The sequence below is a fragment of the Mesoplodon bidens genome (assembly GCF_964165515.1).
Source record: "Mesoplodon bidens genome assembly, chromosome: 11".
NCBI lineage: Eukaryota > Metazoa > Chordata > Mammalia > Artiodactyla > Ziphiidae > Mesoplodon > Mesoplodon bidens.
Window position 1 is genome coordinate 5508602 of NC_138167.1, and position 276551 is coordinate 5785152.

The 276551-nt window shown below is 50.6% G+C and overlaps 16 protein-coding genes and 1 long non-coding RNA gene across 64 annotated transcripts in view; 7 read left to right on the forward strand and 10 right to left on the reverse strand.

The window, feature by feature from the left end:
• The first annotated feature begins 7408 nt into the window (after positions 1-7408).
• On the forward strand, positions 7409-13944 carry LTBR (lymphotoxin beta receptor). Its single transcript, XM_081249539.1, is given in 12 exon segments — positions 7409-7648; positions 7787-7883; positions 8136-8261; positions 8345-8497; positions 8847-8943; positions 9078-9169; positions 11476-11583; positions 11896-11921; positions 12515-12743; positions 13041-13258; positions 13260-13282; positions 13284-13944. Coding segments are annotated over 12 exon segments (1299 nt in total). The 5' UTR covers positions 7409-7552; the 3' UTR covers positions 13318-13944.
• Positions 9152-75020, reverse strand: VAMP1 (vesicle associated membrane protein 1). 4 transcript variants are annotated; one of them, XM_081249545.1, is made up of 5 exons: positions 74551-75020; positions 71766-71892; positions 71423-71581; positions 70694-70745; positions 9152-9221 (listed from the first exon to the last, which is right to left on the reverse strand). In XM_081249545.1, coding segments are annotated over exons 1-5 (348 nt in total). In that variant the 5' UTR covers positions 74553-75020; the 3' UTR covers positions 9152-9213. The 4 variants fall into 4 exon arrangements, with proteins under 4 accessions (XP_081105671.1, XP_081105670.1, XP_081105668.1 ...); XM_081249544.1 differs by lacking the exon at positions 9152-9221 and adding an exon at positions 58801-58879; XM_081249542.1 differs by lacking the exon at positions 9152-9221 and adding an exon at positions 69199-69270.
• Positions 54245-59596, forward strand: CD27 (CD27 molecule). Its single transcript, XM_081249540.1, has 6 exons — positions 54245-54571; positions 54760-54891; positions 58075-58227; positions 58435-58524; positions 58794-58913; positions 59133-59596. The coding sequence occupies exons 1-6, from the start codon at positions 54436-54438 to the stop codon at positions 59255-59257; spliced, it is 756 nt and encodes a 251-aa protein (XP_081105666.1). The 5' UTR covers positions 54245-54435; the 3' UTR covers positions 59258-59596.
• On the forward strand, positions 59767-67228 carry TAPBPL (TAP binding protein like). Of its 4 annotated transcripts, none has more exons than XM_081249534.1 (8): positions 59767-60263; positions 61316-61534; positions 61684-61956; positions 64393-64731; positions 65336-65638; positions 66315-66436; positions 66814-66897; positions 67090-67228. In XM_081249534.1, the coding sequence occupies exons 1-8, from the start codon at positions 60203-60205 to the stop codon at positions 67180-67182; spliced, it is 1494 nt and encodes a 497-aa protein (XP_081105660.1). In that variant the 5' UTR covers positions 59767-60202; the 3' UTR covers positions 67183-67228. The 4 variants fall into 4 exon arrangements, with proteins under 4 accessions (XP_081105660.1, XP_081105661.1, XP_081105662.1 ...); XM_081249535.1 differs by having other exon boundaries at positions 61319-61534; XM_081249536.1 differs by lacking the exon at positions 66315-66436 and having other exon boundaries at positions 59770-60263.
• A 14482-nt stretch (positions 75021-89502) lies between the features above and the next one.
• MRPL51 (mitochondrial ribosomal protein L51) lies at positions 89503-90688 on the reverse strand. Its single transcript, XM_081249541.1, has 3 exons — positions 90443-90688; positions 90248-90358; positions 89503-89819 (listed from the first exon to the last, which is right to left on the reverse strand). Exons 1-3 carry the CDS (start codon positions 90549-90551, stop codon positions 89623-89625), a joined length of 417 nt encoding a protein of 138 aa, XP_081105667.1. The 5' UTR covers positions 90552-90688; the 3' UTR covers positions 89503-89622.
• A 120-nt stretch (positions 90689-90808) lies between these two features.
• Positions 90809-118960, forward strand: NCAPD2 (non-SMC condensin I complex subunit D2). Of its 2 annotated transcripts, none has more exons than XM_081249532.1 (32): positions 90809-91620; positions 92390-92539; positions 100854-100929; positions 101218-101276; positions 101746-101927; positions 102234-102376; positions 104669-104796; positions 104869-104992; positions 105174-105321; positions 106535-106732; positions 107083-107217; positions 107317-107404; positions 107501-107681; positions 109028-109152; positions 109668-109907; positions 110203-110377; positions 110892-110976; positions 112621-112754; positions 113100-113232; positions 113326-113410; positions 113486-113653; positions 113950-114119; positions 114828-114939; positions 115014-115137; positions 115220-115375; positions 115719-115896; positions 115984-116078; positions 116549-116629; positions 116779-116962; positions 118023-118149; positions 118257-118412; positions 118632-118960. In XM_081249532.1, the coding sequence occupies exons 2-32, from the start codon at positions 92413-92415 to the stop codon at positions 118715-118717; spliced, it is 4203 nt and encodes a 1400-aa protein (XP_081105658.1). In that variant the 5' UTR covers positions 90809-91620; positions 92390-92412; the 3' UTR covers positions 118718-118960. The 2 variants fall into 2 exon arrangements, with proteins under 2 accessions (XP_081105658.1, XP_081105659.1); XM_081249533.1 differs by having other exon boundaries at positions 90809-91615.
• Positions 118961-121900: 2940 nt separating this feature from the next.
• Positions 121901-125925, forward strand: GAPDH (glyceraldehyde-3-phosphate dehydrogenase). Its single transcript, XM_081248823.1, has 11 exons — positions 121901-121938; positions 123763-123862; positions 123943-124049; positions 124168-124258; positions 124379-124494; positions 124584-124665; positions 124878-125029; positions 125111-125189; positions 125273-125356; positions 125440-125537; positions 125641-125925. Exons 1-11 carry the CDS (start codon positions 121916-121918, stop codon positions 125708-125710), a joined length of 1002 nt encoding a protein of 333 aa, XP_081104949.1. The 5' UTR covers positions 121901-121915; the 3' UTR covers positions 125711-125925.
• A 762-nt stretch (positions 125926-126687) lies between these two features.
• On the reverse strand, positions 126688-140245 carry IFFO1 (intermediate filament family orphan 1). Of its 6 annotated transcripts, none has more exons than XM_081249353.1 (11): positions 139443-140237; positions 136075-136179; positions 135710-135770; positions 135524-135619; positions 134757-134897; positions 131896-132053; positions 131674-131794; positions 131316-131411; positions 130076-130117; positions 128444-128574; positions 126688-127800 (listed from the first exon to the last, which is right to left on the reverse strand). In XM_081249353.1, exons 1-11 carry the CDS (start codon positions 140213-140215, stop codon positions 127689-127691), a joined length of 1836 nt encoding a protein of 611 aa, XP_081105479.1. In that variant the 5' UTR covers positions 140216-140237; the 3' UTR covers positions 126688-127688. The 6 variants fall into 6 exon arrangements, 5 of the variants coding, with proteins under 5 accessions (XP_081105479.1, XP_081105481.1, XP_081105480.1 ...); XR_014017081.1 differs by lacking the exon at positions 126688-127800 and adding an exon at positions 129047-129923 and having other exon boundaries at positions 128488-128574; XM_081249355.1 differs by lacking the exon at positions 130076-130117 and having other exon boundaries at positions 131316-131408.
• Positions 140246-140753: 508 nt separating this feature from the next.
• NOP2 (NOP2 nucleolar protein) lies at positions 140754-149672 on the reverse strand. The gene is made up of 16 exons (XM_081248435.1): positions 149553-149672; positions 149157-149266; positions 148040-148085; positions 147773-147861; positions 147341-147609; positions 146213-146268; positions 145931-146093; positions 145637-145834; positions 145394-145483; positions 144455-144542; positions 144238-144378; positions 143559-143698; positions 143327-143416; positions 143060-143182; positions 142728-142956; positions 140754-141543 (listed from the first exon to the last, which is right to left on the reverse strand). Exons 2-16 carry the CDS (start codon positions 149260-149262, stop codon positions 140864-140866), a joined length of 2508 nt encoding a protein of 835 aa, XP_081104561.1. The 5' UTR covers positions 149263-149266; positions 149553-149672; the 3' UTR covers positions 140754-140863.
• An 845-nt stretch (positions 149673-150517) lies between these two features.
• On the reverse strand, positions 150518-179996 carry CHD4 (chromodomain helicase DNA binding protein 4). 9 transcript variants are annotated; one of them, XM_081248411.1, is made up of 40 exons: positions 179854-179996; positions 178844-179021; positions 174990-175111; positions 174587-174781; positions 174262-174380; positions 173900-174141; positions 172235-172362; positions 171867-172002; positions 171541-171680; positions 171091-171330; positions 170246-170449; positions 169925-170130; positions 169472-169603; positions 169296-169392; positions 168421-168612; positions 167757-167957; positions 167435-167572; positions 166884-167005; positions 166585-166758; positions 166046-166187; positions 165820-165951; positions 165599-165716; positions 163968-164092; positions 163372-163609; positions 163053-163228; positions 159077-159257; positions 158906-158992; positions 158726-158814; positions 158488-158621; positions 158001-158145; positions 157722-157887; positions 157361-157458; positions 157122-157251; positions 156801-156872; positions 156338-156478; positions 155976-156084; positions 155729-155861; positions 152218-152413; positions 151315-151478; positions 150518-151132 (listed from the first exon to the last, which is right to left on the reverse strand). In XM_081248411.1, exons 2-40 carry the CDS (start codon positions 178941-178943, stop codon positions 151115-151117), a joined length of 5682 nt encoding a protein of 1893 aa, XP_081104537.1. In that variant the 5' UTR covers positions 178944-179021; positions 179854-179996; the 3' UTR covers positions 150518-151114. The 9 variants fall into 9 exon arrangements, with proteins under 9 accessions (XP_081104537.1, XP_081104534.1, XP_081104533.1 ...); XM_081248408.1 differs by having other exon boundaries at positions 159077-159254; positions 171541-171719; XM_081248407.1 differs by having other exon boundaries at positions 171541-171719.
• An 11123-nt stretch (positions 179997-191119) lies between these two features.
• LPAR5 (lysophosphatidic acid receptor 5) lies at positions 191120-192223 on the reverse strand (the record flags this gene model as incomplete). The annotated part of the gene is made up of 1 exon (XM_081248485.1): positions 191120-192223. The coding sequence occupies one exon, from the start codon at positions 192221-192223 to the stop codon at positions 191120-191122; it is 1104 nt and encodes a 367-aa protein (XP_081104611.1).
• A 9287-nt stretch (positions 192224-201510) lies between these two features.
• On the reverse strand, positions 201511-209053 carry ACRBP (acrosin binding protein). Of its 4 annotated transcripts, XM_081248472.1 has the most exons (10): positions 208890-209053; positions 208431-208649; positions 208134-208228; positions 207546-207663; positions 206485-206863; positions 205881-206013; positions 203723-203902; positions 203449-203616; positions 202360-202443; positions 201511-201813 (listed from the first exon to the last, which is right to left on the reverse strand). In XM_081248472.1, exons 1-10 carry the CDS (start codon positions 208930-208932, stop codon positions 201691-201693), a joined length of 1542 nt encoding a protein of 513 aa, XP_081104598.1. In that variant the 5' UTR covers positions 208933-209053; the 3' UTR covers positions 201511-201690. The 4 variants fall into 4 exon arrangements, with proteins under 4 accessions (XP_081104598.1, XP_081104599.1, XP_081104597.1 ...); XM_081248473.1 differs by lacking the exon at positions 202360-202443; XM_081248471.1 differs by having other exon boundaries at positions 201801-202443; positions 203723-203836.
• Positions 209054-209081: 28 nt separating this feature from the next.
• Positions 209082-213799, forward strand: LOC308624810. Of its 2 annotated transcripts, none has more exons than XR_014017003.1 (3): positions 209082-209365; positions 212244-212501; positions 212645-213799. It is a non-coding gene; the product is annotated as an uncharacterized lncRNA (long non-coding RNA). The 2 variants fall into 2 exon arrangements; XR_014017004.1 differs by having other exon boundaries at positions 212361-212501.
• On the reverse strand, positions 209817-217765 carry ING4 (inhibitor of growth family member 4). 3 transcript variants are annotated; one of them, XM_081248499.1, is made up of 8 exons: positions 217678-217765; positions 213998-214069; positions 211890-212056; positions 211596-211710; positions 211321-211429; positions 210921-211068; positions 210579-210640; positions 209817-210470 (listed from the first exon to the last, which is right to left on the reverse strand). In XM_081248499.1, the coding sequence occupies exons 1-8, from the start codon at positions 217712-217714 to the stop codon at positions 210431-210433; spliced, it is 750 nt and encodes a 249-aa protein (XP_081104625.1). In that variant the 5' UTR covers positions 217715-217765; the 3' UTR covers positions 209817-210430. The 3 variants fall into 3 exon arrangements, with proteins under 3 accessions (XP_081104625.1, XP_081104627.1, XP_081104626.1); XM_081248501.1 differs by having other exon boundaries at positions 209818-210470; positions 211321-211426; positions 211605-211710; XM_081248500.1 differs by having other exon boundaries at positions 209818-210470; positions 211321-211426.
• A 1647-nt stretch (positions 217766-219412) lies between these two features.
• Positions 219413-239894, reverse strand: ZNF384 (zinc finger protein 384). Of its 19 annotated transcripts, none has more exons than XM_081248447.1 (16): positions 239465-239714; positions 238500-238559; positions 233786-233893; positions 233197-233284; positions 232643-232694; positions 231938-231987; positions 231626-231696; positions 231099-231336; positions 230815-230862; positions 230279-230612; positions 229341-229433; positions 225578-225802; positions 224696-224878; positions 223136-223214; positions 222200-222358; positions 219414-221633 (listed from the first exon to the last, which is right to left on the reverse strand). In XM_081248447.1, exons 7-16 carry the CDS (start codon positions 231689-231691, stop codon positions 221256-221258), a joined length of 1803 nt encoding a protein of 600 aa, XP_081104573.1. In that variant the 5' UTR covers positions 231692-231696; positions 231938-231987; positions 232643-232694; positions 233197-233284; positions 233786-233893; positions 238500-238559; positions 239465-239714; the 3' UTR covers positions 219414-221255. The 19 variants fall into 19 exon arrangements, with proteins under 19 accessions (XP_081104571.1, XP_081104579.1, XP_081104573.1 ...); XM_081248463.1 differs by having other exon boundaries at positions 231934-231987; XM_081248462.1 differs by lacking the exon at positions 231938-231987.
• A 5065-nt stretch (positions 239895-244959) lies between these two features.
• PIANP (PILR alpha associated neural protein) lies at positions 244960-247926 on the reverse strand (the record flags this gene model as incomplete). Its single annotated transcript, XM_081248497.1, has 5 exons — positions 244960-245015; positions 245328-245549; positions 246334-246415; positions 247153-247664; positions 247910-247926. 5 exons carry the CDS (start codon positions 247924-247926, stop codon positions 244994-244996), a joined length of 855 nt encoding a protein of 284 aa, XP_081104623.1. The 3' UTR covers positions 244960-244993.
• A 22938-nt stretch (positions 247927-270864) lies between these two features.
• Positions 270865-276551, forward strand: part of COPS7A (COP9 signalosome subunit 7A) — a 6651-nt gene continuing 964 nt past the window's right edge. Inside the window, exons 1-7 of one of the 4 annotated variants that reach the window (XM_081248492.1) lie at positions 270865-271096; positions 271469-271673; positions 273794-273869; positions 274112-274200; positions 275286-275488; positions 276134-276239; positions 276349-276500. In XM_081248492.1, the coding sequence (XP_081104618.1) occupies positions 271512-271673; positions 273794-273869; positions 274112-274200; positions 275286-275488; positions 276134-276239; positions 276349-276500 (788 nt within the window). In that variant the 5' untranslated portion in view covers positions 270865-271096; positions 271469-271511. Of the gene's footprint in view, positions 271097-271468; positions 271674-273539; positions 273666-273793; positions 273870-274111; positions 274201-275285; positions 275489-276133; positions 276240-276348; positions 276501-276551 lie in introns of those variants that run through there. The other 3 variants (XM_081248493.1, XM_081248495.1, XM_081248494.1) reach the window with 3 other exon arrangements.

The following is a 276551-nucleotide window of genomic DNA, read 5'->3' on the forward strand; positions in this document are numbered from 1 at the left end:
ATCTAGCTCCTTGCTTAATGCATCAGGGAACTAAGGTCCCAGAAACAAAGTGACTTGCCCACATCACCCTGGGAGTTGGGGGTGGGGCCAGATTGAGAGCTGAGCTTCCCCTTTCCAAGCTCAGTGATGCTCCCTGACTTCCAGAGAAGTGGATGCCTGTTCTGGGGGGCATCGGGGCCTTGTGGGTCTTGTCTTGAAGCTCCCCCAGCCTCTCCCAGAGCCTCAGCCCTTCCTTCCCCCTCCCAGGACTGGCCATCCTCTAACCCTGTGGTTTGACCATAAACTGTGCAAAGGCTACAGGGAGAGAGGGGAGACTAGACGGTCTGCAGTGGAATGAGGGTTGTGAGTTCGGAGGGTCTTCCTGCCTCTTGCTCCCCGGGGACAGGAGGTGGTGGAAGTGATCGCTTTCTCCCCCACGCTCCGACACGCACCGCTGTACAGTCTTATCTCGGTGTGTGCATGTGTGCATGCGTGTATGTGCGTGTTTCCATATGCACGGATCATATTATGAGTTCTCTGAAGACAGGCACTAGGTTTATTACCAGTGGCCCCAGGGTCTAGTGGCCACTCTTTGTTGACTCCCCCACTCTGCAGAAGACAGCAGATTTGGCATCTTGGGTAAGACTCAAGGTATATCTTTGACAGAGAGTGATGTGCTATGAGAAAGTATCCTCAAATCTAAAATTTGACACAAACGAACTTATCTACAAAACAGACTCACAGACATAGAGAACAGACTTGTGGTTGCCAAGGGGTGGTGGGGGGGGAGGGATGGATTGGAAGTTTAGGCTTAGCAGATGCAAACTAGTATACATAGGATGGATAAGCAACAAAGTCCTACTGTAGAGCACAGGGAACTATATTCAATATCCTGTGATAAACCATAATGGAAAAGAATGTATATATGTGTAAAACTGAATCACTTTGCTGTACAGCAGAAACTAACACAACATTGTAAATCAACTAGAGTACATTTTTTTTCCATTAACAATTTTAATCAGTTTATTGTCTGAAGCACTATACTAGGAATAACATAGAAACAAATTAAATTCTCAATATTGCTCTTACCCCTTTTGAAGTTTACCCTCAAATGCATAGGATAAAGCAATTAAGCTAGTAAAAAAGGGAGTAAATTTGGAGTCACTTGGGCAGGACAAAAAGATTTGTTTCATTATCGAGAAATAGGAGTCGTAAGTCACCATTGTAAGTAGAGAAGTACAGAACTGATTTTTGGCTGCATTGGGTCTTCGTTGCTGTGCGCAGGCTTTCTCTAGTTGTGGCGAGCGGGGGCTACTCTTCCTTGCGGTGTGCGGACTTCTCATTGCGGTGGCTTCTCTTGCCGCGGAGCACGGGCTCTAGGCCGTGGGCTTCAGTAGTTGTGGCTCGCGGGCTCCAGGGTGCAGGCTCAGTAGTTGCAGCGCACGGGCTTAGTTGCTGCGCGGCGTGTGGGATCTTCCCAGACCAGGGATCGAATCCATATCCCCTGCATTGGCAGGCGGATTCTGAACCACTGCGCCACCAGGGAAGTCCCATGACTTTTTTAAAAATTAAAAAAATAAATGAAGATATCCTCAAAACATCCAACATCCTAATTTCCTCTGAGTACCCATTAATTTGTGGTTTGTTAATTTATCTAAATTTCCTTCACCTTTTCATTTGAGTCTCTATCCTTTCCAGGGTAAAAAGGAGTCACTCAAGTAATTTTAACTTTTTATTCTTACTGCTTAGAGCTAATTAGCTTCTCCACACTGGGCTGCCCACTGTGGAAAACAATGTCCTTTTACCTACGCTTATGTAGTATGAATTTCTCTTTAATCTGAAATGATGTTCCAGAAAATCCCTCCCTGCCACTCTTAGTCCAGTCACCTGGCACGATGCCTAGAAGTTCACCATTTGAAGTTTATTCCTTTGGATTAAGGCTGAATTTCTCAACCTTGGCACTATTGACACTTGGATAATTCTTCGTTGTGGCCACGTCCTGTGCACTGTACGATGTTTAACAGCACCCCTGGCCTCTACCAACTAGATGCCAGTAGTACCCCCTGAATTGTGACAATCAAAAACCCCTCCAAATATTCCCAAATGTCTTCTAGGGGGTAAAATCGCCCCAGTTGAGAACGACTGGGCTGAGGGATTGTCCCCAGTGAAAATATTCTGGGGAAGGATGACCCTCATCAATTACACATTTCTTAGTGTTTACCAGACCCTATTCAAGGACAGCAGTTGGCTGAGAGCAGTATGGGGAAGAGGGGAGAAAGAAGAATATTTAGAGGAATCCACAGGGGAAAAGGAGGGGGAGAGATAAATTGGGAGATTGGGACTGACGTACACGCACTACTGTATATAAAATAGCTAACTAATAAGGATCTACTGGCTAGCACAGGGAACTCTACTCAATACTCTGTAATGACCGATATGGGAAAACAGTCTCAAAAAGAGTGGATATATGTATATGTATAACTGATTCACTTTGCTGTATAGCAGAAACTAACACAACATTGTATATCAACTATACTCTAATAAAAACCAAAAAAAAAAAAAAAAAAAGAATCCTCTGGAGAGGGCCTGGAGAAGAGCCTCACTCCCACACACTCTGGGGGTCTATGGGGCACTCATTCGGGGTCTGGTGTTGCCCCATGGAAATCAGCAAAACCTCAAGGAAGCCGACGAAGAACACGAAAGGGAAGAAGCAGAGACAATGTCTGCCCATGAAGAGTTCAAGGTGAGGCTCCCCTCACCCTCCCGGAGAAGGCAGGGCAGGCATAATAACCATTTATAGATGAGATTTGTCCATCAGGGTCCAGAAAGAGGAAACGCTCTAAGTCTTTCAAATGGAAGAAATTTAATACAGAGAATTGGTACATGGTTGATGGAAATGCTGAGAAGCCAGTGGGGGACAGCAAGGCAACCCAGAAAATAGCAAAGCAGGAAGCAGCTACATCTCTAGGGCTGGAAAGACAAACTTATAATGAAGCCTTACAGACCCAGAAGCCTCCAGAGCTATTTGGCAGAAACTAAATAGTGGGGGCTGCCTGGCAGGGGATGGGACAGTGGGAGGATGGAAGGAAGCAACACAACCAGCTGCACGCTGTGTCAGAAAGCAGAGAAGCAGAGAAATCGCCTGGCTTCTTCCATCTTCCCACCAAACTGTCCTCCACCCACTTGTCTTCCTACTGGCTGAGCCTACAGGGAAGCCAGAGGGAAAAGCACTCTGGGAAATGTAGTTCCCAATAGTAAACAGCAGAGCAGGGGAAGGGTGGAGAACAGATCAGAGCTGCAAGCAAAGCAGCAGTTGATTTGGCACAAAAAAAGAGACCCAGAGAGGTGAAGTGACGGGGCCAAGATTAAAGTCCAGATCTTAGGGCTCTTTCCATAGGACCCAGAGGGTCCTTGAAAGCGGACATGAGAGCTCATCCTGGCAGCAGGAAGAATATAGCTCAGACTGCTGGGGCTAAAAGGGTCTGAGATGGTGCTTACCTGTGAAGCAGGGAGCTTGGCCTGGAAAGGGCATGCAGGAACATCTTGGGGTGCTGGAAGTATTCTGGGAGATACTCAGGAATACGCAAAAGTGAAAGTTCACTGGTGTGTACACATAAGATGAGTGTACTTTATGCATGTCATTGTTTATAGGTTATACTTCAATTAAAGGAAAAAGAGTCCCTGTCTTTGAGTACAGTCTTAAAATATTTTCAAATGAAATGATATGTGTCAGGGATTTGCTTCAAAATAATGAAGAGAAGATTAGAAGAGTAGGAGAGGGCTCTGTGGGAGAAATAAGACCCGCCTGAGGTGAGGCTGGGAGTCCACAGTACCACTGTCTCCTCTTTTCCAAATGTATAAATTATGCGTGATTTCCATGAAAATAAAAAAAAAATAGAGGGGCTTCCCTGGTGGCGCAGTGGTTGAGAGTCTGCCTGCTGATGCAGGGGATGCGGGTTCGTGCCCCGGTCCGGGAAGATCCCACATGCCGCGGAGCGGCTGGGCCCGTGAGCCATGGCCACTGAGCCTGCGCATCCGGAGCCTGTGCTCCGAAATGGGAGAGGCCACAACAGTGAGAGGCCCGTGTACATCCAAAAAAAAAAAAAAATAGAGACCTAAACAGACTTTCTTCCAAAGAAGACACATGGGGCAACAGGCCCATGAAAACACGCTCAACATTGCTAATCATTAGAGAAAGGCAAATCAAAACCACTATAAGGTATCACCTCACACCAGTCAGAACGTCCATCATCAAAAAGTCTACAAATAATGGGACTTCCCTGGTGGCGCAGTGGTTAAGAATCCGCCTGCCAATGCAGGGGACACGGGCTCGAGCCCTGGTTTGGGAAGATCCCACATGCCATGGAGCAACTAAGCCCGTGCACCACAACTACTGAGCCTGTGCTCTAGAGCCCACGAGCCACAACTACTGAGCCCGCGTACAACAACTACTGAGGCCCGAGCGCCTAGAGCCCATGCTCCGCAACAAAGAGAAGCCACTGCAATGAGAAGCCCGTGCACCTCAACGAAGAGCAGCCCCCGCTCGCCGCAACTAGAGAAAGCCTGCGCGCAACAACAAAGACCCAACACAGCCCCCAAATTAATTAATTAATTAATTAGTTGTTTTTTTAAAAGTCTACCAATAATAAATGCTGAAGAGGATGTGGCGAAAAGGGAACCCTCTTACACTGTTGGTGGGAATGTAAATTGGTGCAGCCACTATGGAAAACAGTGTGGAGTTTCCTTAAAAAAACTAAACCTAGGGACTTCCCTGGTGGCGCAGTGGTTGAGAGTCTGCCTGCCGATGCAGGGGACGCGGGTTCCTGCCCCGGTCCGGGAAGATCCCACATGCCGCGGAGCGGCTGGGCCCGTGAGCCGTGGCCGCTGAGCCTGCGCGTCCGGAGCCTGTGCTCCTCAACGGGACAGGCCACAGCAGTGAGAGGCCCACGTACCGGAAAAAAAAAACAAACTAACTAAACCTAGAGCTACCATATGATCTGGCAATCTCTCTCCTGAATATAGATCCAGAAAAGACGAAAACTCTAAATCGAAAAAATACGTGCAACTCTAATGCTCATAGCAGCACCATTTACAGCAGCCAAGACATAGAAACAACCCAACTGTCAGCAACAGACAATTGGTTTAAGAAGAATGTGATATATATATATACATAATGGAATATTACTCATAAAAAAGAATGAAATATTGCCACTTGCAGCAACATGGATGGACCAAAAGAATGTCATACTGAGTGAAGTAAGTCAGACAGAGGAAGACAAATATTATATGATATCACTTGTATGTGGAATCTAAAAAATAATACAGATGAATCTATATACGAAACAGAAACAGCCTCACAGACGTAGAAAACAAACTTATGGCCACTGAAGGGGAAAGAGATGGGGAAAGGATAAATTAGGAGTGAGATTAACAGATACACACTACTATATATAAAATAGATAGGCAACACGGATTTACTGTCTAACACAGGGAATTGTATTCAGTATCTTATAATAAACTAGAATGGAATAAAATCTGAAAATATGTATGCTTCAAGTTTCATATAACTGAATGTATGTTCAGTTATATATATAACTGAATAACCTTGCTGTACACCTGAAACCTATACAACGTTGTAAATCAACTAAATTTCAATTTTAAAAATTTCGTTAATAAATAGAAGAAGGGATCTAAGGTGCGCACACAGACCTTTCTGCATTTAAGAGCTCAGTGGTGTGTCCAGTCCCAGACCCCATTTCCTTGACCTGAGCAGCGCATGCCTTTCTGACACTTCCTCCCTTCCCAGGCAGCCTCGGATGTTCTCCGGCACAGTGTGGGTCCTAGGCCTGCACCAGGAGAGGAGAGAGATGTCTACAGCTCAGGCAGGCTGATTCACCCTTTTGTGATCCGCCCCCCACCAGGGGCACACCCCTGACCTGGACTTCCCACTCTTCCACCAGGAGCCTGCCCAGCCAGTCAGACCAACCAGGGTTAGGGTGTGTGAACAGAGCCCTCCAAGGAGGGGGCAGGGATGATGCCCAGGTGACCTCTCTCCAGACAGCCAGTCATGCTTAGGGAGGCACCCCTGAGTCACGAGGAGGGAGCCTGGTTGCTGGAATGAGCTGGGACCCAGACATCTGGAACCCCGGCCTCGAGGCTGGCTCTGCCACGGACTGGCTGTGTGATGTGGGCGAGGCATCATCGGTTTAGTCCATAAATATGTACCAGACACGCGGTTCGTGCCAGACCCTGCGTGAAGCTCCGGGAGCCCAGAGTTACAGATCCGGGTCAGGCCGTTGCCGAGCTCAAGGCCCAGCGGCCAGCGGATGATAAGCCTCGGGTCACAGGCAGTGGTCTGCGGGGGGGCTGGGCAGCCCGGGGTGGAGGTGTTTCCCAGAGCCCAGGTGACCCTCAAGGACAAGTGGGAGTGAGCCAGGAGCACAGAAACTTGGAGACCAGACACCCTGGCATGGTTGGGGGAGGGCGGGGATGCTGTTAATGGGTTGCAGGGACATGGTGGGAAGAAAAGGGACAAGAACCAGACCGAGTCCCCCTGGCATCCTGGTCTCCCCTACGTGGCACCCTGGCCTCCACGCCCTCGTCCTGCAGGTGAGGGGCCCGGTCTGGTTGGTTGTCAGCTCCCTCCAGCTCAAAGAGACTCAAAGGTTCCTGGGTGAGAGGCTGGGACTGAGGGTGGTGGCCACCCAGCCCCAGCCCAGCTGCCCTGCTCATGGGAACTTGGGCTATGCACCACCGCCTTCTCTGAGGACAGGGGAGCAGGGGCCGCTGCACCCTCTGGAGAATCTCGTAGGTGACCTGTGTCCACTGAGGTGGGTGTGGGCTGGGCTGACTCAGGGAATGGGGTGCTGGCTGGCTTGTGACTCCTTTGTAGTTTATCTTCAAAAGTCACACAACAGGGTGGGAAGCCGGGAGTCCAGACAGTCTGCCAACTCGGACTTTCTGGCTCCCAGATGCTGGTCTGGCTGGCCGAGGCTCTCCGGGGCTCTCTGTACCCTCCAAGTCTGACGGTCCAGGCTCATCCATTTTTCGGATCTGGTGTCCTGCTGGCTGGACCCAGCTGTGTCTGGAACTCCATCTGTTCCCAGCTGGGCTTCCGGGGGCCCAGCCGAGGAGTGTCCCCTGGCTCCGCTACCCCTTTCCCACCGGCGGGGCCTGTCCTGTCCCTGCATCCTCCTCTCCAGTCAGGCCTCCAGAGAAGGGAGGAGGCCCGGTTCCGGCCCGCTGCCCTCACATGCCTTCCCCGCCACCCCCTCCCGCCCTGCCTCGGGCAGCCCAGCCTGTTCCTCTTCCCGATTGCGACAGACAGCTGCCTTAGCTCCCAGCTCTCCCTGTCTCCGCCCCGCCGGCTGCTCCACTCCCACTTCCTGAGCCCGGCGCTGGAGCCCTGGAGGCCAGGCCAGGCCCGGCCGCTCTGGCCCCCGGGGGCAAGTCGGCCGAGTCCTGTCCCCGCCTCTGGGCTCGGGAGGCTGCTGCCGCCACTGCCCGGGACGTCCAGGCCTCCCACCTTCCTCCCAGGCCTCCACCCATCTGCTCGGCTGGCTGACTGGCCGCCATGCGCCTGCCGTGGGCCACCTCCCCCTGCGGCCTGGCCTGGGGGCCGCTCATATTGGGCCTCTGGGGTCTCCTGGCAGCATCCCAGCCCCAGCTGGTGAGGGAGGGGCCCGGGCCGGCGGGTGGGGGTGGGCTTCGCTAGGGAAGAGGGGTCTGGGCCGCCCTCCCTGGAGTCCCTGTGCCCCTCCCAGCTGACTGCTGAATAATTCCGCCTTCACTCCATCTCCCCTCGAAGGTGCCCCCATACCGCACGGAGAACCAAACCTGCCGGGACCGGGAAAGGGAGTACTACGAACCCAAGCATCACGTCTGCTGCTCCCGCTGCCCCCCAGGTGAGAGGCGGGGGCCAGGGGAAGTCTGGGACGGGGAGGTGGGTGACAGGGGGCTCCAGCCCACATCGCTGCCTCAGGCGGAAGGCGGACACCAGCTCCCAGGAGTACCCGCTGGCAGAAACAGACAGTGAGAAACACCGGCCGTCCCTCCCGTGTAGGCACCGGGACAGGCCCAGGGTCACACAGCAGGCAGCAGAGGGGATGGTGGAACCCTAGTCCCCTGACACTCCTACTGCCCCGCTCACATCCTAGGCACACACGTCTCGGCTGAATGTGGCCCCGACCAGGACACCACTTGTGCCACGTGCCCCGAAAATTCCTACAACGAGCACTGGAACCATCTCTCCATCTGCCAGCTGTGCCGCCCCTGTGACCAGAGTGAGTGGGGTGTTCTGGCGGGGCTGGGGGCTGGGATCTCCTGGAGCGCAGCCCCTCTGCTGAGCCCTCCGTCTCCCCACCAGTGCTGGGCTTCGTGGAGATCACGCCTTGCACTAGCAAACACAAAACCCAGTGCCGCTGCCAGCCAGGACTGTTCTGCGTCTTTTGGGGCTCTGAGTGTGTACACTGCGAGTCACTCTCCCACTGCCCACCTGGCACTGAAGCCGAGCTCAAAGGTCAGAGGTCACTGGGGGCAAAGGGGCGGGGGGAGGAGGCGGGTGATCTTGAAGGGGGCAGGGTGCATGGGGTGGTGTCCATGGTGAGGCCCCAGGCCTCTTCTCCCTCCCTGAGCAAGGCTCACGGAAGGGACCTGCAGAGAAATGAAACTGGGATGATGCAGGGTTCGGGGGTCCTCCCAGCACTGGGAGGAAGCTCAGGCAATTCGGAGATCAGGAAAGATGCTGCAAACTACAGATTGCAGTGGGTGGTCAGGGAAGGGGCCATCCAGTGGGCGTAAAGGAGGCTGCTCACAGCGGGGCTCCCTTTGCCCACTCACCCGGGCTGGCCGTGCTTTTCTCTTGCCAGATGAAGACAGGAAGGCTGACAGCAACTGTGTTCCCTGTAAGGCAGGGCACTTCCAGAACACCTCCTCCCCCAGCGCCCGCTGCCAGCCCCACACCAGGTGAGGGTGCCAGGTCCGTGTTCCTCCCACCCTCCCAGCCCCAGCTGCTGACAGCCCCGTCCACTGCTCAGCTCCACAGACCGCCTCCCACTTACCGCCAGGAGCCCACCTGAGCTGGGCTCTTTCCTCCACAGGTGTGAGGACCAGGGCCTCGTAGAGGCAGCGCCAGGCACCTCCCGGTCTGACACCAGCTGCAGAAATCCGCCAGAGCCCTCCGAGACGCCAGGTGAGGGGCCAGGGGCAGGGGGCATCTGAGAAGATGCCTTAATTCTAGCCATCTAAAAGGACAGGGAAATGATGAATCCTTTCCAGTCAGAATTGAGGCAAGAAGAAAAGCTCCTCAAAGGGAAATTGGAGTATCCCTGGGCCAGGTTAATTACACACAAACATACACACACACTTTTTAAGCTATATGTCCTACACATAACTGATAAGTTATATGTAATAGTACACCCACACGGAGATGTAATTGTAACGGACATCACCGTCATCGTTTTGGACATGCCACCGTCACATAATCCATTTACTAGACTGGATGTCTCTGTAGTAGGTTACACCTTCCGTTATTCAAGAGAAGATTCTACACTTGATGCTTTCTTGGTCTTTTCTGTGGAGTCATTGGTTTCCTCTCCTAACAGAGGATTACAGGATGTTTCTAATGACTGTAGTTGTTATTAATCAGGGGAAAGTTTATTTCCTTAACTTTAAAAAATTACCAAGTATTTATAATCATAACTTCCACTTATTGAGAGCCAGTGCGTCAGGCGCTCTGTGAACACTTGACTTTCAATAACGCATCTAACCCTCATAATGATCCTTTGAAATAGTCTTATTATTATCTCACTGACTAGATGAGGAAACCGAGTCCCAGAGAGGCTAGGTGACTTGCCCAAGATCATCCATGTGGTAACTGGTGTTATGAAGACCTATTCTAAGTCTCTCTTACTCCAAAGCCCATGCCATACATGCAGACTGCAGAAAATTAGACAATTCAGATAAACAAAACTAAACATCACCCACAGAACCATCACCTAGCATATCCACTCAACACTTTCTTTTTTTTTTAAATTAATTTATTTATTAATTTTTAAATTTTTGGCTGCGTTGGGTCTTCGTTGCTGTGCACGGGCTTCCTCTGGTTGCGGTGAGCGGGAGCTACTCTTCTTTGCGGTGCACAGGCTTCTCATTGCAGTGGCTTCTCTTGTTGGGGAGCACGGGCTCTAGGCGTGCAGGCTTCAGTAGTTGTGGCACGTGGGCTCAGCAGTTGTGGCTCACGGGCTCTAGAGCACAGGCTCAGTAGTTGTGGCGCACAGGCTTAGTTGCTCCGCGGCATGTGGGATCTTCCCGGGCCAGGGCTCGAACCCGTGTCCCTTGCATTGGCAGGCAGATTCTTAACGACTGCCCCACCAGGGAAGCCCCACACTCAACACTTTTGAATATATCTTCCCATACATTTTTCTGTGCAATAGACAAAAATAATTTTTTTCCTACAAGTGCAGTCATTTGAATGTCTGTAACTTAATTTTTCATTCAACTCTATCATAAATATTTTCCACATCCTCGTATTAATTTTTAACTGTGTATCAAAAACGATTGGCATTTTAGACCTGGAATTTTAGAGAGTATGTAAGCTAATCTCATTTTGTATATGAAAAATACACAACTGGGCAGGAGCCCAGGTGTCCAAGACTCTGGGTCTAATTTTCCCCCACACCTCCCATTCTGGGCTCCCTTAGGCCACGGAATTAGATGGACCACAAAGGGCACAAACTCCCAGTGTGCAAATGTCCAACTGCTCCCCATCCTCCTCAGGCACAGGTGACACAGGCGACGGGCATGGTAGACTCCATGCTGTTGACGGCAGCATGAGGCCCATAGGAAGGCAGCGGTTACCATGGCTACATGTGGGCACCTGAGAAACCCAGCCTCCGCTTCCCTCTCTCCCGGGACCTGCCCTGAGCTGCGAGTGGAGACCGGGCAGCCCTCCGCTGCCAGGCAGCCACAGGCAGAGTTCAGAAGCCAGGATCCCGACTCTGTCACCCCTGTAAACACCTCCACAGCTGCAGAAGCACAACCTCAGCTCCCGCAGCTGTGGGTCTCTGTAAGATGGTCAAGTCCGCAGAAACGTGACTTTACCCTGTGGCCTGAGTCTGCTTACAGACTCCCCACCCTCCCTTATTGCTTCCCACTCCCACTTTCAGCCCTTGCAGACCGACTGCCCAAGTGCCTGTCCTCACCCACAAGGCTGCCCCCGTGCCGGTGGCCACCCGCATCCACCCCGAACACCTCCATCCATGGCAGAGTTTCTGCTGGCTGTCAGGAGGTGCCCCCCTAGTCAGGCTTAGTGCCCCCTTCTCTGTAACCCGAGGGAAGTTTCTCCAACTGCTCCTTTAGGAACTGTAGTGGGACTGGAAGGGGAAAGCCGCTCTCCCTTTTCTGTCCCGGTGACCTGAGAACTGGAGAGCTCTTCCTTAACTGCCCACCCCCAGCCTCCTCGGGCCCTCATGCCCCGCCCTGTCTGCTGTCCTGCAGGAACGATGCTGATGCTGGCCATCTTGCTACCGCTGGTCTCCTTTCTGCTCCTCACCACCGTCCTCGCCTGCACCTGGAAGAGCCACCCCTCTCTCTGCAGAAAGCTGGGTAGGAAGGAGCAGCGTGCAGGCGGGGATGCAGGGCCTGGGGCTGTGCCTACCTAGATGGGGGAGGGGGGCTGGAGGGAATATTCAGCTCCCCCAGGGATGCCCCTCCTGCGCCTGCACACCCTCAAGACGCCCAACACCTGTCCCCCACATAGACATCACCTCCATCCAGCCCCCTATTCTGAGGCTGGAGATAAGGGTAATGATAACCTGATCCTTCTGGGGAGCCCGGGGTGGGCGGTGCCCTATCATGGCTTGTGTGGAGGAGGAAAGCCTGGGGGTCTGAGGCCTGCCGTTTCATTTTCTATTGCAGGATCCCTGCTCAAGAGGCATCCAGAGGTAATGGGGAAGGCTGAGGAGGCAGCAAGGAGGGGCAGGGGGACAGGTGAACCAGGTGGGGGGCAGGCAGGAAAAGAGTCTGCAGCTTCAACAGCCCTTCATTCATTCAACTAATAATTTATCAAGCACACGGTGTGCCAGGCACTGTTCAAGGCACAGTGGAAACAGCAGTGAGCAAAGCAAGGTGTCTGTCCTCCCAGAGTTACAAACCAGTGGAGCCAGAATAAAGTTAGACAGCTGTACCTCACGTAGTGATAACTGCTAAATAAAGCACGGTAGGGGGACAGTGACAGTGGCAACAGATGAGGGTATATTATCTTAGAGTGGACAGAGAGGGCCTCTGTGATCAGCTGATATTTGAGCAGAGAGCTGAAGAAAACAGGAAGCCAGCTGTCGGGATGTATCAGGGAAAGTGCTCCAGGAGCTCCAGGACGAGGAGGCATCAAGTGCAAAGGCCCTGAGGCAGGGAGCCTGATGAGGAGCGGAAGAGGGCACTGAGCTGCCTAAGCGTGGGGTGGGGAGGGGGGAGGAATTAAAGAAAGATGGGGTCTGAGGCCCATGTCATTGCTTGGTTCTCGGCCTCTGTCCTGCAGGGAGAGGAATCAAATACTGCTGAAGGAAGCTGGGAGCCCCCGAGGGTCAACCCACAGTACCCTGACCTGGTAGAGCCACTTCTGCCCACCTCTGGAGACTTGACCCCAGCTTCGGCCGGGGTCCCGGCGACCCCAGGTTTGGAGGAAGAGGCGCTACAACAGCAGAGTCCTCTGAGCCAGGCCAGGGAGCTGGAGGCTGAGCTCCCAGAGCAAGGCCAGGTGGCCCACGGTGAGCCTGGGGCAGGCACAGGAAGCAGGGTGGGTGGGGAGGGAGGGTGGGCAGGGAGAGAGAGTGTGAGAGGACGCTCCAGCAGCCAGAGCATCCCGACTACAGAGAAGGGAAGAGACGGAAAACCGAGAAACAGAGGAACGAACACAGAGCTCAAGAACGCCGATGGAGGGGGACAGGGCGGAAAGGGGAGATGGCGGACAGGGGCCCTGGGGAAGCTGGGGTCCGATGCTGGGGCCACACAGGCCTTCCCCTCAAACCTGCCCCTCACTCCTTACTCCGCCTTCCTTCCCACAGGCACCAATGGCATTCACGTCACCGGCGGGTCTGTGACTGTCACCGGCAACATCTACATCTACAACGGGCCAGTACTGGGGGCAGCACGGAGCCCCGGAGAAGCCCCCGCTCCCCCAGAGCCTCCGTACCCCATCCCTGAAGAGGGTACCCCTAGCCCTCCCGGGCTCTCCACACCCTACCAGGAGGATGGCAAAGCTTGGCACCTGGCTGAGACAGAGACACTGGGGTGCCACACCCTCTAACGGGGCCAAGGACCCAATTTGTCACCCACGCCTGATGTTGTCTGGAGAAGCCAGGAGAAGAGAGGCCTGAGAGCGCCTCCTCCTCGAGGCTGCCCTCCCCGCACAGGACTGACCAAGGGCCTGGGTAGGGCCCCGAGAGCTGGACCCCGAGGGGCCGGGCCTCAGACGCGTCTCTGAGAGCAGGCCCAGCACTGGCTGGGAATGGTGCCCCCGCAGGACTCTCACCACCACCTGAGCAGGCCCGGGACTCCACTGCAGACCCCCTGCCCACTGGGGCAGCACCAGCTCGGCCTCAGGCACGGACAGGACAGCTAACTGCTGCCCCCCTGGCATCTGTACCCCAAACATGGCACAGAAGGGAACCAGCCACGTGGTCACTCAAGGACATGGCCGGGACCTCTGGCGGATTCGTGGTGCTCATCATCCCCAAGCTTCAGAGGCCCTTCGAGGCCCCACACTTCACATGGACTGAGGGAGACCCTACATGAAGATGGAGTGACAAGGAGAACCACCCTCCCCTTCTAGACAGGAAAGGGAATCCTTATAACCAAGGGCTTGGGTGGGGTTTTAGGTATAAGGGAGAGTTTTGGAGGGGGAGGAAAACGGTGAGTGTATTTATGAATTGTAACCACATGCAAATAAAGAGGAGACTGAGACCTAGATCATTGATTTCTGTGGGATTTTTTTTTTTTTTTTGGCCGTGCCACACAGCATGTGGGATTCTAGTTCCCTGACCAGGGATCGAACCTGCGCATTTGCAAGTGCGGAGTCTTGGGCTTCCCTGGTAGCGCAGTGGTGAAGAATCCGCCTGCCAATGCAGGGGACACGGGTTCGAGCCCTGGCCCGGGAAGATCCCACATGTCGCAAAGCAACAAACCCCGTGCACCACAACTACTGAGCCTGTGCTCTAGAGCCCATGCGCCACAACTAGTGAGCCCACGTGCCACAACTACTGAAGCCTGCGCACCTACAGCCCGTGCTCCGTAACAAGAGAAGCCATGACAGTGAGAAGCCCGCGCACCGCAATGAAGAGTAGCCCCCGCTTGCCGCAACTAAAAGAAAGGCCGTGCGCAGCAACGAAGACCCAACACAGCCCTAAATAAATAAATAAATAAATAAATAAATAAATTTATAAAATAAAATTTAAAAAAGGAAAGTGCGGAGTCTTAACCCCTGGACTGCTAGGGAAGTCCCTTGGGATTTACAGAGGAACACTATTCCACCGGGGCCGTGTCAAAGGCACAGGTCAAAACTGTCAAATATAATCCCACAAGGTATTTGTGTAAGAGGCCGGGATATGGAATTCAGGTGATGACAGTATTGGCCAGCAGTCGCTGGCATCGTGGCAGGCAGTGTTCTCAATGCTGTGCATCATGACCTTATGCAACCTGCATACCCCCCTCCCAGGAGGTAGGCACGGTGACTCTTCCCATTTAACAAATGAGGAAACTGAGGCCCAGAGAGGGTAAGTCACTTGCCCAGTTCAGCTGCACATGGCTGTGTTGCGCCCTCCCCCCACCACACCCCAATTAGGCTGGTTCTAGAGGCCTGTTGGGTAAAAAGAGAATTTCTCTGAACGGGTAAAATGGGCTGGTTTTCTGAAGTCATCAGACCTCCTGCATGTCCCACTGGCATCAAGTCTCAGCCAACTCTCAAACCCCCAGGCTCAAGGCAAAGTGCAAAAGTATTCGGCAAGGTTGGATGAAAGGAAAGATACACACTTTAGACATAAATTGACATAAATTTAGAGGCCAAGTTCACATTCTGTTGGTGAAGAGATAGAGGCTGGCCTCCTTCAACCCAGAAGGAGTACTCGTGACTTTTACTTTATTTCTTCTTGTCTTGCAGGCGTACCTCGCTGTATTGTGTGGGGTTTTTTGTTTGTTTGTTTGTTTACGAATTGTGGCAACCCTGCATTAGTGATGATGGTTAGCAGTTTTCAGCAATAAAGTATTTTTAAATGAAGCCATGTACATTGGTTTTTAGACATAATGCTATTATTGCACACTTAATAGACTACATATATGTATAATTTTTAGATGCAGTGGGAAACTCAAAAATTCGTGTGATTCGCTTTATTGTAGTGGTCTGGGACGGAACTTGCAACATCTCCGAATATGCCTGTATTTTCTTTATTCCCCAAAAAGAACTTTAAATCTTTCAAGCTCTCTTATTGTTTGTAAATGTTTGGGCCCCCAGAATTTATCTACCATGCTGCTCGGTCTTAGGTTGAAGGATTGTGAGGGGAGCTGCTGCCAGCCGACTGCTCCTTCCATAAGAGGCCACCACCTGGGTCTAATGTTATGACTCTGTTGCTGGGACCCTTCAAGGTGGGGAGGGTTATTTAAGGTTGGATATGGATGGGGGGGGTATTTAAGGCTGACCTTGAAAGTGCTAAATCCAACTTCCTTTTCTGAGAAGTAAATAATGTGAGCTGTATTTTTAGAGAGTTAAATCCTCCTGCTCTTGCCATATCCTAGCACTAGACAACGTGATTCTTTAATCATTGTTCCAAGGTGTTTAGATTTAAAAAAAAATTATATTTTTTTGTTTCAACAAAATAAAAGGAGGGAAATTTTTTTAAGGAAATGATGCTAATGAAACTACCGGATAAAATGGTAGTTAATAATGGGGTAATTAGGTCTGAATCCAGCTAGTCTTTTCTTTTTTTTTGGATGGTTTATGAACTTTATTGTCTACCCTGTTTGGAATTGTATGGAATGTTCTAGAAGTTTCACAGAGTCTGGACCCCATCCCCCACTCCAAACCTTCTGGAATTTTCTATCTACCTCCATGTCCCGGGGCCCAAGGAATGTTCTTGGCTGTGATCTTCACTGAGAGAAAACAAACTTGAGAGGTCTGTGTCAAAGAGCCCATGAGAAAGGTCCAGATATCACAGACCACTAGTGTTTTTTGTTTTTTGTTTTTTTACCACTAGTGTTTTTACAAACAAACCCCCAAAGAACCCCAACCCCATTTGATGGAAACTTTGATAGAATCTTGCCCCAGAGACACTCTGTTATGCCACAACTCCCTGGTTGAGAATCACTAGCCTCTGTACATTTTACTAAGCTTCACTTCCTGTAGTTTGTGTTTTGAAAAGAGCAGGCTTTCCCTCTTGTTTTCCAAATATGAAACACAATAACATTAAATGTTCTTTTTTAAAGTACGTATGCCCTTCCCCGCAGACTAAGGCTCGCTGAGCCCAGCATGTCTGAACCAGAGTGGGCTTAAATCTTGACTACTGAATCATATGGTCACTGTAAAGCCATGACTAAGAGCTTGCCCCCAACCTCCAAGGCTAGAGAATACAGAATGGTTCCCAAGAGACCAAGTTGAACTAGCTATGGGTTTATCCCCAATTATACAAGGATTTCACACAAAAGACTGAGTGCAGAAATTGGTATTAATAGTAGCAAAGCACCTCTGGCTTTGTTTAGAACCTAGGCTTAGGCCCTCACCCTTACAGTAGATGTCCTGCAAAGGTTTTCTATCCCCCCACCCCGCCCCGGCTTTACACTCAACAGTGCATACACACTAGAGTACCTACCATCTCACAGCTAATTCACGCCCCACATGCAGTGAGAGATTCAGGGTTAAGAGAGCTGATTATCACACCTCTAGCCAAGTGATGACCCACTGCTTAGCACCAATTAGGCATAGAGGTTAAAAAAAAAAAAATCCTCAACCAGCTCTGAACAAGGAAGTGAGTTTCCACCATGTGTCCTTCAGCAGTCCTGTCTACTCAAACTCCCCCAGTTCCCACAGTCTCAAGTCACCATGTTTCAAGGATTTGGCTTGTAGGGTCTGCCCACATTCAGGCAACTCAAACTCCCGGTTTGTTGTTCTATTTCTGGGAAGGGATGAGCTGCACAGTTAGTGATGGGTCCGGCTGGTCAAGGGATGACCAGGTGCCAGGCACACTGTCCTGAGGATAAACCTGACTGTACTGGCATCATATTTTAATCACTGAGCCCATTAGAACATGGATAATAAGTGTGACAGACCTCAAGAGAGCAAACGACTTGTTCCTCTGCCATCATGCCCACAGAGGAACTTCTCCAAGGTCATACACTAGATAAGCATGGGCACAGGAAGCCTTATTCCTTATGCTCATGACCCTGTTTTCTTTCCCGCTCCCACACGCCACCAACAGAAGGGGGAGTGGGGTCTGGGGCTGACCACCGAAGAATGGCCAGCTTCCCACAGATCACATCCTTACCCTACAATAGTTCTCATCCACGGCTTGCGGCACTCACAGAAAGACGAGTTTCATACAACTCCAGAATTTTTCTTTTGGCAGCCACAACTGGTCACATTGCACGTTTCAGGGTTACAGAGGACCCCACGCTACACACGTAGGGCAGCTCAGGGCTTTACAAGAAAGCCAGAGCAAGTGTTCCAGAAATTGACAACATCTGGAAGCAGGCACCCCAGAGCCTCCAGGAAACCCCTCACTCTCGGGCTTTGGGGATGCTTCATTGGGGACCTCTTTCTTAGGCATGGAAAAGCCTCCTTTCCTGGACCAGAGGGGTAAGGATGTGCAGGTCAATGGCTAAGCTGGCCGGCTGGGGAACAGGAAGGGGAGAGCAGTTCCTTCGGACCCCAGCAGAGGTAGCCAATGGAAGACAACGGGTTCAAGATGACAGGCAAGGCCATTTTCTTGCGGGTAGGGGATGCTGGCTGGGGGCTGCTCGCGTTCCCTCTGCTCTGCGATTAAGAAAAAAAGTCCACGATGATGAAGACTGTGATCAGAGCAAAGACGAAAGCGTGTCTCGGGTCTCATCCCAGCAGAAGTCCTTCTTGGCCCCACCTGCTCGCTGTCGCTGTCACAACTGGTAGAAGGCATTGAAGTCAGACACGGTTTGGTTGGTTCCCGGCTAGGCCTGACCACAGCCTCAGCCCAAGAGGTGGGCGGTAGGGCTGGGGGCGAGTCGGGTGGGCGCCTCAGAGGGCCGGACACTGGGCCGCGCACGTCCTGGTCACTGAGCAGGCCACGGTCATGCTTGCGACGCAGGGTGGCCAGAAAGCCAACACTGAGTCCAGCCAATGTCAACATGGGTGCAGGAGGCCAGTGTGAGGCTAAGGCTGCAGTCCACAAGGGAGATGGACGAAATCGAGTGCAAGGCCGTGCAACGGGAGATGTGGTGGTATGTGGTCTTGGGGTAATTAAGAATTTCTCTTTTCAAAAGATGGAGTGGTTCACGTTGACAGCTGAGTGGACTCTGTCTACTACCCACCCAATAGACTTCTGCACCTTTCCTAGGAACAGAACACTATTTCTGTACTAGGACAAAGGTTCCTTGGTATCAGGAGGGGAGGCCCTTCCCCCAATTTCAAGGGCCAGTAAACCCATTACCCTTTGCTAGGAATTAGTTTGGGATAAGCATGGTATCCATTCTGGCCAATGACATGGACAGGGAAGTCTTCCTTCTCAGGACAAAAAGCATCATCAGGAGAAAGTTTTTGGCTTTCCTTGTCCCTTCTTTCCTGTCTGGGGGGCGGGGGAGGATGCTTGTGTCCCTTGGGACATTAGAGGAATTAGGCACCTGTAAGTCTAGGCTAAAATCTGGTGGGTGGAGGGGAAAGTCGTTCCAGATAGAGTCAGAAAGTCAGGCCAGGGCTTCCCTGGTGGCGCAGTGGGTAAGAATATTCCTGCCAAGGCAGGGGACACGGGTTCAAGCCCTGGTCCAGGAAGATCCCACATGCCATGGAGCAACTAAGCCCGTGCGCCACAACTACTGAGCCTGCACTCTAGAGCCCGCGAGCCACAACGACTGAGCCCACGCGCCTAGAGCCTGTGCTCCGCAACAAGAGAAGCCACCGCAAAGAGAAGCCTGCGCACCGCAACGAAGAGTAGCCCCTGCTCGCCACAACTAGAGAAAGCCTGCGCACAGCAACGAAGATCCAAAGCAGCCCAAAATTAATTAATTAATTAATTAACTAATTAAAAAAGAAGTAAAGTTGTTTTGATGTAAGAATGAAGTACGTTGTGTCAGGATGTCAATCTCTCATCTATTGTCTTTTTTTTTTTTTTTTTGCGGTACGCGGGCCTCTCACCGCTGTGGCCTCTCCCGTTGCGGAGCACAGGCTCCAGACGCGCAGGCTCAGCGGCCATGGCTCACGGGCCCAGCCGCTCCGCGGCATGTGGGATCTTCCCGGACCGGGGCACAAACCTGTGTCCCCTGCATTGGTAGGCGGACTCTCAACCACTGCGCCACCAGGGAAGCCCTCATCTATTGTCGTTGATAACCACTCAGCTCAGTTGCTGAGGGGCCCCACTGGGGGCTTATGAGTAAGAACACGTGGAGAAACAACTATGGCAAGAGGACATCTAGACTGTAAATACTGAGAGATTGTGAGGAATATTCAGAGTTCGGTCTGGGAGAAAGCTACCCTTTGCTAATCCAGCTCTGTGACAATTTTGAGACTCTTGCACATGCCGTGGCCAGGCTGCTCTTGGTGGGCTGTGGGATTAAACCACAGCAGTCTCAGGAAGAGAGGAGACATCTCTTCCTGCATTGATGAGGCACTCCTCGTAGGCGGTGTCGCAAGCAGAGCCACGGTCCCTGGAGTGAGTGATAACCCTCGGCCCCTGGAGTGATAACCCTCCTAGCAGCCCAACCTGCCCCCCACACACCGGTGCCTTTGTTCCCTAGCAACATGCTTTAGCAATAGGGACTTTTGTTTTTTGCGCTGGCAGCTGCAAGTCAGCTCTTGGTTGGTCAAGTGTCTCCCCGGAGTACCAACCTATATAAAAATAAACCTTGAAACAAAATTTGGACTTTATTCCTTTCATCTCCCCCTGCCCTGGAAAAAACAGTGTAAGCCATCTATCATCTGTTTGGAGTATGTACGTTTATTGGCTTATTAAGAGACCTTATACTGTACGCTATTGCCTTGTGAAATTGTTATGATTCCTGCAGTGAACCTGTGTTAAACTGTTGGCAAAGACAATCTCTGTCTTCGAGCATATTTTGCCATCCCCCAGACAAAACAAATCACTCCCATTATTCGTAAAGGGGAGGGTGACACAGGTACAGAACTAGTGGGCTGTTCCCACCGCTAGGCAACATAGCAGCATTCACTGTTACCTATCAGGCCCTTAGGAATTCTGGCATAAAACTTTAAAGGTATAGTTACAGTTTCTTGCTTAGGGGTAATCCCCATTTCCAGCACCCACCTTTGCATCCCTGGCCCTGGGACCACTGGAGCAGACAGGATAAAAGCAAATAGTGGTGATATGGAGAAGAGCTGTATAGTGTCACCAGCATTCTCCCCCACCCCCTTTCCCAGATCCCCCAGGAAATTGGAGGAAGCTATCCCCCTTAGCCCCCCCTCATGTTGAGTGTGAACGCACACTCAGGGAGGCATGTAAGCCAGCCCCTCATGCCGTTATCTCCCGCGTTCTAGATAGCAAATGTTTCATCTACCTGTTCCAATTTGCTATTAGACCGTTACTCTGAGGATGAAACGCAACATGGTTTGTCCATTTGATGTGATATCTCTTTACCCACCGTTGGACCTGATGCGCTATAAAGTACATCCCTTGGTCTGAAGAAGTGGAGCTCAGCAGCCCAGATGAGTAATTTATCTTCTGTACCAATTCTTTCATAGTATTTTGGACGTTTATGTCTACCACTGAGTGTGCAAAGCCTAGTCCAGAGTGTCTATTCTTTTTAAGGCCTGTTTATAGCCCCCCAGGTCTACCTGCATTAGTCCAATGCAATCCACTTGCCAGCTCTGCGTGGGGCCTTCCCTGGGGAATCCTCCCCAGAGCCGTCTCTGGGTTCTGCAGTCCGTCTCTCTTGTTGACAGAGAGGACAGTTCCTGTTGGCATTCTGTGCCTCAGAATGTGAGGAGGACTCTGTCTAGATTCAGCCCATCCTGCACTGCTGCACCACCCACAGGTCTGCTCATTTCATAGACCCAGGCGGCCCCCTCAAGGGAGTGCATCAGAAGGTCTGCTTGCCCCTTCCAATCACCTTCTGAATCTGGAAGGGGGCTCTTCTGATGGGCATTCCCAGAGTGATTTCCACCTGGCCGTGCCCCATACAGGCACCCCCGTATTGGTCCAGTCTTCCGTTGCCCATTTACCTTGACCATATGGCCAAGCCATTGGCTGCTGCCCATGAGTCTGTAAAAAGCCAGACATAAGGGCTTTTCACCATTGTTCAATTCTTTCATCACTGCTAGAAAACAGCATGAAATTCAGCCCAATGAGAGATGACCCTCTACTATCAGTCTTTCTATCCAATAGTCTTAATGCGGCTTTCCAAACAGGATACTCCCTTTGTTTTGGAACTACCATCAACATCAATTTTCATCCAGACTTTCACCTTAATTCCATCAGTCATGGCATCTGCATATCCTCCTAATCTAATCTTAGCCCTGTTATGACTTCACCAACAGGTTTTGAAATCACAGTGCATAGGGCTCTCCTGTCAAGCTCAGAAAAGCCTCCTCCCCCATCCCAGCCATTTTATCCACTCACATGCATATGGCCTTGAGTCTCCCGTTGGGGGGTGGAACCAAGAAGACCCTGGCCTCTCCACCAATCTTTACCTTGATTAAGCTAGGCACTACCCCACACATTTCTCATCATAATCTTTGCCTTCCGATTTTTGAAACTCCTACAAAATGGGGTAAATGGAACAAACTAATTTAGGGCTTTTAATGTTGGGGGACCAGCAGGGGAGCCCATTGGTCCACCCAACCTTCAGTAGAATTTATCAACAGCTTTGTTTCAACACCATTAAAAGTCCACCATCATTCACCTCACTTCTCAATAACCATCTCAAGACTTCCACCCCGATGGGACTGCCCTGGATGCTCCCCTCTGTCTCACCCCATTTTCTTGTTAATTACTTTAATGGTCTTGATATCAGTAAGAATCACACAAGGAAGTTGAGACAGCGAGTCTGATAGGGCTTCTGGGATTGTCATCCAATTTTGCAGCAGGAAGGTTATATGAGGTGTGCCTACTAAAGGGGTCCCTTTTAATCACAGCATTTCCTATAACCTGGGTAACAAGTATGATCAGCAGGTGAATATCCTGGGCATCACAAAGCCAGTCCTGCAGGGCTTGTACATGAAGCATATAAGCTGCTTCATCTGGGGTGTTCTACTTGGCATTTATAGGGGGAGCTGTGTAGTCCCTCCTCTCAGGATAAACACACCTTACAGTGGCTTTCATCCAGACATCTGTGACTGTTCAACAGTGGTCCGGTGTCAACCCAACACACTCTTCCACTCTGCAGCATCAAAACCAAAGACACAGCCCCCAAATTAAATACTCTCACAATCCGTCTCAGTAAAGGTTCTTTAGGAAGTTGATGATACCAGTCTACAAAATGAGACAATTCCTTCTCACTATACTCCCTGGTTTCAGTAGCTTGTTCGTTTTGTCCTCCCCCCATGTTGACTACCTTCTCCATAAGCAGAGGACTTATGGTGCTTTCTGTTGTCCTGGCGTAACTTTTCCCTTGGGAGCAGCTTTGAGGCTGGTGGCCAAAGCTCAGACTGACCTCAATCTGAGTTTGGTCCAACATCAAGTCTGTAGCACTCTCTTTTACTTTCACTTTCACTATGTCAGCTAACAATAACTAAGGGACTGTGTAGTTAGCATGCTTCTGATTGTTTTTCATTTCTTATGTATCCAATAAGCCAACTCCCTGGGAATTGAGTCTACCACCATTTCTAAATCCCACTGGTAACTGATCACAGCAGAGACAGTTTCAGACTAAGCGTGACTAGGTAGCCATCCGGGATCAAAGCTTCCTCATCCTGCACCCTTTCATACTTCTCTTTCCCAAACCACAAGTTTCCATGAGCCAAGGCTGTTTTAGCAAATCCCACTTCTCTGACAGAGATTAATAGGATCTGCTTCTATTCACAACACTTCCGACACCAAATGTGTGGGTTTTCCACAGCAAGATACCCTTCAGTTCTCACACCTACTGGGTGTGCTACAATTTAATTCAGTTTTGACACTAAGCACTCAGAGTTAGCAGGTTACCCACACTTCTGTCCAACGTGGCAACAAATTAGGGGTCCCCAAGACCCCCTCGTCAGGTTCCATAATTTGCTGTAACAACTTACAGAACTCAGGGAAACACTTTGTTTACTATTATAGGTTTATTATAAAGGATATTATAAAAGATAAAAACGAGCAGCCAGGGCTTCTCTGGTGGTGCAGTGGTTGAGAGTACACCTGCCGCTGCAGGGGACACGGGTTTGTACCCCGGTCCGGGAAGATCCCACGTGCTGCGGAGCGGCTGGGCCCGTGAGCCATGGCCGCTGAGCCTGCGCGTCCGGAGCCTGTGCTCCGCAGCGGGAGGGGCCACAGCAGTGAGAGGCCCGTGTACCGCAAAAAAAAAAAAAAAAAAAAATCTTCCACTCAATATTGTTAAGATTTCAGTTCTTCCCAACTTGATCTGTAGATTCAACACAATCGCAAGCAAAATCCCAGCAAATTATTTTGTGTATATTGACAAACTGTGCGATCTTCCCGGACCGGGGCACGAACCCGTGTCCCCTGCATCGGCAGGTGGACTCTCACTGCGCCACCAGGGAAGCCCAGATTTTTTTTTTTTTTAAAGATGAGGAGAAGTTTGAGCATATTTTAAAGTTTGGGGGAAGGAGCCAGTAGAGAAGAAATGGTTGGAGCCTCAGAAGGGAAGGAATAATCAATAGCAGAAGGTTTCTAAGCAGACTGCAAGAAATGGGGTTCAGAGTGCATGTGGGGGAACTGGCCTTAGACCGGAGGAGGGACCTTTGTCTGTTGTAAGGGGAGAGGAGGGTGAGGATGTGTGCAAATGCAGGTATATTTGTTAAGTTGGTAGTGTTTGGATTTTTGGCAAAGATGGATGCCAAGTTATCTGTTGAGAGTGAAAAAATGAGATAGTGCTAGGAAGTTTGAATAGAGGAAGTGTGAATGGTCATTGCAGGGAGGGAAAGAGCAGGTTGACCAGAAGGACAGAGCAGGGTCACCAGGCAGAGTTGGGGACTCAGCTGGTGATAAACTGAAGTACTGATTTATGCTGACTTGTGGACTGCCCCGTGGTGCTCAGAAACCCAGTTGCACACATGGAGATGGAAATAGTTCCATTCATCCAGGATTGGGGTGTTTCTACAAAGATTTGATTAAAGGTCAGAGAGACAAGGGGGAGACTTCCCTGGCAGTCCAGTGGTTAAGACTCCACGATTCCAATGCAGGGGGCACGAGTTCAGTCCCTGGTCGGGGAACTAATATCTCACATGCCATGTGGCCAAAAAAAAAAAAAAAGAGGCCTTCCCTGGTGGCGCAGTGGTTGAGAGTCCGCCTGCCGATGCAGGGGACACAGGTTCGTGCCACAGTCCAGGAAGATCCCACATGCCACAGAGTGGCTGGGCCCGTGAGCCATGGCCGCTGAGCTTGCGTGTCCGGAACCTGTGCTCCGCAACGGGAGAGGCCACAACAGTGAGAGGCCCGTGTAGCACATAAAAAAAAAGAAGAGGTAAGGGTTTTATAGTGTTGACAAGAGAGAGACAGAAATAGTGTAGGATCTAAGATGGACAGAAAGGGAAGTGAAAATGGAGGGAGTTGATGGCTGGAAACCAAGCAGAGGAGGCCACAGACGGGCAGCCCTGAGTGAAGAACAGGCACAGAGGGGGCAGTTGAGCAAGAAGTCGGGGGTTGTGGTCAGAGTTTCCACATCTGTAAAGTGGGGGAAACAACAGAAGTGAACAATGAAGATTAAATGCGACAGAGCATGTGCTTCGTAAACTGCTAGACGCCATACCAGTGCTGGTTTGTTGGCTGGCTTTTCACTAGACTGTCAGGTTCTTGAAGGTGGGAATTGTGCCTCAGACATTCCTGCTTCCAGCAAAATTGCCTGATGCCAATAAGTGCTTAGTGAATCTAAGTGTGTTAGAAGGATGGATGCACGAGCTGGTTTCCCTTTAAGATTTAGACTCTGCCAGGATTTTCTGAATTTTCTAGTCCAGAAAACAGCCAACTGGTTCTTCAATATTTTTGTATACAGATTAGCTGAAGTTTGACAACATTGTTAAAAGATCAAACCATGTTCTGATAATGGCAGAATAGCTTATTTTGGATAGATAGATAGATAGATAATAGATAGATGATAGATATTTATATTTATCTATAGGTAGATAGATAATAGATAGATGATAGATAGATATTTATATTTATCTATAGGTAGATAGATAGATAATAGATAGATATTTTTAAATATTAAAAATAGTTGCTTGAATACATTGGAGAGTGCCCCAAAGAGCAAAAAGTGGAAGAGATTTAGTGCTTAAAAGAAGGGAAAACACGGGTGAGATCCACATTTAACTGGCTTTTTTTTTTTTTTTTTTTTTTTTTTTTGCGGTACGCGGGCCTCTCACTGTTGTGGCCTCTCCCGTTGCGGAGCACAGGCTCCGGACGCGCAGGCTCAGCGGCCCTGGCTCACGGGCCCAGCTGCTCTGTGGCATGTGGGATCTTCCCGAACCGGGGCACGAACCCATGTCCCCTGCATCAGCAGGAAGACTCTCAACCACTGCACCACCAGGGAAGCCCCTTAACTGGTTTTTAAAAACAGATTTTCATGAGGTGCGTGGCCGATGTGTGGTGGTGGATAGAGCCTGAGAAGAAACGGGCAAAACTAATCTATGGTGATTAAAACTAGAATGATGGTTGTGTCATCTAATTTTAGATGAGAGGGTTGAGGGAGGTAGATGAGAACCCGGCACCAGGGAACATCATTGCATCGTGGAACTATTCCATGACGTGATTGAAAGAGTGGCCTCACTCACCTGCACAGACCCCTGTCCAGACTTACCTGGCTAGACTCATCACCTCTCCGTCTTCTTTTATACTAGCAATTGTGATATGGTTCTGAGAACTAATAGGTCTCAGAGCATACCTTGCTCTTGTACATTTCTATGCTTCTGCCCACATCTCAGGACCCGTAGTCTATACTGTGCCTTTGTGAAAATTAGGAAAAGGGACCTCCTCTTCCCAGCGGAGTGCAGGCTGGGTTTCAGGCCCCTCTCATCCCTTGGTCTGGCACCATATTGCACGGACCAACCTGCGCACCATTTCCAAAGCCTGGAACAAACACAGTTAGCCCACCTGGCAACCCCCTACTCATCCACCAAGTCTCAGCTCAACCTCTACCTCCGCTGTGAAGTGATCTTCCTCTAGCAGAGGTAGTAGGGGTTTTGGCTAAGCTTCCTCTGCTTTTGGAATAGCCTCCATTAAAGCAATTATCTTTATTGAATTATGGTTGTTTGTCTACATACCTCCCTACCCCCATTAGATTATTCTCAATGCTTTTTCCTCTCTTTTTCTTCTTACAAATTCCAGTTCCTAACACATAGGAAGTGATCTGTAAACTTGAACGAATGAATAAATGAGTGATATTTTACCTCTCTGGTCCTCATGATGCTTTATTGAGAATAAAGAAATCGGAAGAAGAGATGTCTGAAGTTCTTACCAACTCCAGAATTCTCTTTTCCAATATGCATTAAGTAAATGGCTGGTGAGCAGATGAATAGAATCCAACCAAAAGAAAATCCCTTTAAAGGTGCAGCTTAAAGGAACATGGATCAATTTGTTTAAGTTCTATTCTAGAAGCAGGCTACTGTGAGTTTTTTGAATCTCTTATATATTTTGTCTTGCCTCTGAGACCTTTCAGAGACATTTCAGACCACCTGAAATAGAGTTTAAGAGGAACTGCTTTAGGAAACCCTTCCAGAGAGTAGATTGCCTTCCATCTCATTATGTACATTAACTATTTCTGTTATGTATCTTTCTCAGATATTTTCACAAAAGGAACAACTGTTTCTCTACACTAGGCAGCTCTTTAGCCTGTTTTTTTTTTTTTTTTTTTTTTTTTTTTTGCGGTACGGGGGGCCTCTCACTGTTGTGACCTCTCCCGTTGCGGAGCACAGGCTCCGGACACGCAGGCACAGCGGCCATGGCTCATGGGCCCAGCTGCTCCGCGGCATGTGGGATCTTCCCAGACTGGGGCACGAACCCGTGTCCCCTGCATCGGCAGGCGGACTCTCAACCACTGCGCCACCAGGGAAGCCCTCTTTAGCCTCTTTGAAGCTAATGTTACTTCTCTCATCAGAGGAAATTTTACCCTGAGTTCTTTCCTCCTCCCTGATCAGAGATATTTTCCTTAAGCGGACATTGTCAGTTTCCCCAGAAAGGCAGCAAATCTATTCGAGGGCATCAAGCTTCTGAGAAGCTACCAGAAGTAGAGGTCTAGAGTAGGGACTTTTACAGACTATCTCCTGGATCCCTAAAGAGTCCACTGATTCCCTGAAACTCTATTCACAATATTGTGTGCGTGTGCATTTTCCAAAGAGAGATCAATATCTTTCTTCAGACTCTCAAAGGAGCCCCTTGACCCAGAAAAGCTGAATAAGAACCACTGGTCTAGAGTCTGGGATAAAATAGGCTGGGGAGTACAAGGGCTTTTAAGATCAGATAATACTCTTGGGTCATACCAAAGACAGATTCCTCAACAGCCATAGACTGGAGCCCTTGGAACTGAGTCCATCTGGCCATTCCAGGGGCCTCCCTCAGGGGCTTCCCCACGTCCCTGGGACTTGCTGAAACCCACCTGCTCTGCAGACACAGGGAAGTTTTGGGGGTATGGCAGATGTCTGGCCTCCCTGCCCTTATATTTTAACAGCGATGGCCTTGGAGCCAGAGGTTCCTGAAAATCATGGAACCCTCTGAAGACAGAATCATTATCCCGCCACAAGGGGGCACCCAATGCCCAGACAGATGGGACAACGAGCCTCTTGCCTCAGCTCAGAGAAGCTTCTCCTGCTCTGAGCCAAAGCTTGAAGCTCCTGGTTATACAATCGGCCTCCAAAGCCCTTCTACCCACCACACCCAGTGTCCCCCAGGAAGCCTCATTGCTCCTTTTGGTGCAAACTTTGCGCATGTTCTTGCTAGCCTCAGCCCTTTCCCTAGAGGTGACCCTGGACCCCACACACCTCCCTGGGGTCGGCCTGGAACATGTAATTTGAATTGTGAAGATCCTGATCCGAGGTGATCATAGCACACACTTCTGCTTTCCACTCCCCAGGTTACTCCTGGGCCTGCAGGGTCCTCACCCAAGGCTCAGTCTTTAGCGTGATTTCAGGGTTGTGAACAGAGCCCTGCAGAGGTGTGCAGATGCCCATGGACATCATTAAAACACCTCTAGATAACTGTGACCTGTTCAGACAGGATAAGGAAAACATCCAGTACTCACTGAGCCCTAAGGGAAGAGTTACCAAAAATTAGCTGCAGCTTGTGTCAGGATCCCAGGCTGCCGTATACTCTAGTGAGGGTGCAATTTTAGCTCCAGAAGGCAGGATGAAAATCTAAACCCATCAGAAGGGTATGGACTTAGACAAAATCAAAAGTATTTTTTGAACTTCTTTTATTAAAAATAATTTAAGTAGGGCTTCCCTGGTGGCGCAGTGGTTGAGGGTCCGCCTGCCGATGCAGGGGACACGGGTTCGTGCCCCGGTCCGGGAAGATCCCACGTGCCGTGGAGCGGCTGGGCCCGTGAGCCATGGCCACTGAGCCTGCGTGTCCAGAGCCTGTGTTCCGCAACGGGAGAGTGCACAACAGTGAGAGGCCCGTGTACCGAAAAAAAAAAAAAAAATTTAAGTAGAGCACAATAACACTAAAGAAATATTCAGAAATTTGCTAATTATAGAATGACAAATAATTCTTTGAAGAATATACTTATTTTATTTTCATATCCTATAATAGATTATATCAACTTTTTATAGTATGTTAATAGGTATTCAGAGATTGGATTATATTTATGCAATCTATAAGCGTATCTGGAGGTTAAATCATAACTAAGGCTTTGAAGGAAAATCAGAATGAGATTGAAGAGATGAAGGAATAATTCTAGATTTTCCATCAGTCTCTATGCCTCTATGTGATTTTATTTTATTTATTTTATTTTATTTTATTATTATTTTTTTTATTAATTTGTTTTTATTTTTGGCTGTATTGGGTCTTTGTTGCTGCTCATGGGCTTTCTCTAGTTGAGGCAAGCAGGGGCTACTCTTCGTTGCGGTACGCGGGCTTCTCATTGTCTTGGCTTCTCTTGTTGCAGAGCACAGGCTCTAGAGTGCAGGCTCAGTTGCTCCATGGCATGTGGGATCTTCCCAGGCCAGGGCTCGAACCCGTGTCCCCTGCATTGGCAGGCGGATTCTTAACCACTGCGCTACCGGGGAAGCCCTTATTTTATTTTTTTAATGCAATATCTATATCTTTAAAAATCAAAAATATTAAATTTATAAATGGAGGTTAAAACATTTCCGGGAACTTAGTGTACCCAATCGAGAAGACTCACCTAGATGTACGTTGGCCCCAGGAATAGCATCCCAGCCTCAAATCTCTGGCAAATAGAGAACTTAAGCCTTCTTGAGATGGCAATCACACATCATGGTCATACACTGTCCACTTGAGATGGTAAAACTACTCCCTTAGTGGACAGGTGTCCTTTTAACTCCAGGAAGGTTTGGAATTGACGTGGTGGCATTGCACTGTGTCAGCTTAGCTAAGACGAAACCACATTTCTTGGAATTCCCTCCCTGTGTGGTTCCAGGTTAAGGCTGGCCAGGAGAGAAATGTGTGTGAGGTTTGAAAGGTAGAAAGGCAGAAGTGAAGCAGCAGCCACTGCTCTGAAGGTCAGCGTGGGTGCTAGACTGCCCCAGCCCCTACCCATCACAGCTGCTCTTCTGGTTCGCTTTTTTCAGCCCAGGTAGCAGCCAATCCTGCAGGGCCTCCAGCTCCTGTCAGGTCTCCTCCTTCAGCTTCACCGACTCCTGGGCCAGGCATGTGTACCTCTCCATGGCAGAGGGTACCAGGTCCTTCTGCAGACAACCCAAATCATCCAGGCTGGAGGTGGTGAGGGACAGATGCATGCTCCACTTGGTCCCTCCAAGCTCTCCCCCACTTCACAGCCAGCACGTCTTCCCAGCTGACCTGTGGTGATCTCAGGCCTGCCACAGACAGAAACAGAGGAAACAGACATCCACAGACCCCTTCACCAGTTCCTTATTCCATGTCACTCACAGTGGTTTTGCTTCTCCGGTCAAACCTTAACTGATATCAACCAAAAGTGATGAAGCAAATCAAACTCATGCTAAGCTTCATATACATTTTAATCATTAGGACAATCTGTGTATAGTTACTGCTTAAAGTTTTTGTAATGCTTAAAAGAGTTTTTAGCATGGGAGAGCTATAAAATTAGACTCATTATTCTATTAAAATGTATAATTGATTTTCTTTTTTTTAATTAAAAATATTTTTTTTAATTTTTATTTATTTATTATTTATTTTTGGTTGCATTGGGTCTTCATTGCTGCGCGCGGGCTTTCTTTAGTTGTGGTGAGCAGGGGTTACTCTTCGTTGTGGTGTGCAGGCTTCTCATTGCGGTGGCTTCTCTTGTGGAACACGGGCTCTAGGTGCGTGGGCTTCAACATCTATGGCACGCGGGCTCAGTAGTTGTGGCGCACGGGCTTATTTGCTCCGTGGCATGTGGGATCTTCCCGGACCAGGGCTCCAACCCATGTCCCCTGCATTGGCAGGCAGGTTCTTAACCACTGTGCCACCAGGGAAGCCCTGTATAATTTATTCTCAATGAATGATTCTAAGTTGAAGGGGGTAAAAAGTGTTGACACAATTATAAAGTTTGAGGGAACTTATCATTCTCTATAGCTAAACATTCATTAGACTTACAAAAAAGTATTTAGGAAACATTTTCTTGTTAGGGTCATAAGCCCACCCAGTCATACATCTAAATACTTAAAAAGAAATCATATATGTGAAATTTAGATACTCAGTTTAAACTATTTAAAGGAATTTGGTGGACTACAGTTGTAAATGGAGTAGATAATGGAATTTAGATTTTTCAACTTCAGTTAATCAAATGTTAATTTTAAAAAGCAGGGGGTGGGGGCGCTTCCCTGGTGGCGCAGTGGTTAAGAATCCACCTGCCAATGCAGGGGACACGGGTTCAAGCCGTGGTACAGGAAGATCCCACATGCCGTGGAGCAACTAAGCCTGTGCACCACAACTACTGAGCCTGTGCTCTAGAGCCCACGAACCACAACTACTGAGCCCTAGTGGCCACAACTACTGAAGCCCGCGCGCCTAAAGCCCATGCTCCACAACAAGAGAAGCCACGGCAATGAGAATCCCACACACCACAACGAAGAGTAACCCCCGATCGCTGCAACTAGAGAAAGCCCGCATGCAGCAATGAAGACCCAATGCAGCCAAAAATAAATTAATTAAAATAAATTAATTAAAAAAAAAAAGCGAGGGCACTTCCGTGGCAGTCCAGAGGTTAAGGCTTCACCTTCCAATGCAGGGGATGCGGGTTCAATCCCTGGTCGGGGAGCTAAGATCCCACATGCTTCCCAGCCAAAAAACCAAAACATAAAACAGAAGCAATATTGTAACAAAATCAATAAAGACTTTAAAAAATGGTCCACATCAAAGAGATCTTTAAAAAAAATTTTTTTAAGTGAAAATTAGAGAATTCCCTGGCTGTCCAGTGGTTAGGACTTGGCACTTTCCCTGCCGAGGGCGTGGGTTCAATCGCTGGTTGGGAGACTAAAAACCCGCAGGCCATGCAGCGTGGCCAAAAAATTTTTTTTGAAAAGTGAGAATTATTGGGAAGATTCTGGGAAGATGGAGAAGTAGGAAGTGCCAGGAATCTGGCTTCCTTCTGACACAACCACTGCACTGGCAGAATCCGTCTGATGTAATTGCTTTGGAATTCTGGAGTCTGCTGAAGGCTTGCAATGTCCAGGGGAAGACTTGGATAGTAAATTATGGTTAATTTTGCTCAATATCAGCTCTTAGCACAATAGCAGCTACCCGTTCCCTATCCCCAGCCAGGTGGCAGGCAGCTGTGCATGTGTTCCTGGAGCAGTTTACACACAGCTTGTGGAAGCCAGGGTGGGCAAAAAGGACCCTGTCTTCTAAATATTGGGAATCTGTGCCCTGATTGCTGATTGCTGCTTCTGATCACAGAGCTGCAAAGAGGCCAGCAGCCATTGTTGTTGCACCTCCCCTACCTGTCAGAAGCCCCTCCCCCTCCAGCTGAAGTGACTGCCAGGGGACTTAAAGGGCCAGTGCTTTTCCCCCTCCTCATTTTTTACTTTTTCCTTTTTCAGGCTGCCAAGGGTGTGCGTCCAATCCCTGGTCAGGGAACTAAGATCCAGCAAGCTGTGGGGTGTGGCCAAAAGAGAAAAGAAAAAGAAAGAAAGAAAGCAGCAGGAGAAAAGCAGATCATCACATACAGGGGATGCTCAATAAGATCTTCAGCATATTTTTCATCAGAAGCTTCAGAGGCCAGAAGATAGTGGGCCAGTACATTCAAAGTGCTAAGAGAAAAAATATTAACAAAGAATACTACATCTAGCAAAACGGTCCTTCAAAAGTGAGGGTGAAATTAAGACATTCTGATATAAACAAAAGCTGTGGGAGATCATGACCATTAGAGCTGCCCTGCAAGAAATGCTCAAGGAGGTCCTGCAAGGTGAAATAAAAGGACACTAGACAGTAACTTAAAGCCATATGAAGAAATAAAGATCTCAATAACAGTAAATATATAGGCAATTATAAAAGCTGGTATTATTGTAAGAGTGGTTTGTAACTGCACTTTTTGTTTCCTATAAGATTTAAGAGACTAATACATTTAAAGAAAAAAATTATTAGTGTAAAAGTTAGTATTACTGAAACTTTGATATGTGACTCCCAGTCTTGTTTTCTACATAATTTAAGAGACTAATGCATTTAAAAGAATTATTAGTTTATGTTTTGGGGTACACAATATAAAATGTAATTCTGTGACATCAACAACTAAAAGGATGTGGAAATGGAGCTGTAAAGGAGCACAGTTTTTGTGTGTTATTTAAATTAAGCTGGTATAAATTCAAACTGTAGTGTTATGACTTTAGAATGTTAAATGTAATCCCCATGATAACCACAAAGAAAATAGCTATAGAATATACACAAAACAAAATGAGAAAGGAATATAAATATTTCACTACCAAAAAATCAACTAAACACAAAAAAAGACAGGAATGCAGGAAATGGGGAGGGGGAAAGCTATAAGGCATATAGAAGACAAATAGCACAATGGCAGAAGTCTCTCCTTACCAGTAATTACTTTAAATGTAAATAGATTAAGCTCTCCAGTCAAAAGACAAAGGTTGGCAGAATGGATAAAAGCACATGACCAAAAAAAACCCCCCAAAACAAAAAAACACATGACCCAACTTTTGCTATCTGCAAGAGACTTGCTTGAGATCCAAAGACATAAACAGGCTGAAAGTGAAAGGATGGAAAAAGATATTCCATGCAAATAGTAACCAAAAGGAAGCAGGAGTGGCTGCACTAATATCAGAAAGAAATAGACTTTAAATCAGAAAATGTTACAAGAGACAAAGGACATTATATATTAATAAAAGGTTCAGGGCTTCCCTGGTGGCTCAGAGGTTAAGGATCCTCCTGCCAATGCAAGGTACATGGGTTTGAGCCCTGGTCCAGGAAGATCCCACATGCCACACAGCAACTAAGCCCTTGCACCATAACTACTGAGCCTGCACTCTAGAGCCCGTGAGCCACAACTAGTGAGTCCATGTGTCACAACTACTGAAGCTCACGTGCCTAGAGCCCATGCTCTGCAACAAGAGAAGCCACCACAATGAGAAGCCCGTGCACTGCAAGGAAGAGTAGCCCTCGCTTGCCACAATTAGAGAAAGCCCATGCACACCAGTGAAGACCCAATGTAGCCAAAAATAAATAAATAAATAAATAAATAAAATTTTAAAAATAAATAAACAATTCATTCATTTAAAAAATAAAATAAAAGGTTCAATATAGCAAAAAGATATAATAGTTATAAACATATACTCACTCAATGACAGACCTTTAAAATTTATAAAACAAAACCAGACAGAATTGAAGGGAGAAATAAACAGTTCTACAATAATAGCTGGAGATGTCAATACCCCACTCACGATAATGATAGAACAAGGAGAAAAAAGATGAGTAAGGAAATAGTGGGGGTTTTTTAATTGAAGTATAGTTGATTTACAATGTTGTGTTAATATCTGCTGTACAGCAAAGTAATTCAGTTATACATATCTATACCTTCTTTTTCATATTCTTTGCCATTACGGTTTGTCATAGGATATTGAATATATTTCCCTGTGCTATACAGTACATCCTTGTTGCTTATCCATTCTCTATATAATGGTTTGCATTTGCTAACCCCAAACTCCCAATTCTTTTTTTTTTAACATCTTTATAGGAGTATAATTGCTTTACAATGGTGTGTTAGTTTCTGCTTTATAACAAAGTGAATCTGCTATACATATACATATATCCCCATATCTCCTCCCTCTTGCGTCTCCCACCCACCTTCCCTATCCCACCCCTCTAGGTGGTCACAAAGCACCGAGCTGATCTCCCTGTGCTATGCAGCTGCTTCCCACTAGATATCTATTTTACGTTTGGTAGTGTATATATGTCCATGCCACTCTCTCACTTCGTCCCAACTTACCCTTCCCCCTCCCCGTGTCCTCAAGTCCATTCTCTACATCTGAGTTTTTATTCCTGTCCTGCCACTAGGTTCTTCATAACCATTTTTTTTTTTAGATTCCATATATATGTGTTAACATATGGTATCTGTTTCTCTCTTTCTGACTTACTTCACTCTGTATGACAGACTCTAGGTCCATCTACCTCACTACAAATAACTCAATTTCGCTTCTTTTTATGGCTGAGTAATAGTACATTGTATATACGCGCCACATCTTCTTTATCCATTCATCTGTCGATGGACACTTAGGTTGCTTCCATGACCTGGCTATTGTAAATAGAGCTGCAATGAACATTGTGGTACATGACTCTCTTTGAATTATGGTTTTCTCAGGGTATATGCCCAGTAGTAGGATTGCTGGGTTGTATGGCAGTTCTATTTTTACTTTTTTAAGGAACCTCCATACTGTTCTCCATAGTGGCTGTATCTATTTACATTCCCACCAACAGTGCAGAAGGGTTCCCTTTTCTCCACACCCTCTCCAGCATTTATTGTTTGTAGATTTTTTGTTGATGGCCATTCTGACTGGTGTGAGGTGATACCTCATTGTAGTTTTGATTCGTATTTCTCTAATGATTAGTGATGTTGAGCATTCTTTCATGCATTTGTTGGCAATCTGTATATCTTCTTTGGAGAAATGTGTATTTAGGTCTTCTGCCCATTTTTGGATTGGGTTGTTTGTTTTTTTGATATTGAGCTGCATGAGCTGCTTGTAAATTTTGGAGATTAATCCTTTGTCAGTTGCTTCATCTGCAAATATTTTCTCCTATTCTGAGGGCTGTCTTTTCATCTTGTTTATGGTTTCCTTTGCTGTGCAAAAGCTTTTAAGTTTCATTAGGTCCCATTTGTTTATTTTTGTTTTTATTTCCATTTTTCTAGGAGGTAGGTCAAAAAGGATCTTGCTGTGATTTATGTCATAGAGTATTCTGCCTACGTTTTCCTCTAAGAGTTTTATAGTGTCTGGCCTTACGTTTAGGTCTTAATCCATTTTTAATTTATTTTTGTGTATGGTGTTAGGGAGTGTTCTAATTTCATTCTTTTACATGTAGCTGTCCAGTTTTCCCAGCACTACTTATTGAAGAGGCTGTCTTTTCTCCATTGTATATTCTTGCCTCCTTTATCAAAAATAAGGTGACCGTATGTGCGTGGGTTTATCTCTGGGCTTTCGATCCTGTTCCACTGAAGGAAATAGTGGTCTTAAACAACAAAATAAACCAGCTAGGTCTAACAGACATATATGGAACACTACCCAACAACAACAGCATACACATTCTTCTCAATGGCACATATATCATTTTCCAGGATAGACTATATGTTAGGCAAAAATTAAATCTCAATAGATAAATTTTTTTTGGCTGTGCCACGCGGCATGCGGGATCTTAGTTTCCTGACCAGGGATTGAACCCACACCTCTGCAGTGGAAGCACGGAGTCTTAACCACTGGATCACCAGGGAAGTCCCTCAATAGATTTTAAAAGATATATTTCATATAAAGTATCTTCTCTGATCAGTGGAATGAAGTTAGAAATTAATAATAAAAGGAAAACTGTAAAATACACATATTGTGGAAATTAAACAACACATTTTTAAACAACCAATGGATCAAAGAAGAAATCACAAGGGAAATTATAAAATACTTAGAGGCAAATGCGAATGAAAACCCAACATACCAAAACTTTGGGGATGCAGTGAATGTAGTACTAAGGGGTAAATTTATAGTGAATTGTTTATACATTAAAAAAACAAGATTTCAAATCAACAACCTAACTTTACAACTTAAGGAACTAGAAAAAGAAGAAGCAACTAAACCCAAAGCTAGCAAAAGGAAGTAAAAAAGTTAGGGCAAAGAAAAACAAAACAGAGAACAGGAAAACTATAGAGAAAATCATTGAAACCAAAAGTTGGTTCTTTGAAAAGATCAACAAAATTGGCAAACCTTTAGTTAGATGAACTAAGAAAAAAAGAGAGAAGACTCAAATTACTAAAATCAAAAATGAGGGAATTCCCTGGTGGTCCAATGGTCCAAGACTAAATCACAAAGAAATAGAAAATTTGAATAGACCTGTAACTAGCAAGGAGATTAAATCAGTAATCAAAAATCTCTCAGCAAGTAGCACTGTTTACAATAGCCAAGACATGGAAACAACCTAAGTGCCCATCAACAGACAATTGGCTTAAGAAGATGTGGTGTATATATACGATAGAATATTACTCAGCCATAAAAAGAATGAAATATTGCCATTTGCAGCAAAATGGATTGACCTAGAGAATATTATACTTAGTGATGTAAGTCAGACAAAGACAAATATTATATGATATCACTTATATGTGGAAATCTAAAAAATAATACAAAAGAATCTACATACAAAACAGAAACAGACTAATAGACATAGAAAACAAACTTATAGTTACCAAAGGAGAAATGGAGGGGAGGGGTAAATTAGGAGTGTGGGATTAACAGACACAAACTACTATACATAAAATAGATAAACAACAAAGACCTACTGTATAGCACAGGGAACTATATTCAGTACCTTGTAATAACCTATAATGGAAAATAATCTGAATATATATATCTATATATATATAGATATATATATAGGACTTCATGGAAATTTTCAAAATTTGTGTATCAAAGGACACTATCAACAGAGTAAAAGGGCAACCCACAGAATAGGAGAATATATTTTCAAACCCTATATTTGATAAGGGATCAATATCCAGATTATAGAGAGAACTCTGATAACTCAATGACAAAATAAAACAACAACAACAACAAAACCCTCAAAAATGTGCAAAGAACTTGAATAGACATTTCTCCAAAGAAGACAGACAAATGGCCAATAAGCACATGAAAAGATGCTCAACATCACTAATCATTAGAGAAATGCAAATCAAAACTACAATAAGGTATCACCTCACACCAGTCAGAACGGCCATCACCAAAAAGTCTACAAACAATAAATGCTGGAGAGGGTGTGGAGAAAAGGGAACCCTCTTGCACTGTTGGTGGGAATGTAAATTTATACAGCCACTATGGAGAACAGTATGGAGTTTCCTTAAAAAACTAAAAATAGAACTACCATACGACCCAGCAATCCCACTACTGGGCATATACCCTGAGAAAACCATAATTCAAAAAGACACATGCACCCCAATGTTCATTGCAGCTCTATTTACAATAGCCAGGTCATGGAAGCAACCTAAGTGTCCATCGACAGATGATAAAGATGTGGTGCATATATACAATGGACTATTACTCAGCCATAAAAAGAAACGAAATTGAGTTATTTGTAGTGAGGTGGATGGACATAGAGTCTGTTATACAGAGTGAAGAAAGTTGGAAAGAGAAAAACAAATACCGTATGCTAACACATATATATGGAATCTAAAAAAAAAAAAAAGTGGTTATGAAGAACCTAGCGGCAGGACAGGAATAAAGACTCAGACGTAGAGAATGGACTTGAGGACACGGGGAGGGGGAAGGGTAAGCTGGGACGAAGTGAGAGAGTGGCATGGACATATATACACTACCAAATGTAAAATAGATATCTAGTGGAAAGCAGCTGCATAGCACAGGGAGATCAGCTCAGTGCTTTGTGACCACCTAGAGGGGTGGGATAGGGAAGGTGGGAGGGAGGAGACATGGGGTTATATGTATATGTATAACTAATTCACTTTGTTATAAAGCAGAAACTAACACACCACTGTAAAGCAATTATACTCCAATAAAGATGTTTAAAAAAAAAATACGCCAGAAAAGTGTTCTGAAACACACACACACACACAAAGTGAATATCATTGTCTTACTCTATTATAAATAGTCAAACAAAATCTATAGGTCGAAATTAAAGAAAAGTAAGAATTTAAAATTTTTATTATATTCATAATAGAATAACAAAATTTATAAGTTGAACTTAAAGAGCATAAGGGAAACTAGATTTTGAATTTGGTTACTTTAATAAACTATTTTTTTAATTCCAATAACTATGCATAGACTTTTATTCTGTGCCCTCAAATACCAAAAGACACAAATTTGCAATATCATGCTTCTTGCAGCTGTACCAAGCCAGCCTATCCCATTCCATTAGTGTGAAAATGTGATGGGGTTTCCTCAGCCGCAGAAGCCTCCCCATTGGCCATCCTAAAGCTCCCATTGCTAATTTCGAGCTCTAGTAAAGGTGAGATTTGTCCCATATACCTCCTCCTGCTGGATTTCTCCCTTCCACTATGAGCTCTGTACCACTTCAGAAATCCCAAGCTCTCACACTGCCCCAACCCCAAGAAGGAAAAGAGCTTGATAATCAACTCATACTCCAAGGAACATTTACTGGGACCTTCTGCATCAAGCACTGTGTAGGGTGTGCCCCCATGTTATCACACTGAACAGCTCACATCCACCCTGTGAGGTAAGCATCAGCATCCCATGTTACAGTGGAAACAGACTCACAGCTTGAGCAACTGACCCGCTAGCAAGTGTCCAAGCAGAGAGATGGCCTTGGACATGGTCCAAGCAACAGATTTACCTTGAATGGCCCTCCACATCTCAGATTTTCACCATCTGTTTGATCGCTATACTCCCTCCCCAGACTCCTCTGACCCCACCAGCCTCCAGGACCTTGCCTGTCACCCTCAACATTCCTCTATGGGCAAGATGCCCATCAACAGAGGAAGGATTGTGGACTAACTCACACGTAAGGGGGAAGGCTGCCACAGCCCTTGACCTTCAGGAACTCCATCAGAGGCACCCAAGGTCAGGGGAGGCAGCTGTGAGAGATGGGGAGGCCCCTGTCACCAAACCACTCTCTTCCCCTCCCAGTAGAGGGAGACAGAAGAAAAGGAAATGTGGGGAAGATGAGTCAAATAAGTTTCTCTTTGCATCACAGAATCAAATTCTCCATCTGTGACTTCAGATAAGTCCCAGGTAACCCCAAGCAATGGCCCACAGGATGTAACTGTAACACACCTACCCCACAAAGCATCATGTTCCAACTCTGTGGAGAAAACAGTTGCCTCCTTCGAAAGTCAAAGTGTTACACGAACAATGGAAACTAAGAAAACAATTCCATTTACAATAGTATCAAAAAGAATAAAATACTTAGGGATAAATTTAATGAAGAAAGTGCAAGACTTGTACACTGAAAACTACAAAACAATGATGAAAGACATCAAGGAAGATCTAAATAAATGGAAAAATATCTTATGTTCTTATAGATTGGAGGACTTCGTTTTTTTGGGGGGGTTGTTTGTTTGTTTGTTTGTTTGTTTTTGCCACACCACACGGTGTGCAGGATCTTAGTTCTCCGACCAGGGATAGAACCTGTGCCCTCTGCAGTGGAGGTGTGGAGTCTTAACCACTGGACTGCCAGGGAGTCCCAAGACTTCTTTTTTTTTTTTTTTTTGCGGTATGTGGGCCTCTCACTGTTGTGGCTTCTCCCGTTGCGGAGCACAGGCTCCGGACGCGCAGGCTCAGCGGCCATGGCTCACGGGCCCAGCCGCTCCGCAGCATGTGGAATCCTCCCAGACCGGGGCACGACCTCGTGTCCCCCGCATCGGCAGGCGGACTCTCAATCACTGCGCCACCAGGGAAGCCCAGGACTTCATATTTTTAAGATGACAATACTCCCCAACTTCACCTACAAATCCAATGCAACCCCTGTCATTCTAACTGCCTTGTTTTGCAGAAATAGATGAACTAATCCAAAAATTCATATGGAAATGAAAGAGATACAGAATAGCCAAAGTTATCCTGAAAAAGAAGAACAAAGTTGGAGGATTCACACTTCCCAATTTCAAAACTTACTACAAAGCTTCAGTAATCGAAACAGTGTGGTACTGGCATAAAGACAGACATACAGATCAATGGAATAAACTCAAGAATCCAGAAATCAACCCATACATCTATGGCCAGTTGATTTTGACAAGGGTGCCAAGACCACTCAATGTGAAAAGAATAGTATTTTTAACAACTGGTGCTGGGACAATGCATATCCACAGGCAAAAGAATGAAGTTGAACCCTTACCTCAAATTATATACAAAGCTTAACTCAAAATAGATCAAAGAAATAAAACTATAAAACTGTCAGAAACAGGTGTAAATCTGTGTGACCTTGGATTAGGCAATTACTTCTTAAATATGATACCAAAATCACAAGCAACAAAAGAAAAATAGATAAACTGGACTTTATCAAAATTAAACATGTTAGTGTAACAAAGGACACCACCAACAAAGTGAAAAACAACCCACAGAATGGAGAAAATATTTGCAAGTCACATATTTGATGAGTCTAGCATCCAGAATATATAAAGAACTCTTATAACTCAACAAAAAAGACAAATAATCCAATTTAAACATGGGCAAAAGGTTTGAATAGACTTTCTCAAAGAAGATATACAAATGTCCAATAAGCACATGAAAAGAGGCATCATTAGTCTTAAGGAAATGCGAATCAAAACCACAGTGAGGTACCACTTCATACCAACTAGGGCAGCTATAATTTTTTTAATGGAATTTGACATGTGTTGGTAAACAAGTAGAGAAACTACATGACCACTGGTGGGATTGTCAAATGGTTCAGTTACTGTGGAAAAGTTTGTCAGTCCCTTAAGAAGCTAAACACAGAACTAACATATGACCCAGCCATTCCAATCATAGGAATATGAGAATTCAAAACATATGTTCAAACAAAACTTGTACGTGAATGTTGATAGCAGCATCCTTCATAACAGCCAAAAAGTGGAAACAACCCAAACGTTCATCAACTGATAAATGGATAAACAAAATGTGGGATATCCGTACAATAGAATATTATTCAGCCATACAAAGCATGAAGTAGATGAATCATGCCACAACATGGATAAACCTTGAAGATATTATGCTAAAGTGAAAGAAGCCAGACAGATGACCATGTATGACTCCATTTATATGAAATGTTGAGAATAGGCAAATCCATAGAGATGAAAAATAGATTAATAGGGACTTCCCTGGTGGTGCAGTGGTTAAGAATCTGCCTGCCAATGCAGGGGACACGGGTTCAAGCCCTGGTCTGGGAAGATCTCACATGCCATGGAGCAACTAAGCCCGTGAGCCACAACTACTGAGCCCGCATGCCACAACTACTGAAGCCCGCATGCCTAGAGCCTGTGCTCCGCAACAAGAGAAGCCACCACAATGAGAAGCCCGCACACCGCGATGAAGAGTAGCCCCCGCTCGCCACAACTAGAGAAAGCCCGTGCATAGCAACGAAGACCCAACGCTGCCAAATAAATAATAAAATAAATATATTTAAAAAATAGATTAATGATTGCCCGGAGATGGGGGAGGGGGAAAGTGGGACTGACTGCTAGTGGGTCTGAGATTTCTTTTAGGGGAGATGGGAATGTTCTGGAATTAGATAGTGGGGCTATTTGCACGACGTTGGAGAAAATCCTAAAATCCACTGAATTGAATTGTACATTATCAAATGGTTAAAATGTTGAATTTTATCTCAATTTTTAAAGAGTCAACATGCACCAAGTTGCCCTTCAGTCTGGGCCAGAAGAAAGTGTAGTCTTAGGAAGGTGTCTAGTGCTGAAGCAGAAGGGTCTGGGGGTTCCCTGAGTCCCACTGGCATCTTGCAAATGAGGTAAGGGATACCACCTCCGCGCAGATCTGAAGTCTCTGGAGGTTTGTAGTGGGGACAGGAGTGATCTCGCCCACCACAGGGAGGCTTGTCTCAGCCCCTAGAGCGGATGGCAAACATCCAAAGGGATCCACAGAACTGGCAGAGGCCCTGCAGGTTGGGTCCCTAAACAAAGGATTTTTGTAGGCAAGGGCCGAGAGTGGACTTGAGGACACGGGTGGTGACCCAGGAAGAAAAGACATCAGTCACAAAGGGGAAATACAAACTGCCAATGATCATGGAAAGATGCTGGGGCTCGCTGGTAATCAGAAGGATGTACACTGAACAACAGTGAGTCGGCATTTCCCCCCAAGTCGATTGTCTAAAATGGTTTGCTAATATGAAAGGCTGGCAGGATGTGAGCAGACGAGCTCTCATCTCACGGCTGTTGGATGTGTGAATTGGTAGAACCACTTTGGAGGGCAACTCGCCAGTACCTATTAAAGTGAAAAATGTGCATACCCTATGACTCAGCGATTCCAGTGCCCAGAATTTATTCTAAAGAGACACTCTCATAAGCACAGAGAAGTAGCAGGTGCTATGCGACAACACTTGTAATAGTGAAATGTTGGGGAAAAAAGCTAAATATTCATAAACAGGAGAAGGGCTAAAAAGCCTACGTACATCCATTCTCTATCAAAATTAGTAGTTCTACATGTATAACATGAAATGATCTCCAAGACATATTACTGGATTTAAAAAGCAAATTTTAGAAGGATGTGTACTCTGTATCATTTATGAAAAAACAAAGCACAACCCAAAACGCAAGTGTGCTGGGCCCTTGGAGAACTCTGCCTGGCAGGCTGGGGTACCAGGCCAATTAACAATCCTTTCTTTATCTGGAAAAAAGATGGACTTTTAAAAGCAACACAGGAAGAACATGGAACTGCCAGGCTTGGGCTGTTTCATTTCCAAGAGATCATTTTTAACGAGTAGAGAGAAGCAGTGCATGACTCGTTCCATAGGCTTTCTTTCTGGCTCTGTGTTAGGAGAATTACTGCAGGCTTGTATAGTATTTCCTTTAGAGAACAGAGGTACCTTCCCATTCCCAAATAAGAAAGAGAAAGTGAAAATTAGGTGTCCTTGCCAGCAACCATCTCAGGTATAAAAGGCGGGGGGTAAGCTTCTCACCAGGGAGAAGTAGTGACCACAGGCTGTACAAGAGGCTCTTCGTCCACCTGCCCGGAGACCAGAGGTCTTCCCTGCTTTGAGAAATTCAAACAGAGGGTCCTCAGTAGGAGAGGGTGTGAGAACAGAGTGAGAAATATTTCATTTTTGCTTAATAATATTTTAAGTAGGAAATAAAATGGACTTTACTGGAAAAATCCATCTGGGTTTTTTTGCTGATAGATGTCTGTCTCTGGGGGTTCTGAACTTTCATTCCCTGCTATAAAAAAAGAACCTGTTTATTAACAACAGCCTAACAAGCGAAAGGGGTCTTCCCTCATTTGGGGCCATGAACGTTCCTAAAATAATAGAACACACACATATAATTTGTTTGTTTAGAAAAAGTTCTGCAAGAATCCCCACTAACCTGAAACAGTGATTACCCCTGAAGGAGCAGGGAGAGGACCAGGCCCAGGGCTGAAGGGAGGAGATTGATCAAAGGGAATTTGAGTCTCATCAATAATTGTTCAATATTTTTTTCCATTTTCACTTCTAATTTTTTACATAAAAAAGGATGACATAAAGTTGGGGAAGACAAGTTCCCTGGTGCCTAGTGGTTAGGATTCCAGGCTTTCACTGCTGTGGCCCAGGTTCAGTCCCTGGTCAGGGCTACTGTGATCCCGTGAGCCACATGGCACTGCCAAAAAAAAAAAATAATTGGCAAATTTTAAGGGACTTCCCTGGTGGTCTAGTGGGTAAGACTCCATGCTCCCAATGCAGGGGGCACAGGTTCCATCCCTGGTCAGGGAACTAGATCCCTCATGCCGTATGGCCAAAAAAAATGAAAATAAAAATTAAAAACTAAAGTTGGGGAGAATATTTAGAGATAATATTATTTTTACTTATTTACAACATAAAATATCTTTTTTGCTTTCAGTCAAACATTAATATATGACAAAATCTTATATAATATAACAACATTTAGTAATAATATATTTAGTAAGAGCACTGTGATTTAATGTGTTTCATTATTTTTTTAAAATCTTGCTCCAATACTTTATATATAGTGACTAGGAGCTCTGGGTCTAAGTTCAAATATTTGGTTTTAATGCCTGACCTGGATGAAAAATGGTGCTCTAGGTCAGACGGTTTCAGGTGCATTTTCTGATTTCAAATTGCAAGTCCAGGTCAAGGGCATGTCCCTTCAAAGTGGTTTTGCAGTTGACTCTATCAGGTGTTTTATTTGTATATGTGTATGAATATATAAATATATTTATATGTTTTTAAAATTTGTATTGTGAACTATACCAAACATACAAAATAGTAGAAAATGGACTTGAGGACATGGGGAGGGGGAAGGGTAACCTGGGACGAGGTGAGAGAGTGGCATGGACATATATACAAATGTGAAATAGATAGCAAGTGGGAAGCAGCCCATAGCACAGGGAGATCAGCTCGGTGCTTTGTGACCACCTAGAGGGGTGGGATAGGGAGGGTGGGAGGGAAACGCAAGAGGGAGGGGATATGGGGATATAGGTATACATATAGCTGATTCACTTCGTTATACAGCAGAAACTAACACACCATTGTAAAGCAATTATACTCCAATAAAGATGTTTAAAAAAAAAAGAAAAAATCGTATATAGAAATAATAATATGAAAACCAATGCTAAGACCAGTACATTAGCAGAAATTTAGAAGCTTCCTGATCATACCTTTCTTCCACCAGCAGGGGAGGCAGCTCCGGGTTGTGTCTCTCACGCCCTTACTTTTCTTTCTAAGTTCTACCGATTGTGTGTGTCCCTGAACAACAAAACTGTTTAGTTTTGCCTGGTTTTATACTTCATATATATAGAATCTTACTCATATCCTTTTCTGTGGCTTGCTTCCCTCACACAATATCACTCAACATTATGGTTTTATTTATTTGTTTACTTGGTTTTTTGCAGTGAAATATGCATAACATAAAATTGACCATTTTAACCATTTTTAAGCATACGATTCACTGGCATTAAGGAATACGTTCACATTGTTGTACAATATTATGTTTTTAAGATTCATCCATACTTATCGTATGTGGCTTCACGGAGGTCACTCATTTTCATTCCTCGAAAGTATTCCATTGGGTGAATATTCTGTTAGGGGAATCTACTATCATTTATTATTCAATCTACCATTTATGGACCTATGGGTTCTTTTGTTTCTTTTTCTTTTGTTATCACACATATTAGTGCTTGAACATTCTTGCATGCATCTCCCGGGGCACATGTGCAAGAATCCCTAGTGCATATAATTTCTGGTGGAATTGATGGATTTTACTGGTTTAATTTTCTGTAAAGAGAGGCTATGAACCTATCAATATTACTTGTATAATTGAATTTCAATTTAGAAAAAGACAAGTAAAGAAAGAAATTGGGATGTTTTCAGAGAGTGAATGGTGAGATGGGAAACAGAAAGGTACCGGAAGAGCGGCTGAGGCATGTCTGCAGGCTGAGGGTATCGGCAGGCATGAATTCAGTGCAGCAACGTGTACAGAGAGCACCAGTACATGCCCGCTCTGTACGTGCTACGGTCGGCAGTGGGCCGGGGTTCAGGAGGCCTGTGCGTTCTCCTGCCTTCGCCACAAAGAACCAGTCATCCTGCCGCCTTGGCCTATGGTTCTGACATCTGCAAAATGAGAGGATGGACCCACAGGATCAGAAACCTCCCTTCCAGCTCTGCTAGTTTGGGATCCTAAGCAGATCCGAGTAGTGAGACAGGGGCTCACCACCAGCAGTTCTATCTAGAAGCCAGAAGGAGAGGGCCTGGGGCCCGGGTAGGAAAGAATTCTGCTTCCCCAGGATCCAAAAGAGGACTTAAGACAAGGATGGGGCCCAGCCCTAGCGAGCCAGTGGAAGCCATGTGGTGGTAACTAGTTAATAGCTGCTCTCTTGATTTGTAGCATTTTCTGACTTACCTGACTGTAAATACTCCCACCACAGCCAATTTCAGGCTACCAGTGCATAAGGAGCTCAGAAGATTCTTGACAATGTAACAGTCAGGCTTTGGCTGGACGGTGCTGGTTGACTCAGCACGCCACTGGGAGATGAACTAGCCATGAGAGGTAAGGGCTCAGATGACACCCCACAGACCAGCAGGGGAAATGAAGGCAAGTGACTCACAGGACTCACGGTGCTTTAGACTTGGTGCAAGTCCGGGGAAATCACAGTGTTGCCTCCGAGCAGGGAAGATCACTAAGCTGGTGTGTGTACAGTCGTCACTCATCTGGGTGGGCGAGAGGAGCCAGGAAATGCCAGGGTGCAGGAGCCCACACGGCGGGGTAGCAGCCCCACCCCCTTGCAACATCACTTTTCTTTTCTTTTAACCAGGGTCCCCTGAGTGTAACTTGTGTAGCAGACATACTGCACGGCCAGCTTGCCCATCCTGGTGGGTCTTTGTCTCTTTCATGCTCCTTTGGTTCGTTCCCAGATTAATTGGCTGTTCCCTCAACCCCGTGTCTTGGGACTTGCAGCCTCAAACACCAAGAAAGGGAGGGGAAGAATGAACATTTCTTGAGTACCCAAAGGGGGCAAGGCACTTCATTCGTATCGTTACAGTTAATTCTCCCAACATGACACAATCCCCAAGCCGACGCAGACTTGATTCAGAGAGGTCCTGGGACTCGCTTGACTTGATTCAGGTAGGAACTGGCAGAGGTGCTTTTGGACCACCAATCTGTGTTATTCTGAAAGCCATACTTGCTCCACCTACCCCAGGATCCTCCTGTCTAGGTGGGTATGAGTCCTGGGACCCTCATCTGTCTCCTTGCCCTGATGTCTTTGAGAATTTCCCCTTACTGGTTTTGCCCTTTGGTGGCTTTATAACTCGTAGTCAGAAAACCTCAACAGTCAGCACTCAAACCTTACATGTCAATGTACACAATATCTGAGTCCAGAAATCAGTTTTATCTTAAACCTAAATTAAGTCTTTAAACCATACATCACATACAATCACAAGCCCTAGAGCAGAAACAGTGCTCAGGGAGGAGAGGGCCACAGAACACCCGTGAAGAGGGGACTTCTGGCTCCGGCACAAAATAAAAAAGCCCTGAAAAGCTACGTAACAATCTTTTACACCAAGAGTTAAGCCCTCAACAAAGGAAGGGAAATACCAGCTGCCAAAGAGGGGCTCTGGTCCCCTGGGGGCTGAGTCTTTTAACACCTACGTGGGTCCAGAGGAGAAGACCTTGGGCCCCGCCAGACCAGAAGCTGGAAAACATACCTTCCCACATAAAGCTTGACACCTTTAGGGGAACTCTAGAAAAACCCACTCACCAACACGGAGCCTCAGCAAGGAAGCTTGTCTGTTTCCATCTGCTTTTTGGGTGAAGGAAAAATTGTCTTGAAAATGTATAACTATAAGCCTGTGCTCACTCAGATTTAGGGTTCAAAATCATTTTTTTTAATTTTTTTATTTTTGGCTGCGTTGGGTCTTCGTTGCTGCGCACGCGCTTTCTCTAGTTGCAGCGAGTGGGGGCTACTCTTTGTTGAGGTGCGCGGGCTTCTCATTGCGGTGGCTTCTCTTGCTGCAGAGCACGGGCTCTAGGCGCGCGAGCTTCAGTAGTTGGGGCACGCTGGCTCAGTAGTTGTGGCTCGCAGGCTCTAGAGCGCAGGCTCAGTAGTTGTGGCGCATGGGCTTAGTTGCTCCGCGGCATGCGGGATCTTCCCAGACCAGGGCTCGAACCCATGTCCCCTGCATTGGCAGGCAGATTCTTAACCACTGCGCCACCAGGGAAGCCCTCAAATTTATATTAGACACATGGTTGGAAACCTCCTCTGCCTCCAAGAAAATAACATAGGAATTAGTTTCAGGCCAGTAACATCTCTTGAGTGTCTGGTAAAATCAACCGCAAAACTGCTTTGAAGGAACATGCCCTTGACCTGGGTCCCCGAGTATTCCAACAGAAAAAGCCTTGATGGACTCAAGATTCAAGATCAGAAAACTCACCTGAAACAGTCTGACCTAGAGCCCCTTTTCATCCAGGTCAGGCATTAAAACCAAATATTTGAACTTAGACCCCGAGCTCCTAGTCACTATATGTAAAGTATTGTAGCGAGATTTTTGAAAAATAATGAAACACATTAAATCACATTGCTCTTACTAAATATATTATTACTAAATATTGTTATATTGTATAAGAGTTTGTTATATATTAATATTCCAGTGAGAACAAAAAGATCTTTTATGTTGTAAATCAGTAAAAATATTATCTTTAAATATTGTTTTCTCCAACTTTATCTCGTCCTTTTTATATTTTTGTATATGACAATGTAATTTTATCTTACCCTAATGTCTATACTCATATAAAATTTATATTTGAGTATTATTATATTATATTTATATTTTATATTAATATATATTCATATATTATATTATATTTGAGTATTATATGTTATTATATATATTTGAGTATATAATCTATGACATTATTTATTTATTTATTTATTTTGGCTGTGACGCACAGCTTGTGGGATCTTATTTCCCCTACGAGGGATTGAACTCAGGCCCTCAGCAGTGAGAGCACAGAGTTCTAACCACTGGCCCACCAGGGAAGTCCCTATAATTTATATTTAAATATTGCATATATTTGAGGATACATGCCCCAAATCATTTTATTGATGAAATACAAAATCAAAAATGTTTGGACACCATGAATTAGAATTATACTTCTCTTTTTAAGCACATATGGAACATTTACAGCCACATACTAGGCCACATAGTAAATCACAAACAAATGCCAGATGATCTATATGTTTTCATTTTCTGTAGCTGCCACAAAGTTAGTAGTTGAAAAGAACCCAAATTTACTATCAGAGTTCCATAGGTCAGAAGCCCAAAATGGCTCTCACTAGGCTAAAATCAAAGTGTCAGCAGGCTGTGTTTCTTCCTGGAGGCTCCAGGGGAGACTCAGTTTCCTTGCTCTTTCTAGTTTCTAGACGTGTCCATGACTCATAGCCCTCTTCTTCCATCTTCAAGGTCAGTAGTATCAGGCTGAATCCTCCTCATGCTGACACCTCTCTGGTTCTCTCTCCTTCCCTCTTTTACTTGCTATTACATTGGGTCCACCTAGGTAACACAGGATAATCTTCCCAACTCCAGGTCAACTGATCAGCAAACTTGATCCTGTCTGCAGCTTGAATTCCCCATTGCCATATAACAAAATATATTCGGTTCCAGAGTTAGAGACATCACTGGGGGACCAGCATTCTGCCTACCATATTACACATATAGATGACATTCTCTGACCACGTTAAAACAAAATTTAAGTTAATATAAAAGAGAACATTTTAAACCTTAAATCTAGAAATTTTAAAATATACTTATAAATAATACATAGGTCAAAAATAAATAATAATGGGGAAAAATAAACCGACAATAATAAAGACACAATGTGGCAAAACTTATGAGACATAGCTAAAGCCATTCTTAAATGTATACATTAGAAAAGAAGAAAATTTTAAATTAATGAACCAAGCATTCAATTCAAGAAATTAGAAAAAGAAAGGCAGAATAAACCCAAGGAAAGTAAAAGGAAGGAATAAAAATTAGACCAGAGTGTAAAATGAAACAAAGCAAAAAAATAATAGGGAAACAGTGAATTCAAGAGGTGGTTCTTTGAAGGAATAAATAAATTAGACTTATTTCTGGCAAAGTGTATCAAGAAAAAATGAGAAATTATAAACAAATATTGGGAGAGAAAATAACTACAGATCTAGTGGTGATTTTAAACATTTATGGCCATAAATCTAAAACAGATTAAATAGACCATCTCCCAGAAAAATATAGCCTACCAAAACTGACTCCAGAAGAAACTGAAAATCTGAATTAAAGCAGTAGTGAAAAACCTATGCTCAAAATACACACACACGCACACACACACACACACACACACACACAATTTTACCAAGCCTTCAAGGGACAGATCATCCCTATTTTATATAATCTGTATTTAAGAAAAGAAAAACTACCACTGATCAAAAGAAGAGAAGTGGTCAAAGGAAGAATAGGGTGGTGTGTGGAAACCCAAACCAAAGGAAGAAACAATTCTCAGGTAGGTGGGAGCTCAGAGGCCACATACCTCAGCTAAACTTTGCTTGCTGGCTGAAACACCCGCCAGCCCTCCCATCCCTGCACCCTGACTCTCCCCTTCATGGTGCGGCAGTAATGGCCATTGCTAAGAACTTCACATGTGTCTTAGAGATTATCTGATCAATGTCTGCCTCTTACTGTTGTGTCAGCTCCACAAGGGCAGAAACCAGCTGTTTATTTTTTTTCATCATTTTGTCCCATTACTTAGACGGTATCTGACACAGAATGGACGTGCAACAAATACCTGTCAAATGGATGAGGAGTGGAATTTACAAGGTCAGTGTGGCCTTGGGCCCTCCAAAACTTCGATTTTATAATTGTGGATAGAACTGCCAGGGAACAAAGCTGAGGCTGGACCATCTCATACGTAGTAGGTGCCTTACATGCTAGGAGACACTAGGAGCTGGGATTGAGATACTGAAAAGTGGTCAGAGGTTGGAAGAACTGCCCAGAGTTGGTCAGTCCCCCATGTCACCCAGACTGAGGAGTCCCAGGGGTGCAAGCTACAGAACTGGGATGTGAGCACCCAGACCCTTAAGCAGCCCACCCCTCTGTCCTGCCTAGTTGGTCTCTCAAAGCCTTGCTGGGAAGGAGTATCTAAAGTGTTGGGGGCCTGGGGGGTCGGGAGAAGAAGGAATGGAGTGGAAGACAAAGAAGACTAGAAAAACTAAGGGTTTGGTTGATGAGGCTGGGGAATATGATTTCTGATGTCTGTGTAGTAGAACAGAACTTCCTTCTAAGGGAGAGTTTAGTTCCGCTGAGGACTTGATTACAGATTTATAAAGGGCCAAGACTGATATGAGGATTAGGAACTGAAGAGAGTGGAGGGATGCTGCCTGACAGGTTTCTGAAAGGTGGTCTGTGACAAAAGGAGGGGAGAGGACAGCCAGGATGCTCGGTGCCTCTACTGCTTTGGGGAAGGACCATTAAGAACCAGAATATCCAAAATGCAATTTAACTTGTATCCTTATGAGATCTAAAGCTTCAGCAAAATTCTGCCACACCTAACAGATTTCTGCTTATAGTTGGTTCAGAGGAAAATTCAAGAAAGCCCTGTGTCCCCAATCTGGGGCCTGTGGCGGGGCAGAGGTACGGGAATACCCAGGAGCAGAGAGGCAGGCACAAGGCTTCAGCTGAAAGAGGAAGCAGAAGCAGAGGTGACCATCACACCGGACCCACTGGAATCCGTGCAAGTCCACAGCACTGCCTCTTCCCACTCTGCCCGGGACCTGCCCTGACCAGAAGACGTGGGGTGTCTTGTCTAGGGATAAGTAGCAAGGGGACCCCAGCTGACATCCAGGCTGCCTCCCCTGCTCCAGATTACCTTCTCAAAACTAATGAAAGTTGTCAGAGGAGAAGGGCTTCTGCGGGCCTGTCTCTGTAGATGCAAGAAAGGGAGGGAGCTGCTGGGAAGGGACTATGTATCTCGGCCCAGCCGGGAGTGGGGAGAAGCTGAACCCCAAAAGAGAAAGTGAGGGTGGAGGACTTGGTGGGGAGAGGTCAGCAGGATGCACCTGCAGGGTCTGTAGAGAAGAGAAAAGGCTGTCCAGTCTAGGGGGCCAGCCCAGGACAGGCCAAGGCCCACCAGAAGTTGGTGCAAAAAGCACAGAAGGCAGATGAAGTCATTCCATTCATCCAGAAAAGAGGGCCAGAAAACTGGCTTTCCTCCTCCTGGCCAGAGGTACTCCAGGAAAGCCAGGCAGACCCTGCTCTTACCTTCCCCCCAGCCGCCCAGAGAAGTGATGGGTAGAGGAGGGAATGGGCCTTGACCCAGAGAACGGAGACCCCCCGTGGGGGAGCCCAGGGTCTAGTGGAGGCTGTTAGTTACCAGCATCCTCAATTCCCCCTTTGGCAAGTTTCTCCCTAAAGGTCCCCAACACCTTACCATTCTTCCAGGGTCTCCTGCATCCCCACATGTCTCTCCATGCCCACCTTGAAGTTTAAGACTAACAGTGAAGGGAATTCCCTGGCGGTCCAGTGGTTGGGACTCTGAGCTCTAACTGCCGAGGGCCTGGGTTCAATCCCTCGTCGGGGAACTAAGATCTCACAAGCCGTGTGGCTGAAAAAAAAAAGACTAACAGTGAAGATATAGACCATAATCTGGGAATGCAGGCAGGACTGTTGGTGACAGCAAAATCCTCAGGTCCCAAGGGTAACGCTCTCTGAGAAGGGAATTCAGGCACCCGGCCAGATATAACCAGAAGGATGGTTTTACACAGGTAACCCTTCAAATCACACCCCTGTGTGGCTTCCCACTTGAGAGGACTGTCCTGAAGAGTAGAGGAAATTGGGGAAAGACAGGAGGATGGAAAAAATGAAGAGAAAGGAAACCGAAGAATGAGACAGAGGACAGATCTAACAGAGGAGCCCCAGGGGTGTGAGATTTTATGAGCAGTGTGGAAACAACGTCAAAGCCCCTGAATGAAAAAATGGCCCTGGAGAAACAAGCCAGTCTGTGGGGAAAGAGGAGGGGGTGGGGGGGCTGTATGACCCATGTGTTCCTGGGACTCAAAGAGGGGAAAGTCCTGCTATTTCCAATATCCCCAAATCAGTCTTCCCAGGAGAACCACAGAAATAGGGAAACAATGACCCATAGGATCAACATGGAATCCCAAGTGCCCAAGGCTGGGAGAGCCGACGCCCGGGTGCTCCAGGACCAATGGCGAACACAGCCAGAGGTGGGAAGGGGAGGATAAAGATGATAGTAGGGTGAGGGAGGCCAGCTGGGAATGGGTGGCACCCGTACCACAGGCTGGCACGAAGGTTACATGATCATGTGTGAGCTCCTGGCACACAGCCTGACAGAGAAGAGACACAGGTTTAAGTCCCTTGTTTGCAATTGTGAACAATTAATCCCGTAGTAAACTCTTTGCGCCGTGAAACCAGACGTCAGTGGACGTGAGGCTGGCTACAGTTGCTATCCACCCCACTGAAAGGGTCCACAGTTCTGCTGCAGAAATGCTGTGCTTGGTGGTGAGCGCTGCTCCAGCCCCGTGAGGGTGTCATGTGGTGCTGGTTTCTTCCCCAAATATGAAAAATTGTGAATGTATCCGATCCCCAAGAGTTTCAGATAAGAGTGTGCGGACCCGTACTCAGTTCTGGTTTCCCTTCCTTCCCTAAACTGCCGATCTGTGTGTAAGAAGTGGTGTGGGAAGAGGCGTGGGGACACACAGCTGTGAACAGGGGGCAACACGGGCATCTTTGTGTGCAGGTGCTTGAACAGGAGCGTGCGTGTCCATGTGCATCCAACATTTTATAAAAGCTGCAGGCAGAGTTAAATTCTTCACGAGCGGAAGACAGACAGAGGTCACGGAGAGGCTGGCATGTTGGGGGCGTTTTGAAGAGAGCAGGTCTTCTGACAGAGTTTGCCTTTTAATGCACTCCCAGCACCCAGCGCATGAGAAAGGGGGAGGGGTGGCGGTAGCTGCCTGAGCGAGAAACAGCTACAGTAGAACTTCAACTGCATCAAAGGTCAGCCTGCCACCCGACTCGGGGACAACTCCAAGAAAACAGGAAGGTGCAAAGAAGAGGCACCAGCGCCGGGCTGGGGAGGTGCCAGCTCCCCCAAGGCCCGAAGTCAGCAGCCAGGGCAGGAAGAGCTCCCCGGGCAGTAACCATGGCCCGGCCACCTCCCTGCTGGCTGTGGGTTCTGGGGACCCTGGCAGGGCTCTCAGTGACCCCAGCCTCCAAGACGTGTCCGGAAAAGCATTACCTGGCTCAGGGAGAAAGGTGCTGCCAGATGTGTGAGCCAGGTAAGAGGAGGCCTTGCCAGGGTCTAGCTGAGTATGGAGAGAGAGGACCAGGCTTGAGGTGGAGGGATGCAGAGAGGGAGGCTGAGCTCAAGCAAGGAGCAGAATCCTGCAGAGGCCAAGAGGCAGCACCTTGAAGAGGGTGAGGGAGTGGCCTTCCTTGGGCCTTGACCCTGGACCTCTGCTCACAGGAACGTTCCTGGTGAAGGAGTGTGACCAGCATGAAAAGGCTTCTCAGTGCGATCCGTGTACACCGGGGGTCTCCTTCTCGCCAGACCACCATACCCGGCCCCACTGTGAGAACTGCCGGTACTGTAACTCTGGTGAGACGGGCAAGCATTTGGGGGAGCAAAGTGGGTATGGAGAAGCAAAGGGGGGGAAGTAGGAGCTTCAGTTGCTTCAAGGCTACGGCAAGTGGAGCCCGTGGTGGGAAACAGGGTGCCCTGGGAGGTGTGTGTTGATGTGGTAGGGAAAGCTGTGAAGTGATTCAGGGAAGGGGCAAGCAGAATCTGAGGGTCTGCTGAGAAGGGGTCTACGGCTAGGATGAAGACAATACAAAGTAGGAAGTTGCTGTAGGACCCGAGGTCTTAGACAAGTCTCCTCCCCACTGATGCACGGGCCGTATTCTCAGAGTGCACATTTGTCTGGAACTTGGAATACACCTTTCTAAGGACATAATAATACCAGTCCATAACAATACCAAAAAAAGTGGGTAACACCCTTTTTTTGTCCAAAAGCCGATTCAGGAAAATGAATGTGTATGTGGCTTGTGTCTTTATGTATTTTGTAATTTCATCTTTTTTAAAACTAAGAAATGAAATATCAGCAGCTGTGTTATGAATACTTTCATCATTTCTCCGTTTTAGCTAGAATTTTAGAAACTGTGTATGTACCAGTGTACATAGATCAGCAGATCTAAAGTGGCCCCTTTGAACAAATATTCTCCAGCAGGACACTTTTTTTTTTTTTTTTTTTTTTTTTTTGCGGTACGCGGGCCTCTCACTGTTCCTCTCACTGTTGTGGCCTCTCCCGTCGTGGAGCACAGGCTCCGGACACGCAGGCTCAGCGGCCATGGCTCACGGGCCCAGCCGCTCCGCGGCATGTGGGATCCTCCCGGACTGGGGCACGAACCCGTGTCCCCTGCCTCGGCAGGCGGACTCTCAAGCACTGCGCCACCAGGGAAGCCCTTCAGCAGGACACTTTTGAGGACTATTTAGCTGAACCACATTACTCGCCTGTAAATGCATTGAGTCTGACTAGGCCTTTTAATACTGTATTCTTGAAAATAAATACAAGGGTTTGCTGCTGCAAATCAGTCAAACGGCAGCATACGAAATACACAAGAGGTATTCCTCAGTCTACTTAACTTACAGATATGATTGTTCATGGATGCTTCTCTCTTCTTGGCAACAACCTGGGCAAGACTAGGACGCTTTTTTTAGTCAAAGCCTCCCCAACTCACTCTGCAGGCCCCAGTGGAAGGCCTTTTCCCAATATTGAGCCAGTCCGAGCTCCCTCCACTCTGTTCCAGACCAGCCCAACCCACGATCCTCCTCTGTGGGATTCAGCCCACAGATCCCTGAAGCACTCAGGCAGCACCTGGCTGCAGGACTCCAGGGCACTGGAAAGAGGCTGAATGGGTTTGGTCCTCTTGGACCTCAGTATTCCCATCTGTAAGATGGACACGTGCCTGAAATCAGCATGGAATTCTGTGCACGGGTTATACACGGTGAAGAGAACTCCCAGGTTTCTGGAGACTCCATTGAAAACAATGGCACTTCACTCATTTTTTAACCAATCCCAGCCCCTTCTTTAACCCTTCCCATCCCTTTGGGCAGATACCCTCCCTGATCTTCTTCATCTTCCCTACCTATTCCCGTCTCCACCACCACCGTTCCCTCCTCCATCACTGCTCTTCCTGTGCAGATCCTCGTCCAGGCTGGCTCACAATTCCTGGTGAGCCACAAGGAAACCAAGTTCTAGTAGCAACCATGAGTCAGAATTCAGAAAGGAGATGCCACAGGGGCATAAAGATGAGAAGGAATTGACACCTTTTCCTGACAAAAGGCGCACACTAAAGCAATTGGGAGGGTTGATGGTAGGCTTTGGTATCCTCAGACGTCCCTTTCTGCACCCCTCTCCCACCTGTCAGGGCTCCTCTCCCTGGGTTCTCATGAGTGCACCCTGCCCCCCCAGGCTCCCGCTCAGGCCTGGCCCACATCCGGGTGCCATCACCTTCCCCAGAGTCACACTTCTCTTCTCACCCCCAAAACACCCATGAGCCCAACCCATGCGGCACCCTTCCTACCTACATCCCCCAGTATCACCGATTGGCAGCCACCCAGCCCCTGACCTCTACACTTGAATACAAATTATATTTTAGAGGCAAAGGATATCAGTAAAGTTAAAAACCTATTGGGGACCACAGCAGCACCATTTCCAATTGCTAAAAACTGGAAACTACCCAAATGCACACCAACAGTAGAACGGATGAATAAATGGTGGTGTATTCACACAGGGGAACACCAGATGGCAGTGAGAATGAACGATTTGCAATCACACTCAACACTGGATTAATCTCACAAAGAGCTGAGTAAAAGCAGCCAGGCACAAATGAGCACACGCGCATGATTCATGCATATAGTTCAAAAACTGGCAAAACCAACGTGTGGTGTTAGGAAGTCAGTAGCTATTCTTGGTGGGGACGGTGTTAGTGACTAGAAAGGAACACGACTGGTCATCTTGTTTCTTTTCTTTTCTTTTTTTTTTTTAAATTCTGTCTCAATTATCCTTTATTTGTAGTTTACCTTGAATTACTCTGGTAACCTATTGAGGTTTTTTTTTTTTTTTTCTCCAATTCGCGCTGTCTCGGCGCACGTACGTGTCACCAGCTCTTTTTTTTTTTTTAATTTATGGCTGTGTTGGGTCTTCGTTTCTGTGAGAGGGCTTTCTCTAGTTGTGGCAAGTGGGGGCCACTCCTCATCGCGGTGCGCGGGCCTCTCACTATCGCGGCCTCTCTTGTTGCGGAGCACAGGCTCCAGACGCGCAGGCTCAGTAATTGTGGCTCACGGGGCCAGCTGCTCCGTGGCATGTGGGATCTTCCCAGACCAGGGCTCGAACCCATGTGTCCGGCATTGGCAGGCGGACGCTCAACCACTGCGCCACCAGGGAAGCCCCCGTCATCTTGTTTCTTACTCTGGTGCTGGTTACACCTGTGAGTCCAATTTGTCCCAGTTCTCAAGCTTTACACTTGTGACATGTATACCTCTCTACAAGTATACTTCAATAAGAAGTTCTAAAAACATCAGTGAGTGAGAGGAAAAATCATGTAAGCTGTTTCTACTTCTGAACCATGAATTTTCTAAAGGGTCCGAGTTTTTCTTGAATAACAATAACACAAATGGCAAAGGCACTGGGTGACAGTGGGGGAGGGGCAGGCCTGGGAGGCGGGGGAGGGGATTAAGCCAGTGGACCCTGTGTGTTCCCTCCCTCTCCTCTGTCACCAGGTCTTCTCATTCGAAACTGCTCCCTCACCGCCAACTCGGAGTGTGCCTGCCCCGAGGGCTGGCAGTGCAGGGACAAGGAGTGTACAGAGTGTGTTGGTCCAGCCCAGGCCCCAGGCCCACACCCACAACCCTCCCACTCACCTTATGCTGAAGGTAAGTTCTAGGCAACCCTTCGTCTGGTCATTGGGGGTAAGGGTCACACCCCAACCAGCACCGCCTCTCCCATGCCCAGCCCCACATACGTTGCCTCGTCCGCCTGTCCCGGCCTTCGCATCTCGCCCAGGCTCGCTTAGGCCTTCAGCCTAGCCTTGTGCCCTCTGGGGCCCCCTGCGGCTGCCCATCTTGTCTCTGTTTTTCCAGAGGTACCAGAAGCCAGTACAGGCCAGCATATTCGGACTCTGGCTGATTCCAGGTGGCTGCCTGCCCCAACTCTCTCTACCCACTGGTCACGTGAGTTTTCTCCCCACTCCCCACCCTGAGAGAGAGAATGCACACAGGAGGGTCCAGGAGGGAAGCCAGCCAGAAAGTTCCTAGGAACAGGGGTCAGAAGAGGGAGAAGCAGAGTCCAGGGATTAGAAAAGGACGTGGTCCAATGGTGGGGGCCGGGGAGGAAGGTGGGGAAAGCGGAGAGGCAGGGGTGACAGAGGGCTGGGCTGAGGGGAGTCAAGGGCTAGGCCCTCCCCCAAACCCCCTTGTGACCCCTGCCCATCCCATCACAGCCCAAAGGTCCCTGTGCAGCGTGGATTGCATCCGCATCTTTGTGCTCCTCTCTGGAATGTTTTTTGCTTTCTTCATAGTCGGAGCCCTGTTTCTCCGTCAACAAAGAAAATGTAGATTAAGTAAGAGACAAAATTCAGGTTTCCGCACCCCACCCCACCATCTCGGCTTTGCCTCCCAATCTGGAACCTCACTGAATCTCTCCAGCTCCATCTTTAGCACCCTGTGGCCTCTCTTCCCCTCCTCTAAGCTGGGGCCCTCCTGACAGCCCGCCTTTGCTCACCTCTTCTCCCTTCACCCATCCTCCACCGATCAACACTCATCTGATTCTCCCTCTTCAGACACGAGAGAAAGTCCAGAGGCGCCTGCAGAGCCTTGTCCTTACAGCTGCCCCAGGGAGGAAGAGGGCAGTGCCATCCCCATTCAGGAGGATTACCGAAAACCAGAGCCCGCTTCCTACCCCTGAGCCAGCGCTCGGCGGAGGGGGGCCGTCACTGCAGTCAAGTCCTAGCCTCCATCTCAACCCACCCGCCATCCAGGGGGATCGAGAGCCGGCACCTCCAATTTCAGCACTACCCTCTCATCAGGACCCTTTCGTGTGTGCCGACTTGGGAAACGGTCCTGTGTGCCTTTTCGAGACTGGCAGTGGCGAGGACCCAGGGGAACGAGGTGGAGGGCGGGAAGCGGGACCCCGAGCGTGTCAGCTGCACCCCTGTGCTGCAAGAGGGCTAGGGCTCCAGGTGGGAGACATACTTCCGCCTACGGTAGGCCCACATGGTGTACCGCTGACCTAGAAACTCGGCGAAATAAAGAGACAGAACTCAGCGCCTGCAGCTTTCCAGCCCTGAGATTTCAGTATCCCCACGCAGGCCACGCCCACCCTCCTCGCAGACCCGCGATCTGAGGGCGGAGCTTTCTCCCGCGCAGGCGCGCTGGGGCCCACGCGGGTTGGGGCGGGGGCGGGGGCGGGCAGGTAAGGCGCCCACAGCAAGTGGGGAAAGGTTCCGGCTACTGGGGAGCTGAGTCTGTTGTCAGTCCCTCCCTTACTCCACCCCGCCTCCCTTCCCATATCTCGACTTTCTTGGGGCTGGTCGGGAGCAAAAGGGCAAAAGGGCGCACGCGGTGAAGTCAGGTCCTGAAATAACCGGGGGATTTTTTTTGCGGGGGAGAAGGTGGAAAGAAAGAACAGTGAGCAGGCTCTGGCTCCAGCACCAATGGCTTCAGCCAGAGGCCAAGGCAGCCTCGGTGACACTTCCTCAAAGTGAAAGCGAAAGCCAAGTAGGCGGAGAGGAATGACGGGGCCAGGCGGTCGGCCAGGCAGGCGCGTTTGGAGCCCCTTCTCCAGCCCGGACCTGGCCGGCGCGGGGCACGAGGAGGGGCGGCGGGGGAGGAGGGCCTGAGAGCAGCCCCCATGGGCTCCGAGGGGTGGTGCTTGCTGGTCTGCTTGGCTCTCTCCGGGGCAGCAGACGCCGGTGAGTCGGGGGCTGGCGGGTGGGGCGTGTCGGGCTAAAGAAGCATCAGGTAGCCACCCTCCCCGAGGTCGCAGAAGGGGAAAGGGGCCGGGAATGGCTTCCAATCGCCTTCTAAGCCCAACAGGCGGAAGATTCGGCGGCTGGTAACGGAAGGAACCAGTTGTGCCGGGGAGAGAGACTGAGAACTCTGGGGAAAGGGCCAAACGAAGGAATGAGGGGCCGCCTCGGTGGATGTGGTGGGCCCGTGTCCTACAGGAGAGGGAGCTGGCCTGGGAGCGGACACCTTCAGGAGAGGAAGGGGGGCCCCTAGCTAGGAGATCACGGAGGCGGGTAGGTGCTCCCCAGAGGTGGGGGAGGGGAAGGCCACCTGTAAAAGCACGGAGCGAGCAGACCCTGGGGGCTGACTGGGAAGTTGAGACGGCTGCCAACGCCCTAGCAACCAGGCCCGTCTCCTCTCCCAATGCAGTTTTGTTCATTTATATACGTTTGCTGAGAATTCCTTTGAAGAGATAGCTTTCCATTGATAGGTGGAAATAAGCTTCTTAAATACCTCTGAGCAAGGGAAATCAGGACTTTAAATAATTCACACCGGGCTTCCCTGGTGGTGCAGTGGTTGGGAGTCCGCCTGCCAAGGCAGGGGACAAGGGTTCGAGCCCTGGTCCGGGAGGATCCCACATGCCGTGGAGCAACTAAGCCCATGCACCACAGCTACTGAGCCTGCGCTCTAGAGCCCGCGAGCCGCAACTACTGAAGCCTTGCGCCTAGAGCCCGTGCTGCACAACAAGAGAAGCCCCTGCTCACCGCAACTAGAGAAAGCCTGTGCACAGCAACGAAGACCCAACACAGCCAAAAATAAATAAATAAATAATTCACACCAAGAAGTATGTACCCGGAGAAGCAGGTGCTTCGCAGAAAGCTGGTTCTGGGTAAAACAGGATCAGAGCTGGACGCAGAGGCAGCTAGGAACGGGGAAGATTACCCCTTGATGACTCGACAAGTATAGAAGTAACTTTCTGGGCAAGAGGGTGCTCAACCCAGCCTGTTCCCTGCAGTAGAAAGGCAGTGGCGGGCAGTGGACGTGATCTTGGACTGCTTCCTGATGGGGGAAGGTGGGCACCGTGGAGGTTTCGCCAGCAGTGAGAACATGGTGAAGGCCTTGTTGGTGCTGAAGCAGGTGCCAGTGCCAGACGACGGCTCCCTGGAAGGCCTCACGGATTTCCAAGGGGGCACACTGGCCGAGGACAACCCACTCATTACCTTCGAGGCCTCAGGTAAGAGCCCTCCACCCTGTGTCCCAGTCCTTCTGGGCTCCCTCCAGTTCCTGAGCCCAGTTCCCAAGGACACCCACCCACAACTGCTTCCCATCAGCCCAGGTGTTCTCTCTCCAGCTCCATCTCTGTGCTGCCCTCTTCTCCCCCAGTGAACCTGATACAGATTCCCCAGGCCGAGGCCTTGCTCCATGCTGACTGCAGCGGGAAAGAGGTGACCTGTGAGATCTCCCGCTGTTTTCTCCAGGCCAGGCCAAAGGCCACGGTGGAGACGGCAACCTGGTTCATCACCAATGTGCTAGTGTCTGGAGAGGGACCTAGTATCTCCATGGTGATGAAGACTCTTGGGGATGCTGAGAATGGGGCTGTCTTGCATCCTACGCTGAAACTGCCCCTGAGCCCCCAGGGGACTGTGCGGACTGAAGGTGAGAAAATGAAAAGTAGCAGAAAGAAAGTTTTGATTTTTGTAAACGGGTCAGAAATGGGGGAATAGTAGGAGAAGGGAGGGGACAAGTCCACCTCCGTGCACATTGGTCATCTCAGGGTGTCCCCTAGGCCTCAGTCCTTTCTTCCTAAAGACCCCAAATGGGGATAATTTTCACCTGGCCAGGTGACTTGAGGACATAAGACATGTGATGCTCTATTTGCATATGCTGTCCACAGCTGTCTCAGTGAGCAGAGCGCCAGCTTCTCCCAGGGAACAGCTAGCCTGGTCAAGATGAGAGAGGAGAGCACAGGCCCGCAGAATTTGTTCATTATCTCCTATCAGTAGACCCTGGTCCTTGCCCTCTCCAACCCTGCACATCTCAGAGAGCACAGAAAATTGAGAACATGATGATAGGTTTCTCCAAAGTTCATGGAATCCAATATTTTGCCTCCAAGAAAAGACAACCACATCCAGAGAAGATTAGGGGCCTACCCTTCTATCCTTAGAAGGCTCCAGAACACTCAAATTATTCTGTGGTCCAACCTAAATTTATCCTGCTACATCAGAAAAGGGGTCCTCATGTCTGTCCAGTGTCAACCATAGTCCTAGCCTAGCTAGGCATTGCCCCCATTTATTTTGGGATATTTCAAACCTACAAAAAAAAAAGGTGAAAGAATAATAAACACCTGTATACCGTGCACCTGGATTCACCAGTTGTCAACACGTTGCACATCCTCTCCCCCTCCCTCATCTTCTCTCCATTTCCCCTCCGCTTAACTAATTGAAAGTAAACTGCAGACATCTCTACACTTCATCCCAAGTGCTTCCATGGATAGCTTGTGTTAGTTTATAACCAAAGACACGAATGTTCTCCATAATCATAAAACCATCGCCTCGGCAGCAGCCCAAGGTGGGGAGTGGTCTACCCGGGGTGTGGGCAGTAAGGGGGGTGCAGTGTGCAGACAACGGACGAACGTATCCTCACCATCAGCCTACATTGGCAGTTCTGAACCACGTCAGTGGTCAAACACTCCTGCCTGCCTGCCAGGGCGGACCATCCTCACCTCCCCCACCATGGCTGGGTCTGCCCCTGATTGTCGTACTTAAGGCATTTTAAAATGGATACAATACTACTATCAAATATGAAGTCCAAATTCAGACTTCTCCAATTGCCCTTGTCATGTTCTTTATAGCCTTGGGGGGTTTGGTTCGGTTTGGTTTCTGAAGTCCAGGATTCAGACAAGGATTGCGCCTTGTATTTAGTTGTCCTGTCCCTTCAGCCTCCTTTACTCCAGAACAGTCTTCAGAGCCTGAACTAGTTGGAGGCCGGGCCACTGTCTTGTAGGTGTCCCAGCATTTGGATCTGCCCGATTGTTTTCCTCATTAGACTGGGGTTCAGCACGTTTGGCTCAGACACCACCACCAGACACCTCAGCAGCCTTGCTCTAAGCAGATGAGCTCGGCAACACTGAGGGGCTTGCCCAAGGCCACAGAGGGAGTTAAGTGGAAGAGCCGGGCTTCTGAAAGCTGACTGCAACTCCAGTAGCTCTTTTTTTAAATTTATTTTTGGCTGCGTTGGGTCTTCGTTGCTACACGCGCGCGGGCTTTTAGTTGCGGCGAGCGGGGGCTTCTCATTGCGGTGGCTTCTTTTGTTGCGGAGCACAGGCTCTAGGCGTGCAGGCTCAGTAGTTGTGGCTCGCGGGCTCTAGAGTGCAGGCTCAATAGTTGTGGCACACGGGCTTAGTTGCTCCGCGGCATGAGGATCTTCCCAGACCAGGGCTTGAACCCATGTCCCCTGCATTGGCAGGCGGATTCTTAACCACTGAGCCACCAGGGAAGCCCCTCCAGTAGTTCTTAACCTGAGGGTCAACAGTAACCCATAATTTTTTTTAATATAAATTTTTTCTTTTATTTTTTTGGCTGCGTTGGGTCTTAGTTGCAGGATGCGGGGTCTTCGTTGAGGCATGCGGGATCTTCGTTGTGGTGCTTGGGCTTCTCTCAAGTTGTGGCGTGCAGGTTTTCTGTCTTTAGTTGTGGTGCATGGGCTCCAGGGCACGTGGGCTCTGTAGTTCGCAGCACTCAGGCTCTCTCACTGAGGCACGCGAGCTCTGTAGTTGTGGCGCACGGGCTTAGTTGCCCTACAGTATGTGGGATCTTAGTTCCCCGACCAGGGATCGAACCTGCGTCCCCTGCGTTGGAAGGTGGATTCTTTATCACTGGACCACCAGGGAAGTCCCAGTAAGCCATAATTTTGCATATGTATTTGCCTGGTCCATAACTTTCATCAGATTGTGCAAGGGGTAAGTGACTCCAAAATGGTTAAGAGTACCACGCATGCATGCTGCCTCTCAACACACCCCGAGTCTGCCACAGCTCAGAGATCAGGTGGCCTCAAGGAGGGAGCGGCCCACAATCACCCCTCTTTCTCCCACAGTGGAGTTCCAGGTGACAACACAGACCCCATCCTTGAATCTCCTGCTGGGGTCCTCAGCCTCCCTGCACTGTGGCTTCTCCATGGCACCAGGCTTGGGCATCACCAGCGTGGAGTGGCGGCTGCAGTATAAGGGCAGTGGCCAGCTGGTGTACGGCTGGACCACGGGGCAGGGGCAGGCCAAGCGGGAGGGCGCCACCCTGGAGCCTCAGCAGCTGCTCATGGCTGGGGACGCCTCCCTCACCCTACCCAGCCTCACTCTGAAGGATGAGGGGGCCTACGTCTGCCAGATCACAACCTCCCTGTACCAAGCTCAACAGATCATCCAGCTCAACATCCAAGGTGAGGCCAGGACTCAGTTATGCCGGGAAGAGGGAAAGGGATATGCCTATTGAGAGTGTCTTCCAGAATGGGATCAAACACAAGGGCACTTTCCTGAGAGGCAGACTGCATTCCCACAGCCCGAATGCCATCTGCATCCTAGAAGCGCAGATGGCATCAGATGGAGTTTCCCGTCAGGCTCCAGATAATTCCATTGAGAAGTTTCCCAGCCCAGGATCCTGCTGCCCCGCACTGGCCGGCTGTCTCCAGTCACCCCAGTCCTTCTGGACCACATCCAAGGAGGGGCGTGGGAGCGGTCCTGACTGGGAGGCCCGTTTCAACAAGGACAGCCTTTAACATCACTGGCTTGTAGTGATGCTAAGAAGCAAGCCAACCTTTAGTTGGTTTTGCTGTTGATTTTCAGTTACCTGTGGGAATCGTTCCCCCTTATGTCGTGCATCCAGGTGGACCCCTCACCGCCACTATCCCCCCGCCGCCTGGCACCTCACTGAGGAGGAAACTTCCGCCTCCACAACCTGCTCTTATGTTCAGCAGGAGAAGGCTCTGGGCTCCTCTGCTGCCCCGGTGATGCCTGTGGGATTTTATTTCTCCTCCTTTCTTCCAGCTGCCCCCAAAGTTCTACTGAGCTTGGCGAGCGAAGCTCTGCCACCCACCCTCCTCTGCAGTGTCACTGGCTATTACCCTCTGGATGTGACGGTGACGTGGACCCGGGAGGAGCTGGGGGGAGCCCCGGCCCCAGTCTCTGGCGCCTCCTTCTCCAGCCTCCGGCAGAGCACAGCAGGCACCTACAGCATCTCCTCCTCCCTGACGGCAGAGCCTGGCACTGTGGGTGCCACTTACACCTGCCAAGTCACCCACGTCTCCCTGGAGGAGCCCATGGTGGCCAACACCTGGGTTGCCCCACCAGGTATGGGAGTGCCCTGCTTTCCCCACCGCCACACCTGGGCTCACGGCTCCTGCCCTCTGGCCTTGTCCTGCTTCCCACAGTCTCGGCTGCTTCTTTCCCAAGGTGACAGCCTCCAGAGGTCCCACCCCGTCCTCCGAGACTTTATTACCCCCCGAGTTCTGGGGTACCAGGCACTGCTGAGAGCTGGAGACCAAGGCTGAACAATTCCTCATCCTGCCCTCGAGGAGCTTAGCCCAGTGGGAGGGACAGACTAGGCAGTCAGGGAAGATGACCCGGGGGAGGCCTGCAAGCCGGCCGAGCTGGGTCGGGGGCAGGGAACACCAGGACAGAAGGGACGGCATGTGTGAAGGCCTCATTATAAAACAGGCTAGAAAGAACGGGGGGCCTGCACGGCTAGAGGCAAGGGTGCGTGGGGAAAGGGGGCTGTGGCCGTGAAGCTTGAGAGGTGCTGGTATTCACTGAGCATCTGCATCAAGCCAGCACTGCACCGAGCACTCAGATGTGGGCCTGCACAGGTTCTCACTCCTCCCATTTTAGAGATGAGTAACTGATACTTGCAGATGTTCAGTAATTTGCCCAAGGTCACCTGCCTAGGAGATGGTAAAACAGAAAATGTGGAAAATAGGCAGGCTGATTCCCCTACAGCCTCAACCCCCCTCCTGCTATTGATGGGCAGATAACAACAGGCCTTCAAGCTGGCATTTCATCCCGAGGCCACAGAATGTCTTCGAAAGGTCTTACACTGTAAAGAGTCGGCACCGGCACCTCGAAATGCCTTCCGTGGTGGCTCATGAGACTGTAAGCTTCCCCGCAACTGGGGTTTTGCTTCCGCTTACAGCATTCCCGTTGTTTACACAATAACAGTTTAACTATCACCAGCTAATCTAAACTAAATCTCCCGTGCAAAGCCGTTTGTAAAAAGGTTGTCCTGAGGTGGGGAGCGGTAGAGGATTCTGGGTGGAGTGACACCCGGACGTCCTCCCTGAGCAGGTCCCAGCGCCACTGTGTTGGTCCCTGGGCGAGAGCAGGAGAACCCCTGATAGGAGCTCCCCGACCAGGGACGCTTGAACGCAGGCGCGCGCGCGCCCTGGCCTTCCTGCCGGGGCAGACGCTGCACGTGAGGGCTCAGTATGGTTCCCGCTACTGATCCCCGTCCACGCCTCTGTCACCTACAGAGCAGAGGACGGCCTTTGGAGTCCTTTTTGCCAGCAGCCTCTTCCTCCTGGCACTGCTGTTCCTGGGACTGCAGAGACGCCAAGGTAAGAAAGAACCTGGGCACCCTCGGCCCTGGCCCTGACCGAACTCACTTGGAGATCAGCTGCTCTAAGTGCCGCCACACCCAGACCAGGGATGAAACCCAAGCATCCGGAGCTCCAGCCGGCCCCCCCAGCCCCCAGCTGCTGGGCTTACCCCAACTGACACCAAATTCCTTCCCTCCCGTTTTCTCCTAGCTACCTCACCAAGGCCTGCCAGGACCCCGAGGCACTCCGGGTAGCCACTCTCCTGCCTTAGATATGAGTCACATTCTCCCAGAAGGACTCTAAGCTGAGCCCCAGGGCTCAAAGAGGCCCCAAAAAAGATACGAAGAAGGCACAGGTCACTGACTGTGGCTCTGGATTTCTGCAGGCCTCTGCCTGCCTTCACTGCATGCCCTGGGCTGATACACCAAGGGAGAAAGCGTGAAGAGGTGAGAGGGTGGCAGGAAGGCAGGAGGTCTGGGTGGAGGTTAAAGCACGAGCCAGGTTTGAGGCACGGTGGTAGGAAAATATAACAGAAAAAAATTAAGAAAGGCGCGGATGAGGGACAGTGGAACAGGATGGGGGTTGGATGGCCACGCACAATCGTTGAACTCTCCCAGAAAAAGCCCTCATGTCCTCGGAAGCAAAGCTTTTCCACTTTCCTGTCTTTTCCCACACTGGGGCCCGCCCCGCCCCTCCGCTCGGCTGGCAAAGTGTTTGAGGTGTGAAACGAAGACCCTCAAGAGGCGGCCCTGGGGCCCCCCCTCAGTCGCTGAGTGTAACCTTGAGCTGCCATTAAGCTCCTGCACCTTTGCACAGCTGCTGGGCATCTCAGGACACCTACACACCCGTCACTGCCTCGGCTGCAGGGGACAGAGTTCTCCTTTCAGTCATTTTAAAACGGGCCTGGTCGGCACAGTGGAACTCGGCAGAAGATGGCTGTGCATGGGGACGGCGGGGAGCACAGCGTGTCCCCTGGGGGGCCTCCTCAGGGCCTGGCCCAGGACCTGGAGGGAGCAGGCGGCAGATGTCTGAGAAGATGTGCGGGTGTCTGTCCGTGAGATGCCCGCTCGGCTTCCTGCCATGGCTTCCTGTCACCCACACCTGAAGAGCTGGGCTGCTTCGGGCACAGAGGCTGAGAGCGGAGACCACTTCCTCTGCCAGCACCCGTAAGCCACCCTTCCGGCGCACAGCACCATCAGAAAGGAACTAGAGAGAAACAAGACGCCTCCGCCCCGCTGCAGTCACCCCAACCCAAACAATAGCCAAGTCGGTTTAGTGGTAGGAAGTTGTATTTTTGTTTTGCCTTTGTTCAGAATACAGGAAATTGGTAAATACGCCACATGCCTTTGGTGGAAGTACAACTGTTATTTCTGTACAAGTAGGAGAGTGGGGTTAGAAAAAAAGACAGGTGATGACAGACACACAGTGGGGACGCCACATCGTCCACGGCAAACCCAAGAGGGGCCGAGGAGACTTGGCCTCACGTGGCTGCCGAGCCCCAGGCTTAGTTGCATATTTGCTCATGCACATGGGTGGTGGGAGGGAAGTGGGGCGGCAAAGACACAGAAGAGGGGGGTACAGGGCAGGGTGAGAAAGAGAGTAGAAGGGCTAACGTCCCCAGAAGAACAGAGCCAACTACACCTGGGACAGGTGGGACAGAAACCCAGAAGTGACTCCTGTGATGGGGCGGGCCAAGCGGGCGGATTTGCTCCAGGCTTGGGACACATCGAGGACAGTGGTGGTTCTTCTCCAGCGGTGACCCCCTGCGTTAGGCAAGCGGAGCCCAGAGGAGAGCGGAGGCCTTCGAGGGGGGCCGTTAGGAGGGTACACAGACTGCCTTCGTCCAGCACTTCCGTCCCGCCCTGGGGCAGGACGAAGGGAATGTGGGAACAGGGCGAAGGGAGAGGAAGGATGGTTTTGCGGAACGAAATGCTGCTGCGTGGAAAGCGAGCCTGGCCCAGCCGCCTCCTGCTGGTGAACTGGTGGACAGAAGGAACGAAGGGACGGGGGGCGATCCCCGTTCTGTTCCCAGCCGGCCCTCCTCCCCTCTCACCCGGGTCTGTCCCACTGAGTGCCCTTTCCTGAAGCCCAGCTCTGGCCCCCGAGACAGGCTGAGCAGCTCCATCCTCAGGTCCCGCTGTCTGTGCCACAAACCATGCAAAGAGGAGGAAGGAAGGAATTCAGACAGGCAGGGGTGCTTTGGAAGGGGAACATACTGCGGGAAGAACACAGGGGCCGCTCCAGATGAGAAGGCGCCGTGGTGGCACAGCAGTCAACAAGCAGGCCCGTCTGCTGACGGCTCCACCTCCGCCCCAAGGCTGGCGGGGGCACTGGACTCCCAACGCTCAGGAGCGGCCGGGCCTCAGGAAGGGCTGCTCTCCTCAGCCCTGTCTTTGGCAAGTACACGGGGGTGGTGTCGGGGGAAGGGCTCCCGGAGGGTCCAGGGCTCCTCCCCTCCGACATCTCATCCTCCATCAGCAGCAAGGGAGGCACAGGACACTTGTAACAAGAGGGTGAGAAGTGGCTTCCTCCAAGCTTGGTATTTTCAGATCAGGCCCTTGACTCGCTGTTTCTCTATAACTAACGGGCATTCTCTCATTATCTATGCCAGTAACTAAAATTGAGAGGCTCAAACTTTGGCTAAATGAAATTATTTGATGCCTTCACGAGCAATACAGAATGCTGTAGAAAACGTGGACAAGAGCCCCTTCCAGGTATGAGCTTGTGGGACTGTTTCTAGGATGGGAACGAGAGTCCTGATATTTTCGCTATGAATACGTGTCCTCCAGATCTCTGGAGGACAAAGTAAAAAGCTGTAAGATCCCTGAAGACACAGAAGATCTTGGACTAACAGATGGGAAATAACTGTGAAAAACAGGTTTGACTTTCTCAAAGAGTCCTGCACCAGGACCAAGCTGGACTTTGGGCCCGGCCCAGGCTCCTCTGCAGGCCTGGCACAGGAGAGGTGAGGGGGCATCCTCCCAGCTGCTCCCCAGCCTCCGCCGGCCAGCAGCCTGGACTTTTCTGGCAACACCATGGGCACAACACTCTTCTCCTCGTCCCAGTCTTGGCCCCTTCTTGAGCACGTCACCTCAGCTACGCCCCCTCCCCATCCCTTGGCCTCCAACTCTTTTTGGCTTTGGGGGAACTTGAGAGAACATGAGAGGGTAGCGAGGAGATGCCAGCTGTTGTCCTTCAGGTAGTTAACTCAAGACTGCACCACAAGCAGCATTTCCAGTGTCGTAGGACAGAGTGCAAATGAAAGCAACAGAAGGGGAGGAGTGGGCGATGGAGAAGCAGGGCTGGGAGGGAGGAAGGCAGATGGGGAAGTTCTGGGGAGAAACAGCAGGACAGGGACATGAGTTTGGATGGCAATGGAGAACAGGGAGGGGGTGGCACATTCTCAAGCAAAAAAGTAGACTGGACACAGGAATCAGGAAGTCCCAGATGGAAAAGAGAAAGAGACAGGAGAAAACAAGAGGGCAAATTACATCAGGTTACTGGACATTCAGGTGTAGTTGTAGGTGTCCCAGCCCCACAGTCTCCCTCTGACCCAAGCCAGTGAGAAGGCGCACAGCCCACTTCCTCAGAACAGGAGCCACCACCTTCCCCCACAGTCCTGCAGAGTGAAGGCTTATCCATCAAGGAAGTCCCTCACCTCTGCCCTTCCGCCCTCCCGAACCAGATGATGCTTCCCTGGCCATGATCTCCATACCTCAGTCAGAGCAGCCCCACTCCCCAGGCAGGCAGGCAGGCAGGCGACGCCGGGACCTTCCCACCTCTTCACCCCACCAGCAACCTCAGCGATACTTACCTACAATAACTACCACGATGATGGCACAGATGGCTCCCAGCATGATCATCATCTGAGGAAACATTGACAAAACACAAGCCCTTGGGTTTGGGGAAGGAGGCAGCAACCAGGACCAGGGACTCGGACGGCGGACGAAGCCCCACGCCCCCCAAAACGGCTGAAGGCCTCCCAACCCCTCGTGCTCCCCATCAGACAGTAACCCCTGCACCACAGCTGGAGCTTCTCAGAAACATCAGCGGGTCTGCAGCTTGCTCCTTTTCTCCTAGTTCCTGTTGCCTGGAGGCTTTTAAAGGAACACCAGAGCAGGTGCAGACTCTGGATCTTTAGTCAACTGGTTCGTTTTTCATCGAAAAGTGTTCAAGCTCATTCCCCAAAGCTGCAGGTATTTAAATATATAGCTACCCCAGCCATTGTGTCGATGTTGGTGTATCTCAGGAAGGGTCAGGTAAGAATTTTTCCAGGGGTCCTTTGGGAAAAGGCAGCTTGACTAACCCCTCCAAACTCCTCAGGGTCTCCCCTGGCCCTCAGTTCGTGGTTCTGAGCACTTTAGCGTACCCTGGTGGCCAATTCGGGTAATGCAGCTCAAGAAGGAGGCTTCCCAGATTGCCTCCCAAGAGTCCTGCAGGGCACACGGATCGTGAGAGGGAAGGATTGTGGAACCTGAGGGTTTTCCCGCCTCCTATGTGTTGAGACCCAGGAAAATAAGGGGGAGAGGACAAGAACATTCACCTTGCAGTTTTTCCACCAATACTTCCTCTTGAGCTTGGCAGCGCTGCTCTCAAACTGTGACGCGCCCGCCTGCAACGCGTCCGCTCTGTCATCCAGCTCTGACAGCTTCTGGTCCCTCTCCAGGACCTTGTCCACATTTACACGCATGATGTCCACCACCTGAGCAGGGCGCAGGAGCAAAGCGGCTAAGCTCCCCCAGAGCCCGGGAGAGAACAGCAAGTCTGCCCTGCCTAACTCTGAGGGGCGCCCAGTCTCCCCGAGCCTTTAGCTGCCCCTCTAGATAAAGAGAAGTTTCCCAACTTCCCTGACTTGGAAACTCTTAGAGAAAAAGCTATCCACGTACCTCCTCCACTTGTGCCTGGGTCTGCTGTAGTCGTCTGTTACTGGTCGTATTAGGAGGGGGGCCGGGGGGACCCCCACCTGGGGCCGCCCCTTCTGCCCCGTCGGTGGGTGGCTGAGCTGCCGCAGACCTGCGGAGAGGAGTGCAGAGTGACCGAGACAAGAAAGGACTCACGTACATTCTCACCCCTATCACCAAAGCAAGGGTGATACGGCTACATGCAAGTAGAAGCGATTCCAGCCCCTTGGCAATACCAAGTGGGGAGATGCAGCACAGAGGCCCAAAGCAAAAGATGAAAGATCCTGTAACAGACGGGGCTCAGCGACATCCAGGGTGGCATCAAGAGCTCTCGTTTGGGCTATCCTCTGACCCAAACTCAAACACCTCCTCTGGCACAATGGCCACAGGGACAAAGGGGCCGGTCTTGGCTTAAATGGCATTTCTCTGCCTCCCATGAAGTCAAACTGGAAAACTCCAATCCAGGAGAATTACCTACAAAAAAACGCAACCCTCAGGACAAGCTTACAGACTGAACAACTCTTTTTTTGCAAAGCCGGGATATAAAAAGAAAGGCCAAGCCGACAGACTCTCCTGAAGGGGAGCCAGTTATTGGTTGTTTCGTGCACTGATTAGTATATCGTGGCCACTGTAAGGACGACTTGGAGAATCACCAAAGGCCTCTGTAGTTGCAGTGAGTCAGGACTGTTTGCTTGCTTTGTTTTTTTGGCAGAGAAGACTGGGGTTTCACTTAGATAGAACTGGGGCCCAAAGCAATTGGGTCAATTGTGAAGGTGTTCCAGGAGCACAGACAGAGAGCAAAAATACTGGAAATGGTCCTCAGTGTACACACACCAGAGACAGCCTATCCCTTCCTTCTTTAGATTTGGCATCCAGTCTCAGGAGACTCTCCTAGTTCTTGATGTCCCAACTGGAAATCTTGGTTTACACTGCTAGGCACAGAGACCATACCCCCTTTCCCTTAACCTTAGGGGAGAATAATCCAGTGTGGCATCCTCAAAATAAACGCCTCTCCACGTCCCAACACATGGAAGCTAAACTCACCTCCTCAAGAATTCCCTGAAGTCTAACCTAAGGCATGAGATTTTCTCTGCCAAGGAAGAAGTCACAGGTAGGAGAGCGATCTCTCCAATTTGATGGAGAAAAGAAATTACAATAAGAACTCCTCAAACAGAAGCAGAGTCTCACAAAGCCTACCTCATAGGAGCAAGAGTAAATGCACTACGGATGAAACCATCACAAAGTCACCAAAAAGGAAAAGCCTTGACTCCTCACAATAGAACGAATACCCAGAAGTTCCTCCTCTCTAAGTAAGTAAATTTCAGTCTCAAAAGAGAATAACCCTTCAGAGAGGTTATACTAGCAGATTACACCTGACTCATCCTGGCCACAAGAATTGCTTTCCCATTTCCCTTTAAGGCACAAAGGAGGCAAAGGAAAGATACAACACTATGGCAGCCACCAGACTCCTATGCTACTACTGTGCCACACAATCTAGTTCTCTGGTGAAAGTGGAAAATTCAATGAGTAGGAAGTAGCCAGTGTTTGGTCTTGGAAGGAGTCCAGGCTGGTGGTACCAATGACAAGATTAAGGTCAGAGACCTCGTGATGCCCTTCTAGTCACCACGGTTTCCCCATCTCCTTCCTTTCATCCCATATGGATGCTACTGGGAACCAGTCAGCTGAAGAGGCTCCCCCTCCCCAAAGTGAAAACACAAGGAATCCTAGGGCTTGGCCAAAACGTGTAGAGTATCATATACAGTTAAAACTGTAGAAATCAAATAGAGAAAAAGGGAAATGGTTATAAAGCATTTTAAGGGACCATTTCACTTATTACTTCTTGGGAGTTGGGAACACGCAGGAGTAATGTATCCAGGGATAGTTATAACCCTTATGTGACGTTAAGTAAATCTTTTCCCTTTGTGTCACCAAGAGAAGCAACACAAATACATCTAGGACCAGGCCAGGACTCCAAGAAAGAAAGGGAAGCTCTTCATTTGTCTAGCTATAGTTCTCCCTCAGGATCTTGGGATGGGGTGACCATGGTCAGATGACTAAATTGATGATTAGAGACTAAATTGAATGTATTGAGGGAAGGTGGCGGGGCAGGGAGGCGGGGATCCTCAGCTCTATTTCTCTTCCAAGTACTTGGCTAAGACTCAATGACAGGAAAACACCTCCTATACGTGTGGCCTTGGGATGAATGGATGCTTGGAATCACATGCCACTGCCCCTTGAGTCTTTGTGAGCTGCTCACCTGGCGCCAGAGAACTGGCAGATAAGTTTCTGGAGCTTTGCTCACTACCAAGAGGGGGCTACTCGTCACGGTCGGGGTGAGGGGCGTACACAAATCTAGAGACTGCAGAGCAACCCAAGTTACTAACTGGCAGGTGCACCCATGACTGTCCTTCCAGAGGCCCCAAGCACAGCTTCAATCAACGACAAGAGAGGGCCTGGAGCCCCCTCCCGGGTGTCTCCGCGCCCCACCTTCGCCCGAGACTCGACTGAGGAGCCCCGCAGGTGAGAGGAGAGGGGGCAATGAATGTGGGACCCCGCGCCCCTGCTCCGCCCATGGGGTGCCGGCTGCGGCTGGTGCAGGAATGGGGTGCTGCCTCCCCTCCCCGGGGGTGGCTCGGCCCGCGGGCGGCGCGCGGCGGTGGTTTCCCGCGTCGCTGCAGCTGCTGCAATGCGCCATTTTCGGTCCCGCAGAGTCCGGCGCTGGGGTGAGAGTTGGCAAGGTGTCGCGCCCCCCACACCAGGGTCAACTCACATGTCTCAGACAGAAGGAGGAGAGGTCCGTCTCCTCTCCCGAGGCTGCGGCGAGACACCCGGCCGGGGAACACTGCGGTGAAGCCGACCGCACCACCGAGCTTTGCTTCTAGACGACCACTCGGGGCTCTAGCTGCGGTGGAACTGACTGCAGCTGCAGCCCCGGTTCGTCTTTATTAGCGCTGGCCGCGCCCCCAGATCACGCTGACAATGCTGCGGCCCAATCCACGCCCAGGACAGGTGCCAGTCCCGAAGCGAAGCCCGGATAAGGCCTAGAGTGCCCGCCCCTGAAAATCTGCCAGTCACAGCTCTCTTCTTATCCTGACTCGGGAAAGGAGCGGTGCCGGAAGGATCTGACCAATACAAATCTGGTTTGCGTACCTGTCTAACTAAGCGACGGGGCGGGGTGGAACTAGGTGCCCGCTCCCTGGAAGGGCGGCTCCAACAATTTGAATTAGGCCTTTTTGGTGCCACCCAGCCAATCGCTGAGCAGTTCCTTAAGTCCGGGCCCGCTCGCGGCCCCCGGCGCCGGCGTCTCCAGCCAATCACGCCGCTTCCGCTGACAGCGGTGGGCGGGGGCGGGCTCCGGCTCGCTGTGGCCTGGACTCGAGTCCGGGGTGCGGCGGAGGTTCGGTGGTCTAGGCACTACGCTGGCGCTCGGACCTGGCCGGCCTCCACCCCACCTCCCCGCCTTTGACAGCTCTGAGTGAGGCTGAATCCATCAAGGCAGAGCCGCAGGCTCCCGTGGCCAAAGTAAGTACGAGAGCTCCGTTCATCCGTTCTACACAGCCAACCAGCCCCTCACGCAGTGTATCCTAATTTTAACTCCTCCTCCCCAAACCTGCTCCTCCTATCCCTCCCAGGTAGCTTACTACATCGATTCAGTTGCCCAAACCAGAAACGTGGAAACTATCGTAGATTTCCTCCCCGTTCATCTTTACCTGTCCTCTAATAATTCAAGTTTTCCTTCTTAGTATTTCAAGGATTCTCTCCTCGTCTCACTGTCCTGCTTCAGATTATTATCCCTTACCTGGACGCCATCAGTTGTAAAACTATTATTTTATGTCCCGATAAGTAAGAAGGTAGCAAATCAACTGTGACATAATGCTTTCTTATCACTTCGAATTTTTATTTTATATTTATTTAAGGTGCAGGTGTCTATAGATGTAGATTTTTATCATACTTCACTCTCGTGAAAATACATAAAGAGGAAAATAGAAAAGAGTAACATGGTAACAGTGTTCATAAAACTTCACATTCAGACACTGACTCTTATGATTCATTTTTTTGACTCATGTGCATGATTTCCACACAATGTAGTCCTCTGTGCATGCCATCAGGGGCTTTGGTGATGCAGCATTTCTTAAAGGAATGTTCCTTTTCTGTCTCTGGAATTTTCTTCCAAGCCTCAGACACCCATTTGGCAAAGTTTGATTCTTATGAGCCAGTATGACAAACACAGTATGGCTGTTCTGGCTAAGAGTTATAGTCCAACATCCCAATTTAGATGTTAAAATGAAAAAAAAAAAGTGCCAAGTGCCTCTTAAAATTAATGAAATCTTTCTGTTTCATCTTGCCCTCGCTTATAACCATCCTCTAAGAAACCACCAGGGTGGTCTACCCAAATGTTACAACCCTGCTTAAAACCTTTAAACAATTAGAAACACAATGTATTGATCATATGTGTTTATCCCATGCCCCTTCTGAAACTACATCAAAATGAAAATTGGTAAATACTGAAAACAAATGATAAACTCTCAAAGACAAACAGAACGGAAGGAATTGTTTCAGGCAGCACGAATGGCTAAATATGCCCACCAGATTCACATGAGGTGGCAAAAAAAAAAAAGTACAGAGCAGTTCCCCTGTACCCCTTCACCCAGTTTCCCCCAATGGTAACATCTTGTTTAGCTACAGTACAATATTAAAACCAGGAAATTGACATTGGTACAATCCACAGAGCTTACTCAGATGTTGCCTCTTTTACATGCATTTGTGTGTGTGCATGTGTGTGTGTGTGTGTGTGTGTAGTTTTATGCAATGTGTGTGTAGATTCCTGTAACCACCACCACAATCAGGATACAGAACTATTACTTTACTACAAGGCTCCCTTGTGCTATCCCTTTATAGCCACACCCACCCCCATACCGCACCCTTGGCAACTGCTTATTTGTTCTCCATCTCTATACCTTTATTTCAAGAATGTTATATAAATGGACTCAGACAGTATATAACCTTCTAAGATTGGCTTTTTTTTTTTAAATATCCTCGAGATCCATTCAAGTTGTGTGTGTAAATAGTTTTCATTGCTGAGTAGTATTTCCGTGGTACAGATATACCACAATTTGTTTAACCATTTACCTGCTTAAAAGACATTTGGGCTGATTCCAGTTTGGGCTTATTACAAATAAAGCTGCTGTGAACATTTATGTACAGTTCTGCATGAACATAAATTTTCGTTTCTCTAGAATAAATGCCCAAGAGTTCAGTTACCGGGTAATAAGGTAATTGCATGTTTAGTTTTATAAGAAATTGCCAAACTGTTTTCCAGAACGACAGCACCATTTTAGATTCCCACCAGCAACGTATGAGGAATCCAGTTTTTCCACATCCTCACCAGCATTTGTTGTTGTCACTTTTTAAAAAAAATTTTAACCATCCTGATAGTTATTTAGTGATACATCATTGTGGTTTTAATTTTTGTTTCCCTGATGGCTAATGATGTTGAACATATTTTAATGTGTTTATTTGCCATCTATATATCCTCTTTGGTGAAAGATCTGTTCATGTCTTTTGCCCATTTTCTAATTGGCTTGTTCATTTTTTTTACCTTTGAGTTTTAAGAATTCCTTAAATATTCTAGATAAAGTACTTTGTCAGATAAGTGATTTCTCCCAGTCTGTCTTTTGTTTTTTCATCCTCTTAACTGAATCTTTTGTAGAGCAAAAGTTCTTAATTTTAAGATCCAATTTATCAACTTGTCCTTTAATGCATCACTTTTGGTGTCACATTTTGCCTAGCCCTAGAGTCTCATAATTTTCTCCTATTTTATTTTCTAAGAGTTGTACAGTTTTGTTTCATGTGTAAGTCCATAATCCATTTTGAGTTAATTGTTGTATGAGGTGTGAAGTTTAGGTGGGGGTTCCTTTTTTTTTGTCAATGGATGTTCAATTGCTCCAGGACCATTTGTTGAAAAAGCAATCCTTCCTCCATTGAATTGTTTTGCATTTTTGTCAAAAATCAGTTGGGCATATTTGTGCAGGTCTATTTCTGGGTTTTCTATTCAGATCCATGACCTATGTGTCTGTCCTTCTGCCAATAACACGCCATCTTAATTACTGTAGCTATGGTAAACCTTAATATAAGGTAGGATTATTTTTCCCACTTTATTGTTCTTTTTCATAATGGGTTTAGCTATTCTAGGTCCTTTGCCTAATAGATCATTTTAAAAATGCATTTGTGTAAACTGGCAAGAAAATAAACTATTTAAGAGCCAAAAAACTAAGTGAAAGCTGGTACCTGGAGAGGTAAATTGAGCACTGAAGCTTGTTTTGCCTTGAGGGCGTTTGCTTAAAAGTTGAATTTAGGCATGGTGACCTCATAGGGTGCCACTGTGGCATAGGAGACAGAACCCAGGGCCTGCATAGGGTTGGAAATCTAATAGAAGGCCCCCACTATAACACCAGAACCCCAGAGAACTATATCCTCATGTAAGAGTGGATTTAAAATATGCTAACACCTGAACTGCCCCTAGGGGACTGAATAGAAAATTTGCTCATCTGGAATCTAAGTGCCTACTAGAGATCTTTTCTTTTTTCTTTTAAATATATGCAGACAATTTGTAATCAAAGCTGTGGCTTTTCTGCCTGAATTCCTTGTTGGTCCGAAAAACAAAATAGCAAGAATTTAAAATGGTTCCAGGTTGACAGTGCCACCAAGCACCAGCTGAAGCAATGCAAATCGTCTCTGGATGAGCTGATCTTCAATCTAGGCCTTGGGGAATTTCCACAGATACAGTTCCAAGAAAAATAAATTTTGGTCAAAAATGGGAAACAAAGGGCTTCCCTGGTGGCGCAGTGGTTGAGAGTCCGCCTGCCGATGCAGGGGATGCGGGTTCGTGCCCCGGTCCGGGAAGATCCCATATGCCGCGGAGCAGCTGGGCCCGTGAGCCATGGCCGCTGAGCCTGCGCATCTGGAGGCTGTGCTCCACAACGGGAGAGGCCACAACAGTGAGAGGCCCGTGTACCGCAAAAAAAAAAAAAAAATGGGAAACAAATAAGGAGCAAAGAACCAGGAGCAAGAGCCAACAAAGATGGAAATAGGAAGTAAGAAAATTAGAAAATCAAGCCAAGTAGTTCAATGTCTGATTAGTAGGAGTTCTAAAAAGAGAGAACGGTATGAGAGAGAAAGATTACAAAAGAAATACAAGAAAAAATTTCTGAATTGAAAAAGTCTTTCTGGATTACACAGTACACTATGTGCCTAGCATAGTGAAAGAAAAAGAATCATGTCAAGACACATCTTTGTGAAATCTCAGACTATTAGGGGAAAAGAGAAGATCCTAAAAGATTTCAAAAAGAGTGAAAGGGACTTCCCTGGTGGATCCCTGGTCAGGAACTAAAATCCTGCATGCCACATGACATGGTCCCCCCAAAAAAAGAGAGAGAGAGAGAGAGAAAGGAACAGGAATGAGAATGGCAACTCAATACAGTATTAAAAGATAGATTATGTGACAGTGCCTTTAAAATTCTGAAGAAACATGATCATTACCCTAGAATTCTATACCAGCCAAACGAATATAAGACCAATACGTACCAATATAAGATAAATATAGACATCTTTCAGATGTGCAAGGAGTGAAAATTTTTACTTCTCTTTACAATTTTTGACTTTCGCTTATAGGCTACTATAAGATGTGCTCTGGTAAACAGGAAAGAGAAAGGCAGCAGAGCTAGGGGATGAAATGCTGGATCTGCACACAAAACTGGTGAAGGAAATATTTGGAATGAAAGCTACACCACAGACCCAGAAACAACTGTCCTGACTGAAGTAGGAGGAAGGAGGAAACTGCAGGATAGTCTCCAGCGGGGGAAAAAAACCTGTAAAGCATCTGACATGTTTAAATATTTGAAAAATAACACGAACAAGTACTTTACAAGTCTGATGCGACACGCGGAAAAAAATAGAGCTAGATACATAGAAAATTATATTTTGAAAAAGAGGTAATTATAAACTTAGGGGAAAACAAAAAGTTGAATAAGAACTAGAAATTATCTCACCTTTATGTTAATTGATTTTCAACAAGAGTGTCAAGACAGGACTTCCCTGGTGGCGCAGTGGTTAAGAATCCGCCTGCCAAGGGCTTCCCTGGTGGCGCAGTGGTTGAGAGTCCGCCTGCCGATGCAGGGGACATGGGTTCGTGCCCCGGTCCAGGAGGATCCCACATGCTGCGGAGCGGCTGGGCCCGTGAGCCATGGCCGCTGAGCCTGCGCGTCCGGAGCCCGTGCTCCGCAACGGGAGAGGCCACAACAGTGAGAGGCCCGCTTACCGCAAAAAAAAAAAAAAAAAAAAAAGAATCCGCCTGCCAATGCAGGGGACAGGGGTTTGAGCCCTGGTCTGGGAAGATCCCACATGCCGCGGAGCAACGCTAAGCCCATGCACCACAACTACTGAGCCTGCACTCTAGGGCCCGCGAACCACAACTACCAAGCCCACGAACCACAACTACCAAGCCCGCGTGCCACAACTACTGAAGGCCGCGCGCCTAGAGCCCATGCTCCATAACAAAAGAAGCCACTGCAACGAGAAGCCCACGCACCACAATGAAGAGTAGCCCCCGCTCACCGCAAATAGAGAAAGCCCGCGTGCAACAATGAAGACCCAACGCAGCCAAAAGCAATGAATAAATAAATAAACTAATTTTTTTAAAAGAGTGTCAAGACCATTTAATGGGGGAAGGAATAGTCTTTTCAATAAATGGTGCTGGGAGACTTCCCTGGTGGTCCAGTGGTTAAGATGCAGTGCTCCCAATTCAGGGAACCTTGGTTCCATCCCTGGTCAGGGAACTAGACCCTGCATGCATGCCGCAACTAAAACAACCCACATGCCACAACAAAGATCCCACGTGCCACAAAGAAGATCCCCAAGTACAGCAACTAAGACCCAGCACGACATAAACAAACAAACAAACAATATTTAAATAAACAAATGGTACTGGGATAATTGGATAGCAACAAGCAAAAAAAAATAAAAAATGAGGTTGGATCCCTACCCCTCATCATACACAAACATTAACTGAAAATGTATCAAAGAGCTAAAGCTATAAAATGCTTAAAACACAGCTGTATGTTTTCATGACCTTGGATAGGCAATGGTTTCTTAGATATGACCACAAAACACAAGCAACAAAAGGAAAAATAGGGCATCAGCAAAATGTAAAACTTTTGTACTTCAAAGGACATGATCAAGAAAGTGAAAGGACAACCCACAGAATGGGAGAAAATATTTGCAAATGAAAATATTTGTATCTGATACAGTACTGGTATCTAGAATATACAAAGAACACTTCCAACTCAGTAATAAAAAAATGAATAACCCAATTTGAAAATGGGCAAAGGGTCTAAACTGACATTTCTCAAAAGAAGTTATACAAATGGCCAAAAAGCACAAGAAAAGATGCTCCACATCATTAACCATCAAGGAAGTACAAATCAAAGCCACAATGAGATACTACACTAGGATGGCTATAATCAAAAAGACAGGTAGTGGGGCTTCCCTGGTGACGCAGTGGTTGAGAGTCCGCCTGCCGATGCAGGGGACACGGGTTTGTGTCCCGGTCCAGGAAGATCCCACGTGCCGCGGAGCGGCTGGGCCCATGAGCCATGGCCGCTGAGCCTGCGCGTCTGGAGCCTGTGCTCCGCAACGGGAGAGGACACAACAGTGAGAGGCCCACGTACTGCAGAAAAATGTTGATGAGGATTAAACCAAATGTTGGAGAAATTAAACCCTCATACACTGCTCGTGGAAATGCAACATAATGCAGCCAATTTGGAAAAGAGCCTGTAGTTTTTCAAACAGTTAAACACAGAGTTACCATGTGACCCAGCAATTCCACTCCTAGGTATTTAACCAAGAGAAATGAAAATGCCCACACAGAACCTAGTACACGAATGTTCATAGCAGCATCATTCAGAATCGCCAAAAAGTAGAAACAGCCCAAATGTCCACCAACTGATAAATGGATAAATATAGTGTGGAATAGCCATACAATGGAATACTATTCAGCAATAAGGGAAGTGGAGTGCTAATACTTGCTACAACATGGGGAAACCTTGTACCTACACTAAGATAAAGAAGCCAATCACAAAGGATCACATGTATGATTCTGTTCAGATGAAATATCCAAAACAGGCAAGAATCTACAGGGACAGAAAGTGGCTTAGTGGTTGCCTAGAACTGGGAGGAAGAGGGAACTGATGGTGGCAGCTAAGGGGCAGGGGGTTCATTTTGGGGTAATGTTAAAAATGTTCTAAAGTTGATTGTGGTATTGGATGCACAACTCTGCGAATATATTAAAAGCCATTGAATTGGGTGAATTGTATGTGGATTGTATCTCAATAAAGATATCAAGAGGTTTTTTTAAATATAAGAAACATAAATTATCCTACGGTACACCATTTGCCTCAGTAGTAAACAATATTTAATAGTCCTAATAATGTAAACACTGTCTACTGATTTAAGCCAAAATGCTGATATAACTATAATGAAGAGGCGTGAGGGATAGGGGCTATAAGAAAGGAGGACATTGGGGAGTGTAAATCCAGCTTCCTAACAAGGTAACTAGTAAGGGCCACCAGCTCGCTCTTCCAAAATCACACGTGAAGAATCTGTGGAAGCTATAAGGAATCAGGAATCTCCAGAATTAACAAAGACAAAGGCATAAGAATACCTCGGGGAGACTAAAGGCTCTAGTTATGTGTTCAGTTGCATCCTCCAAAAGTTTTTATGTTTAAGTCCTAACACTCAGACCTCAGAATGTGACCTTATTTGGACACAGGTTCGTTGCAGATGTAATTAATTGAGATGAGGTCATATTGTTGTAGGGTGGGCCCCTACTCCAGTATGACTGGTGTCCTTATAAAATGGGGAAATTTGGAGAGACACACACACAGGGAGAACGCCTTGTTAACATCAAGGCAGAGATTGGGCTGATATGTCTATAAGCCAGGGAACACCAAAGATAGCCAGCAAACCACTAGAGGCTAGGAGACAGGCATGGAACAAATTCTGCCTGACAGCCCTGGTGATGCCTAGTCTCAGACTTCTAACCTTCAGAGCCGTGAGTTCATACATTTCTGTTGTTTATGCTACCCAACTTACGGTACTTATGGCAGCCCCAGAAAACTAACACAGCTATCTTGAACCAGCACATGTGTTAGATTCCCAAAACAAACAACAAATATCATACATAGATATTACACATACATGTGATGAAAATACCAAAAGGGACTTGTGAGTGTGCTAAACTGTTTGACTTGTTATGAATACTGATAAGTTTAAGAAACCAACAGGAGTAAACAAATATGAGTGTTTCTTAAAACATGAATCACCCTGAAGACAAAAATAGAACATTGTTTTTCTGGAGGACCTCAGGTACAGAAGTTGGAGTTAACTGCTACTCTTCAATTCATGACACATGATCTCCACTTATGCATAGAAAGATTTCATTTCATTTTATAATTCCGTTTTTCCTTATTCCCCTCCGCAGCCATAGACAACATTATAAATTGTTTGATATTTAAATTTTGTGTTTTTGCAAAATGTGTATTGTCTTCTGCACGTGTTTTTATTTTTATTTATTTACTTATTTTTAATGGATTGATTTTTATTTATTTATTTATTTATTATTTTTGGCTGTGTTGGGTCTTCGTTTCTGTGCGGGGGCTTTCTCTAGTTGTGGCGAGTGGGGGCCATTCTTCATCGCGGTGCGCGGGCCTCTCACTGTCACGGCCTCTCTTGTTGTGGAGCACAGGCTCCAGACGCGCAGGCTCAGTAGTTGTGGCTCACGGGTCCAGTTGCTCCGCGGCATGTGGGATCTTCCCAGACCAGGGCTCGAACCCATGTCCCCTGCACTGGCAGGCAGATTCTCAACCACTGCACCACCAGGGAAGCCCCAAATGGATTGATTTTTAAAATTATTTATTTATTTGGTTGTACTCGGTCTTCGTTGCGGCAGGCGGGCTCCTTAGTTGTGGCGTGCCAGCTCCTTAGTTGTGGCACATGAGCTTCTTAGTTGTGGCAGGCAGGCTCCTTAGTTGTGGCATGCAAACTCTTAGTTGTGGCGTGCATGTGGGATCTAGTTCCCTGAACAGGGATCGAACCCAGGCCCCCTGCATTGGGAGCACGGAGTCTTAACCACTGCACCACCAGGGAAGTCCTGCATGTATTTTTAATTTACATAAATGATATCATGTTTTAAATCTCATTGTTTTTTCACTCAGCATGAAGTTGTAAAGATGAAATTCATATAATTTGTAAATGATCAGTTTGCTCTTTCCTTCCAATCCTCGTATCCATTTAATTCCTTCCCTCCTTCCTTCCTTCCTCCCTCCCTTCCCCACTTTCTTTCCTTCTTTTTTTTTTTATAACACTGACTAGTACATTCAGTACTAAGTTAAAGTGCAACAGTAATAGTGGGCATTCTTGTCTTGTTGCTGATCTTAAGGGAATACATATCCGCTAAATACCTGTTGTTGATCTCTAGTATATCACCTTTACCAAATTAAGGAAATTTCCTTCTGTTCCCAGGGTTTTATTTTGTAATTATCAATAGAAGCTGAATTATTTAAATTCTCTTTTCTATATCAACTGAGATCATCACAGAGAACTAAACCTTCACCTTTCATAACAGGAAGCTAATAGATGTCTAAAGCTGATAAACCATGAAGAGCAGGAGGGCATATTATTTCAAATTATGATGACAAATACTAGAATAGTTCAAAGAAGTGAAAGCCTTTCATTCTGGGAAGCTAGTTTGGAGGGTAGACTGGGGTTAGGCAGGGGATTCCTGGTTTTGTCATATAACTTTCCCTTCTTTTTGATTAACTGTATGCATCTATTACTTTGATTTTTTAAAAATAAAGCTTAATTTAGAAATAAATCTTCAAGTCTCCCAACCCATTTTTTAAGTGAGATAAAATTCATACACCATATGAATCCACTCATTTAGTATATACCTAAGTGATTTTTAGTATATTCACAAGGTTGTGCAATCATTACCACTAATTCCAGAACATTTACATCAACCCCAAAAGAAACCCTGTGCCTGTTAGTAGTCATCTCCCATCCCTCACCCCTTATCCCATCCCCTAGCAACGACTAATCTCCTTTCTGTCTCTGTGAATTTGCCTATTCTGGACATTTCATATAAGTGGAATCATACAATGCGTAGCCTTTATGACTGGCTTCTCTCCTCTGCCATAGTGTTTTCAAGGTTCATCCATGTTGTAGCAGTACCTCATTCTATTTTATGGCTGAGTAATATTCCATTGTATGAATAGACCACACTTTATCTATCCTTTCATCAGTTGATGGAGATTTGGGTTGTTTCTTCTTTTTGGATATTCTGAAAAATGCTGCTATGAACATTTGTGCACAAGTTTTTGTGTGAATATGTTTTCAATTCTCTTGGGTATATATATACCTAGGAGTAGAATTGCTGGGTCATATGGTAACTCTCTATATAACTTTTTGTGGAACTGTCAAACAGTTTTCCAAAGTGTCTGCATCGGGCTTCCCTGGTGGTGCAGTGGTTGAGAGTCCGCCTGCCGATGCAGGGGACGCGGGTTCGTGCCCCAGGTCTGGGAGGATCCCATGTGCCGCGGAGCGGCTGGGCCCGTGGGCCATGGCCGCTGAGCCTGCGCGTCCGGAGCCTGGGCTCCGCAGCGGGAGAGGCCACAGTGGTGAGGGGCCCGCATGCCGCAAAAACAAAAAACAAACAAAAAAAACCCAAAAAAACAAAGTGTCTGCATCATTTTACTAAAGGTTAAGTCTTAATGGTTCCTTAGAGTCGTCTTTGTGATCTGACTCTTGCCTCTATCTCCTGCCCTCTTTATCACGCACCAACAAATACCATTTACAGCTTTCCCATACACACCATGCTGTCTCTCACCTCTGGACCTTTGTTTCTGTTTCATCTGCCTGGAAAGCCTGCTAGCCTCCACTCCTTAAGATATCTCAGTAATGGCCTCCTCCAGAAAGCCTTCCCTGCCCCCACTCCTGCTCCCCCAGGATAAGCGTCCCTCCTCTCTGAACCTACACAGTAGGTAATTAACAAGCTTTAAATGCCATGATATATTTTATAATGTTTCTTTGCTATTTTCTTAATTGAAGTGTAGTTGATTTACAATGTTGTGCTGATTTCTGCTGTACAGCAAAGTGATTCAGTTATACACATACACACATCCCTTTTTTATATTCTTTTCCATTGTGGTTTATCCCAGGAGATTGGAAATAGTTCCGTGTGCTATACAGTAGGACCTTGTTGTTTATCCATTCTAAATGTAAGTTTGTACCTACTAACCCCAAACTCCCAGTCCATCCCTCTCTCTCCCCCCTCCCCCTATAATTATGCTTCTTTGTCTACCTCCTGCATTAGGTGGAATTCTTTAAATGCAGTTGTATCTTTTTTTTCTTTGTATCCCTGGAACCTACTGGTGACCTTCAGTAAATGGCTGTTGAATGGATTACTTCTACAAATATTTACCAAGGGCCTATTAAGAGCCAGTACACAAAGAGACCAGATATTAGACTGCTACAGTGAACAAACATGTGCAAGACAGTTCCTGCCCTCAATGGGAATGAGTCCTAGTCAGTGGGGAAGATGGACAAAGAGATACATAAAACCAAGCAAGATCGAAAAGCAAAAATATGAGTTCAGAGGCTCAGACATCTCAAAGTAAATGGACCTTGAAAAGTATTCCCTTGTCTTCTTCCACTTTTCCAAAGTCGTGGTATTCGACCCTGATTTAGAATCCCTTATGGAGCTTTTAAAAATATGAATGCTTGGGACACCAGCTCAGGTTGATTTCATTGGTCTGGGTTCTAATCTTTTTTTTCTCTTTTTTTTTTTTTGTTATGAAACAAAGTGGATTTGGGTCCACTTGCCCAATACACAGCAAAGCCAATCTACCGACACCAGGTTGTGGTGAAGGAAAGTAAAGCATTTATTGCAAGGCCAAGCAAGAAGAATGGGTAGCTTAAGCTCAAAAGGCCAGAACTCCCGGAACTCCCCAATGGCTTTTAGGGAAGGGTTTTTAAAGATGGTGTGAGGGAGTCACAGGGTGCATGATCAGCTCGTATACTTCCTTCTGATTGGTTGGTGGTGAGGTAACAGGGTGATGTTTCAGGAATCTCAATCATCAACTTCTGGTTCCAGCCAGTCTGGGGTCTATGTGCCTGTGGTCAGCATGTAGTTAACTTCTTACACCTGGTGGGGGTTTAGTATCTGCAAAACAGCTCAAGGATACAGCTCAGGATATTATTTATAACCCTCAGGGAGGAACTAAAGGTCCTTGATTTTGTTTTAAGGCTATTTATTTTGTCTTGCTTGACTGTTTCCCTTTCTTTCTGCATTTTCTCACTCCTCTGATTAAATTTGCTCTTTAGAACTTGGGGAAGGCCTAGGAGGCTAAAGATTTTCTACAAACAAGAGGCAGAGGACACGAGTGGTGGTGGGGTGTCAGTCCCCAGGAAGGCCCCATGGGGTCCCGCTGGGTTTCAAGCTCTGACAAGAATTCTAACATGTTGCCAGGATTGAACAGCACTGGTCTACAGGGGAAAAAATAAATTTAAGCTCTTCATCCTGGCTGGCATTCAAGACTCCTAGTTATTTGGCACTAGATTTCCTATCCAAACTTATTTCCTACTACCTGAGAAAGCCTACTGTGTGTTAAAGATCACTAGTCCTACGGACTTGTGTAATTCCCACCTTTCCTCACATGTCTATCTTCAAGACAAGGCTGCCCCCTCCCATGCCCCTTACCCATCTGAATTATCTTATATTCTTCAAAGCTCCTCCCTATAGATATTACTGTCCATATTTAACAAAGATTTCCCATTTCCATCAGCTGAAATTTTCCAAGATTTAGTTCAAATGTCATCTCTTCAACAAATAACTTTTCTGATCTCCCACCAGCCAAAAAAGAACTAATTTTCCTATGCAATTACCATATCCAAATTTATATTGTTTACATATTGTATCTCTTAAGTAGATTGAAAACTACTGAGAGTCAGGAACCAACCCTGACTTAGGGATTTATGTCCCTTCAAATAACACTGCACATAATGGTTCAGTGTTTATTGAATAAAAATATTACACACTGTTTCACACCAAAACCAAGATTGTTCTGTCCTTGAAAACATGATCTTATATATCTTCACAGCAGGAAGATTCAATGCTCATTGAATTAAATGATCATTTTCCTCTTTACCAAGAACCACACGTCCTACTAAAGCATGTACTTATATTCTTTGGGGCACCTTGCACTTAGCAGAATCTCAAATGTTTGATTTTCTCTTCTCCAGTCCCACCAAATCATGTAAAGTATCCCAGAGCCACTCATACTTCACACCAACCTCTCCATTCTCATAACCAGCTCCTCTCCAGCCATCCCTTTAAAAATTCACTCCCTTTGAGTCCTGACACTCTCATATATACATTTACATGAGACCCAGGATCATAATGTATGGTCATGTATACCCATCAATCCACTTCTCCAAAATCTACTTTTCAGTTAATCTAACACGTACTTAATTAGCTTCACTTCTATTGAGCCTTCCAAAAGATAAAGTCCCAACAAAGACACAAAATGTTACTGAGGTAGATTGCCTGAAAATATGTCTGTGGACACTTCCTCACATCCCTGTAATTGCATGCACGTTCTCTGATCCAAAAATGGAGTACATTTCCACATAGCGTTGAATCTGCGCTGGCCTGTGACTTACTTTGACTGGTAGAATGCAGCACAAGTGACAACATGTCACTCCTTGGCCTATGTCTATCAAACCTTGCAACTTCCATTTTTGCCCTCTGGAGTCAAGCCTCCATGTAAAGAAGTTTAGGTTAGCTAGACTACTGAATAATGAAATCACGTGGAAAAAAATCTCAGCCACTCCAACTGAGGCACCAGACATGTGAGTGAAGACATCTTGGACATTCTTGCTTCAACCAAGCTCCCAGCTGAATGCAACCACATGGTTGACCCCCGCCAACGCCAAATGGAGCATAACCGCCCCTTTAAAAAGTTTTTAAATTTTTAAATTTTTTAAAATTATTAAAAAAAAAAACCCACCCACATAGACCCACAAGACTCAGCTCAGCTCTACAGATCACATATCTTTGGGGGCAGGGACTAGACTTTTTAAATTGTTAAACTACCCAGAGATTCTGATGATCAATCAGGCTTAGGAACCACTCAAGCAAACCACTCATATGGTACTTAATGCTCATATTAAAGTGTACATGTGAGACTATAACTTTATACACATAACTGGAAAAGCATGGGGGGAGGCTATATTACATTTTGGTTTTCCTACAGTTCTCAGCTCAGAAAAGGTACTCAATAAGTATTTTTTGACAAGATTAGTGCAGAAGTATAATTCCATTTTTCTATTATACTTCATTTCAGTGCGGAAGAGTTTTTAAAAATACATTTAACATGATGGCACTGTGGGGCAATTTAAAATTACCACTTTCAATACATGAAGAGCCAAAGATCAAAAGATGCCAACAATAATTTTTTAGTTTTTAAACACTATAGGTATGGCTAGACTGCAAAGGGCAAGTGGTGAAGTCCAAACCTAAGACTGTAAGACTTAGGGATGAGTTCCACTTCCTAGTCGCATGAATGAGTAAAAGTAGCATCTAGGGGAAAATAAAGATGTGGGTAACAGATTTCAAAGAAGCCCCATTTTATTCCTGAGAGCATACAAATCCCTTTCCTCATAAGGAAAAGTACTTTCTCTTTCTCTTGGGTGATAGATACACCTCTTCCACAGTTCCCAGCATTCTCTTCTACCGGTGCTTTCCACGTCGGTTAAAGCATTTGTAGAGATAGCTGATGCGTTTGTTCAGGTTGTGCAGGTCATCAATGAACATCCGATTTCCAACCATTCTCTTCTTTCGGATACAACGCTGCAATTCATTCCCCTTCCAGCCTCGAAGCCATATGGGGCCCTTGATCAGTTCTTTGGGGTGCTTTTCAAAGTTTCCTGTGTAATGTGAGAGAAGGTATTAGTTCCAAGAGGAGAGAACCCAGCCTCCACCAGCTAAGCCTTCAACACGGTTGCATCTCCCTGAGCAGCACCTAGAGACAAGACACATTACGTTAGGGTAACAAGAGCACAGGCTCTGGAGCAAGACTGCTTGGGGTTCAAATTCTGGCCCTGCCATTTACTAGCTTTGAAAAAACTACTTAACCTCCCTGTGCCTCAGATTCCTCACCTGCAAAGTGAAAAGGTTATGAGGATTAAATGTGTTCATGCATGCGGGGCACACAGAACAGTGGCAAACACAACGTAAATAGCCACGTGTTTGTTCTTACTATCGAAGAAGGTACCATTTCTACACATGTGAAAAAAGATAGTCATTACGGCATAACTGTCGTTCTGAAATTCTGCACTACGGAGTCGAGTCTTACCCAGGATCCCGATGTTGTCATATACCCCGAACATGGCCCTCTTCTCGTTCCAACGATCCACCACTTTGCGGGGCGGAAGGGTGACCCTCACATGGAACAATCTGGGAACACCTAGGGATGGGGAAGAAAAGGAATGAATCTGAGCCGCTTACTGAGAAGTAGTTCTCGGGGCGTCCTTCTGCACCAGCCACTTACCCAGAGAGAAGCTTCTGCAGGCCAGCGGCACCTGGCCCCATAGGCTCCTGCCTGCCACCCAAGAGAGGCTGCCTGCCACCCAAGAGAGGCTCCCTGCCATTGCTCTCATCTCTCCCCTACAACAGTCCACCTCACAAGCACAGGAGGGAGGGCCAGACGTGACCCTCAAGGAGAGAACAAGAACCGTCCCCGCTGGGTTCACCAGGATACTACATGCACGCAGCCATCTTGGGCTTTACGCAGGCAGCTCCGGGTGAGACCCAGCCTGGCCCCGCCTTCCCTAGCCACGAGCCCCGCCCCCCAGGTTCCGCTGCAGAGTCTTTGACGCCCCGCCCAGCCGAGGCGCTTCCGGTCTGCCCGCCGGAAGGTTTGGAGCCCCGGAAGAGTTGAGGGACTCGTCTCATTGCCTAGGGCCCCCCCCAAAGCTGAAGGTCAAACAAATTCACCCTTTCCTGTTCACGTGGGCGTCCCTCAACTGAGGGAGAGGAAGGTCCAGAACCTGGAACCCAGAGCTTCCTTTCTCTGTGCCCCACAGCAGTTTTGCGCTGTAGCGGTTTTTATTCCCCCTATTCGACAGGGGAGGAAATCTGAGGCTGAGGAAGTGAAGTGACCTGCTGGACGTCATAAGGCAGAGGACATGGGGGAACCTGGACTAGAGCCTAAGCCTTCTAACTGCCGGCCTGAACTTGCTTCCTGTCCTGGGGGTGACGGAGTGGGTCACGGTCCCAGGGCACGGCCCCTGCCCAGCTACAAACGCGGTATCTCCGGCAGGCCCCGCCAGGGCCTCCTCTCCACCGACCGCGAAAAAGGAGGGCCCCGTGGGGAAGGAGGCTGCCGCGAGTTACGGCGTGTGGGGGCGGGGTGGGGGAGCCGGAATCTAGGCCCCGCCCTCCTCGGGCCTTCCGGCTCTTGCGCTCTGATTGGCCGGTGTCTGCAGCGAGCGTCGCCATTGGCCTCCTTGCGGCCGTTGAGATTTGAACTGCACTTTTGTGGCTTTGCCCGCGCTGCGCCCGGCTCGGAGGCGGGTTTTTGCCTCCGCCTGGCGGGTATTGGTCGGTCTCTCTACCCGCGGGGGTGCCGCGTCGCAGATTGGTGCGTCTTGTGCCCTCCTTGGTTTTTCCTTCGTTTCAGCCCTACAGCCCGAGTTGGAGGAACGGCTGGCGAAGTGCTCTTGTAAGGTGCGGTGTTGAGGGGGAGCGGGGAAGGAGAGGCCGGGAAAATCGGCCACCGGGCTATAGGACGCGGTATTGGGCTGGGAGGTCTAGTGGGTGTGTCCTTTGTGGTACGACGTGGTAGAAACAGTAAGTCTCACAGATCCGCAGTGGAATTTGGGCAAATCGCTTAACCTTTCTTAGTTTCAGTTTCCTCATCTGTAAATTGAGCGATATTACTATGCACTTCATGAGATGGGCATTTGGAGACTTAGATCAGATAGGACGTTCAAATAGCCGAACAGAACCTGGCACAGAGTAAACAAATAGTAAACGTTCATGTTCTCTCATTCTGGAGACAGGAAGCCCATTAGCCCATACTGGGTCACCATTCTGGCCTCAGATGAGACAGTGTCTATATACTTAAGAAGTTTTGCCCATAAAAACAGAAATAACAATGCTAACTTAACGCATCGATATGCCACTTCACAGTTCTTTGAATACTTTAATACCCCTTGACTCATTTGATCCTGAGAGAAATTTTGTAAAGTAATCAGAGATCAGTAATCCTGCTTGACAGATGGGGCCCAGGGGGTTAAGTGACATGGCCAAGTGTCAGAGTCACAACTAGAATTAGATTCTAGTCCAGGCTTAATCTCACACGCTCTAAGATAATGTTATTAGCTTGACGTAAGACTAAAAAGTGTAATGTATCGGAGGAGGGGAATAATAGAACCAGATTAAAAACACGACCCTTAGATATAGACCCTTGACTTGTTTGCTGTTTGGCTTCTAGCCCTGTGAGCCACTGGGGGAAAGATGTCTCCCCAGCTGTATGAATTCCATCTGCCCTTATCCCAAGAGGAGTTGTTGAAAAGTGGAGGGGTGAATCAGTATGTCGTGCAAGAGGTACTGTCCATCAGACATCTTCCATCGCACCTTAAAGGTAAGACTCCATAGCTGCCACTGTGCCTAGCACTTCAAAACAACCACCCACATGTGATTATATTGTCTGTCTGTTCCACTACACCACTAAGCTCCATGGGGGCACGGAACATGTCTTTCCTATTCCTTACTGTTTTCTCCCTAGCATTGCATTACACGAAGAGTATATTCATTGACCACCTTCCCTAGGTTATTCAATACACCGTCTTGGTGTGTATGGTTAGTCTTTGGGGAGAACTTTATTTTAGATCTTGACTTCTTACCATATGCCAAAATAAAGTATTGGTGGTTTTAAGAGTTGTAGGGGAAGATAGCTCCTAGAATGTCTGGGACTTGACCTGTTTCAGGTAATACTTCTTTAGAGTCTAGATCACATTTCCAAGAGTGTGCAAAAATGGAAAAAAGCATATGTGCACAGTTGCAACACTGTACAATATATGTACAGTGCAGTTGCCCATTGAAACCTAGAGATGACCAAGAACAATCCATGCATTATCAACAAGACCCCATCCATAATGTCACTGTACTTCTAGGAAGTGTCTTGTGTCAGTTAGATTGCTTTGGAGAGTTATAGAGAGTAGAGATTAAGGCTGTGGAGCCAGGCTGCCCGGATTTGAATCCTGGCTCCACTACTCTGACCTTGGACAGTTACTGATTCTCTCTGTGCCTTGGTTTCCTCATCTAAATAATAACCTACTTTGTTTGTTATCTCCTACAACAAGTAGGGTTCATTAATTATCAAGCACTTTGATAATACAATTCCAGCTTGTTTCTTCTTGGCCTTCCCATCATTGTTGCCAGATGACAGCTCCTTGCTCTGATGTGCAGAAGTAGAAGGGATTTTTCTATCTTGTGCTTTTTCTTCTTTCTTGTTTTAAAACTACCAGAAGTCTCATAACAAACTTAACCAGAATTGGATCAGGTGCCTAGTTCCCTAACTACTGGTAAGGGAAATGGAATTATCCAGATTGGCTAAATTGATCAAGATCATTACCTAGGCTTCCCTAAACCCGAACATATCACCATTTGGTAAGCAAGGAAGAGGGCAGAGTGTGGAGTTGACTGATGGGTGTCCACAGAGAGACCATTCTCTCCATATTGCGTGGATCTGTGCATCCGCAATGGCACAAGCTGCACACTCTAGCAAACTGTTCTTCAGCTGTTATTATGCATCACTTCGTTACATGAATGCTCGTTCCTTTTAAGAGTCCTTTTTATAACAATTGCATTGCTTTTGGTATTTAGAACCCTAAATACAAGTTCTACGATCAATACACAAGATCAGGTCATTTAATTTGTTCAAGTATTTACTGGTGTTACGCTATGTGCCAGGCAGTTTTCTAGGCACTGGGGATACAACAGTAAATAAAGCAGCCAAAGTGACAGTGTTGTTTCTCTCAAGGCTTTCAACAAGTAATAAATAAATATGGAGTATGTCCGATGGTTGTAAATGCCAAGGAGAAAAATAAAGCAAGATAAAAAAGATGACGGTGAGCCAGGTTATGGACTAGCATTTTATGCTGGATGATCAGAGAGGGCTTGCTGTTAGGTGACATATGAGCAGAGACCATACAAGTGAGGAAGGTGAACTATGCAGATTCTCAAGGAAGGGCATTCTAAGCAGACAGGAAAGCCAGTGCTGAGGCCCTGAGGTAGGGAAACGTCAGTGTGGTTGGAGGGGAGTACTCTAGGAAAAGAGAGGTCAGGTGGGAAGTGGTACAGATTATTCTAGAGTCTTGCTCTTCAGAGCGGTCTTCAGACCAGGAGCGTTAGTATCATGATTTAGGAGCTTATTAGAAATGCAGGAGGAAGACCCATCCTCAAACTACTGAATCAAATCCATTTCTTAAGAAGATCCCCAGGTAATTCGGATGTACATTTCAGTTGGAGAAGCACTGATCTAGGGTGTCGTGGGTCATGGTAAAGACTTTAGCTTCAGAGAGAGTGAGCTTGAAAGCCATTGTGTTTTGAGCACAGGAGTGACATGGTCTGACATTTTACAAGTATATCTGCTGTGTTGAGCAGGGACTGTAAGGGGGAAGGGAAGCAGCAGGGGACTAATTAAGAGGCTAATAAAATAATACCAGGCAGCTTACCTGGGGATAGCAGTGGAGGTGATCATAAAAGGTTAGATCCTGAGTGAAGTTTGAAAGTAGAGCCAACAGGATTGTTGATGGGCTGGACTGGCTTTACAGGGTTCGAGAAAGAAGGATTGAGGATGATTATAAATAAGGCTTTTTGGCTTGAGCAACTAGAAGAATGGAGTTGTCATTTACTGAGATGGGTAGAGTGTGAGAGGAGCACGTTGAGACTGTTGGTTATATGACTGTGGAGTTCAGGGGAGAGGTTCCAGCTAACGGTACACATTTGGGATTTAATATGCAGCATGTAGAGGGTGTGTAAAGCTGTGAGATTGGAGTAAGTATTGATGGAGAAGAAAAGCAGTTTCAAGACATATGACCTAAGACAGTCCAACATTTAGAGGCTGGGAAAATGAGAGAGAACCAGTAGAAGAAACTAAGGACTAGTTGTTGAGGCAGAAAGTGAACAAAGATGCTAAATTAAGAGAAATTTCAAAAGGGAAAGGAGAGATCAGCTGCACATTTAATTGCTGGACTTAGCAATGTGGCAATGGCTGGTAACCTTGAACACTATTTCAGAGCCGTGGGAATCAAGCCTGATTGGAATACGTTTATGAGAAAATGGGAGGAGAGAGGTTAGAGATGATGAGTTTAGATAACCCTTTCTGGTTGTTTTGCTTTAAAGAGTAGCAGAGAAATAGGGCGTAGCTGGAGGGGAAGGCAGAGTCAAGGGAGGACTTTTTTTTTTTTTTTTTTTGCAGTACGAGGGCCTCTCACTGTTGCGGCCTCTCCCTTTGCGGAGCACAGGCTCCGGACGCGCAGGCTCAGCGGCCGTGGCTCACGGGCCCAGCCGCTCCGCAGCATGTGGGATCTTCCCACACCGGGGCACGAACCCGTGTCCCCCGCATCAGCAGGGGGACTCTCAACCACTGCGCCACCAGGGAAGCCCTTTTTCTTTTTTAAGATGGGCAACATTACATGTGTATGTGCTGAATGGGAATAATCAGAGAGGGGGGAAAGCTGATGCTACAGAGGGAGAGTGAACGAGTGTCGGGAGCAGTATCCTTTAAGGAGTCAGAGTAAGTGATCTGGTGCTCGGGGAAGGAGGTGGGTTATTAGAGCACGGACACTATCCACAGCAGCAAAAAAAAAGGCAGAGCTTAGGGCACAGGTGCAGGTCGTGCCGATAAACACAGACCTTGACGCAATTGGAGTTTCTCTTCTGTCCGATTCTGTTTTCTCGGTGAGATAGGAAGTGAAGCCTTTAACTGAAGGTGAGTTGGGGGCAAATGATCTTGATGTTATGAACAGAGGAAAGGTGTGAAATAATTGCCTAGAAGAAAGCAAATAGGCCTGGGAACTTGTTATAGGCTTACTAAGAAATACTAAGGGCCTCCTTGAGGTCATAGAGTGAGGATAGTTGGCATGGTTTTATGTTTTTTTCGAGCCTCTTTTATTTGTGTAGTTACATGAATGGGGTAATCAGTCAGTGGGATATAATCCAGGTTTACAAGGGGAGTAAATGTGTTAATAATTAGTGGAAAAAATTAGAAGTATCATAATGTCTAACGATAGAGGAAAAGGAAGTTAATTGAGGTACATTCAGTGGAATGTTATGCAGTCATTAAAAACGATTACAAAGATTTTTTTTAATATCCTTATTGTAATATTATGTTTTAAAAAACAGAGGAGAGTTGAATATGTGATATGACCTCAACAATAGAAATAGTATGCATAGAAAATAAACTGAAAAAAATTAGCCAGGTGTTAACAGTGTTTATTTCTTTCTCATTTTCATTTTACCGTATTTTCCAGATTACAGAAGGAGGTTTGTAAGAGTGGGAAATAGCTTTCAAGTACTGAGTTACATTATGCGCTAAGTATTGTCCTGACTGTTTCACGTGGATTATCTCACTTAATCTTTACCAAAAAGTTCTGAAAAGCCCTATGAGGTATGATCTGTTATTATTCCCAATTTACAAAAGAGGAAACTGAGACTTGGTAAGCTAAGTAGCTTAGCCTAGTAAATGTTCAAGCCACATGTAAACCTAAACAGGGTGACTAGACTAGATCAGCGGGTGATGCTTCGGAGAAGTAAAGAGGGATGTGAATGGAGAGAATCATTGGATGTAATAAAAAATAGGCAATGGGTAATCTTTGAGAGAATAGCTGTTAGATTGGTAAATCTCAGAAACTAGGTTTCAGGGAATTGAGAAAGATTACACAAAATTTTAAAGGGATATGAGAGCAAAGTCAAATGAAAGGCACTGATCATTTTTGGTTTGTTTGTTCTAAAGAAGTAGGGACCTGAGCACGTTGTCAGGAAAAGAGCATTCCCTAGAGAGGATGAAGCCAGAGGTGAAAGAAAGGAGACAAGTCTTTGGGGGCAGTGAGACAGCTTAGCTTTAGAACAGAAAATCTTTTCACTTGAGACTGAAGCAAAGAATGGGAAGGTGTTGGCAGAATGACTTGTTGACAGAGGGGCAGGATTACATGAAGGAGCCCATGCTTTGGGTCTCATTCTTTTTGGTAAAGTAGAAAGCAGTCATCTGCTAAAAGAAGAGAGGCAAAGCATAAGAAGAGGTATAAAGAAAGGGGGGAACATGCTATGGGTATAGTGCTAGGGAGTCGGTAGGAATTGGAGAAATAAAATAGTTTGTTAAACATCGCAGTGGACCAGGTTGTAGCTGGACAGCATAACACTGCAATATGATGAATCAGGTCAGTGAGCCAGCAGTGATAATGTAGTACAAGGTTCAAGCTTTGCTTTCTAGGCAAACCCACTTCTTAGTGCAGAAAAGAAGAATTTGGTGGCATTCTTTCCCTCCCCATCCACAGAAAGAGCTAGATAAACAACTTGGTTCAAAAGTTAACTCCGGGACTTCCCTGGTGGTGCAGTGGTTAAGAATCTGCCTGCCAATGCAGGGGACACGCTTCGATCCCTGGTCCGGGAAGATCCCACATGCCGCGGAGCAACTAAGCCCGCGCGTCACAACTACTGAGCCTGCGCTCTAGAGGCCGCACATCACGACTACTGAAGCCCCCCTGCCCTAGAGCCCGTGCACTGCAACTACTGAGCCCATGCACCACAACTACTGAAGCCCACGCACTCTAGGGCCCACGTGCCACAACTACTGAGCCTGCATGCTGCAGTTACTGAGCCCACGTGCTGCAGCTACTGAGCCCATGCACCACAACTACTGAAGCCCATGCACCTAGAGCCTGTGCTCCACAACAAGAGAAGCCACCGCAATGAGAAGCCTGCACACCGCAATGAAGAGCGGCCCCCACTCACTGCAGTTAGAGAAAGCCCATACGCAGCAACAAAGACCCAACGCAGCCAGAAAAAAAAAAAATTAACTCCCATACTGCCTTGCTACTCTTGCATGTTGTAAGTCATAATTAGCTGCTACTCCCTTTTATACTGAAGTTTTTATATAGAAGCAGTACAGTGAAGATGAAAAGAGCACTGAGTTTGAGAATCAAAAGATGCTGGGTTTTCAGGGAGTTGCCTGGTGGCCTAGTGGTTAGGATTTCAGGCTTTCACTGCTGTGGCCTAGGTTCAATCCCTGGTCAGGGAACTGCAGCCCCCCCAAAAAAAAACAAATGCTGAATTTTCAAAATGTAATACAAGTACAGATATCCCCCAGCTTACGATGGTTCAACTTATGATTTTTCAGCTTTATGGTGGTGCAAAAGCAATATGTATTCAGTAGAAACCACATTTTGAATGTTGAATTTTTATCTCTTCCTGGGTTAGCAGTATGTAGTAGGATACTCTTCTCATGATGCTGGGCAGCAAGCGCAGCTCCCAGGCAGCCACATAATCACAGGGTAAACAACCCGTACACTTAGAGCCATCCTGTACCCAGACAGCCGTTCTGCTTTTCACTTTCAGTACAGTGTTCAATAAATTATGAGAAATATTCAACACTTTATTATAAAATAGGCTTTGTATTAGATGATTTTGCCCAACTGTAGGCTAATGTAAGTGTTCTGAGCATGTTTAAGGTAGGCTAGGCTAAGCTATGATATTCAGTGGGTTAGGTGTATTAAATTTGTGACTTACAATGTTTTCAACTTACAGGGGGTTTTTCAAGATGTAACCCCATCATAAATCAAGGAAAAGCTGTGGTAACAAATGAACCTAAGTGTATTACAGATGTTTGACATAATCACACTAAAGGATTGCAGAAGAAAATAACTAACCTAAGTAACTAGGAAACCCAGTATTTCGGGTTTTTTGTTTTGCTTTGTTTGGCTGCGCTGTGTGGCATGCAGGATCTTGCCTGACCAGGGATCGAACCCGTGCCCCCTGCGGTGGAAGTGCGGAGTCTTAACCACTGGACCACCAGGGAAGTCCAGTATTTTGACTGTAAACTGTGTAAAAGAACTTTACACGATTAGCATAAGGTAGTTAGTAAATCTGTTTTTTAAAGGGGTGTGGGTTAGCAATTCTGAAACTGTTTTATGTGTATACTAGGATTAGGCAAAGATATAAGTGTTTACCTTATGTTTTTAATATATACACAGAGAGATAAAAATATAGGGGTGTGTGCATTTATACCTACATATATGTATATCCTGCTTTTCTCTACTGACAGGGCCTAAAAGCTCCAACAGCAGTGATCTTAACTAGGGCCTAGAACTTGGTTTCTACACACCATTCTCTCATAAAAGAAACCAGGACTCCAGTGAGAATGGTTGATTCCAGGACTGAGCCAGGGAAGGTACAAGATGAGCCTGGAACATCTTGTGGTACAGGAAAGTAAGAGAACAGGAGTGAAGGAAGCATGTCAGACACAGGCCAAGTTGAAGGAGCTCCCGGTGGTCAAGTATGGGACAGTCTGAGCAACAAAATTAATAAGAAGCAGAATGGATTAAAACACAGAATAGGGGCTTCCCTGGTGGCGCAGTGGTTGAGAGTCCGCCTGCCAAGGCAGGGGACACAGGTTCGTGCCCTGGTCCGGGAGGATCCTGCATGCCGCGGAGCGGCTGAGCCCGTGGGCCATGGCCGCTGGGCCTGCGTGTCCAGAGCCTGTGCTCCGCAACGGGAAAGGCCGAAGCAGTGAGAGGCCCGCGTACCACAAAAAAAAAACAAAAACACAGAACAAAAGAAACGTTCATGAGCCCATTCTGTTATAAACAAATAATTGGATACATAAATGAAGGGAAAGTAACAGCTCATACTTAGCCTGGCATTCCCATTAAGTAAGCATAAAAGGAATGATGGAAACAGACGAATCACCATTTAGTAAAAGTAATAATTGTGGCAGGCAGGAATCATCCATAGATGCTTAAATAAGTGGGCAGAATGTGGTGAGAAACAGGATTTTCGAAGTATCTCCCCACAAGATAGTTATTAGTTGCAAAGGGGAAAATAGTAACTTTGCAGCGGAGACACCCAGGCAAACACTACCAACTGATCAAAGTTAATATCGCTAGTAATAAGACATGACATCACCTACTTCTTTCTGGGTGTGATGCATCGGAAGGACCCATCCTCCCTTTCCCAGTGATCTAGCCAAAAGTGCATGACCTCAATCTAATCATGAGAAAATAGCAGACAAACCCAAAGTGAGGAACATTCTACAGAATAACTGGCAAATACACTTCAAGTGTCAAGATCATGAAAGACAAAAATTGGAGGAGACTAAGAAGGTATGACAAATCAATGCATTGTGGTGTCCTAGGTTGGCTCCTGGTCTGGGAAAAGGACAAAAATAGAACAGCTGGCAAAATTCAAGTAAGATCTGTAGATTAGTTAATAACATTGAATTAATGTTCATTTCTTGGTTTAGAATAGATCCTTGTAGTGTGGTTATATAAGATGTTACCATTATCTGGGTGAAAAATACAGGAACTCTGTACTGTTTTTGCTACTTTTGTAATTTCAAAATTAAAAAAAAAAAAAAAAGATCCTGAGTTTGTGTTCATTACTCAGTTGGACAAGTCACATAACTACTCAGACATTTAATTTATTTTCCCATAAAATAGGTACAGTACTGTTTGCTTCATCTAGTTCAGAGATGTGGTAATAAAACTCAAGTAAGGCTTTAATTGTAAAACAGGACAAAGTGTCAGATGTTATTATAATAGTAGTTTACATTGAAATGAAGTGTCTACTTTTGTGATTCTACCAAGAAAAGCAATTAACTCCATTTTCTGCCATGAATAGAACTTACCAAAAAGGCCTGTCCCCTCTGTACTGATCAGTTTCTTTCATCTTTATAGCATTTCAGGCTGCCTTTCGAGCTCAGGGGCCCCTGGCTATGCTGGAGCATTTTGATACCATCTACAGCATTCTGCAGTAAGTAAAGTACCCCTCTGATACTTTAAAAAGAACTGGTGGCTATTTGCCCTAACTTTGCATGTTAGTCCTGAAATTCCAAATTATAGTTCACTGATAAATGGTTCTGGGTGCTGATATTTCTACTCATGAGCATTTACCCCAGCTTGCCACCATATTTATTCAGTCGAGTAATTTCACGTGTTTTTTTTTTTTTTTAAGTATTAGATTCCTGAGTTTCGATCTGATCTATTAGAATGGGCTCTGCAGGTTCCTGTCTCACCCCCCCGCACTTTCTTTCCCTCATAGTCACTTTCGAAGTATAGACCCTGGCCTCAAGGAAGATACTCTGGAATTCCTGATAAAAGGTGTTTATGGGTCGGGGGTAGGGGATGGAAGGTGTGTGTTGCTGTTTGTTTGTTTACTGTTTCCTGCCACATGATGATATCAAGGCTGTGGTGATTCAGTTGGTTTGGCTAAGCCCGGGGACCTCTGACCTATAGGTCTGTAATCTTGGTGGGCAATACAGAGTTAATGTGTGTTCACTGTAAGGGCAGACCAACAATAAATTCTTCCCACTCTTGAACTGCCTCTCTTCAATAGATGCAGTTCTTCCTGTTACCAGAGAGAAATTGGGATAACTGGAGTGAGAGAGTAGGGATAGGGCATGTTCAGGATATCAGGGTCAGGGGTCCCAGAGGACTTAGCTTGTGTTGTAGCCACTGAGAGATGAAACACAGATCTTTGGTAATCTGATGGCTGCAAGTGCTAGGGGTTTTGAAGTTGGGTTGTATGAGGAAAGTGAATGAAACTGACTCCAGATCCTGCCCCTCACAGTGGTATCCCGCCACACCCAGGAACTTCCCGCCATCTTGGATGATGCAACTTTGAGGGGGTCAGATAGAAGCGCACACCTAAATGCCCTCAAGATGAACTGCTATGCTCTGATACGCCTCTTGGAATCCTTTGAGACCATGACCAGCCAGACAAGCCTCATGGACCTGGACCTTGGTGGGAAGGTAATTTGTTATTCCTGGCTCACTTAATATGGGATCTGGGGAGATACGGGAATTGGTGGAAAAGACGGAATTCAGTGATTCTGAGAATCTTTTCCTTTCTGCCCTTGACCCATGTTTAAGGTTTATGAGGAGGTCCTCAAAAGTATCAAATGTATCTCTTGCTGACAAGCAGCTCTTTCATATTTCGGAACTTGTAATACTTCCGTCTTACCTTCTACCTTGTCTCAATACTGGATAGTTTGGGCACTCAGACTAGAAGATCATGATCCTTTCGGCTTATTTTTTCTTAAGTATATCCTTCTTTAGGGTAGGAAAGCCCGGGCCAAGGCAACCCATGGCTTTGACTGGGAAGAAGAGAGGCAACCAGTTCTTCAGCTTTTAACACAGCTGCTCCAGTTGGACATCCGTCACCTGTGGAGTCACTCAGTAATCGAAGAGGAGTTTGTCAGGTGGGTAGTTGATTGCTATAGGTGATATTGGCTGTGAGGAATGAGGGCTCTGTTGCTAGATATGCTATATATATGTGTATATATATATACATATATATATGTATGAATGAATGACTGCGTTGGGTCTTCGTTGCTGCACGTGGGCTTTCTTCACTTGCGGCGAGCAGGGGCTACTCTTCGTTGAAGTGCACGGGCTTCTCGTTGCGGTGGCTTCTCTTGTTGCAGAGCACGGGCTCTAGGCGTGTGGGCTTCAGTAGTTCTGGTGTGCAGGCTCTGTAGTTGTGGTGCATGGGCTCTAGAGTGCAGGGTTAGTAGTTGTGGTGCACGGGCTTAGTTGCTCTGCGGCATGTGGGATCTTCCCAGACCAGGGATCGAACCCGTGTCCCCTGCATTGGCAGGTGGATTCTTAACCACTGCACCACCAGGGAAGCCCTAGATATACTTTTTGTTTGTTTGTTTGTTTTGTTTCAATTTTTTAACTTTTTATTTTGAAATAATTTAAGATTTACAGAAAAGTTGCAAGAATAGTACAAAGAATCCTCTATACCCTTCAGACTCCACAATGTTAACATTTTACCACATTTGCTTTACTAGATATGCCTTTTAAATACTTCATTTCATCCCTCAGTTCTGTCTGTGATACATAGAAGTATTCCCATTACGTTGAGTTGTTCAGAAGTAGATAATGAAGATTAGAAACTGCGTTGAATTTCTCATCTTTAATGCCATTTATTCATTCATGAAACGGTATTTACTGAGAATCTCCTAGGTGCATGGCTGGTGTCATTAAAGTCACTGAAAGCCAGCGTTTCTGCCCTCTTAGAGTTTATATTTTAGATCAGAAGACAATTTTTTAAATAAGTAAAAATATATAGTATGTCTTATAGTTTATTACTGTGGAGAAAGATAGTGGAGGGAGTGGGAAGTTTGATGGGAAAGTGTTGTAACCTTTATCAGCTCTTCTGGCAAGACCTCTTTGAGATGGTGACGTTGGAGCAAAGCGCTCGAGAAGGTAATGAGAGCCGTGAGGATATTTGGAGGGAGAGCAAGGGCAAGGGCAGGAAACAGCAAGGACAAAGCAGGGAGTGTGCTGAGCACATATCAGTCATAACACTGAGGCCAGAGCTGGCAGCTGAGACAGGGTGAAGGGTAGGCTGTGAGGTCGGGGCAGCAGGGAGCCAATTGCAGGTCCTCACAGGCCATCACGGTTTTTGGCATTTATCGGAGTGAGATGGGGCCACTCGGGTTCCGAGCAGGGCAGTGAGGTGGTCTGGCTCGTCTTCAGCAAGGTCATCCTGGCAGTTGTGTTGAAACAGACTCTGGAGGGAAAGGAGGAAAGCGGGAGACCAGTAAGGAGGCTGTGGTGGTTACTTGGGCAAGAGATGACAGTGGTGAGGCCCAGGAGGGCGGTGGAGATGGGGAGAAGCGGGTGCAGCGTGTACTTGTTCTCTAAGGAGAGCCTACGGGATGAGCTGACACGTGGGTGTGAGGTCTGAGGGCGGCTGTGGTCGAGGGCGACTCACCCAGGGCTTTTGCCTGAGCATGTGGAAGAATGGAGCTGCCGGTAACTGAAGTAACGGGGAAGGCTGCGGGGGCGTGTTTGGGGGCACCGTAGAAGCTCTGCTTTGGACATAGAAAGCTGGAGGTGCCTATCAGACATCCAAGTAACGTCAGATTTGGTTGTGGAATGTACAAAGCTGGAGGAAGACAGGAGAGCGGTCTAAGCTAGAGCACACATTTGGGAATATAATGGATTTATATAAATGGTACTTGTAGCCATGCGACTGAAAGAGATCACTAAATCAGTAAGCATGGCCAGAAGAGAGCAGAAATGCACGTACTGTACCTTGGGGCACTCCAGCATCAGGAGAGTGAGATGAGGAGGAAGAACCAGCTGAAGAAACTGAGAAGGGAGTCTGGCCTCCTGGTACGAAATGAGGCATGTTTCAAGGAGAAGGAAGTGACCAGTTGTGTCAGATGCAGCTGAAAGGTCAACTAAGATGAGGACTGCGTTGGCCATTGAACAATGAGAAGTCAGTGGTGATTTTGTCCCGTCTTTTATCACATATTCAGCTTCTGTGTAGACGTTATAACTGGTTGAAGGTTGGTAATCCAGAAGGAGGAAGTCTCTATCTGGGGCTCAGCAAAGCAAAGCAACTTGGTGTAGAAGGCGATAGAATAAAGAAAACTAGAAGGCCCTGACTGGGGCAGCGGAGAGGGGATGAACGAGGCCAGGCCAGTGCAGTTGAGTCCAGACCGCTGATGCCACCACCTCAACTCTTCCGTTCTCAGCCTGGTGACTGGCTGCTGCTACCGCCTCCTGGAGAACCCCACCATTAGCCACCAGAAGAACCGCTCCAGCCGGGAAGCCGTAACACACCTGCTCGGTGTCGCCTTGACGCGGTATAACCATATGCTGAGTAAGTTAGCGCTCCGCTTGGCCCCACCCTTTTCGTGTTGCCCATGATTTCTCATGTGTACTACTTCCACAGGTGCCACTGTGAAGATCATCCAGATGCTGCAGCACTTTGAACACCTGGCATCTGTTCTGGTGGCAGCTGTGAGTCTCTGGGCGACTGATTATGGAATGAAGAGCATAGTAGGAGAGGTTGTAAGGTGACCCTTCCTTCTCTAAGTTTCTAATTCTCATTTCCCTCAGGGAGAGTATAAAGATGGGGAACTGCTTCTCTGTGTAACATTAGATTCCTTCAGATGTTAGCTACCAACTTTACCTTCCCTTACTGGGACGTGAGTAATTAAGTTGTGCTGCCATGGCTATGTTTATTCCCCTGTGTAGAGAGATTGGACAGAAGTGTCCCCAGGAGTTGAGTCGGGACCCTTCAGGGGCAAAGGGCTTTGCCGCCTTCCTGACAGAACTAGCGGAACGCGTCCCGGCCATCCTGATGTCCAGCATGTGCCTTCTACTAGACCATCTGGATGGAGAGGTAGGTGGTCCCCTGGGGATCTCAGGTGTTTCTAGAGGTTGTTTTTCGTTTTGTTTTCGTTTTTTTGTTTGCGGTACGCGGGCCTCTCACTGCCGTGGCCTCTCCCGTTGCGGAGCACAGGCTCCGGACGCGCGGGCTCAGCGGCCATGGCTCACGGGCCCAGCCGCTCCGCGGCATGTGGGATCTTCCTGGACTGGGGCATGAACCCGTGTCCCCTGCATCGGCAGGCGGACTCCCAACCACTGCGCCGCCAGGGAAGCCCTTCTAGAGGTTTTAAGCACATTGTTGAAAGGCTGTTTCTTAACAAGAAGGAAGCTTTCACTGAAGTCACGTTGTCTAGGTTAATCACTGTGGCAGTTCCTCCGTACAGAGAAGCAGATGAAGTTTACTGAAGTAAATACAGAGCCACTTATTCACCCTGTTTCAGTACCACACTGGTGCCACCCAGGCCTGGCAGCGGAGATGACTGTTCCACAGCTTAGGTCTAGTGAGAGTGACTCAGCTGTGCTTCTGGGTCCCACCCATCCCTCAGGACGAAGCCCCTTCCTGCCCACCTGGTCCTCCGATCCACCCACATCTTCTGTCTTCTCCCTCAGTGTTAGCCTGACTGCTTCCCAAACTGATGCTGGCACTCCTCGGTGAATGTCAGCAACAAAGACAGTCTGCCTGTTCATCTAATGGACTATAACTTCTTATGCAACTGGCTCTTGGCCTGGCAAAAACCCCAAACACTATTCTCCATGATTCTGTAACGGACGTGGTTGACGCTAGGGCTGGTTTCTGTTTCCCTGTCAGTAAGATGTGGGAAGGGAAGGGTGAGGGAAAGGCGGTGTTTATCAGTAAGGATCAAAGGGTAGTAATTAGTGCTTTTCAAACGTGTGTTGGTGGATGGACGTGATTCCACATTCAGCTGCCACCGTGGTTACCTGGGTGAGCCTCGTGGGGAAAAACTGCTCTGGGCTCTTGTTTATTTTGTCCCTACATTCTCCTCTGACAGACAAGGCCCTTCTGGGATTCAGCTTTTTCTAGTGACCTCAGGAGTCGACGAATACCTGCGGGGCAGTTGACCAGAAAAAGTCAGAGCTAAGAAAAGCAAGCTTAACCTTGCCTAAAGGCCTTACCCCTTCTTTGTGCCTGGATGAGCACAGAGTTTAGGAAAAGGACAGTCAGTATGGGGGTGCAGAGGCCCATACCAGCCTCACTTCCCTCTCAGAATTACATGATGCGCAATGCCGTGCTGGCGGCCATGGCGGAGATGGTGCTGCAGGTTCTGAATGGGGATCAGCTGGAGGCGGCAGCCCGAGACACCCGAGACCAGTTCTTGGACACCTTGCAGGCCCACGGCCACGACGTCAGCTCCTTTGTGCGGAGCCGTGTTTTGCAACTCTTTACCCGGATCGTCCAGCAGAAGGTGAGTGGCCTTTGACATGATAAAGATACACGTACCCCTCTATGTACAGGCCAAAGAAAAGAGGAATCCAGGGTCAAAAGAAAAGTAGCTATGTCAAAGAAGAGTCTAGAATTCAGGATTCTACTACCAGTAATAAAGGTCTTCCTCTATCAAGGACAAGGATTCTGGGCTCCATTTAAGGACTACAGTATGTCTTAACCACCACAGACAGTCCTCTTGAGCTATTCACATCCCGTAGAAAAGTTTCCTTAGAATGAGTGGCTAGCTCATGTAGAGTGTACTGCACGATCATCTGGAGCAGAATGGAAGGTGTGGGGCGGGATCTGATCCTGTCTTCCTGTTCCACATAGGCTCTGCCCCTGACACGATTCCAGGCAGTGGTGGCCTTAGCAGTGGGGCGTCTGGCAGACAAGTCGGTGCTCGTTTGTAAAAATGCCATCCAGCTCCTGGCCAGTTTTCTTGCCAATAATCCCTTTTCCTGCAAGGTAAGTAGTCTGGGCCCACCCAAAAGAGAAGGAATTAAACGGAAATAGCAGTGAAATTCCATGGCTCAGTGACCCTGATGTTCATTTTTACCTTGGTAGCTTAGTGATACTGACCTTGCTGGACCGCTGCAGAAGGAAACCCAGAAATTACAAGAGATGAGGGCCCAGAGGCGAGCTGCAGCTGCTTGTGAGTAGTTGCTGCGGGGGAGTTCTCACCCCAGACATCCTTCCCCTTGCAGCCGGAAACTCAGTGCAAGAGTCCAAGTGAGACTTTCTCATTCAGCCGCAGTGCTGGACCCAGGGGAGGAGTGGGAAGCCATGCTGCCAGAGTTGAAGGCTACCCTGCAGCAGCTGCTGAAGCTTCCCCAGGCAGGAGAGGGGATGCCTGAGGAGGTTGGCGAAACAGAGACGGCGGGAGCGGTGGCAGGACGCGTCCGTCGGTTGCTGGCCAGGGCCGGCTACAGGTCTGTGAGGGGACGGGGCGTTCCCTCGTGACCTGCGAGGGCCAGAGGCAGCCTGTGAGACACAGTATTGGTTTAACTGAACTGTAGTCGATGTATGGTGTCGTGCGAACTTCTGCTTTACAGCAAAGTGACTGTTAATACACGTGTGTACATTCTTTAACAGTGTTGTTTCTTAAATGAACTGCACTTAGGGTATGCTGCCGTCAGATGGTGGTAGGTGTTTTCACTGCAGTAATAGTCTGAACACCAGATTTATGCCAAAGGCAAAGTCTACAATTAAGCATGCTTTTCTACTTTTACAAATGTTTATAAAGAAACTACTAAAACAACTAAACGTAAATCGTGTTATAATTAAATATGACCAAAGTCCCGCTTCATTTGAAGAAGGCGACCTGTAAGTATAATCCTAGTTCTATAAAGTAAGTTACTTAAACTTTCTGGGCCTCAGTTTCATTAGGTATTTAAAAATAGTTGATTAGGTCATAAGATCTCTAGTGGCTTTCTAATTCCAAAATGGGTGAGCTGATAAATAATAACAAACGTGCTCAATCGTGCCTTAATTTTTAAATCAACCTGGTATGAATCCTGATCTTAGAGAAGAGATTTTTGTGACTAGAACTTGGGAGCACCTTGGCAACAGAAGCGTTATAGCTGTCCAGGTATTCTTAAACCTCAGCCACAAGTCATTAGTTTACTTCTTACCCAATTAGGCTGCTCAGAAAGGCTGAAGAGAGGGTGGCTAGTGGGCTCTCTGACTCCCTACGTCTCTCTGGCGTCTCTCTTTGCTAAAGCATAAAAGGCAGCCTGCTCTGCCTGCAAGCATGCTCGTGAGGAGGTAGGAAAAGGCTTCTCACCTTAAAGATGTCCCCTCGTCCTCCAGCAATCCTTGGCAGCCGGTGCCGGGTGAAGTTCTTAACAGCTGAGGTTCTGGCTTCCGGTTACAAATTTAAACGTGTTAGAACGTAACTTTTTAACAGTTTAATAGCAGAGTTTTTTTTTTTGGGGGGGGTGTTTTTTTTTAAGCAGGAAGCTACTTTTTCGTAATTAGACAATATATTCACATCGTACAGTATTTAAAATTCGAACAAGGACGTGCCATGAAAAATGCCTTTCAAGCCTGCTTTCCAGCCAGTTAGTTCCCTTCCCTTAGCGAGCCTCCTTCTAGAGATAATATGTAGTCACACAGTCAAACATATCTACATATTTTTCCCCCTTTTTATACAAGTGACAGAATTCTCTACCAGTAGGTCTAGGTTCTTGATGGAATCATGACACAGGCTCCCTGACACAAGGCTGCAGTGACACTCTTATGGGTGCCTGATGGGTGACAGGTGATGTTCTGTCAGGCAGGCCATCATTCTCACCAAAGAAGCCATGGGCCACTTCCAGGACTCTGAACCCTTCTGTCACATGGACCCAGAGGAGTCAGAGGAGACTGGGTTCCTGAATCTCTTAGGAGCTATCTTCAAAGGTAAATTCCTTTTCTTTCTTCAGTCAGCAAACAAGACACTTCAACTGTATTTATAGACCATTTACTTTATGTCAGACACTGGCCTGGCTGGCAACCTGGTGCTGAAAGAGGCCAGAGGGGAGTTAGTGGTGCTTCTGCTCTGGAATGGAAGCAGCCTACGGGCCTAAGATTTAGTCACAGGGTATAAAGGGTTATTTCCAAACCGTAGAGGACTTGAGGAATCTTTTTTGAGAAATGAACCAACATATTTTAGAATAAATTCTAAATTTATACTTTCCTAGTGGGAATTCCCCGGTGGTCCAGTGGTTAGGACTGTGCATTTCCATTGCAGGGGGCACAGGTTCGATCCTTGGTCAGGGAACTAAGATCCCGCAAGTAGCGCGGCACGGCAAAAAAAAAAAAAAAAAAAAAAAAAGCTTTCCTATTGTAGAAACAAATCTTCAGCGATGTTTAGAGCTGTTGGGTTTCCCCGTATACCCTTGAACGAAAACCATCCTGTAATTCTTTAACTCTAGGCCCAGCAGCTCCCACACAGGAGAAGAATCCCCAGGGGGCTGCGGGGAACTTGGGCCCAGGAGAGACTGGCTGCAAAGACAAGCCCAGTGTGTCACAGCCTGAGAAATGCAGGGAAAACGATGAGCTGGTGAAGCAGGAGATGCTGGTGCAGTATCTGCAGGACGCCTACAGCTTCTCTCTGAAGATCACAGAGGCCGTTGGCATCATAAGCAAGATGATGTATGAACACACAACTACAGGTGCGCCGGCATCCCCTCTGCAAGGACTGGGTCTTGGAGTTGGAAGAACCAGTCTTGTCCGTATTTTATTGATGTCTGTCCGCTCCTTTGAAAGGCCCGGATTCTTACTTCAATTTGCTTTGTGTAGCCCTGCGGAGTGTGCATACAGTATTTCACGGGGCATTTAGGGGAGTTGGCATCCTCAGGGAAAAAGGAGGAAGGCCTCCGCTCGCATGTTGCTACCTTAAGAAAGGCTCCGTCTTTAAGTATTGGGGGAGTTTTGCCAAGCAGGTGACATTTGTGTCTGTCCTCTCAGTGGTACAGGAGGTGATTGAATTCTTTGTGATGGTGTTCCAATTTGGGGTACCCCAGGCCCTGTTCGGGGTGCGCCGCATGCTGCCTCTCATCTGGTCAAAGGAGCCTGGTGTCCGGGAAGCTGTGCTGAACGCCTACCGCCAACTTTACCTCAACCCTAAGGGGGACTCTGCCAGGTAGATGGGCTGTGTCTCGCCTCCTGAAGGAGTGGGGGGGAGTGGGCACCCTTCTAGGGGAGTTCTAGCTCCAGAGGCACTAGGTCTGTAATGGGCTCGGGGTGGGGCTGAACTTCCAGTGAAACCCATCCTCAGCAGTTATTTGGTTTGTTTTTGTTTTTCTTTTTATTGAAGTATAGTTGATGTGTACAATATTAAATGTTATACGTGTGCAATATAGTAATGCACTATTTTTAAAGGTTATACTCCATTTATAGTTATAAAATATTCCCTATGTACAGTATATCCTTGTAGCTTACTTTATACATAACAGTTTGTACCTCTTAATCCCCTGCCCCTATATTGTCCCTCCCCCTTCCCTCTCCCCACTGTTGACTGGTAGTTTGTTCTCTATATCTGTGAGTCTAAGGCAGTTATTTATTATTTGACACTGTGATGGGATTGCCTAGTAACCTGTTTGCCAGGTTCAGCTTCTTGGTCTTTTAATGACCCCTGATCTCTGCTGTTCCCACAGAGCCAAGGCCCAGACTTTGATTCACAATCTCTCTTTGCTGCTAGTGGACGCCTCAGTTGGGACCATTCAGTGTCTTGAGGAAATTGTAAGTCTCCTCACTTTGACTTACTCATTCAGCAAGTATTAGTAAGTGATTACTATGTGTTCAGCAACATACTCAGCCCTGCAAAGAAGTATAAGGTTATTTGCTTTCAAGTCTAGTTGGCAGCCCAAAACACAAAACATTTCTAGAGCAATGCTGCAGATTGCTAAGTGGCCCAGGCAATGGTTATAGTAGCGATAGTAATATAATAATAACAACACGTTATGCCAGGTACTGTATTTAGCACTTTGCTCATATTAATTTGCTAATCCTCACAACAGCCCTAGGAGGTTATACTATGATCAGCATTTTACAATGAGAAATCTGAGGCACAGAGATCTTAAAGAAGTTGGCTAATTTCAGCTACTTAGGAGCAAAGTTTGAGATTCAAACTCAGGCATAAGAGTTCCAGAAAACATACTCTTACCTGGTATGTTATATTGACGAGTAGAGTGGGAAAGAGAGCAGTGTGAGGTGGAATCAGTCAAGGGAAAAGGTTCCTGAAGGTGGCAGGACTTAATTTGGGTCTTGATGAGTAGGATTTAGAGAATTAAAGAAAGGAGGGAGTTAAAGAGAATTAAAGAAATGAAAACGTTTCAGACAGAAAGCCAAGAAGGAGCACTGCCTATATTGTAGAATGAAGACGACTGTGTTCTGGCTCAAAACGGTCATCTGGAAAAGATAGGAAGCTGGAAATGTGGGTTGGAACTAAATCGGGAAGATCCCGGGATGCCTTTCAAGAGTCTCGGACCTGAACCTCGTCAGCCAGGGACTGCAGCATTTTAGTGAGGCAGACCTGCTTTGAAGGGTTCGGATTATGGGACAGAAGGCGGGGGTGGGGCTGACCACCAGCGTCCACTGGGAGGAGCGTCCCCGCTGGCCACGTTTTCTCCTCACTGCGGGAAAGAAGAGCCTGCTGGTGGCGCTTGGCCCGAGACCTTGCAGAGTGGCTGCTGGCCAGGCGCCCATACAGCAGGCAAAGGAGAGCTATTTCTACATGGTGAGCAGAGCTGTGGCGTGATGAAATAGACGTCTGGGGAGGTCACAGCATACAGGCTGGTTGGAGCAGAGGCTAGGGACAGGGACGTCCCTGGAGGCTGCTGTAGATGCGCAGTGACGGGGTCTAGACTTTGGGGCTGGGAGGAGAATCTGTAGAATTGCACTTTAATGGAAGATAAATTTTAAAAGGAAGAATAGGTCAGACTAAGTGACTGATACATAAAATATTAGGTGACTGTGAAGTTTGAAGCATATGTGACTGTTGGTGTTGGTGCCGTTGGCAAAATGAAAAGGCAAGAGAGGACGATGGCGTCCATCTCAGACATGCTGAGTCAGTGGTAACGGCAAGGAAACCCACTAGGAATCTCCAGAATGTAGTCCGAACTGTAGATCCACATGAACTCAACGAGGTCAGTTTCAGTGTGTCATCTTAATGAACGTAGTTTTGAAGGCATGAGAGCAGAAAAGTAGCAGAGACGGAAGTACCTCCCCAGACCCCACTTTACATTTCGAGCCTCCTCCTTCCTCTCCCGCTCCTCAACATTGCCTTTACTTACTTAGGTTCTCGATATTCTCTTCAGAGGAGGTGGACCAAGCATCAGGGGAATTGTTATTTTTTGGCCTGAGCCCTTTTTCTTTTCTCTTCAGCTCTGTGAGTTTGTGCAGAAGGATGAATTGAAACCAGCGGTGACCCAAGTGCTGTGGGAGCGGGCAACCAAGAAGGTGCCCTGCTCTCCTCTGGAGCGCTGTTCCTCTGTCATGCTTCTTGGGATGATGGCACGGTGAGACTCAGATCCAGACAGGCGGTAGGACGAGAGAGGAAGGGAAGGTTCCCTTAAGACGGCTTCAGTAATAGCAGTCAGGCCCAGCTGAGCTCTGCAGACGCATCAGCCACCTAAATGGAGAATAAAACAGTGACCGTACCAGTCTACCCGCAGGCAGCCGAAACAGTGGGGTCAACAGAGCAAGAGGGATGCCAGGGGGCCAGCCCTATGCCAGAGCCTCTCTGTAGTGCTCCAAGGCTCTCGAAGCCCTGAGTTGGGTGCTGGTTCCTACCCCCCTTGGTGTTGTCCCCCACGCAGAGGGGTCCGTGAGTGGCTTTTAACTCTATGGCTTCCTTCTCCTAGAGGAAAACCAGAAATTGTGGGGAGCAACTTAGACACACTGGTGAGCATAGGGCTGGATGAGAAGCTTCCACAGGACTACAGGTTGGCCCAACAGGTGTGCCATGCCATTGCCAACATCTCTGACAGGAGGAAGGTACGTGGGGTGGGTACGTCCAAACTAAGGAGAGTGGGCGTCCTCCTGTCCACCCTCAACACACACCCACGTTGTCTTCCCTGCTTTTGACAGCCTTCTCTGGGCAAACGTCACCCTCCCTTCCGGCTGCCTCAGGAACACTGCTTGTTTGAGCGACTACAGGAGACCGTCAGGAAAGGTGAGCTATCATGAAGGGCCTCGGGCAGAATTGGGCCTTTGTCTGCAGTGGCAACTTCTCCCTTCTGCTGCGCAGGCGTTGTCTGCCCAGACCCACTCTGGATCCCATTCAAGGAGGCGGCAGTGACCCTCATTTACCAGCTGGCAGAGGGCCCCGAGGTGATCTGTGCCCGGATGCTGCAGGGCTGTGCAAAGCAGGCCCTGGAGAAGCTGGGAGAGAAAAGCACCCCCCAGGAGGCCCCGAGTAAGTAGGCAAGAGGGTCGGTGGGCCCGCGGGCAGCAGCCAGCTTCTGCTGCTGTCCCTGCCGGCCAGGAGCCACTGACACCACCACTTCCTACAACCACTCCCGATCCCCTCAGCCCACGCTGTCTCTTTCTGTCACTCAGGCTGGGCCAGTCACTGCTACCACACCCTCCACCCCCATCTCTTGCTTCTTCACTGGGGTGTAGAGCGCGTGAGCAAGGGGGCCATCAGTATTGCGGGGGCCTGTGAGACTTGATTGTCTTTTTCTCCCTGCTTTCCCGCTCCCCCTCCTGCAGAGGACACCCCTGTGCTCCCCACTTTCCTGTTGATGAACCTGCTGTCCCTGGCCGGGGACGTGGCTCTGCAGCAGCTGGTGCATCTGGAGCAGGCAGTGAGTGGAGAGCTCTGTCGGCGCCGAGTTCTGCGGGAAGAACAGGAGCATAAGACGAAAGAACCCAAGGAGAAGGTGAATGGCACGCCTGGGCATTTGGGTTCGGGTCCCAGGCGTTTCCCAGATTGGCTTCCGGCCCTCGGGTCCTTCACATTTCCTTCTGGGGATCTGCGCTTCTCTCCTGTTAAATGAGCTGATGGAGACTGTCTCCTTGCTGCTGCTACTCTGGAAACGATCAGTGAGAACAAAGATGGATCACCCAGGAAGGAAAGTTTTAGGTAAATACAGAGCATCGAGATAGGGACCTTGGCATAAGACACAGGCTGTGCCCTAGGCAGTGTTTGTTAGAACCAGCACACTCCCACGGGCTTTCCGGCAGCCTTGGTGACTGGGCCTAGCACCTGATGGGACCTTGTGTTCTCTCCACTAGAGGCAGTGACGTCTGGCAGACAAATCATTGACAGAGCCCTGCAGCAGTGAGATAAAGTCTGACCTTCTCTGTGACCTTGAACCATTGTCTGGCAGGCTCCATCTGTTTTACTGTGTATAGGAAGTTATATGCTTCTGAGGAGGAATTCAGAAGAGATGTGGGATGCTTTGGCAACTTAAACACAAACGGACCTAGTTCTTTCCGGTTTAATGCACGAGTCCTTTGGATACACGTGACAAGCCTATGAATGGTTTTGCAGAATTTGTGTTTCCCCAGATCCATTTGTGCGAAATGGAGGGTAGGCTGGCATCAAAACGGTCTGCTCACCCATGACCTGGCTGCTTTCCCATCAGAATCCAAGCTCTGAAGCCACCATGGAGGAGGAGATGGGGCTGGTTGGGGCTACGGCTGATGACACCGAGGCAGAACTCATCCGTGGCATCTGTGAGCTGGAGCTGCTAGATGGTGAGAAGAATTGCTGAGTGACCCTGTCCCTGGCGAGGCAGGCTGTCCCAAACCTAGAGTTGTTCCTCCACCAGGCAAACAGACACTGGCTGCCTTTGTTCCACTTCTGCTTAAAGTCTGCAACAACCCTGGTCTCTATAGCAACCCAGAGCTCTCTGCAGCTGCTTCACTTGCCCTGGGCAAGTTCTGCATGATCAGGTAGGCCTTGGGGTGGCCGTCGCCTTCTCCAGGAGGAAGGGGGATGGTATGGTTTCCCTGATGATCCTCTCTTTGCCCCTAGTGCCACTTTCTGTGACTCCCAGCTTCGTCTTCTGTTCACCATGCTAGAGAAGTCGTCACTCCCCATCGTTCGATCTAACCTCATGATTGCTACTGGGGACCTGGCCATCCGCTTCCCCAACCTGGTGGACCCCTGGACACCTCATCTGTATGCTCGGTGAGGGACACCTCGCAGTACCTTCGCCGTCCCTGCTAGCCCTGGAGGCTGTGGTGGAGTCAGTGTGAGAATCCCTGAAACTTGTTCCCTGGTCTTTAGTGTTCCCTTGAACATCTGTGCAGGCCCTGGCTGAGCGTGGCCCCAAAGGGATTGGTGCTTCTTGTCTAAAGCCTTGGTTACAGCCTTGGCCTCTTTCCCCAAACCCAGCTTTCAACTCTAGACATCCTCTACCTGCTTCTAGAATGGCACCAGGAAGAGGCCCTAGGGTCCTGCTGAGGGCCTCTCTGCCAGTGCCAGCTTTAGCCCGTGGTCTTGGTCCTAATGACTCAGATTTCATTCTCAGTCTCCGGGACCCCGCTCAGCAAGTGCGGAAGACAGCCGGGCTTGTGATGACCCACCTGATCCTGAAGGACATGGTGAAGGTGAAGGGGCAGGTGAGCGAGATGGCCGTGCTGCTCACCGACCCCGCCCCTCCGATCGCCACCCTGGCCAAGAACTTCTTCAACGAGCTCTCCCACAAGGTGAGAGGTCGGGGCAGCTCAGAGTGTGCTGCCGGGGGGACATGCAGGTCACCTCGTCTCTTTGATATGACTCTCTCTCTCTTACAGGGCAATGCAATCTATAACCTCCTTCCAGATATCATCAGCCGCCTGTCAGCCCCTGAGGGAGGAGTGGAGGAGGAGCCTTTCCGCACCATCATGAAGTACAGTTCCCTGGGCCTTGGGGCACACTTTCCACTGTAGGGCAGCCTTAGGAATCAGACAGAACTGTATGTGGTTTCTGGCTCTGCTACTCTTTAGCCGTGTGGACTTCAGCAATAACCACCTCTGTGCCTGTTCCTCGTGTGTAAAAGGAGGCCAGAAATACTTCCCCTTTATTAGTTCTTGAAAAGATTCAATAAGGTAAAAGTCCTGACACTGGATGGCAGCTGCTTTTGTTATAAATTTGCAGTCACAGTGAAATTCCTCAGGAGGGTGGGGTGGACCCTTCCCTGAGGCTTGAGAGAGGGCAGGAGGGACAGGCCCGGGCATGGGCCACGGCAGAGAAGAGCCTGCTACGGCGGCAGGAGGATGACGGAAGGCTGGTGCTGGGGAGGGTACGGGGCTGGTGTTGGCAGTGGGCAGGTTCGGAGCTGCCCCCAGAGACGGCACATCCGCATCTCTCCTCCCGCAGGCAGCTCCTTTCCTACATCACCAAGGACAAGCAGACCGAGAGCCTGGTGGAGAAGCTGTGTCAGCGGTTCCGCACGGCCCAGTACGCTGCCTGCCTTGAGGGCTCTTTGTGGCGAGAGGGAAAGAGCTCCCCCCCACCAGGGGCCTCCCCAGGGCCGTGGGAGGCTGATGAGGAAGGAGGCCTTTCCCTCCTGGGTCCCACTGCTCCTCACAGAGCCGTCCCGCCCGCAGGACCGAGCGCCAGTACCGGGACCTGGCCTACTGCGTGTCACAGCTGCCCCTCACAGAGCGGGGCCTCCGCAAGATGCTGGAAAACTTTGACTGCTTTGGAGATAAACTGTCAGACGAGTCCATCTTCAGCGCCTTTTTGTCCGTTGTGGGCAAGTTGCGGCGTGGAGCCAAGCCCGAGGGCAAGGTGAGCAGCGCCCGCAGCACTCCAGCCTCAGTTCATTCCACTGTTCTGAGGCTCTGGATTTCTGACTTAGCCCCAGCTGATTGCAACCAAGTATCCAGAGTGACCTGAGACCAGATCTTTCTGTCTCCAATTCCTGATTCTTTGTTTCTCTTTTTTCTTTTCTTTAGTAGACTTTATTGAGGGCAGTTTCAGGTTCAAAGCAAAACTGAGTAAATTATAGAGTTCCCCCATGTGCTCCCTGCCCCCAGGCAGGCACAGCCTCACAGCCTCCCCGGTTACCCGCATCCCCGCCAGAGGCTAAAGCGGGACATCCATGAACCTGCCTGGACACATCACCATCGCCCAGAGAGCGTGGTTTCCAGGAGGGCTCGCTCAGTGACGTGCGCGCTGAGGGTTTAGTCGACTGGATCGTGGCCTGTGCCCACCGCTGTGTGACATTCCGAGTAGATTCCCTGCCCCGAGCATCCTCTGCCCCCCTGTTCACCCCACCGCCCCGCAGCCCTGGCAGCCACTGGTCTTTTTACTGTTGCCACAGCTTCGCCTTCTGCAGGGTGTCATATCGTCGCACCCACACGGTATATGCTCTTCTCAGTTGGGTTCTTTCATTTAGTGATATGCGTTTAAGGTTCCTCCATGTCTTTTCATGGACTTGTTTCTTTTTTTTTTTAAACTAATTTATTTATTTTTGGCTGCGTTGGGTCTTCGTTGCTGCGCGCGGGCTTTCTCTAGTTGCGGCGAGTGGGGGCTGCTGCTCTTCGTTGCAGTCCGTGGGCTTCTCATTGTGGTGGCTTCTCTTGTTGCGGAGCACGGGCTCTAGGTGCGCAGGCTTCAGTAGTTGTGGCTTGCAGGCTCTAGAGCGCAGACTCAGTAGTTGCGGCACACGGGCTTAGTTGCTCCGCGGCATGTGGGATCTTCCCGGACCAGGGCTTGAACCCGTGTCCCCTGCATTGGCAGGTGGATTCTTAACCACTGCACCACCAGGGAAGCCCCGACTTGTTTCTTTTTAATTACAGAAATAACTATATTTCCAGGCCTGCTTTTCACCTCTTTTTGCTTCCAGGCTGTAATAGATGAATTCGAGCAGAAGCTTCGGGCATGTCACACCAGAGGTTTGGATGCAATAGAGGAACTTGAGATTGGCCAAGCGGGGAGCCAGAGAGCCCCATCAGCCAGGAAACAGCCTGCTGGTACGTGAGGCAGCCCCTTGCGGGACAGACCAGGCGGGGCCCTCCTCTCAGATAGAGGTTCCTTTTTTTTTTTTCCTTTTTTGGACTCACGCCTCTGCCTTTTCTAGTCTCTAGACACCGGCATCTGGCTTCTGCGGCATCACACAGTGACTTTGTCACACCTGAGCCCCGCCGTACTACCCGATGGCGTGCAGACACCAAGCAGCAAGTTTCAAGAAAGAAACTCAGAATCGTCTTCTCAAGTGATGAGTCCAGTGAGGAAGGTACGGTGCTTCCTTCCACACCCGGCCCAGAAGAGGCACAGCTCGGTGGGCGGGGGGGAGGCTGGCTTTGATGGGGTCCTGCTGTGTAGGCCCCCTGCCCCCAAGGTCCTCTTCCTCCCTGTGCAGTGTGGTCTGGGACTGTCCCATTTGTTCTCGGAGACCTATGTTTCACCATCTTTGTGACTCAGCTTTTTCTTATTCCCCCAATTCTTTGAACAGAACCGTTAGCAGAGATGACAGAAGATGAGACACCCAAGAAAACCACCCCCATCCGCCGAGCATCTGCTTACAGGCACAGGTCCTAGGGGCAGCCTTGCCTGTTCCCAACCCTGCTGTGCTGGTGTCTTGTGGAGTGACCTTGAATTCCATTTCCCTTGTAAAATACTTGTTTGCCTGTCTCCTTGATTTGTTAATGCATAAATGGTCTTTATAACAGACGGCTTTGCTCTTAAACTAGACTAACTGAACCGAGTTGAGCTGCTTTCCTTGGAATATACATTTGCCAGTTTCCTAGTTTTCCAATGAATAAATGTTTTTATGTACTTTTAGAGGTTTTTCCTAATCTCATCTTTGTTTCATCTTTCTCGTTAGTTAGCCCAGAGGCAGGCAGCAGATAGAGCGTTACTGATCCAGAAGGATAAGATGAGCCCAGGAGTCTGGGGCCTGTCCCAGCATCTGCTGAGGTTCACGCCCCCTCAGTGCCTCATCTTTGCCTCTCGACCTCCCCACCCTGCACGCGTGGCAGGATTGCTCTGCTGTGCAGAATTAGGCAGCGTCTAGACTCCAGATCCGCACTTCTCAATCTGGGAGCGATCTTGCCCTGCCGGGGACAGTTGGCAGCATCTAGAGACTATTTTTGTGGTCACAACCCAGCGGGGAGGGGTGCTACCAGCAGCTAGGGGGCTGAGGCCAGGGATGTTGCTAAATATCCTACAATGAATGCACAGGACAGAGCCCACCACAGAGAACGCTCTGGCCCAAAATGTCAGTGCAGCTGAAGTTGAGAAACCCTCCTCTCCACCAAGGGCTGGCTTCGGTCCTGCCCTGACCCCATCTCTAAAGACCAGGTGACTGACCTGGCCAGGCTGATGGGAGATCAGGTCATGCATGATTCCCCGTCAGCTCTAGACAGTGTCTCTGGGGACTGTCTCCCAGGGATTCTTCACCGCGTTACAGGGTCTGCAGCAAGTCAGCCCCTCAGATGCAGGCCCCATCCACCCCCTCCTACTCCCCAGTTCCTCTGCTGAGTCACCTGAACTGGAGGCAGTGAGGCTGTTGTCATGGCCACACTGGTGTCTTTGCTGTCATGACAACAGCACACTGCATCAGTCGGTCGTGCTCCCGGAGCACTGAGCTCCCTCTTTTCAGCAAAGAACAGTAATGAGAAATGACAAGCACGCGGCAAAGGGGGACGTGCTTTGGGTAGCACAGGAGGGTGGAGGGGCTCCTAAGGCCCTTGTCAGGGAAGGCGCTGCCGTCCTGGTGGAGCCTGAGGAGGCGGCGTCTCCCCTCCACTTACCCAGCAGACCGCTGGGTGTGGTGCTTCCCGCCTCCCCCACCATTAGCTGCCCTGTGGCCCTGCCCTTCCTGCTCCTGCAGAAGTCTGGCCATGGGCCATGCAGATGGCTGCCAGCCACAGCCAGCCTTGGGTCTGGGGCCCCAAGAGGGAGGGCAATCCCAGAAAGGCAAGGGATGGGCTGGAGTCGGGGTGCAGGGCAGTGCTCTCTGCCTTTTAAGCAAAGGTTATCACCATGCGGGGCTAAACTTAGCCACAGGCTTTTCAGCTGGAAAAGGGGGCTGGTCTCAGGTTACGCTGGGCCAGCAAAGAGGCCCCAATTCTGTCCCCCAGCACCTGCTGATGGGCAATGTCCATCCCACCCCACCCCCCTCTAAACCCTCAACCCTTCACGTCCTCAGAACCAGCCCTTCCTCCGTCCTCAGCTTACAAACCCAGCACAGTGCAGGCTTCTGACTGACTGGTCTTGGAGAGGAATGGATCCCTTCCTCCACATCACGTGTGGGAAGGGGCTGGGGGCCTGTTCCCACCATGCGCCCAAGACCTCCCAATATTTTCCCTCTTCTGGACTCCTCACCCTGCCCCCAACATCCCCTGGACGCAGCCAGTGAAGGGGAGGCCCTGGCTGCAGGGCTGGCCTGCACGTCCCAGGATGGGGAGGGACTTCCGCCCTCACGTCCTGCTCTCGGCCCAGGGTGAAAGAGGCATTGTCTCCCAGCCCGGGCGGCACAGCCCTCAGGTTTCCCAGGAGCGTATTTGTGGGAGGCCTCCGGCCCTCTACCGGGCCAGCCCCCAGCAGTGATGCTATCCCGCCCCGGGGCCCCAGCCCGGGCCGAGGGGAGAGCAGCGGGTGCGCACAGGGCCCCGATTCTCAGGTCTCCAGGCTGCCTGCGCCGCAGGACATCGTGACCTTCAGTGCAGACCCCTCCCCCTCATGCCTCCTCCGGAGCCTCCTTCCTCACCAGGCCCGCACAGCCCAAGGCCCAGACCCGGCCCCCGGCCCCCGGCCCCCGGCCCGGAGAGGCCAGAAGCCGGGCTTTGCGGGGGGGGGGGGAGGGGGAGGGGGGAGGGGGGCTGGGGGCTGGGCAGGGCCCTGCGGGAGGCCCCTCGCGAGCCTTTTCCTCTGCTGTTCTTGTGTCACTACCGAAGAGCCTCGATAAGTTCCTCAGCCTTCCCGCCTCTCAGCCTTTGAAAGCAGGGGAGCGGGGCCGGGGAGGAGGAGGAAGGGGGACACTGCAGCCGCGAGCCGTCCCTGGCTCCGGGTCCAATACCCTATCTAACCAGCTCCCCAAATTCTCCCGTTACATCCGTGCAGCATCCCTCAGTTCTCACCAGGGCCCACGGCCCCGAGTCCACAGAATCCCGCAGTAACCCCCCCGCCCCCAATCCCCGCCAAGCCCCATCACCGGTCCCCTCCTCCTTTGGGCCAGTCTCGGTCCCCTCCCCCTCTCCGTCCTCAGCCCACACGCGCGGTGCGTGCACATTTGAAGAACCAGGCTGGTCCAAAAAAAGGGGAAGGCCGACTACTCGCGACTTTACGGGCGCACGTAGCTCAGGCCTCCGCACCCGGGGGCTGGGACTGGGCGAGGCGGGCCCGCGTCACCACGCCCCCGCCCCTCCCCTGCCCTATAAATTGCGGCTGCAGCCTTCCCCAGCGCTCTCTGCTCCTCCCCGTTCGACAGATAGCCGTGTCTTGTGTGCAGTGCCAGGTAAAGCCTGGCGGAGAGGATCCACAAAGGGCTTGGGGACGGCCCCGAAAGGGACAAGGGGCGTGCGCGGGCCCGGGGTGCGGCTGAGGAGGCCGGGGTCCGGGTCGTACCCGGCGGGGCCCCCGCATTGCAGGGGCGGGAGGGGAGGACGTGCGGAAGCGCAGGTCCGGGATGGAGGCCTGGGGGAGGGGCGGGGAGGGCAGCACCGGACTTCAGCCGCTTCGCCCCGCGTTCTAATGCTCACCTTCTTCTGCCTGCAGCTGCGTCCCGGAGACAAGATGGTGAAGGTCGGAGTGAACGGGTGAGTTGCGGGGTGGGGCGGGGTGGGGCAGTAAGTCCTGCGGTCCCCACCGAATTGCGTCTGTGGGTCTTGCCCTACCGGGTCTCTGCCAGCGCGTGGGGGACCTGGATGGGGGTGGTGTACCCCCCCCCCCAAGGAGAGCTCAAGGTCGGTGCTCAGACCTGGAGGAGGCCCTCGCAAGGCCTCGTGTCCCCCATCCCCGGCTGTTGCGCCTCCTGTTAACTCCGCCTCTGCGGAGCCTTCCACTCCGCCTGCGGCAGATACACAGGAGTCTCTGATTCTTGATCTGGACCCATTCTCTAATCTTCCAGCTGAGGCCCTTTCTTTCATTTCGCGCCCTTCGCGGTCACGTGCTGGGGAGGAGCCGGTCCCCCACCTGCAGCCCGTGCCCCCGGCCGGGCGCAGCCCCGGGATGCAGAAGGCACAGCTGCGCGCAGATCCAGCTGGGGGCGGGGGGGGGGTGGTCATCTGCGGTAACCAGCCGCCATGTTGCAGCTAGGAAGGAAATGAATGAACCGCCGTTAGGAAACCTTCCTTAGCCCTTCAGCCTTCCTCCTTCCTGGCCTAAGACTAATCCTCCTACCCTTGTCTCGTGGGGTGGAGTCGCCTTTATCTCTTAAGCCAGGTGAGGCCAGGCTTTCCCGTTCTTGTTCAGCTAGACCTCAATTCTGACCATACTAACCCTAGACCATCCATTAAACCGCTAGCCACATTTCCCCCCAGGGATGATAGGATGCTCTTCCTACATGGTTCTCTGATGAATCAAAAACGTGGGTTTATGGGGGTGGTCTTGTGTTGTTTTGGGGTTTTTTTTCCTTTCTTTTTTCCGGAGAGGTGTGGTAGCCGTGGCTTGGTGCCATGCTGGGGGAGCTGAGTCATGGGTACTTAGAAATTTTCCACCACAAAATGGCTCCCGGAGCTGCAGCCCCTGTCTTCACAGCGGCTCTCCTCGAAGCTCATTTCTTACCTCCATGCCTAGAGCTGACCCAACCCTAAGGGCCAGGCTGTAAAGGTCACCAGGAGGGATTAGGTGTCTGAGAGCCTCAGGCATCCTGCCCTTCTCCCCATCCCGTCTTCCAGAAACCAGATCCCCACTCCACCCTCAGCTGGGGTTAAATATAGCTGCCTGACCTTTCTGCAGCTGGGGGCCTGGGCTTCTGCTCTTTTCCACCTCCTCCCCGTGCCCTCCCCACACCCAAACGTCTGTTGCTCCCACTCCTGATTTTTGGAAAAGAGCTAGGAAGGACAGGTACTAAGCAAATCAGAGTGCTGGGATGAGGGGTTGAGAAACCATTCCTTTTCCCTATCTTCCCCTTTTGTAGGAGGGACTGGGGGAAGGGGTGGGTTTCCCCTGGCCAGTTCACTTCTGACCTTTGCTCTTGCCCTTTGAGCTTGGTGATGCTGAGTGTACAAGTCTTTGCTCTCTAGAGGGTGTAGCCCGAAGCTGGGCCAGACAGGAACAAGCATTTACAGTTAGTGGGTGTGATGAGTGCCATGTGCCTGCCACGTGCCCAGACTGTAGGGGGCAACAGCAGCAGCACCCCACCCTGTCACTCCTCAACAGATGTCAGATGGGTGGGCAAGTCTTTGAGCCTAATCCCCTCTTGGGCAGGATGTGAGCCTTCACTTTGTGGCCGCGCTGGGAAGCCAGGCTGGCCTGGCAGAGTTGCTTAGGAAGGTGAAGTGAGCTCTCCTGGGACTTTTTCTGAGGCTAGCAAAGTGGCCTCCTCTTCCCTCTGAAAGAGGGTGAGTGGGCCTGGGGCTGCTTACACACCCAGGAGGACTCCTCCCTTCTCACACCTTCTCACCTGTTGTCCCCCTCAGATTTGGCCGTATTGGGCGCCTGGTCACCAGGGCTGCTTTTAACTCTGGCAAAGTGGACATTGTCGCCATCAATGACCCCTTCATTGACCTTCACTACATGGTGAGTGCCGCCCGTGCTGGTGGCGGGGAGCAGAACCTGGCTGAGGCGCAGCCCCGTGATGCCCTCCCTCGTCCCCTCAGGTCTACATGTTCCAGTATGACTCCACCCACGGCAAGTTCCATGGCACAGTCAAGGCTGAGCACGGCAAGCTTGTCATCAATGGAAAGGCCATCACCATCTTCCAGGAGTAAGTGTGGGAGACGGAACAGGAAGAAATTTGCCTTGGAGGAGGTCCTGGGATGGGGCGACCTCCTTGGGTCCGTGGCAGCCCACGTCCCTGAGTCCTGTCCTGGCTTCCCTTGTAGGCGAGACCCCGCCAACATCAAATGGGGTGATGCTGGTGCTGAGTATGTGGTGGAGTCCACTGGCGTCTTCACCACCATGGAGAAGGCCGGGGTGAGCAGCGGGGGAGAGGAGGGGAACGGACCCCGGGCTCTGGTGTGACAGGAAGGCTGGGTGGGGCGGACCGAGGCCGGGAAGGCGGAGCCCGGGTTTGTAAGCCCTCCTCTGCTGCAGGCCCACTTGAAGGGTGGAGCCAAGAGGGTCATCATCTCTGCCCCTTCTGCCGACGCCCCCATGTTTGTCATGGGCGTGAACCACGAGAAGTATGACAACCACCTCAAGATCGTCAGGTGAGCGCGGCAGAGGGCGTGGAGCGGCGGGCAGATAGCGCTGCGTGGCACACGGTGGGCGCACCCCTGACCTGCCTCCCTCTTTCCAGCAATGCCTCCTGCACCACCAACTGCTTGGCCCCCCTGGCCAAGGTCATCCATGACCACTTCGGCATCGTGGAGGGACTCATGGTATGAGTGATGCGGGGCTCGCCAGAGCACATTCAGTCCACACCCAGGGTGGGACCCTTCTCCCTCCCAGAGCATGGCCCTGGGCTGTGGGGCTGAGGGGCATCCGGGCTTCCAAGGGATCTGCTCAGGTCACTTAGTTCTTCCCCCGGGAGGGGGGAGGGGGTGGCGTGGTGAGCACTAGGCAGGGCCTTCACGCCCCCTCCTGTTTCCAGACGACGGTCCATGCCATCACTGCCACCCAGAAGACCGTGGATGGCCCCTCCGGGAAGCTGTGGCGTGATGGCCGAGGGGCTGCCCAGAACATCATCCCTGCTTCTACTGGCGCTGCCAAGGCTGTGGGCAAGGTCATCCCTGAGCTGAACGGGTGAGACTCGTTGCTGCTTTTCTGCCCTGGGGACCCAGGGATCCGGGACGCCTGGTGCTGACTGCTTCCTTGTGTCTACAGAAAGCTCACTGGCATGGCTTTCCGCGTCCCCACCCCCAACGTGTCTGTCGTGGATCTGACCTGCCGCCTGGAGAAACCTGTAAGTTGCCGGCTGGAGCAGCTTTGGTGGGCTGGGGCTTGCAAGACTGGAGCTTGAATAACCGCCTATCTTTACCTCTTCAGGCCAAATACGAGGACATCAAGAAGGTGATGAAGCAAGCGTCGGACGGCCCCCTCAAGGGCATCCTGGGCTACACTGAGGACCAGGTACTGATGGGTCAGGGAACTTGGTGACCACGTGGCCGCCGTGAGCAAGACTGGGTTCTGTGCTTGGCTCTCTCCCTCCCTAGGTTGTCTCCTGTGACTTCAACAGTGACACCCACTCTTCTACCTTCGATGCTGGGGCTGGCATCGCCCTCAACGACCACTTTGTCAAGCTCATTTCCTGGTGTGTGGCTGGGGTGTGGGAGTGGTGCGTCAGGGTGGGACTGGGCCTGCTGCCCCCTGGTGGCCGGCTGGGGAAAACAACCCTTAACTCCCTCTCCTTCCAGGTACGACAACGAATTTGGCTACAGCAATAGGGTGGTGGACCTCATGGTCCACATGGCCTCCAAGGAGTAAGAGTCCCTGGACCACCAGCCCCAGCAGGAGCACGAGAGGAAGAGAGAGGTCCTCCGCTGCTGGGGAGTCCTTGCCCCACCTCCGTCCTCCAACACACTTGAGAATCTCCTGACCTCCACGCGGTTTCCATCTCAGACCCCCTGAGGAAGGGGAGGAGGAGGGGCTTAGGGAGCCCTACCGTGTCATGTACCATCAATAAAGTACACTGTCCCCAGGCTACTGGTTTGTCTTGCTCCAGGGTCTAGGATAAAGGGGAGGGGAGCTGGCTGGGGCCAAGGAGAACTAACTACATCTTGCTGAGAGCACCCAACCAGGCAGGAGCCCCGCCCTGGTCTAGGAGCGGACACTGCTCCCCTGAAGGGCCACCTGTCCTCAGGTCACCTTGGTTCCTCTCTGAGGCCTTTGGGTGCCACGGGGACTCGCTGTGATCCAGATGGCTGTGGCCGAGCCCAGGAATGACCTGGCTCCACGTATCCAGATGCCATTCTGTCTGCAGCTCCCCGGAGGGTGACACTGGCACAGGAAGTCAGGGCAGGGCCCACCTGGCCTCTGGCCAGTTAGCTGACCTCTGCAGCAGCATGGAGCACGGCCAGCCTGCCAGGTGCAGACCCCAGCTCTGCCCAGCAGCTGCAAGTCTCAGTGCCCCAGTGACCACCGGCAGTGCAGCTGGGTGAGTGCCCTAGTGTCGCCAGAGGGGTTACAGTAGGCTGGTCCATGGGAAGGGTGGGGATGGCTTTGCTCCCACGTCATCTGGCACCCGTGGACGCACGTGGGTTTAGCGGTAGAAGCACAGAGCTGGTGCCAGCAACCAGGGCTGAGGCCCTGGCTGTGCCACTCGAGGCACCATTACTTTGGGCAGGTTACGACCTCTGCACCAGCCTTGCACCTGCGTGTTTTTAAAGTGATAACTAGCGCACTCCGTGCAGAGGACTGTATAACCACCACCAGAAAGTGCTGGAAACAGTGACACAGACGTGTTCAATAAATAGTCGCCAGTTTCATGATTATTAGATTCCACACAAACATCAGCTCAGCTCAGCCCAGCCCACCTCAGGCAGTGACGCTGAGGGACCCTCGGTCTCTGTAGCCCCAGTTTGCCAAGCTTTTCCGAGTCCAGGACATCTTCTCACTCAGCCAGTTGGTCTCAGCTTGTGACAGACACGGAGGAGGCACACCTGCAGCTGATGCTTGAAGAAACTGAGACCCTGAGCGCACATGCGTCCACATACACGCTCGTGTGCACACAACACGTGCCCCCCCCACACACGCACACACACAGCTTCACCTTTCTGTCACCGGGCGGTGACTGGGAAACAAGCAGGGGCTTCTGTCTCCCTCCACGATACTGACACTGCACCCAGTCAGACCCAGAAGCCGCCGGGACCGGACGACCAAGGCCCCTGTAATGCGTGGCACTTCCACCAGGGAAGGCTCACAGCCACATCACTGCTGTCGACCGGCAGCCGGCCGTGAGCACTCGGACAACAGCGAGGACGAGCGCCCTGCCCGGGCCCGCTCCCTCCGCTTGTGCCACAGAGGGAAGCCCTCTCTGGTGCACAAGCCACAGACTGTCCAGCCTAATCCCCTTCATACCAGTGCCCAGGCCAGTTAGCACCAGTACAGACTCAAGACAGCCAGCTGGCTCGAGGCCACAGGGACGGAAGGAAGGACAATCCATCACGTTCCTTACTCAGTGGAGAGGGTGAGGGGCCACGAGCGCTCTGGCAGCATTTTAAAGATGGGAAAGTGGCATCCACCCACGCGTGAAGGCAGGAGAGCCGGCTGTGCAGGGAGCCGCCTGGGAAGGGCAGGCCAAGCCTCACTCCAGACACCCCAGAGCCCTAGAGAGGCCGAGGACCCAGGGAGGAGGCTGGGGAGGAGCGCCCCGTCGCCGCCGCAGGACAAACGGCGTTCCCTTCTGTGAACCACCCAGCCCTCTGCCCCGGGGAGTCCCAGCGGGCCGAGCTGGAGAAGGCCCCTATCTCATGGCGCCGTCAGATGAGACATCGCGATCGGAGTCCTCAGCCTCGCTTGGTGGCGGCGGGGGCGGCAGGTCGCTAAGCGGGGCCGCAGTGAAAGCAGGAGACTTTCTAGAAAAGAGCGTCGGCTGTAACCGCGGGGCGGGGAGGAATCCTGACAAGGCTGGCTCGCCCACCACCCCTGGCCTGATCCCCTGGCAGGCAGGTGAGCAGCGTCTCAGGGCAGAAGGACCACCGGGCAAGGGAGGGGGGGAAGGGGGAAGAAACGGTCCCCACTTTAACTTGGGGACTCGGAGAGGCTGAGTTCAGAAGTATCTGAGGTCACAGTACGAGACACCGCCGGAGCCGGAGGGCACCGGCTCTGTGGCCCCAGCTTCACGTCTATGAAGTGGTCTTGCGATTTTTAAAAACTTACGCAGGGTCAAAGGCACAAATTGTGGCGCTGACTTTAGATAAAAATCTTTCCCTTGCGCTCCTTGTCAGTTTTTAGCTGCCTTTCTAACCAGGGGAGCCGCCAGAGTCAGCGGCGTCAGGAGGTTTCGGCAGTCCAACCACGGATGGACGGATGGACGCCTGTATCGTCCAACTGCCGAGGGGGAGGGAGCTGCCGGGCGGGGGCAAGCAGACCAGGCGACCTCCAACGGGCAGCCCCACGGCAAGACAGGCCTGAGTCGCTGCCGGAGGGTCTCAGGGCTCTCCAGTGAGGGGCGCCGGGTACTGTGCCCTCCCCACTTGTGCCCGGGGGGGCCCTTACCGGTCCCCGGACTGGGTGATGAGCCGGCGGCAGGTCTCCATCTGCACGTCCAGGCCCCGCTTCATGCTGCACATCTCCATGTACTCGTGCAGGTGCCGGTTCATGTCGTTCTTGGCCGTGGCCAGCTCCAGCTGTGGCGGGGGCAGGGCAGGGGTGCCGGGTCAGCAGGGCCCCTGTCCCCTGCCCCCAGGAGGCTAACCTGCCAAGGGCACCCCGGCCGGGGGCACAGGCAGCCGCAGTGGAAGTGAAGGACTCACTCAGGTTTTAAACTAAACCAGCTCAAGGCAGGAGGCGCCTGATACCCCACCATTCCTTCTAGTTTCCCCGGGCGTCTCTCCCACAGAGGCTCTCACTAAGGGATCTGCTCTGGGCCTGCATTCTCGGAACAGACTCCCAACGAGAGCCGTGGGGAAGGGATGCTCCCGAGTGCTCGGGCGGCACGTGGGGATGACCTTGCCCCTTCCCGGGCCCACCCCCGGGGGCCTGCGCCGGTCCTCACTCCCCACACAGCGCTGTCCCCCCAGCCTGTCCCCCTCTGCCAGCTGGGAGCTCCTGGCAGGGCTGGCCACGGGGCCTACTCATCCCTGCGCACACGCCCCGCACCTCGACGGCAGAGTCATTAGTTGACTTCAAGCAGCGTCCACGAGGCTCATGGCCGAGAGGCCGCGGGGCCCTGGTGAAAGGCACTCTGCTCTCCTGCCACCTATTCCCTCTCGTTGCTTTTCTCACTTGTAAGTCCTTTTCAGAGAGAAACGGAGGGACTGCCTGCCCCGCTGAATGTCCGACGGGCTCTGAGATGTAGCCCGACTCAAGACACGTCATGCGTGACAGGATGTGCGGCCCAGAGCCGAGGGCACGCAGTCTCCCGCCCAGACCCCGCCTCTGCGCCCCAGGCTCGGAGGCAGAGCTGACAGCCAGGCGCAGAGGCGGTGAAAGATCTGGGCCACCGACAACGTGCCGCCTCCCTTTGTTCTGGGCCCAAGGAACAGGGGCCACAAGGGGAGGCGGAGGTGACGTGCTTGACTGCCCGAGAGCAGAGAGAAAGGGCGGGAAGCCACCCGTGGACGGTCTGAACTGGGCAGAAAGGATGGGAACTCGGAGGGAAAAGAAAATAGTCACAGAGCCAGACAAAGAGATGGTAGCCTGGGTGCATCAGAAGCCCTAGTGAGCACGGCTCAAACGACAGCCTTGGCTCCAGAGCTGGGATCCCAGCCGGGGCCCCCAGCAGCAAGAGCATGTCCAGGGGCAGGACGCACTGACTGCTCAGTCCAGGAGGGAAATACGGTGCCGCCAGCTCTTGTCCAGACCGGCCGCCACCTACACCGCAATCCCTACACCTCAGGGGAGCCGGTATTAAAGAGGAGGGGTGGGTTCTGGGGCCCATCACTCCGCGGGGCAGGGAACAAGGGAACGAACCAAACATATTCCAGCAGAATACGAGGCTAGGACGGCTGCCAGTCTCTACACAGTCAGAGCAGGGCTGCAGGAAGGAGACGACCCCAAAAGCCACACTGCAAACCCCGTGCACGCTGGCAGCGGGGCAGGGCGGAGGGGTGAGGCTGGGGGCAGATGGAGGGGAAGGGGTGGGGGGAAAGAATTCCCGCCCACCCTCCACCTGCGCCTTGGTCTCACCATCCAATGATGGAAATGGTCCTTGCCTCCATCCCAGGGCCCCTGAGAGATCAAAGGTCACTGAGTTAAAGGGACCTCAGGTGTCCCATTTGGATGTCCAGGAGCAACACTGCAACCAACACCACCGTGTCCGCCCTCCTGACACCTCCCCTCGGGCCATTCTAGCCGTAGGGAGGAGGAGGACAGTGGGCTGGGTGTAAACGGGAGAGCGGAGTGCAGTTCCCCCGACCAGCTCTTCAGCTAGTGGCACACAGCTGGCTGTGGCTTTCTTTTCTTTTTTTTGGCCACATGGCATACCGGACCGGGACCGGGGGGATCGAACTGGGGCGCGAACCCGCGCCCCCTGCAGTGGAAGTGTGGAGTCTTAACCGTGTGACTGCCAGGGAAGTCCCCAGCAGTGCCTTTAAAAGTGAGCATCTGTCTGCCTGGGCAAAAAAAAAAAAAAAAAATGAAAGCAGGTTTTGCTTAAAGGAGCAGGGCCAGCTAATGTGCGTTCGGGGAGTGAGGATGTAGGAAAATAATTCCTCAACTTCCACTGCCGCTGTGAGGGCAGTGGGCTTGGAGAAAGTCTGAGAGGTCCAGAAGGCCCCCAGCCTCATCCCCAAGTCAGAGCGCATGGAAAGGAGCCTCTCACGCTTGCTCAGGCAGGAGGGCTCACGAGAATCACACGCAAGCCTCGTCCCACAGGCCCTCCTCCCAGGTGCCACGAATCCTTCCCGCCGCCCCTAGAGGCCTAGAGTTTAAGTTGAAGCACCAGTTCCACTCGCATCTCTAGAAGGTTCCTCAAGGCTAGGGAATAAGAATGGAGATTTCCCCATTGGCTCAAAGTTCAAGTCCATCCGAGGGGACTTCACTACAGCACTAACAATAATAACAGCAATGATAACAAAGCAACGACTACATGCTGTGCTGACTACGGGACAGACGCTGCCCCTCGCTCGGCCTGGGCCTTATTTCACTTGACCTTCAAACAACCCTGAGGGAGGTCTTAGTAAGAACCCCACTTTACAGATACAGAAGCAGGCTCAGAGAGAAGAGGCCTGTTGAAAGTTGGAGTGGAAGTAAGTGAGAGAGCTGTCGGCCTCCCTCCCCAGCCCGAGGTGCTACAGCGGGGAGGTCACTCCGCCCCCGCCAGGAAGAAATGGGGAGGCCCTGGTGTCTGGGGTCCCGCAGGGGTGAGGCCACTGCACCTGCGACCCACCGGGAACCTGGGCCCCTCAGCTTCAGCGCACGGCCTTACCTCTATCTGGTCAATGGTTTCCTGATACTCTTTCTCCCGGGTTTTGAACAGGGACTCAGTATCTTTAATCACCTTCTCCAAACTGTCTTCCGGCTGCTGGAGAGGAAAGGGAAGCAGGGGGAGGCCAGATGGGAGGGGTGGGACGGGGCACCACAGGGCAAGGCGAGGAGGGAGAGAGTGAGTCAGGTTAAAGGAAGCCGGAGAGAGAGGGGACGAGGACAAAGGACCAGGGAGAAGCAGGTGACGGATGGTGGCCACAAAGGCAAGACAGAGCACGGAGTGGACGGTGGGCGGGGAGGAGCCGGGCCTGGCGCCCAGCGAGGAGGAGCCGGGACCCTGCGGCCGGGAGGGCGGTTACCTCTCCCGGGGCCTCTGCAGCAGCCAGCGCATAGCCCGAGAAATCCTCCCAGAGCAGCAGGGTCTCCTCGGTCTCCTCCCAAGTCAGGCTGTCACAGTCGTCCTCAAAATCATACTCCCTCCTAGAGACAGGGAGCCCCGGCGTCAAGGCGGGCGGCAGGGAGGGGCTGCTGGGCGGGGCTCCGGCCTCGGGGGAGGGGCGGCGAGGGCCTGCGGGACTCACAGCTGGTTCAGCATGCGCTGCATCTCCTCGTTGATGCTGAGGGCCGTGCTCTCCTCCTCATCCCCGTCGGGGTGGCAGGGCCCGTCACTCTCCGACAGGGAGGTGTCCTCCTCGACGGCAGCCTTGCGCTCCCGCTTCCGCCCCCCCATGGACGGGACCTTAATGGGAGACAAGTGCAGAGACTACAGAGACGAGGCCGGGTGCGTGAGGAGAAGGGCGTGGGCGCCGGCAGGGGAGGGAAGCATGGACCAGCGGGCAGGGCGGGCAGACAGAGAGAAGACACAGTTACAAGACGGAACAGAAACACCAGCGTCACCGAGACAGGCAGACAGACACAGATGGGGACGGGGCTGCAGACTAGGAGGAAGACAGACAAGAAACAGAGAAAACAGAGCAGTAAGATAAGGGGGAAATGGCTGGCCTCGACCACAGTAAGATGTGCATAATGGCCCAGAGGATTTCTTTTCTAAAAAAAGTCTTCTAGTGAAATGACTGAACTGAGAGGGAACTTTCAGGCTGCAAGGAGGAGGGAGACACAGAGTTGACAAAGCAGAACCTGAGTCACACATCCAGATCTGGAAGCCAGAGGGCAAAGGGAGAGAGAGAAATGGAGGCAGAAGAATGAGAGAGGGAGGGAGAGAGAAGAAGGGGAGGGAGAGAGAGAACAGGTAGGGAGGGAGAGAGAAGTCGGGGGGAGAGAAGGGGGAAGAGGGAGAGAAGGGGGAGAGGGAGGGGGAAGGGGAGAGGGAAGGGGGGAGAGGGAGAGAGAAGGGGGGAGAGGGAAAGAGAAGGGGGAGAGGGAGAGAGAAGAAGGGGACGGAGAGAGAGAACAGGTGGGGGGGAGAGAGAAGTGGGGGGAGAGAGAAGGGGGAAGAGGGAGAGAAGGGGGGAGAGGGAGGGGGAAGGGGAGAGGGGAGGGGGAGAGGGAGAGGGATAAAAGGGGGAGAGGGGGAGAGGGAGAGAGAAGGGGGAGAGGGATAGAAGTGGGGAAGAGGGAGAGAGAAGGGGGGAGAGGGAGAGAAGGGGGGAGAGGGGGAGAAGGGGGAGAGGGAGAGAGAAGGGGGGAGAGGGAGAGAGAAGGGGGGAGAGGGAGAGAAGGGGGGAGAGGGAGAGAAGGGGGAGAGGGAGAGAGAAGGGGGAGAGGGAGAGACAGGGGGAGAGGGAGAGAGAAGGGGGAGAGGGAGAGAGAAGGGGGAGAGGGAGAGACAGGGGGAGAGGGAGAGAGAAGGGGGAGAGGGAGAGAGAAGGGGGAGAGGGAGAGAGAAGGGGGAGAGGGAGAGGGACGGGGGGAGAGGGAGAGAGAAGGGGGAGAGGGAGAGAAGGGGGGAGAGGGAGAGAGAAGGGGGGAGAGGGAGAGAGAAGGGGGGAGAGGGAGAGAAGGGGGGAGAGGGAGAGAAGGGGGAGAGGGAGAGAAGGGGGAAGAGGGAGAGAAGGGGGGAGAGGGAGAGAGAAGGGGGGAGAGGGAGAGAGAAGGGGGAGAGGGAGAGAAGGGGGGAGAGGGAGAGAGAAGGGGGGAGAGGGAGAGAAGGGGGGAGAGGGAGAGAGAAGGGGGAGAGGGAGAGAGAAGGGGGAGAGGGAGAGACAGGGGGAGAGGGAGAGAGAAGGGGGAGAGGGAGAGAGAAGGGGGAGAGGGAGAGAGAAGGGGGAGAGGGAGAGGGACGGGGGGAGAGGGAGAGAGAAGGGGGAGAGGGAGAGAAGGGGGGAGAGGGAGAGAGAAGGGGGGAGAGGGAGAGAGAAGGGGGGAGAGGGAGAGAAGGGGGGAGAGGGAGAGAAGGGGGAGAGGGAGAGAAGGGGGAAGAGGGAGAGAAGGGGGGAGAGGGAGAGAGAAGGGGGGAGAGGGAGAGAGAAGGGGGAGAGGGAGAGAAGGGGGGAGAGGGAGAGAGAAGGGGGGAGAGGGAGAGAAGGGGGGAGAGGGAGAGAAGGGGGGAGAGGGAGAGAAGGGGGAGAGGGAGAGACAGGGGGAGAGGGAGAGAGAAGGGGGAGAGGGAGAGAGAAGGGGGAGAGGGAGAGACAGGGGGAGAGGGAGAGAGAAGGGGGAGAGGGAGAGAGAAGGGGGAGAGGGAGAGACAGGGGGAGAGGGAGAGAGAAGGGGGAGAGGGAGAGAGAAGGGGGAGAGGGAGAGAGAAGGGGGAGAGGGAGAGAGAAGGGGGAGAGGGAGAGGGATGGGGAAGAGGGAGAGGGAAGGGGGGAGAGGGAAGGGGGAGGGGGAGAGGGAAAGGGATAGGGAGAGAGAGAAGGGGGAGAGGGAGAGAAGGGGAAGAGGGAGAGAGAAGGGGGGAGAGGGAGAGAGAAAGGGGAGAGGGAGAGAAGGGGGAGAGGGAGAGAGGGGTGGGGAGAGGGAGAGAGAAGGGGGGAGAGGGAAGGGGGAGGGGGAGAGGGAAAGGGAGAGGGAGAGAGAGAAGGGGGGAGAGGGATAGAAGGGGGAGAGGGATAGAAGGGGGGAGAGGGAGAGAGGGGTGGGGAGAGAAAGAAGGGAGAAGGGCAGGAGGATCGAGGGGAGGGGTCTGCGCTGCGAGCCCCGCGGGTCAGGTGGCCTGGGGAGCTGAGAAATGGGCCGGGGACGCAAGAAGCTCGCGTGAGAGCAGAACTAACCAGCTTCTTCTGTGGAGGAAGCAAGAGAAGATGAAAGGCAGAGAGGCGAGGAGGCGGAGGGAGAGAGAGGGGAGGGGAGAGATGGCGTTAGAGCCCGCTCCAGACTCCTCTCCAGAGGCTGTCCCTCGCCCCCCAGCCTCGTCCCGCCAGGGCCCAGCTCCCGCGGAGGACCGGGCTCTCGCGGCCCCGCGCCCCCCTACAGAGCTCGGGTGCGGACACCAGGCCGTGGGACGGGGCGGGGGCCGGACCCAGGCGCCCCTCGCCCTCACCTGGAACATCTTGATCACGTCCTCGCAGTTGCGCTGCTGGGCCAAGTCGCAGAGCTTGGCGGTGATGTCGATGCGGCGGCAGATGTCCATGTCCACCTTCATGGCCTTCTCCTGGATCTTCGTGTCCAGGTCGGACAGGTTCTGTGCGGGGAGCACGGGGGCGGTGAGGGGGTCCTCAGGGCCCGGCAACGTCCCCTCATCCTCCCAGACGCACGGCCCCTCCCAGCAGAAGACACCCCTTTTCCTGGGTGCCCCTCCAGCACTCTGCCCAGGACAGCTGGCTCCCTGGCCAGACGGGGCCCCCGAAGGGCACGGCCCAGTGGCTGGGACATGCAGGGGGCTCCCTCCTGGAACTCAGGCTCCAAGAGAGACTGACTGTGACCACCAGGGGCTGTGAGAGTGGAGAAAGGATCGCAACGGTGACCTCAGCTGACACTGAACTAGCGCCGCAGCCTTCGAACCAGCCTGCGAAGTACGTGCTTGACTATCCCATTCCACAGACCCAGATATGAAGGCAGAGAGGGTCAGCACTTCACCCAGGGCCACACTGTGAGCAAACCACCCTGAGTGACGATGGAGGCCACGGGGACTTTTGCTCTGTCTCCTTCTCCGGGGTTAGGGGGTGGGCAAGGGGGAAGAGCAAGGGAAGCACATACACTGGGGGGAGGGTCAGTGAATTGGGTGCAACTAAAAAGGCCGGCGGCTCCCTAGCCTCAGGCAGCCTCGCCCCGGCGGGTAGGGACGAGGGGTGACGTGGCCGCACTCACGTTGCTCATGAGCCCCTTGAAGACCACCAGCTCGGCCTTCAGCTGCTCCACCTTCAGGGCCAGCTCCTCCTGGCAGGCGTCGGCCTCCTGGGCCTCCTACGGTCGGGGAGAAACCCGCGTGAGCCGCGCTGCCTGCGGGCGGCGGGGCGGGGAAGGCGGGACGAGGCGGGGCGGGGCGGCCCTCACCTCCTGGAGCTCGTGCACGCGCTCCTGCAGCTGCAGTCTCACCGCGTACTCCTCTTCCCACCTGCAGACAGCGAAGGGCCAGCGCCTGGGTGCGGGGTCCTCCCGCCTCCGCTCTCCGCCCCCCGCCCGTCTGGCTCAGGCCCCAGCCCTGGGTCTGCTTCCCCAGACGGGAGGAGCCGGGCACAGACGTGTGGCTCCAGGCTCCCCGCCAGCTCCCAGCTCACCAGCTGCCTTCCCGGAACCTCAGGCCTCGCACCATTTAAGAGCAACTGCGGCTGCTCCGCTCCCTCGCAGGGCCCAGCCCGACCAGCTGTCCGGCCGGCCTCGTCCCCCTCCTGCCCACACCAGCCGGCCCGGTCTCCCACCTCCAGTCCTCAGATCCGGGCTCCCGCCTGCTGCCTGCACCAGAGCAGAGCTCGTCTAGCCCGCTGCCCCTGCCTCCTGAGGTACCATTAATCCTGTAAAAGCAGCTGCAGGACACACATGGCGTCAGCAAAGTTGGTCAAGAGCCTGGTAGGAAACGCTTGAAGTCCATCCCCACAAGCTCCAGAAACTGCCCACCCAGAGGCCCCGGGTGAGCCGCAGAGAGGGGCCAGGGTGCAGGCAGGAGCCCGGGATCACTAAGCACCCACACCCAGAGGGAGAGGGAAACGAGCGTGGAAAAGTGCCTCGTTGCTGTGGTGGATGAGAACTAGAGGCAGGGCCTCCTGGGCCCCGGAATGCAGAGCCTGAGGCCACGAGCAGGCTAGAAGAGACTCCTGGCCAAGGCTGGGAGCTGGCCAGCGCGTCCCCCTCCTCCTCACAGAGGCAGGAAGGCAGTGGTGGGGGCAACACCCCTGCTTAGGATGGACTTCAGGGCCCCGCAAGGTTGGCTGGAACAGCAGGACTCCTCAGACCCCACGGACATAGCCCAGCACTTCTCCCCCATCCTGGAAAGGCTTCCTCCAGGCTGAGAAAGCAGGGGAACTGCACCAAGAGAGAAACCTCAACGCCAGGTGGTTAGGTGTTGGAAGGTGGTTAGGGGGCAGCACGGAGGACACACTCTGCAGGCCCAGGATCCGGTCTTCCCCTCCCCTCCCCTCCACCTCTGTTCCCAGGTGCCTCTCAGCTCTCTTCCCTGGGCTCCTCCTCCAGGCCCATCTCTCCTAGCTCTTCCGCTCCTCACTCAGATCCGCACTGCAGTATTCCTAATAATAACACCTTGACATCACCGTGGCTGCCCCTCCCGGCGGCTGGGCGGGGAGAAGGCAGCCCAGCTCCCCTCCCGCCTTCCTGGCTCCCCACCCAGCCGGCCCTCACATCCTCCTCCCCTCGCTCAGGCATTCTCATTCAGAGAATGAGAATTGGGGCCAGTGAAGTGCCCCAGCAGTGTCAGGTTATGTATTTTCTTAAACAAGACCTTTATCTTTCTGGGCCTTGGTTTCTTCATCTACAACGTGAGGGCAGGGGATGCGGTACCCTGATGCCCCTGGGGTCCATGCATCCCTGGAGGAAGCAAGCAAGACAGACAAGGGGACAACAACCCTGGAGAAGACACATCAGGAAGGGTAGGACAGTGAACTCAACTGTTTCAGGTAGAAACTTAAGGAAGTTAGGTATGGATTAAGATTAATAAAATCTCACAGGGTAACCAAAAAAAAAAAAAAATCTGAAAATAAACCATCTGGAAGCTCACTAGACTTCCACTTGTACTCCAGCCAGACATTCCCACGAATGGGTTCGTTTTGACCTCCATTTAAATCTGGTCTCCCTCGCAAGGTTCTTTAAACATGGGTAAAATTGGAGCAATTTCCATGTATTCTACATTGAGCAAACATCTTTCTTCCAAATAAACGGCCTCCCTGAGGGAAGTGAGGAAGCAGGGGCCACTCCTATGTCGGAAAAACTGAGAGCAGGAAAAAGAGATGCACCCAAGGTCACACAAGGCAGGGGAGCTGAACCCAGAACCAGGAGGCCTCGGCTCCTTCCCAGTTTAGTGCTCATACTATGCCCACGTCTTCCAGGCTACAGACAGGAGTTAGCTTTGCTATAAAGAGAAGAGAGCCAGGGCAGCGGAGCTGGGGTGGAAGAAGGAGTAGCGGCCGGTATCACGTACCACCCAGGTCTGGCTGTGAGGCCCGCTGCACAGCAGTGCGCTGCAGAGCCGTGAGCTCATCCGTCCCCGAGGAATAACCCTTTGCTGCCCTGGACAGCTGGACCAAGGACAAACACTCTTCCAGTTAGAAACAAAACACCCCAACAATAGCAGTTGTTCCTGTGGTTACGGATGTATTCCAGAACTGTCCACGTTCCACTGCTGACGGCGTTAATTAACTCCTGCAGTGGCTGGGGCAGGATGGCTCTGGGTGGCATCTGAATAACTGAGACTCCCAAAGACACTTCAGTCATGGACTACAACGAAGGAAGGACGCCAGCCAGCATGAGGACAGGACTCCACCTCAGCAAGCCTGCTCATCTGTGATTTGCTAGACTCTGGCGGGTTACAGATCCCTGAAGCTCGCCCCCGACCCCCAACCCGACCCAGCAGTCGTTTGCCTGAACATTCGGCCAATCCCCACCAGACGCCAATCTCTGCTCCACTGGGCTGCAAGGGTAATTCCCAGGCCTGCCCACAAGGGGTCAGACTGGCTCATTAAGAGGTTAAACCTGAAGGCAAGGCCTCTTTCTGACCGGTCATCTCCTTCGTCTTCAACCATGGCATCCCAGGCACAGAGGGTACAAAGGGCTGGCTGTGCTCATGCCCCTGTCCTAACAGCATGGTTATCAACCCTCTAGGGGATCCACCTGGATGCAACCAGCACTCCTGCGTCGCATCCCCTCCCCTGGCGCCTTGTGCTACCCCGCAGGGCTCCCTGCACAAAACCAACTCTTCATCTTCAGAGCGACCCGGCCTGCCCCAGCTGCCTTGTGTCAAAGGTGTGGTGTGTCCATGTGCCCAGCCTTCTCCTACTCGGGTCCTTGCTGCCCTCTTCACACTTCCTCCGCCTTCAGCTCTGCTCTCTCAGATCCCCCAGCTTCCGCTAGCCCTGGGCCAACCACACAGTCCCTTCCCCTCTCCCTAGGGAATTCCCTTTACTCCTTCTTTCCCCCTCCCTCCTCTTCTGACCTACTCCCAGAAGTGCCCTAAGGTCCCCACGGCATTTTGGTTTGGATGGAACCAGAGCAGCCGTGCTGCTCCCTCGGACGCCGTTTTGGGAAACCCTGGGCAGAGGCAGGATCACCTACTGCAAGGTGCAGCCCCGCTCCACCCCCCTTCTCACTTCCCTTCGACTCCCAAATTAAAACTACATCCTTTGCCTCTAACTTGTGTTCAGTATGTGGAGCCTGTATCACAAAGTCGTCGCTCCGAGGGCTGAGGCTAGGGGATTAAGCAGTAGCCCGGATGTGACCTCTCAGATCCATGTCCCTTTTACACGTCGCAAAACCCCCAGTTAACACAGTCCTCCAAACACTGCAGCCTAGATGAAAAACAAGGGTTCCCCGCAGTATTCGGCTCCTAGACGCCTCCTTCCGGTCACGAGCTTTGACTTCTGCATTCTCTAGGGATTCTAGTCTCCGGATATCCAATTCCGTCTGTGGACTTCCAAGCTCCTCCTTACACAGCAGGAGCTTTACTCATACTGACTCCTCCCTGATTCTTGGGCCCCAGCTGTTCTCGGCTCCTGTACGCACACCTAGCCCCGGCCCCAGTGTGGCGTGAGCCGAGCCCCGTCCCCACCTTCCCGATCCCTACCTCCGCTTGTACTCGTCCCGCTCGCGCTTCACTTTAGCCAGCACGTTGTAGAGAGCGCGGATCTCGGGGGTGATGGTGTCGATCTGGACGCCCACCCCGTCGGGGTGCACCCACGACAGGCCAGGCCCTTGCACCAAAGTGGGCTCCAGTCCCGGCCCGAGCCGACGGGCGTGAGAGAAGGACCAGATGGTGCCGGGCATGAAGCGGGCCGACGAGGAGGAGGCGGAGGAGGCGGAGGTGGAGGGAGCCGGGTGGCAGGCCGCGGAGGGCGCGAGGGGGCCTGCCGGCGAGCGCGCGGGCGAGCCCAGCACCCGCGCCGACGGGGTGCAGACGGCAGCCGGCCGGGCGCCCAGGGGCAGCCCCAGGGGTCTGACGGGGCTGACGAAGCCGGTCTGCACGGCCTGGTCTCGGCGAGCCAGGCCCCGCCGGCCCTGCTTACCCTCCTCCAGCGCCTGCTGCAGCTGCTTCTCCAGCAGCCGGTTGCGGCGCTCCAATTCGTGCACCTTGGCCAGGAAGCAGCGGAAGCGGAGGTTCAGGGTCTTGAGCACGTTGATGTTGGAGCCCAGGTCGTTGCGGAGCGCCATGGCGGCGGGGGGCGCCGGGCCCGGCCCGGGCGGCGAGTAGGGAGCCGGGCCGGCCCGGGCGAGCGGCGCCGGGGGCACGTCCCCGCCGCCGGCCAAGTGGTCGCTTCCCACGGGGTCCCCCAGCGGCCCGGCCAGGCCTTGCTGCTCCTGCTGGAGGAGGAAGAGGTTGGGGCCGAATAACGGATTCATGGCTGCGCCTTCTGCTGGGAGATGGAGACCGTGCAGGAGCAGGGCTGGAGGGCGAGGGAGGAGAGCCAATGAGGCGCCGGGGGGACGAGGGGCAGCCAATCAGACGGCTTGGCGGAAGGGGCAGAGGTCAGCGGGGCGGAGGAGGCCAGGGAGGAGGCCAATGAAAGGCCCATTCGGAGGCTGGCACCTGGACCGACCTTTCCGGGTCTGAGGCTGAGCCCTGAGCCGACCGGACCCCGACCCATGCCCAGAATCCAGCCACAGTGGCAGGACATATAACCCAGGTCCTCCAGTACTCCATGGTTCTGGTGGCACGAAATTCACCTTTCCTACACCCCGATTGCCCTCCTCTCCGCTGAATCCCAACACCCAGGCTCTGACTCCATGACTCTCCTTCCCTTAGTCCCTGGGAACTGACCTGATTTCTCAGTATACCACACTGTCCCCCCTCTTCACAGGTTCCCTGTCCCACCCTCCCGCCTCTACCCTTTAAGCAGCAAAGCCAGTCCCCAGTCCCCTCAAAGAAACACACAGCGGCCAGAGATTATAAAATGTGTATTAAATTTCACATCCACAGTGGGGGAGCCATCCTCACAGAGGTCAGAGTTCCAACCCAGTAACAATGGCAATGAGCCACCCCAGTATAGTTCAACCATCCATCGAAGACGGCAGGGGCTGGCTGCCGCCTCTGGACAGAGATTTTCTCCTCTTTGCTGGTGGGGGCCGGCTGTAACTGCAGGGGGGCATGATTGGAGTCTTAGTTCCCTTGGGGGTGCCATTCTGTTTCTGGAAGGCAGCTTTCTTGAAAGGCTGCTCTGGCACCCGCTGTTTAACCTCCTCAGCCCCTGCGGTGTTTCTAAGGGGCTGCCCACGGTCCTCAGGCTTGAGAGTGGCCTGGGTCTTGGAGAGGGACGGCACAGCAGGTGTTTCTGTGTAGGTGCCCTTAGGAGGAGCACGCTGCTTCCGGAAGGCAGCTTTCTTGGAGGACTGCAGTTTGGGTGACTGTTGCTTTAGTTTCCCAGCTACCTTTGGTTCCCTGACCACTGCTGCTTTTTCAGCTGGCTGACTGCTGTCCTGGAGCTTGGAGGAAGCTTGGGCCTTTGTGACAGAAAACACAGTGGACAATTCTGAGTCTGTCCCTTTGGAGATGCCATTCTGCTTCTGGAAGGAAGCCTTCTTCGGATGTTTCCGTTTCTGCAGCCGCTGCTTTGCTTGACCAGCCACTCTGGCCTTCTTGGCAGGCTGGCTGCTGCTCTCAAGCTGGGGGGTCACCTGCCCTTTCAGGTTGGGCAAGTCTAGGTTTGTAAGGGTGGATATCACAGAATTTCCTGAGGGTAAAATTAAACACATGGTTTGAGAAAACAGGCCTCATCACTGAGTCTTGATCATTAGTGGAGGAGGTAAGTAGAGGTATTAAAATAAGGAAACTGCCAGGGTACTATCTCTTGGCCAAGGGTTCCACACAATTGGGATGGTACCTAAGAGCAGATTACCTGGCTTCATATTACTTAATATCACCTGGTCTTTACTCAAGTCATATTTGAACCCTGTATTAAAGAGAAGAAGGGATCACTACCCATCCCCATCCTTGGGCCAAAAAGTTTTCAGGGGAAGCTGTGCCCCCTTGAGGCCAGCAGGTAACAAGACACTCTAAGGAGGAGGTGAATCCTGAAAAAAACTGAAGCACTGGGCTTTTCTTTTAATCAGAAAAGATATTTTTTTCACGCAGAGTTTGATGAGATGCAGGAAAATAAGAAGGCACACAGAGTAACTAGAAACAAGCTAGTCTTCATTAATGAAGACTGACGTATTAAATATGTATCTTTACAGTTACAGCAAAAAAAATGCAAGAAATGTTGCTACTTCTTAAAGAGGTTTTTGTTCTGTTAACATTCAGATGGGACTTTTGTTAAGAGGCATTGTTTATAAAGAGGAAAAAAAATCAACTCAATAAGTCACGTGGTTTGTGTCCAGAGAAGCCCGCCTCTCCCTCTTCCAACTCAGCTCAGGGTGGCATCCCAGCAGGCAGAGCCCTCAGGCTTGTTTCAGAAAACCCCACCCTTCCCCTTGAGATCCAGGCCAGACTCCTCAAGATAGCTGAGGAAACGATCTGCAATTAGTGTGATGGGCTCAGAGAACGGACAGTTCTGAGGAGTCGCATGCCAACCCAGTGCTGACAAGGCTGGCCTGGCAGAGGTCTATTACCGGTAAGGCAACCCTCGGCCAAGAAACCACACTCGCGCTGGGAATGCATTTAGTGCCGAACAACTGCAGCCATTTACCAGAATCAAGGAAAAGACCCCATCCACGTGAACCCTTTAACGTACTGAACGGGGCCCAGGCTTGGGAACAACTCTAGCTGGGAAGAAAGGGGTCTCTCACTCAAGCGTGCAAAGGCCGGGAGAAGGAGGCCGAGACCCGCCCTTCCCCGCAGTCACACTAGAAAGCCTCCTGAAGCCACGGTAGAAAGAGCAAAGGAGGAGAGGAGAGGTACAAAGAGCACATCGCTTACCCGTTTGGGACTGGGGGATAGAATTGGAGAATTTCTTGAACTTGGCAATAAAGAAACCGTCCACGTTGTGGGTGTGAGGGTAGAAGCGGCGGGTGGAGCGCAGGGTGGGGTGGAAGCGCCTTTCCCGGAAGCGGGTGAAGCCCTCCTGGCCGAAGTCCAGGCCCGTGGGCACCAGCCGCACGTTCCTTTTTCTCAGGGCGTAGTCTACCACCCACTCGTTCTCTTCCACCTGACGTGTGGGGGAGACAGAGACGGAAGGGAAAGCGGAGCTGGAGCCGAGGGGGTGCTGGGGGCGCCAGCCCTGCCCCCTCCCGCCCCCCGACAGGCCTCACCATGATGGAGCACGTGCAGTAGACGAGGTAGCCCCCCGTCTTGGAGGTGGCGCTGACAGAGTCAATAGCGCTCAGGAGCAGCTCCTTCTGAAGGTGCGCGCAGCGCAAGATGTCCTTCTCATCCTGCCCCAGGACGGAGAGACCCACAGCGTTGGACTTTCTAAAGGTGGCCTCGGGAGACGTGAGCTGCTGACTGCCCACCTCCCACCCCGCCTCGCCAGCCCCGCTTCCCCCGAGACTTTTCAGCTGGTCCCCCAACCCCTGCACCTTGTTAGTCTTCACTGCTGGGTCCTTGGAGATGATCCCGGTGCCACTGCAGGGAGCATCCAGCAGGACTCGGTCAAAGCCCCCCACCACCTGGGGAAAAAGGTCGGCTAAGTGGATGTTTTCGGCAACCTGAACCAGACCGATTATTTCCTAAGGGCAGGTCTCAACCTCCCGAGGTCGGGAAGAGAGCAGGTGAGACGCCCCAGGAGAGACGCACAGCGGGGAGCCCCACCTTGGGAAACTGGCGCCCGTCATAGTGGCTGATGACGGTGTTGGTGACTCCCAGGCGGTGCAGGTTGCCCACAACACTCCTGAGCCGCTCGGCGTTGGCATCGTTGGCGAGGATCACACCTGTGTTCCTCATGAGCTGGGCTGGAGGGAGGAGGGCGCAGTGCTCACCGGCCGCTCCTGTGCCTCCACACCTGCCGGCCACCCTCCAGCCCAAGACTCTGCCTATGAAGTCTCACCCCTCCCCCAAATCAGCTGCAACCCCACTGGCTACCCAGCGTGCACTGGCCCCGTGATGAGCAAGCCCGCCAGGACGACTTTCCTGATTGTTACTGAACGTCCTTCTGATGCTTCAGACGAAGTTACTTCTTCCAAGGGGTAACAGTTTAATAAAATGGTTACGACTATAACATAGCGATTACTGTGCCAGGGACTTGCACATGCACACCTCAACCCTCACGACCCACACGTAACGTAACGGCCAACACGAGCACCATCACCTCGCCGCTCCACGGGTGCCCAAGGCCCCGTGGGCAGTAAGAGGCCCTCGTGCAGGTGGGGCTGGAGCTGCGCCGACCCCAAAACCTGTGCTGGTGCCCACTCTGCTGACCGCCTGCACAACCCCACCTCCTTTCATAAGCAGAGAGCCAGCTGAAGCCTAGCCCCGCCGGCCCCCCTCATACCTATGTAGCTGGTCTTTCCTCCAGGGGCACAACACATGTCCAGGATCCGCTCATGCTCCTGGGGTGCCAAGGCCATGACGGGCAACATGCTGGAGGCCCCCTGCAGCATGTAGTGCCCGGCCAGGTACTCGGGAGTGGCACCTGTGGACGAGGACCCGCCTGTGACGTGCTGGGACGAGGGCAGGGGCGGGAGGGCTCCGGGGCGGGGAACACTTACCAATGGGCACCGAAGAATCATATACCACAAGTCCAGTCTTCGACCACTTGCCCAGGGGATCCAGGTTAACCCCACGATTGATCAGCGCCTGAAGAAAAGATGGATGAAAGTGTTAAAACCTCGGAAGCTACTCTACCCAGGAGGGGGATGGTCCTGGCGGGAGGCCCGCGGCACCACAACCCCTAGAGCTTAGTCAGGACACAATCATCACAGGCACGCGGAACCGTCTGTCCCATCCCGTCCCGTGGTCTCCTTCTCCTTAGCCTCAGGTTCTAACTCAAGGTCTGAACTCCATCCCAATGGAGCACACTGCCAGCTCCTGTTCTTTTATCTCCTGGAAGTGGACCCCGATTTTCCAAGAGCCTCAGCCCCCTTGCCATCCTAAAACTTAGCATTATTGTTTATAGCAACGTTAAAGATAATTATCATGTTACCTTCCAGGAGAGACAACAGAAGATAGACACCAGGAGACAGACAACACACAGGGCCACACCACTGCCTCTGGCACCAGGGTTTTAACCTGGGGCCCCTGAACCCTTGGAAACGAGGAGCTTAAAATACTGCTTGTGTGTGTGTGTCGCGTCTTCTCCTGGGAACAGGAATCACAGTCTCACCAGCTTCTCAATGATCTACGAGGCAGACAACCCCCTCCCGCTTCTCTGTGAGGCGGCACTTTCATCGTGACGCGGATGTCTCAGCCCTGTCACAGGGAGCAGAGGCTGAAGGGACGAGCTCCCCAATCGACAGGGGTCCTCAGCCCTGCCGGACAGACCCAGCGTGACACCAGGCCTAGGTCTGCCTCCTGGGACCATGCCTGTACCAAGAAATGCCTGGGTACTAAGACCCCCCACGCCCAGTGGGGTGGGACGGGGGTGTCTCTGGGATTCGCAGAAGTCAGTGCCTCCTTGAGACAAGCAAACCTCAGGGCCCACTCCTCACCTGAGCGAGGTCCCGGCGCCGGGTCTTCAAGGTGTTGGTCCTGAGGGTGATGGGCCGAGGCACCTCATTGGCTTCCAAAAACTCCACCAGCTGGGACAGAGCATGGCAGGGAGCAGGTCAGGCTGGCCTAGGGGCGCAGCCAGAAGAGCAGAGAGCACGGGGGCTGGCGGCCTTCTTACACAGTGTAAGAGAAGAGAGGGTGAGGAAAGAAAGCGTGAAGGGCACAGAATGGCAAGTCGGTACCTCAGACAGAGGGAAGAGGTCCATGAGCTTGCCAAGGAGGAAGTCTCCGTAGGAGTAGTAAGTGGCCAGATCCTTCCGAAGCCGCTGCAGATATTCAGAACGAGACCGACCTTCCTCCCGCTGAGTCCCAAAATCGCGCAGCACTCCCACTATGTCTTGGATGCGCTTGTGAACTCGCTGCAAGTCTGGAACCTGGGCATGTGGGCCTGTTAAGGAACTGCTTCCTGATCTCCTGAGGCCTGGAAATGCCTTCTCCCAAGCATCCCCCTCCGGCTCCCCCTGCCCCAGAAGGATATCCTGCTCCATCTCCCCAGCAGGGGGCAGCACAAAAGTCTCCTCCTCGTCCACGTTGATCCGCAGGTCCCCTTTCATCTCATCCTCCTCTTTGGGGCCTGACTCAGGGGACACTTTCTCCTCTTCCTCCTCTTCGTAGGTCTCCTCCTCGCTCCACTGGCCCCTGTAAACAGGTCCAAGAGCAGAGTGGTTCACAGATCAAAGCAGACACCTCCTCCTTCCTCACATTTCCTTCAGCCCAGCCGCTGCCTACTCTCCACCCTAAGAGTTTCCAAAACTCACCCAGCAACAGCCTCCTGGGCCTTCTGCTTCCGAGCAGCCCTTTCAATGGGCAGCAACTGAATAAAGAGACAAGAGGCTGGTGACGCAAAGCTTGCCCTTCCACCAGCCCACGAAATACTTCCCACCTCTGTTTTTTTCCTAAATACAAACATAACTCTTGCTCCCAGAAAGAAATTTAGACCCTGAAGAAGTGAATATAAGATTGGCAAAATAGTTACCATTACTGAAGTAAAATGATGGATTGAAAGAATTCGTTACATTGCTCTTCCCATATACCCACAGGTACATGGATGGGTGGGCGGGACACACACACACAAAAACTGCCCTGGGCACCCATTTTGCCATATTTTCCTCCACACTTACTCTACATTTTTCACATAGTTAAAATCGTGATTCATTTTCAAGTCTATTTCTCGCCTTTTCTCATTCACAGTTAGATCACAAGCATTTTCGCAGACATAATGGCCAAACGTTAATTTAGCATACGATGAACCATAGTTCATTTAAGCATATTAGGCATTTTGGAAGTTTCCAGAGTTTTGGCATTATGGTCCACATGGTGCCTGGAAATCGCAAAACAGTAGCTCTGTAGAGAGAAGGGGGGTTGGGGGACAGGGGTGACGGTGGGAACTTTCTTTTTATTCCATACGACTCGATTATGCTTGAATTTTCCTAGTAACACACTCATATACTTAAACTGTATAATACATAATAACTTCTTACACTTCGGCAAGTAAACCTCTGTCTACATTCTGGATCGCCTTCCTAAGGTGGAAATACTAAGTGAAAAGGAAAAACCTTTTTAAGGTTCTCAGATACCAAATGCTTTAAAAAAAAAAAAAAAAGTGTGTGCATTTCTAGTCCCAGCAGTGGGGCCATACAAGTGTCCGCCATACCATGTCCTCACCAGCACTGAGCGTTGTCATATTTTAAAGCGCTCTATCCTGCGGCTCTTTTAAACTTGCACATGCGCTGAGAGGAGGTAAGGTGCTACGAAAAGTGATGGAACACTAAAATCCCTCTTCTCCACTCAGGCTTGTCCTTGTCACCGAGAGACAGTCTCAAGGATCTGGAAAGACTCTAAAAGGCAAGGACGGCTTTCTGAAGACCCAGAGGGATAAAGCTCACCTCTGCACCGTCATCCTCATCTTCGTCCTCCGAGCCGGAGTCAGCTCCATAGTCATCCACCACATCAGCATCACTGTCCTCGGAGCCCCAGAGGTCCCCCTGGTTCACCACACCATCCCCTTCAGAGTCTTCCTCCTCTTCTTCCTCGTCACTGCTGTGGGTTGGTGCTGGGCGCTTCCGGCCTCGAGCACTGTTAAATAAGGGCGGGGCTCCCTTCTTGCTGGGTGCCTGGGCAGCTCCTGCAGAGATCCCGAAGGGTTTGAAGAATCCTGGACGGACGGCAGCCACACACTGATGGAGCCTGTACTTTCTACCCCCCAGGAACATCCTCTGGCTGTTCCTTTCACTTCAGAAATACTCAACAAGCCCCTCCCTACCCAGGACCCAGAGGACTCCTCACGTGGCACCCAGCTCCTATTTCCTTCCACTGACCTTTTGATAGCTTTGCAGGCAGTGGTTTGGCCCCAGGGGACTTATTCACCTCAGGGGCTTCAGCAGAGCCCAACCTCCTCCTGGCTGCCCTGAAAACATAAAAGGAGGAAACGGAACACATCTCTAGGCCCTGCCACTTCCCAGCGCAGGGAAACCTGACAGCCCCCAACAGCTCCTTCCATCAGCATGATCACATGGGAGCGTGTGCCTAAAGATGAGTGGGACCAATTTAATCTGTGTGACGTAAGTCTAGACGTGCACACTCACCTCTTTCGGGCACGACTGGACAGCCTCTTGAAATTTTCATCACCACCTGTTTAAAAAAAATTTTTTTTAAACAGGCAGAACAGGAGGTTACGGAGGAAATGAGAAAAAAGCAACGGGAAAGGAAATAAAAGGGAAGAGAATTAGAACACTAGTTAGAGGCAGTAGATTATAACTCACTCCACTGTGCTCCACCGGGAGCCGGATAAGAGAGGTAAAGGAGCTGATTTCCATCTGGCTGTTCATCAGCCAAGTCCAAACAGGGCCTCCCTCCAGACTGATTTTCAACAAACAGCATCAGCATCACTCTGGTAACACAGATTCAAAACCTTCTTCTGCCCTTTTCTTTTACTCTCAACTCATCAGCTACCAACCACAATAGATTTTACCTTTACAGCTGCTGCTGTTCATATATTCTCCAAGAAACAGAAAGTTTAAATCTCAGCTCTGTCATTTAATAATTACCTACAGGTTAACCTCTCAGCACCCATTTCCTTAGCAGGGCCTCTCTCACAGGACACTGAGAATGAGAGGATACAATGTGTCCAGAGGCTTCGGTATAGCGTTTAGCATTTGCCAACACCTCGGTAAACTGCATCCTTTATATGATGCTCAACACAAACCACCTGCCCATTCTTCCCTCCCACCCGGTCTTCCATGCAGTAGACTACTAACCATGCGGGAACCAGATCTGTGCCTTCCCATCTCCATGCCCTCAACAACGCAGTTCACAGTGACTGGCCTATCCCCTTCCAACTTCCACTTGCTAAAATGTCACCCATTTTTCAAAACCCGACTGCTTCACAAAATCTTTTCTAACATAATCTTTTCAAACTAACTCCGTGGGAGGATCCCCCTCCCTCTGAACTCCCCCACTGTTAAACCACACCTCTCCTTGCATGGGTACTTGTGTCCCTGTCGCATCTTCCCTAAGTTCTAAGCGCTAATGAGAGTATTTCATTCCTACTTATTTCCTAGTAACTCATTAAAAGAAAACTCCGCTTGAACAGAAAACGAACACACAAAATGACTAAAAAAACGGAAGGGTTACGCTACAGATAAAAGAACAGCGCAAAAGCTGGAGGATCGGGAGAGGGAGCACGCCAAACCAGACCCTTACCTGCAGGCAAGAATTTGGCAAGTTCGGTCTCGGCACCTTTCTGTTTCCGGGCCTTTCGGCCCGGCCCGCGCTTCTCCTTCTTCGTAGGGTCCAATTTACGCCCCATGGTACTGGGGAAAAACAAAACGGGAGACAGTAGAGGAGCGCGTATTGTAAGGGAAAGGCAGAACGCAGACGAAGCGAAATGGAGCGGGAGAGAGTATCGCCTCCACCAGAACCTCGACTCAACAGCCCCTCGAGGCCTGGCCAAAACCTCCACTCCACGCTGAGCCCCGGGCCCTGGGTCCCACGCCCTAGGTACCGCGTACCCCCCACCCTCCCCACGCCCCAGTCCAGGTCAGCGCCTCACCCTTCCTTCCCCAAATTCCTCCAGATCCGCCCGAAGCCTCGGCTCACCTGGAAGCCAATCCAGCCCCGAGACGGGATTCGGCGGCAGGCGCAGGGCTCCACGTGCAGCCCAGGTCAAGCGCTCCGACGCCGCACCACGAAAACGTCTCACGCAGGCGCCCTGCGTGCCTGCCGAGGCCCCGCCTCTTCCGGTCTTCCGGTCCGCCGCGGAAGCCGGAACGTTTGTTTCCCCGGCCCGCGCGGGGCTGGGGGCTGTGCGGCCGGGCACGATTCTCGTGCGGACCGCTCTACTTTCCCTCCGGGCGGAGAAGGCGGTGCACCCAAGGCGTTTTCGGCCTCCCCGCCCTCCCCTCCGGGCGTGGGCCTTTCGCCTTACTGCAGATTTCAGTCGGAAATACTGCACCCGGAAGCCGCCCCTTCCCCTCGAACGGAGGCGCCAGAGCCGGGCCCTCCTCCGCCCGACGTCGTCTCAAGATCGGGGGACCCCACGCCTGCGACGCGGAAACCCTCTTCCTTGACCCCAGACCCCGCGCTCCCCCTCAGGTAACGGTCCTCTCTGCCCAGGTTCCCGTCTTGGAGGTCGGGAGGAAGGCATCTCGCGTCTTGACTTCATTCAAGCAAGTTAACAGAAAAACCGACTTCAGCCTTTCTTCAAATAGACAGCAAGGTGGTGCTTAGCTGTTAAAACTGTTCCAGCCCTTCGTTGGTTTTGTCTTCCCGACTCTGCGAGGAAGACCCCTTCATTTTATACGCGCGACGTCCACAGCCCGGAGAAGTCCGCTTCCGCACCCTCGCGGAGACAGGAGGCCGCGGTGTGGGCTGTGAACCCGGGGGCTCCGGTGGCCCCGCTGTGCACAGGTGGGCTTGTCAGCACGCGGTACGTGCACAGTGGGAACTCGGCTCTTTCATGAAATCTCAGGACACAAGGAAACTCTTTGTCTCCAAACCCACATGTCCCAGGGCTCCCATCAGAAACATCCACCTGCGCCTACACCCACACTGAACGAGAGCACTAAAATACAAGGAAACTTTTATTTTCAATTTTCGTCAAGAAATTTGCTGTGGTTTTTTATGCTTTTGGTTTTTTTTTTTTTTTTTTTCCACTTTATTTAATTCTAGCCACTCAGGGGCTGGAGCCGCTGGGTTCCTGGTATTAAAAAGATGCCAACAGAGGTAGCTGTGTCTCACCCAGGGGCCCGGCCCACTGTGAATACCCCCCAAAAAAGGAGAAAAAACACAAAATAAACCAACAAAATAAAACCAAAAGGAGGAAGAAATTCTGATCATTTTCTTCAAGCCTGTTGGGAACCCGCAACAGTTTGTGTGTAACAGACGTTACAGTGGGGAGAAGCCAGGGCCCGGAAGGCCAGCCCGCCAGCTCCCCGCAGATGGCGCCGGCGCTACTGCTGCATGTCTCTCCAGCAGGAAGGGCACCACTGCCCCTCACTCCCTCCCCTCCCCCAGTGCTCGGCGGGGCTGTTCCTCTACAACTTGGAAGATGGGGCAAAAGGAAGGAGAGGGTCTCTCAGGCCCCCAGGGGAGAAGCTGGGCAAGGGAAAGTGAGGAAGGTCACTGCTCAGCGGTGGAGGTGGTATCATCAATCTGGATCTTCACTGCTGCTGGGCTACCTATAGGAAGAGAAAGCCAAGGGAGTCAGAATTCCAGACTCCAGGAACCCACCTGATCCCCAGGGAACTCACTGGTAAGCCAGCCCCACCTGCCCAGTATGTAAAGCTAGGGACAGACAGCAGAGTTAAAGTTCTAGAATGGCTCTGTTGGGAGAGCTGGCCAGACGAAAATGGTCCTGTACCTGCTGTGGAGGTGGTTCAGGTGCCCGGTTTGCCAGGCGACTGAGAATATTACGCTCTGACATCTGTAGCCTCACAGCAACTGGGGGAATTCGGGCAATAGTAGCTGGGAGTCGAGTCACATCGGCTTTCATGTCACTCAGCAGTTCTTCTAGCTGTTTCAGAACTGCAGGGGGAAGAAAAAGAGGCGGTGAGCCATGGTGGTCAAGACCGAGGTCCGTCTTCCCATTAAGTGGACCCCCCCCATATTACTTCTCAATGACCACGTGACTGATGTGCCAGACTCTTGTCTTTTGTCACCGAGTCACCTGACCTGGCTCCACCACACTCAAATTCCCGTCCCTCATATTCCAGTTCCAACTGTCCATGATTCTGTGCTTTCTAAAGCCAACTGTCCCCTGATCCCTATTGTCTCTATGTCCTCCACTTCTTCAGTAGCTGTTTCTATTGTTTCCTCTTCTCCCTCTCCCTCCTCTGCACCTCTGGAGCGGTCTCCCTCTTCCTTTATAACAGCTTTCTTTTCCTCATTTCACTCTCCATCCCCCTCACAATGTCTCAACTTTAATTAAAAACAGAACGTTGAAAGCAGTCTAGAATTTAACAAGATCTTAGGTCACCTTGTCACCTCTCAACTCTCCCAGATCACACTATATTATTCTGCTTTCCTTTCCACCTCCAAGAACTGGAATACATTCAAGAGTTAAAAAGCAAAGAACTACTGTCCTTGACCGTCTCTAAGATGTTAGCTTCCTAAGAAGGAACGCAAGGATCCCCAGCACACCCTAAGCTCCCAGACAAAGAAAGGGGCTCCAAAAAGGCTCAGACCTGAGAGGTAGGTGTGTGTCGGGGAGGGGCACAGGAGGAAGGAGGCCAAGTCCACAGGAGGCAGGGGAGCCACTGGCTACCTTTGTGCAGGACCGCATTTGCTGGCTTGTTTCCCGCCATCGACTCCTTGGACAGGTGCTGATGACTCTCTGCCAAACACTCCACCTCAGCAAAGCGGGTGTTCAGGGCCATGGAAGGGTGAGAGGGGTCCTCTGACATGTTCAGGTAAGCCGCCCGACGCAGCTGCTCCTCAATCACCAGGGCTTGTTCTAAGAGCTGGACGAGAGAGAAACGGGAGATGGCAGCTGGACTGACACTCACTTTGCTCATTTCTCATGGGCCGCTCAGAACCCACACCTGGCCAGTTCAACATTCCGTTGCCTTTTTCACCCCACTTTGAAGGTCTGTGTTTTTAAAGCTCTTTACCCTTTATTGAGTCACTCTTATACAAAAATGATAAACCCTCAATTTAGAAAATACAGAATGTATAAAGAATTAAAATCACAATTCCACCTCCGAGAGCTACTGTTAACATTTTGAGGTTCTTTTGTTACCTGTTTTTTACAAAATTAAGATTCTATATATATATTTATATTGTTTTCACTCAGAGTTACATAGTAAGGCTCTTCCCTTGTTATTAGCTGCTCTTTATAAAAGATGACTTTTTTGCCCCATTCTTTTTCAAATTCTTTTCCCGTTTAGGTTATTACAGAATACAGATGACTTAATGGTTGCATGGCAGTCCATCTACCCTATCGCTTAAGTTGTTTTACTCTCTAGTTATTCCTGTTGTTTCTTTTCTTTCATCTTTATATCTCACTCCCATTCCTTTCCTTCCTCAATAGGCAACCCTTCTAATATACCTACTGTGTGTCTTTTTGTGGGTTTTCTTGAAGACAGTATTGTTTCACGTGCACATTTCTCATTTACAGAATGTTTTTCTGTACATTATAAAATGCTTTTTCATTTCCCCACTATGTATCTTTTTTAAAGGTCCATTTATATTACAAAATGTGTACTTTGTTGCTGCCAACTGTTTCTTAATGCTCCATGATGTGAATCCACATTTTACCTACCCACACTCCCAATGTCAAACATCTAGGTTGCCTCCAGGCCCCACCACCAAAAATCATAATGCAACGAACGCTTGCACATGTCACCTGATGGAGCTGTGTAAAACGGCCTTTGAAATACATTCCAAGGGACAGAACTTTTTTGGGGGGGGGACAGAATGCTGATTCATGACTTACGAGACTTATTTTACTCAAGTAGCCACTGGTTCTTAAAAAGAATGAATCCACTAGGGGTCAGGAACAAAGACAGTATGAGAATAATGGACTGTTGTTTCTTCCAGAAGACCTGGCTCCATTCAGGCCTACTAACTTACCCCCAAACAGACCAAGCACCTACTTTCAATCTATATACCACCCTGTCTCCTTCACCAGCTCCCCTCCCTCTTGCCCCAGACTATGAGCTTTCTCCAGCATCAGCGTTCTCCCAAGAGCTCTCTCCCCTCCTGGCATCAGCCGGCACCTCTATGCAAATGAGTTGGTGCTTTTCAAACATGTATCTCAAGCACTGATTGTTCTGATCCCACTTGTGCATGGTTGATCACTTTGATCCCACTTGTTTAATGGTGGTGGGAGTACTGGGAGGATATTTACTTGTGAAAAACACCAAATGACTTGGGTAAAATTGAACTTAACTTTTTTCTACAAACTGCTCCCTCTCCTCCTCACTTCCCTGATCCGCCAATGATAATTTAACTTTCTCAGTGACTCAGACTCAAAACTTCACTTATTTCTGGAGTCTCACTCCTCTGTATCTCAAATTCAATAAAGTAACTCAGGGGTCAACAAACTATGGCCTGTGGGCCAAATCTGGGCCACTGCCTGTTTTTGGATGGCCCAAGAGCTAAGAATGGGTTCTTCATTTTTAAATGGTTGAAAAAAAAATGAAAATAATAGTTTATAAAGCTTCATACAAATTATACGAAGTTCTAACTTTAGTGTCGATGAATGAAGTTTTACTGGAACATATTCGTACTTACCACCTATGGCTGCTTGCACACAGAGTTGAGTGTCAGTGTCTTACAAGGCCTGAATTACTCTGGCCCCTGAATAGAAAAAGTCTGCTGACCCCTACAGTAAATCAGTAAATCCTGTAAATTCCTTAGTGTTTCATTCCCTTTATCTTTTATTTATTTATTTTAGTATTTATTTATTTGGCTGCACCGGGTCTTAGTTGCAGCACGCTAGATCTTAAGTTGTGGCATGGGGGATCTAGTTCCCTGACCAGGGATCAAACCCGGGCCCCCTGCACTGGGAGCGCAGAGTCTTAACCACTGGACCACCCGGGAAGTCCCTCGTTCCCTTTATCTTATCCTTCTTATTTTCCACAACCAGCATCACAGACGAGCCCTTCCTACCTCATGACTATATGATAGTTCTGTAATCTCATGAATGTTCTCTTTCAGTTTCCCTTGGTTGTATCAAAACCCTTCACAAACCCTCAATGGCTGCCCATGAACTATAAGGTAAAGTCCAAACTCTCTTATCTTGGTGCCAAAAACCTACCTACCGACCTCCAGCCTTACTTCTCTCTCCTGTGTACCTCCCACCATCACCAACACAAGTGTCTTCTACACCCCACCTGGACTATTTGCTGTTTCCAAACACCATAAGCTCTACAGGCTCTGTCTTTGCCTAACCTAATTCTTTTGATCAAAGGGCCTTCCGTTTCTATCCGGCAATCTCTATTACATTCACCAAAACTTCATTCCAACGCCATCTTCTCCCTGGAGCATTTGTGAGCTCTCCCCACTCCCCACATTCCCTCTGGAGAACTTTCTTAAGGATTTAGCAGTCTCCCTCGCAACACACAGAATGACATTCATTTGACCACACGTCTGCCTCTACGTTAAACTGAGAGCTCCTTGGGAACAGGCACCAGGCCTGTCCCTGGCCCACCCATTACCTAGCACATGATGTTGGAAGGTTTATTAGTGTACATTTCTTATTCCCCCAATTATACTCAGCGTTGAGAGCCACGTGTCTCCTCTCCATGGTATCCCATTATGATGGTCTGCACACAAGGTGCCCTTAATATGCATTTGCTGAATTCCTGAGGAAAACCCCCCTTCAGTCCTGGGCGTATCAGCCCTAGTGATTCTGAAAATGGAGCTCCACACCTTGGCGTCTACCCGACCCTTCATCCACACAGACCCAGAAAAACGTGCCACCAGCCCACGGGCAGCCCTGCCTCCTCAGAGATCCAGTTCAGTCCCACCTCTGTATCTTTCCTGAACACTCCAGCCTACGTGTTCCCCCAGCACACCCACTGCACTGGTCTGTGTCATGCATCAGGCACAGTCATCTTCAGCCCTTAACCAACTAGTTAACCTTCAGGTCTGTATGTGTTGATCTCTGATATTTAAGATACTTAGGAGCAAAGCCTTTCACAGAATACAGAGCGAAGTGCACAAGAGAACACAATAATCAGTGTGGCTGAATGAGGAGACTCCCTCCTTTAGTCCCTTCTGCACTTTAAGGGCTGCCACTTCCACGCTGTATTCCTCCCCGTCCTGCTCACCTTGAACCTTCGGGCTAGAAACTTATTCTTGATCTCTAAGAAATTGCCACGGTTCATTTCACCCTTGAAAGGCTCATTGAGGATAGCATAGCGTGGGTCATTCTGGATGTCCTGCCACCGGGCATAGCCATGGCTATTGGAAAATTAATTGCTCAGGAAAAACGAAACAAGGAAATTAAGAACTTCAAACTGTGGACCCTCAGAAACCTTCACCAAGGACCTCAGCCCCAACTCAGGCAAAGGATACTTTATGATGCCAGCCAGCAGCCAGTAGTCGTGCCGTCGGTGCCAGATCTCATAAGTCTTCTTGGTGACTGTGGCTGCCCTCTCCTCATTCTGCCACAGGGAGTGCAACTCTGAGGAGGAATTTAGGGAAGGTTGGGGAGAAAAAGAAAGGCAAACATCTGTGAGAATTCAAAAAGCTATTTATTCCTGATCCCCAGATACCAACTTAATATACCCTCTGGCTTTCTCACATGGAGCCCAGAGGAGTGTGCAGTCAGCCTGGCATTCTCTCTAGGAGAGGTAAAGTCTCTGTACCCTGGTTTCTGACAAGAACCCTGATTTCACCTCGAATCCACCTAACCCCAGTGGGCCCCTTTTTCATACCAGTAAAACCGCCATCTGCGATGTTGAACATGAAACGCTGTTTAATATTTTTCTTCTGCTTCTCATCATTCAGGTCCTTGGGGGTCTCTCCATTCTGAAGCATCACCTCTTTTTTCTCTACTTCTTCTTCTTTCTTCTCCTCTACAGGACACGCCGAAGAAAAATGTCAGCTCCAGACAGAAGCCAGCACCATAGCCCTTACCCATATACAGCACCATATGCTACAAGATACCCATCCACCTCCACCCTTTCTCCACAGAAGTGTTCTTAAACCCAGGAAAAGGTGCCACTGGCCCACTGACAGCCACACGTGGGGAGAGGTGGAGTCTTTTAGCTTGGGATAAAATGATTATATGGGTATGGATGGGGGAACCTGGGGGCAGAGGGGTGTCCGAGAGATAAAGTCCTTCCTCTCAGCTTTAGAGTCCTTTTAAAAGCACAGTCAGCTTCTCCAAACACCCACCTTTGTCCTCCACCACAATGGGAGTCAGATCGACGGCTGACTTCTCCTCCACCTTCTCCACATCAGCAGTACCTGGGAGAACAGATGGCACTGACAGCGTATCTAAGGAAGCATACTCTCTGTTCTACACTATATCCTGGACCTAGATCCTGATGATGAATGTCTTAAAAGATGTCTTGAGAGAGAAAAAGCCCACAATTTAAAATCAAGGGTACAAGATTCTTCAGTGTGTCACTTCCTCTGGACTTCCCTCCAGCCGGGCTGCAAGTCTAAGAGCAACTGTGGTTCACAGGGATCTGTAGTGTGTGAAAATGTGCATACCTTTGGGATCTGTCTCCATTGGTTCCTCTGTTCTCTCCTTGACCTCTGCCTTTTCCACTTTCTCCTCTCCCTCGGGAGGCTCAACAAGGACTTTTTCGTCCTCTGAGGCAGGGGCAGGGGGCTGTGTACACTTCAAAGGAAAGAAGAAAGACGCTGAAGCAGACAGGCCAGCACCCAAGAGGAAGAACAGGCTTATCCATCTGCCTTTGGTGTGGCATCCAGTCACCCCCGTCTCTTACCTCAACAGTGGCTTCAGGGGCTGCAGATTTCACTTCCTTTTCTCCTTCTGCACTGTCTTCTTCTTTGAGGCTATTTTCCTCTATTTTTATCCCATCCTCTGCACACCAATAATAGACATTCATTAGGAAGAAGGTCCCAGATCAGAGAGAAGGTCACACCTTCTCAGTTTGTCTCATCTTAAACTGTCCTCTCGTGCCTTTAAGAGCCAGCCCTATTCTTAGGACAGCCCTCCTAAACTGAGAGGGAGATTGCTGTGTGTCCTGCCAGACTCCCCTGTTAGAACTGAGCACAGGGAAGCAGAAAAAGCGAAGGCCAGGACAAGAAGAGGAGGATAGGAAACAACAGTCCAGGCAGACTTACCGGCGGGTGGGGCCGGTGCAGGAGTATTGGGCTGTGTGTCCCCTGGAGTGGAGGGTGTGGGAGTCTTTGGGGAAGGTGACCCTGGCTGTGACATTTTCTTGTTTTCCTCTACTTCCGCAAGTTCGGGCATGCTCCAGCGCCCATTAACATGTTCAAACTCCTGAACCTGCAGCAATGGGACAAGACGCTGAAGACCCAATTCCATCTCGGTTCTTTTCCTGCTGGCTCTCCAGTTTCACCTAGAAACCCCTGAACGATGGAGGGAGGTTCAGGGCTCACCTTCTTGCGAATCAAGGACATGACACCAATCCTAGTAAGGACATGCTGGCGAGACAGGCCTTCTCGGGGTACACCATCAGCAAAGGTCTCGGCCCCGTCTGCTCCTGGCTCACATAAATGCCGCATAAAAAGAGAGACGTAAGCCCTGTGGTAAACAAATAAGAGAAATGGGTTAAAGAGCAATCATGCCAACTCCTAGATCAGATTCTTTCCCACCCGCAGTCAGGCATCACCCGAGACAACAACTATGGCTCCACGTGAGGTAAAGCCCACCGTCGCGCTGAAAGCTGGTCTCCAGACCCCACACCATGTCCCAGGTCCTCTTCCAGGGAAGCTAGGAGTACAAGGAACCCTGTTACTAACAGCTTCACTTGCCAACGTCAGCAGAGGAGACAGCCGATTTCCTGCACAGCCTGCACTAGTACTGTGGAGTGACCAGAGACTAAAAGCCCTTGCTCTACAACAGGCATTCCAGCCCCCAACTTACTTGAACTCTTTCTCTGACTTGCCTCGCAGATCTCTCACAAGCCACTGGGTGGTAAAAGCATCCTGAGGTGGCATCCCGTATCGCATAATCGCGTTAAGAAAGGCTTTTCGCTGACGAGCATTAAAGCCAAGAACCTGGGGGGAGAAGGAACCCAGGTGAGAGAAGGAGTAGACCGTACTCCACCAAAGACCCAACAGCAGCACTCACCCGACCCTCCCTAGGACGGAACGGTACTCACTTCAATATTCCCACCAACACGGGCCAACAGAGGAGGCAATGGCTTATCTTTATCATTCCGCAGGCCCTTGCGACTGGGCCTGCGGGGAGCTGCGAGAAGAAAAGGATGCGTGAGTGACACTGATAGGGATATCAGACAAGGCAATATTTAAAAAATCCAGCAGAAAGGCATAGCCCTCACCTTCTGAACGTTCATCAAAGTCTTCATCACCTTCCTCTGAGGCCACTGAATAATCGGACTGGTTGTCGGACTGGTCGTCCTGCCAATCTGGAGGGAGAGAGGGCAGATGAGCGGGGCCCACTGCTCTAGTGGAACGGCCCATGGGTGGGGGGCGGGGCCGGCCACACACACCTCGGTCCTCCTGGGAGCCATCATTGTAGTTGACCTGTTTACGGATTCTCTTTCCTTTGCCCAGATTGCGGGCCAGATCTTCTTGCTGCTGCTCATAATGGTGCCGCAGCAATTTCTCCCAGTAGTCAGGGTCCACACTTTCTTCCTGTTTTATGATTTCCCGTTCTACCTCCTCTTCCTCCTGGGACAGAGGGAGGGCCAGGACTCAGGGGTGCTGAAGCCAGCACGACCAGCTACCCCTGGTCCTCACAGTTCCCATTCTGCTAGCTCCTTTTCATGACTGGACTCTGAAATACTTGGTGTGCCTGCTTGGACCTAAGAGCTTAAAAGAAATTTAATTGACAAGACATGGTTCCTCATAATTATGTTGAGATGAGCAGTCAGAATAACTAAAGAAAAATATAGGATGGAGCTGTTATCACAAGAGAAGGATGAAGAGACAGTACGTTCTCTTTTAACCCCTTTTACTGATGCATATACAGCTGCAAGACAGTAAAATGAAGAAAAGAGACGTTACAGCCTTAGCAAGGCAGCGTGGAGAAGCTTCTGAAAGACTGCAAAAGATTTTCCCAAGAGATAACGTGGAGGGGCCATAAGCCCTTTCTGTTCTTCATAAACTTCATAAAAGTTTACCAACTGTGAAAAAAAAATTATATATATCCTCTTATGTCCCAATAATGTTTATGCTCCTCTGAAAGTCTTAAGTCTTTTTTTTCAGATCATTCAGGACCACGAATTCCAAATCCCTTACTTTAGAATTAAGCTGCTGCTAACAGCATAATACTAGAAACAACCTAGATATCCATCATTATGGAACTTGAATAAATTATGGGGGGTGAAAAGGGTGAAGAGAGTCAAAAGGTATAAACTTCCAGTTATAAAATAAATAAGTCATGGTGATTTTATGTATAGCATAGTAACTATAGTTATAAACTTCCAGTTATAAAATAAGTCATGGAGATTTTATGTATAGCATAGTAACTATAGTTATAAACTTCCGGTTATAAAATAAATGTCATGGTGATTTTATGTATAGCACAGTAACTGTAGTTATAAACTTCCGGTTATAAAATAAATAAGTCATGGTGATTTTATGTATAGCATAGTAACTATAGTTATAAACTTCCGGTTATAAAATAAATAAGTCATGGTGATTTTATGTATAGCATAGTAACTATAGCTAACTTTCAAATATGCAGTACTTTCAAATATGCATATTTGAAAGTTGCTAAAAGAGCAGCTCTCAAAAGTTCTCACAGGAAAAAAAAATGTATAACTATGTATGGTGACAGATATTAACTAAACTTATCGGGGTGACCATTTCACAAAATATACAAATACCAAATCATTGTGTTGTACACCTGAAACTAATATGATGGCATATGTCAATTATATCTCAATTTCTAAAAGTAAATAAATTATGGTACTTCCAAACAAGGATGTATCATGCAGTGAATAGAGGGGTGGGGAGGGGGGGAAGCTCTTTAGGTACTGATTTGGACGAAATCTTCCAAGATTTATTAGGTGGACAAAAATAAGGTACAGAATGTCATGTATAAGAAACTACTTTCCTTATGCAGCAACATGGATGAGAGTAGATATTATCATACTAAGTGAAATAAGTCAGAAAGACAAATATCATATGATATCACTTATATGTGGAATCTAAAACAGGACACAAATGAATCTATATAATAGAAACAGAATCACGGACAGAGAGAGAAACAGAATCACGGACATAGAGAACAGACTGATGGTTGCCAAGGGGGAGGGGGTTGGGGAAGGGATGGAGTGGGAGGCTGGGGTTAGCAGATGTAAGCTTTTATATAGAGAATGGATAAACAACAGGTCCTACTGTATAGCACAGGGAACTGCCATAGTGGAAAAGAGTATATATAAAATAAGAGTAGGTATATATATGTATAACTGAGTCACTTTGCTGTACAGCACAAATTAACACAACATTGTAAATCAAATATACTTCAATTAAAAAAAAACTGCTTTCCTGAAAAGGAAAAGGAAAAAAGGCGTTCGTGTGCATATACATATATATGTATATATACATATATATGTAATTTGTGTGCACATAAAATAATTTATAAAATAAATATCACTTATCCCCAGGGAGGGAACTAGGTAGCCAAAGGACTGGAGTGGGAAAGAGATACTTCTGTAGCTTCTGAATTTTGAACTAGGTGAATTACAGTTGACCCTTGAACAACACAGGTCTGAACTGCATGAATCCATTTATATGCAGATATTTCTCCAACAGTAAATACTACGGTACTACATGGTCCATGGTCAGTTGAATCTGCAGATGTGGAGGAACCACAGATATGGAGGGCTATACTATCTATTCAAAAAATAAAGTTTAACGGGACCTAATGAAACTTAAAAGCTTTTGCAAAGCAAAGGCAACTACAAAAAAGACGAAAAGACAGCCCTCAGAATGGGAGAAAATATTTGCAAACAAATCAACAGACAAAGGATTCATCTCCAAAACATATAAACAGCTCATGCAGCTCAATATTAAAAAAACAAACATCCCAATCCAAAAATGGGCAGAAGACCTAAACAGGCATTTCTCCAAAGAAGACATACAGATGGCCAAGAGGCACATGAAAAGCTGCTCAACATCACTAATCATTAGAGAAATGCAAATCAAAACTACAATGAGGTATCACCTCACACCAGTTAGAATGGGCATCATCAGAAAATCTACAAACAACAAATAAATGCTGGAGAGGGTGTGGAGAAAAGGGAACCCTCTTGCACTGTTGGTGGGAATGTAAACTGATACAGCCACTATGGAGAACAGTATGGAGATTCCTTAGAAAACTAAAAATAGAACTACCATACGACCCAGCAATCCCACTACTGGGCATATACCCAGAGAAAACCATAATTCAAAAAGACACATGCACCCCAATGTTCACTGCAGCACTATTTACAATAGCCAGGACATGGAAGCAACCTAAATGCCCACTGACAGACAAATGGATAAAGAAGATGCGGTACACACATACAATGGAATATTACTCAGCCACAAAAGGGAACGAAATTGGGTCATCTGTAGAGACGTGGATGGATCCAGAGACTGTCATACAGAGTGAAGTAAGTCAGAAAGAGAAAAACAAATATCGTATATTAACGCATATATGTGGAACCTAGAAAAATGGTGCAGATGAACCGGTTTGCAGGGCAGAACTAGAGACACAGATGTAGAGAACAAACGTATGGACGCCAAGGGGGGAAAGGCGGGGGGCGGTGGGGGGGGGGATGAATACAGCGATTGGGACTGACATGTATACACTGATGTGTATAAAATAGATAACTAATAAGAACCTGCTGTATAAAAATTAAATAAAATAAAATTCAAATAAAATAAAATAACATTTAAAAATATCATAAAGTAGGGGCTTCCCTGGTGCCGCAGTGGTTGAGAGTCCGCCTGCCGATGCAGGGGACATGGGTTCGAGCCCTGGTCTGGGAAGATCCCACGTGCTGCGGAGCAACTAAGCCCATGTGCCGCAACTACTGAGCCTGCGCTCTAGAGCCCGCGAGCCACAACTGCTGAAGCCCGCACGCCTAGAGCCCGTGCTCCGCAACAAGAGAAGCCACCGCAATGAGATGCTTTGCACCACAACGAAGAGCAGCCCCTGCTGGCCGCAGCTAGAGAAAGCCCGCACACAGCAACAAAGACCCAACGCAGCCAAAAATAAGTTATTAAAAAAAAGAAAAAAGAAGAGCTAATACAAGTGTTTTGAGTGTGAAAAGTAGCCAGAGCCACGTCAAAGATGAGAATGTGATTTGCTCATATGTTACGGAATTTCTCTTCAAAGGAAGAGGCGTATCAATTCAGCAGTGTACTGATTTGCCTACAGATGGCTTCCTCTCGTCTCAGATACTATTGTGGTCTCAATTCCAATTTTTGGACCAGTCACCAAGCACAGCACTGCTTTGGACTCATACTCACCCCCATTTCTTCCTCTCGCACCACATACTGGGCCACTTTGAAGGAGCTCAAATACTCATTCATGCCCTGCAATTCCGTGTCTTCGGTCTCATCCTGGTTCCGGTCCAGCAGTCGCTCAATGGCCTTATCGTCATAGTGGATGACACTGCTGTCTTCTCCCTCTTTGTTGTCTCCTCCTATAAAGAAGCAGGGGTCCATATACCCCCCGTTAACTTCCGCAGCTGCGGTGGGAAAAGCAAGTCCCAGAGGACCCCAGGTATCAAAGACACCCCTTAGAGACGCCAAGCCCCACACCAGAGCAAGCTCCTGCCTAGCTCACCTCCATCGGTGGCTTCGTCCTTGAATAGCTCCTCGGTGCCGAACTTGAGGATGTCATCAAGCTCCTGTTTGGACATGGATCCAGTCTTGGAGCCCAGCCCAGGCCGAACAACTAGGTGCGTCAGCATCATCTTCTTCTTTGCCACCTGCGTGATGCGCTCTTCTACTGACGCACGGGTCACGAACCGATAGATCATCACCTTCTTGTTTTGCCCAATACGGTGAGCTCTGCTAAAGGCCTGGAGTTGTGCACAAAACGGAGGCCAAAACTGAAGTAATCATATTTCCTTACTTCTACTCTTGCCCTGACTTCCACGTAGTAAGTTAAATCCAGCACAAGGCAGGAGAGGAGCTGCAGCTTGCCCTCACTCAACACTTCCCTTAGCACCCCTACCCCCAGATACCACCCTCTATCATGTTACCCAAAATAAGACCACAGCTAACCCAAAGTCTCTGGCTTACAGTAAGGTAAAAGACATTTGAAAAGAATCTACTGTTTCTCCCTGAAACAACTAATCCCAGATGATAGAGCCCTCACAGAGAACACTATGCATTTCCAAAAAGTCACTGTAGACCAAGGCTGCTACCTCTGCTCACCTGGATGTCATTATGGGGGTTCCAGTCAGAGTCATAGATAATAACTGTGTCAGCAGTGGCCAGATTGATTCCAAGGCCCCCAGCTCGAGTGGAAAGCAAGAAGCAGAACTGCTGAGCACCTGGCGCTAAGAGAGGAACCAAAAACAGCATTAGAGTTGTCTCTGGAATTCCAGTTAATAAACGTTTAAGGTATATCAGAAATATAAAACCTCACTAGGAGATGCAAACTATCGTACATAGAATGGATAAACAACAAGGTCCTACTGCATAGCACAGGGAACTGTATTCAATATCCTGTGATAAACCATAATGGAAAAGAACATGAAAAAATATATGTATAACTGAATCACTTTGCTGTACAGCAGAAATTAACACAACATTGTAAACCAACTATATTTGAATTAAAAAAAAAAACACCTCATTCGGCAAACACAAAACGAATAATATTAATAAGTAATACTCATAAGCAAGGTCCACCACTGAAATCAGTGGGAAAGTTTAAGGAGAAACAGGATGTCACCACAGTCTCAAGTATCTCCCTCAAGATATTTATCAATCACAATGAAAAAAAAAGAGTAACTTTACATGGGAGGAATTCAACAGACACCACCTTAACCAAGTGATCAAGGTTAACACCAGCAATGGAACATTATCCACATCATGTCCTCTCTGGGAATGATGCACTGAAAAGGACACAGCATCGCTTCTCTGGGCTTCCTGTCCAAAATGTCTAGTGTCAATCTCATCATGAGAAAATATCAGACAAAGCAGAGTCGTTCTAGGGTTTCCCTGGTGGCGCAGTGGTTGAGGGTCCGCCTGCCGATGCAGGGGACACGGGTTCGTGGCTCGGTCCGGGAGGATCCCACATGCCGCGGAGCGGCTGGGCCCGTGAGCCATGGCCGCTGAGCCTGCGCGTCCGGAGCCTGTGCTCCGCAGCGGGAGAGGCCACAACAGTGAGAGGCCCGCGTACCGCAAAAAAAAAAAAAACAAAAAAGCCGAGACATTCTACAAAAGAGCTGACCAGTCGTCATCAAAAGTATCAACGTCATGAAAGGAAAGGAAAGAATGAAGAACTGGAAGAGAAACAACTACGCTCAACGTGGGATGTGGGACTGGATCCTGACACAGTAACAGTGGTGACATTCAATTCAAGTCTGCAGTTTGGATGGTAGCATGACACCGGTGTTAATTCCCTGGGTTTGATCATTGTACTGAGGCTACGTAAGTCATTATTAAGAAAAGCTGCGTGAAGTGTATACACCACGTCTCTGTATTGTTTCTTGAACTTTACGTTCGCAATTGTTTCGAATTAAAACGCAAAGACCAAGACGAGGAGGTGGCAGTGGCTACTGAGACAAGCCGCCACTAACGGGTTTGCAGGGCCTCAAGGCGCAATGCGGAGGGTTAAATAAAGGGCGGAGAGCAAAGACGCCAAAGGGAACCAACAATCTCCCAGCGAGAGTCCAATACATCCTTCCAATCAAGACATTCACAAGTACTCTTCCACATCAGTTGACAAAAGGCCCGAAACCACTACACAGAAAAGCAGATGCTCAAGAAGAACAAGTGATCGATCGGTCCAGAGCCGTGAGTGAGGGAAGCCAGGACCGTAGCCACTCCTTCCCTCTCACCATTGAAGCGGTCAATGGCCTCCTGACGCATGTTCCCAGTGATTCCACCATCAATACGTTCATATTTATAACCTTCATGTTCCAAGAAATCCTCTAGCAGGTCCAGCATCTTGGTCATCTGGAAAACGAGCACACTTTAATTACGGGATTAATCAGATGACAATCCCTCCCCTAGGTCACTGAGCTGTCCACTGCTGCCCACAAAAGCCCCCACACGATACCTGGGAGAAGATGAGTACGCGGTGCCCACCCTCCTTAAGGTTCTTGAGCATCTTCTGAAGCAGCAGTAGCTTCCCAGATGCTCTGATTAGGGCACTGCCATCATACATGCCATTAGGCATCTTAGGGGCTTCCTGAGGAAAGACGCAAAGAAGGAAAAAAATATTGAAAGAAACCCCAAATGGAGCAGTTCCCGCCCAGGGAGGAACAAGAGGTGGCACAACGTACCATGGCAGCCACGGGGAAAAGATACGGGTGGTTGCAGCACTTTTTCAGATCCATCACGACATTTAGCAAAGAGACCTGGTTGCCGCCACCTCGAGCATTGAGCGCTTCAAAGTTTCGAGTGAGGATGTACTTGTAGTATTTCCTATGTGGGCAAGACAGCAAGATAAGTCATGCTCAAGAGCCTTTATGTGACTCATAATGCAGTCCCAGGGTCTGGGATCTTCTTTCCAACACAGCTCACTTTGGGACTGAGGAAACCTAAGAAGCGCCACCATCGTCATTTTAAACAAGGTAAGGATTAACTCAGTAAGAACTCTGGGCCGCACCACTGTAAAGCAATTATACTCCAGTAAAGATGGTAAAAACAAAGAGCTCTGGGCCCCAGCAACCTGGCAACAGGTTTCTTTAGCCCTCGCTGGCTCCTGTCACCACACGCCTTGCGGCGCAGTATGGAGAAGACTAGGAAGCACCGTGCAGACTGGCAGGTGTCTAAGCGTGCCCGTCAAACGGAGCCAGTGCTTCCATCCCTTCAGACTCACTTCTGCATAGGGCTCAACTCCACACGCACAATCAGTTCTGTCTTGGAAGGCATGTTCTTGAACACGTCAGCTTTGAGCCGCCGCAACATGTGAGGCCCCAGCATGTCATGCAGTTTTTTAATCTGGTCCTCCTTGGCAATGTCAGCAAACTCCTCCAAGAAGCCTTCCAAATTGCTTCAGAAAGAGAAAGGAAAAAGTTGTTGGAGAGGGGGAAAGGAAGAAAGGAAAGTGACATAGGAAACGGGCAAAAGGAAGAATTAGAAGAATGCGGAGCCGATTATGGATAAGCGCACACTCACTGGAACCTCTCAGGGGTGAGGAAGTTGAGCAGGTGAAACAACTCTTCCAGGTTGTTCTGTAATGGAGTCCCTGTCAGCAACAGCTTGTGCTGGAGCGAGTAACCGTTTAAGACCCGGAAGAACTGGTGAGGCAGGAGAGAAGTGGAATTCAATAAGAGGACAGCTCCAGCACACGTCCACAGACTTCTGCTTTGCTGCCCAGCAGTTACACCCCCATCCCCACCTTTTTTTTTCCCTTTATCTTCTTTCCCGTTACTAACTCTTCTTTCTTTTTTCTTTGGCCGCACCGTGCGGCCTGCGGGATCTCAGTTCCCTGACCAGGGACTGAACCCGTGCCCCTTGTAATGGAAGCGCGGACTCTTAACCACTGGACCGCCAGGGAAGCCCTCCATCTTACTTTCAAGGCCTGGCCTCCAAGGGTGATCTATCACGAGTGAGGATGGAAGGCAGAGAGCCTTTCTCCCTTTCCTGTCCTCCTAGGTCTCCCCTTCATGAGTAGGTAGTACTAGAACACTAAACCTGGAGGCCACACCTCCCGCCCCCCCCCCCACCTTAGACTGATTGTTCTTGAGCCGATGGGCTTCATCCACGATGAGGCAGGCCCAGTCAATGGAGCCCAAGATGGCCATGTCAATGGTGATCAACTCATAGGACGTCAGCAGCACGTGGAACTTCACAGATGCCTCTTTCTGCACAAGAAGGCAACCTGGTCACTCCTGTCCAACTCCGCCGGTACAGGCCAAGTCAAGGGACTCCGGGGGGTTTCCCTCCTCCCAGCTATTATCCTTTTGCCTCACCCCGGGGACCAGGACACGAGGGGCCCAGAGCAACAACTCCCCTCTCCGAGGGTGGGTCTCCCTCCCGCTGCGGTACCTTCATGCGGGAAGCCTTCTTGCCGCCACGAATGGCATTGTCCTCAAAGGAGAACTCATTCTCTCGGATGATGGCACGGCTGTCTTTGTCACCCACGTAGGTCACCACATACATATCTGGAGCCCACATTTCAAACTCCCGCTCCCAGTTGATGATGGTGGAAAGAGGGGCGCTCACTAGGAAGGGGCCTTTGGAATGACCCTTTGAGGAAGAAGAGGAGACGGAGAGTAAGGACTGAGGGTCCCACACGCAACCCGAGCGCCCACCCTGCCCCTGCCCTGGAATGGGCGGAGGACGGGCGTGTGCCGCTCCTCTCCCTCCCTTCTCCATGTACCAACACGCCCTGCCTGCCCTGCAGGGAGCTTACACCGCACCCCTGCCGCTCAACGTCTCTCCACGCTACTTCTACCCACAGTTCTGCTTGTCTCAGCGCATATCCGTCCCCCGGGACCGAGGCTCCAGGCACCCACCACTAATCCCACCCACAGTTCCATTCCCTCCAGTCTGTCTCTGTGTACTTGCGTCTATCTTACTGTCACTCGACACTGTTCTCCAGGGCCACAGACCAATTTTTCTTCTTCCTTTTTCTGTCTCCTCAGAGTGTAAGAGAAGACCACGAACCCAAAATACCCACACAAAAAACCAACAGCCCCAGCTCTCCTACCTCCTTGTAGAGGGAATAGAGGAAGACTGCGGTCTGCACGGTCTTCCCAAGGCCCATCTCGTCAGCCAAGATGGTGTCGGTGCCTTGAGCCCAGGAGAAGCGCAACCAGTTCAAACCCTCCATCTGATAAGGGTGCAAGGTTCCACCTGTAGCGTCCAGGTACTCTGGCTGTCGCTCATATTTCACTGTTGGCTGAAGGATGAAATAAAGAAGTCAAGAGCTGGCCAAGAATTCCCTTCCTTCCGTTAAAACAGCAGCTGCCTCCTCCTGACACACTCTCACTAGATCCTACTCGAGGGAGCCACAAAAAATGGTGGGAAAAAGGTGCCTAATGGTTACTGTAACTTTGTGTTTTATTTAGGATCCTCCAGGAAGCAAGGCAAGACGGAGATCTTGGTCCTACAGACATCCAAGAAAGACACATCATAGTCTCCTTGGCAGTACAGTAAATTCTACCGGTCAGGAACCACCAGGTAAATGATCCTATGCCCCCTCTAGATTTATCTGTTTAACCTTAACCAGACTCACCTTCTATTACACAAAACCCCGGAAGAATTGAGCCGTGAATTAAGGGTCAGAAGACCCAGGTTCCAAAACAAGTTTCACAAAAGCTCGGTTACGTGACCCCTCCATACCTGACACCTCCTCAGTCGTATAGACACTAACATCTACGTTTTTATTTTTCTGATGAGGAAGAGAGAAAATAAAGTAATCCTAGTATTTTTCCCCTGATTTACAGAGATGTGGAAATTAGGGAAGCAGTCTGTGTGAAGCAACTTAGCTGCAGTGATCACTTGAGACCATGCCTTCAGACTGGAGCACACAACATACGTCGTCCTACCTGACAAACCGCCCTCCCTCTCCTGCTGACTCACGTCAACCGTTGGGGTTTCAGGGGGCCTCTCCAACTTCCTCAGCTTCACCTTCTTGAGCTTCTTGCCCGGTCGTCCTTCCTCACCCCTCATCAACTCCCTAAGGAAGACAGATACGTCACATGGCTGCCTGGAGTCCTTCTCGGTGAGCAGCAGCTCTACTCATCCGAGTCCCTCACCTGTGATTCCAATAGCCCTGCTTGAACAGGTCGTAGTCCTGTATCTCCACGTCCTCACTCTCCCAGGACGCCTGGTCATAGGGCAGGTCCCGCCACTTGATCAAGTAGTGGACGTGGCCCTTCTTGTCCACACTGCGAAGTCCAGGAGAGAAAACCCTCAGAGGCAGAAGGCCACCCTGCTGTGCTCCTCAAACACCAGACCTCTAAGGAGGCCAGACACCAACGTCTTCAGGTCTTCAGACATCTGGTCTACCAGGCTTTGCACCAAAAAGGATCTCTAACCTACAGTCTACGGCTCCAATACCAGGATTCGGTCAGTCGATAACATACTGAGTGTCTCATCCAAGTGTAACTTACTGGTAACATCCATTTTCTTAATTAATCCCCCACGGATATGCTGCCCACCTCCAGTATGCCCAAGACAAACACAGTCTGGCCCAGCTCCCCTGGTACCTGTGGTTGAGAATTCGGTGGATCATCATCCACTCAGGTTTTATCCCGTAGCGATAGAAGCGTTCCTCCATCTCTGCAAATTTAGGGTCCTTGTTCTTCCGCTTCCGGCTCTTCTCTTCATCACCACCAAAGTCCCCAGAGGGTGGCTCATCCATATCATTCTTCCGCTGATAGTTTCGGAACATCACTTGACAGTGCAGCTCCAACTGCAAGCGGAAAGAAGTCACCAAGGAGTCATGTCCACGCCTTCTACCCACAAGGCTGTTTTCTCTCACTACCCTCCTTCATTGCAGCCCCACATCTACTCTATCCCAGGTTTACCTGCAGTTCAGACACCCAGGAGCAGTGCCAGTACGACATGCCTTGCCATTTCACAAAGAACTGCCGCTCCGGCCGCCCCTCCAAGGGCTTGGGGGACGGAGTATTGGGATCAGCATCTGGGGGCCGAGGCACTGGTGTGGGAGATGGTGGCTGACCCCACTTCCAGATTAGGATCTTCTGAACTTTGCCCTTAAGAGCTGGACACTAAGAGAAAAAGAGATAATCCAACACTGAATCATTACCACGGCATAGCCCACAGGCAGCTTCAACCTCCTCAAAGGATTATTAAAACCTCATTTCAAGTAAGACCTAATCCCAGGACCCTAATCCCAGGAGAGAAGAACAGAATTCCCTCTGTTTCTGGACTTCATCCAGGATTTGTGAGACATTATCACTCCTATCTGCCTAACAGAGCCAGTAGCTAGACTTCAACAATAACCCAGAACAAGTAGGCACAGAAAAGTCACAGACCTGGGGCTCAGAATTCCTCTCTTAAGCAATCTAACAGCATTCAGTGGCCCTATTATATCGCCACGCTACCAAGACCTCGAGGCTGGGTGTCAAGACAGGAAAGGATATTCTGGGCTAAAAGAACACCGCTCCATCCCACTTCGGAGAGCTGGCAAAGCATCAACTCTGTTCAAAGTTAGTCCTACGGTTTCCCAGAACAAAGGTATCCCATGACTATACGGGGAAGGAAACTCCGTGCCTCAGGGCTAAAAGGCCTATATCTCCAGTGACCTCTCCTGCACCTCAGCCTCACGACACCTGCACGTAAGAGGGGTAAACCCTGCTGCTGGACCACACCTCCCTCATCTCTCCACCGGCTGGGGCCGGGCACCCACCGTACAGCGGGGACAGAGCCACTCTCCGTTGGGGATCTCTGGAAGGGGAGGGTTCAGGCAGTGGATGTGGTAGGAGGAAGGACAGGCGTCGCAGCAGAGCAGCTCCCCCCCATCCTTGCAGACCCGACAGAACTCCATATGGTGGTCATCCTCCTCTTCAGGGTCTCCCCCCACCTCTTCCAGGATCTCCTCACCCTCCGAATTGTCCTCTTTCGCCTCCCACTGGATGCCTTCCTTCTCCTGCAGTCAAGGACCACAGAGTCAGATTACTACCACCCCCCACCCCGACCCCCACCCCCGTCTGAACCGCGCCCATCATTCCTTTGAAAGCTTCCCAAAGCCCATAGCCAGCAACACCACCACTTCTACCCCCATCCAGGCCCGAAAGAGTTTCATCATCCCACCCTTCCGCTCGAGGGTCCCAAAGGGCCACGACGGCCGGGCACTCACGCAGTGTGGGCAGCTCCACTTGCCCTCGGGAGCCTTCTCCATATCCGGATCCAGGCAGACCATGTGGTAAGCTCGGGGACAGGTATCACACAGGATGATCTCTCCGCCTTGCTGGCACACCTCACAGTAGTCCTGGTGGTCTGTCTCATAACCATCCACAGCAGTCACCTCCTCCTCGCCTAGGCAAGGAAGAGGGAAAGCCCAGTTATTAGAAAAAACCTCCCTCCCCCCACCCCCCTAAACCCAACCCCTATCTCCTTAGGGAGACTCTTCCCCAATCATTCCCCCCTCATTCCATTACATACTGATACAGAAAAGAAACACACCTTTCTTCTTCTTTTTCGTGGTCCGGAGTTTCTTGCGGCTGCGGCTACTGCGGCTGGTAGAACCATCAGAAACAGAGTAGCTATTGATACTGGCATCATCGAAGTCGGACTCCACATCTAAGTCGTCATCCTCACTCTGGCAGGATGAGAAGGTTAGAGGTTCAGGCCAAGGGGAAGGAGAGAGTGGTGCAGAAGGGATCACCCTTTTACTAGGGGTGCCGGAATCCCAGCAAGGGAGCCGAGTCACCTCTTCTATGGCCAACTCCCCACATCCTCATGCACCTACCGTGAACCCTGAATCCTGACATAAGACCACATCCTCCCCGTTAGCTAAGGCACCCTCACCAGGGGATAGGCTGGGCTCTCACCGAGGATCTCTTACGCTTAGAACCAAAACCTCCCAGCTTGATTTTCAGGGGAGCTACTTTCTTGGGCTTAGGCTTCTTGGCATCAGGGACACGAGGGCTGCCCTTGGGCTTCCTCCGAGCATTGGGACCTAAATCAGGAGAAAGCAGGTAAGATCATACAATCCAAATACACACCACAGAGCAGAACATGGGAAAGATATTGGGTTGGCCAAAAAGTTCCCTCGGTTTTTAAGTAAACATAAAAGACACATTTTTCATTTTCACTAAGAACTTTATTGAACAGCGTATTCACCGTTTTGTTCCACTACCCTCTGCCATTTTTCAGGCAACTTCATAATTCCATCTTCCCAAAACTTTTTATCTTTTTGAGCAAAGAACTGTTCCAGGTGCCTTTCACAGTCTTCCAGGGAATCGAAATTTTTTCCATTAAAAGAATTTTGTAAAGACCGAAACAGATGGAAATCCAAAGGTGCAATGTCTGGTGAATATGGCGGAGGAATCAGAACCTCCCAGCCAAGCTGTAACAGTTTTTCCCTGGTCATCAAAGAAACATGCGGTCTTGCAATAGCCTGATGGAAGATTATGCATTTTCTGTTGACTAATTCCGGACGCTTTTCGTCGAGTGCTGCTTTCAGTTGGTCTAACTGGGAGCAGTAGCTGTTGGAATTAATCATTTGGTTTTCTAGAAAGAGCTCACAATAGAGGACTCCCTTCCAATCCCACCATATACACAACATCACCTTCTTTGGATGAAGACTGGCCTTTGGCATAGTTGGTGGTGGTTCATTTCGTTTGCCCCACCATCTTTTCCGTTCCACATTATTGTACAGTATCCACTTTTCACCACCTGTCACAATTTGTCTTTAAAACGCCAACATTTTCGTTACATTTAAGTAGAGAGTGGCATGCGGAAATACGGTCGAGAAGATTTTTTTCACTTAATTTATGTGGAACCCAAACATCAAAGCGATTAACGTAACCAAGCTGGTGCAAATGATTTTCAACGCTTGATTTGGAGATTTTGAGTATGTCGGCTATCTCCCGCGTGGTATAACGTTGACTGTTGTCAGTTAAGGTCTCGATTTGATCACTATCAACTTTAACTGGTCTACCCGACCGTGGAGCATCATCCAGCGAGAAATCTCCAGCACGAAACTTCGCAAACCACTTTTGACATGTTCGATCAGTCACAGCACCTTCTCCATACACTGCACAAATCTTTTTTTGCACTTCAGTTGCCTTTTTACCTTTCTTGAAATAAGCATAATACGTCGAAAATGTTGCTTTTTTCCTTCCATCTTCAATATTAAAATGGCTACACAAAAATCCACCAATTTTGATAAGTTTTTTTTTAAATGCACGCTGATATGTCAGCTGTCACAATACAACCGAACGAAATTGTTTCGAATGAAGTTGAAGACAACTAAGTGCTACGAGAGCCATCTTACGGAAAAAACAGAACGAACGTTTTGGCCAACCCAATGAAACATTCCGCACCTGAAATATTTCTACGTGGCCAGCTTCCCCCGTTTCCCTCTTAATCCACGGTTCGTTCCCACCTCCTAGCTTCCACCTTTGGGCTGACAGAATAGCGCGTCCGCGCTTCCTCCAACTTCGACATCCCAAGCCCGCGCGAGTCCCCACTCCCGCTGCGTCCCATGTCACCTTTGCCCTCCTTGGTCTTGGCCTTGCGGACAGGCACCTCCACGGGGGGCGGAGGAGGTGCAACTTCAGTGGCCGTCACCATGCTCTCCACCACGGCCACTGCCGCAGCTGCCGCCGCTGCCACAGAAGCCCCAGAACTGCCTTTGAAGGGGTTGTTGGTGCTGAACTCCCGCCACTTCGCGCCCAAAACCATCATCATCTTGGAGACAGCGATCTTGGGGTTTTTGGCAGCAATGAGGGGTCTGGGGGAAAAGTGGCAGGAACAGAAAAGAGAAAAAGGTCAAAAATAAAGGAGGCGGGGGAGGTGAGAAGAGATTACAGAAGCGCTCTCCATCTCCTGCCCCCAAAACCCTCCTGTTTACCGGACAAACTGGCTGAAGGCCTTGTAGTTGGTGAGGGTGCGATAATCCTCCTCTGAGAACACATGGTCAATGTCTTCCATGCCCCAGTCTTCCAGGAGCTGAGCAGATGATTTAGGCTCCTGCAGAGAGAGCGAAGTCAAAGCCTGACTCCCAGGGCCCATCCTCGCTAAGGGAGGTTGAGTTGCCACTAAGGCTGGCAAGTCCAGGGTAAGAGGGCTAAGCAGGAATCATTAGAAACAGGTGGAGAGAAAACATTCTAAGGGGCAGCAGAGTGTCTGGAAGACAAAGGACAGAAGCACAGAGAAGAGGCTGGAGGTCCAGGCACCTTTGAATCATCGTCTTCGTCATCCTCCTCCTCTTCCTCTTTCCGCTTGGACTTACTCTTCTTTTCTTTCTTGGGTCCGAGCTTCTTCTTCTTCTTCTTGCCAGGGGTATAGTCGCTGCCCTCACTGTCTGAGCGCAGAGCCACCTCTTCGTCCTCCTCCACAAACTCCGGCCCCTCCCCAGAGCTGTCCCCCAGCTGCCGGCATAAGAGCATACGCTGGAGCAGGCAAGGGGGAGAGGGAGACACACACACACATGCTACACACATGCTGACCTCAGGACAGCCCTGGGGCTCCCGCCCAGGACCTGGCCCACCGCCCCAGGGCAAGAAACCAAGGCCCCAGCCCTCCACCGAGCACCTCCCATTTCCTCCTGCTGCCCATAACATCCAGTCACCCACTCACCTCCTTTTTTTGGCGCTTGCTCTTAGGGATTTTAGGGTCCCGAGGTTTCTTAGGCTTTTTCTTTTTCTTGAGCTTTGGAGTCTCTGCTTCTGACAAATCCTCTTCCGGGTCCTCTTCGTTTTCTACATATATTTTGGCCAAGAAAGGTAGGCAGGGAAAAGATCAATAGCAAAAGGTTAGAGCCCAATCCAGAGGCTTTAGACTTTATTCCCCCACCTCCTGTCCCAGATTCCACTGAAGAGAACTGCTATACACGCCACAGAAGGAAGCTGATACTCAGGACAAAAACAGACAAAGAGAGAGCTGTATATGCCTGAAATAGGCCTGCCGGGCCAGACCAGGCCCACCTCGGGCAGCTGTCCAGACCCCTGCCTCCTCTCCCTCATCCCTAACACGAGTCCTCTATGTGTTCACCCGCGCAGCTGAATCAAGCTGCATACAGTTAACCAAGTAAGAGAAATAGGCCTAGTCCTCCTATAACCAGCCACCAAGTATTCCATAAACCATGAAATGAGAATAAGAGGTCCTACGCAGAAGGCAAAAACTAAAGAATATACCCTCAGCACATTCCCAGAACAGTACCTGCTTGAGGGTCCCAGAAACCACACCCTTCACTAACCCCTTTGGCTCATCACTGCGCAAAACAGCCAGAACCTCCAAGCCCCAGGTTCGGGGGCCAGCCCAGGATCACGCCCACTCCCAAAGCTGATTTCCTTTCCCCATCTCCAGCTCTACTGCTCCTCCCCAGCTTCTCCTGGGTCAGTAGCCTCTTCTCCCCAGGGGCCCAAATCAGCCCAGCTGTCACCATCCCCCCCCTTCCTCCCCCCATCTGGCTCCACCTCCTCCCCGGCTGGGAGCACACACAAAGCCTGGGGTAATACTGAGAGCTCCTGGGCAGGCCTAGGTGGGAAGGGGCACAGAGGGGGAGGAGAAGGCCAGGAGGCAGCTTCCTTTGTAACAGACATTCACACCAGCGCACCGGCTCCCTCCTCTCCCCCTCCTGCTTCCCAAGCCAACCCCCACCCAAGGAGGGAGGAGTGGAGAAGGGAGTGGAGAGAAGGAGGGAATGCCTCACCCACTGAGGAGAAGGAAAATGGCTCCTGACCACAGAAGCCAACCCAGGGCACCCAGCTGCCAAGAGAGGACAGACAGGAAGTGGCAGGGGAGGGGGTGCGGTTGAGAGAGGTAGCCGGGCAAAGACTACCCTCTCACAGAAGACTTCCCAAATTACTACCTGGCCCCAGGTCCAAACGCCACCTCTTCTAACACCTACTGTGGGATGACACTGCTCTCAAGAGGCCATTCTAATAATGTCTTAGGCAAGGAAACCCGAGACACCTTGAAGGGTGACACCATGTGAGGGGCTGACTTACTCCCTCAATCGTTACGCTTTCAATCATCAGAGCTTAGATTTAACAGGAGTTCAGTGGAGCTGTGGTCAGAGCACACAACCTGCCTTCTGACACCCAAAAGATTTACCTTGAGGAATGGGAGCCCACAAGACGCCTCTGAAACTCAGTTTCCTCATCACCTCTACCAGAGTGCAGGCCACAGATCCTAAACCACCGCTAACGGATTAGAGGTAGCCACCTATCCAACACAGAGAAAAAGGAGCAGCACCTAGACAGTGGTGGACAACAGAATGCTTCCTTTTCTCCTACACATGCTCTCTGCTCCTGACCCCCAGAACTGGCCCTAAAATGCCTCTGACTCCGCCCTTCCTGTGCGAGGCAGATACTAGGGAACAGGCGGCACTGGGCTGGACAAAGCACCATCAGCCTCCCCCTTTCCCTCTCAGCCCAGGATCAGGCCAGGCACAAGGCAGCCCCTCCCATTCCCTTGGGAATGGGACACCAGCCTGGATCTCACCAGAAAGAATCATTTTCTTAAGGGCTTCTCCCCAGCAATCCCCGTGGTGCCCCCCTTCCCAATCAGCCACGCCTCCATAAAAGCTGGAAGTAGAGACAAGGACAAACTAAACTCACGGAGGCAAAGGGGACACCCTTCCATCCACTTAAGACCCTCAAACTTCTCAAGCAGATGTGCTGACACGGCAAGCGGCAAACTGGCTGAGATATAGAGAACGATTTGGGAAAGGGGCAGGAATGGGGTGGGGCGAGTGGAAAAACTGGGTCACGCTACAGCTTGGGGGAGAGTTCACCCTGGGAGCCCACAGGCTCCCAGTCAACACAGGGGCAGCCCCAGACCAAGGGGCCAGTGGGAAGCCAAGATGTGGAACCGACACTGGCTGGATGGCACTGCTACATCTCATGCCCCGCACAGCAACGACGGGGCTGCCTCACCACTAGCACCACCCTACCCCCACCGTGGGCCATAGCACAGAAATCTACCACCTTGGGGCTTCCCTGGTGGCGCAGTGGTTGAGAGTCCGCCTGCCGATGCAGGGGACGCGGGTTCGTGCCCCGGCCCGGGAGGATCCCACGTGCCGCGGAGCGGCTGGGCCCGTGAGCCATGGCCGCTGAGCCTGCGCGTCCGGAGCCTGTGCTCCGCAAGGGGAGGGGCCACAACAGTGAGAGGCCCACGTACCGCAAAAAAAAGAAATCTACCACCTTGCCCTACACAGTGATGAGACTCAAGCCTAAGATGCTTATCCCAACAGCTGAAGATTCAGTAAGAAGACTGACCCTCTCCTAAGTGGCCTCAGGTTGAAGTGAAGACTTCCAACTTAGAAAGTGCCAAATGTGGAAACATCTCTCCCAGACCACCTCAACTTGCAGCTGGAGCTAAGGAAAGAGAAGGCAAAAGTGAAAGATGTTTGATGAGAAACAAAAACAGGACCAGCAGGCTCCAGAATTAAAATAAAAATATAAACGAGGAAGATGAAGAAATGGCATGTTAAAAAAAAAAAAACTAAACTAAAAAAAAAGATCAAGGAAACAAGTAGGTGACTTAGCTAAGCGCTCTGAAGAACGAAGGACAGAGAAGAGAGACATCCACTTAGCAACATGACATCCATCATCAGTTGAGGATAGACAAGAGCCATGCCAATCATGCAGGCTGGTTATAACCACTGGGATTCGGCCAGTCCAAGGAGCCACCCCAAAACACAGCACAACCCCCAACACACCGACACAAACACTTCACACCACCAGCCCAAACCCCAGGCTACCTGCACAGGGCAGAAGCCTCCTGGGAAAAAAGCCAGGATTAAGTCCACTTGCCAGGGGAAGAGGGGTGCCCAGGGTGTCACCTTCCTTCTTTTTGCTCCTCCTAGTATATCCTGCAGGGTATGACATCCTACCCCTAGCCTCACTCAACATTCCAGCAATCTGCCTGACTAAAAGCGCTCTAGATCCCAGCTGAGAAGCGCAATTCAAACTTCACACGGTTGAAACTGCACAGAAAGCCGGTAACTGATCAGAAGCTAAAAATAATCAGAGAGTAACCCGCACTCCCTCTTTCCTTTCCACAGCAGCAGCTACAGGATCCTACTAGCAGAGATGCCCGGCTGGTCTCCTCCAACCGCAATCCTCAACCCCGCCGCCGCCGCCGCCGCCGCCGCCGCGCAGCCTCCAGGGGTCCCAGCTACCTGCATTCCTCCTAGGACCCACGCCAGGCAAAGCCTGCCAGCCCGGAGAGCTCCCTCAACCGGGATCTGCACAGCATTCCCGAAGACAGTGCAGCAAGCTTGCATCGCGGTCCGCGGAGCCCAGAAGGCACATGGCTTCCAGCCCCCTCGCACAACAGCTCCGCAGAAGGGAACCACTCCCTTCGGATGCCCTCCACCTCCGACTGCACAGAGAAAGCCCAGAAACTCAACCCTGCCACACCAGAGTCGCCAGGGAGGGCCCAGATGGCTCCTTCCTGCCCGGGGCCCTTGGGGAAGCTGTTACCTGGGTGGGGAGGGGGCAAGCTGTTGTTCAAAAGTGCATCCATATCCTCCTCCTCGCTGCCCGCTGAGCAGGGGGACGGGGAGCCCAGGCCCGACGCCATCCCCTTCCGCTCCCGGCCAGGGAATTGGCCCAGCTGCTCCTGCCTGCGGCCTGGGGCCCTCGACACTGGCCCGAGTCACTGTGCGGGGGAGGGGGGAGAGAAAGAGAACAGTGACGCGCACGGCCCCCTCCCCCACCCCGCCGCGCTTTCCGCCCACCCCCGGCCGCCCCACAGCCACCCGAGCAGGGCACCCGAACCACTCAGGCTGAACTTTAGTTCCACACTCCCGGGGGCAGCCCGGAAGCCGGCTCCCCGGCTGGAGCCCCCCAGACGAGAGGGAGCGGCGCCCCCGAGGGCAGGCCGGTGCCGGCGTGGGGAGGGGAGAAGCCGCTGGACGGAGCCGGGCGTGACGGGGGAAGGGGTCCGAGTGGCCGCGGCGCGGGGGGGCCGGGGGAGGCGGCCGGCGGCGAGGCGCTCGGGGACACAAGGTCACTGGGGGGTGGGGGGGGCGCCTCCCTGCGCCTGGGGAGGGGCCAGTCCCCAGACAGGGTAGCTCTCCAAAGGCTGTCCTCTGGGACAACTCGGGCTCTCCGGAGGAGCCGCGGGGACGAGGGGGCGTGGAGGCTCGGCGCTCCAGGGGGCTGGAGGCAGGGGCGTGGGGGGCCGGAGCTCCCACCGGGCAGGGGGCCGGGCCACGTGTCCCGGGGGGCAAGTGAGCAAAGGGCGAGGGGGGCGCCGGGCATTGTGGGAGGCCAAGCCTGAGGTGGGGAGTCGCGGGGAGCGAGACTCGGGCCGGACGAGGGCGGGGGCTGGGCGCCCTGCAGGAAAGGGAGAGGCAGGGTCGGCTCCCCGGGCAGGGGGCGGTCCGCGGGTCCGGGGACGCCCGAGGGGCGGTTGGGTGGAGGGAGGACCCTCGGGGCTGGTCGGGCTGAGAGGGGTTGTCTCTCTGGGAACCCCGCGTTCTCCTCACCCCAGAGCCGCCTCAGGTCGCGCTGGGTCCGGCCCGGTGTCACTCCCGCTCCGGCTCCTCCTCGCCGCGGCCGAAGGGGGGAAAATGGCTCCGGCTCCAGCGTCGCCTCTTAAAGGGCCCGAAACACCGGCCGGGAAATCCCACCGCACAGGCCCCGCCCCCCCACGGACAGCCCATAATAACCTCAACCAACTCCAACCCCCCCTCCACAACCGCCACCCTCCTCCCTAGGTCTCCCGGGCAACCCCCGCCCCCTCGTCGCTCCGGCAACCATTGACCACGCCCCCTCGAGCGCGCGCGCGCGTGTCACCCGGGCAACCACCCACCCCCTGGCCATCCCATAATACACACGGACACCACCACCACCACCACCACCACCACCACCCCCACGCACACACAGTCCATACACATATATGCCAGGGCTGTTGACATCTCATGATATTGCCGACCTTTTGCAACTAACCCTTTACACCCCCAGACATCCCATAATAGCCATCCTTTGCCAACTTCTTCACTCTTGGCCCTAATGCTAACATCCCATAATAATTCGTCACCTCTCCCTCCCCATGGCCATCCCATAATAAGCACCCCTCCCAGCCATTCAGCCTCACATCCCATAATACTCAACCCCCATCCCCCACAGACATCCCATAATAACCACTCTTCATCCACCCCCAGTTTGATATCCCATAATAGGCAGAAACTCACCCCCCCACACAACGGACACTTCGGCCTCCTCCCACACACATCCCGTAATAATCAGTCTCCCACCTTCTATACTGACATCCCATAATAACTAACCCCCTGGCGCTGCCCTCGGCCCCTGCAGGCTAGATCCTCACAACACAACCCCCAAGCTTCACACATTCATTCTAAGTCCACAGCCCGTAATAACCACTCCTCCCCTATCACAGAGACATCCCATAATGATCAAGAGCCTTACTGTCACCCCACAGAGGGACAACTAATCTCCTTTCCTCTAACACTGGAAAGATATCCCATAAGTTTACTCCCCCACCCACACCCTGACATCCCATAATAATTGCAAAGGACCCGTGGTCAACCAGACATACCATAATACTCCCAGCACAACCCAGAGTCACATCCCATAATGCTTCATCTCCACTCCACCACCTCTCTACCTTTCCAGCCAGGCATCCCATAATATTCATACTCGTACCTCCCCTGTCTCCAAGGCTGTCAGTCTATTCTAACACCCACACCAGCGAGGATGAAACAGGCTACCCACATTGCCCTCTCCCCCACCCCAACTTGTACACACCTTCATCCCTTAATGAGCCAAAGCAGTGTCCTGGCACAAAGCCTCTTGACGTCTAAGATGAACCCTAGCTTCCCTCATCCATCATTTCCAGACACGCAGGAACTGAGAGTCAACCTAGGGCCCCACCCAATCCCACCAAAATCCAGGTGTTCTCCAGACACTTACCTCCAGTTGAGTTTTGAGTAAGACCAACCAAATACCATACTGGCCAGATGAGCCATTCACATAAACTTTAGTTCACCCCAAAGCATCCCATAATAATTACAGACTCCCACCTAAAGATTATTTCTCAGCATTCCAGCAGTCCTCTTCCCACACCGCCTCCCCAGGTCAAGTGGTCTATTCTCACCCCTAGGCCATTCCTATGGATGGACATCCCACCATGGTGTGAACTGAGGATCCAGCTACATACACACAAAGATCCAAGAACTGCTCTCCCTCTGCTCACTGCTACTCATGCTTATGCAACAGATGTTGATGGAGTACCTAGCAAGGCGCAAAGCTGGGCACCATGGGGAGTGCCTCCCTTCAAGAAGCAGAAACAACCAAACTCCAAGATGAGATAGAATGTCTGGTGTCAACGGAAAACTGAGTGCTATTTCCTAATTTTCTGTTACAGAGAATAAAACAAATCCCAACTAATCTCAGGAGAGATCAGATCCCAGTAGAAGTTCTCAGCGGTCCTTCTAGAGCCTGGAAGGTATTTCAAAAGGATTTACAATATAGATGGATGGTCAAGGTAATCTCCTATCTGCTCCCTACATACTAAGGGATTTTGATTGGAAAGCAACGTTCATCCATCCAGTTTCTAATACTGAAATCCTATAATATCATCATGTGCTTCCTTCTTGAGAGATGCATCAACATGCCAGAATTGTCATCCTCATGCTTGAACACCAAGTTCTGTTACCCTCAATGCCCCATGTTTCTTATTTATATCCTTTCTCATTTTATATCCTGAAATCTCATAATACTTCCAACTGCCCCCATCCTCATCTTGTTGAGGTCCCATTCTCCACCCCAAAAAAACCCCTCATCTTTGTATAACGTTCACCATCTTCCCCTCCTGTGTACAAGTCAACATCCCAGAATGCCTTCTTCATTTATTATGCCACAAGGTAGCCTCCCAACACATACCACCCCCTTCCCTAACTGCACCTACCCTGCAGCCACACTGGGGACCCAGCCCAAGAAAGTCAGAGAGCCCAATCTTAGAATCTTTTGGCCCTAAGAGAACCTAAGTCTACAGCCTGTCACTTTTCCCTCTTCCTGATCCCCAGGGAACCAGGGCCTGGGTGAAATCCAATACCCCAGCGCCACTTCCTTGCTGCCACCGCTCCAGACCCCAAAGTCAGATAATATCTTCCTCTGCTTTTCACACAAGTCCAAGACCCTTGGTGGTAGGACAGGTTGAAGAGAAACCGGAACTTCCTCCTAGGAGAGGCCCTTCCTGACCAGAAGTGAGTGGGACGAACCTCACATCATCTCTGCATTGCCCTTCTAATCTCACTTCCCTAGAGAAAGGGCCTGGCCAGATGACTCTCCCTCCTCTGGGAACCTCAGGACTGGAGAACTGGAGAGGAGAGATGAATTCAGGAGAGGCAAGAGCTTGCTTCGGGAAATCACCATCCCTATGCTTCCAAGCCGACCACCAGTGATGCTGATAAGGCTTTCCCCCAGCTCCCACCTGACTTAACTCCCTGGACCACCCTTTCGGCATATCCACTGTGGCACGCAGGCCGTTCCCCCCATTGTGCAAGGCTGCCTAGTCTTCTCATTAAATTCTCTTGACATCAAGATTGGGCCCTATTCATTTGTGCAACCCCTCCCCCATGCTTATTCTGAGTACTAAGAGGAAAACTTGTACTCCTTACTTGGGGGAGAGGAGGCAGCTCTTTCATTAAGATACATAATGTGGGTAGACCTCCTTTCAAGAAGTTTCTCATTTGTGTATGAACTGCCAGGTACTTAGTACGCCCTCCTCCTTCCCCATTTCTCTAGGGGATCCAGCCTGCCTCCGGGGCTCAAATCCCCTTCTGTAATGTCTCCATCTGCCCCATACCCTCTTCTTCCCATATATATACCACGTTACTACAGTGACTCATAATATAAACCAGGAAGAGAGTTTTGTAACTGGGTAGTCACAGCCTCTTGCCTGTGATTACAAACATGGTCCCTTTTGTCCACCACAGCCCCTCTGCCCCACCCCTGCAGGTTGTACCCACTTAGCCCCCGGCTCCCCTTACTTCCCACCTCTCCAGGATACCACCACAAGGAGAAGGTTAAAGTCCCTTCCTCTCTTCCTGAGTTCCAGAGGGCTAGGATGTGTGTGCTTGTGTTTCACTTTTGTGGTCCTTCTGTGCTTCGCCTCCATACCCTAGCCCCATGCTACCCTCCCAGATAAATTATAAGTAAACCACCAGCATGATTGGCCCACAGAGACTAAGGGTGGGATAATCTCCTGATTAATGCACCCAGGGGGACAGCCTCTCTAGCTGGTTACCTTAGAGTTCTGCTTCCAGCCCATGGTACAGAAGAACCTGGAATAACAGAGTGGGCTGTCCATGGAGTTTTCAGCACATGCTCTATAGCTCTTCTCTCTACATCTCTGTTCTGTGAGTCCCAGAAACTCTGCTCATAAGACGTCTAAGGGACTAGGGTTCCCCTGCTCTGCCAGAAAAGGGGGTTTGGGAAGGCAACATAGGACAGAAGAGCCACAGTGACAGTGCACTCTGATAGCTAGACAGGATGCAGGTGGTGCAGGACTGGGGGGCACCACCCAGGCATGTGTCCTGCAGGAGCCAGCACAGTCTCAGCTCCTTGGGTGTGACTGCAAGGTGGCGGAGCTCCCCTGGCCTGACCCCTACCTGACCTACAGTCCCAAGGCTCAAACCCAGGAAGGCAGGGAGGGAGGGGAGTACTTGGTGCTGTGGTCACCCAGGAGCACTACTCCCTCGTGTGTCACACAGCCAGAACCCAGGCCTCCTCACTGCATGCCTGGACTCAGCGACCCCGTAGCTCACAAGCTGTTTAGGGACCCAGGTGTCCGGGGCTCAGATCCGGCTAGCTCTAGCCTGCCCCTGGGGGCCTCTTCAAACAGCTGTCACTGAAGAACCTCTCCAGCCAGTCACTCTTGCCAGGCCTCAGGTCTGGCTCCAGGGCTCACCCCACCCTCCCCAGCTTCTTCCCTCCCTCTTCCTTCCTTTCCTTCCCCATCCCCCTTCCCCAGAGCTTCACCTACCCAGGACAGCCCCACCCAGCTGCGCTGGGCACATCCCATAATAATCCTTCTCCTTGCTAGCCCCCACCCCCCCAAAAAAAGAGAGGCGGCCATCCCATAATAGCCACCCACAAGAGACATTCCGCGGTGACCGCCCCCTCCCTGCAGAGCTGCCGGGAGCAGCCATCCCATAATAACTGGCCGCCTGTTTTACTGGTTACGGCTGTGGAGGGAGCTGGAGAGGAAATGGAGGGGAGGGGGAAGAGGAGGAGGATCGAGGGCCCCCACTTTGGGGAAAAGGGAGGGGGAAGGGGACGGAGAGTGACCCACGGGGAGGGGGAGCCAGGGGACGCCGGGCAGGTGGGAGGTGTGGTCCACTGGCCACCACATCCCCGCTTTGGGACCTTCTCCCCATCACCAGGGGCTTCCTTTCCCCCTCAGCACCCGCGAGGTGGCTGCTAATTAGGCGGGATGCTTAGGATGGGTTGAGGTGCCCACAGAGCGAGTGGGGGGGCGGTAGATTTCAGGTGTTCTCCTTGGGCCATTTGCGAAAGAAGGCAGACCTTAGAGAGGATGGAAAGAGAGTAAGGGGTGGGGGGGGCGGTGGGAGAAGAGCGTCTCAGGCCCTCCCCATTCTGCACCACCATCCCATAATAATCCCCCAGCCCCTCTCCCCCTCCCACACACGACATCCCATAATATCTTCTGGAGAAGCAGTCCCCGCAGTAGGTACAAAGAGCTATCCCATAATATGCTCCCCCACCCCCACTCGCCACCCCCCCAACTTGGCCCCCCCCTCGGTCACATGCAGCCGGTGCCATCCCCCGCTGCTCCCCCCTCTGGCCACCGAAGGCCTTGCCAGCCCATAATACTCTTGCCTCTGGTCGCAGGAGGCCTCCAGCCCATAATATTCCCTTCCACCACCACCCCCCCTTCCCGCCCCGCACCCCTTCCTCCCGCCTCCAGTTGGAGCCGGGCCTCACCAGCCCATAATATTCCCCTGTCTCCTAAGGCTGTTCCAGCCCATAATACTCTCCCTGTCTCCTAAGGCCTCTCCATCCCATAATACTGCCAGACGCCTGACCTGTGGGCCAAACCCCAGCCCGTTCCACACATCGAGGCTGTGTCAGCGCCGCCGGTCTCCCTGCCTGTCCCTCCCTCCTCCCTCCCCAGCGCTCTCCCTCCCAGGCTGTCTCCCGCCCTCCGGCCCTGGGCCCCTCTCCCGGCCCCACCCTGTGCCTGCCTGGGCCCTCACTTCCCCTCCAGCCTCCTCTTTTGCCCTTTCTCCCTTGCTTGGTTCTTCATCCCATGCCCCCTCTCCTCTCCCTTTCAGGCACTTTCCCACCCACTCTTCTGTCTGTGGGGTGGACAGCAAGGCCGGTGGGGAGAGAGTGCCCCCAGAGGGCGACAGGCCAGTCACTGCCCCTGCCTCCTTGACCAAGCACCATGGCAGCTGGCCCAGCCTGCCTTGCTCACCCATCCCCGGCCCTGGTTCTGATTGCCGGCAGAACTCTGTCTGGGTGAGGATTCACCTGGAACCCTTGCCGTCTTCCAGAAACACTTCCGTTGAGCATCACAAGCAGACTTTACTAACAGCATCTTCTCCCCATACCCTGGTTGGAAAGAGAGATCCACCTTATGGGATGTCTCTCAGGTGCCTTTCAAAGGTGACCTCGTTGACCCTCACTACAACCCAATAAGTAGATATTATGATCCCCATTTCACAGAAGAGAAAACGGAGGCTCAGAGAGGTTAAATAGCTCCTAAGGTCACATTGCCAAGAAGCGACAGAGCTGACATTAGTACCCAGGTTTGTTTGATTGCAAAGTGCTGAGGGCCTTCGGGATTCCCCAAGCCCCTGGGAGAGACTTCACTTTTCAGTGTTTCCAGGGCTCCTCTGGTAAAGATAGCATGGTGACAGTTCCCCAGCCTCCCTTGTCTCCAGGGTCTCCTGAAAGAAGGGAGAAGGAGGTCTCCATGTGAGATTAACCTCCCCCTCCCCATTTCTTCCAGGGGACCCCAAGTGGCAACCCCACAGGGATTTCCCTCAGGATGGTCCAGGGCTAACAAGCATCTCTTCCCTTTTAGGATCCCTTACCTTTGCCTTGGTTCTCCTGAATTTGTTTTACCTCAAGACCAATGATCGTTAATCTTCCCCCAACTACCTCAGTGCATGGAAGGACCATTCTACGGAGGAGACAGACTTTGAGGAGAACCAAGGGGAAGTGTCCTCTTCAGTTTAGCTGGTGGACAATCAGGAATGCTGTCTTGGAGATGTTGGGTACATCCCAGCTGGGGGAAGGGAATCATGGCCAAGTGCCTGAAGGCGGAGCCATCCTGCCTTGGGTGCCACCCATGAGCCACTCCCTTCTGAGCCCTCGATGCGGTGTGTTTTAGGACCCACCACCATTGGAACGATGAATGAGCCCAGTTCTCAGCGCTCACACAGCCACACCGGGAAGGGGTAGGTATGCTGTAGGGTGCGTGGGTTAGGAGCGTGGGTTAGGAACGTGGGTTAGGAGCGGGGAGGAAAAGCTGCACGAGGTGGGCAGAGATGACACAGTAGACTCAAGGTGAGAGAGTGGTGGCCTACATGGCGAGGGAAGGAGAGGAAAGGAAACCAGGGAGCGGTGGGTGTAAGGGAACCAGGGATGAGAAGGTGGGCAGTAAAGGAAGGGGAGATATTGTAGGGTGTCCTGCAAAGAGTAGGAGTTCCAGAGTCTAACAGATACTGTGTCACTTCCTGCTTGTGTGACCTTAGACCTCAGCTTCTCCGGGGTGTTTCATCTGTAAAATGGAGATAATCATCATTCCTAACTCAGAAGGTTATTGTAATAGTAAAATAAAATAATTCTTTTTTTTTTTTTTTTTGTGGTACGTGGGCCTCTCACTGTTGTGGCCTCTCCCGTTGCGGAGCACAGGCTCCAGACGCCCAGGTTCAGCGGCCATGGCTCACGAGCCCAGCCGCTCCGCGGCATGTGGGATCTTCCCGGACCGGGGCACGAACCCGTGTCCCCTGCATCGGCAGGCGGACTCTCAACCACTGCGCCACCAGGGAAGCCCTAAAATAATTCATTTTAAGCATTAAATTGAGGTCTTGGCATAGCAAGTATTTTTACAACTTGTTAACGCTCTTCTCCCAGCATCTAAGATTTTATCCTTTTCCTCCTTTGGATTTTCCTAAGCCTCAAAGGGGTAAGTGACTCCAGGGCACGGAGTGAGGACTCTGGATTTCCCACATCTTGCCCCCGTCATACTGGCCACCCAGTAGTTGGGGGATCCTGTGAAAATGGCAGGCAGTGGCTACAGGCTTCCTTAAACTTCCTGTTAGCGTTAGCTTCTGTTCATTCCTCCTCTGCCTGCAACATCTCCTGAATCTATTCTCTCTTTTTTAAAAAATATTTATCTATTTAGTTGCATGGGGTCTTAGCTGTGGCAGGCAGTCTCCGTAGTTGCAACATGTAGGCTCCTTAGTTGCAGCACATGGGCTCCTCAGTTGCGGCACGTGAACTCCTAGTTGCGGTATGCATGTGGGATCTAGTCCCCTGAGCAGGGATCGAACCCGGACTCCCAGTATTGGGAGCGCAGAGCCTTATCCACTGTGCCACCTGGGAAGTCCCATCCTGGATCTATTCTTGCCTCTCTGTCTTCAGGATGGAAACCCTTTGGATATACTGAATGTGGGGAAACAGTCCACCAGAGCTTAAACAGAGGAGATTCCACACTGGAGAAACCTCATTTCCATCTGCCTCCACAGGCCGCGAGCACACTTCTCCTAGACCAGCTCCCTCACCAGTCTTTCTTCCCCCTTAGACCCTCCCCACCTCGTTTCCCTACAGCTTATCCCACCCAGTGTGTCAGGGTGGGCAAAATCTCACTGAAGAACTTCCAGAGGGGTTTCCCTGGTGGCGCAGTCGTTAAGAATCCGCCTGCCAATGCAGGGGACACGGGTTTGTAGACCTGGTCCAGGAAGATCTCACATGCAGCGGAGCAACTAAGCCCCTGTGCCACAACTACTGAGCCCGCGTGCCACAACTACTGAAGCCCACGCACCTAGAGCCCGTGCTCCGCAATGAGAGAAGCCACCGCAATGAGAAGCCTGCGCACCGCAATGAAGAGTAGCCCCTGCTCGCCGCAACTAGAGAAAGCACGCACGCAACAATGAAGACCCAATGCAGCCAAAAATAATAAATAAAATAAATATATTTTTAAAAAACTTAAAAATAAAAGAACCTCCAGAGACGGCCCACTGCCCACCAAATTAACGGCCAGAGCCTTACCTTGCATTCTGTCATCTTCCATCTTGAATGATAATTATTGTTGACTTGTTCTGTGGTCCCCACTAGATAGTAAACTACTTCACAGCGAGATTCAACTGTTTTTTACAGCAGTAATTAACACAACATTGTGACTCAACTATACTTCAATAAAAAATAAATTTAAAAAAAGATTCAACTGTTCATCATTCAACAAATATTTATTAAGTACTTCTTTTATGCCAGGCGCTGTTCTAGATCCTGGGGATACATCAGAAAATGGACCAAGCAAAAATCCCTGTCCCCAGGGAGCTTACATTCTACTTCGGGGGTGAGGGGGTGGGGACAGAAAATAAACTATAAAAGTTATAATAAATAAATAAGTAAATTATATAGTATGTTAGAAGAAACTTGCTTTGTGAGTTTTAATTACTTTAGAATTCATTCACATTATTTTCATATAAAAATACTCAAGTAATTTTAAAAAATTGTATTCTGTTCAGTTTGGATAGGGCAAAGTCCTGAGACTTTAAACGGTGATGACGTTTGGTGCCCCCAGGGCTGGAAGGGCATGGGTCCTGAACCCTAAGGATGGAACAAGACGGAGCAGGTGCTAACCATCAAGCCCCCTCTAGAGCAGCAGGAGGTGAGGGCTCTAACCCGCCAGATGGAGGAAAGCCCGACTTCACGGCTATCTCTGAGGAATCTGGGTCAGTTCTCCGGTTTGGCCACCAGGGGTCGTTTTACCCTTGTAAATCACCATCTGGAGCGCTCACGTAAAGACACACAAAAGGCTTAGTCCTAACTAAACACACAGAGACACACCCGGGAAAACTCTGACACTGTCACACACACACACACGCACATACACAGAAACATACAGCATTGAGAGACATAGGGACAGAAATGCATGCAGGACGTGTGCATGGCACCAACTCCCTCACGAATCTCACTAATGTCAGGGTCTCAAGATGTCCTAGTGCCAACTCCGCCATTCCTCCCAGCCCCGACTCCGCTAAAGAGGGAAAACAGTAGGTGGCCTGTAAACCAGACTTCCATTTCCTTACCTCCAGCTTGCCAAGAGCAGTCAGCTTACTCCTGTCCTCCCGTCCATCGCACTCTTACTTTCCCATAAACTTCTTGCCTGGCTCTGGCACAGTTCCCTTTTCCCTGCCCAGAGAAGCCCTCCACCTCCTCCTGAGTATTTGTGCAACTAGTTCCAGCCCCACCTCCCGCTGCAGCTCCAGGAAGCCCCAGGTAGTGTTCACTGGGTGCGCAACTCCTACGCCCCCTCCCCGAAAACCCCAAGCCTTACAGACTACAATTAGCAATTGATTTGCTGAGCATTGCCCTCTCCTTGCAGCGATAAAAACAATGTACATAATGGCCTGGGAAGACTTTACACACGACTCTAATACTTCAGTATAGGTATGGCTCTCCAAGTGTGATCTGGGGATGGATTCTTTGCGGAAGTCCACGAGAACAAAACCGTTTTCATAACACTACTACTAAGATGTCATTTGTCCTTTTCACTCATTGTCTCATGAGTAGACGGTGGAGTTTTCCAGAGGCTTCATGAAGTGTGATGACACTTGCTCTCATAGCCATTGGAATGTGTGCTTGGGTATTTCTGTTTTAAAAAACGTACTATTTTTGATTTCTAATCTGGTCATGTATCAAAAGAACAAAGTAGAAGCAAACTCTCTTTGGAATTCTCCATTTTTTAAGAGTGTAAAAGGGTCTGAGACCCCCAAATTGGAGAACTACTACTTTAGTACAGAGAATGTTCTCATTCTAGACGAAGCAGCAGAGACACACACACACGGTGGTGGTGGGGGGTGGGGGGGACTTGGGATCTAGAATGGAGGAGCTTTTGAAAGGGTGGGTGAAGTGGAAGGGGAAGGCAGAACCTAGAAAGGGGAACAGTGACCAGGAACTTGGAGGAAAACCCCCTCTGCCCCCACCCACCCACGCTGGGCGTCAGATCTAAATTGTTAAAAGTCACTAGACAAGAAGGAAACCAATTCAGCCGGCATCCAATACGCTTTTGCATTACGCCTCAGTGTTGGGCAGGCAGAGCCCAGGTGGAAAGGGGAGTGGGTGGCGTCCATGGCCTGAAGACCTCTGTGGTCGGTCTAAACGCAGGACACCCATCTTCTGCTCCAGCTACCAGCTACGGGCCGGGCCGTGTTTCGTGCCCCGCCAAGGGCATTTCACCCAGTCTCCAGCCTCTGCACGGGCAGGCTCACGGCAGCACTTCCTAGGTACTAAGGAAGGGGTCCTTCTGCGCTCGCCATCACCACCTAGTTAAAGACACTTGCAGCCGCGCTCTTCCTTCCCCGGGCCCCTGTCCCCCACACTTTGCTCCCTTCTGCATCTGTGAGCTGGAGCTGCCGCTCAGAAGCCCAAGTGCCCAACCCACCGCCCTCCTGTGCACACCCTGCGTGTCTGCGAGTGCGAGAGGCGCGGGGGTGGGGTGAGGGGACCGCGCTCTGGCACGACGTGCGTTCAGAGGGACGAGTCCTCGGAGCACCGGGTGAAGGAGTCCCGGGGGTCGGAGGGCCGGAGCAGCCCCTGGCTGGCGGCGACCGGCACGGTGGCGTGGGAGGTCTCAGCGGGCGGTTCGGCGAGTGCCCCCTGAGCCCCGTTGGTGGCCGAGGTCCTGGCCCGGAGCGGAGAGCTCAGGCCGCGCAGGGTGTTGCGGAAACCCTCGGCGCTGAAGTAGTACACCAGCGGGTCGAGCACGCAGTTGGCGCCGGCCAGCAGCACCATGACCATCAGCACCCCGCGCACCTGGTTGCGCGCCGCCGGGCTGGCCAGCACCACGTGGCCGCGCAACAGCCCGTACACGGCCAGCGTGGCGTTGTAGGGCACGAAGCACAGCAGGAAGATGACCAGGCTGGCCAGCAGGAGGCGCACCGTCTTCCGCCGCCGCCAGCTCCGCGTGGCGTCGGGCCGCGCCAGGGTGCAGAAGACGCGGACCGAAGAGTAGACCACGGCTGCCAGGGGCAGCAGGAATCCCAGCGCCTCGGCCAGCAGCAGGAGCGGAAGCAGCCAGCCCTTCCACAGATCGTCGCTGAAGTGCTCGAAGCACAGGTGCACCCGGCGGCCGTCGCGGAAGCAGGTTGAGGGCCGGTGCACCAGGACGGTGGGCACGGCGAACAGCAGGATGAGCGCCCACACGCCCAGGCAGAGCAGCCGCGCCACGCGGGGCCGCCGCAGGTGGCGCAGCCGCAGCGGGTGCACGATAGCGGCGTAGCGGTCCATGTTGATGAGAGTCAGGAAGATGCAGCTGCCGTACATGTTTATCTGGAAGACGGCGCCCGCCAGCTGGCACAGGAGGTCCGAGAAGGGCCAGTAGTGCTGCGCATAGTAGGAGAGGCGCAAGGGCAGCGAGAGGGTGAAGAGGAGGTCGCTGGCCGCCAGGTTGCACATGTACACGGTCACCACTGAGTGCACGCGCAGCGCGCGCAGGAAGACCCAGAGGGCCAGCGCGTTGAGGGGGAGCCCTGCCGCCAGCACCAGGCTGTAGACCACCAAGTGCAGGTGGTGGGTGGGCTGGTGGTCCGGGCACCTGAGATCAGAGTCGTTGGCCGAGGAGTTGGCCAGCATCGTGCCAAAGGGCGAGGAGGAGCTAGGCCGGGGGCATCAGGGGGCACACCCGCGTGCTGGCTTCGCGTTCATCTCCAGTCTCCAGGGCGGGGGCCTGGAGGCTGCGCAGAGTCCCAGAGCAAGGGGGGGCCAGGCATAGGCTTGTGAGCTGTGGCTGCAGGGCCGACAGCTGTGGAGGATCAGATGCCTTTGGTCAGAGCTTCATCGGCCGCAGTGGAGACCTGGCATAGGAGGGAAGCCAGAAGTCAAGACTGTGCGAGGAAGGGCTGAAGACACAAATGTCATGTAGCTGAACCTGCTGGCCTCTTGGGCCTTTTCCCAGCCTCACATCTTTCCTCCACCGTTCTTCTGGCCAGAACAGCTTTCTGCAGCCCGCTCTATGGCACAGTGCTAAATGCCCAGGCTCTAGAGTCAGGCCTGCCTAGGTTTAAATCTGGGCTTTTGTCCTCAGAAAAGTGACAATCTCTCTGTCCCTCATTTTCCTTACCTGGAAAAAAAAAAAAGAAAGAAAGAAAGAAGAGGGGCACCTACTTCACGAGGTCGTTAGATTCAACGAGATATTTAAAGTGTTTTGCCTTACTGTTATTATCTACTAATATCTCTCCCTTGCTTCCTTTCTTCTACAAATGCTTACCAGGATTTTATTTTTTAAATTATTATTATTATTATCATTTTGGCCTCGCAGCATGCAGGATGTGGAATCTTAGTTCCCCGACCAGGGATCTAGCCTGTGCACCCTGGAGTGGAAGCCCGGAGTCTTAACCACTGCACCACCAGGGAAGTCCGTACAAATGCTTACTGGGACTTTAGAAGGCTCCAGGCATGTTCACAGCAGTGGACAAAACAAAGGCCTTGCCCCCACCTATGTTCTCTTCCATTGAAGGGAGACAGATAATAAAGTCCATGTAAAAAGGTGTTATGTCAGGTGGTGAGAAGTACTGTGGAGCCCCTCCCCTGGCACCAGCCCGTTCTGCTGACTCCCCATTATCTAAAGAATAAAGTTCAAACTCCCAAGTACAGGACAAAATCCCAGCCTCATCTCCACGATTGCTCCTGTGTGGGCTGGGTTTGTGCTCAGAGCAACCTGGTTCAGCTGGATTGTTTGACCTCTCTAAGCTTCCTCATCTGTAAAATGGGGACAGTAATATAATGGGGGTCCCTTAGGCCAGGGGTCACGAACCCCCAGGCCACACAGCAGGAGGTGAGCGAGCGAAGCTTCCTCTGTATTTACAGCCGCTCCCCGTCGCTCACATTACCACCTGAGCTCCGCCTCCTGTCTGCATTGTGGTGAGTTGTATAATTATTTCATTACATATTACAATGTAAGAATAATAGAAATAAAGTGCACAATTAATGTAATGCTCTTGAATCATCCCGAAACCATCCCCCCACCCCGTCCGTGGAAAAATCATCTTCCACAAAACCGGTCCCTGGTGCCAAAAAGGTTGGGGACCGCTGCCGTAGGCTGATCGCACACACCAGCACAGTCCTTCCAGGCAGGGGCCGGCCCCCTGGGTTGAACTTTTCCAGGTGCTCCCCTGGAGAGTCTGACTCGGGTGCTTCCTAGTTGGGATTCCGTGATGGGGGCAGATGATGGTTTCGTCCTAAGGGCTCGAAGGGGGCCCAGAGAGGGTGGCAGTGAGACAAGGAAGTACCGTGTGTGATGATGAGGCTACTGGAGAGGGCAGACCACAGCCGCTGCTGTCCCCAGGCAAAAGCTGTCAGAGGAAGGATGTGGTCAGAGGCGGAGGAGTTAGAAGACAGGACTTGGTCTTAGGATTCCACCTTCCTCAATGCCATAAGGCCACAGCAGCCACCCCTGCATCTGCGACCCCCAGGGGCCATCTATTTTGTGTGTTGTAAAATATACATAACTTTAAAATTACCATTTTAACCATCTTTAAGAGTACAATTCAGTGACGTTAAGTACAATCGCAATGTTGTGTAACCATCGCCACTATTTCCAGAACTTTTTCATCATCCCAAACAACTCTATACCCATTACCCAATAACTGCCCACCCCCCTCCCTCCAGCCCCTGGCAACCTCTATTCTACTTTGTGTCTCTATGAATTTACCTATTCTAGACACCTCAACTGAGTGGAATCATATATCTGTTCTTTCGTGTCTGGCTTAATTCACTTAGCTTAAAGTTTTCAAGGTCCATCCATGCGGTAGTTTGTATCAGAATTACAGTCTTTTTATGGCTGAATAATATATTCCTATATATATACACCACATTTTGTTCTCCCATTCATCTGTTGAGGGTTACTTGGGTTTTTCCATCTTTTGACTATTGTGAATAATGTTAATGAACATGGGTGTCCATGGGCCATCTTAGGGACAGAAGTTATCCGGGGACCCTGAGCGATTATCCCAAGATACGGAACATACTCCCTTCAAAAGGAACCACTTAAATCCTTACATGGAACCAAGTTGTAAACATACTATAACAAGTTTTCTAGGGTTTTTTGGTTCGTTTGTTTGTTCTCCCTCCAACCATGACTCTGACTCCAGCAGTTTAAGACTTGTAAGAAGCATAGTACAACAGTTGAAGGGAATAAGGAAACACTTTCTCTGCAAAATACCAATTTCATCAATGAAAATAATGCTAGATGGCTCTTAAACGTGCTGAAAAGCAAGTAACGCCAGGCTCTCTTCCCGAAACGTGCCCACCTTCCATGATCCTTTGCTCCAGTCACGCCAAACTAGTGAAAATTCTGCACATACTTACATCTTCAGGGCTCTGTCTGTGCACATGCTGTTTCTGCAACTGGGAATGCCCTTTCTCCCATTCTCCAACTGGCAAACTCAGTCATTTCTCAGGACCCCGTGATGCCTTTCCTGACTCCCTCCCTTCCCACCAGGCGAGTCCCCTCACTGGAGCTTTCCCAGCACTTTGGCCACAGGTCAGCTGTTCCCACCTGTAATGTAATTGGCTGTTCTTGGTCTGCCTCTCCCGCCTGCCTGGGAGCTCCTTGAGGGGGGGCCTGGGACTGGGACTTATTCATCTCTGTAGCCCCAGCCCTCCCTCCATAAATATTGGGTCAAAAATAATAGCTGCTGGGCTTCCCTGGTGGCGCAGTGGTTGAGAGTCCGCCTGCCGATATAGGGGACACGGGTTCGTGCCCCGGTCCGGGAAGATCCCACATGCCGCGGAGCGGCTGGGCCCGTGAGCCATGGCCAATGAGCCTGCGCGTCTGGAGCCTGTGCTCTGCAACGGGAGGGGCCACGGCAGTGAGACGCCCGCGTACCGCAGAAAAAACCATTTACCGATCACTCACCATCTCCCAGGGTGTTTTACATGCACAAGCTCTAATCCTTCCAACAGCCCTTTGAGGTAGGAGCTTCTCCTGATTTTTACTCAAGAGCTCAGTCGGTGAGGAGTGAAGTCAGGACTCAAATCCAGGACATCCGGGCTCCAAAGTCCAAGCTGCTTCCAACAAGAGTGGGTGGGTGGGTATGAGGCTGGATGCCGCACAGAGCACCTAACTTTTATAGCTGCCTATATCAAATCTGTGCCCATGGGTGAATCATTTTACTTCCTCCTTTGTCCAATTGAAACATATACTTTTTAATAACCCACTTCCTTCTTTCTCCCACTTCAAACACTGGCAGCACAGACTCATCTCTCTTTCACACACACACAAATATGTCCTTCCTGGTGATTTCCCCTTACCTACAGAAACAGTTTGCTGCTTTGAACTCCTTAGGTCATGACATGTGTTTTTGTCCCATTTCCGCAGCCAGACAGTAGGGTCCTGGGGTGCAGACCACACCTTCCACAGCTTTCTTCCCAAGCTCACTCACACTTCAGTCTCTCTACCTAGCAGGCCCTTGTGATATTCATTGGCTGCCTTTCAGGAACTCTGCCCCTCCCCCCACGTCCGCCCAGCCTGTAATCCTGTTACAATATTTCTCGCATCAGTCCAACCACTTCTTATCACACTCCTGACTATCTTGTCCGCACGTATAACTCAGAGAAAGGCATGTCCTTTTTGAAAGGCTCGTTTGGAAACAGCTTGCATTAAAACTTCAATAACAGTTTACAGCTACAATCACAGTAACATTTTATCGTTCTTTTTTTTTTTTTCTTGCGGTACGCGGGCCTCTCACTGTTGTGGCCTCTCCCGTTGCGGAGCACAGGCTCCGGACGCGCAGGCTCAGCGGCCATGGCTCACGGGCCCAGCCGCTCCGCGGCCTGTGGGATCCTCCCAGACCGGGGCACGAACCCGTGTCCCCTGCGTCGGCAGGCGGACTCCCAACCACTGCACCACCAGGGAAGCCCCCATTTGATCATTCTTAAGCATTACTTGGAGCACCCATAGCTCCCTACAACTAGGAGGCACATCCTAGACACTGAAGGAGTGAATGGAATATTATTTTCCAAGAATCCCAAGTCTTTCGTCAACAAAGTTGCAATGTTAAAGAGACCGAAGTGCATTAGGTGAGCTGCTACTAAAAGGTAGAGAGTTAGGAATCCTTCAGGAAAGCAGATGGCGATGCTCTCACCTTACTCCATTCCAAAGCGGAGAAGCCCTTGAGTTTATTTGTCAAAAAGCCACCCCTTTCCAACAGACTCACACAGAATGGCCCAAGCTGTTGAGAGCTGCCAGGCCCCTGCCCTGGTCCCCACCCGATCCGCTTGCTTCCCGAGGGCTCCCCATCAGTGGGGCTGAATGGGCACAGTGCCAGGCCAGATGGCAAAGATGGGAAAAACTGCCAAAAAGGAAGCAAACAAGAAGTGGAAGGAGGGCTCTAGATGTGGGGGAGGAGCGGCAGGGCACTCTCCTCAATCCTGCCTTGAGCAAGAGGTCAGCTTGGGGGGCGCGGGAGACGTAAAGCAAAGAGGTAGCAGGTGCCCCAGAAAAGCAGAGACACTGGGACTTCATCTCACCAGGGAGAAGGGGCACGTGGAGGCCCACGCCGGCTCCGTAACCTCAGCACGCCCGGAGGTCATGTGAGCACACCACTACACACACACACACACACACACACGGGCGCGTGCAAGGCCACACGCAGGTAAGGGTACACTGAGGGATGTGCACACAAGATCCCTAGTAACATACGAATCAACGTGTATCCACAGCCTGTAACACACGTGTGCACGCACGGAGGCACAGACAGCCGAGCCAGGGGAGGAAAGCAGACACCGTCCCCGCCTAGGGACATTATCCTTAGCCGGACAGACAGACGGGCAGCTTCAGGAGCACACACACGCATGCAGATGTGCACAAACAGATCCCGGCCCCAAAGCACTGAGAGGCAAAGAGAGGCCCTGGGGATGGCCCCGCCCACATCTCAGCCCCCCACACCACGCACATGCCAGACGGTGCGCGGCCACCTTCGTCCACGCCGCTTCTCTGTCCTTCAGCTTCCCACCTGCACACCCGGGGCCCAGGTTCCTTATGTCCTCGGGGCCTCTGGGACCTGTCCTATTGCCCTCTGAGCTGGGCTGGGCACTACTCTTGGCTGAGATAAGTCACAGGGGCAGGGCTATTTTCTGCCCTGGCAGGAAGTGAGAATGGAGGGAAACAGTGGCCAGGAGGCTGGATCGTGATCTTTCCCTTCCTCTCCTCCACACAGCTGGCCCGGGGTGTCCACCCTTCCGGCGCCTGACCAGGGATGCAGAGGGCAGCGGAACAGAAAGAGATGGGTGATCTGGGACAGTGGTGGGGGCAGGGAGGGGAGAGAGGCACCCCGTCTCTGTACAGCTTCCTCCTGTCTGCCACCCTCTCCATGTGCTTCCTGACCCCTGCTCTCCACCTCCTCTCCTCGGGAATCCACGTCCTTCAGAAGTTTGGGAAGTGGGAATGTCAGTCCTCCTCAACCTCCTTGCCCCAGAAGACCAGCTCTGGAAGAGCTCCCACCTTCTTTTAGGTTCTGGTGGCCAGGCGCCAGGGAGCGTGTCCACCCTCCACCTCCCCCACACGGCACGCGCTCCGACCTGCGACCTGCGTGTTGCTGGCTGAGCCCACTTCCTCTGCCGCTACACCCCGGCAGCCAGGGGGAAGATGCACCCTTTACCCACAGACACTCGTAATTGTGAAGACCTCTTAACGCCTGTAGGTTCAGACTCCCCAGACAGATCCAAACTGTGCTGAGCCTTCAGCGGAAGCTTCAAGAAGTCTAAAGGCTTTGTGAAAAGCTCTGTCCCAGGGCTGCTCTGGGTACACATGAATCCCGCCCATCAGCCTGTCCTGGGTCTGGGGAGCCTGTGGGGTGGAGACAGTACCAGGTCACCGGGCTGAGTGGCCGCCTCCGCCTGCCCTCGGGGCCACGTCCTACCCCCCTGCCGGGTGTCCTATCTTCTCTCCATCCTCCTGATCCAGCCTGCTCTGCTTTCTCCAGCCCAGATTCCTGCTCCAGCCTCTCCCCACCCTTCCCCACCTGAGCCTCTCTTCCTGCCTTTCCAGCACCATCCCTGGGTATTCTCATCTCATCCCTCCCGAAATTTTTTCTAGGAAAAGGCAGAAAGCAAAGGCAACCTGCAGCTCCATAATGAAGTCTCCCCAGTGCATGGTTCTCACCTCCCCGCCTGCAGACATTTCTCCACCCTGCTGTCAAGAGCTGAAAACAACAGGAAACATAGTCCCAATCAAGATTCAGATGGGCTCAAGCCTCCCTCTGCAGCCCTGTGCTCTGGGTGCTCCTTGCTTTGGGACCTGGCTGGGTCCCGCCGCCTCAGAGAAACCTCCTGGAGCCTTTGGCTTCATGGACCTCACCCTGACCTCGGGCAGCACTGAGTGTGCTCCACACGCAGCCCTCACGCCTCTGCCGCCCCCTTCCCCGCGGGCCTGGGCATGCAAGGCTTCCGTGTTGCAGGGGTACAGAGGCACAGCCAGGCTCTGGGGTCTCTGGGTGGCCAGGAGGTGAGGCTCGCGGGTCGAATAAGTTTCTGCTTCCTCCTCAAGCCTTGCTTCCATCTCCCCTTCGGCGACAACTTCAGCTCACCCTGAAGGGACTGGAGATGTGACCTGATGGGAGGGCCCCTTCCCATCAGAGAGGCCCCCATAGACCCGGGGAACTGGTGGGCAGCTGCCCTCAGTGGTGTGACGCAGAGGTATCAGAAGGCATCACCCGTCCTCCAATATCACCCCCCCAACCCCATGGTCAGTATCTGAAATTTTATCCACTTCATGACACCCATGGGCCACATTCTACCATAGCTGTAGGAACATGGGAGACAGCTGGTCTAATCCTCTGTTTTTTTCTCTTTTTTTTAAACTAATTTGACCAACACTTTATTTTTTATCTTTTATATATTTTTGGCTGCGCTGCACAGCATGTGGGATCCCAGTTTGCCGACCAGGGATCAAACCCGCACCCCCTGCAGTGGAAGCGCGGAGTTCTAACCACTGGACCGCCTGGGAAGTCCCTAATCTTCTTATAAAGAAAACGCACTGGGTGAAGGCAGTATCTCTCTAAGGCACCGCTTGAACACTTTGGTTAGCTGGGAAGGATAACTGTGAGAGCAGATCTGTGCCTTGAACCCGCTTGTGGAGTTTAATCAGATCAGTTCATTGTCCCCAGCAGAGGCCCAGCCCTGGGGTGAGAGGGTCAGGGGTTGTCTTAGCTGAGAGTGGGAAAGGGCTGGAAACCATCCCCAGAGGGCCCTCCCTCCTCAGTGGCCTGGGATCTGGGGTCCAGCATGACAGCGGGGGCCTAACAGGTGTAGGGGCAGGCGCAGCCCCCAGACATAGAGGCCCCAGGGTGCGTTGGTGCTTCAGGTCTAGGGCACATCATCCTCTCGTCTGAGGTCTGCCTGTCTGAGGCCATCCCTTTGAACTCTTTATTCAACAAGGTTTCCCAGGGCCCAGGGCCCCCTCTCACCTCCATCCCCACCCACGTCTCCCGCTTCTAAAGAAGAGGTGCTGCCCCACGTGCCCCTGTGAGGTTCAACCGCAGCTGGGCACCCCCCCCGCCCCCCGTACCTGGGCTCATCACTGTGGCTCAGCTGCTGCTCCAAGCCGGCTTCTGCCTGCTCTGGACCAGGCTGGGCTGGTAGGACTTGTTCCCAGTGGGTGGAACACACGCACCTCAGCAGATCTCAGCAGATCCCAGCTCCCTGCACGCACCCAACCCCGAGCGGGGCAGGGAGAGAGAGAGAGGAGGAAGCAGTGCCCTCAGTGGCCTCCACGGATGGGCCAGAGAAGAAACCCCAGCAGATCATGGCACTTAATGCAGTCCCGACCCTCCCCACTGATGCCCCCCACCCAACCACCCACCCATGGCTCACACACTCCCTGCAGTTTCCGGGAAGCCTAACTGGCACACCTATCCGCAGATGCCAGATGACTAACCCCCAGCCTCCCGCTGCCCTCGGCAGTTCCCCTGGGCTGCCTCCGTCTCTTCTGGGTTCCGGCAGGTGGTTTCGTTCTTACGACGTGTGGTTTTTACCTCTCTCTGTGTGGGGGGTGGCAGATGGGGACGGGGAGCAGGGCTCAGATGACAGCCCCTAGTCTCTGAACCCTGGGCTGAGCCCCTTGTCTTCTGGATCAATAGGGCCGGGCGGGTTGTCTGCGCTCAGTACTCGAAAACTGAGCGGTAGGTGAAAAAGGACAATGCGGTCAAACGAGTATGGGAAACACTAAGTCGAACAGGTTTCTCTGTTTGCGGGCTTCTCAGAGCCTTTGACATGCCTTTAAAAGGTTGACTGCGTGTTGGTAATCGAAGCTGGGTGAAGGGTGCATGGGAGTGCATTACACTATTCTCTACGTGTGCATGTTTGAGCTTTTCCATACTAAATGTTTTCTTTTAAATGCTGTGTAGTTCCCCACACGTGTGTCCCCCGAACACGTTTTGGGAGATCCCAAGTTATTAAAGGCTGATGCTTCGAGATGCAGCTCCTCCCCACATTCAGGCCATCGGGCCCATGACTGGACGTCACAGCAAAGGTTTCCTGAGCTCCAGCCCAGTTGTTTCCTTCCTCCTATAAAGAGCAAGTTCTACCCTACTGTCTGGGATTGGTCCCCCTGGACACAATCTCATTCAGATTGTCCTCCAGAGGGACAATCCTACACTCACATCTGAGATCACGGGATCAGGGCTTCAGAAATGGAGACACCCACGCCCTCATGGCCCACATGGTCCCCAAGACACCGGCTGTGACCTTCTTCAATCCAACTGATTTCTCAGGGCTTCTCCTCCTGGCAGAGGGCTGCTTCCCTGAGGACCATCCCCATGGTTCCCTCGCCTGCAGATGGATCCAGGGGTTGGAGGGTTGACTCCCCCGGGGCAGGAGGGCAGGGCCAACGAGGGGATCAGAACCAAAACAGGCCACACAGGTTTCAAATAAACCTTTTATGTAAAGACATCCTTTAAGGTAGGTGGAGTTCCCATCGCAGACCTCTCCGGGACGGCTGCCCCAACCCGAGGGAAACGTGAGTCTGGGCCAAGTAAGAGGCAACCTGGGGTCTGAGGCAATGGAGGGTGTGGAAAGTGGGTGGGGAGAGGGCAGAGTCCAGCTCAGCCGGCTTGGCCGAGAGTCAAGGTGCTAAACTCCTGGCTCCATCGAAGCACGAGGTCCTCGCTCTTGGCCGGGGTCAGGACGGTGTACGTCTCATTCTGCAGACATCCCATGCGGGACACCTGCACGGGGATTGGGCGCACGTGGTCCAGGTGGGAAAGCCAGGAGCCAGAGGTGTCGGAAATTCAAGAACAGGAGGTGGGCGGGCGTGGGCACAGGGAGCAGAGGGAAGGAGGAAACTCAGATGTGGGTTTTTAAAGCAGGAGACACACCACGGAGCCCGACCCGCCCCCTCTCAGAAATGAGGAGCCTGAGGCTGGAGAGGAAGTGACTTGGCTCAGACGACTTGGTGAGTAACAGCAAGAGGCCAAGACTGAGGCCTCAGCCTCTCAGGCCCAAGCCGGCTGGGGCTTCCTCCCTCCTGGCGTATCCACAGGGCCTCTGATCTGCAGCCTCCCTCCCTCCTGGGACCCTCTGCCTGGGGGCCTGGGAGAGCTGCTCACCCCAAGGCGGGAGGAGTGGGGACAGAGCTCCACGGAGGAGGCTCTGCCCGGGGACGCACCCACTCGCCACACCCTTGATGCTCGGATGCCACGGGGCGGGGCCCAGAACGGACCAGCCCTTGGGGCTGATGGGAGGCAGCGGGGGCGGCAGAGGGAAGGGCTCACCTTCCGGTTCCGGCTTCTCATCCTACACTGCTGGCTTTTGAAGGCACAGTAGTTCAGGTACTGCACATATTCTGTGTCACAAATCTAAGCCAGGAGCGGGGGATGGGAGGTGGGAAGACATCAGAAGCCTCACAGACACCAGCCCTGCAGAGCGCGCCCACGATGGCAGGACCAGGGCACAGAACCAGACCCTCTGCACCCGGGGTGTCCCCTCTGCCCTCCCCGTCCCACCCTCAGCCATGGTTCAGTTGCTTCTCAGCTGGAGGTGAGAAGGGGGTGCCCTGCTGGTCAGCTAGCTGGGAAAGCAGCCGAGGGAGGAGGGCCAGGGAAAGGGCACTAAGGGACCAGAATGCGGGAAGGGGCCCAAGCAGCGGTCCCATCTCAGGGAGCTTCCTAGGGGACTGTTTAGTGCAGAAGAGGTCAGAAGTGCCTCTAATGTATGACCCTGGGGCAGTCACTTCCCTCGCCTGCCCATCTATAAATCCAGGGGAGCAGCTAAGGCAGTCCGAGACCCCTTCCAGATCTAGGGGCCCAGGGAGAAGAGCTGGGCAGAGACCTCTCAGCTCAGATAAAAGCCCTTTCTTAAGCTGCCTCTGCTTTTCCTGGTCTTGATTTTTCCTGCTAAACCACAGAAGGGAGGGGCTGGGCTCTCAGCTACAGCAGCTAGTTCCGTGGGGGGAGGTAACCCTGGAGGCAGGGAGCAAAGTTGATCCCATTGAGAGGGAAAGCGCTAGAAGATTTGGGAAGGAGCCTCCAGACTTAGGCAGGGAAGCACTGGGTCACCATCAGCAGCTGTTTGGGGCAGAGGTGAAGTCCCCCACCTCACCCCCTGCAGGTAACCGGCAGAGCTGGGACCAGACCTGTCTCATGCTCCCATGCCCTGTGCCCGCCCAGCCCTCCAGATTCCTACTCCTTTGCTAAGCACAATCCTGCTCTCCTGGGGGTCCGGGGGGTCTACTGGAGAGAGGCAGGAGGCTCAGTGAGGCCAGGGGCCCAAGCCCCGCTCCACATCCTAGGGTGCCCCAGAGCAAGGGGCCAGAAGGAACCGGGGTGAGCAGGGCGGGGCTGAGCTTTGGGGAAGGCGCTGACCTTGGTGGGGAAGTCCCCATCCTGGAAGCTGAGGAACTCAGTCAGGAGCCAGCTGGCGACTCGATTGTCTTCGCAGCCCTTGGTGGCCAGCCGGGCACACCAGAAGTCCATGTGCAGCCCGCCGTACAAATCCAGCCCGTAAAAGCGGTCCGATTTTAGGGTCCCTATCTGTGGCACAGGACACAGGGGAGAGGTGGGCGTCCTGGCCCCCCTGCTGCCCCGTCCTGCCTGCGGCCTGAGGCCCCCGGCCACTGCAGGCCACCCTCCTCGGTACCTGGGTGCCGACGGACATGCTCTGGGACGTGAGCAGGGGGCTGATGAAGGGCGTCTTGTGGAAGCCGTCACACTGCTGCCGCTGCAGGTTGGCCTCCGAGTGGCACTGCTCCAGCTTCAGGGAGCAGAAGTCACAGAGGGTACATGTAGCTACGTGTCGCCGCCCAAGGTTGTCACAGACCTGAGAAGAAGTGTGGCTGAGGAACTGAGGCTGAGACCCCCCCGCTTCCGCCCTCCAGAGCCGCTCCGCAGAGTGTCTCTGCATTAAGTCTTTTCCAGAAGCTCCTGTGGCTTTTCCCTGCACCCCTCCCCAAGGGTCCTCAAGGACCTCCCGTCGGCTCTCTGTTTCTTCACCCTCTTCCTGGATAATTTTATCTACTCACGGGTAATATTCATGTCCCTGCTGGTGACACCCAAACCTTTACCATCACTTCTGATCTCTTTCCTGAGCTCCAAATCCCCACGGCCAAGTGCCTGACAGACGTCTACCTTAGCCCGTCTGAAAAAGACTAACCCTCCCTTCATCTCCGCTAATGATAACGCTAATATTCACAAGGAGTTGGCACAGTGCTGCCACCATGGCAATAAATGCCATCATCTCCTCTGGTTTCCACAGGAACCTTCTACTAGCATAGGTACTAAGCAGGCCTCCGTTTGCCTGACGAGGAAACCGAGGCTCCGTGAGGCTGAGTCAATTGCTCAAACCCACGTCTAGTGCACGTGGAGCTGAGGCACTGGTCCTGGTGCTTCCGACTCCAAAACCTGTCCTCTGCCCGAGCACCCAGGTTCAGAACCTCCAAGTTCTTGGATGACATTTTGGACGTGGAGCCGATCATCTCCCCGTGGGGCTCTCTGCCCTGAGCGAGCCTCCCCAGCCTTCCAGGAGGAAGGAAGATCTCGCCCTACAGCATCGCCAGTCCATCCCGTCAGCGTGTCACAGTCACAAAATCTCTTACGTTGCCTTGCTTGCTCCTCCTAACAGCATGCGGGGGACGCATCATGTCCCTGACCCCAAATCATGACTGAATTCTCTTTTCTTACCAAATTAAATACAAATGCTTCAGGCTGCCATTCGGGATTATTCACATCAGGACCCTTATTATCTCTTTGACTCTATCTCCAGGTAAAACGGTCTCCTTACTGTTCCCTCAACCAAGCCTTAAAATCCAGTGAGCCCTCCACCACTCCTGAGCTTCCTACACTCCAACACAAAAACAAAAAGACCCAGAAAAACTCTCTCTCCAGCACCTACCACACTCCTTTTGTAATGCTGCGAGCTCCCTGGCTCCCTGCGGGCCGGGAGCAGCAGTGTGCTCGTTTTTTTTGGTTCCACGTGGAATTCCTTCTCTTTCTTGCCTCAGAGACTTCGCACATATTGATACTAACCCCGCTACCAGGAACCTCTACCAACCCCTTCTTTTGCCTGGTTAACTTCTTTGAGCTCCGGGTCTCAGGTTACACATCAGTTCCTCCAAGAGGCGATTCTCCGATCCAGCCCAATGCGACGTTTGTGCTCTCCATCTGCTCCCTGCACTTTGTCCGTCATGCACTGATCCTGCCACACCGTTCTCCGTTTCCGCGTCTGTCTCTCCCACCGGACTCCGGGAGGACAGGGCATGGGATCTGTTGTACTCATTGCTAAAATACCTAGGACAGAGCTGCTCACATCTCAAACACCTGTAGCCCGATCAATATTTGAACAAACGGATGAATGGGTAGCATACCAGCTCTCAACAAACATTTGCTAACTTGCACTTTTTGAAAGTCCTATTTCCTGGGACCTGCTGGGTGCTGAGGACACGTCGAGGCTGGGATCTCTCTACAGATCCCTGGAAAGGGTTCTATGATCCCTCTGGAAAGAAGAGCTACATCTAAGGTAAAGCCAAGCCTTGCCGGTGGTGAACTGGCTCAGGAGATGACTCAAACCTAACAAGGCGCAGCCACCGAATGAATTCTGGACTGAAATGGATTCCAGACTCCGTCCTGTGACTTCCTTCTTTAAGGGGAGCTGGAGATACCCTTCCAAAGAAGGGATCCTCACTTGGAGAGAATCTCTCCAATGATGCCTCGGGCTTTATGTAGCCCCGCCCATTAACCACTCGCGAGGCCCAGAGGATGCCCGGTGAGCATGGAGCCATTAAACGGCATGGTGGGCATACCGACTTCCCGAAACCAAGGATCTCATCCTCCAAGTGCTGCCAGGCCTTGGCCGTAGGGGTTATGACACAGGTGTTCTCCACAATTGAGTAGCACAGTGCCAGCAAGGCCTCCACGTGGGGCAGCTGCAGGAGACTGCAAGAAGATGGCACCGGCTGGGAGGGATGGGCCAGAGGGCTGGGGCAGAAAGCCCACCCACTCTCTTCCCCTCCCCTTAGCATCTAGTCTTGGTCACACACATTTAGCACGCCGGATGGGGCCCTGGAGGCCTCCAGACCAACTGCCTCCTTTTACAAATGAGGAACTGAGGTCCAGAAAGGGGAAGTAAAAGGTGCAGTGCTCATCAGGACCAGAGACAGCCCCAGAACCCAAGTCTGGTAGCTCTAGGTTCAGGGCACACCCCACTACTTCATGTAGAGACGGCCCTCTAGGGCAGTGCCTAAGCCCATGATGGCCACAGAGCAGGCGAGGCGGGTGGCGGCTAGGTGCACCTGAAGCCCAGGCAGATGTGAGTGGGTCTGGAGGCCGAGGCTGGCAAAGGAGGCTTCTCATTCCCAAAGACAGCAGGGAGGGTAGGGCCGGTGGGGCAGACAGAACTTCCTGTACCTGCCGGGGCTCTGGGCTTTCCAGATATTCTCCTCCTCATATACATCGTTCATTTCATTCATTTCATCCATTTCCTGCATGGATCGGACGAGCTCTTGGATGTCCTCCGTCATCATGTCAGTAGACTCCACTTCCCGCACCCGGGGAGTGAAGGAGGAAGGGTTGGAGGATACAAATTCAGACTGGGTCTTGGGCTCCGGGTCTGCCTGCAACCCAGACGTCGCCTCCAGCGCCTGCTTTGTGCCCTGTCCTTCCTCCCGTTCCTCCTCTTGTCCCTCCAGCTCCTGCCCTTGATCCTGGCCGCCCAGGGACAAGGAGAATTGTAGCAGCTCCTCCACAGTGCTGTTAAGCTGCTCGGGCCAGGGCTGGAGCTCTGTGGCTGCAGCAGGGTTTGGGAGGGACCAAGAGAGAGAAGGGAAAGGGACGGTCAGGTTTCTGACCCCCGGTGTCTTTGTTCGCAGAGGGACGCATATAAACGCAGACAAAAACACATAAACACACACAAACACATACATAAACACAAAGGCAGAGGAAGGCAGCACAAATTACACATATTCATGCAGTCGAGCATAAAAAACACAGGAAAGAATACAAATATCAAAATAAAAGAATATTACCATGGCGACAGTGGTGGCAGCGTTACCGGTCCCCTTTCCACCTCCCTTACAAGTGGTCCTCCCCCCTAACCCACCTCAAATACCACCTTTTGTCCCCCTCACTTAGGAAACACCAAGTATTCTGAATACCTAGCAACCAATCCTTTCTAGAGTGAAGATTTTAGCTGGGAAAAGTCCCAGAGCACTTCTTAATGTAGGAAGGTTTTGGGGAGCTAGGAAAAATCGGTTCAGGGCAGAAATGTACGTAATGTCAGAAAACATCCTGGGACAGGAAAGCCCTAACTTGTATTCAGAAAAAGCAGGCTCTCCCTATGTAAATAGCTGCCCGTGGCCACCTCCACTGGCTCAGCTCCCCACACCCCTTCCACTGATGCCTTAAACCCTGGGCTCCGGGACTCGTGGGACTCGAGGCTGGGAGTCTCCCGGGTGCTGGGAGGGTCTCACCTGTGATGTGGGAGGACTTGGGGGAGGTCATCGTCGTGAGCGGCACTTCAGAGGAAGTGTCCACCTCCTTGAGAGTGTCTGGTGAGAGGATTGAGACTGGCTCGGAGCACCAGACCCTCTGCAAGGAGAGAAGCAAAGTGGGAACGACTTTCCCAAAGGGCGGGCTTCTCTACTCCTGCTTATCCTCAGTCCCTGTCCCTCGGGTCTCCTCTCTCACAGTTCCTGGGTGGGAATGAGGGGACATGGCCCCCGGTGGAACTCTCTAGACCTGAGAAAGGGTCCCCTGCAAGATCAGACTCCCGTCTGGCCCACACTCCTGCCTTCAGTCTTTTGCATTTGACTTGAATGACATCACTGACCTGCTGGAAGGGCTTATCTCTGCCTCCTCCCATCCCTCTTCCCTACTTTTCTTGCAGTAACAGGACTGTTCTGACAGTCTGAATGCCCAAGGTGAGACTGTACGCACGTATAATCTGGGTAAATGATGGCAAAGTGGCAGGGAGGGAGGACCTAAGGCTGGCTTGGAGCCACTGCCACCGCCTGTCCCTTGATCCTTGACACCAGATCCAACCTCTGTCCCGGCCTCACCTTGGCGTAGTAGACGTGGTTGGAGCAACGGTACTGAGTAAACTGGCAGAAGGACTCAAACCAGGAGGCATAAGGGAGGTCGGAGCAGACAGCGCCTGGGGAAGGGCGTGCGGCGGAAGTGAACACACCAGGGGGCACGCCCTCTGGGAGGGGGCACGCCCTCTGGGAGGGGGCGGGACGGGGCGGTGGGCTCCCGGGGGATGGAGAGCCCAGCACGCGGGCTCAGGGTTAGGTGCCAGCCACCCCCTCGCCCCGGGTCCAGCGAGCACAGGTCTGGCCCTCGAGGCGGGCCCTCACCTTCCGGCACCAGGCCGTGGTTTTCATACTGGTCCAGCTGGACGAGGGTGGGGTTCCGGCAGCCGTGGGTTGCGCGGAGCCGGCAGGTGGTCTCTGCCTTCCAGGTTGGGGTCAGCAGCGAAAAGAAGCGCTCATACTCGGTGGGAGAGAGGGGGCTGCCCGGAGTGGAGGTCGAGAGGGAATCCTGGGCGGGGGCCGGTGCCGGAGGCAGGAGCAGCACTGCGGGGCGGGGAACAGACCACGGATGGACCCAACTCCGACACCCGCCGGGCCGGGCGGACGCAGCCGGGCGAGCGGGGCCGTGCACACGGGGACCGGGGCGTCTGGCCGCCGAGCCCGCGGGCGAGGGCGAGAGGGCTGGGGCGGGGGGGGCGGGGGGAGGGGCTGGAAGCGGCCGGCCCAGGGGAAGGCGATTCAGAGACGGTGCAGGGAGGGCTCCGGGGGCGGACGCGCGCTCACCCCTCAGGAGTGAGAGAAGGGAGGCGGCGGCGAGCTGCCTCATGGCCCCGGACGGTCGCCCGTGTTCCCGGGACCGAGCGGCCTCTAACGGGCCGAGCCAGGGCTAGCCGGCGGGCGGGGGCCGCGGGTGCGAGGCCGCCGACGTCACAAAGGGCGTGGCGGGCCACGCGGGGGGTGGGGGGCGGGGAAACGGACGCTTGCCCGGGCTCGGTCGGAGGGCGGGTGCGGGTCCCCGCGTGTCACGCTCCAGCTCGAGAGGACAAGGAGGGCAAGAGTGATCACTGACTCGGTGCCTTGGATGGCGGAGCTCCTGTGTTGTTCCTTACGCGTGACATCTGTTTCATCTCAAGGTGATCCCATAAAGTGGATACTGTTATTAGCCCTATTTTACAATCTGCTCAAGAGGGGGTGAGGCCTGGAAGTGAGGCGCGCAGAGATGGGACGTACAACACAAAGTCTGGAGAGGGCGCCTCCAGGTAAGGAGTCGAAGGAGAAGCAAGAGGGGGTTCGGGTGAGGAGGAGATGGGGCATAAGGGGGGCTCAGTCTAAGGAGGTGGTTTCCTGGTGGAGGCGGGCCAGACAGCTCACTGGTGTAGGGCAAACTATGTGTTTTTCTGTTTTGTGTTTAAAGTAAGTCAGCCTGATACTCAGTCACGTATAAAGCACAAAATACACATTTACTGGAAATTAAGTGAAAGGTATCTGAGGGAGAAAAGATGTGGAATCTTAAAGGTTTTGGAAACCCCTGGTCTGAGGCACAGTCCCCAGGCAGCTCTGGTGGTTCCAGAGAAGTAGAGAAGTTGTGGATTCTGGGGCAGAGGTACCACTTCTGGTTCCACATCTTGTCTCACTTCTGGCATGTCATCCTCCCACCTTTTAGCCAACTCAGAGGATGCAAAATATGCTTAGCACATGTACTAAAATAGTGTCTCTACAATAAACACTGCAGGCCAACATGTACAGCTTTTATTCACAGACCCAACTCCTTTACATATGAGATTATCTGCACTCCACCCTGCCCCTCCCACTCACAAACCAGGACGAATCCTCTTGGCACAGAGGAAGGGGTGACCCTTCAGCCAGGGCCACTGCCCAGATGATCTGGAGGAGCCCCCGCTGGAAAAGCAGGAAGAGAGTGAAGAAAGTTTGTCACGCCATGGCCCCCCATGAGGGGAGGGGATCAGGAGGCTGGGGGAGGGCCCCACGCTACTGCCCCAGTCCTTAAATACAAAGCAAGGGGAGTAAAGAGGACCATCCCTCAAAAACACAGCACCAACCTCAGCATGGAGGCACAAGGACAGTGGGCAAGACCCCTTCCCTCTGAAGGGGGCGGGCTGAATGACAGCGCATACCGTTAGCGGCTGCAGCAACCCCGGTACCAGGGTCTGGGGGCAGCCTCAGCACCAGGAGTGGGGAGGGGAGGAGAGGGGATGACAACTCCGCGCCACCCACCTCTCCCTGACCCCAGCCAGGCATCCCTCTCCCCACTAGCCCAGGTCAGGGGACGTGGAAGAAACTGTGTTGGAATCCAAGGCCCTTGTCTATTTCTTCTTCCGTTCTTGGGAGCAGCGTGGGCAAAACCTACACAGGAACGTGACAGAGAAGGGGGAGAGAGTGAGCGAAAGGGAGGATGCCCTCTGTCACTCACTCAGCTGGTGACAGTCCAGCCCCACCGCGGCTCTCACTCACCACTTCCCCCGAGGCTTGGTGGTCAGCCCCACACAGGCAAAGTGGAACCACTCGATGGAACACTGGGAAAGGAAGAGGATGGAAGCAGCAGAACTCAGGGACCAGGGTGGGGCAGAGGAAAGAAAAGAACCCACCCTCCCACCCTCCATCCCCCACCCATCCCTTAGGAGTACTCCCTTATTCCATCCCTTGGGAGAATTCTTGAAGGGCCCAAGGCCAACCAACTCCAACTACCTTCCTCCTATCCCGAAGTCCCCCTATTCAACCGTTACCCCCCTTCTTGTACCCAACTCCCTTCATGTCCACCAGAACCTGCCCATCCTGAGGCAAAACAGTTCTTACATCAGGGTTGTCACAGCCAATCATCTCTCCATAGGAGACCTGGTGACAAAGGCAATAGGTGGGTTCGTTGGGGTCCACAGGCATATCCAACACATCAGAGGGGTGGACACTGCCAAAGGTCACTGAGGGCATCCCATACTCAGGGCTTCTGCGTGCCAAGAGGGAGAGAAAGTGTCATCTGCAGGAAGGGAAGCTACAGCTTGAGATGCTCAGAGCCGGCAGAGGAGGTCCTTGTGGGGCTACTGATTTGTGGCCTCTCCTCTGTATCCAGCAGATACCAAAATGGCAAGGGGAGTTGTTGGCACAGGAGACAGCAAAGTGGCAAGGGGCACTGTGGCTGGGGTGAGGTGGCGGGAAAGAGGAGTCTGTCCCTTGGCAAAATGCTCCCTGACACACTCACGTGCGCACAAGTTTTAACTTCTTCTGGGCGGCCTTGGGGGCTTCTTCGTCGGAGTTTTTCCCTTTGGAACGAGCACGGGCAGCTTTCTTCTCCTTTTGAGTCCGGCCTTCTAGGCAAGAGGGGGGGAAGCCAGAAGGCAGGGGGACAGAAGGATGGGTTAAGCCCCCCTCCCCCTGCCCCTCCAAGCCGGTGGCCCTCCCTTGGAGCTGAAGAGCAGGCTGGCTTCTCCCTTGGGGTCCTCGTCCCACCTCTCACAGCCCCGCCCCCCTCCTCACTCTTTTTGCCTTTGCTGGATGAGCTGTCATAGTCACTTGACTCAATCTGCTTCTCCTTCAGATCAGCCTCAAAACGGGCCAGGTCTGTGTCCAGTCGCCGAATGTGTTTGTCCACCTGGGTGGGAAGGAAGGAGAAGGAAGAGCTACAGGGCTGGTTCCAGTTAAAGAAAACAGGCTGAGGCACATTCTATGGATCTCCCAGACCCAAAACAGATCCCAGCACGGCTGAAGGAGGGGGTGTAGGACCCCAAGGAATGGACGGGGGGCAGGCGGGGGCCGTGAGCAGGGCCATACCATCTCATAGGTCTGCATGGCAAGCTGCACCTTGTCGTCACCGAATCCCTTGCACTTGCCATAGGCTTCCTGGATCTGTCTGAGAAGGGCCAGTTTCTCCTCGGAGCTCAGGCTGCGGGCGCTACTCATATACTCAGTGGCCAACTTGTCGATTTCAGCCTTCAGGTCTACAACAAAGACAGAGGCCTGGTCACAATGGCCCCTGAGTGGCTAGGTGGAACACACTTCTTGCTCTTGCTCTTTGGACCTTTTCCATTGACCATCATAACCTTCGAATTAAAACGTACTGAACGTTCCTAGGTACCGTGCCACGTACTCAAGTAATGCAACATGTTCACAATATTTGTTTCAAAGGTCCCTTCGGGTGCTGAAAACATTGCTACCATAGTTGGAACTAAATTTATTGAACCATAATGAGGGATTCTTGGCAGCCGGCACTAATACGAAGTGTGTCTTTGTCACTCTCTGAAGATAGCTTCTTTGCGAGGCTTGCTGCCTCTTGAACCATGAACTTTGTCTCAAAAGCCATCTGGTTTCTCGTCTCGAAAACATCCCACGACAGCTCTGAGTGCTACAAACCAGGCTGGGTCATCTGCTGCTGCTGGCTTCCAGGTCTGTACATCTATATCTCACCATTTAAAATTAGGCCCTGGTCCATTCACGGCACAGTTCTACTTACTGCCCACCCTGTTTTGCACATCGTTTGCAACTTGCTTACATTTCCCATCACTTTTTTTTCTGTTTGTTCATTTTAGATATTGCTCCAAACGTTTCTGCAAGGCGGGTGACGTCCCAAGACACTGAGACTTTAGATGCCCACTGCCCAAAATTTGGTAGTGCTCACAAAAAATGTCGATGGAGAAAAAAGTATGACTGCAACACGGGGCAGCAATAGGTAACAGCGAAGACCTGTGTGCACACTAGGTTTACGCCCCGCTTCATTCGAGGCTCTTGGAGGAAGTTGGAAAAGCATGGATGTAGTTCAGTAATCTCCAACTGGTCTTTCTGTGCATGAACTCGAGAGCTGGAACTGTATTACAAAGCAAAGAGCTGGTGCTCAGCATTCAGCAGGGAGTTCTCAGGGGCCTACGTCCAGGATTTTATTTTATTTTTTTTGGTTCGCGGGCCTCTCACTGCTGTGGCCTCTTCTGTCGCGGAGCACGGGCTCCGGACGCGCAGGCTCAGAGGCCATGGCTCACGGGCCCAGCTGCTCCGTGGCATGTGGGATCCTCCCGGACCGGGGCACGAACCCGCGTCCCCTGCATTGGCAGGCGGACTCTCAACCACTGCGCCACCAGGGAAGCCCCTACGTCCAGGATTTTAGACGATGCTCACCGTTTCATGAGTAAACTTACCAAGAGTAACTGAAATCACAGCTTTAGGTATTCTAACAACAGCTTGCTACATCCTTGGGCGCAGTTACATGAGGATGCACCTATATATCCATCAGCAGGCGTGGGGGGATAGCTCCAACAAACACCTTTGACCTTGAAGAGACAAACCTGACCACTGTAGTGTGGCCTCAGGCTCCAAACGAATGCCTCAGTGCAGCCAAACTTGCTCCATGTCCAGGCAAGGCCACAGATGGTACCCAGTGCTTCTGTACGGCTGAAGAATACAGTGTAGAGATCCTGATGTTTGTTCATTGCTGCTTTTCCTTCTTTTTTTCTTTCTTTTTAAGATCTTCTCATGCAGCAAAGTTCCTGTCTACCAACGTGAGTTGCAGTCTAAAACCACAGTGAATTTTGTGACAGTACAATCCAATGGAATAGAAACATTCTCGTCTTCCTATAAACATACTGAACATGGAGAACAGAAATGATTCTAGGAATGACTTTGGTTTTTTAAATTCTTCTTGAGGGAAATATAAAGAGCATAGCATCTTTGAATTCTTGAGGCACTCTCACAATACTCCACGTGTTATGGAAAAGCTGACACACAAATATGGGTCATTATTACTCTCCTTTTAAGAATTGCAAGAGAGTGAGAGAGAGAGAGAGAGAGAGAAGCTGCAGCGATCCAGACCAGATGATACGGTAACACCAAACAGAAGAAGAAACGATCATATACACACTCACTATACACCGGACTCCTTACTCTGCACGTACCCTCTGTTCTTTGGTCCAGGTCCCTCATGAGCTGGAAGTTTCTCTGCAGTTCAAATGGCAGGTTTTCAATACCTGGGGAGAAGAGGAGAGACTGAGCCTCCCTGGACGTCCCAGGCCCTACAGCTGCTTCTAAGAACAGGTCCAAAACACACTCGGTTCTCCCTCCTTCAGACCGCTCGATTATCTGCTACAGCACTCGTCACGCTGCTCTCAGGAGAGGTCACGGCCGCCTCTTTCCACAACTAACCCCTCCATCTCCACACAGCTTTCCCACCCTTCCTCCCTTCAGTGACTTGACTCTACAAATCAGCCTTTCCCTTTCCTTTCCTTTCCATCTCTGTTTCCAAGCTCCTTGCCCCCAACTTACAAACACCCTCCTGGCACCCTCCACCACTCATCACACACACACCTCCAATCTGCTCTCCATACAGTAGCCAGAATGTTCTTTTAAAAACTCAGATCTGGGCTTCCCTGGTGGCGCAGTGGTTGAGAGTCCGCCTGCCGATGCAGGGGACACGGGTTCGTGCCCCGGTCTGGGAGGATCCCACATGCCGCGGAGCGGCTGGGCCCGTGAGCCATGGCCGCTGAGCCTGCGCGTCCGGAGCCTGTGCTCCGCAACGGGAGAGGCCACAGCAGTGAGAGGCCCGCGTACCGCAAAAAAAAAAAAAAAAAAAAAATGCAGATCTGATCAAGTCACTATCCTGTTTGTAACCCTCTAGTAACCTCCTAGTGCAATACCCCTATTCCTACTCTGCACTTCCGGCCTTGCTTCCCTCACACCAGCCCTAACTCATGTCAGTCCCTGGCTGTGCTCTCTCTGCTCTGTCACACTGGCCACCTCTGAGTGCCTTGAACTTGCCACTGCTCTTCCTGACACTTGGCTTTTCACACACTACTCTCTCTGCCCAGAATGCCCTGCCCAGTCGTCTTCATCCCACCTCCACCATACCTCTTGGCCTTCAAATTCCTGTTCATTCTTCAAAGTTCAGCTCAACCCTGACTGCCCCAGACTCCAACAAGTGCCCTGGATTATGCCGTCATGCTATTGTTTTTTTAAATACGTATTTCGCCGCACGGGGTCTTCGTTGCAGTACACGGGATCTTTGTTGCCGCGTGCGGGACCTTTTAGTTGCGGCATGTGGGATCTTGTATTTGCAGCGTGTGGGATCTAGTTCCCTCCCTGACCATGGATCGAACCCAGGGCCCCTGCATTGGGAGCGCAGAGTCTTAACCACTGGACCACCAAGGAAGTCCCTGTCGTGGTATTCTATGTCTACCCTTTTGGGCTCTTATCCAATGTACTTAAATAAGTAATTGTGTAATTAGTTATTTGGTATGTCTCCCCAGCTCTCCAGAAGGGTTAGATGTATCTGTCTTCTTTCCTATTTCTCTAGAGTTTAGAACTATGATGTGCATACAGCGGATCCTCAATAAATACTTGAATAAATGCACGAATACTTAAGTCTCTCTCATAAAAGAAAAATCTCTTCCCATGACTCCACTTCCAACTTTTAAAATGCCTCCACTGCTTTAACCTATAAACTGAGGTTCGCCACCACCAGTTTACTGAGACAAAGTCATCAATGACTTACCAATCAAATGACAGGTTATTAGTCCTCTCCTAAAAAAAATTAACGTTTGCAGCATCTGGCACCACCTTCTCCTCTTCGAATAACTTTCTTCCTCTTAAGATTCCAAATCTCATCACGTACTTTCTAGCAATTCCATCACTGACATTTCCTTAGCCTGTCCCTTAAATGTTAATATTTTCTTGAGCTTACACTTAATTTAATCCTCTAATTTTCTCACTTGCTTTCTCTGAATGATCTCCATCTCATTTACTCTGTATTACAGATACAATTACCATTCCTATGCTTAAATCTAAGTTGAATAAATATGTTACTGTTACTCCTGAATTTCCTATCTTGTTGATGATTTACTGTCAACCTCACTTCCCAAACAGGAAATAGAGAAGTCACCTTAGATTGCTCCTTCTCTCTCAACCACTCAGTCAGTCAATCCTGTCACATTTAACTCCTAAACACTTTCTGTCACTCCCTGAGATCAGGCCCTCATCTCTGACCAGGACTGTTATCACTAACTGATGTCCCTATTACCAATGTCATCGTGCTCCAATTTATCATGCAACATTTATTTTCCTTTATATATAAAAAAAATCACTATTTAGAAAATCCGTTGGTTCCTCGCTATTTAAAGTGCGTGGACTTTAAAGGGGTGGACTTCCCTGGTGGTGCAGTGGCTAAGAATCCGCCCACCAATGCAGGGGACACAGGTTCGAGCCCTGGTCCGGGAAGATCCCACATGCCGCGGAGCAACTAAGCCTGTGCACCACAACTACTGACCCTGCACTCTAGAGCCCGCGAGCCACAACTACTGAGCCCGCGTGCCACAACTACTGAAGCCCGCGCACCTCGAGCCCGTGCTCCGCAACAAGAGAAGCCATAGCAAGGAGAAGCCCGCGCGCTGCAACAAAGAGTAGCCCCCGCTCACCACAACTAGAGAAAGCCTGCGGGCAGTAACGAAGACCCAATGCAGCTAAAACAAACAAACAAACAAACAAATAAATATAACGTGCAAGCTTCTTAGCTTGGCTTAAACGACCTTGCACAACCTAGCCCCAGCTACCTTCTCCAGTCTCATTTCCCAATCTTCCACCCCAGAGTCCTACATATCAAACACTCTGGCCTCACTTTTCCCTGGCTTTGCCACAAACCCATCATAACACCCTTGCTGATGCTTTCCCCAACCTGCAATTCCCTCTCCCTCTCCGCACTCAACCTTCAAGTTTCTATACATCACATCCTCTGTACAGCTTTACCTACACCCCCAGATAATGAGCCCCTCTTTCTCCAGTGTTACCTACAGTCCTTGTAATGTATTTCTATTATTTCATTTGTCACACTGTTTTATAAATGAGCAGAACCTGTGTTCTACGAGACTATGAGCACTTGAGGGCAAGAGCCGGGTCTTACTCATCCTTGTATGTCGCCAGTACCTGCCATTATGTCTGACCCATAGCAGAACCTCAAAAAACGAATGAATGAATGACTCTCAACGGTAAGCCAAATGTAAGGGCATAGGGTGACAGACTCTGTGAAGAGGTAGGTTACACAAATGGCATAAACGTAACACCAGATTTCCATTTGATGGGAATTGGATCTTTACTCCCAGAGGAGAAGGCTTCCAGTTCATCATCTGACAGTGGTCACTCGTAAACCCCCATCCCACGAGAAGCCGCTTCTTCGAAAGGACTGGTTGGAGGAGCCGCGAGCAGATCTTCATCGCTGCTCCAAATGGCAGTGGATGATATATTAATACGAAAACGACCGATTCGGAACGATTTTAAGAAAATGATATATGCTGAGGCCAGAGAGGCTGCAGACGGGGGCAGCAAATATCTTCCCGGCTATGCCCACCAACCCTTCAAGAGCCGTCCCCCAGCCCTGCCGCGCAGCCCCACCCCCGTCTACACGCCAGAGCGAGGCCTCGACCCCGGTGCCCCGCCCCCTATTTCTTCACACCCTCCAGTATTTTCTCTCACTCAACCCTTCACGACTGTGACTTTCTGACCACCGAGACTTCGGGGCCGTAGAGCTCCTCAGCCCCGATCCCCCCCACCCGTCTGTGACCCCTGACCCCCTCCTCCAGCCTGCTCTTACTGTCCAGATAATGTTCCAAATACATCCCCGCAGCCATCTTGAAGCAAAACAAAGCAACTTCCGCTCCGCCCCGGAAGTGACTGAACGCGAAGGGAGCCGAAGCGCTCCTACCCGGCCTGGAGCCCTTCCGCCCTCACGAGGGTAACTTCCGCCCTCACGAGACGAACTTCCGGTCTGAGTACAGGGCCCGCGGAGTCGCCTTCGCCTGGCGCACACACTGGTCCGTGGCGGGTCGGCCGGGTGCGGGGCCGGCGGCGGTAGCCGCCGCGGCCGAGGGCGCCATTTTGCGTCCTCGCTCAAACTTCCATCCCCTCCAGGACGGGGACGTGCGGGCGTGAGAGCAAGGAAACCTGTCTCTTTGGGCTTTCAGTCCACAAAGAGTCCTTCTCAGCAGCTGGGGAATGTGAATCGGCCCCTTGGCGTAATGTGAAGCTGGCGACGAGGGCAGGTGCCTTCTCCCGAGTCGCTAGTTTCTTAGGAAGTTGAGGAGGCGCCTGGCGGTGCGAGGTTTAAATCCTCCCCGTTTCTGTTCACTCGCGCGAACACCAGCTCCCCAGGATTATGTTTTAACGTGGAAACAATTGATTATTTATAAACTCTACTTATACATACAAAGAACTACTCACACAATAAAGCTGCGACTCTCCACACCTCGTGTCAGGGTTCCTGTCACTTGAGGACGTTCTCGCTTGTAAAGTGACGGAGTGCTTCCGGCCTTGCCCTCCTGTTTGTCTCCCTTTTTATTCGAGTTTGTGTACGATGTTAACTGGCACCATAATTCTGAAAGGATTGGGGCACGGAGCTGTCACAACGGGGCCAGTTGGATGCCCACTATCACCCTGGTCCGCGACATCACAGCGACAACTACGCTCCTCGTACGGATGGAAAGCCACCAAGTGCACGACAGGCCGCCACCACACCAGGGACGCAGAACTCAACGCCCAGAGCCGGAGAGTGTAAGACAGTTTTGGAGATCATTGTCACCCCAAATCACGCGTTCTTAATAATAAGTGTTAATGTCACATGGCAGATTTTGGTGGTGTTTTTTTTTTTTTTTTTTTTTTTTGACTGTGCCGCGGCTCGCGGGTTGTTCCCCGACCAGGGAGTTAAGCCGGGTGGCGGCAGTGAGAGCCCAAGATCCTAACCCCTAGGCAACCAGGGAACGCCCACGTGGCAGGTTTTCAGTGAAACATTTCAGCCACATAATTTAGCTCAAATATGTAAAAAAGGGCAAGGTGAAACCCCAGGTTTACTACTGAGCAGGTGGTAGACAGAGCAATAGAATCTAGAAGACGTCCCTCTAATTGCAAGCGGCAGGCCCTTGGATAATTTAATCTCCGTGCCTGTTTCCTTCTCTATCAGATGCCTGGAACACTGCGCACTTCATAGGGTTGTTGCTGTTGAAGTGCGAGGGTACCCTTCAAAAGAGGCGCTGGTTGTAATACCTGTGATGAAGGTAGGGCTCTCAATGTCAATTCAACAGTTGTTGAGAACAGGGGGGAAAGTAGTAAATATGCAGGAAACACACACTGCACGTTCGGTCATATGTGATACGGTCGTTAGTGTCACACCACAGACTGAGACTATTTTGGATGCCCACACAAGAGCCCGAGCCCTAAGCTCAGAGGTGTTATTTCATTGCCTATCCACACGCCACCAGCTAACGAGCGTGGCCGCCCAGCAGTCCCACACAGGATGGCCACGTTGTCAGACGTGGGAGCTTTGTCACAACTTTTTCAGTGCTTAAAGATTTTTAATTTTCAGAAAGGAATCTTGGAGGTGATCTAGCCCAATCCCTTCGTTTAACAGCTGAAGCAGCACTGCGGCCCATGCTGGTGGATGGGAGAGCCAGGGCGGAAGTCCAGGTTTCCCGCCCATACTCTACCCCTCAGCACTACAACTGTCCTGTTTCATTCTTCTATCCCGGTTATGGGTTCCACCACTGGAAACCTCTGGTTTTAGGTGCCACAGGATATGCCAGCTGGAATTAGCACTGAGCCCACGGATGCTCTGGCAGCAGTGCAGGTCCTTCCAGGAGGCCGTGCTTCCGTTTCCTGGATAGGGAGAGCTTCGAGGTATCTTGTTAGCACACGACTGAAACCCTGCTCCTACACCTTAGGCGACACAGTCCTCACAGCAGGATTTGTGTGTAGGAACCCTCATAAACCAAGGTTTCACTTCAGAAATTTCAAAGTTGTGCCCTTCTATGGCCAGGGATACACACACAGCCCCATCACACAGCATTCGTCCTTACCGTTTGCACACTCTACTGTAAATCCTTAGTACTGGCCTTGAACATCTCCCCAAATAGCTGTTTCCCACGCTTATACTCACATCAGTAGCTCCACTGCCTCTGATCCTTTTACACGAATTTATTTCTATACAAGGTTCTAAAAACACCCCTTGGTTTTGTACATAAGTTTTTCTTTTTTTCCTCATTTTAAATTACTTTATAACAACTGGTTTCCTGATTTTTTTTTCCATTTTCTCTTTTCTCTGAAATCTGCCGTGATTTAAAAAAAAAAAAAAAAAGACGAAAGGAAATAAAAATGCCATTGGCCAGAAGACAGGGTGGAGAAAAACAAAAGGGACAAAAATAAACAAAACATCAAATATGAAAATTCTCAGAGATAATGCATTTATAAACACAGAAATGGTTACAACAAAGATGGCCGTGATGAGTGGGTATATATATATTTATATATATATATTTATATATAAATCCGTGTCCGGCAACTGACCGCGGCACCTAGGGAGCTAAGTCCAGTCCTTGCATCTGCCCCGAACTCTCCCTTCTCTGCAGCCCCCTTATTGTGGGGTTTCATAAAGAACCCGCAGCTCCTTAGGCTGGGGACGGGGAGACTGAGCACAGGGCCTCGGCTGGCAGAGAAGGGGCGAGGCTCCAAGGAAAACCATAACCCACACTTCTAAGCCACCGTCGGCCATTCTGGGGATCTCCGGCCCCTTGGGGACCACATCTCGGCCCTTGCCCCTTTACAAATAAAGGGGGTCTGACCCGCCCCAGACCTCCCTCCAGCATCAGGTAGGAAGTGAAGTGAGATCGTGAGGGGAAGAAAACGGCTCCCAGGGACAGGGGCACGGGAGGAGCCCCTGTTCCTTCGCAGGCAAGAACAGAACGGGAGGCTGCTTGCATTTAGGGCTCCCTCCTCTGTGCCGTCTGGGAGTGCCAGCCTCTAGTCCTCTGTCAGCCCGAGCTTGGAGGATTACGAGGGTGAGGAGAGAGTAAGTGCCCACGCTGGAAAAGTCTCTATGAGGTCATAGCAAACCCCTCCCCTGAGCACCAACCCCCAATGTTAAAAGCTACGCTTAGGCGGGAGGCTGCTGGATCACGCGACCAGCTCAGAACCCCTCTGCCATTCGGGAGGGCTGACGTCCCTTCGGAAGAGGAGCTGAGACAATAAGGATGGCATCCTGTGAGAGAAGGCCATGCCTGAGGCCCAAGGAGATGGAGCCGTGGCCTGTCAAGGAAGAAGAGGACTTTTCCCACCAGGAGGAGCTGGAGGAAGAAGGGACCAGAGCCTCTCTCCCCCCTCCCCGGGGGACGGCAGCACAGGTCTCTACGAGCTGGCCAGGTGCTCGACCTGGATGGTGCTGGTGCTGACGGTGAGGCAGATGTCCTTGCGGTGCTCCGCCGTCTTATAGGGGGTCAGGTCGAAGGAGCACGGGGGCGGGGGATTGGGGTTGCTGTCCCCGCCACCCCCGCCCTGGGGGGCTGCCCCCGGGGACTGGAAGTGCGGAGGCTGTGGCGGCTGCTGCTGTGGCTGCTGCGAAGCCTGGGAGGCCTGGGCCTGGGCCTGTGCTTGGGCCTGCGCTTGAGCCTGGGCCTGGGCCTGGGCCTGGGCCTGGGCCACTGCCGCCGCCGCCGCCGCCGCCTGCACCTGCTGCTGGAGATCAGGAGGGTTGTGTTTGCGCATGTGCTTCATCAGGTACGTTTCCTGAGGGGGGTGGAAGAGGGGTTGAGGGAAGAAAGAGGAGGAAGGAAGCTCCCTGTAACCAGCACCCTGGGCTGTTACCTTGAACAGAACGACACTTATACAGAGGTGCTCTAGAGCCACGCAGGTTCTCCCCATGAGCCACTCGCAGTGCTTGCACCGGGTGGACAAGGCGGGGACCTTTAGGGTAACCGTGGGCATTCAACTGGCACAGGGAAAGCTATCACTTTCTCAAAGATCTCTGAATGGAACAACCTGACCACCTTTTTCTGGAGTCTAATGGAAAACATCTAACTGAAATCTCTCGTCTCTCACAATTTCAAGACGCTGTCTTTTGTCCTATGTCTAAGTAAAATGAAGAATCACTGCTGAGCAATCGCTACTAGGCTTAAGGGACCAGGCATCCCCCAAACTCCTCAGCTCTGGGTCTTTTCAATTTCTGTTCTCTTTACTGATCCTGGCAAGTTGGAGCAAGGGATGGATGGGGTGTATTCACTGCGGCGGCTTTTTATCGGAAAGGCGGGGGGAAGCCGCTGGCAGGGGAGGGGAGGGGGGCTCCGAGTGCTCACCGACGTGTACGCCCGGCTGCAGATGGTGCAGGTGTACACCTTGGCATGCTTCACTGTGTGCGTGGACAGGTGCACCTCCAGCGAGGTTGCGTCTGTGTACGCCCGGTGACAGTTGTGGCACTTGAAGGGTTTATCTTTGTTGTGCTGCCGCCTGTGGGACTGAGAAAATAAGGAGAAATCAGGGCGGGTGCGCCAGACTCTGCCCTCCTGCCTCCTAGACCTTAATGGAAAGCTCTGGGCTGGGTGCCAGGCCTCCTGGGTTCTCTTCCGTCCGAAGGCAGCAGAAATGGCTTCAAATGAAATTTCAGGCGCTACCAGCTAAGGGAAGCAGCATCCTGCAGGATCCTTGAAGTCAGAATGGCGGCTACGCCTGGTCCCACTAGTCCAGTGGTTCTCAAAGGGAGGCATGGGGATTGCCAGGGAACACCAAGACCTTTTCAGGGGGCCCACAGGGTCAAAACTATTTTCAAAATAGTAATAATTATAAGGCGGCACTGTGTGCCTTTTCACTCTCATTCTTCCATGACTATACAGACATTACGTGATGTATAATATCGTAAAGACTGAACGCAGCAGGTAAGAGAATCTCTCCATCTTCTAGTAAGCCAGACATTAGAGAAACGTGCGTAAACATAAAGCAATGCCATTCTTCTCACTAAACTTCTTTTTGCGGGGAGGGAGGTTAAGAGATACGTTATTTATGTTAATGTACAATGGAGTTTGTTATTTTTAAACAAATTACTAAATAGTTTTTCAGTTTCTTAATGTCTATGTAATTAGGTGTTACCCACATCAATGAAAGCTCTTTGGGCTCCCCAGTGACTGTTAAGAACATAAAGCATCCTGAAAAAGTTTGACAACCACTGTACTAGTCAAACGGCAACTGTGACCCTAAGTCTTAGACTCAAGGCCTCGTGTGGAGGGTGGAACACCTACCTGCAGGTTGGAGAGCTGTGTGAAGGCTTTCTCGCAGCCCGGGTGTGCACATTTGTACGGCCTATCCCCGGTGTGGATTCTGCACGGGACGAGAGAAGAAGAAAGGGGAAGGACATCAGCAAGGCCGCTCAGGGACCAGCGCCTTAACAGGCCTCCTCTGGGAGCACAGGGTGGGTCTCCAGGAGACGCCGGCTCAGGCCAGCGGGCCCGACTGCTGCTCGCTGCCCGCACCACTCCGCTCAAGCTGGGCTCCTCTCTGCTGGGGGAGGGCCGGGGGCTTGGCAGCCAAGGCGCAGGGAGGCCACGATCTGGCAGCCAAGGCAGCTCCTACAGTCACCGGCCCTCACGAGAGTTCAGAAACGTGAGATAAACACACGGCGAGAAAAAAGAAACACGTAACACTTCTCCCTTGGCCCCCAACACACAGCCAGAAAGTACCCCTTCAGCCTTAGCACCGATCCCAGAGAAAGTCCTGGGGTCAAAGCAAAGCACAAGAGTTATGCGAACCGTGAAGGGCGGCAGCAACCTCGATGCTGGTGGAAGCTCCTCGGTGCTTTTCCCAGCTCAGCCCCTAACGGCAGGAAACGCCTAGTTTAGTACTGATCTGACCTCCTTCCAAACACTATAGGGCCCTCTGCTGAGACGAGCCAAGGACTTGAGGGTTGGCAGACCCCCTGCTCCTCGGCAGGGACTTCAGAAGCATCTCTGTGACCAGGTGCTTTTCGAGATCCCGGGTATAAAATCCTGAAAACCTCGCAGGACACGTCTCCTTGTGAGGAAAGCCCGATTCCTCCTCTTCGAGAAGCGAGCTGTCGGACCGCTTTAAGGGGGATCGCCACCTCTGGAAGCAGCCGGGAGAGGAGACCTGTAGCCAGCAGGAGTCCGGACTCCAGCTCAACTTGAGACCCCGCTGAAGGAGACCATCAGCTCTTCCAGGAGGCGGGCTCACCTCCGAGCCACTCCAGATTCACGGGACGAGGTGCGCATCCTTACAGAGCAGGAGCGTTTTCGTCTCACTTGCCGGTTCTCTGTGAACATTTACGCTGCGCTTTGTTCTCTTCTCCCTTGGAGCCTTGCTTGGTGCTGTAGGTGTCGCTGGGTTGGTACCCAGCTGGAGTCTGATTATACCTCCTCCCGTTCATAATCGGTGCCCTAAGGGCTAGAGGGATGGTCTTCTCCAACCAAATGGCCCTGCTTTGGCATCGAGGAGAGAATCTTGCAGGATGTGTGCACACGTGTCTCCAGGGAGGGGATGAGGGCAGGAAACGTCCGCTCCGCTCCCAGTGAGTTTCCTCCTCCCTCGGATCAGGGAATGTCCCACAGTCACTGTGTCTCCTCGGCGCTGCTTCTGCCCCAGAAAGGCTCTCTGAGCGTCCACTTGCGTCTCCACTCTTGCTTGGTCTTCCTCCCAGATGCCAGCTGCGCTCTCCTCCGGCCAGCTCTCTCCTCCAGCCGGGTCTCTCCCCCGCCCCCCGCATGCGGGTTGTTGTGTGTGTCCGGGGCGGGGGTGGGGAGGGCATGCCAGCGGGGCGGGGGCAGTAGCCCGCCACTCTCCCTTACCGTGTGTGCTGCTGGAGGTGGGAGAGCTGGCGGAAGGCCTTCTGGCAGTAGGAACAGTTGTAGGGCTTGGCCCCCGAGTGGATACGGAGGTGCTGGGCCAGGTAGGAGGTGTTGGCGAAGGTCTTGGAGCAGTGCGGGCACTTGTGGGGCTTGATGGTCTCCGTGTGCATCTTGGAGTGGATCCTGCCGGAGAGGAGAGGAGGGAAGGGGGGAGGAGGGAGCGGTTCGACACCACGGGCTCGGCTCTCCGCTGGGTGAAATGATGTTGCTTGACGGATGAGAGCACCCCTCCTCCCTCCCCCACAAACCCGCGCCGGCCTGGAGAGGCTCGTGAAGAGGACACCCACATCTAGGTTGCTGCGGATCTTAAGTCGGTGGCTAGAATGGCAGTGAGATGATGAAGAGCTGCACCCCTGGCTCCTGTAACCTTAAAGATTTCGGTCTCGTCAGCCCTCTGCTTTGTGCCAAGGTTACACACTCACCACAGACACCCTGCTTGCAAACAGTAATTTGAACAAAGACCAACACCGCCTGTTCCCCATGGACCTGAGGTTGAATGCACACCTCGGCTCTGAACTGAAGCATACAGTAAAAGCAGGGCCTGCTCTGCAGAAGATTTCCGAACACAGACACAGAGAGAAGCCACACAAATCGTTCCAGACTCTGGGACCGAGAGCACAATTTTCCAGGCACCACCCCCAAGCTGCAGGGATACGGAATTTAGTTTTCACAGACAGCAGTGGGAGAGAATCGAGGCTCCCAAACGGCAGAGTTGAAAGGGACAAAAGAAAACACGTGGAGAAAAGAGGAGGCGTGGGCCACGTGGCCTCGGGGTGAGGGGTCCACGGCAGGGAGCCGTGGGGAGACTGAGAGCAGCCTTACCGGGTGTGCTGCTGGAGGTGGGAGAGCTGGCGGAAGGACTTCTCACAGAAGTTACAACTGTAGGGCTTGGCCCCCGAGTGGATACGGATGTGCTGGGCCAGGTAGGAGCTGTTGGCGAACGTCTTGGAGCAGTGTGGGCACTTGTGGGGCTTGGTCTCGGTGTGTGACTTGGAGTGGATCTGCATCTCCGACTTCGAGTAGAACGTCAGGGAGCACATCCGGCACCTGGGCCAAGGGAGGGCAGCGGTTAGGACCCTGCCCGCCGAGAGGGCGTCGCTGAACCCGCCCCTCCGCTTCCAAAGATGCCGACCTATCTGATCTCTCCTCTGTTGCAGCGACAACGCGAGGCCCTCGAGAGGAGGAGCTCTATTTTATCTATCTTTACAGCCTGCACTTCTAATACAGCCCAACGCAAGTATTTAATAAGTGTTTGCTGAAATGCCTGGACTCCCTAAGTGTGTACATAAACAAGAATTCAACCAGGTAAGACAGGAAAGTCTTATTACAGGCCCTGGGCTGACATGGCTTTCACCGGACCAGGAATATCACCTAACCTCTGTTTTCCTTCTGCCTGTAACTTGACCTCAGACTTCTGAAGAACCCCTCTCCCCAGTTTCCCGTGGAGAAAGTACATCCCTCAGGTAATCCTCAAGCTCCTGAGGGGACAATGAGGACAACCTGACTAGATTCCTCAGAGGACTTTTCTCCTGTCTCCTCAGATAACTGTCTTCTCTCAGATTTTCTCCTTTTTGCCAGTGATTTCTAGAGGGATGAGGTGAAGAATTAATCAGGGTTATTTGGAGGGGGCTTTCCCAAACCACACGTCCAGCCTCTGCTCTGGATCTGATGTTCCACCGACTCCCCCCATCCCCCGGCCCCCTAGCAATCAAGTGAGAATTACTTCTGCAATGAGCCAAGGTAACTGCTGGAGTGGGTTGTATCCCTCAAATATTAAGGAGAAAAAGACTGGCAAAATGCTGAGCTTCCCCGCTAAACCTCTCCTCTTTCCTAGCACAATGCCAGCACTTGGGGTTGACAACCGTATCATCTGAATACACTTTCATGCATCATCTGAGCTGGTAATCCTTCTTCCTGCTCTGATACTGCCCAACACTATCGAATAAGGAGGCCTGTGGGCAAGATAAGTCACAACTATTCAGACTTTACTGGGCGAAAGCTATCTATATGTGAGCTAGAACCCTATCACTCAAACAACTCACCAGCACACAATGTGGGCTGGTAGCGACGGCCACAGCCTAGAAGCCAGGCAACTGGGGCAAGTCCCTCTTCTCTGGGTCCCCCCCAACTTCTCTCTCTAGGAGGGGCTTAGGATGGTGAAGGGTGACTTCTGCTTTTTTCCTGATCCCAAGAGAATATTAGAGAATAACTGAGATGCAGACTAAAAAGAACTCTGAGCTCCTCAGAGAAGAAGAGACCACTGTTACTTGGGGGTATTGTTCCTGTATTAATGCTTCCATTAAAAATCCAATCATTGAGGCCAATTTCTAGTTCTCTAGTCACTTGATAATACTGAAAGAAATCCGATTACCTGTTTACCAACCCCTGGCTGTTGTCTGGGATGCCCAACCATTGTGTGGGAGGGTAGGAGGTTCTGTTTATAGTTAGCAGGGTCCAAAGGACACAGCCAACGGAAGTCTGGACACCGGGGCTCTACTCAGGGTTCAGTTACAGGCTTGCTCATCAATCTAGACCTCAATTTTCTGGTCTGTAAAATGGAGAGATAAATAACTGCCCCCAAAAGGGCCAGCAAACACCCAGGATAGTCAATGGTAAGCCAAGCATTCTCTAATGATAAAACTGCATTAATGTTAGCCGCACCAGTGCTGAGTGAGCTCATGGTACTATATATTTCACTAAAACTGAGGTTAGAAAACTAGACACATTGTCACTTGGAGAGGAACTGCACTAGAGTTACAAAATAACTTCCCTCCACTAAGATTTCTCAGACAGGTGGAATGATTTTAGCTCAAACCAAACCTCATGAGTTTGCCTGTCAATGCTGAACACATAACTGCACCCCTTAACCTGAAATTAGTTATAGAAGAGAAAATAACCCTCTTCCTCAAAGTTTGCAACTAGAGAAGAATCTGCAAAACTTAAATTCATCAATAATGGACTGGCAACACAATGAGCTGTCTCCAGAGGTGTGAGTGTAATAAGGACAATCATAACGATAACATAATAATAACGGTAGTAACGGCTGCCACCTGTCGTTGTGCTGACACTGCCGGGCTCCAATCAGGTCCTTTAAACCCATTGTTTCCGCTCCTTAAAACAACCCGGCAAGTACTATCCCTGTTCTACAGAAAGGAGCACAAAGGCTCAGAAAGGTAAAGCAGTTTGCCAAAGGGCGAACGGTGATTCAGTCTCACCTAACCTTAAGACTCCTCACACTAGAGGTATCCAGGGGGGAAGCTGGACCATCCTATCATCTGCCAGAAATGTTTAAACACGAAAACTACAGAGAAGCCAAATAAGTACAAGCCTAATGCAAGGTGTCAGGTGCTGGGAAAGAAACCCGATTAGGAGAGCTGTGGCAGTGGGCAGTGGCCCGTGTCGCTGGGCGCACAGCTCCAGGGGGCACCATTCACACCCGACACCACAAGGGTGCTCCCTTGGAGGCATGCAGGGCAATGGCCTTGGTTACAGGAACCGCTTTGAAGTGAATTATCAACCCTTTTTTCCCTAAGATGTTCAAAAACACTTTCAGATACTCTGATTTTCCCTGAGAACATTTCCACAGGATAGGTGAGGGCCATGATTGGTCTTCAAATTTTACTAGAAATAAGTGGACTTGCCCAGAGCAAAAGAACCCAGTTCCCCCAATACCCAGTCAAATGCCACAGACCACAGGGATGGATGTGGTTGACCCACACCTGCCATCGAAACGGGGATTCTTCGTGATTAAAAAGATTCCTTTGGAACCTCAGTTCTGAGTTTCTGAAGAAATTCCGTTTACCTATAACATAATCAGTGCCCCTTAAATTCAGAGTTCTCTTTAGTCACCTGGAGGTAGCGTGTGGAAAGTCCTATCAGGGCTGCCCTCCAATTGTACATTCACATTTCTTTACACATGCCCAGTGTGGGAAGTCCAGAAATAGCTTTAATGTGGGTCCGGAAGACAAAGAGAGAGAAACCTTGGCAGAACCAGAGGACACTGATCCACGTGAAGGGCCCTACAGAGTGTCAGGGAGCCCTCCCACCGTTCCTGCAACAACCGGTCTTGTTCAGGTGTAGCTCCATGTCACAATGACCTCACTTTAAGCCAACACATAAAAATCCAAATTTCTACAAAATAAATTTAAAAGGGATTTTCATTTCATGGAATGTATGATACCTTTACATGAACCAAACTTGTCAACTACCTTTATAATATGATATGACGTAAGCATTGCTCAGGAACACTTTTACTGTATAAAGTGGGCTACACCTGTAATAATAAAGCTGCAGTGAACTTCCAGATTATAAGCTGGAATTCTGCAGTGCTCAATACTTTCTGCATAGCAACACTCCCCTCATTTTGACTTACAAAGACGGATTTAAACGCTCTGAACGCTCCATGGTAGACGTGTACAACACATAAAAGTAAATGCTAAATGATGACTATTTCTCATCTCTTTCGAAGTTCCCAACATTTCAAATCTCATTTGATATATACTCCCAACAACTGGGAGGCATAAACAGAATTCTCCCCATTTTACAGATGAGGAAACTGAGGCCCAGAGAGGGGAAAAGGACTTGCCCAGGGTCACACAGCAAGTTCGTGGTGGAGCCGGGAACTGAATCCATGAGCCCAAGGCTCTGTCCATTTCCTGTGCCGCAGTTCCCTTCGCTCCTAAAATGGGAACAACATTGCCCATCTCGGTACACTAAGGACAGACCCAGTCTCCCAGCCATGCACATCTACCCCTGTCTGTGTCAAAGCTGTGACGGTGGTTATTCCACTCTGTACACTGGGACCAGACTCCCCAAACCCACTAGGGCCCTTGACAGTTCTCAAGGGGATTAAAAGATTTCCACCTTTCAAAGGGCAGGGAGTTTAGATATGTAATTATTTTTGTATAGTACCACATGCAAATATGCTTATAATGCTTTTTGGCAACGGACGACTTAAAGGAAGTGGAGGATCAAAAGAACTTCCATGAATGAGAAAGTGAGCAAACAGCCATTTCACAAGCATATATTCCACAGGGGGGAAGGGGAGGTATCCTAATCGTTCCACCTTTTTATACAGACCCCTCCCATCATCCCAACCATGCAGGGTCAGGCAGGCTCAATGCTCAAATACGGCCCAAGAACCGGTGGATAGCACACCGGTTAAGGTTAGGGGCTTACCAGAAATGTTTCTTGAAAAAGTAGGAATGGAAAATGTAGAAACCAAAAAGGAGCTGGAGACAAGAGTCTCAAACCCAGTCTAAAGCCTCATTACAAGAAAGAAATTCCATTACGTCACCCCAAAATAAGTCAATGCTGAAGACCTCAAAAAAGGAAGGGGTGAAATGGGTCTGCATCCTGGGGAAGAGGAGCCAGAGAGGGGCCAGAGGCTCCACCTTCCTACCCCTCAACAGAACACCTGACATGCACGTGGATCTGAGGTGGAAGCCGCCAGAGCGCAGAGCCCAGTGGGGGCAGGGAAGCTGAGAGCGCCGCACCCCATCCTGCCCCGGCTCTGATCCTTACCTGTAGGTCTTGCCGTCTTTCTGATGGTCATCGTCATCCTCAGGGGAGAGGACGTAAGGGTCGTTCATCTCGGGCAGCCCCGATTCCAGCATCCGCTTCTTCTTTCGGCCCCGGGGGGGCTTGGCGGCCACAGTGCCGCCGCCGCCGCCGCCGCCGCCTCCTTCCTCTGTTAGGGTCGAGGCTACCTTCTTAGAGAGGTCAGGGACCACCTGCAGGGCTTGTGAGCCAGGGGGAAGAGCTGAGACAATCATGGGAGCCGAAATGGGGAAGGTCTGAGCTGACGAGGCTGTGGTCACGAGGGAGCCTGAGGGGGATGTGATAACCAAGCCGGGACCTAGGATTGTGAGAAAAAGGAGATGGTGTCATGTTGCCCAGTCCTCATCCTAGCCCTACGTCATTTTCCCCAGATCATTGTCTATTTAACCCCTCACCACCGCCCCCCCGCCCAGAGTATACAGGAAACCCCAAACCCTGTAGAAAAACAGTGGTCTCCTAACCCCTGTCCCCACCCCGCCCCCAGTAACAGTGAGATTTACCCCTTGATTGACTCCCTTCTCTTCTCCACCTCTGAGAACAGGAGACGCCTTGATTCAGAGAAGGAAAGAATGTCACCTCCTCAAAGGCAGGGACCGCATCTTCTACTTCTTTGTATCGCCCACAATGCCTAGCGCATTGCTAGGCACACAGTAGGCACTTAATAAGAATCTGATTGAGTAATCAAACACATATCCCACTCCCCATGTCCTTGGCGCCCTCCAGCCTGGGGTACTGATCGTGGAAGATCAACACCTCAGATTGGAGAAGAGCGGAGGGTGCTCACCAGCGGTCATCAGTCCTGTCGACGGCACAGGGACCACCGTGATATTCTGGGTAACGGACGCCTGGCTATGTGGGGTCAGCTGGTCTGACTTGGACTCTGTGTCCATGCTGATGCCCGAGGGCAGGGACACCGAGGCAGGCACTGTCAGCAAGGTGGGGTAGTGGGGCGGAGCCAGCCCACAGCCCTTCTCCGGCAACAGCTGGTCCTTCATCTTGTTGATGAACATCGTGTTCTCAATCTGAAAGAAAAGGAACGGGACAGTGGCCTCTGAGGGAGAGTCCCGAGGCTGTCCGCTCCCTCGGCACCTTGCACTGTCCATCCTCTGTGGGGACCGAAAGGCGGGTGGTTAATATCTGTGCTTCCAGAGAGAAGCTGAACAGAAACACTGTGTAATTCTCAACGATGGGGGGCCTGGCGAAACAGCATGGGAGTTATCTTGCTTCAGTGTCCACGGTAATAGGACTTGCTACTCAGGGCTGAAAAAAGTACCCAGTGGAGCAGAAGTAAAAAAACCAAACACCACGTACCTGTCCTGAGACCGTGGGGATGGAAGGCCAGAAGTACGGGTTAGAGTTGAAGTGAGATTCTTCCATTCTACCTGAAGAAGGGAACGAGACCACATCACACTCAGGAACCATCTGACGCAGCTGAGCAAGGGGGAGGGGGCGCTGAGGAGCTCCGGGTCTCTTCCCACAGGGCTGGGAGTGAGTAGTCAAGGCCTCAGGATCGAGCATATTAGTCCCTCTGGTCAGAGCCACTCCCCACTACATCCCCATCCAACAGAGGCTATCGCAGTTCAGATGCTGGTGAAAGAACGTACACACATCTCATTTACCCACACAATGTTTCCTGTACCCCAAATAAACAGAATTGGTATTTCTTTCTTTGGCTGACAAAAAGAGAAATTGAAGTCATGAGAGAGGAAGGCATGGACCCAAGGTCCACACAAAGCAGATCACCAATCGGCTTGAAAACAGCCAGGGTACCTATCATTGTTCCTCTCCTTTCATCCCTCAAATCCATCTTCCTTGAAATAAAAAATTTCAAGGGTTCCAACGGACATGTCTATCGTTCCCTGTAGCCTGAAAAGGTTCTAGGCCAGAATACAAAATGTCCAAGAGAATTAAAGAATGAAATTGGCGAGAATCAGAATCAAGGTCTTTGGGGTACCAGATGACATCTGGGGACCACGCCCCATGGATCCCACCAAGGTCTAAGAACATCTGTGATGCTGCACTGGGTACCACACACACTGGACTGAGCAGTAAGGACCTAGGAGTTAACCAGTTTTAAAAGGGGTTCTAGGGAATTTCCTGGCGGTCCAGTGGTTAGGACTCTGCGCTTTCACTGCCGAGGGCTCGGGTTCAATCCCTGGTCGGGGGACTAGGATCCTGCAAGCCACATGGCACGGCCAGAAAAAAAAGGGGGACTGTTTCTAGCACCAGCACCCCAGATCTCCACCTAAAGGGATTTAGAACAGGGACAATGGTGGGTCAGAACACACACACATTACCAGACTCCTCTGTAGTTCTCAAACACTATACCTCTAAGAGTTCAAGCTCTCCTCTGTATGCGGACGACAAGCAAGCTTAAAACCTGGGGAGGGAAGCATAAGGAGCAAGAAAAGGAATCCCTGAGAATCTCGGTGCAAGTCACAGATGGGTCCGGAACCCAGGCAGCCCGCCACTCATTTTCACACTCTGATCGCTTCTCCTAACAAGGCTTAATGGCAGGCTATTGGTCCGGAGTCGCTTCCCAAAAGCCTGGACCAGGAGAGATCCAGGCTGGCAGAAGGCAGGTGAAGCCGGAGGAGGACACCGGTGGGAAGGGGAAGTGAGGAGGAGAGGGAGTGAACATTAACACCGCGGTGCTGCTCTGGGCCAAGAGCGGCCAGGCTCCAGGAGGGGCAGGAGGACTCACGGGACGCTGTGACTTGTAGCCTGGTCACACACATGGTCCCACTGAGGACATGCTGGAGGCGGACACCAGGGATTCTAAGAGATGGGTGGGTAGACTGGGCAGAGAAACTGGGTCTCAAGCAGTGACTAAGGAAACCAGGCAAGTTCTTCAGCAAAGGAGGTGAAGCAAAAGATCTCACTCTAAATGTAATGGTGTTCCTGGTCCTTCTCCAGAAGTCTCATCACATTTTTTGCTCTATTGAACAACACTCTGAATTTTCATAAAACCTATAAAGGGAAGCAGAACTGAATTTCAGCCTATTTTACCCCAAAAGTAGCAAAGTAGAGCAAGCAAATCTGTGGCTACCACAGCTTCACACAAATGAGACTCAACTTTAAATGCCCTGAGGGTCAGGCACAGACAAATCCTGCTTCCCGAGTTATAAACACAGTAAAACCAGACACTCTCCACAGGGGTGCCACCCAGTTCCCTGCCAGCTTTATAAAGGGCCTTGAGCCTCAGGCCCTCCGTAGGCAATGGACGTTGAGAAACAGCGAGATCACAAGTGTAAGGGGACCCGAGATCACAAGTGTAAGGGGACCCGATCTTGCCCGGCTTTGGGGGAGGCAGGGGCCACATCCTGAACTGCCCCCAAGCTCTAACACAGGACCCATCACCCAGTAGGGAATTCCATACTCGGTGAACCAACTGGCAGCAGCCTACGCGTACGGACCCTGAAAGCCAAGCCAAGGGCTCCGACTGGGACCCACAGCCCCCGTCCCTCTAACCTTCTAGCTGAGAGGCATGAAATCGACAAGGGTGGTGGCTGTGGTGGAAACGCAGTAGAGAGTCAGGCTGGAGAGTAAAGGAAAGGAGGATCTAATCATGATATCCCCCTAAAGAGACAAGGAAGTAAACGCATTATGGATGTGAGAATTTAGGAGGGAGGAACTGAGAGCCTGAAAATAAGGCTGCCCTCAGGATCCTGGCAAACAAGCCTCCTCCCCCGGCCCAAACTACATCCATTCTCAGTGTCCTGCCGGGGGCTCAGGGAAAGCAGCTTCTGAGTCAAACATGGCCTGTAGGTTGTGACAAACGGGCACGAAGTGACTTGGAGGACAATATCATCACCACCACCATTAGCACCTATTAAGAGCCCACTGTGTTCAAGGTACTGTTCTGAGCACTTTACAACCACCACACCATTTAATCCCACAACAATTCTATGAAGCAGGATAGTGCAATCCCTATTTTTCTTTCTTCTTTCTCTTTAAAAAACATTTTACTGAAATATAGTCGATTTATAATGTTGTGTTACCCATTTTTCAAACGAGGAAACTGGAGGCAAACAGTAAATAGCAGAACAGGGATCTGAACCCAGGACCAAAGAGCAAGCTAGAAAAGGGTCCTACAAGAGGCCAGCTTAAGTACGTGCTCTCTGATGCTGGGGCTTGATTCACAAATCAAAATTTAGACTATTTCCAGAAATGGACTATATACTTTTCAGGTAGTTCTCAATAAATACTTTCAACAATGAAGTTTTCAGGGAATCCCCTGGTGGTCCGGTGGTTAGGACTCCACACTTTCACTGCCAAGGGCCCAGGTTCAATCCCTGGTCAGGGAACTAATATCCCACAAGCCACAGCATGGCTGCTAAAAAAAAAAAAAGCAAACACCAAAAACGAAGTTTTCAACGACAGCAAAATGCAGTGAAAGATGATATTCTCTGTCCACATCGAGTGAAACCTCACCTGGCCACCAAAATAACTGATTTTAGAATGATAGGGTCTGAATTAAAAGGTCAGACTGGGGCTTCCCTGGTGGCGCAGTGGTTGAGAATCCGCCTGCCAATGCAGGGGACACGGGTTCGAGCCCTGGTCCGGGAAGATCTCACATGCCGCGGAGCAACTAAGCCCGTGCGCCACAACTACTGAGCCTGCGCTCTAGAGCCCGCGAGCCGCAACTACTGAGCCCACGTGCCACAACTACTGAAGCCCGTGTGCCTAGAGCCCGTGCTCCACAACAAGAGAAGCCACCACAATGAGAAGCCCATGCACCTCAACGAAGAGTAGCCCCTGCTCGCCACAACTAGAGAAAGCCCGCGCACAGCAACGAAGACCCAACACAGCCAAAAATAAATAAATAAAATAAATAAATTTATAAAAAAAAAAAAAAAAAAAAAAAAAAGGTCAGACTGTCCGGAAGGGGTAAATAGAAGAAAAGGCCCCCCCACCTCCCTGGATACCCAGTCTCTCAGTCTGCTTTGGTTCTTAAAAGAACAAAGCTGAAGATCAGAACCACAGCTGCTCCTAGGACAAAATGATAAACGTGTCTGTGGGCTCCTGATAAATACATCCGCCCAAAAGGGGGTGCATGGGGAGCCCTGCTTGCCCAACTGGGAGCAATATCTGCCTGCAGGATGACACCGGAGAAAGGGTCAACTGTTCTGAGGCCAGAATGTGATGTAAATGGAGCCCCCTGGGGTTGTGTCACAGGGCGCCCTGGCACCAGCTCACTCAAATACCTGCCAACTGTGGTTTTACCACTTCTCCTTTCAACTCTCTATCACGCGTGGAGGAACGCCCACCAAACCATCCTGACATCCAGGTACGTACATATGAACATTCTTAAAACCCGAAGAAAGTAATGGTATTACAGGGAAACTTCATCTCTACACAGAGCGCCAGTTTTCTTTTGTTTGTTTGTTTTATATTTTGGCCGCGCCGCATATCTTGCGGGATGTCAGTTCCCCGACCAGGGATAGAACCCAGACCACGGTAGTGACAAAACCGAATCCTAACCACTAGGCCACCAAGGAACTCCCCACAGAGCATCAGTTTTGATGATTATGCCAACATATTAAAAACAAACCAGAAGGGGCTTACCCTAGACTGGGAAGGAAGAGGCAGGCTTCTATTATAGCCCCAAAGCTCAGGAAAGAAGGAAAAACACAGTAGGTGAAAAGATGATGTTGGCAGATTGAAAATCTGGGTTCTAATTCCAACTTTACTACCGCACCATGCCTCTGCTGCTCTCCAATAAGAAGGGACGTTTACTATAATTAAGTTGGACAGCATTTTCCTTTCAAGAGGTTCAGGAACTACATACTCCTTTTCCAATCTCAAAAGAAATCTTGGAAGACTGAGAAGGTGAAGAAAAAGGACAATATTAAGTTACGTCCATGAAACACATAGGAGGACTTGAACTCTTGCACCAGACCTTTGTCCATCTGTCCGTCCTTCCCCAGTGCTACCAGCCATCCAGGGATAAAGACATCACTGCCTCCAGCATTGCAGTTTTCGTAGCAGTGCTGAAGACCACCACTTCTTTCCTGGTACTTACAATTTTTACATTTTTTCCTCCCAAAATAAAGCATGGTTTTCTTTTCTCAAGAAAATAACATTGTCTCACACAACCAACCTTTAGGAAGTCATGAAATACACCAACCCAATTTAGTAGCCAGAGGATGGACCAAGGAATCAGGGCTTCCAGAATCTAGGTTTACGCCCTACATCAGTAAATGACTCTCAGTAATTTACGACTCTCCTAAATTTCTACCCGGGTAGAGGATGGAAGAGTATAAAACCCCTAAAAAATTCATAAGGCACATGGAACTGAGATGGAGACAACACACAGAAGAAAAAGAATAAAATGCTCAAAGTACTCCTGAGGAGAGTTAGAGAAACACTTCCACGTGATGAGGACTATTAGTGACAATTAGTAGAAATTACACAGAGACCACATAATTATAAAGGAACTACCCAAAAGTATTAGATCTATAACCCCCAGCTTACTAATCACCAACTAGAAGCACTAACAAGAAAGAGAGATGCAAAGAACAATCAACTCAAATTCAACTGCAGAAAGACCTTGAGGGGCTTCCCTGGTGGCGCAGTGTTTAAGAATCCACCTGCCAATGCAGGGGACGCGGGTTCGTGCCCCGGTCCGGGAAGATCCCACATGCTGCGGAGCAAATAAGCCCGTGCACCACAACTACTGAGCCTGCGCTCTAGAGCCCGCGAGCCACAACTACTGAAGCCCGCGTGCCTAGAGCCCGTGCTCCGCAACAAGAGAAGCCACCACAATGAGAAGCCCACACACTGCAACGAAGAGCAGCCCCGGCTCGCCGCAACTAGAGAAAGCCCGCGCGCAGCAACGAAGAGCCAACGCAGTCAAAACTAAAAAAATTAATTAATTAAGAAAAAGAAAAAAGGAAGGAACTTGACACATGGATCTCAGACACTTTATTGAAAAAAACTGTTCCAGAATGCACAACTGCAGAAAGGTTGCAATGTTAGCTAAGGACTTGAAGTGAGGAAACACACAGGACCATTCTTCCTCGGTTAGGAAACAAATCTTTTTCTCAGGTCCTAAGGGCATTCAAGAAGGGCCATCCCAATAGGATCTGGGGACTTCCTACTGTGAACTCTCCCAAGTACAAAATAACTGAGAACAGGTTTATCCCAATTCTATTGGGAAAGACCATCACACCATACTCAAAGAGACCAACAGGACCACTACCACCACAAAGCTGGCAATCTGAGCCAGCACCTTCTACCCTGGGCACCACTGGACCACTGTACCTGCACCCTGCAGGAAGAACGCCATAGTGGTTCCCCTTGCCCTGCCCGTTCCACTATTAACTGACGGATCTGCGCACTGTGAGGCAGGAAAGAAAAAACCAAAGAAAAAAAGTCTGGAGAAGAGGGAATATGCACCTAATAGTTAACCACCAACTTGGCTCAGAAACCTTTGGGGAATAAATTTTATAAACCAGCCTGGAATTGCTTCTCAGAAGACACCTCTAAGATTATAAGCTCTGAACTCAAACTCTGTTGGGTTGACATATTGTCATTTTCAGGCAACCTAAAACTCAATCACCATCAAACCTCATATTCTGAATTCTTCCAGAGCTACTTCTGAAGTCTACTCCATACAGTTTTATCCATTTTACTTCAAACTACCCACGAATCAGTTTTTTCCCCCAAACTTCACCGTGCCATGTCAAATTCAAATAACATCACACTACGGATTCTAATCACTCACCAGATCCACTCCAAACACCGATGCAACGTTAAGGATACAAACTCCACTCTAAACTCAGTTCTGCTTGTTCCAAACACGGGAAAGCAATTCCATTAGCTATGCCACAAAGGCTACACTGGTAACTAGGGCCCATTTATCTCCAAAGCAGAATAAGTTTCTCCTTTGGACACAATGCAACACTGCTTAGTGAGTTCACTTGAGCATTTCACAACTCATTCTTGTCGAGGACTGGTGGGAATGGAAGGTGATGGGGTACAGTGCCAACTTTCTGCACAAAACTTCCTGGGTATCCTCAAGAGATAATACGAAGAGGCTGATTTTTCTCCCACAGCAAACACTAGTATTAGAATTGCTACTACTTGAACAATTCTGTCACGCTGTCCGCAAAAGGGCCATTTGATTATGACCCCTTCGCCCCCCAAAACTGGAAAAGCCATTAACCCCAAATTGTCTTACCCTCTCTCTCTCTTCCTCCTGTCGTCTTATTCCTTGTCCTTTCCAGGGCTCCTGAACTTTCTGTAAACAAATTGTCTGGGTTACAGGGGCCGGTAAGGGTGCAGCCACCGGAGAACTGTGGAGAACCTCAGGAATTCTTTGACCATCGGCACTCAGTCCAGAAGGCAGGCGGACCCCCGACCAACGATCCAAAGATACAAGGATAGAGCAACAGGAGTGCAGGGCCACCCCCTATGTGGATACAAGGGAAATACATCCAATTCCCAGCAACTAAGATGAACTCTAACACCAGTGTGTGGGGTCCACCCCTGGGCTCAGACACTGGTGCTTCTTGGTCCCCCCGGGGCCGCAGGTAACCGGAGGCGGGGGCGGGGGTGTGTGGGGATGGTTAGAGAACAGAAGAGCTGGAAGAAGAGAAGCGTCCCTGCCTCCCAAGGATTGGCTCAGAAGGCAAAGCTGAGGACCCGGGGGGGATGCACAAGCCCTTGTGTCAGGCACAGTGCCAGTTCAGGCCCAGGCACTTCCTCTGGCCTCCCCCCCCCCGCCGCGAGGACTTCGCCCCTGCCTACCCAAGGCCCTGCGCCAAGAAGTACCTCCCTCAGCCTGCACAGTGGTCTAGCTACTGGAGACCCCGGCTGTCCCCCAAACACCTTCGCTGTCCTGAGACAGCCCCTGGGCGCCTTCTCCTGAGGTCGCCCACCACCCCTTCCTCTAAGACCCTTCTTTGGGACGCCCCTCCTTCCTCTCCAGGGAGCTGAACTCTGCCACCCACCAGACAGACACCCGCCCCCTAAACCCCCCCATTCCTCCCCATCGCCCGCTCCTCCACAACCACTTCCGGTTCCGGGACGGACACACGTACAGTCCCATCGTGGACCCCCCCTTCCCCGCCCCCCCCAAGGAAAAGGGGAGGGGGAAGGAGCAGAGAGCTCGGCGCGCGCCGGCTGCAGCGGCGCTAGACTCACCCGGCGGCGACGGCTGCGGCGGCGCCAGAGCCGGAGCCAGAGAGCGGGAGGGGCGGCGTTTGCTGGGAAGGAGGGAGCCGAGTGCGGTGGGAGGACCCGGAGAGGACGAGGGGAGGGGGATAGCGCCAGGCGAGCGCGCGGGCACGCACTTTAGGCGCGAGGCAGACCCACACACTCACACGCACGGATCGTGCGCGAGACACCCGCAGGGCGGGGGCGCTAGGCAGTGGGTGGCCCCCTCCCTCCCTCCCTCCCCTAACACTCACCCGGAAGTGGTGCCGCAGCTCGTGCTCCCGAGAACCCCGATTCCTCCACGCCCCCTCCCTCCCCCCACTGGCTCGGAGTTGAGCCGCGGCTGAGAGAAGGCGGGAGCGCCGGAAACGAAAAGGGGGGAGGGAGGGAAATAGCAATGTTGGGGGGGGCGGCAATGGGGAAAGGGGGGGTGAAAACGCAAAGGTCGAGTCACTTCCGGGAGCAGCTAGAGCACATCCGGCGCGGTTAGCGCTCAAGCATACTCAGGGCGGAAGTTACGACAAGTAGGGGCGGAAGTAGCTTCTGCCCGGGGACGCGGTAGACCCTCCAGGGATGTGACGCCACAGCGGAAGTGAAGGTGGGTTCTGCTAAGGGCAGGAGCCGAACCTTCACGACTGCGGTTCCGGGCTTCCGGAAGGGACTTTAGGGGAAGTGGGCGGGTGGAAACGCGACAGGTTCATGAATTATGCATCAAGGTACGAGGGGCGGCATGGATTCTTAAAAGTCGGGCCCTGGTTCCCTTCCCCCAAGGGGGCGATAGGCAGACGTAGGGAGTTACCATTCTTTTTTCTTACATACTCTCAAGAATGTCTCAATGATTTGAATATGAAAGAAAGGAAAAGGATGTGTCAGTGGTTTTCTGAGGTCCCTCCTTAGGCCCAAAGCTTGACTAATAACCCCTCCCAGGCCTCAGAATCCGACCCCTGCCTAACCACACCCCTTACTCTCTTTGCTTTGGTCTCTAAGTTCTTGTGGCCCTCTTCCACATCTTTATCTCCTACTCACCCGGCTTTACTTTTACATATAGCACTCACCTCTACCTGATTCTATATTGGATGTTGGATTCTATATTCTATGTTGGATGTCCTCCTCTTCTCACTGGAATATCAGCCCCACGAGGGCAAGGACTCTGAGTTGTTCGCTGCTGTATCCTCAGAGCCTGGCACTTAGTAAGCAGTTGGTAAACGTTTGTTGCATCAATGAACAATTAATGTGAACTTTTTCAGGAAGCCTTCCTTGATTGCTCCAACGGTCTCGTTCTCCGAATTTCCACAGCATTTAGTCCGTACCTTTTTTTTTTTTTGTCTGTTTTAACTATTTCATATATGTGACTCTTAAGCAAGTTTGTCAGCAACGCGGGAGAAACTGTTTCATAGATGGTACCCTCCCACTGCTTTGCTGAGCACACAGTAGATGCTAAATAAATACATGCTATTTGAGTAAATGAATGCTGCCACCAGCTTGTCCCAGATCTGACCAGAATCCCTCTGGGCTCAGCTCTATTTTGAGTGAAACAGAATCAAAGTGCCTCCTATTAACAGTAATAGTTCCTTGCTTAGAGATCAAAATAACCCGGATAGGAATAACTGTAATGCCAAATTTTACATATAATGAACGTAAGACTCTGAAGACTTAAGTGATTTTTCCCAAGGTCACAGCTTCCCCAGGAAGTAGCAAAAGACACCTAAAAATAAAAATTCCAATTAATTGTTTAAATAGAAGGTATGTATTTGTATCTTTTTAAAAGCATCCGCTCTCTTTATCACATTTTGGGACTCTGTAACCTGTCTGTGTCAACGCAATAGTGACACAATAGGATAAGGGTCTTAAGGGCGCAGATGTGACCAGACGTAGTTGCTGTATGGGTTAGAGATCGATGATTTGAGAAACCTTGACTTTGGGGGCAGAGATAGAAAAGTGGGAGCAAAATGGTGGTAATCACTATAAGTCCTGGTTCTCTTTCTGTTCTTCTCCTGTTTACAATAACTGGCACCCCCCGGGACCTCGGTGTCTCCAATTGTCAACCCTGCTGCTGCCCTTGCTATAAGAAGCAAGTTTTAGTGCTTTGAACTCCTTAGAGAGAAGCTTTAGAGAGATAAATGTGGGGCGTAGGGGGAGGAGGGCTGTTAATTTTAGCCTGGGGTTTTCCAGCTGGCACACTGTTTCCATCTTGAATCACTTCCACACCCTGAGCTCTGCCTGGGAGATCCCTCCTCCTGGGGGCTTCCCCACTCCCTGGTTTGGTCTGAGCCACAATGGTAATCATTCCAGAAAAATGCTTAAGAGAAGCCTGGCTTAGTCATTTGATGCACAGCTCAGGAGGCAAAGAAAGCATAGAGATGAGAGATGCTGGTCCCAGTAGTGATGGGTGGCCTCCAAGAAGCAAAGGGGTAGTATGGCCACCGTTTGTGTTCTTGGTCTGTGACTAAGCAGTGACTGCTTTGCCACTTGGAGCCTTCTGAGGACCTCCCGAGGCCCCATAGTTTCAGTTTCAACACTACATGAGATAAAGTTAGGATCCTTCCCCAGGGCCTCCTGACTCTTCCTGGTTAGCATAACAATGGGATTTAGTTCGGGATCTTTCCTTTAGGACAACTCAAAGACTCGGACATCTTTCTCCTCTGTCTCTCCCTGCCATCTGACTTTCCATGGAGAAGGAGGGCATTTAGGGAGAAGGAACAGGTAAGAATTTCCTGTGTCTTGCTGGTATATTTTAATTTATTTAAATTTAGAGAAACAGCAGTCTAATCAGGTGATAATTAATTCCCTCTTCATTAGGGACCTTCATGTGTGCCTTTTGCATATGGATGAGCCTTGGGGTCACACTGTCCCTCTGAAGAGGAAGGTGATAAGAGACATGTGCTGTCCGGGCACTTCAGCTCTTCCCCTTCTGCGCCTCCTCTTCCCCCCAACCCCCCACCTGACAAGGACTAGATTCCTGTGGGGAAGGAAGGGAAAGGGTAATAAGGCTTCCTCTCCCGTCAATCTCCTCCCCCTCCTCCTCCTCCCCCTCCTCCTCAGGTCCTTCCCTCACTGCCCCCAGCCCATCCCAGCAGCACCTCTTCCTGCACCCTCAGGTCTCATCCAGCCCTCTCCCTTCCACCAGCTCCAGGCTGGGGTCTCTTCAGGTCCCACTGGGTTGACTCTGAGCTCGCCTCAGCAGCATGTTTGCCTTGCACCTCTGCTTTTAGCTGGTTCATCACTCCTTGGCCCGGATCTGCTTCTTTCTTCTTTTTCTTAGGGAGTCTGATGACCCGAACCCACAAACTGCTCTGATCCTGAGAAATACACTCCCTCCACCTCGCTCACTGTTGTGTGCTTCGTGGACTCAGCCACACTTCACTTGAGTACACAGTAAAGCGCCCCAACCCCTAAAGCACCCACCTACAGATACATAGACATCCCTGATTCTAACTGCAAAAATAAATACATGGAGGCCAACACAGGCCAGGGCAGCCCCCCTCTTGCACGTGACCGTCTCCTCTCCTCCCTGGAGCACCCCCATTTCCAGGGAGCAAGTGGGGCACAGATGGGGGTGGGGGGAGAAATGGGACCTGGGTGGTTACCATGGCAACAGAACCTAGCAACAGCTGAGAGGCTGCCGTGTGGGTTTTTGCAAGGCTGTTTCGAGAGCCAGACCTAGAACTGGGGGCTCAGGGGTGACTGATCCCCGCTGGGTATCCTGCATTCCCTCCTCCAAACGCACCCCTCGATTGCACGCCCACACCCCAGCAGTGCCTCTCAGAGCGGGCAGAGCAGGGAAAGCTAATGAGAGCTAACCGCGGGGCTTCTGGGGGCAGCTGTGGGCGGGGGCGGGTGAGGGGGCAAGGCTGCCAATAAAGCAAGCAGGGCAGCCAGCCTCTTTCCTGCGGCCCCTCTCATCGCTTGCCCGTTGCTCCATCTTTTCTTCTCCTTTTGCCCTTCGACCTCCACGTGTCTATCAGCGCTCTCCTCTTCCTTTTCTTGGTTGCGCCATCGCCTGTGCTTCTACGTGTTTCCCTTTTCTTCTGCCTCCTTTTTCGTGGTCTCTCTTGACTTTCTCTAGCAATTAACAAGCCACTCTTCCGGTTTCTCTCTTGCTCCGGCTGCTCCTTGTCAAGACTGCCCCCCTTCAGTGTCTCTTCCTTCCATTGCATCCCAAGTCAAAGCCCCCGAATCCCAACCCCGGGTCAGAGCGGGCCAGGTCACATCGGGTCGGGAGGGGTTACCCGCACCCCCCTCATCCTCCTTTTCTTCCCTCTTAGCTGCCCATCGCCCCTCCTCCTCTCCTCTCTGTGGGGCTCATAAGGCAGAACCAGGGGACTCAGGTATCTTGCAAAGGCTTTATTTGAAAATTTTGAAACTTACATCCCACAAGAATTCAAGATTATCACCACAAGAAGAAAGAGATAATACAAAAATATATATCACAGCATAGGAGCCAGGTAAGAGAGGGAAGGAGGAAGGAAAGTGGGAAAGCCATGAGAAGTCAGGACAAACCTGAGGGGGCGGGTGGTGCAAAAGGAGGGAGAGTGGAGGAGCCAAGGAGGGAGGAAGGGAGGGTCGGATTGGGAGGCTCCCGATGGCCTTGAACCAGCTGGCTCGGGTCCCTGGCAGCCTAGGTGGATAGGGAGGCCCTCAGGGAGGCCGGCAAGTGGAGGACTGGCTCGGGGGCTCTGAATTCCAGACTGACACACACAGACAGCCAGGACAGACGAGACAGAAGGACCTGGGAGGCAGGGGAGGGCAAATGGGAGCCCCTTTCTCATGTAGTGCAGCAGGTGGCTCCCCAAAAGCCATCTCCCAGACAACAGAATTTAGCAGTGGAGGGGGTAGGAGTTTGCGCCCTCAGTACTCCCATTCCCCCAGGGAGCCCTCAGGGTAACAAGGGCTCGTGCCCTCGGAGCGGGATGGGGGAGACAGCGAAACACATGAGCGGAGCGGGATGGGACCGTGACAGACGGAGGCGCACGGAGCCCCCAGCTCACCTCCCACCCACCTCCGGGGCAGCATGCAGGGGCCACAGAAACTCAGTCAGTGGGTGTTCATGAGGCGAGAGTGGGAGCAGGACACACGACGCCACAGCGCGGGGCCGGGACATGCACACCAGAGTCCACGGGAGTCACCCACTGACCTCTGAGTGATGGGCCACTGAGCGATGGGTGGGACGTGGGAGAAGACAAAGGGAACAGTGTGAGACGAAAGGGAGGACGTGAGGGATCCGCGGAGGGGAGAGACGTGGCTAGGGAGACTGGCCGTACAAGAGCGTGAGTGTGTGCAGTGGCTCGTGAGGGGAGAGGCGAGTGTGCAAGGCTCTCATGTGAGTGTGCCAGGGCGGGGCCGGGGGCCAAAAGCCACAGATACGTGAGGCCCCCACCTAAAGGAGGCTGAGCAGGTGCGCTCACCCGCGGGCTAGCGAGTGTTCCGAGGCGCCCACGGCCGCCCTGCCCTCAGCGGGATGGGGGCTGTGCCGGCCCCTTGGCCCCCTGCTTGGTGGCAGCCCAGGCTTGGGGGGGATCACAGATTCACCAAGGGAATCCTGAGAGGAAAAGGGAAAGGGCACCGTCAGGAACCAAGAGGCAGGCCAGAATCGAGAGGGCAGTCCAAGAAATAAAAGGGATCAAGGTTAAGAGGGCAGAGTTGGAGTTAAATGGCAGCATGAGAACAGGACGCAGATCCACAGACAGCGGGAGATGGAAGGGTGCCCCCGGAGAGGAGGGGTCCAGTCTCCTGGGGTGGGGGGGCAGGTCTGCCTCCTTTCCACCCACCCGGGAGGGAGCGCCCCAATCCCACCATCGCAGCCCCAGGTGCCTCCCCTGCCCGCCCTCCCAGCCCTCTGCCCTGCCCTCACCGGTTCAGCTGGAAGGCTGGAGCCCCCTTGGGCTGGGGCATCCCAGGCCGGGGTCCCCCTCGGGGCTCCTCGTGGTCAGGGGTGGGGGTGGGCGAGTCCCCGAAGGCCCCCAGCACAGTGACCCCGGCTGGGGACAGGTCTGTCAAGGGCTGCTGGCTCTCCTCCTGCCTCAGGGCACCTTGCTGCCCAGAGGGCCTGCGCCGCTTCTGGCTGCGGTCCCAGCTGGTGCCCCGGAAGGAAAGAGGTTCTCACACACTCAGGAAGCCCCCCCAACCTGGGCTTCCAGCGCTGGTCGCCCCTAGTCTCCCTCAGGCACCCACAACATCCTACAGCAGAGAAACCAGCCTCTAACAGGTCCCTAAGCCCCGTGTCCTGAGACCGCGTCCACCAAACCACTTCCTCTCCCCGCCAGGGGGCTCGGGAATCTAAACCACCCTCTCGCCTGGTTCAGATCCACAGAATGAGTAGCTCCTCCCCCCAGACACACAGTCCCCCAGAACCGCCTCTCCCCCACGCATACCCAGCAGAGCCATTTCCCTCCGCAGCAGGCGCCTGGCAGGTTTAGTTCTAGTTCAAAGTCAGCTAATGACCTGGACACCTCAGTCTAATGATTCTTGCAGTAAAGTGGGAAGGACTGCACGACCCGATATTAAGTGTGTGCAAAGGAAGCTCCGATTTTTCTCCCTCCTCCCCAGGCAGCCTTAAGAAGGGGCTCTGCAGAATGGGTCATGGAGGATATGGCCACAAGGGGTGGCCACCAAAGCCCCCGTGCACACAAATGACTCCCCCCCCCCTCCCATCACCCTTGTATTTCCCCAGAAGGAATCTGCGCTCATTTCTCAGAGCTTCCCCCACCCGAATCCTTCCTACCTTTTCCCCAAAGTCTTGCCTTAATCCACCACTTCCTATCCCACCGCCAGCAAAACTGCCGCCCTGGCTCCTTCCAGCCAAATGTAGCCAAACATTGATGGGAATGCCAGCATCTCCTCCTCCCACCCCAGCTTACCAGAACTTGAAGATGATGCCAGTGGCCACGAGAACAATGATGACGGAGATGGTAATTGTGACATAGAGCTGAGGGTCCACACCTGCTTGGGGTAGGGAGAAATTTTTAGGGAGGCCCGAGGTGGGGGGAGCCGAGAGAGGCTGGGGGTGGGGTTGGAGTGTTGCCGTCTGAAGCCACATTGCCCAACTCTTTCTGCTTCTCTGGAGCCTCCCCGCTTTATTTTTATCATCGGCTTTCCCCAGAGTTTTCAGCTCTTTTCCTCCCAAATCCTTTTTCTCCACTTCCCCAAATCTTCTGTATATATGGGATGAGGAGGAGGTTCCAAGGCCAGAGAGACTGCACAGACACTAGGGGCTGGAAACGTCCATCTCCACCCCGGCCCCACCCCCAGACCACTGGCCCCGTCTCAGCGCTCCCTGAGCCGAGATGTCACCCTGAAGGGCTCGTTCATTTCCTCTGCCTGGAATACTCCCACTGTTTCCAAGGTCCAGCTTAAATGTCAATTCTTGGAGGGTGTCCTGATCCCCAGGCATAAGTAGTCTCTCCCTTCTCTCTCTGCCTAAAAACGTGCTGTGCGCGCCTCCATTAGAGCATTTATTACGTTGACTCATCCCCGAGTGTTTACACCTGTGTCTTCTCCAGTGGACCTGAGCTCCTCTGAGGCTCACATGCATCTTGAACTCGGCCTCCTGTGCCAGCGTTAGTCCCTGACACATTTGTGGAAGGAGCTAACAGGCAGGACCTCTGCTGCTTTCTTTAGAGTCTTCAGCCAGCCTCCCCACCCCCGAATCCCTACCAACCTCCCCAACTCCCACTCACCTTCCCCGCGGCCCCCGAAAAGGACTGGCCGCAGGGTGGCAGGTGCTTCTCCAAGGCTAAGCCCATCTCCATCACCCCGCATGGAGTCTGAGTTGGGGTGTGGGGTGGCCAGCCCATGCGGGGCTGCGAAACCATAGTCCAGGGGCAGAAATCCAGGATTGGCAGAGTTGGGGTCGCCCCCATCCTCTCGAGACACTGTAGGACCCCACACAATAGCCCAGGGGTACTGGGATGAGGGCGGCCCCTCTTCAAAGCCTGATGGGGTGGCCGGGGGCGAGGTGCCCGGCAGGACTTGCCGACGTGATCTTGGGACCCGCGGGGAACGGCTTGGTGGAGGTGCCCGCTCCCACACGCACACGTGGCGTGGGGCTGAGGGCCCTCCCCGGGCACAGGGGGGTCGGGCTGGGGCTGGTGGGGTCCGAGGGGAGGAGGAGGAACCTTGAGCAGGCGGTGGGAGGGGCAGCAACAGCAGTGGCCAGAGAGGGAGGAGACGGGGCAGCAGCGGTGCAGGCCTGCGGGAAGGGAGAGAGCGCGCGGGTGAAACCAAGGCCACCTTGGGCGTATGTGTGCAGAGGACAGGCCACCTCCCTCCGAGACTCTGTGCAAACAGGAGGTGGGCCTTGGGAAGACTGCTCTCATTTCCCATCTTCCTAGGGTCTAGCCCTCAGGATGGAAGGCCCTGGGTGGGCCTGGGAGGGAAAGGGCCAAGACCCCAGGGAAAGTGGCTTCCCAGCTTCCCCTGCCGGGCCAGACTTACCACATCCTGGACTCCATGTCCGAGATCCTCCTCAGAGATGACCCAGATGGTCAGCCTTTACTGGGGGAGAGAGGGGTCGTCACACCCCAGCCCTGCCCTGAATACTTCCCCGGCTCATTCATCCACCAGCTCACTTCCACCTCCCCTCCCAGCTGTGGCTGCCAGCTACGCTGCTCCCGCTCAGGACACATGGCTGCAAGCATCCTCTTGCGGCGGGCGGGCGGGCGGGCGGGCGGGTGGGGAGCGGGGAGGGGAACCCCCAGAACAGCCCCCTGTCTAGCCCCCAGCCCCTATCTACACAACTTCCCAGGTCCCTGTCACCCCCCCACCCCAGGGTCTACTCCCACTTCTCTGGCTTCCTTCCGTCTCACTTCCTCTGCCCACAGCTCCTAGCTTTTCTTAGATCTTAATTTAGAGCCAAGAACCTTGTGATTCCTTGAGCACCTACCGAGGGAGGGAGGGAGTCTGAGTGGGGGAGGGACGAGGAAGTCAATCTGAGTGAGTGTGTGAACGTGTGTGGTTGCACAGGGGGAGCATCCCAGCCTGCCCACCCCACTTGTTGTCTGAGGCATTTCTCTTATGATGGAATGGCCCCAGGATCTCATCTTCAGGAGCAGGGGAAGAGGAGATGGAGGGATGGAGGGATGGAAGGAAAGAGAGAAAGAGAGAGGTGGGCGGGAGAAAAACTACAGAATATAATATTTGCTCAATGTTCGATCGTCCGAATGCACAGGTGCCCTCTGAGGGGAGGTGGAGTTGGGGAGAGGCCACCCCCTCAAAGGAAGCTCTCCTGGGTAAAGAGTCCTGGGAGAGTCGGGATGGATGGTTTTGAAAGAGGAGGACACGTTCTCAGAGCTGAGGGTGGTGGATCCAGGCGGTGGCAGCAAGCTCCCCAGTGAAGGAGGATACGACACTTGGTGTCCTCTGGATTCTGGGTCTAAATCTGGACATTAAGCACTCTCAGAGAATAACAGGGGAGTAAGGTGGGCGAGTCTGGGGAAGGCACTGGGGAAGTGGGCTGTGGGGAGAGATGGGAAGCGATGATGGCCTGAAAGGGGGAAGGCTGGTGAGGCGTGAGAAGGGAAGAGAAAGGTGAAGAGGAAGCAGATGAAGGCGGCTAGTCCTGAAAGAATGGACGGGGCGGGGGGCGCAGAGGAGATCGGCAGCTGGAGGATGCTGAGGCTGAGAGTAAAGGTCAGGGAGGGAAGCTGAGAGGGTGAGGCGGTCACAGGAGCCGGGAAGAAGGAGGAAGGGCAGGAGGAGGAGGAAGGAAAGGTCCAGGCAGGATGGGAAGTGGGGATCGTGGAAGGGGAAGGGAGAAGTGGGGTGGAGGGGACCAGGGATGGGAGGAAGGAAGCGGGAAAGGAGAGAACATGGTACCGAGAACAAAATGAGACAAGGAGGGGACGGGGCACGGAAAACGGGAACAGCAAAGATGGAGGAGATGGAAATTGTTTCTTCCAACGGAAAGGGATACGGAGCTACGGAGAGAGGCAGGGATGGGGGCCTGGTGGGAAGAAGGGAGACGGAACCGGGAAAAGAACGAAGCTGCAGGGACAGAGGAAGGCGTGTGAGCCAGGGGAGGGGAAAGGGGCTCCCAGGGGCGTCTGTGGCCAGCTGACTCCAGGACCCGCTCGCCTCTCCGCCTGTGCATCCCCCCTCCCCAACCAACGGCATCTCCAGTCCCCGGACCCCGCACCCCTTAGTCGCCCCCTCCAGGAAGCCCCAAGTCCCCTGGCTGGCGCGCCACCCCACCCTCCCCTCGCTCCTCACCGACCTGTTGTGCGCAGGAGACGAGCTGGGGGTGGGGCGGGAGCCTCGGGCTGGGGGAACCGGGCCCCATCCCCAGCGCGGCCGCGAGCCCACCCCTCCCACAGGCCCACGCTCCCTGGACAGGGCTGGAAAGCGATAAGGGGGGCGGGGGACGAGGACCAGGAGGTAGGCGAGGGGTCTCCTCGGGCGGGAGCGCCGAGAGCAAGCAGAAAGGGAAGCCGAGGCAGGAGGATGCAAGGAGCCGGGGGCTGAGCCCACGGCGGGAGGAAGGCAGCGGCGGGGACGGCGACCGCTGCGCCAGGAGGGCAGGATGGAGTCGGGACCCGCGGAGCGAAGGAAAGCGTGGTTGGGAAGGCGCGCTTATGGGCTGGAGGCTCGAGCCGGGCGAGGGACCGCGTCGGGAGGGGAGGGGGGCGAAAGGCTCGGAGTCCGGGAGGGCAGGGCCGGGCTCCCTCGGGCGGGGGCGTGGGGGTCCCTCTCGCTCACCTGCATGCCTGGCGCGGCGGCGCGACGGCTGCGGGAGCTCAGGGCTGCGCCGGGCTGGGGGGTCGCGGGAGCGTGTGGGGCACTGGGCATGGTCGGGGGGTTCTGAGGGCAGCGGGGTGCTGTAGAGGGTGGGGGCGGGCGCCCTGGGCGCGGGGCGGCGGCGGCGGGAGATGCTCGGCTCGGCTCGGCTCGGCTCGGCTCGGGCTGCGCTCGGCCCGGCGGGGCTCGGCGCGGCAGCACGAAGCTCTTGGTCTCCGCCTCTCCCCCTCCCGCATGGTTTAACCCTCGCGCTGCCGCGCCTGGGGAGCCGCGCCCGGCCGCGTCCCAGGTGGAGAACGCGAGAGGGCAGCGGACGGTGAGCACCGTCCGATTCCCCGGGTTCCGGTGGCGGGCTCCTCCACCCTTCACCCCAACTCCATGGACACCCCTGGTTGCCCCAGTCAATCTCTGAGATTCTGAGTCACCCAAAGCTCTGTGACCCCAACTCTGTTTCGCCCCTGTTGGAGAGTGCTGAGTGCTGGGGATGAGGTCGGGGTGAGGGTGGGAGTGGAGACCTCGGATTATCCCAACAGCTTGATCCCCTGATTCCATTCTGGTCCTGCTGCAATGCATTCTTCCCGAAGCAAACCAAACGATCTTTAAAATAGGTAGACCGAGTTGCATTACTCAGCTTTTCTAGCGCTCAGAGTATCAAATTCCTCACCGTGACTTACAGGGCCCTGTATAACCTGGCCCCGCCCCTCCTAACGCTCTTCATGCCCCAGCCACACTGGACCTGATCTATGTTACCAGAATTACAAGGGCTTAACCTGCCACAGGGCCTTTGCATTTGCTGTTCCCACTGCCTGGAATGTTTTACCCTGGCTTTTCACAATGATTCACTCATTTCATTAAAATTTCACTTAGATCCAATGTCATCTCCTCTGCGAGGCCTTCCCTAACCTCTCTGTCTAAATGGGCTTCCCCTGCCCCCACTCTCATCCTGTCCTACCCCCGCCTCCTTTCAGGTTACCCTGTTTTACTTGAGTTGCACTTCTAGGACACCACACTCTTCTCGTTTCCCTTCATCCTCCCTGGCTTCTCCTTCTCCGTCTTCTGCTTGACCTCTAAATGTTAGAACTTCCTAGGGCTTAGTCCTTGGCCCCCTTCTCGTTCCACATTCTCTGTCCAGTGATGTCATCCAGTCCCAGGGCTTAAATACTATGTAAATGTCAGCAAGTCCTAAATTTATATCCAGCGCTCCAGACTCATTTATCCAACAGCCTACTTGACATCTCCACTTGGATGCCCTAATAGCCATACAAAGCTCCCATGGCTCAAATAGATGTCTCGAATTACCACCGCTGCCCCCCAACAATCCATTTCTCTCCCAGTACTGTTTCCCGTCCTGGGATATGATGGCTTCTGCTTGTTCAGGCTAAAAACCTAGGAAACATCCTTCCTCCCTTTCCCTTGTCTCACTGATTCCCACCGTGTATCTAATTCATCAGCAAGTCCTGTGAGCTCTGCATCTAAAATATGTCCTGAATTCGTCTCCTTCTCTCCATCATTGTTATAATCTTGCTATAATCTTGTTGCTTCTGCCCTTGCCCTTTACAAACTAGTCTTCACAATATCTAGTAATTTTTTTATGCAGCAGGTTCTTATTAGTTATCCATTTTATACATATTAGTGTATATATGTCAATCCCAATCTCCCAATTCATCCCACCACCACCACCCCCCGCCACTTCCCCTCACCCCTTGGTGTCCATACGTTTGTTCTCTACATATGTGTCTCAATTTCTGCCCCGCAAACCGGTTCATCTGCACCATTTTTCTAGGTTCCACATATATGCATTAATATACGATATTTGTTTTTCTCTTTCTGACTTACTTCACTGTGTATGACAGTCTCTAGATTCATCCACGTCTCTACAAATGACCCAATTTCGTTCCTTTTAATGGCTGAGTAATATTCCATTGTATATATGTACCACATCTTCTTTATCCATTCCTCTGTCGACGGGCATTTAGGTTGCTTCCATGACCTGGCTATTGTAAATAGTGCTGCAGTGAACATTGGGGTGCATGTGTCTTTTTGAATTATGGTTTTCTCTGGGTATATGCCTAGTAGTGGGATTGCTGGGTCATATGGTAATTCTATTTTTAGTTTTTTAAGGAACCTCCATACTGTTCTCCATAGTGGCTGTATCAATTTACATTCCCACCAACAATGCAGGAGGGTTCCCTTTTCTCCACACCCTCTCCAGCATTTGTTGTTTGTAGATTTTCTGATGATGCCCATTCTAACTGCTGTGAGTTGATACCTCATTGTAGTTTTGATTTGTATTTCTCTAATAATTAGTGATCTTGAGCAGCTTTTCATGTGCTTCTTGGCCACCTGTATGTCTTCTTTGGATAAATGTCTATTAGGTCTTCTGCCCATTTTTGGATTGGGTTGTTTGTTTTTTTAATATTGAGCTGCATGAGCTGTTTATATATTTTGGAGATTAATCCTTTGTCCGTTGATTCTTTTTTTTTTTTTTTTTTTTTTCTTTTTGTGGTATGCGGGCCTCTCACTGCTGTGGCCTCTCCCGTTGCGGAGCACAGGCTCCGGACGCGCAGGCCCAGCGGCCACGGCTCACGGGCCCAGCCGCTCTGCGGCATATGGGATCCTCCCAGACCGGGGCACGAACCCGTATCCCCTGCATCGGCAGGCGGACTCTCAACCACTGCGCCACCAGGGAGGCCCCCGTTGATTCTTTTGCAAATCTTTTCTCCCATTCTGAGGGTTGTCTTTTGGTCTTGTTTATGGTTTCCTTTGCTGTGCAAAAGCTTTTAAATTTCATTAGGTCCCATTTGTTTATTTTTGTTTTTATTTCCATTACTCAAGAAGGTGGATCAAAAAAGATCTTGCTGTGATTTATGTCAAAGAGTGTTCTTCCTATGTTTTCCTCTAAGAGTTTTATACTGTCTGGTCTTACATTTAGGTCTGTAATCCATTTAGAGTTTATTTTTGTGTATGGTGTTAGGGAGTGTTCTAATTTCATTCTTTTACATGTAGCTGTCCAGTTTTCCCAGCACCACTTATTGAAGAGACTGTCTTTTCTCCATTGTATATCCTTGCCTCCTTTGTCATAGATTAGTTGGCCATAGGTGCATGGGTTTATCTCTGGGCTTTCTATCCTGTTCCATTGATCTATATTTCTGTTTTTGTGCCACTACCATATTGTCTTGATTACTGTAGCTTTGTAGTATAGTCTGAAGTCAGGGAGTCTGATTCCTCTGGCTCCGTTTTTTTTCCCTCAAGACTGCTTTGGCTATTCAGGGTCTTTTGTGTCTCCATAGAAATTTTAAGATTTTTTGTTCTAGTTCTGTAAAAAATGCCATTGCGGGCTTCCCTGGTGGCGCAGTGGTTGGGAGTCCGCCTGCCGATGCCGGGGGCGCGGGTTCGTGCCCCGGTCCGGGAGGATCCCACATGCCGCGGAGCGGCTGGGCCCGTGAGCCATGGCCGCTGGGCCTGCGCGTCCGGAGCCTGTGCTCCGCGACGGGAGGGGCCGCAGCAGTGAGAGGCCCGCGTACCGCAAAAAAAAAAAAAAAAAAAAAAAAAAATGCCATTGCTAATTTGATAGGGATTGCATTGAATCTGTATATTGCTTTGGGTAGTATAGTCATTTTCACAATGTTGATTCTTCCAATCCAAGAACATGGTATATCTCTTCATCTGTTTGTATCATCTTTAATTTCTTTCATCAGCGTCTTATAGTTTTCTGCATACAGGTCTTTTGTCTCCCTAGGTAGGCTTATTCCTAGGTATTTTATTCTTTTTGTCGCAGTGGTAAATGGGAGTGTTTCCTTAATTTCTCTTTCATATTTTTCATCATTAGTGTATAGGAATGCAAGAGATTTCTATGCATTAATTTTGTATCCTGCAACTTTACCAAATTCATAGATTAGCTCTAGTAGTTTTCTGGTGGCATCTTTAGGATTCTCTATGTATAGTATCATGTCATCTGCAAACAGTGACAGTTTTACTTCTTCTTTTCCAATTTGGATTCCTTTTATTTCTTTTTCTTCTCTGATTGCCGTGGCTAGGACTTCCAAAACTATGTTGCATAATGGTGGTGAGAGTGGACATCCTGTCTTGTTCCTGATCTTAAAGGAAATGCTTTCAGTTTTTCACCATTGAGAATGATGTTTGCTGTGGGTTTGTCGTATATGGCCTTTATTATGTTGAGGTAGGTTCCCTCTATGCCCACTTTCTGAAGAGTTTTTATCATAAAGGGGTGTTGAATTTTGTCAGAAGCTTTTTCTGCATCTATTGCAATGATCATATGGTTTTTATTCTTCAATTTGTTAATATGGTGTATCACATTGATTGATTTGCGTATATTGAAGAATCCTTGCATCCCTGGGATAAACCCCACTTGATCATGGTGTATGATCCTTTTAATGTGCTGTTGGATTCTGTTTGCTAGTGTTTTGTTGAGGATTTTTGCATCTATATTCATCTGTGATAATTGGTCTGTAATTTTCTTTTTTTGTAGTATCTTTGTCTGGTTTTGGTATCAAGGTGATGGTTGCCTCATAGAATGAGTTTGGAAGTGTTCCTTCCTCTGGAATTTTTTGGAAGAGTTTGAGAAGGAGGGGTGTTAGCTCTTCTCTAAATGTTTGATAGAATTCACCTGTGAAGCCATCTGGTCCTGGACTTTTGTTTGTTGGAAGATTTTTAATCACAGTTTCAATTTCATTACTTGTGGTTGGTGTGTTCATATTTTCTCTTTCTTCCTGGTTCAGTCTTGGAAGGTTATACCTTTCTAAGAATTTGTCCATTTCTTCCAGGTTGTCCATTTTATGGCATAGAGTTACTTGTAGTAGTCTCTTAGGATGCTTTGTATTTCTGCAGTTTCTGTTGTAACCTCTCCTTTTTCATTTCTAATTTTATTGATTTGAGTCCTCTCCCTCTTTTTCTTGATGAATCTGGCTGATGGTTTATCAATTTTGTTTATCTTCTCAAAGAACCAGCTTTTAGTTTTATTGATCTTTGCTATTGCTTTCTTTGTTTCTATTTCATTTATTTCTGTTCTGATCTTTATGATTTCTTTCCCTCTGGTAACTTTGGGTTTTGTTTGTTCTTCTTTCTCTTGTTCCTTTAGGTGTAAGGTTAGGTTGTTTATTTGAGATTTTTCTTGTTTCTTGAGGTAGGCTTGGATAGCTATAAACTTCCCTCTTAGAACTGCTTTTGCTGTATCCCATAGGTTTTGGATCGTCGTGTTTTCATTGTCATTTGTCTCTAGGTATTTTTTGATTTCCTCTTTGATTTCTTTAGTGATCTCTTGGTTATTTAGTAACGTATTGTTTAGCCTCCATGTGTTTGTGGTTTTTACGTTTTTTTCCCTGTAATTGATTTCTAATCTCGTAGCGTTGTGGTCAGAGAAGATGCTTGATACGATTTCAATTTTCTTAAATTTACTGAGGCTTGATTTGTTACCCAAGATGTGATCTATCCTGGAGAATGTTCCATGCGCACTTGAGAAGAAAGTTTAATCTGCTGTTTTTGGATGGAATATCCTATAAATATTAATTAAATCTATCTGGTCTATTGTGTCATTTAAAGCTTGTGTTTCCTTATCAATTTTCTGTTTGGATGATCTGTCCATTGGTGTAAGTGAGGTGTTAAAGTCCCCCACTATTACTGTGTCACTGTCAATTTCCTCTCTTATAGCTGTCAGCAGTTGCCTTATGTATTGAGGTGCTCCTATGTTGGGTGCATATATATTTATAATTGTTATATCTTCTTCTTGGATTGATCCCTTGATCATTATGTAGTGTCCTTCCTTGTCTCTTGTAACATTATTTTAAAGTCTATTTTATCTGATATGAGTATTGCTACTCCAGCTTTCTTTTGATTTCCATTTGCATGGAATATTTTTCCATCCCCTCACTTTCAGTGTGTATGTGTCCCTAGGTCTGAAGTGGGTCTCTTGTAGACGGCATATATATGGGTCTTGTTTTTGTATGCATTCAGCAAGCCTGTGTCTTTTGGATGGAGCATTGAATTCATTCACGTTTAAGGTAATTATTGATATGTATGTTCCTATTACCATTTTCTTAATTGTTATGGGTTTATTTTTATAGGTCCTTTTCTTCTCTTGTGTTTCCCACTTAGAGAAGTTCCTTTAGCATTTGTTGTAGAGCTGGTTTAGTGGTGCTGAATTCTCTTAGCTTTTGCTTGTCTGTAAAGCTTTTGATTTCTCCATCGAATCTGAATGAGATCCTTGCAGGGTAGAGTAATCTTGGTTGTAGGTTCTTCTCTTTCATCACTTTAAATATGTCATGCCACTCCCTTCTGGCTTGCAGAGTTTCTGCTGAGGAATCAGCTGTTAACCTTACGGGAGTTCCCTTGTATGTTACTTGTCGTTTTTCCCTTGCTGCATTCAATAATTTTTCTTTGTCTTTAATTTTTGCTAATTTGAGTACTATGTGACTCGGCATGTTTCTCCTTGGGTTTATCCTGTATGGACTCTCTGTGCTTCCTGGACTTGGGTGGCTATTTCCTTTCCCATGTTAGGGAAGTTTTCAACTACAGTTTCTTCAAATATTTTCTCGGGTCCTTTCTCTCTCTCTTCTCCTTCTGGGACCCCTATAATGCGAATATTGTTGCGTTTAATATTGTCCCAGAGGTCTCTTAGGCTGTCTTCATTTGTTTTCATTCTGTTTTCTTTATTCTTTTCCGCAGGAGTGAACTCCACCATTCTGTCTTCCAGGTCACTTATCCGTTCTTCTGCCTCAATTATTCTGCTATTGATTCCTTCTAGTGTAGTTTTCATGTCAGTTACTGTATTGTTCATCTCTGTTTGTTTGTTCTTTAATTCTTCTAGGTCTTTGTTAAACATTTCTTGCATCTTCTCGATCTTTGCCTCCATTCTTTTTCCGAGGTCCTGGATCATCTTCACTATCATTATTCTGAATTCTTTTTCTGGAAGGTTGCCTATCTCCACCTCATTCAGTTGTTTTTCTGGGGTTTTATCTTGTTCCTTCATCTGGGACATAGCCCTCTGCCTTTTCATCTTGTCTGTCTTTCTGTGAATGTGGTTTTTTTCCACAGGCTGCAGGATTGTTGTTCTTCTTGCTTCTGCTGTCTGCTCTCTAACGCATCTATTCCTGATAAGAGCCCCTAGGAGGCTCTAGAATGTCCTGTCGCTATCCCTCCTCCTGGCCCCACTTTTCATGTCGGCTTGGTTTTTAGTTCAGCCATTCTTTCTTGAGATTCCTTTCAAAACAGGAGAACTTTTCACACTCCGTGTCACCTTTCACCAGTTGTGGGCAGTGATTTGACTGTGGATCCAAGCCCCTTTGATTGGATTCCTCCAAAGAAAGTTCAGCACTGGGAATAAGCACCTTTAACTGGAAATGTTGGCTTGTCTGCTGCTAGTGTTGAAGGGTCTCCTGCAGAGGCAGCAGGTGACTGTGGCTCCCCGCGGGGACAAGGACACTGGCAGCAGAAGTTCTGGGAAGTGATCCTTGGCGTGAGCCCTCCCAGAGTCCGCCATTAGCCCCACCAAAGAGCAGGTAGGCCTCTAGTAATGTTTTGAAAATCTAAATTGTATCATATTCTTGCCTGCTTAAAATATTTGAGTGGCTTTTCATTGTGCTTGGAGTAAACCTGAGCTCCTTGTTAGGAGAGGCCCTCCATCTCCTACTCCTCAATATTCAAACAGTGAGCCACATCAGACTTCTTGATGTTCTAAACATCTGAAATTATCCTCTTGGCACCCCTGTACTTTTCATCCCCTCTTCCTGGAATCCTTGCCCCCCCCCACCCCGGCATCTTCACCAATCGTCTCCCTCTTGTCGTTCAGCCGCCCACTCTGTCTCCTTAGTGTGTTTCACTGTTTTCCCAACTCCTCACTCTCTGACATGATCTTATATTTGTTTCCTGTTTATTGTCTGACCCCACCCACCCCCACATACACTAGAGAACAAAGGCCTCCTTTGCCTTGTTTACCCTGTGTCCTTCCTTGGCGCCTGACAGATAGTAGATGCTCAACGTTTATCGCTTAGCGACCTTCACCTGGGACCCCTGCCCACGCCAAGCTCTTCATTCTCTCCTCTGTTCTCCACCTGCCTTTCCGGTCTGTCTGCCTGCTCCCCCTGATCTCTTCCCCGTGCAGAATGCTTTAAGCCAAGTCTCTGCTTACACCCCTGCCCCTCCAGACTCTCACGCCTCATCCCCTGCGTTATTACTGTCATTAGCCTGACACACTCGCCTCCCGGAAGGAAACCTGCTGTTCTGACCAGCATCTGCAGTGGCTGCCCTGCTGCTTGTCTGTCCCTGACAGCCCTTCATTCCGAGGTCAGAAGACAATGAGTGAGCCCTCCTCCTAGCGTCTCCCAGTGGCAGGGAAAGACGGTGCACACTGGATGCAAACCGGGCCATGTCAGGCAGGGTGTGCAAATCCTGGGCCCCAGTGAGCCCCAGCTGCATCCTGAGGATATGGTGGGTGTGGGTCACATTTATCAAGTGAATATTCACTAGCAGTGTAAGTGACTTTTACACTGAAGACTTTGGGTCATTATGAATTATTTCTCATATTCCTGATTGATTCATTCTTTCAGTGACTTTTTTTTTTTTTTTTTTTTTTTTTTTTTGCGGTACGCGGGCCTCTCACTGTTGTGGCCTCTCCCGTTGCGGAGCACAGGCTCCGGACGCGCAGGCTCAGCGGCCATGGCTCACGGGCCCAGCCGCTCCGCGGCATGTGGGATCTTCCCAGACCGGGGCATGAACCCGTGTCCCCTGCATCGGCAGGTGGACTCTCAACCACTGCGCCACCAGGGAAGCCCAGTGACTATCTTTTGAACACCTACTACATGCTGGGTACCGTGTTGCAGTCTGGGGCATGGTGGAGAGCAAGAACAAAGTCATCACTGTCTTCATGGAACTTAGAATGAAGCCAGGGAGGCAATGAAACACGGAGAGATACATGTGTCTTCAGATGAATTTGAGGACCTTCTCACACTCCACAGTCTATAAATTCTCTTCTTGTGCCTGGCTCTGCTGGTACATTTATCATTATCTCTGGGCTCACTGGGACTTCCCAGTATTTGTCAGGGTAAATTTCTGTCTGTTTCCTGTCCTCAAATGTCGGTTCTCCTGAACCCTTCTCACTCTCAGCTCACTTGTTGCTTTCTTGAGAAAATAGAAGCAGGCAGAAGAGAACTTCCCCACTTACACCACCGCATCCCAGCCCCACCTCTCCTTCTGTGAGGGATCCCAGGCCTTTTCAACCACCCAAAGCCATCACTCCAGCGACTGTCCCTCCCTCTCCTGCCGCATCCCTCTCCTCCTCTCTGCTTGATTATGGCCAGCAGCACGTACACACACTGTAACTTCTTGCAGTTTAAGCCTGAAACAAACCCTCCTTAGCTTCACGTTTCCCCTCCAGTGTCTGCCCTTCTCTGCTTCCCGTTACAAGCAAAGATCTCAGAAGATGCTCTTTGTTCACCAGCTCTTCCAGTTCTCCTCCCATTCCTTCTCTTTCTCTTTTATTAACGTAAGCTTTAATTTTTGTAATTTATTATTTTGGATTGGTAATACATTCCCATGTGCAAAAAAAGTTTCCAACGTACAAAAAGGTATGTGGTGAAAATTCTCATTCTCACCCCATCCACTATCTGTCCACTTCCCATCTTCTGCCTCCAGTGTGACTAATTTTGACATATTCTTCCAGAGTCTTTTTATGCCCACACAAGCAAACAGTAATGCAAGTTCTTATTCCCCCATGTATTTGACATAGAGTTGCCATACCATGTACACTGTTCTACATCTTTCCTTTTTGACTTGGTGTATCTTTGTTATCTTGCCATATCAGTGAATAGGGAGCCTTGTCATCCTTTCACACATCTCCATAGTATCCTGACGTATGGACGCCCTCCTGATCTCTCTTGAACCCACTCCCATCAGGCTTCTGCCCAAACTATGCTGAGATGCCTCTTGTCAAGGCTACCTGTGACCTCCATGTTTCCAAATCAAGAGGTCAATTATCAGCATCATTTTACTTGGTGATCAGCAGCCTTTGGTACAGGTGATTGTGTCCCCTTCTAGAAGCACTTTCTTACCTGACTTTTTTTTTTTTTTTTTTTGCGGTACACAGGCCTCTCACTGTTGTGGCCTCTCTCGTTGCGGAGCACAGGCTCTGGACGCACAGGCTCAGCGGCCATGGCCCACGGGCCCAGCCGCTCCGCGGCATGTGGGATCTTCCCGGACTGGGGCACAAACCCGTGTCCCCTGCATCGGCAGACGGACTCTCAACCACTGCGCCACCAGGGAAGCCCTTACCTGACTTTTATGATACTACACTGTCCTGAGTTTGTGCTACCACACTGGTTCCGCCTTCTCCGTCTTCCTTGCTAGTTCCTCTTCATTTCCCTGACAGCCACATCTTGGCTGTCTGCTCCATCTATGGTCCCGCCCCAGGGGATCGCATTACAGTCTCTGGCCTTTAAATATCATTTTTACTGATGACTGCTAAATTTTAATCTCCAGCTCAGCCCCTTCCCTTCTCCCAGACTTTTCTATTCAACTGCAAACTTGCCCCTCCCTCAGAGCTTCCTCTCTTAATAAATGGCATCTCCTTTCTTCTAGTTGATCAAGGCAAAAATCTTGGAGTCATCCTTTTTTTTTTTTTTTTTGCGGTACGCGGGCCTCTCACTGCTGTGGCCTCTCCCGTTGCGGAGCACAGGCTCCAGATGTGCAGGCTCAGCAGCCATGGCTCACGGGCCCAGCCGCTCCACGGCACGTGGGATCTTCCCGGACCGGGGCACGAACCCGCGTCCCCTGCGTCAGCAGGCAGACTCTCAACCACTGCGCCACCAGGGAAGCCCCATCCTTTTTTTTTAAAAAAAAAAAAAAAGGCTCTATAGCTGGCTAGTATTTTTTTTAATAAATTTATTTAGTTTTGGCTGCGTTGAGTCTTCACCCCTGTTGCGGGGAGCAGGGGCTACTCTTTGTTGTGGTGCGCGGGCTTCTCATTGCGGTGGCTTTTCTTGTTGCAGAGCACAGGCTCTAGGCACACGGGCTTCAGTAGTTATGGCTCGCGCGCTCTAGAGCACAGGCTCAGTAGTTGTGGCGCACGGGGTTAGTTGCTCCGCGGCATGTGGGATCTTCCTGGACCAGGGCTCGAACCCGTGTCCCCTGCATTGGCAGGTGGATTCTTAACCACTGCGCCACCAGGGAAGCCCAATACCTTTTTGTTATTGAAACTTCCTATCATGGATTTTGGGTATCTCTCCATTTATTTAGGTTGTTAAGGTCTTTCAATGAACTTGTATCATTTTCTGCGCACAGATAATGCCCATCTTCTGTTTTACTTATTCCTAGGTACTTTACTGCTTTTTTGTTATGGTAAATGGTATTATTTAAGATTGCATTTCGAATTGCTTTTTGCTGGTATATAGAAACACAATTGATTTTAGCTTATTAACCACCTTAATAAGCTCTCTTTTATGTATACTAATTTTTCTATAGACTTTTGGAATTTTCTACAGAGACAGTCATGTCATCTGCAGATGATGGCAGTTTGCTTTTTCCTTTCCAATACTGTGATGTTAATTCCCTCTGCTTGTGCTGGCTGGGACCTTTAGTACAATGTTGAATACAAATAGTGATAGCTGGCTTCTTTCTTTTGTTCCTGGTTTTAAAGGAAACACTTCCAACGTTTTCCCAGTAAGAATGGTGTTTGCTGTAGGTTTTTTTTTTATTATGAAATTTTATCAAGTTAAGGAAGCCCCCTTCTATTCCTAGTTTTCTAAGAGTTCTGTCACATGTGGTTGTTGAATTGAATGCTTTTCAAAGCCAATTTTTATTGTGAAATATAACACAAAGATAAATGAGAACATAAAGTATATTGAATAGTTATAAAGGGAATACTTAGAGAGGGAATACTCATGTAGCCACCATCTAGGCCAACTCAAAGAGTCTTGCCAGTATTCAAAAAGGACCTCTGTGATCGTACTCCAACATATACCATTCCCTCCTCATGGTAGATCAGTAGTATTTTGACTTTTATGGCGATCGCTTCCTTGATTTTCTTAATAATTTCCCTGTACGTATCTACATGCCTTAACAATATAGTTCCTTTTGTCTGCTTTTGAAGATACACGTGTAATAATCCTAGGTGTATTTGTTATACGTGTAGCAGTGAATTACGGCATCATAGATGGGCATCTCCCACTTTATTAGATAATGCTAAACGCTTTTCCACTGTGGTTGAACCACTTGTCCTCTCATTAGCTGTGTAGGAGAGTTTCTCTTGCTCCATGTACTTGTCAACATAATATTTTCAGACTTTAGCTCAGGCTACTTTGGTGTATACAGCGATATTTCGTTGTGGTTTTAATTTGCATCTGTCTCATTATTAATCAGGTTGAGCACCTTTTCATATGTTCCTTGACCTTGTGGATTTCCTCTTGTGAATTGCCTGTTCAACTCTTCAGCTCACATTTATAATTTTTAGGGTTAGGACTTCTTCTTACTCATTTGTAGGGCTTCTTTATACATCCTGGACACACCCTTTGTCAGTGATCATGTTACAAATTCTCCCTTCCATTCTGCGGTTTGTCTTTTGATGAACAGATGTTCTGGATTTTAATGCAGTCAAATGTGTCAGTCTTTTCCTTGATGGTTAGTGTATTTGTCTTAAGAAAGATTTCCCTACCTTGAATTCATGAATAAATCCTTCTGTATTATCTTTTTTTTTTTTTTGGCCATGCCACACGTCTTGTGGGATCTCAGTTCCCCAACCAGGGATGGAATTGGGGCCCTTGGCAGTGAAAGGCTGGAATCCTAACCACTAGGCCACCAGGGACCTCTCCTACATTATCTTCTAAAACCCTTTTAATTTGCCTTTTACATTTAGTCTGTAGCACAGTAGGGAATGATTTTTGTATATGGCTTGAGATAGGGGTTCAGTTTTATTTTTTCATATGGATACTCAGTTGTCACAGCAACATTGAAATGTGTGTCTTTTCTCTCCTGCTCAAATGTGCAAATCTATCATAAATCGTGTCTATGTATGTGCGGATATTTTTCTGAGCTCTGTATTATGTTCTACTGGTCAATTTATCTATCTATCTTGTGCCAGTACTACACTATCTTAATTACTATGGCTTTGTAATTATGTCCTGGTATCTGGCAAAGCAAGTCTTGTTCGTTTTCAAGAGGTTATTTTTGGCCTTTTGCATTCCCATGTAAATTTTAGAATCAGTTTCTCAGTCTTATACACTCACAAAAAAAGCCTGTTGGGATTTTGATTAGGATTGTACTGAATCTACGAATCTCTTTAGGGAGAACTGACTTCTTCATGATATTCAGACTTCTAGTCTATGAATGTGAAACATCTCTCCATTTATTTTAGGTCTGCAGTGTCTCATAATAAATTATAATTTGCTGCATATGGGTCTTACTCATGTTTTGTTACATTTATACCTTGATATTTGATATTTTTCATAGTATTACAAGGGGTAAGTTTTAAAATCATTCATCATCTGATTGTTGTTCATATATAAATATATTAATTGACTTTATTTTCTTAAGCAACCTTGTTAAACTCTTATTATAATAATTTATTTGTAGATTCTTTTGAATTTCCTACATATGCAATCACACTTTGACATTTTCTGTAAATGATAACTGCTTTATTTCTTTTTTAATCTAATTATTTTACCCTTTTTTTTCTTTCTTTCTTTTCTTACTCCTCTGTCTAGCATCCCTGTTACAAGACTAAATAGAATTGCTGGTACCAGGCATTCTTCTATCAGATTTACAAGTTCCTTTCTAGTTTTCTTCTTTTTTTTTTTTTTTTGACCACACTGTGTGGCTTGCAGGATCTCAGTTCCCCAACCAGGGATTGAACCCTGGCCGCACGGCAGTGAAAGCCTGGAATCCTACCCACTAGGCCACCAGGGAACTCCCACAAGTTCCCTTCTAGTTTTCTAAAAAAAAAATTTTTTTTTTTTACCACAAATGGATGTTGATTTCATCACATGCTTTTTCTGTATTTATTGAGATGATTGTGTGATTTATTCCTTTAATCTATTAAAATGATGAATAAAATGAATGTATTTTCTAATATTAAGATAGCCTTAAATTCCTGACATAAATTCAAGTTAGTCTTGGTGTATTATCTTTTTTTGCACTTTGCTAGATTCAGTTTGCTCTTGATTTATTGAAGATTTTTGTATCTCTGTTAATAAATGAGATTGGCCTGCAATTTTCCTTTCTCGTATTACCCTTTTCTGGTTTAGCTATCAAAGTAATTCCGGCCCCATAGAATGAGTTATGGACTGTCCTTTCTTTTCCTAATTTCTGGAAAATTTTATATAAGGTTAAAATTATCTGCACTTTTGAAAGCTTGGTGCAGCTTGCCTGTAGGATGTAATTTTTAACTCTTTCTTTTCTTTTTACACCTCACGTCTCATCCATTTGCAAATTCTCTTCACCTCAGCTTTAAATTAAATTCAGAATCCAACTACTTCTCACCTCCACTGCTACCACCTTCATTTAAGCCACCACAGTCTCTCACCTGGATCATTGGAGTAGCCTCCTAAATAAACTCGTTGTTTCTGTCTGTGCAGCATCACCATATTTTAAACATATGGGTCAGATCCTGTTACTCCTTTGCTCAAATCCTCCACTGGTGTCCATCTCACCCAGAGTAAGAGCCAAAGTCCTTACCATGACCCACAAGGCCTGATATGACCTGACCCCGGGCTTTCTCTCCCACCTCAGCCACTACTTCTCTCCCTTCTCACTCTGATACGGACTAGGGTATCAGAGCAATAGAAATTGACTAGAGACCAGACAAGAAATTCAGGCAAGGCTTTACTGGGGCTCCTGCAGCCACAGGAGGTAGAGAGAACAAACAGCATATTCCCTTGATTTCTCGCTCCCGGAAGGGGGGGCGAGCTGGTTTCTTATATAAGGTGATGGTAGGGGTGTGTCTGTGGGGGGTCAGGCCAGAGTGGTGGCTTAGGTGTTTTGCTTACCCCTTAGGTGGTGTTTTGTGGGGGGGGGGGAGTGGCGCATGCACAGTACCCTGTTTTTGCTCCTGGCTCTGCAGAAGTGGCAGTTGAGTTTTTTGGCCTTTTTGTATCTTTTTGTTCATAATTTGTCCCAACTGTGCTTGCACATGGTTATTTTTAGTGCCTTATAGTTTCTTTGTATCTTGTAGCTCCAGGAGCTGTTTGTCCAGTTGCAAGCATTGCAGCACTGCAGCAAAGGGTCCCAGGTCCCAGCCTGTTTCAACTCTGCTCTAGCCACACAGGGCCCCCTTGCTGTTCCTCATACTCATCAAGTATGTTCTCATCTCAGAGACTTGGCACTTGTAGTTTGCTCTGCCTGGGACACTGTCCCCACAGAAATCCATATGACTTGCTCCTTTTTCTTTTTTTAAAGTCTCTGCTCCATTGTCACCTTATCAGAGAGGGCCTTCCTTACACCGTATACAAAAGAGCAAATGTCTCTTGCTTTCCCCATCCCCCCTCCTTGTTTTTTTTGCTTCATAATTTGCTCATGACCACTTATGTGTGGACCTATGTATTTACTGCCTGGGTCTCACCACAAGAATGTAAATACCAAGAGGGCAGCTATTTTTTCTATATCCCCAGTAGTTAGAACAAAAGCCTGACAATAAGAGGTGCTAAATATATTCTTCTGAATCACTGATGAATATTTTATTATGTGTCTGACTCCTTAGACATCAGACAGCTTCTCTAGCTTTATTTCAGTGCATCCTGTTTTCTACCTGTAGCATTAAAAACACAGCACCTGACACATGGCCTTGTAAATAACAGTCACTTAGTAATAAATGAATGAATAAATGTTACATCCTAATCTTTGCTTAAGTTTAATTAGCTCCCATCCTCCCTTGGAGATCTTTACTTTTTTTTCCCACTTTCCCCTTTTTCCTTATTTCTATTCTTCTCTTTCTCACATCTACCCCTCCTCCTCTTCTCTCTCTGCCCTTTCTAATCTCACTTCTTTAGTCCATCCCCTCTCCTTTCTTTCTCCAAATTCTCCTTTCCTACTTATCAATTGTCCCCTCATTTTCTTCTCTTATTCCTCTCTCTCTCACGGGACCATAAAACATCAGAGTCAGAGCTGGCCTTAATCTCTTACTTTGCAGATACTGAAGAGGAGCTACCACAAGATGGCACAATTTGCTTTAAGGTCATAGCTAGTGTAAAGCTGAATGAGTCAGGACTAGATCTCAGACTATCTCTTTCTCCCTCCTCTCTTCTCTCTTTCATTTCTGCTTTTTCTTCTCTTTCTTAGCACAGTGTTGGAGTCAGACAAACTTGCATTTGGATCTCAGTTCCATCACTTATACTGGTGACTTTCAACAGATTATTTAACTTCTGTGATCCTCAGTGTCCTCACAGGTTAACTGAGATATTAATGTGCACCTCAAAGGGTTGTAAAGGTTAAATAAAAAGTTGAACAACAACAACAACATACACAGACCAAAAAAAAAACCCCACAGCTAACATCATACTTAATAGTGAGAAACTCGAAGCTTTCTAAGATCAGGTACAAGGCAAGGATATCCCCTCTCAGCATTCCTTTTCAACATTGTACTGGAAATCCTTGCTAAAGCAACAAAGCAAGAAAAAGAAATAAAAGATATACAGATTGGGAAGGAAGACATAAAACTGACTTTGTTCGCAGATGACATAATCATTTATGTAGAAAGTCTGAAAGAATGAACAACAACAACAACAACAAAAATCTCCTGGAACTAATAAGCAATTATAGCAAGGTTGCAGGATACAAAGGTTAATATACAAAAGTCAATTGCTCCTGGAGGGGTGGGATGGGGAGGGTGGGAGGGAGGGAGATGCATGAGGGAAGGGATGTGGGAACAGATGTATATGTATGACTGATCCACTTTGTTATAAAGCAGAAACTAAAAAAAAAAAAAAAGTCAATTGCTTTCCTATATACCAACAATGAACAAGTGGAATTCGAAATTAAAAGCACAATGTCATTTAGTAACCAAAAAATGTGAAATACTTAAGTATAAATCTAACAAAGCATGTAAAAGATCTATGAGGAAAATTACAAAACTCTGATGAAAGAAATCGAAGAAGAGCTAATTAAATGAAGAAATAATCCAAGTACATGGATAGGAAGACTCAATATTGTCAAAATATCAGTTCTTCCCAACTTGACCTATAGATTCAATACAATCACAACCACAATTTCAGCAAGTTATTTTATAGATATCAAAAAACAGATTCTAAAATTTATATGGAGAGGCAAAAGACCCAGAATAATCAATACAATATTGAAGGAGACAAAGTTGGAGGACTGACACTATCTGATTTCAAGACTTACTATAAAGCTATAGTCATCAAGATGCTGTGGTATTGATGAAAAAAAAGACAAACAGATAAATGGAACAGAATAGAGAGCTCAGAAATAGACTCCCATATAGCCAACTAATCTTTTTTTTTTTTTTTTTTTTTGTGGTACGCGGGCCTTTCACTGTTGTGGCCTCTCCCGTTGCGGAGCGCAGGCTCCGGACGCGCAGGCTCAGCGGCCACGGCTCACGGGCCCAGCCGCTCCATGGCATGTGGGATCTTCCCGGACCGGGGCACAAACCCGTGTCCCCTGCATCGGCAGGCAGACTCTCAACCACTGCGCCACCAGGGAAGCCCCTAGCCAACTAATCTTTGACACAGGAGCAAAGGCGATACAATGGAACAAAGATAGTCTCTTCAACAAATGGTGCTGGACATCCACTTGCAAAAAAAAAAAAAGAATCTAGACACAGACTTTACACCCTTCACAAAAATTAACTCAAATGGATCACAGACCTACAGGTAAAATGCAAAACTATTAAACTCCTAGAAGATAACATAGGAGGAAACCTAGATAACCTCGAGTATGGTGATGCCTTTTTAGATATGCCACCAAGACATTATACATGAAAGAAATAATTGATAAGGTAGACAATTAAAATGTAAAGCTTCCTCTCTGAGGTAGACAGTATCAAGAGATTATAAAACAAGCCACAGACTGGAAGAAAATATTTGCAAAAGACACATCTGATAAAGGATTGTTATCCAAAATATATGAAAAACTATTAAAACTCAACAAATAAGAAAACAACCCAATTAAGAAATGAACCAAAGACCTTAAGAGACACTTCACCAAAGAAGATGTACAGATGGCAAGCTCCACATCAGATGTCATCAGGGAAATGCAAAATAAAACGGTAATGAGATACCACTAGACACCTATTAGGATGGCCCAAATCTGGAACACTGACACCACCAAATGTTGGTGAGGATGTGGAACAACAGGAATTCTCACTAATTGCTGGTGGGAATGCAAATTGGTACAGCCCAGTTGGAAGATAGCTTAGCAGTTTCTTACAAAACTAAACATACTTTTACCATATGATCAAGGAATGGGGCTCCTTGGTATTTACCTGAGGGAGTAGAAAACTTATGTCCATACAAAAAATCTGAACATGGATGTTTATAGCAGCTTTATTCATAATTGCCCAAACTTGGAAGAAACCAAAATGTCCTTTAGTAGGTGAATTTATAAACAAACTGGTACATCCAGACAATGGAATGCTATTCCGCACTAAAAAGAAATTAGTTATCAAGCCACAAAAAGACATGAAGGAAACTTAAAGTGAAAGAAACCGATCTGAGAAGGCTACATACTGTATGATTCCTACTCTATGACATTCTGGAAAAGACAATGTGACGGAGATGACAAAAATATCAGTAGTTGCCAGGGGTAGGAGGCGGGAAGAGATAAGTAGGCAGAGCACAGAAAATTTTTACAGCAAGGAAAATACTCTGTATATTATAATTATGGATATATGTCATTACACAGTTTTCCAAACCCACTGAATGTATACCACCAAGAGTGAACCCTTAGGTAAACTATGGACTTTGGGTGATTATGATATGTCAATACAGGTTTATCCTAGGTAAAAAATGTACCATTCTGGTGTCTGATGTTGATAATGGAGGTTATCTATGCATGTGTGGGAGCAGGGGGTATATGGGAAATCTCTGTACCTTCCTCTCAATTTTACTATAAAACTAAAACTGCTCTAAAAATATAAAGTCTTTAAGGGACTTCCCTGGCGGTCCAGTGGTTAAGACTCTGTGCTCCCACTGCAGGGGGCAGGGTTCTATCCCTCATTGGCAAACTAATATCCTTCATGTCACAAGGCCAAATAATAATAAAAGTCGTTAAAATGTTGAACAAATAAAGGCCTGGCACATAATAGAATATACGTTGCCTCTTTTCTCGTTCTTTCCTTATATTTTTCATTTTCCTTCCCTCTTTAAACGGATAAGGTTGGACTCATTAATTCTTTGGTTCCTTCAAACTTTGGATGCTTTATTGTGCCTTTGATTCCTTCTCCTCACTTCCATGTATCGGCTCTTTCATTTATTTCTTCTTCTTTCTCCTCCTCTGCCTCTTCTTCCTCATTTTCTTCTTCTCCTTCTCTTTGTCCTTTCCCTGTTTCTGTTTCTCATTTTGTATCGTGAACCAAGCCATGTGGACCATAAACATTGAGCTTAAAGTCCCCTCAGCTCCAGCAGTCTACCAGTTCTATGATTTTTTTCTTCAGTTATCTTCTTTTTCCCTTTATCTTTCCAGTACTTATAAATTACTTAACTTCCCTGGGCCTCAGTTTTTCCATTTGGAAAATGGAAACAATAATGGATCGTTATAAGCATCAAATGAATGAAGTAAAGCTGTTAACTCAGTGCCTCACACAAAGGCTCCAAGACACCGTTAACTTTGCTCTCGTTTGACTTTCTGCGAGCCCGGTATGAAATAAAAAACACTATAGAAATGTTAGGGGTTTTTTTCCCCCTAAAGTATCACGGTGAATTGGAAAGTTGGCTCCAGGTTTGAAAAGACATGGGCTCCAGGGAAAACTCTGAATTCTTATGAGCCTCAATTTTCTGATCTATAAAATGACAATAACAATATATGCCTTCCCTCCACCTAGTGTTTTTTTCCTTCCCGGGAATTAAAAAAGTCAATGTGTAGGAAAGCATCACCCTATAAGTACATGTTGTAATCATGACAGATGGTGTTCTGGAGTCACAGTGGGGATGCTGTAAAGTTACGAGGATTCAGTGGGATACATTTTTAATTTTAAAAGATGCCTGAACTACAGTAAGCATTCGATCCATGCTAGCTATTACTATTTCCTTTACCGTTTCCACTCTTTTCTCTAGATCCTCCAAAAAAAATGAGTGGTTGCGCTACCCAGGTGACCTCTGCTGCTCAACTTCTGTTATTGATTGTCCCTGTCCTCTCTCCTCCTCATCCCACCAGGCTTTTTTCCTCCTCCCCCTCTCTTTCGATCACAGCTTTCCTCTCGCCTCAGGCACCCCGTGCAGCCAGATGTCCAGATCTCAAGCAGCTTAGAACTGCCGGGACCGGCCTGAGACCTGGAGTTCCCTCCGCTTTTAGCGTCTAGCACTCTTCCGACAATAAAGTTTTATTGAAAAAAGCCGGAAAAAAGGCGCCCGTCCTTCTTTCTGCAACAGCCAATCAGAGAGCAGAATGCCTACTTCGCTCACGGGAGCTTCGGCAGTCAGAGGCAAGGGCGGGGCATGTCGCTCCCGAAGCCCGCCCCGTAAGAGCGGAAGTACGGCCGGAAGCCAGCCATAGAGTTTAGGGGCCAGAGCGGCCCTGCAGGGAGTTGGCAGGAAAGGCTGGTAACAGCTGCCGGAGGTGACGGAGCGGTGGCCCCGCCCGGTGCGCTGGAAGACGAAGCTTCCAGGTAGCTGTCCGCAGAGTCTGACCCAGAGTACGACGGGGCAGCCGCCGGGAGCCCACGGTCCCTGGGCGGCCTCTTTAAGGGAGGGGGCGGAGCCACGTGGAAGGATCCCGAGGGTGAGGTCACGTGGTGCGGGGCACGTGCGGGGCACAGTGGCGATTTGAGGGAGCGTCGTTGTTGGGGTGGACACTGTGTGACATCCCTCCCCCCACTAAGACCTGTGCCGTGGGGTTCAATGGGGTGCACTGGTGGGACTTGGGGATAGGCCCAGGGATGGGGGAGGTGGGCGTGGCAACCCTGTGTCAGCCAGGCTGACATCGAAGTGGCCGAATTTAGGATTCCTAGATCCAAGTGTTAGACTGCTCCATCTCTGATTCCTCGTTGCAAAAGTGGCTCAGTGCCTCTGCAATAGAGGTCCTAGGTAGGCCTTGTGCTTTCCATCCTCCCCAGTTCAGGAACCTCCAGCTTTACATCCTCTTTCCTTGCAGCTCCAGACTTCCTGAGCCCAGGTACCCCCAGCTCAGTGCAGCCATGAGTGCCGAGGTGAAGGTGACAGGGCAGAACCAGGAGCAATTTCTGCTCCTGGCGAAGTCGGCCAAGGGGGCAGCGCTGGCCACCCTCATCCACCAGGTGCTGGAGGCCCCTGGTGTCTACGTGTTTGGGGAACTGCTGGATATGCCTAATGTTAGAGAGGTGGGTTCTTGGCCTGGATAGCACCCAGGGAGGCTTGGGGCTAAAGTTTGAATTTGAGAACGGGTGGGCAGGGCTCATTCTGCAACCCCATAACCATTCAGTTGAACAAGAATATGGTGATTATTAACTGGCATCATGCAGAAGTAAGTCGGCAAGTAAACCTCTTAATTCCCCTTTGGAGATGAATGATCTGTAAAACCCAGTATTTTTCATTTTTAAGCAAAAGAGCCTGTGATTCAGAATAGGAGACCTGATTCTAGCCTGTCTCCATCAGTGTCGTAGCTCTTAATAATCATATTGCCTTGATCAGGTCACTTTTATTTTAGGGCCTAAATTTTCTTTTAAAAATGGACCTGAGGGCTTCCCTGGTGGCGCAGTGGTTGAGAGTCTGCCTGCCGATGCAGGGGACGCGGGTTCCTGCCCCGGTCCGGGAATATCCCACATGCCGCAGAGCGGCTGGGTCCGTGAGCCATGGCCGCTGAGCCTGCGTGTCCAGAGCCTGTGTTCCGCAACGAGAGAGGCCACAACAGTGAGAGGCCCGCGTACCGCAAAAAAAAAAAAAAAAAAAAATGGACCTGATACTGCCCCTCACTATTGTTGTAGAAATCGGATGAGATTATGGGAAAGTATAAAGTCTGGTATAAGTGGAAGGAATGAATGTGCAATTGGCATGACCTGTTCTCTCCCGTTTGCACCATATGCTAATTCACTGAAGCTTGATAAAGTATAAGTTATCTTTTTCCCAAAGACACATGGCAAGATGCTAGGAACACAGCAGAGAGAACTGTTCACACAGAAGCGGCAGAGTTAAGAGTTTAAAGTCCAGAGTGAGTAGGTTGCCAAGATGTGTGACACCAGCGGAAGCCCTGAGATGCTATGAAAGTGGTAGGTGGACAACTATGAGTTAAGGTTTTTTTTTTTTTTTTTTTTTTTTTTTTTGCGGTACGCGGGCCTCTCACTGTTGTGGCCTCTCCCGTTGCGGAGCACAGGCTCCGGACGCGCAGGCTCAGCGGCCATGGCTTATGGGCCCAGCCGCTCCGCGGCATGTGGGATCTTCCCGGACCGGGGCACGAGCCCATGTCCCCTGCATCGGCAGGCGGACTCTCAACCACTGCGCCACCAGGGAAGCCCTGAGTTAAGGTTTTGAGTGCCAGTCATTGAGTTAATGAATTTAGCCTTTCGGAATCCTGGTCCAAAGAAAACTGGCTGCCTTCTTTCCCTGCTTTTCTCTGCAGTGGAATTAAAGAGAATCAGGGTGAAGAAAAAGAAGTATGTTTTGGGTGCCTGTTTAGCACTCTGCTAGTCATCTGGGAATACCAGAAAAGTACAAGACCCAGTGCTCCCCTTCTGAAACTTACATTCCAGTTGCAGAGAGGAGGTGAATGGATATCCATGTGTAAATCATTTATTTAGCAAGTATTTATCAGCAGAGCCAACTACACGCACAGCTCTGCTAGACCTAAGTGGGATACCAGAGACCACATCTGTAATCTTGTTGAAAAGAAAGATATTCTTAGGTAACAACCTCAGGTGGGCTCCGATTGACTAAGTGGGTGATCAGTGGGAGGAGAGGAGGTCTGGGTGGGCTGGCTTGGGTGACGAAAGCTCCCGGGGGAGGCCGGTCTGAAGCAGAGGCCACTAATCCCAGTGCCTGCTCAGTTCGTGCAGCCGTGAAGGGAGGGAGGCTGAGGCAGAAGTCTTTGGTGAATTGGGGGGGTACAGCAGATCCCCTAAAGGTATTCAAATTCAGAAATGCTAAATATACTCTAAGGACCAGACAAAACAGTTTGCAATGGTTGGGGGGTGCGCGTGGTGTGTGTGTGTTAGATACTAAACACTGAAAGTTTTCAACTCTGAATTTAGGGTAGGAATTGGAGGCAGATGGAGCAAGAGGGCATTGCGGATTGGGGGGATAGTGTAAACAAAGGCCTGGAGGTGGAAGTGAGGCCTTCCTGTGGGGAGAGTGATCAGAGAGGCAGAGAGTTCCTTTCGGTGAGCTGGGAAGCTAATGTTGGAGGGGAAGGCTGGGGCCAGAAGGCGGAGCTCAAACTGGGTAAGGCTGGGAGGGTGGAGAGAGAGGCCCTTCCTGTCACTTCTTCTCTCCCATCATGTTCTCACAGCTGGCTGAGAGTGACTTTGCTTCCACGTTCCGGCTGCTCACGGTGTTTGCTTATGGGACGTACGCTGACTACTTAGGTAACAGGAGGGGCTGGAGGTCTGGAGACTGGAGGTGGGAGGAGGGCAGTTTACCGAGGGACTTAGAAGAAATTCCTGGGATACCCGACTTAGATCCCTTAAGTACACAGGGTCAGGGTCAAGACCTGAACTGGCATGGAAAACTCAAAAAAAAAAAAAAAAAAAAAAAAAAAGGCAAGGGAAGGAGGCTAGGGCTTTCCACAAATGTGAAATCAGGATTTCTTTGTCTTTTTTTTTTCTAGCTGAAGCCCGGAATCTTCCCCCACTCACAGAGGCTCAGAAGAATAAGCTTCGACACCTGTCAGTCGTCACCCTGGCTGCCAAAGTCAAGGTGAGTGACAGTCCCCCCAGTCCTGAGCCACAGAGAACCCTTCTGTATCTCCCTTCTCGAGGGTCCGTCTGAAGGGAATGGCACTTGGACAGCCTTTGACCACTGTGTTGCCCCATGCCCCTCCAAGGTCTGTCTGAACTCTGTTACCTGCGGCCTTTGGGGCTGAATATTATTCTCCTAGTTTTCTATTTTGTTTTTCTTTTTCAACCAACTTAAGTTCTAATTGAAACACCTTTTATGTTTGGGGTCAGAATAGCAACTGGGGTACCGCTCACTGTCGTTCAGCAGCCCCCTCTTGCCCCCGCTGTAAAGTCCTCCGCAAACGGCCGCGGCATCCAGAGCTGGAACGAAGCTCTCTCTTCTGGTGAGGTGCCAGCTTCTGTTTGCTAAAATAAGAAACACATAACCCAGGGTATTCCCTGGCGGTCCACTGGTTAGGACTCGGTGCTTTCACTGCGGTGGCCCGGGTTCAACAATCCCTGATCGGGGAACTAAGATCCCGCAAGCTGCGCGGGGCGACCAAAAAAAAGAAAAGAAAGAAATACATAACCCAGAAGTGTCTTTGTATATCCTGTTGGGTTCTGTTTTGGTTAACTATCCGCCTCCGCCCACCTGCATCTCCCAGTTGTTACTGACTCTCTGGCATGCTCGTGGTTTTACTTAAACCAGGCTCTCTACTGCAAGATGCCTCTTTGGAGGTAGACGGAGTATAAATGGTAAACAGAGTAGCTCCAGACCTCTCCCACACCACATGTTCCCATTATGTCAGGCTCCTCTTGACCAGGTCCGTGTTCTGTCCTGAGCTGGGCCAGAGGATGGACATCCAGGCAGATGTCACCCTGGGGTGGGGGAGGGAACGGAGTAGGGCAGCATATGTCTTTTATTTAAGATTGTTCTTCTCCCGTTGTTATTTCTCTGGTGGGAGTACTTTTATTTATTTTACCTTAGAACCAGCCTCTTAGAGGAGACGATTTAGGAGTAGGAGCGGAGGGTGGGCGGTGGGGGGGGGAATGGAGGGAAGAAGAATCTTGGAAGCCCTTCTCTGCTGCGGAACCTCACAGCCCCAGCCCGCCCTTGGGCCCCAGTGTATCCCATACGCAGTGCTGCTGGAGGCCCTGGCCCTGCGGAACGTGCGGCAGCTGGAAGACCTTGTCATCGAGGCCGTGTACGCCGACGTGCTGCGCGGCTCCCTGGACCAGCGCAACCAGCGGCTGGAGGTCGACTACAGCATCGGGCGGGACATCCAGCGCCAGGACCTCAGGGCCATCGCCCGAACCCTGCAGGAGTGGTGAGACTGTGTCCCGGCGCCTTCCCCTCTCTGCTCGCCCCAAGAAAGGGAGGGGTGCCTTGGAGGGGGGCGAGTTGGGCCGGGCGGCAGAGGTGGAAGCCAAGAGGATGAAGGGGAGTGAGCTCGTTCCTCCAGAGGCTTCTGAGGGAGAAACAGAGTGGAGGAGGGCCTGGGGGGCAGGAGGCGGAAGGCGCGTCCTCGGTGTAGTAACCGGGGGAGGGAGGGGATACTCTTGAGCGCACCCCCTGGGGTGTGGGTCACCTGTCTCCGGCTGCATGCAGCCCCCCGGTCAGTGAGCAGTCCTGTCCACAGGCCACAGGCCTCTCCCGCTTCTGTTTTCTGTGTTTTTGTCTGACTCGAGCTGGTTAAGACACCTCCTCTTCTGCCTGTTTCGCCTCCGCCACCGTTTTGGTGTTGGGAGTTCCTACTCCCGTCTTGCACGTCACTCCCGGCACTTCTCTCTCCGCCTGTATCTTACCTGAGTTTACTGCTGGCTCCTGGGAATATTGTCGCGGGTGGCTCCCAGGCGCCCTGGCGAGGCTCCTGACTCAGACGGGGGTCTGGACGGCCAGACTTGGGGGTGTCTGCGCGTGTCTCTTTCGTGAGCCTGATCACAGCCCTCTCTGCCGACCCTCGTTCCCGCAGGTGTGTGGGCTGCGAGGTGGTGCTGTCCGGCATCGAGGAGCAGGTGGGCCGCGCCAACCAGCACAAGGAGCAGCAGCTGGGCCTGAAGCAGCACATCGAGAGCGAGGTGAGCAGGCGGGCGTCCCGGGCAGTGACGGCCGCGGGCAGAGCGGGTGGGCAGGGGCTGGCAGGTTCTGGAACCTTCCTCCATCTCCCCGCTCCTTTCATCCCGGTAGGTCGCCAACCTGAAAAAAACCATTAAAGTCACAACAGCCGCCGCCGCCGCGGCCACGTCTCAGGACCCCGAGCAGCACCTGACGGAGCTGAGGGAACCGGCTCCAGGCAGCAACCAGCGCCAGCCCAGCAAGAAAGCCTCGAAGGGCAAGGGGTGAGCGGCTGTGGCGGGAGCCGCCGGCGTCCCCGGTGCCCTGCTGCTGCT

What these genes read in the sequence shown, in the direction of transcription:
- MRPL51 (XM_081249541.1), bottom strand. Translation starts at nt 90,551, where the DNA reads ATGAGAGCAATGGCAGGGAGCCTCTCTTGGGTGGCAGGCAGCCTCTCT. An exon ending in CTGCAGAAGCTTCTCTCTGG is followed by an intron (nt 90,359 to 90,442) that starts GTAAGTGGCTGG and finishes CCCCATCCCTAG; the next exon opens with GTGTTCCCAGATTGTTCCAT. An exon ending in TGACAACATCGGGATCCTGG is followed by an intron (nt 89,820 to 90,247) that starts GTAAGACTCGAC and finishes CACATTACACAG; the next exon opens with GAAACTTTGAAAAGCACCCC.
- IFFO1 (XM_081249353.1), bottom strand. Translation starts at nt 140,215, where the DNA reads ATGAATCCGTTATTCGGCCCCAACCTCTTCCTCCTCCAGCAGGAGCAG. An exon ending in GCGTGCACGAGCTCCAGGAG is followed by an intron (nt 135,620 to 135,709) that starts GTGAGGGCCGCC and finishes CCCCGACCGTAG; the next exon opens with GAGGCCCAGGAGGCCGACGC. An exon ending in CTGCAGAGGCCCCGGGAGAG is followed by an intron (nt 131,412 to 131,673) that starts GTAACCGCCCTC and finishes TTTCCTCTCCAG; the next exon opens with CAGCCGGAAGACAGTTTGGA.
- NOP2 (XM_081248435.1), bottom strand. Translation starts at nt 149,262, where the DNA reads ATGGGGCGTAAATTGGACCCTACGAAGAAGGAGAAGCGCGGGCCGGGC. An exon ending in ACCTCTTCCCTCTGTCTGAG is followed by an intron (nt 145,484 to 145,636) that starts GTACCGACTTGC and finishes GCTCTGTCCCAG; the next exon opens with CTGGTGGAGTTTTTGGAAGC. An exon ending in ACGGGCGCCAGTTTCCCAAG is followed by an intron (nt 143,417 to 143,558) that starts GTGGGGCTCCCC and finishes CTTTTTCCCCAG; the next exon opens with GTGGTGGGGGGCTTTGACCG.
- CHD4 (XM_081248403.1), bottom strand. Translation starts at nt 178,943, where the DNA reads ATGGCGTCGGGCCTGGGCTCCCCGTCCCCCTGCTCAGCGGGCAGCGAG. An exon ending in GCCTTCAGCCAGTTTGTCCG is followed by an intron (nt 174,142 to 174,261) that starts GTAAACAGGAGG and finishes CTTTTCCCCCAG; the next exon opens with ACCCCTCATTGCTGCCAAAA. An exon ending in CTTTGATGAACGTTCAGAAG is followed by an intron (nt 158,815 to 158,905) that starts GTGAGGGCTATG and finishes TTCTTCTCGCAG; the next exon opens with CTCCCCGCAGGCCCAGTCGC.
- ING4 (XM_081248499.1), bottom strand. Translation starts at nt 217,714, where the DNA reads ATGGCTGCGGGGATGTATTTGGAACATTATCTGGACA. An exon ending in ATCCAGCAAAGGCAAAAAGA is followed by an intron (nt 211,430 to 211,595) that starts GTGAGGAGGGGG and finishes CCTCTTGCCTAG; the next exon opens with AAGGCCGGACTCAAAAGGAG. An exon ending in ACCAAGCCTCGGGGGAAGTG is followed by an intron (nt 210,471 to 210,578) that starts GTGAGTGAGAGC and finishes GTTCCTGTGTAG; the next exon opens with GTTTTGCCCACGCTGCTCCC.
- NCAPD2 (XM_081249532.1), top strand. Translation starts at nt 92,413, where the DNA reads ATGTCTCCCCAGCTGTATGAATTCCATCTGCCCTTATCCCAAGAGGAG. An exon ending in ACCATCTACAGCATTCTGCA is followed by an intron (nt 100,930 to 101,217) that starts GTAAGTAAAGTA and finishes TTTCCCTCATAG; the next exon opens with TCACTTTCGAAGTATAGACC. An exon ending in TTCAGTGTCTTGAGGAAATT is followed by an intron (nt 110,977 to 112,620) that starts GTAAGTCTCCTC and finishes TTTTCTCTTCAG; the next exon opens with CTCTGTGAGTTTGTGCAGAA.
- VAMP1 (XM_081249542.1), bottom strand. An exon ending in CCCAGGCACAAGTGGAGGAG is followed by an intron (nt 71,582 to 71,765) that starts GTACGTGGATAG and finishes CGCCCTGCTCAG; the next exon opens with GTGGTGGACATCATGCGTGT. An exon ending in ATTGGTGGAAAAACTGCAAG is followed by an intron (nt 70,746 to 71,422) that starts GTGAATGTTCTT and finishes ATGTTTCCTCAG; the next exon opens with ATGATGATCATGCTGGGAGC.
- ZNF384 (XM_081248458.1), bottom strand. Translation starts at nt 233,052, where the DNA reads ATGTGTGTGACCAGGCTACAAGTCACAGCGTCCC. An exon ending in AACTTGCTGTGTGACCCTGG is followed by an intron (nt 225,803 to 229,340) that starts GCAAGTCCTTTT and finishes CCCTTGGCCCAG; the next exon opens with GTGCCGGATGTGCTCCCTGA. An exon ending in CACCTCCAGCAGCACACACG is followed by an intron (nt 223,215 to 224,695) that starts GTAAGGGAGAGT and finishes CGTCCCGTGCAG; the next exon opens with AATCCACACCGGGGATAGGC.
- GAPDH (XM_081248823.1), top strand. Translation starts at nt 121,916, where the DNA reads ATGGTGAAGGTCGGAGTGAACGG. An exon ending in GTGAAGGTCGGAGTGAACGG is followed by an intron (nt 121,939 to 123,762) that starts GTGAGTTGCGGG and finishes TGTCCCCCTCAG; the next exon opens with ATTTGGCCGTATTGGGCGCC. An exon ending in TCATTGACCTTCACTACATG is followed by an intron (nt 123,863 to 123,942) that starts GTGAGTGCCGCC and finishes TCGTCCCCTCAG; the next exon opens with GTCTACATGTTCCAGTATGA.
- CD27 (XM_081249540.1), top strand. Translation starts at nt 54,436, where the DNA reads ATGGCCCGGCCACCTCCCTGCTGGCTGTGGGTTCTGGGGACCCTGGCA. An exon ending in CTGCCAGATGTGTGAGCCAG is followed by an intron (nt 54,572 to 54,759) that starts GTAAGAGGAGGC and finishes CTCTGCTCACAG; the next exon opens with GAACGTTCCTGGTGAAGGAG. An exon ending in CCACTCACCTTATGCTGAAG is followed by an intron (nt 58,228 to 58,434) that starts GTAAGTTCTAGG and finishes CTGTTTTTCCAG; the next exon opens with AGGTACCAGAAGCCAGTACA.
- ACRBP (XM_081248470.1), bottom strand. Translation starts at nt 208,932, where the DNA reads ATGAGGCAGCTCGCCGCCGCCTCCCTTCTCTCACTCCTGAGGG. An exon ending in CCACGGCCTGGTGCCGGAAG is followed by an intron (nt 208,229 to 208,430) that starts GTGAGGGCCCGC and finishes GCCCTTCCCCAG; the next exon opens with GCGCTGTCTGCTCCGACCTC. An exon ending in TCCTTGGTTTCGGGAAGTCG is followed by an intron (nt 203,903 to 205,880) that starts GTATGCCCACCA and finishes ACTTCTTCTCAG; the next exon opens with GTCTGTGACAACCTTGGGCG.
- TAPBPL (XM_081249534.1), top strand. Translation starts at nt 60,203, where the DNA reads ATGGGCTCCGAGGGGTGGTGCTTGCTGGTCTGCTTGGCTCTCTCCGGG. An exon ending in GGGGACTGTGCGGACTGAAG is followed by an intron (nt 61,957 to 64,392) that starts GTGAGAAAATGA and finishes TTTCTCCCACAG; the next exon opens with TGGAGTTCCAGGTGACAACA. An exon ending in CATCCAGCTCAACATCCAAG is followed by an intron (nt 64,732 to 65,335) that starts GTGAGGCCAGGA and finishes CCTTTCTTCCAG; the next exon opens with CTGCCCCCAAAGTTCTACTG.